Genomic DNA, 202,264 nt, shown 5'->3' on the forward strand with positions numbered 1-202,264 from the left:
TGCATGGTGTGAATCCCTTGGGGTTCCTCCTTGCTCTTTTTCGGTGGCTCGGATCTTGACCTTCCCTTCAACGGGTTGAACAGAATTTGGCCTTGAGTACAATCAAGGGTCATGTGTTGGCCTTGGCGGTCTTCTACCAACGACTCTTGGCTACAGCTGTGGTGCGTGCGTTCCTCTTCAGGATGTTCAGCACTTGGTCCCTCCAGTGTGGTCTCCTTTGCTGCCTTGGGACCTCAATTTGGTACGTTCGTTTTTCCAGCAGTCTCCCTTTGAGAGTCTTCTGGAGTTTCACCTGCTTACGCTGTTCCAGAATGTGGCCTTTTTGGTGGCCATTGCTTCTGCGCGCAGGATATCGGACCTTTCGGTGTTATCCTGACATTCACCTTATCTGGTGATTCACAGGGATATGGTGGTGCTGCTTTCCGCTGTCTGTCATTCCTTCCTAAGTTGGTCTTTGATTTTCATTTGAATGAAGACATTGTGTTGCCTTCCTTGTGTCCCAGGCTTAAACATCTGAAGGAAATTGTCTTGAAATACCTTGGATGTGGTCCAGGCAATTAGGGTGTACCTGGTCATCGGTGCACTTTTTTACAAAGTCTTCTACAGTGAATGTGTTGACATCTGCGGATGCTTCCTTTTTTGCCGCAAAGTTTTGCTAGCTGCTGTTTAAGAGGACCTGGTCCTCTTTGAGGGTGTATTGTTGTTTTTAGGTGGTCTTTAGTGGTTTGGTTGAGCCCCTGTTGCCTGGTTGTTTAGCCTTGGGAAGTTCTTTGTGGTTTCTCATCCCTCATGTTTAACACTGCTTTGGGATGTTCCAATGGGTAAGCATACCAGAAGCTGTGTCCGTCGAAAGAAAATGGGATTTTTGACTTACTGTAAAATTCATTACTGTGATGTTCATTGACGGACACAGCACCCCACCCCTCTGGAGTTGGCTTTCTTCTGATACCGCTTGTGACAAAACTGAGTGTGGGTGTATACCCCCTGGGACTGCCCATAGGCATAGTCAAGCCTTTTCCTGCACAGTCTCCTACTCCTGTAGGGGGCAGTACAACCCAATGTTTAAGAAGTTTTAGGAGCTGTGTCAATCAATGAACATCAGAAAAATGGATTTTACGGTAAGTCAAGAATCCCCTTTTTTTTTTTTTCCCACCTATAGCTACCAATCCGCATATTCTTAATGGGCTCAACACTGCTTACACGATTTGATATGTTAACACGTGTCACACGCACCCATGCTTCATCAGGACTGTTGTGTACACAACACAAGGACTAAATAGTGTTCATAGATTGAAGAATGATGGCTGCCTAGAGAATTGTAAACTGATGAGCACCTCTAATATTGGCTACATGCTTTATATTAGGCTATATAATACTTATAATGGCACTAAGATCTAGAAACATCTATCTCATTACTGTTGTCCCCAGGAAATGCAAAACATAGTCCAAATTCAGCCATAAATCCTTTTTAATGAATCTTTATTTAACAAAGGAACATATACAAAAAGTGACGTCAAGGGTGAAAGAAAGGGGCGGGGGGGGTGTAGCCAAACAGTGCCACAACTCTGGGGGTACAAAAGGGCAATTTGGTACATATCCTAAAAAAAGGCAGTAGACTGCAAACATAGTGCATTGCAAAACCAACGTTTGACAGAGGGCAGGCTGCGGGAGGCCACGAACCATATCGGACCAAATACAGCCACAGGTGTCCATTTGGTGTGGAGCTCGGCTCGGGGGAGCACCAAGCCAAAGCCCACCGCAGGGGGGGCCAATGGACTCCATCAGACCTCCCCCAATGTGGCACCTCGACCCGGGGCACCAATAGGGCCCGGTCAAGGCTCTAGCGAAGTACGGCTGGGTCACCTTCTCATTACATTCCTGCGTCCGCCTACATTTAGCCACCCAATCCTCTGCATCTCTTATGTTGTCTACCATCCGCCACCACTCCGACCTGCCCGAGACCTGCGGCCGCTTCCAGTAAATCAGGATCAACCTCCTAGCAGCATTAAGGAGGTGAGGCAGTAAGCTACAGCGATAACGTCTGAGCGGCATACAGGGAACGTGCAGGAGAAAGTGAAGGGGGCTGAAGGGCACATCCAAGTTGAGAACGGACCTGATCTGCGCCCGGACGTTGTGCCAGAAGGGGGCAATGACTGGGCAGTTCCACCACAAATGAAGTAGGGTACAGTCATAAGTCCTTTTTAATGGGATAGGACCAGGACTGGTTGTTGGGTGCAAAGTGCTGTTTTGTGTTCTTTTGGGGCATAGAAATTTTAACTCTTCCCTACTGCACACATAGGTTTCTGTTGAATATTCCCCTTAATTATGTTCTGACATTTGAGAAACCATAACAAAATGTCATTCTAGTCTCTTCCCATTCTATTCAGTATAAAATGTAGCTTCAGCCAGCATATGTCCATCCAAAACTGAAATGGTAGCTTGCTGTACTGAACAATACCGTTTTTGCATTTTGCCTTGCAAAGGCTGTAAAATCTTGGCTTGCTCTGTATTGGCAAGCCCATCATCAATCACTTAACCACTTCAGATCCAGAAGATTTACCGGCCTATTTTTTGCGCTATGGCGCTGTTCCATTAACTGAAATTTATGTCCTTTTTTTTATTTTTTGCAATATACTCCAAGACCATTTAAAAAAAAAAATTTTTCTGCTAGAACACCTATTCAATAAAAAAAAAAATATATATTTTTTTCATAAATTTAGGCTATGTATTCTGCTACATTTTTCTTAAAAATCCCAATAGGCGTATATTGACTGGTTTGTGCAAGAGTTATAGCATCTACAAACTAGGGGATATTTTTATTTTTTTTCTAGTAATGTTGGTCTTCAGCGACTTATCGCAGGGCTGCGATTATTGCGTCGGACACAAACCCATTTTTTGGAGACCAGTGACCCTAATAGTGATGAGTGCTAACAATATTCACTGATCAAAGGGTTAACGGTGTGCCTAGCCTGTGTTTTAGTGTACTGTGGGAGGTGCTTTTACTATAAGGCATAGATCTGTGTCCCTGCTTTGCAGGAACATAGGATCCATGCCTTCCCTCCTGACAGAACAGCGATCTGCCTTGTGTACATAGGCAGACCGTCATTCTGCCTATGTACCGAAGGATTGGCGGGAGCTGGTAACATATCAGCTCCTGTTTGTAATCAAAGTGGGAGCAGGCCACCGGACGCACAGATGCGCGCCCCTACCCAGAGGTGTCGGGCCACTTATACGGCAGCAAGGTGACATTGCTGCACCAGAACATGTACCTAGTAAGTTATAAGGACAGTAAGTAGTTAATGCATTTAACTGCCCAAGCCAGGCTACATAGGGGTCATTCCATATGATTGATGGATACAGCACTAAAACAATAGGTTACAGCCTTGCATTGTGTGTACACATGATTGAGTTTACTCTCTAATTCTTGTTTTCATTACTGGTTTCCTATCAGCAGCTGGAGAGCCAATGGATACCTCCGATATGGCTCATGCTGAGCTTCGTCACCTGACCTCTGAAGGCCCCACCACCACAATCCCAATAGTTCTCACCCAGCAGGAACTAGCAGCTCTGGTTCAACAGCAGCAGCAATTGCAAGAAGCACAGCATCAGCAACATTTACAGCAGCAGCTTCAGCAACAGCAACAACTTCATCAACAGCAGTTACAGCAACTTCAACAACTGCAGCAGCTCCACCATGTGCCTACAGAAGCCCTTGCACCCGCTGACAGCCTCAATGATCCTGCCAGTGAAAGTAATGGACTTAATGAGTTGACGGGTGCAGTGACTAGTTCAGTGGCCCTGTTACCTTCTACAGCCACAGATAGTGAGTGTCAGAACTAAACTGTTGCTTTATTTAGTTGCTTTGGATTTTTTATCGTTATTAAACACTGCTTTTCTTTAAAAGGTTTGGCTCCAACGAATACCTTCACAACACCTCAGCCGGTGGTAATCGCCAGTCCAGCAAAATTACAGGCTGCAGCAGCCCTCACTGAAGTAGCAAATGGCATTGAATCGGTATGTTATTTTAAAGCGGGCATGTTAAAGTGATGTTTTGGATGTCTCATAGACTTCGCAGTGCTTTCATTATGCTGTGCCTCTGCTGGATTGGTTTCCCTTCTCTCATCTTACTGCAAAAAAAACAAAAACAGTGAAAGGAAATGCTTCCAAAATGGATAGATGGCAAGAACACTTTAGGCCCCTTTCACACAGGGCGGGCTCTGCTGAGAATCTGCTTTTTTCACCGGGAATCTACTGATCCCCATTGAGCAGGCTGGTCCGTGTCCACTCCACTTATGCAGAGCGAACACAGACCGCTCTCCCCTATCGGTGGTTGGATGTAAACAGAACACCAGTCTGTGTACACCCGACTGCTGTCCGATCCGTTTTTAGCGGATTGGATGTCGGTAGGTGTACACGGAAATTCATTTACACCTGCCGCTCCATAGAGAACGGAGGGTCTGATTGGGCCTGAAAAACTGACAGGTGGACCTGATCGGTCCACTCGTTCGAAAGGGACCTAAGATATTTAAAATATAAGATTTCTTTCTGAGGGGCCAAAGTGAAATGGTCATAATTTGTGAAATGTATTGATGATCCAAATAATTAACGATCTGTATGCTTTTGCTCATGTACAGAAACAGGACTTGCCCCCTCAGCAGCCTAAGACTCCACTGAAGAAAGAGAATCAATGGTTTGATGTCGGTGTAATAAAGGCTACGAACATGATGGTGACGCATTACTACTTGCCTGCAGAGGACTCTCCCCACGATGTAAGTATGTTTAGTGACTGACAAATTTTCAGTTGAGGCCTGTACACCCTTTGGGTTTTTGTTAAGAAAATATTAGCAATATAGGTGTCCTTTCTATAACAACCAGCTTTAAGCATCACAATGAATGTGCATAGCCCATCTATTACTTTACTATCAGAATCTGTGGAAATACATGGATCTAGTCTTATCTAGATGATCCCTTCATAGAGGGCCTGCTATCAGGCCTCTCCTGTTGCAGCCTGAGATGCTTACCCTTGCCAGATAGTTCCGTGTCTCAGTCCTAGTTTTACAGGCTGTGGAAAATATTTCTTCATTGATGCTTTTACTTATCTGGGGAGCAAGGTTCTTGCTAAATTTGGAGCGTTATTTATTGGATACATCTTGGAACTTGTGTGTTGTGCTTGCAGGATGACTCTGGTGTCCTACCAGATTACAGCCAATTAAAGAAGCATGAACTACAGCCAGGCACTGCCTATAAATTCCGTGTAGCAGGAATAAATGCTTGTGGTCGTGGACCCTTCAGTGAAATCTCTGCCTTCAAGACCTGTCTACCTGGTTTCCCAGGTGCACCATGCGCCATAAAGATCAGCAAGGTACTAATAGTTTAATGACAAAGTTGTAGTTTTTTTCTTTTTTTTTTGTTTCCAGCCTAGGAATTCTCTTATACCATCTGGAGCATATTAAAACTGATTCTCATCCTTTAGAGCAAACATGCAGAATGTTTCATGGGAGCAAATGCAGCTGTAGCTTGTGTACTCAGCTCATAGCTGGATATGGCTACAAAAGTCTCCCAGTGTTCAGTGGGTTGATGATTAGGATTGCCAGTTTTCATTTCCTAATTACTCGATCAATGTAGGCTTCTTTTTTTTCTTTTTTTGTTTAGCATTGGAAACCTGCTGATGTATTAAAGCTTAAGTCAAGCACGGAAACTTAGTAATGATATACCTCAGTAGCCCCCATGGTGTGTACTTGATTTTGAAAATTCAGATATGTAACTTGTAAATATAGTGGCACATAGCCAGAGCAGAGCTGTTGGTGGGACCCAGCATCTCTACAGGCTACCTGCAGAAAACAAGAGGGGGATGGAGAGCAGACTAGTCTCCCTGCACAAAGCAGGTGGCAGGGTTTGGCCTTTATCACAGGAAGTCCCTGTACAGAAGCAAAGGGCAGGCTTTGTTTGATGGCCAATAATCATAGATCCAGAAGAAAGGAAGTAGGAATACACTTGCCTTGTGTATTTATGTAACATTTACAATAGGTATTTCAATACCCAGAAATGCCAGGAACTTGCAACAGAGTGTAGGTGAATTTTGGCTGCAGCCAGCGCAAAAAACATTGCGTTTGGATATTGGAAGCATATGAGCGTCTTCCATAATGACAGTGCAGAGGTGAGCCTTAGCAACCAAGCCAGCCCCTATGCCCGAGCACGGTCATGTGACTGAGTGGGTGGTGGTACCCCCATCAACAGAACAGAAATGCCTCCTCTTTACAGTACATTTCAGGAAGTCAGACCTAGACCATGGGTTATATGCTGCTACTTTCAGGTAATTGGGCGCTGGGGATGTCCCCAGAGCACCCTTGTATAACCCTGCCCACTCCATGGGATAAAGTTTTTATGCTATTGTTCTTGGGTGTTGGACCTTCTCCCGCTTAATTGTTTTTTACTACTTTGATTTTTCTATTGAGAGCCAGCTGCTTATTGGCTCACTAGTAGTTTCCCAATCAGTTTATCCTCCATATAATTTTTTAAACTTATTTATATTGTATTAGATTGGATAAATATGGATTGAACCATACCCTGACCCTGCAACAGCGATTTTTTTTTTTTTTTTTTTTTTTTTTGGTACAACTTGAGTTTAAGAACAGGTTGACTGTGTGTGTGTGTGTGTGTGTGTGTGTGTGTTTATGAAAAACCTTTGTAAAACTTCTAAGTACAGCTCAGTTTGCACTAGCACTGACATATGTTTTAAGGAGCCTTTTGTGAACTGGCTGTTGTACACCTTCTGTTCCTACAGAGTCCTGATGGTGCTCACCTCACATGGGAACCTCCCTCTGTCACGTCCGGGAAGATCATAGAATATTCTGTCTACTTGGCTATCCAAAGCAGTACGAGTGGTGAACAGAAAGCCACAACACCCGCTCAGCTGGCTTTCATGCGGGTATACTGTGGCCCAAATCCTTCCTGTCTGGTACAGTCCTCTAGCCTGTCTAATGCGCACATAGACTACACCACAAAGCCTGCAATTATTTTCCGGATTGCTGCACGTAATGAGAAGGGTTATGGACCCGCAACACAAGTCAGGTGGTTGCAAGGTGAGGACACAATCTTATAATGTAACATGTTCATGGATTTGTGGAGATAGAAACAAACTTGCATGCTGAAGGTCATACTAGACAAACTTAGCTGCTGTCACAATGCTTTGGCAGCGCATAAAACCCATATAGAACAAATATGTGCACATATTTGTTATATAGGTTTATGGATTTGCTGAAGCTCTGTTTGAAGGGCTCAAAGTACTGGGGTTTTTTTTCTTCTCAATCCTAACTTGTGATACTTAAGTGGCATAACGGAACTTGCTCTTGCATGTCAATGTGCTTGTTTGGAAACGCTAGAAATGGCTGTCTGATAGAAATGCTTGTGCACAAAAATATACCCGAGCCTGGTTAGAATGCAATGCTTACACCAAGATATCTGCCACATTTAATTATGTTTACATTTTTATGTGCCTTTAAAATAATTTTTATGTTGAGACTAAGGACCAGATGAGATCTGTGGGATTGATTTTTTACTAAGACTGGGGAGTTAAAAATCTGGTACAGTTGTGCATTGTTTACTTTGACCAAAAACAAAAAAAAGCTGATTGGTCTCTATGCAGATCTGCACCAGATTTTGCACACTCGAGCTTTAGTAAATAAACCCCTGTGTTCTTAACCACTTCTGGACCAGACCTTTTTCTGACACTTGTTAACAAGTTAAAATAATTTTTTTTTTTTTTGCTAGAATATTACTTAGAACCCCCAAATATTATAGATTTTTTTTTTTTTTTTTTTTTTTAAGTAGAGACCCTAGAGAATAAAAGGGAGATTTTTGCAATATTTTTTCACTGTATTTGCGCAGCGGTAGTTCAAATTAGGGCTCAAATTCTTGCTCGAACGATCACAGCGTTAACTCGCGTGTGGTTTGAGCACCGTTTAAATATGTAGGTGCGGTTTGCGTAAGTTTCTGTGCGCTTTAACTTTTTTTTCCCCCCTTATTTTACCGTTTTTACCTTTTTTTTTTTTTTTTTTTTTTTTTACGCTGTTTTTTAAAAACCCATTTTGATCACTTATGTTCCTATTGCAAGGGATGTAAACATCCCTTGTAATAGAAATAAGCATGACAGGACCTCTTTAATGTGAGATCTGGGGTCAAAAAGACTTCAGATCTCACATCTACACTAAAAAAGAAATTGCCTTTTTTATGATGGGGAAAAAAAAATGGGTTCCTTAAATCTGTTGCTAGGAAGCAACGTATGACGTTGCTCCAAGGCCATAGTTGAGTGAGGGCCATCCTGCCCTCACTCGACTTCCTGCCTGAGGGGACAGCGGACTGAATTGTTTTTCCCCACTACCGACTGGGCCGGTAAGCAGGGAAAACTACCTAGAAGCACCTCTCCCGCTGCCCATATGGGCGATCCAGAGGCGAATCCGCTGCTGGGACCACCCTTATGGTAAAGCGGACCACCCGCCTTTTTAAAAATTAATGTGGTCATAACCCCGGTATTTAATGTCAAAGTAACTACGTAAATACACGGTGGGCAGTCTGTAAGTGGTTAATAGTGAGGTGAGCCGCCTCTCCACTTCAGTAGCAGTAGCAGGTCATGGGCCACAAGAGGAAGAAAAAAAAGCTAAGCATTCCCTTTACGTTAAGTAACTGTATTTGTGCTTACAGTAGTCAGATTAGTACCAGCACACAAGGTCTTGCTATAAAGTTGTCAACAATTGTGATCACTTGGTTTACTATGAAGCCGCAATTCAATTTATTCTGACTAGCCATTGGCAAGAAAGTAGGGAAGTATGTATGCGAACAGCATTTATCCAGTGTGGAGAACCGCCAGTCATCACACATGGGGGTTATTTACTAAAACAGTGCAAACTTAGTGCTTAATTGAACAAGCTGAAATTAGAAGCTGATTGGTTACCATGCACAGCTGCACCAGTTTTAGTAAATTTCCCCCATAATGTGAACAAGTTTTTTAATAAGCAACTGAACTGTGGGTGCTGTGCCCAAAATGTTCAGGGAGACAAATGGACTTGTCCACCGGTATTGCCTGAGTTCTACCTGAAGCTGATATTTCCCTCCATAAGGGGATCATCTTGGAAGAGGCAGGGTGGTAAACTGCATTCCAGACCTTACTGAATCCAAATCTCCTGAGACTGACCATGAGAGGCAGCAGTGCCTTGGATCTCACACTGCATGTTGTACAGCTACAAGACTGTAGGCACGCTTGCATATCAGGAAGTGCACTGTTATTTTTTAGAAGGAATTGAAGACCTGCATTATTCAGGATACTAAGGCACAATTGACATTACTAGATGTTCCCTAAAACATAGCTAATCTTTTACATTTTAAGTTCAGGTCTACGTTATTGTCAGATATGTTTCCACGTTCTTGTGAGAATTATTACATTGTTTTCTGATGAAAGTTCAACTTTAAATATATACCATGGGTTCTTATATTTTTAGAATCCAGCAAAGATGGTACAGCTGGCAAGCCTGGAACCAAACGCCCAGTATCCTCGCCAGACATGTAAGTATTTGTGTTTTGACTATTTAACTACTTAAATACCGGGCTCTTTCACCTTCTTCCTGCACAGGCCAAGTTTCAGCAATCAGTGCTGTTGCACTTTGAGTGACAATTGGCGGGGTCATGCAAAACTGTACTCCCAAATAAATTTTAATTTTTTTTTCACACAGAGCTTTCTTTTGGTGGTATTTAATCACCACTGGGGTTTTTTTTTTTATGCTAAATAAATCAAAAAAAGACAGCATTTTGATAAAAAAAATTTGTTATAAAATTTTGCAAATCTTTCTCCATAAATTTAGGTCAAATGTATTCTGCTACATTTCTTGAAAATAACCCAAATAGTCTGTAGGAAAGTTAGTCCGCGAACTTATTGTATATGTATCTGAACACTGATCAATCCTGGTGTACTGGCCGTCTAGTTCATTTCGTGAGGCCCAACAATGCCAGGCTAGTACAAATACCCCCAAATTACCCCTTTTTGGAGTAAGAGGAAAAGTGAATTTTTAAAGTTGCAATTTTTTTCCCCCAAATTTTTTTGGAAATAAAGATATTTAAAACCATTCATTTATTTTTTGCATACTGTCACTAGTGTAGCATTATCTTATAATGATGGATGTGGTGGTGATTAGAGCCACTGACTGGTGACAGTATGTAATAAAAAAAAGTGTGTGTGTGTGTAAAACCTTTTGGATTGCAAGTGTTTTACACGAAGACCCAAAATTTTTTATATCAATTTTACTTAAAGCGGAGTTCCACCCAAAAGTGGAACTTCCATTTTAGGTAGGAATTACCCCCTGGGGGGGGGGGGGGAGCGGATACCTAGTTCTCCTCTCCCCCTCCCTCCCTGCAATCTTCTGGGACATGTCAGAGGTCCCAGAAGATTGCTGGCCATTCACGGCGCGAAGCGCAACTCGCACATGCGCAGTGCGTACCCGGCTGTAAATCCGCAAACTGTCACAGCCGGGTGCCCACACCAGTGATGCCGGCGCCGCAGAGCAGAGGGAGAAGAGCGAGGCTTTGGGGCGGCCGCATTGCTGGACCGTTGGACAGGTGAGTGTGTTTAGGCTGGAACTCCGCTTTAATAAGCAAGGTCTTGCAATATGAGTAGAGTCATGTCACAACTGAGTATTAAAGAGAGAGGCACCTCTAAGTGTAGCATTATGGTTACATTTAATGAGGGGGTTCAACATTTAGCAACTCAACCTGGTTGATGATTAAAAAGGACACATTTTAGTATGCAGGCATCCGTGGTAAAGCTGTCCACATAGACCAGCAGTCACTAAATGGCGGCCCACATGATGCTTCCGCCCGGACCGCGAGGCCGTATTCAGCCCCCTCCTCACTGCTGCTCACTTGCAGCTGGTGTTGTCCCAACGGGCCGCGACGTCACGCGCGGCTCCCTCTCGGGACTCGCACAGCTGTTTGACGCGCGGCCGGCGGAAGTGACGGGGGTATAGTAATCTGAGCGGGTATCTGTCAGAACACCAGGCAGCGAGCTAGGGCGTGGACCCCCCTGTTCGCGGCTTTTGGCTCAGCTCCTGGCTCCAGGTATGTGGAGCACATTTTTAGGGGAGAATAGCTGCACAAGCTTTAACAAGTGTGCAGAATGGCATATTTTGTTGTGCTCATTATAGTGCCCCATATAAAAAAAAGGTGCCCATCAGAGTTCTCCCTTGACATAAAATGTGCCCATCAGCTTGCCCCCTAACATAAAATGTGCCCATCAGAGTGCCCCTTATTTTATATTAAGGGGCACGCTGATGGGTATATTTTATGTTCAGGGGCACGCTGATGGGCACATTCGCACGACCACGCAATTAGCCGTTAAAATAACAGTGCCGTATAGCAAAAAATGGCCTAGTCATTAGGAGGGTAAATCTTTCCGGTCCAGAAGTGGTTAAGGTAAAAACGTTGAGGCTTTATAACCGCTTTAACAAACTACAAGTTTGCCGCGGCAAGCGGCGTGTAGTTGTCAATGCAGTAAGAGCATGCTGATCCCTGTAGTCTATTCACTCTTCTAAAACTTACAGCCTATACCTCAGTATGGGTGCCGAGTAGGAAGCATCCCCCAGGATATTGCACATGCAGACTTTTTTTTTTTTTTTTTCCACTTGACCAGAAAGGAGAACATGGGATGTGTGCTCTTGCCCATAGAGTAACCATATACTTAAAAAAACAATTTTTTTTTTTTTTCTAGGAAAACTGCTCCAAAGAAGGCAAAGCCTGACCACCCCTGATCATGGAAGCTCCTGCACAGCCTTGAAGTACAGCTATCTCCTTGAACTTCCTCAAAATCCTCCACATCCCCAATCAACTTTTTTTATCGCGTTGCCCACCACCATTTGCTTGGGGTTGGATAAACTGATCTTTTTTTTTTTTTTTTCTTTTTTTTTCTCCTCCTCTTATTTTAAAGAACATTGTGAAAAGCACATTTTACACCTTCCACCCCTCCCCCTTCCCAAACACATTTATGGAAGAGTTGAATCTCTCCCAACAATCCTGATTTATTTCTTTGCTTCTGTCTTTCTGTGTGGGGAGTATTACAGGAGCCTGGGGTGTGCTGAACAATATGGACTCTCAGTTGACAGGCCTGCAAACTCAAGCTTTGTAAATGAACTGCTTAGAAGATTCGTCCAGGTCTTTTTGCTTGTTTGGCAATTTGTTTTTCTTTTTAAAAGATGAGGGAGAGTTTTTTTTTTTTTTTTTTTGGGGGGCGGGGGGGACTAATTTTGTTTTGACAACAGAAGCACTTGGACATTATCTGCGGTGTAAAGGTTTTAAGACTTAAAGCAATGGGGTGTTGTAAAAAAATATATATATATTTTACACTCTTCGCAGCTCCATCCTGATGCTTGTTTTGAAGCAAATCTCTTCTGGACAGCATAGCTGCACTGAAGATGGGCATTGCCACATCCAGATGTGATTCTAGGACTGACTTGGCTCACCACCTGCTCTATATGTTCAGTGGTCCAGATATTTCCACGCTGGTGGGGTGGGGGGGGGGGATGTATAAACAGGGATAGTGGCACAGTAATACATCAGATGGCTTAATATTGGTGTTTTATTTCCAGCATGGCTTTGCCAGGTCTTGACTGGATGTGTGGTGATTCATTTCCCACTGTGGAACTTTTTCACAATGAAAAATGGATCTTGGAAAGCAAACTCAGTTCAGAGTACCATCAAAAAAAAAACACATTTTATATATTATATATATATATTGCAACAGAGTTTTTTGTTTTGAATAGATTTTTCAAACTTTTTTTCTTTATTTGTACATCAAATTCTATTTTGTTTGTCCTGCTTCTTTTGAGATGACTTTTGAAGGCGAATGAACTACCTTACCAACCTTGTTCTAAGCTAGAGAGCCTCACAGCTAACCTTTTTCACTTTAGGTGGGTGATGCGAAGTTCGGTAGCCTTGCCTATTTGCTTAGGTGACCATCATATGGCATTGCAATCTTCCTGGCTGTGAAATGCTTTTATAGTCTAAACTCTGCTTACGTTATTTCTTTTTAAGGATGTTTCCTTATTTATCACCCCAGCTTTTTGTTTTTTCTGGCTGACTTCCAAAGCAATATATAGATATAAAGCAGCACATGTTGCTTTACTGTGTGCTGCCATAAATTGTCACTGCTGAGAGCAGTTTACATTGAACCAATTAAAACACCTGCTTCATTCGAATCAACTTGACGTGTTTGAAAACCAACCGGCAAAATGATTTCTTTAACTGAGGTCACCAAACTACTTTTCATTCTCCTGCCGAACATAACCAGCACCCAGTCTTGCTGGCGCACAGGGCAGGAACGCCATGCGTCTGCATTGGCTATTTCTATTCAGTTCATATACAGAAGTATAAATATACATATATAAATATATACAAGCAGTTGAAGCTGTTTCATAGCAGATTTCACAAACTGTTCATTTCTTTAATTTTTTTTTTTTTTTTTTGTAAAAACTGAAAAATTTATAAGAAAAAAAAAAAAAGCGAAAAGGCAAAAAAATCTGCAGTAGCTTAAAAGCATGAGGATTTTTGTACAAAATCAAAACCAGTGAAAAAAAAAAAAAAAAACTTGTTTAAATCACATAGGATTTACATTATCTCAAGTAATGTTTAATTTTAATGCAGCCCATCCTTGTGTTGATTGTACATATATATAAATATACACATATATACTTTTTGCTCTGTATTTTTATTATCTCTAGCTGGTTCCAAATGTTTTTTTTCTGGTTCCTCACTCATGGAGCAACATTGGTTTCTTGTACAGAAGTTGCCATTGAGAAGTCTGCCTGCTGTTTTGTCCCCCCCCCCCCCCCCCACCCCCTCACTTCGTAATAGGGGTCTTCCATGTCTGATGGCTTTGACTGCAGAGTACAGCAAGGGTTCCTAATATCCTTCTGTCATGAGGACATGGAGTACCTGAATAGCATTGGAGGCAGCATGTTGGAGGGAAGAATGCACAGTTATGAAAGGTTTCTGACAATTCTATGAATTGCCGGCTTACTTCCGAGACAGAGTGTGTTTTCAAAATAAATGTAACTAGCATCCTATTTTATGGGCAGCAAAGGCAGCAGTGTAATCTGACATGTAACATCAAAGTAGTAGTTTTATAGTGGGAGTCTGGTCTTCAGGATAACGTAGTGTTTTTTTTTTTTTTTTTTTTTTTGTTTTCCCCTTTTTACTACTACCCCCCCCCCCCTTCTTCTCTTTTTTTTTTTTTTTAACTGAGATTCTTAGCCTAGTTTTTTGGCCTCATTAAGCAATTGCAGCATTGTTTAAACTGCTTTGTTTTCCCCCCTATTTGCCAGTTTGATGAAAGAGGGTGGCAAGAGTAGAGAGGGCACCCACCGCTCCCGCATAAAATGACTGCTGCCACTTCTCATTTTGTATTATAGTGTTACTGTGTTACCGCCTAGAATCTCCTGCTAAAAAAAATAAAAATAAAAAAAACCTCACCTGCCTTTTTTTCTTTGAGAAGAAAAGCTATTACTTCCATTGTAGAGGAGTTCTCGAAGTGAACCAATATTACTATAGTGCTATCTGTCGTTTTTGTGCTATTTTGAACAATTAAAGACCTTTTTTGAAGTTGTGGTTTCTTTGTGTGTTTTTTTTTTCTTTAAAGTTTCCTCTAATATTTAATGGTTGGGCCATGTAAGACTGCAAGACACCTAGGTAAGTGGCTCACTTCCCCTAACAGAATTGCTCTATCTTTTGGCCTGGAGCACTGCAACCCATCGATGTGGGCGTAAACACTCCTCTTGGTATTTCTGGCAGGGAATCTACTCTATATAGACAGTTAAAGTGCAAGTTTATTTTTAGGTTTTATAATCTTATCGGACAGGACACAGGCATAGTATTAATAGATTATGGGTTATAAGCTCATGTCATCAGTTGATGGGACACTGGCAAAGGTTTCTCAAACATGCCCCCTAGGGAGCTTTCCCTGTAGTCCTGACCCACTTGCCAAGTCCTTGTTTTGCCACTAGTTTCCGAAGGTGATGGTTGCCTTATTTTGTGGAGAAATCACTCTTGGGTAGTTCATTATTTTGTGCTCTTTAATCAACTCTTCATTATCTAATACAGCGATAGAAGCAGGGCATCTGGATTGTGCAACCTCAGTAAAACCTTTGGAGCCTTGCCTGGACTCCATGCTGTGGGGCACAGTTGCTATGGGCATTGGGTCCTGTATGGATGCTCACCTTGGCGCTTTGTACAAATGCCAATGCTTCCCTTGTACCAGAGCAGTATCCTATTTTAACCAGGTCTGGACTGGAAGGATTTGCCCCCCTTAATGACAAGGCCATTTTTTGTGATTTGGCACTGCGTTACTTTAATGTTAAATTGCGCAGTCGTGCGACACTGTATGGAAATAAAATTGACAATTGGCAGATGCAGCTCTCATACTATTTATCCATTGGGTTATGCTGCACCCTGCAGGAGTAGTTCTAGGCAGGAAAAAAAGTGATTCTCCACGCCCACAGGGCTGCCCCCATAGGCATAACCCCACACCCTCTGCTCCAGCAAACCAGTTTCGTTGTAAGCAGTGAAGAAGATACAAAGATTATCCCCATATCAGAGGGGTTGGTGCTGCATCTGTCAATGGGCTTCAGAGAAAAGGATTTTACGGTAAGTTCTTACAAACATCCAGTTTGCTTCTGCATAGAGGAGTAGGACCTAGGTTTCCTGCTGGAACTTCGGTCTCAGTTTTTTTTTTTTTTTATTCTTTTCAGAATATTTTGTTTTTATTTATCTTTACTTCCTTTGCTAGTTAGTGTTCAGGAGGATCCTCCTGATAATTTACAAGCAATGCTGGCTGGGGTTTTGCACTGGATAATCTAGATCCTTAAGGTCTCCCCAGCCTGGCCTACGAGCGTGAGCAGGTTATAGTCCCGCACTAGGCCTCACCATGACGAAGCCCCTTTCTGGATGGGGACGAGCCTGAGAGTGGATGTCTCGCTGTGACGCGACCACCTGAAATGCCCTGAGTCACAGCCTACCCCTCGGCGAGTAAATGTAGCCCCCCTTGCCCCTCAGGGGCCTTGGGGGGGATGCGGGCCCTCTCCTGGGGATAATGGGACCTAAACATCCTAAAAGATCCCACTGGCCTGGCAGGTTACCCGGCCTTGTGCCCTGTCCCCCTTTCCCGCCGTGCTATGGCGGGGTGCCTGGGGGGGATTGCAATGGTACCTTTTTTTTTTTTTCTCTGGTGGTAGATCCTTGAGGCCTTCACATTGGGGGTCCCTGGCCCCATGGCACACTTTGGGCGCCGCCATCTTTAGTGTGGGCAATGTAAAATTATTTTTCCCATTGATTTGTATGGGGCAGCCATTTTTCCCTGTGCTTCCTATTGAATTGCATTGGCAGCCATTTTTGTGTAGCACTATGGAGCTACACAGGCACCATTACCTTTCACATACCAGTCCATTTCAGGAGGTTTCCTCTGAAGGTGGTAAAGTACTGGGGTCTTTGTGGGCATATCCCTGCACACTCTGTATCCCTCTGCACTATCTGTCGGTATATATTTAAGGGGGTCTCCGCAGACCACGGCAATCAGCGGTGGGAATCGCGATAGCGTTTTTAAAGTGACAGTACTCCTTTTTTCTATGGAGTCCAAGGCAGTAAATTCACCCTCAGACCCGCTTAGTACGACGCCTGTATCGTCCGGATCTCAGTCGCTGGCCGCAATTTCAGCAGTTCTGGAAAGCCTGTCGACCAAAGTTGATTTTGTAATTAAAAAAAAAAAAAGGTTACTAGCTGAAAACGGCCACTGCCTTCTCCATCATTTGTGGGGTCCTCTTAATTCAGAGGCTGATATTGTTGCCACGGGCACCCCCCTACCTGAGGGGGTCGCTGTCCTCGCAGTCAGATGGTGAAGAGGACCTGTCTTCTTCAGCTGCTGCGTGGAAACCTGATTTGGTAGAAGCCCTGATTGTTTCAGTAAGGGAAACTTTAACCACTTAAGCCCTGGCAGATTTTTACCCCCTTCCTGACCAGGGCCTTTTTTGCGATTCGGCACTGCGTGACTTTAACGGACAATTGCGTGGTCGTGCGATGCTGTACCCAAATGAAATTGATGTCCTTTTTTTCCCCCCCCCCCCACAAACAGAGCTTTATTTTGGTGGTATTTGATCACCTGTGTGATTTTTACTTTTTGCGCTATAAACAAAAAAAGTGTACATTTTGAAAAAATAACTATTTTTCCAATTTTTTTTTTATATAAAATTCCCCCCAAAAAAATGTAAAAATCTAATTTTTTTTTAACATTTTAGGCCAATTTGTTTTCTGCTACATACGTTTGGTAAAAAAATCGCAAAAAGCGTATTTTGATTGGTTTCTGTAAATTTTGGTGTTTTTTTTTTTTTTAACGAGTAATGGTGGCGATCTGTGATTTTTGCAGGACTGCGGCGGACAGATCGGACCCTTGACTGACATTTTTGACACTTTTGGGGGTACCAGTGACATTACTACAGTAATCAGTGCTATACATATGCACTGTTACTGTAAAAATGACACTGGCAGGGAAGGGGTTAACTTTATCAGTGATGCAGGGGTTAAGTGTGTCCCTAGGGGCGTGGCTAATGATGTAACCACAGAGACATACGATCCTACATAGCAGGATCGTATGATCTCTGCAGTTAGATCAGGGAGAAAGACAGGCGGCTTTGTTTACATTAGCCGCCTGCCTTTCTCACTCCAGGGGGAGATCGTGAGTGACCGGCGGACATCGGGTCCGCCGGTCACGCATGCAGACTTGGGGGAATGAGCCAGGGTGGGAGCGCGCCCGCCCCCTAGAGGCTCACAGGCTAGCGACCATGGTTCTACGTCACTTTGCCTGTACAGGGCTGACCGCCACAGTAAATAGCCGCGCGACGGTCGGCAAGCGGTTAAAAATGGCAGATGAGCCCACGCTGGCGGGGACACGGGTGTCTTTTGGCTCCTGCAAGACCCAAAAATCGAGCAAGCTTTTTCCTTGTCCTGGAACCAATGGCAGCACATCAAGCACATGCTAGTAGTGCCTAAGCGCTTTACACGCGGTTATCCCTTTGCTGAGGCGGTTTCCAACCGTTGCTACTGCCTAAGGTGAATCATCCTGTCTCCAGGTTGAAAAAAAATCTACTATAGTGCCTGTGGCAGATTCCCCGTTTTTATACGGGTTCGGTGGACAAGCGGGTGGAATCCCTTTCCCGCCATCTTCATGTGTTGACGGGTTCTATTCTACATCCAGTTATTGTCTGTTTTTAGTATCACAGACTGTTACGGAATGGGTGAAGGTTCTGAACGGGAACTTGGAGCCTGACATAGTTCCCCTGATGGAACTTATGGACCATATAGCCCAGGCCCTAGTGTGCCTGTGTGATGCGGCGCCCCTGGTGGCCAGAGTGTCGGCTGTGGGGATTGCCTTAAGACTCATGGTTTGGCTGAAGAATTGGTTGGCTGACCAGGCTTCCAAGAAAGCCCTGACAAATCTTCCTTTCTCCTATGTCCTCTGACTGTCGCTGCCTATTCATACAGTCTTCACGATTGGGTATTGGCCTTCTCCGCAGGAGCAAGCTAGGCAGTAATTTTGTTAATACAACAAACATTAACATATAGAGACAACCACAGGGGGCCGTCCCTCTGTCCTATATCCTCCAGCCAGTACCACTCTAATCCAGTTCTTTGCCTAGCGTCAGGAGTAGGCTAGGTTTTCCCTGCTGGGACCTAGTATCTCAGTTTTTTTTCTTTTATTTCAGAAAAGTATTTTTTTTTTTCTTTAAGAATAGCTTTTTATTTTTTCTCACCTACGCTAGTCAGTCAGAATTTGGAGGACTACAACCGTCGGCAGAACTGGGCCTCGTACTGGTTAATATAGAACCTTATGGAGTCCCAGTCTGCCATCAAGCGTCGCAGGCTTTTGGTACGCCCAGTAAGCCTCGCAGCAACAGTGCCCCTAGAAGTGGGGGACGAGCCTGCAAAGTTTTTCTATCTTCGCTGGGATGTCTCAACGTCGGAATGCCCAGGGTTGCTAGCATCCTTCCTGGCTGACGGCACCCCCACCCAGGTGGGAGCTCTACCGTATCTGAGCGGTGCCCACGTTTGCGGTTTGGTGAGTAATACTACCCCTCTGTCCCTGGGAACAGGTTTTTGAGGGGGTATTGAGTGGGCCCACTCTGGGGATGGCGGTACATGTAAAGTTTCCGGTAATAGCTCCCTCATGGCCGTGGGATGGCTCCCTGTGACTTACCTTCCCTGTCCCTGTGGGGGTGCTCCTGCAGTGCAGACCGCCGTACGGGGTTCCTTCTCCCCGGGGAAGCTCTGTGCAGATCCCAGTGCGGGCATTTGGTGTGTTTCGTCCGGCCGCCATATTTGGTAAGGGCTGGCTGTTTGGCCTCAGAGTGAGGGCAGCGGCCATTTTCCATCATTGCCAGCGCCGATCGGGCGCCATCTTTAGTGTGGGCGGATGTCCTGTTTGGGCAGTGGCCATTTTCGAAGCGTTTTCCTCCATTTGACGATCGGGCACCATTTTTTTGTGACTCAGGGCTGGCTTTTGCCTCTAGGGGTGTGAGGTCACTTCCTCTTTTATAATTGGCTTTCTCAAAAGCAGCGTGGCAAGTATAGGGACACGGGATTTTACTGGTTTTCTCTGGCTATATTTCTGCTAGCACTCTTTTGTCAGTTTAGCTTTAGTTAAGAGAAGGGTCTCCAGCTGTGGTGCAGTTTGCGATAGGGGTCCGTGGGAACCGCCGTTTTAAAGGGCCAGTGTAATTTTTTTTGCACTTTGCTAATATGGAGTCCCAGGATAGTAAATTCCCCACAGACCTATTTGGTGGTTCAGATACTCCTGATCCAACTTCCTTAGCCTCTTTATCTGCTGCACTTGGGACTTTAGCGTCAAAAGTTGATCTGCTGATGTCTGACCGAGTTACAAAGAAAGGGCCTATGCCCTCTCAGTCTTCTGACTCAGAGCCTGAATTGGTTGCCATGGGTGACATCCCCATTTTCTCAGTCAGATGTGGAGGATTCTTCTTCCTCTGGGATAGCACGTGACTGCGCTGCGGTAGATGCACTTATTAGCTCCGTTAAGGAGACTTTAAATCTTGATGATGAGCCCTCCATGGCAGGTAAGCGGGTTTCCTTCGGGACCTGCCAGGCCCTGAAATCGGGTCAGGTTTTTCCTTGTCCAGAGGAGTTCCAGGAAACGGTAAATGACTAATGGCGTCGCATTAAGCATACGCTGGTGGTACCTAAGAGATTTAAATACCGTTATCCCTTTGCGGATTCGGTTGATACTCGCTGGACTGTGGTTCCTAAAGTGGACCACACTGTTTCCAGACTGAATAAATCCACCTTGATGCCCGTGGAAGACTCCCCAGTGTTTAAGGACCCGGCGGACAGACAGGTTGAAACGCTTTGCCGCCACATGTATATGGTGGCGGGTTCCCTGCTGAAACCGGTGTTCGCAGAATGGGCCAAGGTGCTTAGGCGCACTCTGGTAGAAGAGTCGGTTTCTGCTGCTGCGCTGGACATGTTGGATCAAATTGCACAGGCCTTGATGTACCTGTGTGACACGTGGCTTTGGACGAGGCTCCTTTGGTCGCACGTCTATCTGCGGTTGGCAATCCGCAAAATTATTTGGCTGAAAAGCTGGTCGGCCGACCACGCTTCTAATAAGACAGTGTCTGACATCCCTTATGCGGGGGATTGTCTTTTTGGTGACTCTCTGGATGAGCTGATCAAGGGGCTTACTGGGGGTAAGAGTACTCTCTTGCCTCAAGTCTTGAAAGGTAAATCTCCCTATGCTAAGTGGGGTCCCTCCTTTAAGACTAATCGGGGGTCTTTTTGTGCCTTCGGGGCAAAGGAAAAGGGTAAGTCCTTTAAGGTCTCCAGTGGTCACAAGAAATTTTGGGCGGGTAAGCCCAAAACGGGTCAAGCTGGGCAGGCAACCCAGTCCACCCCTTCCTGAAGGGACGTCCTCACTCGTATCAGGGGTGGGGGGACGTCTGCGTTGTTTCCCCCGAGCCCTGGCTGTCTGACATTCAGGACAGGTGGGTTCAGGGTACAAGATCGCGTTCTGATCTCGCCCTGCAGGCAGATTCTTTTTATCAAATCTCCATCTGACTTCCGATCGTTTCCGGGATCTACAATGGGCGGTTAAAAATCTTCTCGCCCAAGGGGTCATTGCGCCGTTCCCTCCGTGGGACAGGTTTCAGGGATTTTACTCCAATCTGTTCACAGTGCCCAGAAAAGAGGGCAAGGTGCGTCCGATTTTGGACCTAAAGTTACTGAACCGCTTCGTGCGGGTACAGAAGTTCCCAATGGAATCCATCCGGTCGGTGGTGGCATCTCTGAGTCCAGGGGAATTCATGGCCTCCATCGACCTAAAAGATGCATATCTGCACATCCCTTTTTATGAGGGTCATCAGCAGTATCTCCGCTTTGCAATCCCAGAGGAGCATTACCAGTTCGTGTCGTTGCCCTTCGGTCTCGCTTCGGCTCCAATGGTGTTCACCAAGGTTTTGGCTCCTGTGTTGGCTCTGCTACGGGGCAGAGATCCTTACCAGGGGGGAGACAGGCTTCCTCAGTCTTGGACAGAAGGATTTCTCCAAGCCACCAGGTGAGATCGGATCTTTTGTGGTGGCTTCAGTCACCGATTCTGACACAAGGCAAGTCCTTCCGGCTGTTATTGTGGACGGGGCTCTCCATGGATGTCAGCCTTGTCTGGCTGGGGTGGACTTCTGGGTACGATTTGTGGTCGGGGGAAGAGTTCTCCATGCCGATAAATGTCCTGGAGCTCCGGGCAATCAAGCTCTGTTTGTCGGCTTGGATTCAAGATGCTACCATAATTTCGCAATTACCTTATTTTTTCTTAAAATGGTAAATTTTCTCAGTGTAAACATTTGACATGTTTGCTATTGGGAATTAAATAGGGGTTGATGAGATTTTCAAGTCACTGAATTCTGTTTTAATGTAGATTTTACACAACGTCCCAACTTTTTTGGAATTGGTGTTATAGAATGTGCAGTTTCACGGCGGATCAAAAGCAGTCCTTTCGTTCTCCTCAGGTGTCAACATTAACCACTTAAGCCCTGGAGGATTTGGCTGCTGAAAGACCAGGGGGTATTTTGCAATTTGGCACTGCGTGACTTTTAACGGACAATTGCGCGGTCGTGTGACGCTGTACCTAAACGAATTTGACGTCCTTTTTTTTTTCCCCACAAACAGAGCTTTCTGTGCGATTTTTTTGATCGTGTGCTATAAACAAAAAAGAGCGTAAATTTTGCAAAAATAACTATTTTTCACATTTTTTTTATATGAAATTCCCCCCCCAAAAAAATGTAAAAATCTAAATTTTTTAACATTTTCGGCCAATTTGTTTTATGCTACATATGTTTGGTAAAAAAAATCGCAAAAAGTGTATTTTGATTGGTTTGCGCAAAAGTTATCGCGTTTACTAACAAAGTGAAAGATTTTTGTCGTTTTTGTTGTTTTTTTTTTTTTTTTAATGCGTAATGGCGGCGATCTGCGATTTTTTTTTTTTTTTTTTTTTTTTTTTTTTTTTTTTTTTGCAGTACTGCAACATTGGAGCGGACAGATCGGACCCTTGACTGACATTTTTGACACTTTTGGGGTTACCAGTGACATTTCTACAGTAATCAGTGCTATACATATGCACTGTTACTGTAAAATTACACTGGCAGTGAAGGGGTTAACTTTATTTGAGAGGGAAGGGCTGTGTGTGTCCTTAGGGGTGTGATTCTAACTGTGGCTTGAGCTGTAGGAACAATGATCAACGGTCTTACATAGTAGAACCGTATGATCATTGTTTCTACACGGGAGAATGACAGGCGGCTTGTTTACACTAGCCGCCTGCCTTTCTCCCTCTCCCCCGACGATCGCTGAGTGACCGGCGGACATCGGGTCCGCCGGTCACACGCGGGGGGGGGGGGGGTCCGTGACCGCGCGCTCGCTCCCCAGAGCCTCACAGGCTAGTGACGTACCGATACGTAAGTAAATATACTGCGGCGGTCGGCAAGTGGTTAAAACCAAGGATTATTACTTCCCTTTGTCACAAGCCCTAGCCCATCAAGCCTTCCGTGATCCCCTCTTCACAATAAGTGTTGGTGTTTGTGCCACTCGGGACTTGAGACGTCCAGGACCACTGGGTTCAAACTAATTTCTAACTTGCCTTCCAATCTGCAATCTTCAGACCAAAGGAAGGCAGATTTATTGATAATCTTCCACCAACTTCAGGCAAAATGTTTGTACAAGTTCCTTTAGAGGAACGATTGAAGTGTCAGTTCACACCATAGAAACACTGTCCAGATGATTTTCTGCATGTGTGTTTTTGATGCCCCCCTCTTTTTTTTTTTTTTTTTTTTTACACTTTTTGGGGACCAGTAACATCAATACAGTGATCAATGCTAAAAAAAAATACACGCACAGCAAACCTGGTAATAACAGGTGACCTATTTTGCCTGTAGGAGCTGCCACAGTATACAGTGCCTTGCGAAAGTATTCGGCTCCCTTGAACTTTGCGACCTTTTGCCACATTTCAGGCTTCAAACATAAAGGTATAAAACTGTACTTTTTTGTGAAAAATCAACAAGTGGGACACAATCATGAAGTGGAATGAAATTTATTGGATATTTCAAAATTTTTTAACAAATAAAAAAACTGAAAAAATGGGCGTGCAAAATTATTCAGCCCCCTTAAGTTAATACTTTGTAGCGCCACCTTTTGCTGCGATTACAGCTGTAAGTCGCTTGGGGTATGTCTCTATCAGTTTTGCACATCGAGAGACTGAAATTTTTGCCCATTCTTCCTTGCAAAACAGCTCGAGCTCAGTGAGGTTGGATGGAGAGCGTTTGTGAACAGTAGTTTTCAGTTCTTTCCACAGATTCTCGATTGGATTCAGGTCTGGACTTTGACTTGGCCATTCTAACACCTGGATATATTTATTTGTGAACCATTCTATTGTAGATTTTGCTTTATGTTTTGGAATCATTGTCTTGTTGGAAGACAAATCTCCGTCCCAGTCTCAGGTCTTTTGCAGACTCCATCAGGTTTTCTTCCAGAATGGTCCTGTATTTGGCTCCATCCATCTTCCCATCAATTTTTACCATCTTCCCTGTCCCTGCTGAAGAAAAGCAGGCCCAAACCATGATGCTGCCACCACCATGTTTGACTGTGGGGATGGTGTGTTCAGGGTGATGAGCTGTGTTGCTTTTACGCCAAACATAATGTTCTGCATTGTTGCCAAAAAGTTCGATTTTGGTTTCATCTGACCAGAGCACCTTCTTCCACATGTTCGCTGTGTCTCCCAGGTGGCTTGTGGCAAACTTTAAACGACACTTTTTATGGATATCTTTAAGAAATGGCTTTCTTCTTGCCACTCTTCCATAAAGGCCAGATTTGTGCAGTATACGACTGATTGTTGTCCTATGGACAGAGTATCCCACCTCAGCTGTAGATCTCTGCAGTTCATCCAGAGTGATCATGGGCCTCTTGGCTGCATCTCTGATCAGTCTTCTCCTTGTATGAGCTGAAAGTTTAGAGGTCCTGGCCAGGTCTTCGTAGATTTGCAGTGGTCTGATACTCCTTCCATTTCAATATTATCGCTTGCACAGTGCTCCTTGGGATGTTTAAAGCTTGGGAAATCTTTTTGTATCCAAATCCGGCTTTAAACTTCTCCACAACAGTATCTCGGACCTGCCTGGTTTGTTCCTTGTTCTTCATGATGCTCTCTGCGCTTTAAACGGACCTCTTAGACTATCACAGTGCAGGTGCATTTATACGGAGACTTGATTACACACAGGTGGATTCTATTTATCATCATTAGTCATTTAGGTCAACATTGGATCATTCAGAGATCCTCACTGAACTTCTGGAGAGAGTTTGCTGCACTGAAAGTTAAGGGGCTGAATAATTTTGCACTCCCAATTTTTCAGTTCTTTTAATGTTAACAAACTTTGAAATATCCAATAAATTTCATTCCACTTCATGATTGTGTCCCACTTGTTGATTCTTCACAAAAAAAATACAGTTTTATATCTTTATTTTTGAAGCCTGAAATGTGGCAAAAGGTCGCAAAGTTCAAGGGGGCTGAATACTTTGGCAAGGCACTGTATGTATATAGGGGCAGGCGGCAACTGGTTAAGTAAGGACGTGTGTTACAGTGCATTTTTTGATGCATTTTACTGCGTTCCAGTACAGTTCACTGCAGCATGTTCTACTTTTTTTTCTGGAACTGGAATGTACTGGTGTGAACTATGCCATTGAAAACCATATAACCTACTATCCATGCATTTTTTATATGCAAAAAAAAAAAAAATGCACTGGACTGCATGTGGTTTAAACTGGTCCTAAAGGTTTCTATCCCAATCTATTTACAGTCACAAAACCAAATGGGTTTATCTATTATTTGACTTAGATTCCATTGGGAATTTTGGTACATGAAGAAATTGGTTAATGGATTTTATGAGATCTCCTATTGCTTCTCTCAAAGAAGGGGAATTCCCATGCAGCAGTAGACATTTGAGATGCTTTTCTCAATATTCCAATTTTCTCATCACACCAATGCTTTTTTCTGTGTGAGACCCGCACTTAATATTACTAAACCCATTACCCTGCATTCGCTATAATCTGGTCTCCCACAGTACACAGAACATGGAAATGCAAATTGTAGTAATTATAAACTGCTAAAATATTTTCTCTTTCGTTTATTGACGGACACAGCTCCTGATTCTTCTTAACCATTGGGTTATACTATAGGAGTAGGACACTAGGCAGGAAAAAGCTTGACTATGCCTATGGGCAGTCTCAGGGGGTATACACCCACTCTCAGCTATAGGCACTCAGTTTTTTTTCTGCCTAGTCAGGAGTAAGGACCTAGTTCCTTTCTGGGATCTCTGGTCCTGGCAATTTTTTCTTTTTAAATTGAATTTTCTCCTCTTTTGTTATTTGTTCCTGTGAGAACTGGAATCAAGTCCTGGTCTGGGCGACAAACTGGATAATATAGATCCTTGGGGTCCGGCCAGTGAGTGCATGCAGACCGCAGCTCCACGCTAGGTTGGCCATGACATAGCCCCACTGGACTGGGGGGCTGGCCTGCGAGTTAAACGTCTCGCGAGGCTTCGGTCTTAGTCACAGTGTTTCCTTCTGGCCGACAGCACCCACATTACGATGGAGCAGTGTCCGGAGCGGTGCCCACCCTGTTCCTGGTGTGGTAAGTAGCTGTCCCCCCCACTACCCCTGGAGGGTTTTGGGGTGGACGTGGGCCCCTCCAAGGGATGGTTGGACCCCTGGATTCCCCTCCCTTCTCCCCAGCCCCTCCAAAATGTGTTTTTTTTTGCCCCCCCCCCCCCCCCCCCCGGGTGAGCTGACTTTGCAACATGCTCTTAAGGGGGGCTGGTTGGAGTTGCTGCTGACTGGGTTTTCCTGGTGCGCAACGGGGGGGGGGGTTCAGCAGGGTTCCCTGCCATCCTTGGGGTTAGTGACTAGGGCAGGGATGTCCTCTGGGCGTCCTGCGGCGGTTGTTGGGCTGGAGGAGCAAGATGTTTTTACCACGCGGGTACCGTGCCTCACGTGGCCGGATCCGGTCAGAAATTTAAGCCGCAGCTTACTTGCCGTAACCTATGTGTGGCGGCCTCTGTGAGGAGGGCTAAAGCCACTGCCTCCCGTTTGGGCATCCGCCTGCCCCTGGGTGGTCGGCTATGCTGGGGCTCGCGGCCAGGGAGCCCTCAAAAATTTAGTCTGCGGCCTGCTAGGCCATGGGGCCGAGTCTGGCGCCGCCATTGGGGGGCGGCCCCAGTGCGTGTAGCTAAAGTGACGACTCTTCCTTTGGACATCTGCCGGGCTGAGGGTCCGTGCAATTGTGGCAGGCCCCCCCACAAAAGTTTAGGCAGCAGCTTGCGGCCTTTTGAGCCATATGGTCAGCTTGGCACCTCCCTTGGACCGGGTGGCGCTGTGGGGGCACTTCATTTTAAATGACAGTCATGCTGCCATTATTGTGTGGGGCACCTGCCTTGTTTTAGCGAGGGTACCCTGCCTGCGCGTCCACGCCACGCGGGCAGCCATTTTTTGGAGGGGCTACAGTATGTCCTCTATGGAGGGCGACCCCCCTGTGGGACCCTTGGCCGGTGGACCCTTTGCGGGATCGCAGTCGGCGGCTTCCCCTGACTATGTTTTTGGGGTGAGCTCAGGAAATAGCGACACTTGTGGGTCTGTGTTCAAGCACCCTGAGTGCTCAGATAGTGAGGATGATTCTTCTGCTCCTCTAGCCACGCTTAAATAGGTGCTGGTGGATGCACTGTTTGTGTCAGTGCGTGAAACTTTAAAAATGGAGGTTGCAGCTGATGGTACGTCGGAGGCACCGGTTCCTTTTGGCACCCACAGACCTTCCAATGTGGCGAGGGTGTTCCTCTTACCTTGACAACATTGTCACAAACTGTTGGGTTGTCTAAAACACAGTGGTTGCTAGGCCTTTTTTGCTTGCGGTATCCTTTTGAGGATTTACTGCCTAAAAGGTGGACGGTCCCACCTGTAGTGGACTTGCCGGTTTCCAGGTAAAATTGAGTTACCGTCCTTTACAGGTCCAGCTAATAAGAGGGCGGCCCGCCATATGTGCGCTGTGGCTGGTTCGGCAATTAGGCCGGTAATTACTATTGCACTGGTGTCGCAAACTCTGACCGAGTGGGCTAAGCTTTTACGCTGGGACCTGGAGGGAGAATAGTTTCCCCTTGTCTTTGCGAAGTTAGCAGACCGGTTGGTCCAGGGGTTCCATTTTGTCTGTGATGCCTCTTTCTTCTAAGAAGGCCTTATCTGATCTCCCTCTTGTAGGGGGTAGCCTGTTTGGAGCTTCCTTGGATGACATTGTTAAGGGTCTCCCGGGGGGGGGGGGGGGAGAAATAGTACTCTTCTTTCGCAGGCTACCAAAGGCAAGGAGCCTTGTCGTAGACTTGGGCCATTCTCCTTGGCTCCTAATCGGCCTCTTTGTCTCTCAGGATCAGGGATCAAGTCAGGGCCTCCACCAGATGTCCCAAGAGGACCTGGTCTGGCAAGCCACGAGCGGCTCTTCCAGACCTGTGGACAAGGCTGCCTCTGCATGAAGGGGCACCCTCACCCATATCTGGGGTGGGGAGACGTCTTCGCTGGTTTCTGGATTCATGGACCTCCCTGCTACAGGTCAAGTGGGTCCACAAAGTTATTCGGTCAGGCTACGAGATCGAGTTCGGTCTTGTCCTCCGTAAAGGTTTTTTCCCTTCCAACCTGCACTTGTCCCCAGATCACTTACGGGTTCTCTTTGGGGCAGTGCAAGACTTGTTGTTTCAAGGGGTAATTGTTCCGGTTCTTGACTCTGGAACATTTTCAAGGGTTTTTTTTACTCAAAACTCTCTACAGTCCCCCAGAAAAGGCAAGGTATGTCCAATTCTGGACCTCAAGGCGCTAAGCTGCTTTGTGCGAATACAGAAGTTCCGCATGGAGTCCATTCACATGGTAGTGGCGTCCCTACATCAGGGGGATTTCTTCTCGCTTCTTTAGACATCAAGGATGCCTACCTGTACATTCTAATATGTGCTGGTCGCCAGCGCTTCCTCCATTTTGCAGAGGATGAGGAGCATTATCCGTTTGCGGCGCTGACCTTTGGTCTCACCTCCGCACCTCGGGTCTTCACAGGAGTGTTGGCCCTGGTAATGCATTTTTTGAGTCAGCGGGGGATCGTGGTACTGGGGTACCTGGTAATCAGACTTTGTCTGGCTCATTGGACAATCATCTTCAGGAGTGTTCGATACAAATTAATTCGGACAATGCCATGGCCGTGGTCTATGTCAATCACCAGGGGGGCACAAGAAGTGTCCTGGCGTCTCAGTAAGTAGCCGACATTCTAAGGTGGGCTTACGGTTTCGTTACAGCCTTCTCAAACTTCTGCCACGCCTCCTGTGCAGGATTTGGGCAGAAGGGCTTGCAATCATTTTAGTGGCCCCAGATTGGTCTCGCCAGTCTTGGTATGCTATCTGGTATGGCTGGTTGCCGATGCTCCTTGGGGACTTCTTCTTAGGGAGGATCTGCTGCCCCAAGGCCAATATTCCATCCTGCCTTACAGTCGCTGGCTTTAACAGCTTGGCTGTTGAACACCAGGTGCTGAAGGGTGGAGATTTGTTTGAATCGGTGATTCCTACACTGTTAAAAGCTTGGAAATCTGCCTCTAGGAAAATCTACCATCGTACGTGGAAGACGTACATTGCGTGGTGTGAGTCTCTTGAGGTTCATCCTTGCTCCTTCTCGTGGATCGGATCATAACCTTCCTTCAACAAGAGGGTTGAACAAAAATTGGCCTTGAGTACCATCAAGGGCCAGGTATCAGGTTGTGGCCATACACTCCCTGTTGCGTACCTTTTCTTCAGGGTGTCCCGACATTTGGTTCCTTCAGTGTGGGCCCTGTTTCCGGCCTGGAATCTTAATGTGGTGCTTTCAGCTCTACTGAAGCTTCTCTTTGAAAATATTCAGGAGGTTTCCCTCTTTACGTTGCCCCAGAAGGTGGCCTTCTTTGGTGGCTATCATCTCTGCATGCAGGGTGTCGGCACTAATGGCATTATCCTGTCGTTCACCTTATGGTGCTACACAAGGATAAGGTGGTGCTTTGCCTCTGTCTGTCATTCCTTCCTAAGGTGGTCTCTGACTGTCATTTGAATGAAGACACTGTGTTGCCTTCCCTGTGTCCCTGGCCCAAACATCCAAAGGAAATTGCCTTGCATGCCTTGGATGTGGTCCGGGCAATTAGGATGTACCTGGCAGCTATGGAGTCTGTTGGGAAGTCAGATTTTCTATTTCCCCTCACGTATGGAGCTCTCAAAGGGTTGTCCGCTTCTTCTGCAACCATTTCCAGATGGATCAGACAGACGGTGGTTCAGGCCTATTGCATCAGGTTCCTCCTTTCCCTGTTTAGGCGCATTCTACTAGGGTGCTTAGTGTTTCCTGGGCTTCCCGTCTTCAAGCATCACTGACGCAGGATTTGCAAGGCGGCCACCTGGTCATCGGTGCACACTTTTACAAAGGTTTTTGTGAAGTGGTTGTGTTTGCATCTGTGGATGCTTTTTTGGCTGCAAGGTTTTGTTGGCTGCCATTTAGAGGACCTGGTCCTCTTTGAGGGTGTATTGTTTTTCAGGTGAGCTCCAGTTGTCTATGGTTGAGCTCTGTTACCTGGCTGGCTAGCCTTGGGACTTTTTTTTTTCTGATGTTTTTCCACCCCTCATGTTTAACACTGCTTTGGGATGTCCTAATGGTTAAGAATCGGGAGCTGTGTCTGTCAATGCATGCAAGAGAAAATGGGATTTTTGACTTGCCGTAAAATCCATTTCTCTGCTGTTTATTGACAAACACAGCACCCACCCCTCTGTAGAGTTGGCTTTCTTCTGACACTGCTTGTAACAAAACTGATTGCATATAGCTGAGAGTGGGTATATACCCCCTGAGACTGCCCATAGGCATAATCAAGCTATTTCCTGCCTAGTGTCCTGCTCCTGTAGGAGGTAGTATAACCCAAAGGTTAAGAAGAATTAGGAGCTGTGTCCGTCAATGAACATCAGAGAAATGGATTTTACGGTAAGTCAAAAATCCCATTTTTTCAGCAGCAGTATATAGAAATCTTATGACTTCTATCAGTGTCCGCCAAGCACTAGTTAAAGCTTGTAGGAGGAGTCATACTGCACTGAGCTGTCGTATCAGGCTCTAATACCCCTGACCTTCTGGACAGTGCTGATTGGCCCTGTGCTAATCACATGCACTCTCCCAAGGAAAAAAAAAAACTTCTCTAGCAATACACACCAAACTTCAAAGGCTGTGTACTATCCGAACATGTTCTGGAGTAAGTGGAAGAAGAGGAGGCTCCCTGCATGCAAGATGAAACAGCCTCTTTTTACAATGCAGAGGATTAACTCCTTAGGTTCCACAGTGAGTAGAACAAGCATGCTTTACTGAATATACACACTGATTTTACTGTTGTGGGTTTAGTAACACTTTAAAGTTTGTGTTACTACCATTTAGGCACTGCTCTGCACCCTGAGTGTTCAAAAAATGCTTGTTCTGCTTCGGCTCTTCCATGAACCCAGGGCATTCATGTCACAGGTTACTTGGATGACCACCTACTGAAGGACTCCTGAAGCAGGGCCTTGTATGTCTTGTGCACCATTGTCCTAAGGACTATCCAGTTCCTTTAAACCTTTGACTGAATAATCAACTTCCCAAAGTCTGCCCTTCAGATCATCTGAAGGATCTGGGTCTAACTTTGGATAGAGCCCAAGCCAGAATCTTCCTCTCTCAAGAGAAGATTGCCTCCCTAAGGTCCAGCTCTCAGACCCTAATGCTGAAACGCCTCATTTCTCTCTTGCATGAGGGCTCTGGGCCTCATGGTGGTTGATAACGTTTCTCTGGTTGTATCAGCATTGAATATAATTTAGATATCGTGTCAGTATTCCTCTCTGTGTACATAATTTTTTTGAATGGTGTTAAGTCGAAGTCCTCTTGCTCAGGCGTTGGTAACAAAATCAAGAAATGTCGGAGCTGGAATGCTCTCTACCCTTCTAATCGGAAGCCACCCATAGGGTCCATCAATTCTCTCACTGAGGGCCACCCCAATGATGTCCAAAAGTGGTTTACCTGGAAACATCCTGTTTCCATCATAGTTTATATCCTATCTTGATATCCTGGAGTAAACTGGGGATTTCCCAGCATCAGAAAAATAGTTGGGCACTCCTCTAGGAGGCGTGTCGCGCCGCCACATACGTCACCTACTGCCCGATCTGCAGCCGGGCATAGGCACACAAAGGATACTCTCGCTGTTTCCCCGCATACTACATGTAAGTGCATTACCTTCCTTTCAATTAACATCCCGGGGGTATTACACTATTGTCTGCTCCTTATTCCTTGTTCCTCGCATGTCATCTCGGGGAGTGTAAATGAGGCAGCGGACTTGCGTGGTTAGCGGAGGTGACTACGGATATCCGATTAGCAGAGGGGACATCCATTCAGGAGAATTTTCCGGCGTTTAGACAAACACCATCTGGTAAGAGGCCAATTTGTGTCATCTCACAGGGTGGAATTGTAGTGGAATTTTCCTCCTCTCCAACTGGCTACATTGAGTTTTACTCTGCACCTTACCCTATTCCCTCTGGTAAGGAGGAAAGCCTATCGGTGGTGGGAATCACTGTTTATATCACTGGAGACATTACCTGAAGTTGATTTCCCACATTTTTTTCACATTGCACCATATGGTGAAGATTATATTATTTGGACTTTGTGGACTATCATTGGTTTTTGAACCTTTCTTTAGTTTTTCCATTCCTTGATTGGATCACGTTCACCTTTTGGTTCATTGTTCACCTACACACCATTATGCGAATTTTCACTGTTAATTTATTGTGATTTTTGTATATGTGTTATTATGGTAATTCATTTTAGCACTCTTGTTTAGCGCACCTATTTTTTCAACATTTATTTTCACTAGGTTTAGTTCAGGTAGCAGCTTTACCCCTATCAGCGCACCCACATTTATATCAGGTGTTATAAATTTGACCAAGTGTGAACAAGCCCCAAGACGCTGCACCATGAATATCAACTGAGCTGCTCATGCACAGCTCAATGTACATTCCACATGTAGCGCTACCCCCGCGGGAGCCGCTTAAGTATAACAGGTCCCACACTCTGCCTTTCAACCCCAAGAACAAGCTCCGCCCCACTGGCACGTCTGGAAATTTGAGAGTGTATACACCTTTAAGGAACACACGGACACAAGGGATAACGTTTTCTATATTTACTTAAAGGGTCCTTTCACACGGCCGCTCCGTGTGTCCGCAAATCATCCAATCCGTTTGCGGATGATTTGCGGACATAATGTAAGTGAATGGCACTGCGGGTGTCAGCGGAATACCACCCGCTGACACCCGATTTTCCTCCATTCAGTTCTGTTCCGTTTTTACAAATGGAACAGAACCCATTTTTTCTTCCGTGTAAAACACGGAAAGGAAGGAAAATCGGATGTCAGCGGTGTTATCCGCTGACATCCGCAGTGCCATAGACATACATTAGGTCCGCATATCATCCGCAAACGGATGGGATGATATGCGGGCACACGGAGCGGATGACAGAAATGTCATCCGCTCCGTGGAAGAAAAAAAAAAAAAGTCCCGCAGCGGACCTTTCACACGGAGCGGCCGTGTGAAAGGAGCCAAAGAATAGGCAGGAATGACTTTTAAGATAAACAGGTATAACTTTGAGGTAAACAAGTACAACTCTATCAGTCAGTCGAATCCCACCAAAGTCAGTGAAATTCAGCAAGACTGATATAGATATAGGTGTAAATAGCAAATAAAAAATATCAAAGACCAGTAATAACACAGTTTGATAGAACTTTGAATAATGACTGTTAACCTTTATAGTACTGTTATGACTATTGCTTAGAGGAAGAACTGAGAATTATGCTAAGACTGTAGTCAGTCTAACTAATAGCAATTAAGTAATTTAAACATGTCCCCTTTAAAGCATAACAGATATTAAAACCCCTCTCCTAGCAAGGCCTTGCTAAATCTTCACCGGCAGTTTGAGCTCTTATCACTGTTCAAGGTGATATTTGTAATCCCTAGGTAATATTGTGTGTAATCCTGTCTGCAGTCAGTGTGTTATTGAGGGAGAATATACTTGCGAATAGGATTTCACCAGGCACTCCTCCACTTGCTAGTGTCCACATGTGATGATCCTGTGACACAAGCAATGCGCCCTCCCATGCTCCTGCGTCTGGGAGTGATCGATGCTCAGTTGTCCCAGTCAGCTTAGCGTCCGCCCGCTCTCCGTTCAGCTCCTCTGGATCTGCTACCGCTGTGTAGTCACCAGCATCTGCACCGCTGAGGATGGGCTCTGCTCTCGCTAGGCCTCAATCACCAACAGTGCCCCAACACACCTCTCAGGCTGGTCTGTCCTCGCTGAGTCCCGGAAGCAAGAGAGAGAGCGCACTGTGAAGCAGATAGGTTTATAGGCTCTCCCATGGTCCTTCACTTCCCCCGTTGCTCCCTGGGAGAACAGTTTCCCCAGCAATCCAGATAACAGTCTGCTCTCATTTCAGAACTATATCTCCCACAATCCTGTTCTTCCACTTCCTGTGAGAGGCCGATCTCTTCTGAAAGCAGTCTTAAAGGTGTACAGAGACAGTCTGAAGGAGCAGAATGTAAATCTGCATTATCAAAGAATGGCAGTCCGCTACACACAGATGACTGAAAACAGAAGAGATACTGCAAGCAATTTCTGCAATGAAAAGCCTACTTGCAATTTTATTTTATTTATTTATTTTATAATATGTTTACTTTTTATTTCCACTATGTCCTGCAGGTACTTCGCCCTTGGGAAGGTGGGGAAACTCTCCCTGCGACAGGCTAAATGACCCGGTCCCTATGCTGGACAGTGCTGAATACCTCACTCTCCTGCAGACATCTCCATCTGGATCTCCTCCTGTGATGGTGGTCTCATTGAAGGGTGAGAGGATTCACCACCTGAGTACTCCTGCCAGCCGGCAGAACATTCTGCGACTGCTGCAGATGTGGGACCTGGTCACTAAAAGAGGAGTCCTCTGGCTGATTTGCAACCTTCTTGAGGAAGTTTCCTTTTAGATTTCTTCCATTTTCCTGCCTCCAGTAAGAAAAATTTTTTTTTGTAGTGTTAAAAAGGTTTCCTACCCCTCAAAGGATGCTGCACTAATCCAGGGAAGGTTGGATGATTTTTAAAAGCATCTTCAGAACAAGGTTAGACAGGTGTACAGAATTTTGACTTCCTGATGAAGCGCATCTGCACAAAATGCATTGAGGTCTGAGCTGCCTACACGGCTTATGGTTACACTCCCTACATCACACCTGGGTCTGTGGAATGCACACCCGATCTGGAGAGAGCAAGCAGCAGAGGTGTCCCCTATCCTACAACCAATAGGCTGCATATGTTGGACGCTGTTATTTTGCAGACTCATGTGAGTGCATATGTTTTATGTTCTTTTATATATGCTTGAAAAAAAGGTACTATACTATATACTTCCCTCCTGCAGTCTTGTTTGGAGTGCATTGTTCTAGAGACAGAGAGTGAAACAAGTGAGTGGTGGGAGAAGACTTGGTTCAAGCCCCCCAAAAGTTGGATTCAGGTTTAACCCGCTTGATGGTCACTTTGCTGGCCATAGTGTTGTGGTGAGCATGAATTTTAAAAAAACATGTGGTGAAGAACTTTTTATTGAGGTTCTGGGCACATTTTGAAACTTTTTTAAGGAGCACGGTAAATGGAACCTGATGTCACATATATGGACTTTTTAATCTATAGATGTTACATCTTTGACATTTTTTTGAATTTATCAGTTTGTGGATTGTTTGTAGTATTTTTGGTGTAGAGGGCAGCGCCTACTTTTTCTAACTTACACATTCTTTTAGGTGTACAGAATTATCTGTCAAAACCCAAGAATAACCCAAAGTGTTTAGATGGAATGATTCCTGTTCATCCTTCTGATAATAGAGTTTTTATGCACCACTTTGGGCTGTGGTATACCCTCATATCTACCTACCCTTTATATGGGTGCTACTCACCCACACTACCCTCTCCTCTCCTTCAGGCTGACTCTAGAATTGGTACATTTGGGTTTTTACCAGTCATAGAGATAATTTGTGTATCTATTAGGATAATATGCTGTGAGGGTTCTCGCAATCCTTGTTATCTTGCTTCAAGATCAGGCAATCTCTTTCCTCTCCATGAAACCTTTTTCCCTGACCCAAGGGTTGGGAGTACAAGGCTTGGGCCTTCTCCTGTTGACTGGATGGTCTTCGCATTTGGAGTTTCTTTTTTTTTTTTGTCCTAACTTCCCTCTAGGGATCTGTGTCCCTGGGACTTAGTCTAGTTATATTTTTTTCTTTTGACCACATTATGTTTGTCTTATTTCCATTCAGGTAGTGTAACGACATCTGTTTTTGGTGGATTGTTGGTTGGCTCTTCAGTCTCTCTCTGGTTCAGACCCAGTGTTCCTTGAGGTAGAAGTTTCCCCTTGGTGATTTCTCTAGCCAGGTCTGAAGAGCTGGGTTAATCCTCTGTGATCTCCCCTTGGTTGTTGTGGCAGTTCCCCGGTATTGTAGAGTGCTCACCTCATCTGACCTTGATTTGGGTCATGGTCCTTGAGATGCCTGAAAATGCAGATGGTTCTAAATTTTTTCTTGTATCAGTCAGTGGCTGTTGCTTCCTCTGAGTTGGACTACTTTTAATGCCTGTTTCTGAATTCCTGTATACCTCAATGGACAATAAAAAAATTATATATATTTTTGTACTTGCGGTAAAAAAATAGTTTTTTTCTTAAAGTCTATTGAGAGACACAGATTCCACCCAGAAGCTCTCTGTATCTGCTGATCCATCCCTGCATGCCTCACAGGGCCCTGCGCTCTCCCCTAACCTTGTTGGCGGGAGGAAGCAGGCCTGCTGGATGACACAGTGCTATTAGACCTGCAGGCTGAATCTATGCCAGATCAGTGTTGCCAACCGCCCGTAGATTTACGGACGGCCCGTAAAAACAGGGCACTTTTCTCCTGCCCGTAAATGCCCGTAGCAGGAGAAAGTGGCAGTAAATCTACGGCGGCGGTACGGTCAGAACTGCGCATGCGCGGCGCAGCTCCGGAGATTCCCGAGCTCTCTAGCAGAGATGCAGACTCTGTGAGAGAGTCGGACGAGTGCCACTGCCACGGTCCGCCTGCGCCTGCCACTGCCCCTGACTCCGCCCCCCCGCCGTCATTCAAGTTTTCCGGCCGACAGGCACCGCAGTTAGTGGGCAATATGTGGAGTGCTGAGTGCATAAGATAGCGCCGGAAGCCCCATCAGCAGGCAGCATGTAAGTAGGGGCCGGGGGGGGGGGAGGTGCAGTCCCTGGGGAGAAAAGCGAATGGAGGGGAGGAAAAAGCTCAGGCAGAATGACTAGCAGAGCAGTAAAAAAAGGATGAGTCAACAGGGGGGCACTGAGACTGGATAGCATGCAGAGTTGCAAGGAAATTTGTCAAGTGTCCCTGGCCAGCATTGTTGCACTTCGGAAAAGCCAGCAAGCAAGGAGCTTGAGCTACAGCATGAGGGAGAGGGACAATTCTCCTGTATTATGTACACAGTCTCTGACCACCCCCGCCCTTTACCATGTCCGCAGTCTCTGACCCCCGCCCTTTACCATGTCCGCAGTCTCTGACCACCTCCTATACCATGTCCGCAGTCTCTGACCCCCGCCCTTTACCATGTCCGCAGTCTCTGACCCCCGCCCTTTACCATGTCCGCAGTCTCTGACCCCCGCCCTTTACCATGTCCGCAGTCTCTGACCACCTCCTATACCATGTCCGCAGTCTCTGACCCCCGCCCTTTACCATGTCCGCAGTCTCTGACCCCCGCCCTTTACCATGTCCGCAGTCTCTGACCACCTCCTATACCATGTCCGCAGTCTCTGACCCCCGCCCTTTACCATGTCCGCAGTCTCTGACCCCCGCCCTTTACCATGTCCACAGTTTCTGACCACCTCCTATACCATGTCCGCAGTCTCTGACCCCCGCCCTTTACCATGTCCGCAGTCTCTGACCACCTCCTATACCATGTCCGCAGTCTCTGACCCCCGCCCTTTACCATGTCCGCAGTCTCTGACCCCCGCCCTTTACCATGTCCACAGTTTCTGACCACCTCCTATACCATGTCCGCAGTCTCTGACCCCCGCCCTTTACCATGTCCGCAGTCTCTGACCACCTCCTATACCATGTCCGCAGTCTCTGACCCCCGCCCTTTACCATGTCCGCAGTCTCTGACCCCCGCCCTTTACCATGTCCGCAGTCTCTGACCCCCGCCCTTTACCATGTCCACAGTTTCTGACCACCTCCTATACCATGTCCGCAGTCTCTGACCCCCGCCCTTTACCATGTCCGCAGTCTCTGACCACCTCCTATACCATGTCCGCAGTCTCTGACCCCCGCCCTTTACCATGTCCGCAGTCTCTGACCCCCGCCCTTTACCATGTCCACAGTTTCTGACCACCTCCTATACCATGTCCGCAGTCTCTGACCCCCGCCCTTTACCATGTCCGCAGTCTCTGACCACCTCCTATACCATGTCCACAGTCTCTGACCCCCGCCCTTTACCATGTCCGCAGTCTCTGACCCCCGCCCTTTACCATGTCCGCAGTCTCTGACCACCTCCTGTAGCATGTCCGCAGTCTCTGACCACCTCCTGTACCATGTCTGCAGTCTCTGACCACCTCCTGTAGCATGTCCGCAGTCTCTGACCACCTCATGTACCATTTCCGCAATCTCTGACCATCTCCTGTACCATGTCTGCAGTCTCTGACCACCTCCTCTATCATGTCCGCAGTCTCTGACCATCTCCTGTACCATGTCCGCAGTCTCTGACCCTGCCCTTTACCATGTCCGCAGTCTCTGACCACCTCCTGTACCATGTCCGCAGTCTCTGACCACCTCCTGTAGCATGTCCGCAGTCTCTGACCACCTCCTGTAGCATGTCCGCAGTCTCTGACCACCTCCTGTACCATGTCTGCAGTCTCTGACCACCTCCTGTACCATGTCCGCAGTCTCTGACCACCTCCTGTAGCATGTCCGCAGTCTCTGACCACCTCCTGTACCATGTCCTCAGTCTCTGACCATCTCCTGTACCATGTCCGCAGTCTCTGACCACCTCCTCTATCATGTCCGCAGTCTCTGACCATCTCCTGTACCATGTCCGCAGTCTCTGACCCTGCCCTTTACCATGTCCGCAGTCTCTGACCACCTCCTGTACCATGTCCGCAGTCTCTGACCACCTCCTGTACCATGTCCGCAGTCTCTGACCACCACCTGTACCATGTCTGCAGTCTCTGACCACCTCCTGTACCATGTCCGCAGTCTCTGACACCTCCTGTACCATGTCCGCAGTCTCTGACCACCTCTTGTACCATGTCCGCAGTCTCTGACCACCTCCTGTACCATGTCCGCAGTCTCTAACCATCTCTGGTCTTTTATCATGTCTGTAGGGGAGTCTGGACTCTGGAGAGGAGTCAAGAGTGAGAGCGCCGCCGGGATGGGGGTCACGGGAGAAGTCAGATGTGTGGGGCCTGCGGAGTGGAGACCAGAGCCGTCTGACTGAGCCCTGCACAGTGCACATGAGAGGAGGTCAGTGACAGCACCGCCAGACCAGTCTGATGGGGGGTCACTGATGTAAGGGGGCACTGATATAAAGATCCCTCCATATTAGTAACCTCCCCCCCCATATCTTAATGTATTCACTCTGTGGAAGGTGGTCTCTGGTCAACAGATTGCCCCCCACATCAGAGTTCCTGGCGTTCCCCTTTACATCAGAGTCTGCAGGATTCTCCCCTTACAGTGCGAAGGGGGAACTCTGCGGACCCTGATGTAAAAGGGAACTCTGATGTAAAGGGGAATGCAGTGGACTCTGATATAAGGCGGTTTCTGGTCACCAGAGCACCCACTTAAATCAGAGTTCCCCCTTAAATGAAGATCTGCAGCATTCCTCTTTATGTCAGAGTTACACTGTAGGGGAAATCCTGCACACTCTGATATATGGGGGAACGCTGTGCTGGCTGGGTTATATTAATCTGACCTTCATGTAAATGGAGAAATATGGTTTATTACTTTTGTTTAACCTAAACACATTGCTAATAGCACTATCTACATGTTTATAGTTTAAGTATTGATATTTGCACGGTTTAGCACTGAAAACAGCCTGTTTATGTACATTTTTTGCAATGCCAGTAAAAAATTGGTGCCGTCCGTAAATTTTAGACGTTCTGCCAGTAAATTTCCCTCCGGGGGGTTGGCAACACTGTGCCAGATATATTTGATGAACCCTTGGAGGACACTGTCCAGCCCTCATTTAGCGAGATCCTTCATGCTATACACAAGTGCACAGCTTCTGTGGATGACCTGAAGGAGAAGTTTGTGGGACTGCGGGAAATGGTGTCCCTTTTACACCACAACCTCCAGAAAATTAGGGAGCGGACCACTGCAGTTGAGGGTAGGGTGAGTGATGTGTGAATTATTTATAAAAGTTTGCTTTTGACTAATTTTAACACCTAGGCGCGATCACGTGAGTAATTCTTTACTCACACTTTGTTCCAGGGTGAGTGATGTGGCTGACCAACTACCCCCCTTGCCCCGTGATGTCCAGGTGGCTACCCAACAAGCATCTGAGGCATTAAACAAAACAGATGACATTGAAAATGGTTTGCTGAGCAACAATGTGTGCATAGTGGGGCTCCCTGAGAAGGTGGAGGGCAGGGACCCCACAGCTTTTCTTTGAAGAATGGCTGCAAGGAGTCTGGCAAGGAAGCCTCTTCTCCTCTATATACTGTGGAAAGGGCACACAGGGTACCCCCCCAGACCCCTCCAATAATGGAATCTGAGAATGTAGATTTAGTGGCTGTTACGGAGACATGGTTTAATGAAAGAAATGACTGGGACATAACCATACCAGGGTACTCTTTATACAGAAGAGACAGAGTAGGCAAGAAAGGAGGAGGAGTGGCCCTGTATGTGAAAGATAGCATTAAATCTAACCTAATACAAGTTGGTGAGGCCAACATAGAGTCAGTTTGGGTTACGTTGCAGTTTGCTAATCATGCAGTAACTCGTGTAGGTGTGATATATAGACCACCTGGTCAAGTTAAAGAACTAGATGATCTACTAGTTGAAGAAATAGCTAAAATGACAATGAAAGGAGAAGTTATCATTATGGGAGATTTCAATCTTCCAGATATAAACTGGAAAACCAAAATAGCAAGTTCTACCAGGAGTACAGATATTCTAAATTCCCTACTGGGGTTGTCTCTGCAACAAGTGGTTGAGGAGCCAACCCGGAGGGAGGCCATTTTGGATCTGGTATTCACAAATGGGGATTCGGTATATGATGTCATTGTAGGCGAAACCTTGGGATCTAGTGATCACCAGTCAGTGTGGTTTAATATAAGAACTGTGAAAGAGTCACACCACACAAAAACAAAAGTTTTAGATTTTAGAAAAACAGACTTTTCAAAAATGAAATTAGTCATAAATGAGTCCTTATCAGACTGGAACGGATTACATGGAGTCCAGGAGAAATGGGACTACTTAAAAGGTGCATTATTGAAGGCAACAGAAAATTGCATTAGACTTGTCAGTAAAAGCAAAAAAATGAAGAGACCACTGTGGTACTCAGCAGAAGTGGCCCAAATCATTAAAAATAAAAAGCTAGCATTTTGTAATTATAAAAAAACCCAGAGCAATGAAGATAAGGAAATCTACAAGATTAGGCAGAAAGAGGCCAAGCAAGTTATAAGAACTTCTAAAGCGCAGGCAGAAGAAAAACTAGCTCAGTCTATGAAAAAGGGGGATAAGACATTCTTCAGATATATAAATGAAAAAAGGAAATTAAAACAAGGAATAACTAAATTAAAAACAAAGGACGGAAGGTATGTAGAAGAAAATAAAGGGCTAGCTGACTGCCTTAATGAATACTTCTGTTCAGTTTTTACAGAAGAAAAAGAAGGAGAAGGACCTCCACTTGAAAGGATGACTAATGAATCATTTGATGCATGTGTCTTTACAGAGGAAGACATTCTAAGATTGCTGTCTAAAGTGAAGACAAATAAGTCACAGGGTCCTGATGGGATACACCCAAGATTATTAAAAGAGCTTAGTGGTGAGCTGGCAAAACCATTAACAGATCTATTTAACCAATCATTAGTAACAGGAGTCGTCCCGGAAGATTGGAAATTGGCAAATGTCGTGCCCATTCATAAGAAAGGTAGTAGGGAGGAATCGAGCAACTATAGACCAGTGAGTCTGACATCAATAGTAGGCAAATTAATGGAAACCCTATTAAAGGATAGGATTGTGGAACATCTTAAATCCCATGGATTGCAAGATGAAAAACAACATGGGTTTACTTCAGGGAGATCATGTCAAACAAATCTTATAGATTTTTTTGACTGGGTGACTAAAATAATAGACGGTGGAGGTGCAGTAGACATTGCATATCTAGATTTTAGTAAGGCTTTTGACACTGTCCCACATAGAAGACTTATCAATAAACTGCAGTCATTGAGCATGGACTCCCATATTGTTGAGTGGATTAGGCAGTGGCTGAGTGACAGACAACAGAGGGTTGTAGTCAATGGAGAACATTCAGAACAAGGTCATGTTACCAGTGGGGTACCTCAGGGATCTGTACTGGGACCAATTTTGTTTAATATCTTCATAAGTGATATTGCAAAAGGCCTCGATGGTAAGGTTTGTCTTTTTGCTGATGACACAAAGATATGTAACAGGGTTGATGTTCCTGGAGGGAAACGCCAAATGGAAAAGGATTTAGGAAAACTAGAAGAATGGTCAGAACTCTGGCAACTGAAATTTAATGTGGATAAGTGCAAGATAATGCACCTGGGGCGTAAAAACCCAAGGGCAGAATATAGAATATTTGACCTCAGTATCTGAGGAAAGGGATTTAGGAGTAATTATTTCAGAAGACTTAAAGGTGGGAAGACAATGTAATAGAGCAGCACGAAATGCCAGCAGAATGCTTGGATGTATAGGGAGAGGTATAAGCAGTAGAAAGAGAGAAGTGCTTATGCCGCTGTACAGAACACTGGTGAGACCTCACTTGGAGTATTGTGCGCAGTACTGGAGGCCATATCTCCAGAAGGATATAGATACTCTAGAGAGAGTTCAGAGAAGAGCTACTAAACTAGTACATGGATTGCAGGAAAAAACTTACCAGGAAAGGATAAAGGACCTTAACATGTATAGCTTGGAAGAAAGAAGAGACAGAGGGGATATGATAGAAACATTTAAATACATAAAGGGAATCAACTCGGTAAAGGAGGAGAGCATATTTAAAAGAAGAAAAACTACCACAAGAGGACACAGTTTTAAATTAGAGGGGCAAAGGTTTAAAAGTAATATGAGGAAGTATTACTTTACTGAGAGAGTAGTGGATGCATGGAATAACCTTCCTGCAGAAGTGGTAGCTGCAAATACAGTGAAGGAGTTTAAGCATGCATGGGATAGGCATAAGGCTATCCTTCATACAAGATAGGGCCAGGGACTATTCATAGGATTCAGATATATTGGGCAGACTAGATGGGCCAAATGGTTCTTATCTGCCGACACATTCTATGTTTCTATGTTTCTATGTTTCCTGAACTATAAGGACTGCGAGGTGGTGCTTCGCTTGGCCAGGGAAAGGGGGGGCAATACACTACAATGGTGCTAAAGTCTCATTCTATCCTGACTTCTCTGCTGAAGTGCAACACAGGAGATCTAAATTTGCGGAAGTCAAGCGGCGACTTCAGAGGCTGCACTTATCATATGCCATGCTATTCCCAGCTAAGCTTCGGGTGACTGCCAGTGGCCAAAACCACTTCTTTGAAAGCGCACAGGATGCGACTGCCTGGCTGGACGTCAATGAGCAGGATCGTGAGGATGGGGCAGGCTGAACCCCTGTGACATCTGATGGGACCAAAAGGACTCCTGGGCACTGCGTCCCTCTTTTACAATCCCTACTTGACGAGGACACACTACTATGATCTTCTACTAAGCATGTGACAACCGCCATCTCATCTTTGTCACAGTGCGTATTAGCCTCACCATATGTATTTGCTACTAGCAAGCTGGCTATTTGTGAATTTCCTGGGATCATGGGCTCCATGGCCTGAGACTTGGTGCTTGGTTGGCACGAAGCCTTTAACACTTGTTTTATGTGGCTCCTGGGACCGAGGAGCTATATCCGGTTGACAATGGCCATGTACCTGGGACCCCTCCCCTTCAACTCCTATTTTTGCCTTATTGTTTACCGCACAGTTGAGCAAGACTGTTTTGCAGTTTCCATGTCTTTCCAATGTACAGCCCTCTTGGGGGGCATACCTTGCTTCCCATATATCATCTGACCTACTCCAAGCTGCTTCTGTGCCCAACTTCGATGGACAGTGAGGGGTCAGCTGACCCTAAATGGCTCTTATCCTCAGTTTATGTTTGTAAATGTGCAATGTCTTCTACACCTATTGTATCTTGGAATGTGCGCAGAGTGAATGACCCCCTGAAATAAACCATGATGTCCTCCTGCTTGCGTAAATTTCTCCCTGCTATCATTGGCCTGCAGAAGACACATCTCCTGGAGGCCAACGTGGGGCTCCTTCAGTATTCTTGGGTGGGTAAAGCGTATCACTCCACTTACTCCGCTTATTCTCGTGGGGTGAGTGTCTTGATACACAAGGCTCTGGCCTTTCAGGAGCTTGTTGTCTTGCTAATTGATGTCTCAGGCAGAGTTGTGGTTTTGTACTGTACACTGTGACTCTGCTGCTGGCTTTTGTGTACATCCCACCCCCATTTTCGCGGGACGTGCTGCAGTTGCTGCTGGTGTACTTGGCAAACAAACTTGACATTCCCCTGCTGATCATGGGAGATTTTAACTGTTACTTGGACCCTGGCCTGGATAGGCACCCCCCCATCTCTTTCCCTAGCAGTGGCAGGGGCCACGGCCCTTAGTCGCCTTCTTGCAGAGGTGGGATGGGCCGACATTTGGCGCATCCGTAATCCTGCAGTGAAGCAGTTTCCGTGCTTCTTCAAAACCCATGGCTCCCTATCCTGCATTGATTTGTGCATTGGCACTCCTACCCTGGCTGATTACAGGCTGATTACATAGGTAGAATATTTCCCTCGTGGAATATCCGATCACTCCCCTGTGGCTTTGTGGCTGCTGGCACAGCCCCCCACTTCCTCACCTAGGGCCCCCTGGAAACTCAACACTTTCTGGCTCAAGCTGTTTACTTCGCCGGAACGCATAGAGACTCAAATTGCCCTCTTCTTTCAATCCCAGGGACAAGACACCAATATCAACTTAACATGGGAAACATTTAAAGTGTACCTTAGAGGGGTGTTTATTGCTGAAATTAACACGATTAAACCCAATCCCTCTGAATTGTTGGAGAAGGTGGGTGATCAGGTGCGGCAGTTGGAACTAGCATGTGTTACAGACCCCACGGGGTCAGCGTGAGAAGCTTGGATGTCGGCCCAAGACTCCTTGGACTGCCGGTGATCCTTCTCTGCGGAACGCAAATGAAACATTTAAAGTGTACCTTAGAGGGGTGTTTATTGCTGAAATTAACACGATTAAACGCAATCCCTCTGAATTGTTGGAGAAGGTGGGTGATCAGGTGCGGCAGTTGGAACTAGCATGTGTTACAGACCCCACGGGGTCAGCGAGAGAAGCTTGGATGTCGGCCCAAAACTCCTTGGACTGCCGTTGATCCTCCTCTGCGGAACGCAAATGATTTCTCACTAAGCTAGCTCTATATGAAGAGGGGGAAAAGACAGGGCAATTGTTGGTGAAAATTGCCAGGTCTCAGCAGCAGTCCCTGGTTAGAAATGCCATTCGTTCCTCTACTGGCAGGGTGGTTAATGAACCGACAGACATTATATCTTAATTGGCTGCCTTCTATGGGAACCTTTACGGGTCACGGAATACATACAATGATCATGATCTTTTCATATACCTCTCTGGGATTGACCTGCCCTCCCTATCTGAGGAGGACAGGAGAGAATTGGACGCCCCTCTGACCCTGGAGGAACTGCAGGTGGCAGCATGCTCATTTCCGATGTGCAAGGCCCCGGGGGAGGATGGTCTACCCATGGAGGTATATACTCAATATGGCGAGCAGATATTGCCATGGCTTTTAGAGGTGTTTAATGCCTCTATCGAGGAGGGGCAACTCCCGCGCTCGATGGCTAGGGCTAATGTAATTGGTCAAGCCTGGGAAGGATTCGCTTGACCCGGGATCGTACAGGCTCATTTCTCTTCTTCAAAGTGATGTCAAGATTCTTACAAAGGTCCTGGCGATCCATGTCAATGGCATTATCTCATCGATCATACATCCTGACCAGGCTGGGTTTATGCCGCATATGTCTATGGCCACAAACCTTAGACGCCTTTATCTCATGATCCGGCAGTGGCGGCCTGTCTATAGGGGGCGCAGGGGCGCCGCCGCCCCCCCAAAAAAAAGAAAGAAAAAAAAACAGATTAAAAAAAAATTCAATTTTTAGCCCACTAGGGGCGCCGGACCTAGTGGTGGGTATGGGGGGGGGGGGGTTTCCACCCCACGTGCGGTGGGCAGAGGCGCCGAACGGCGGCTGTGACGGTGTTTACCGTCACTGAAATTTAAGGACAGGTGGGTGATGGTTTGGATTGCTTCATATTTGTTAGCAAGGTCTCCATGTAGAAATATTGAGATTTGTTCCCATTTGCCATGAGGTCTCTGACCAGGAAGTACAACTCCTAATATGGTCATTCCAGGAAGTTCAATGAGGAGACTGACTGTCTAACAATGTTGCTTTTGTCTGAGGTGGCTTTCCATTCACCTATTGTCAGGTGTGCTAATGAACTCACCTGTTGCCTGCTAAGGGATGTATTGACACTCAGAGTAATGTGTATTGGGGGATCGTTATGGAACCATTGTTCTGTGTCTGGCTATTGTGTACATTGATTGTCCCCTGGGGGCTTCTGTCTCATTACACATAACAGTCCTTCTAATCAAGCCATTTGGACCAATCCCTGCTGACTCATTTTCAAGTCCTCATTTGCATGGCTAAGGAGGACCTGAAGGAGAACGGCATGTACTGTGCAATTGACCAATGGGAAAGCGGTTGTTGGGGGCAGGATGTTCCAAATTCTGTATAAAAGTGTGCTGTGTATTTCCAATAAATGGTCTTCCTGTTTGAACTTACATACAGCCTGCTTGGTGTTTGTTCTAATGGATTCCGAACGGCACATAGCTGTAGTTCGGATCCCGGAGCCTTGGTTGACCGAACCATCAGACGTTGCAATCTGCAAGCTGACTCACTAGAAACAGAGGAGTGTCGGGAGAGCGGAAGCGAGCGAGCAAGGGTCTCGTTACATTGGTTGGCAGCGGTGGGATTTGCTCTCCAGTTACCAGAACACTCCAAACCACCACAGTCAATGACCAGCTATGCAGCATGCAGGAGAGCCACGCTGAAGGACTTACTTAGAGCCATGGAGGGACCAGTGGGACAAAGAACAAGGCCACCCTGATCAGTGAGCTAGCCGAGATGGATCAGAGGGAGGGTGATGCAGGACCCCGGTCAGTTGAAGACTTGTTTTAGCAACGAGTTCGAGAGTGGTTGGCATTATATGGTGCTAACCCATCAGAGACCGCCATACAGAATACCATTAGAGACATCCAGCTGCAGGATGAGCGACAAAAGAAAGAACTAGAGCGACAAGAGAAAGAACTAGAACGACAAGAGAGGGAACGAGAGCGGCAACATGAGCAGAGAATGGCAGAAATACGGCAATCTGAGAAAACGCCTAAAGATGCAGCGTCCCCATATGAGGAGGAGTTTCTCTGGAGGTTGCAGCAACACTTGATCCAACAGGATGGGCCTGTATCAGAGGAAGCCATACTGGACTGGAGAGATTTCACTCGAAAGGAAATGTGGTATGAGGCCTTAGAGGATGTGCAGTGGAGGCGGAGAGAGAACCTTCCCAGCGAAGAACAGCGGTTCCAGGTATACGTTGCCCTGCGGTTACCTTTCCTAGGAGAGCAACCCCTGGAGGAGTGGGTGACGGAGCTGTGGAACCTGATTTGGAAGGAGATGTGGCTGGATGAAGCTTACCGGGCACTAAAGTGGTATGCCACCAGCTACGACCACTGGATGGCTGATGACAATATGCCGGAAGGTGAGGACTATAGTGGCCCGGGCTTGCTGTGGAAGGCCTTTGAGGAGAGGGACTTTGGATGTCCTGCAGAGTTTCGGCGCTGGGAAATCCAGGACACCAGGGAAGCCCTACTGGGTCTCCCCAAAGCGGATGACTTGGGGTCAGACCTGATTCATCTGGTCGGAATGGAGTGGAAACTGGAGCAGGACTACCAATGCCTGCTCTGCTCCATTCCACCCCAATCTACCCTGCAAGCAGAGCCGGAGTCCTGGGTGGCAGATCCAGACCCACAACCCTTCAGTTGGAGAGACAGTACAGACTGGTGGTACTGGGAAGACCCACCGATGGCAGGTGGAGATGGGACCGAGGTCTCTCTACCGGCCCTGCAGGGAGGCTGGGCAGCCGGCCCAGGTCCCCAGCTACAGCAGGAGTTACAGGGAGCCTAAGGTGTCATCCTTCCTTCCAAGCAGCAGTGTACCTTCCAGGGAGAGGAGACCACTATTCCTTCTCCCCAACCACAGGGAGACAACAGCCCTGACCCCAATGGTGCAGATGGGACCGCGGTCTCTGCACCAGACCTACAGGGATGCTGGGCGGCCGGTCCAGATCCCCAACCTGCCTCGCAGGAATACCAGGAGGAGGAGGTAGGCAATCCCTCCTCTCTACAGCAGACCCCCAACCAGGTCCTGGGGGTATTGTTCGCCAACCCCAACCCAGCAGAAGAGCTGGCGACAGGGCAGAGTGTTACCGACCTCTGCCCAGCACCCGCAAAAGCTACAGTCCTCAATTGTACACCCCAGGGATGCTGTACAGTCGGCCCAGATCCCCAACAGCCGGACAAAGTGAGCCCCACCACCCTGTCTTCTCTCCAGCGGCTGAAAGGACCCAGGAGAAGGGCCAGTCCACACTTATCCAAAGCAGTGGGTATGTTCTGCGAGAGAGGCAGAAGTTGGCTGAGTGAGTAACACTGTTTTCCCAACAATTTGTTTGGGGTACTGGGTGGGTGCAGACATTGGGAGGGCCCGTGGAACACAGCCTACCTTAGAGAGGTTGGAAAGTTCTTCTCTCAGCCTACTAGGCTCCTCTGTCTAAATCACCCTGTGTCTTTTAGGGACACAGGGTGCCCAAGAAGCCCAGTCTGGCCTGGCCAAACCAGACTTTCATAGACTGATCGGCTATGAGAGCTCCATGCGCCTTGCCAAGACAAACTTACAAACTATGTGGAACTTTGTCAAGGAAGCTGCCATGATGGATGGACTCTTTGGGACTTGTTACCCGACTAACTCAGACAGAACGATTGTAGGTCTGGTACCTGGATTAGTCTACCTTTGGGGGGGAAGATATGTGACGGTGTTCACCGTCACTGAAATTTAAGGACAGATGGGTGATGGTTTGGATTACTTCATAGTTGTCAGCAAGGTCTCCATGTAGAAATATTGAGATTTGTTCCCATTTGCCATGAGGTCTCTGACCAGGAAGTACAACTCCTAATATGGTCATTCCAGGAAGTTCAATGAGGAGACTGACTGTCTAACAATGTTGCTTTTGTCTGAGGTGGCTTTCCATTCACCTATTGTCGGGTGTGCTAATGAACTCACCTGTTGTCTGCTAAGGGATGTATTGACACTCAGAGTAATGTGTATTGGGGGATCGTTATGGAACCATTGTTCTGTGTCTGACTATTATGTACATTGATTGTCCCCTGGGGGCTTCTGTCTCATTACACATAACAGTCCTTCTAATCAAGCCATTTGGACCAATCCCTGCTGACTCATTTTTAAGTCCTCATTTGCATGGCTAAGGAGGACCTGAAGGAGAACGGCATGTACTGTGCAATTGACCAATGGGAAAGCGGTTGTTGGGGGCAGGATGTTCCAAATTCTGTATAAAAGTGTGCTTTGTATTTCCAATAAATGGTCTTCCTGTTTGAACTTACATACAGCCTGCTTGGTGTTTGTTATAATGGATTCCGAACGGCACATAGCTGTAGTTTGGATCCCGGAGCCTTGGTTGACCAAACCATCAGACGTTGCGATCTGCAAGCTGACTCACTAGAAACAGAGGAGTGTCAGGAGAGCGGAAGCGAGCGAGCAAGGGTCTCGTTACAGCGGCCTTCTTGGGGCCATCGGGGTGCAGAGCAATGCGCCCCGACACTCCCCACTTTTGTGATGTCTTGCCTGTGATTGGTCCAGACTCCAGCCTGGACCAATCACACAGGAGGACATCCCGGGACCTGGTGACGTGACACGTGGGGGCGGTGCGTGCGCCAGTTACTGCGTCCCGGCATCACTCAAGTGATCACCGACACCTTCCCGCCGTCAGAGAGGAGAGCCGCTCAGCCGCGCATCGGAAGTCAGAAGAAGAAGAGTGTTGTCAGTTCGTCTCCACTCTCCAGTGAGTGACCACCGCCTGGTTCTCCACTTCTTCGCACGCCGGCCACGCACGCAGAGTCCGCATCCGCAACTCCGCAGCCAGCCAGTGAGTCAGACAGTGTGTGACAGTCCCGACTCCTGCCGCCGCCGCCCTGAGCCTACTACTCAGAGCAGCACGCCATGCAGGTCACCGTCTGTGAGGTAAGTCGGTGTTCAAGACAAGTGATGCCTCGGGGGGGGGCGCCCGGCCCACACACTGTAACTTGTCCTCTTTCCAAGCTTAGGGCTGATGTTTGGGGCTGGCTGCTGCGTCTTGACATTGCCTTCCCTGACACGAAGTGAATACTAGCAAATAATTAAAAAATCAAGTGATCAAGTGTTCAATTTGCATTACTTTTGTAAAAGAAAGAAAAGAGTTTAAAAATCAGGTGAGGCAACCTTAAAAATTAGATGACGATAACAAATGTTTGAAACCTGGCCTGGCCAGAGTAAAATCTGACCTAATTTTTCAGAATCAAGTCATTGCAAACATTTACATGGACACACAAAATCTCACAGAAAACAAAGAAGTCTACAATTTTCTTGCACGAGCGATTGAGCACAGACAAGCCTAACATTCATTCATAGCTTACAACATACACTATACTCATGTAGCACCCTCTGTGCTGGGCTTCTAGCTCTGGTTAGGCAAATTTAGTTTGTTGGCTCTCCTGTAATTAGCAAAGGTGCATGTAATTGCTTTGGACTTCTCTGGGTTCTACAGGCTGTAGGTTTGATTCCCACTCACTAGATTCTGGAATTCTCCAGAAAACAGGGGGAAGTAGAGTCAAACAGGCAGCTTGAATATTTATGCAGCTCCAGCCAATACCTGAGGATATGTGCCCAGGTGGTGGTTGAAGGATGCCACCACAGAAAGAGGGGTTCTCTTCCCTACAGGAGAGGTTCCCAATCAGAAGGAGGCTGCCTGCCCTTCCTGGCTGTCCTGATGAGGTCCCAGGCTGATCATCATGGTCCCATCTGTGTTCAGCAGAGAGACCTATCAAGCCCTTTAGGAGCTAAAGAGGGATGCAACTGGAAATCTGCTCTGAAAGCTTCACAGAGAAAAGTCTGCCTGCTGGAGTCTGAAGTAGACATTCTAAGCTTTGGGGACACTGTAGGTATGGACTAAGGGAGTAGGATCTCAGTATTTGTTGTTTTTGTTAACCCCTTCTGTGCAGAGCATAAGGCCCCTTTCACACTGGCAGAGTCTGCCAGCGGATCAGACTGCTCAGCAGGGGATCTCTAAGGATGAGTTGCTCTTCATCTAATGAATGCAACTAGACACGTGAAAAGAACAGTAGAGCTCCATGTTTTTTGCCGCAAATTTTTCTTTTTGCGCCCCCCAAAAATTTTGAGCACCAGCCGCCACTGATTCGGTAATGGTGGACAATGGGGGCCACAGGGCTCTACTCTCCTTTGACGCCAACAAAGCTTTTGACAGTGTTGGTTGGCAATATCTGTGGGCGATATTTGTGGGAAAAAAAGGACATATATTTATTTGGGTACAGCGTCGCACGACCGCACAACTGTCCGAATCGGAAGCTCCATCAGTATTGGAGCGAAGTGCTGGGGACGCTTAACCGGGTGTTCCAGACAACTGTTCCCCTGGATCCAATTTACTGTATACTGGAAGCTCTGGAGGATGTTGTTCCGGAAGAACTGGCCCGTGTGGCATTCTCTAGAGCAGGGGTCTTCAAACTATGGCCCTCCAGTTGTTCAGGAACTACAATTCCCATCATGCCTGGTCAGGTCTTTGAATGTCAGAGTTTTACAAAGCCTCATGGGATGTGTAGTTCTGCAACAGCTGGAGGGCCGTAGTTTGAGGATCCCTGCTCTAGAGCTTTGTTTCAAGCTCGTAAGCTCCTCCTACTGGGGGTGGAAGTCCTCTGGGCCGCCCTCTGTGGCCTCTTGGATTTCACATAAGGGAAATACTTTGATTGTGGAAAGATACATTTATCAACATAGAGGCAGCCCGAGTAGATTTGAAAAACTGTGGTCGCCATGGCTGGAAACGCCTGGGATGAGTCCCGGAGAACTTGTAATGTCCAGACTACTGCAATAACTTTGGGGTATGTGGGATATGTAATGCTATGGCTGTGTGGGCGATGCACCGTTTATCCCCTTTTGTATTGTTGGCGGGTGGATATAAGCTGTGCGACAAGTGATATCAAGTTCATGGTGATTTGATAGTTCATGGGGACACAGGGTTTATTGTATTATGCATTATGTGATGTAGGCTAATTATTTGTTTGTACATTGGAAAGTGTGTTTTGTTTTCTATGTTCAATAAAAACTTTTCAGATTTAAAAAAAAAAAAGAAATAAAATGTAGGGCTTTTTCTGATCATGTGCCTGCAGTAACATGCAATTTTTTCACCTGTTTCTTAATGCATTTTTACTTGCGCCATTGTGTATGTACTTTTGTATATGTATATTGCATAATACATGTTAATTGTTGTAAGTAAAATAAAATGTTTGTGATAGAGGAAAGCATGCCTATGAATTGACCATTGATGAAACCTGGCAGTACCAGTTACTTGATGATGTATGGGTATTTTTTTTTTTTGATTCATACTTACCTAGGTGGATGCAGCATCTCCCCGAGCAGAGAGCTGCTGACTGTCAGAGTTCTCTGCTCTGCCCCAGCTCTCTGGAATATGAGCAAATTCAGGGACTGGTAATCATGATTGCTCACCCCCATAGGAGGGAATTTTCACTTAATAGCTGGAAAACATTTCATACAAATGAGCAGTGCCGTACTATAGTTTAATTTCTCAAAGTTTATTAATATTGACTCAAATAATAAATACATGATTGCATACATAAGTGGTGGGTGGGTTTCTGATCATAAGTGAGTCAGGTATTGCACACCTTATGTACTAAGGTGCAAGGCAGCAGGCAGAGAACAGTTGTGAGAAAGTTGGAGAACCCTTAGGCTGCATTCACAAAACAGGTGTTGTGCTTGCGGTACTGTAGCATTTGTGGATATCTTTAACTGATTTATTACAAATGTTCCCATACACGTGCAATAACATCTCTCACCCACAGGTGGATTAGTGAGCTTCTGTTGTGTATTTAACTACCTCAATACTGGGCACTTAAACCCCCTTCCTTCCCAGACCAATTTTCAGCTTTTAGCACTGTTGCATTTTGAATGACAATTGCGTGGTCATGCAACACTGTACCTAAACCAAATTTGTTTAATTTTTTCGAATAAACACAAATAGAGCTTTCTTTTGGTGGTATTTGATCACGGCCAGGTTTTTTCTTTTTTGGTGCATAAAATAAAAAAAGACCGAAAAGTTTGAAAAAAGGTTATACAATTTTGTAAATAGATACGTTTTTTCCTGCACTGATGAGCACTGATGACGCCGCACTGACAGGCACTGATGAGGAGACACTGATGGGGTGGCACTAATGGGGTGGCACTGATGGGGTGGCACTGATATGCAGCACTGATGGGCACTGACAGGTGGCACTGATATGCAGCACTGATATGTGACACTGATATGCAGCATTGGTGGGCACTGATAGGCAGCGCTGATGGGCACTGATTGGCAGCACCGATAGGCACTGATAGGTGGCACTGATAGGCAGCACTGGTGGGCAATAATGGGCACTGGTGGGCAGCACTGATAGGAAGGGCACCGCTGGCAGGCTTTCTGAGCCCTGTTTGCCATCCCTGGTGGTCATGGTTGGGCATCCCTGGTGGCTCTAGTGGCACCCCCCCCCAGGGCTGCACTGGTAATGAATGTTATGATTACCAGCACAGACCCCCCCCTGTGATCAGTGAGTAATTAGAAATACTCACTGATCCACTGGCTGCAGTACAGATCATCCCTCTTCTCCTCACTGACAGGATCTGTCAGGAGGAGAAGAGATCAAAGCCGTTACAAGCTGTGTTTACATTATATGACAGCTGTGATTGGAGACAGCTGTCATGTGATCAGGAGGGCCAATCACAGGGCCCTCCTGCCGCAACTTGTTGCTTTGTGTCCGAGGGACACAGGCACATCGAGATCGCGCCGCAGCGCGTGCCCGCGGCGGCGCGATCTCGCTCCTTCTGAAGGACGCTCCGGAACGTCCGATCAGAAGGACGAGACTCCCACCCGGCCGTATATGTACAGTGGCCAGGTGGGAGGTGGTTAAAGATGGCTGCCGTATATCCAATTGACCATGTGGTTGGGGGGGGGGGGTGCATGTGTAGATGGCCTCAGTCACAAAATGACCTGTGAGTGGTCAAGAGGAATGGTTACATCCTGTGGGCGGTCTCTGGTATACAGGACTATAACAATAATAATAACAGAGTCCATAGCATCAGGAATAGGCTGTTTTTTGGTCTGTGGAAAGACCAAGCATGCAGCCAGGATTTCCTATTGTCCTGTTCCTCCAGCTATCCAGTGTAAGCTGTTGACATTTAACTACCAGAGCTAAGTATTTGATATTTTGGGAATAGGAGTGTATGTTTAAGTTGTGGTATTTTGTGTAATGTTAATGGTAAATTTTATGTGTAAGAAGTTTTATGTATTTTGATGTCCAGTAAAGTTTTGTTTTATGCTTTTTATCAAAACTGCTCTTGGTGTGTCCATTTTAAATATTCACTAGATATTTCAGTGGCTGTCCAGTATACCTACATTATAAATGTTGTTGTTCCCACATTTGATACAGGTACCATTAATTTGATAAAAAGGTGCATATGGAATACACACAAGCGGCGCTATACCTCAAACAATCACTAAGAATGAGTAACACAAACCTGTCATATATAGGTCTCTATAGGGAGAGTCCAGAGCGGAATAGACTTACAGGCTTTAACAATTAAGCTATCTGGTAAGCGTATATACTGTACTCGAGTGTCTCACAAGTGGTGAGGTGGAGGTGCACACCGAGCAGCGCTACACCTGGAATACTGCATAGCATACCCACATGAAATATTGTTGGTGATGGACTTTCTGTTTCACGGACTCTGACTTATATATATATATATATATATATATATATATATATATTTTATATACATTTTATATTTTACTACACATTTATTCATTTTCCTTTACAAGAGACCTATATATGACAGGTTTGTGTTACTCATTCTTAGTGATTGATTGTTTGAGGTATAGCGCCGCTTGTGCGTATTCCATATGCACCTTTTTATCATGTTTTGCTTTATTTATTTATTTGTTGTGCATGAGCACATTTGTTGACAAGTACAGAGCGATGGGTGATTGAGCTTCGAGTTTCTTGGTGCTTGGTCCTTCCATTTTTAGGTACCATTAATTGTTAATGGCATACCAAACACAGCAAGAAATACATGTAGTTCTGCAGGAGTTCAAATATACAAAGTTCAAAAAGATACTTGAAGTTCTTTGAAGTTGTCACATGTAGGGTAAGCCCATTAAAATAAATGGGCTGCCCTATGTGTGACAACACGCTACACCAATGCATACTGGGGCTTAGACTGAATCCTGGTTTAAAAGTATATTTTTAAACCAAGAACAAAAAGATTCACTAACAGTATTGGCTTGCCAGTCCTTATATGGTAATTGCTATATTTCTCTTTCATTTATTGAAGGACACAGCCATATTTCATGACTGGTGTGTTTTTTTTAGTTGCCGCCTACAGGAGCAGGACGCTAGTTGCAACTAAACTAAAAAGCACACCCAGAGGGTGGCCCTCTGGAGGTGGCCAAACTCCTCATCTGCAGCAAGAAGTTCAGTCATTTCCTAGCGTCTGAGGAGATAGGACATGGAGCTTTCCATCTAGCGTTGCGCTGATACCGGTAACCTACTACTAAGCATTTACTTAGTGCTGGCTCACCCCCCAGCCAAGAAGATGTCCTTCATGAAGAGACGAGGCTGCCCAAATCGTAAGTACCAACTGCCCCTCCCTACCCAGCTCCAATCAATACAGAGGGCTCTGATCCAGACTCCCTCTGACTATTTTAGGCTGTCCAGGGTCCCCTCTAACACAGTCCTCTGCCCCTGTACTCCTCCTCTGACCCTGTGCAGGAGCCCTCTTCTCTTCCTGTACCCCTCACTGATCTACGGTAATAATTTTTCATTAGTCTAAAAAAAACTGTCACGTGACACTAAAAATAGGTATCAGTAATTGGTATCGACTAGTACTTGAGAAAAAGAAGTATCGATCGATACATGTACTCCGTCTTAAAAAACTGGTATTGGTGCATCCCTGTTTCTAGCTGCTATATTTTTTTGCTGATTTTTCCAGTTTTCCTTAAAGTTTTTAGTTCCAGTTGATTTATATAAATACTAGCTTCCTTATGTGTGTAGCTGTTTGCTCCAAAGTCCGCTTTAACCCAATCTGCCTACAAAATATACTGTAGATTTTCTAGCATGGGGCCCCAAGCTGAGGAAACCAGAATCTACATTTTATTTTGGAACTAGGAACCTGCTTTCACAAACAGTACTGATCTCACACTAATGGGAACCATGCTAACTGACAGCCAATCATGGTGATCACATTAGTTAGCTAATAAAACAAGCTGTCGAATTAACTTTCAGTGTCTTGCACAGTGGCCGCTGACACTGGCAGGCTGCAGCTGTTAGGCCTCATGCACACAGGCTCATCAAAATGAGCAACGTTTTTTTCTGCCAGAAAAAAATACAAATACAATGAATGAGTATTAAGGTTGCCACATCATCCCCTTTAAATCCAAACACATATTAATTACACAGGTTCTGAGGCTAATTTAAAGGGGCTGTGAACCCTTGTTTTTTTTTAACAAAAATAACATACATGTCTATACTTACTTGCTTTGTGCAATCGTTTTGCCCTGAGCAGCCCTGATCCTCTTCCAGGGAGCCCCACCGGGGCCCTCCTCTTCATCGGGTGTCCCCACCGAAAGCTCGCTCCTGAGTCCCGCTGCTGCATCCATTGACAGAGACACTCGGCTCCGCCCCCTACTTCCATGTCACTGTATTTGATTAACAGCAGCGGGAGCCAATGACTCTTGCTGCTATCAATCTGTCCAAAGAGGAGAGAGACAGCCACTGGAGTCGCTGCGCTCATGCACATCGCTGGATCAGACCGGGCTCAGGTAAGAAAAAAAATGAGGGGGGTTTGGGGGGAGCTGCAGCACAGATGGTTTTTCACTTTAATGCATAGAATGCATTAAGGAGAAAAACCTTGAGTCTTTACAATCACTTTAATGCAGATAATGCACTTAGTGAGTTTATTTACCACCTTAGCCAGCCACAGAATGTGCGTAATTAATGTGTGTTCGGCTTTAAAGGGATGAGGTGAATGTATGTACGAGCATTTATGTGCGTATAGGGTTTGAGCGTAAATGCATTCTACTGGCCAGAAGATTAATTTATTCTGCCCATTGGAATATATTTACATGCATATGCATGCACATTTTTCTGTTCAAAAGCACCTCTAAGCACGCTCCTTTGGGGTTTTTTCTTTTCGGTCTGTAAATGCTCTTCTTCAAATACTGTACTCCTGTAAATGCCTGCGTATGCATGGCCACATAGGCGAATATAGAGATGTTTTTACAGTTTATGCCTGTATAAGCTGTGTTTTTAAGCTCCATGAGGTCTTAAAGTTAAATATACTTAAAAAAAATAAATCCGTTTTGAAATTGCATATTTTAAACATTTTTGTCAGCTTATACTAAAAAACGCAGCTATGTAAAATGTATACTAAATAAGACAAGACTGTTTTTTTATTGCTAAGACTTTGTTGCAGTCCAGATAACATTGTAGGAGTTATTTAAGCAGAAATTCCAAAAAATTCTGAAACCTTTTCACAGCTGCATAATGATATTACATGAATCTCATTTTCTCAGATTAAAGGATAAGGTCTGTATTGTCCATACAAAAGAAAAATATATATATATAATTTTACACATATTTATCAAGGTTCTGGACTTGAATCCATGAATTCCATGTAAGTTAGGCATTGTCATAGGTTTTGATAATTGGAAAAAGCACCTTCACGTTTGAGGTAAGGGGATTCTTCATATAATTAACAGTTACATTTTTTTTTGTGTGGATTTTCTGCCTTTTCTAACAAATTCACAGATTCTTCATTTGCCTTTTTGCCAGGTACTTCCTGCTGTTAAGAAAAAGAACAACTGGTAAAAGAAATGCAGTTATAGACCACAAATGTTTTGTAATTACCCTGTCCTTCCCCAGTGGGACTCGTTTGTCAAAAGTTGAAGGTCCATGGCACAACTGATCTGTTTTTCAGAAAGTCCTTTCATTTTGGGGGCATTCACACCAGCGAATGCACCCTGCCTTCCGACTAGATGTGAGAACCTCAGCAGGAGTTTCCATGAGTAGCTGTGGGAGGCAGTCCCTTTATTATTGTTATACAGGATTTATATAACAGTTTTTTCTGCTCTTTACAACATAAGGGCAGAAAATACAATTACAATACAGTAGGAATCAGAGGGCCCTGCTCGTTAGAGCTCACAATCTAAGAGGGAGGGTCAAGAGAAACAAAAGGTATCTGTGGGGGATGGGCTGATAGAGAAAATAAATGTACAGTTGTTAGGTCTGGGCAGGATAGGCCTCTCTGAAGAGATACGTTTTCAGGAATCGTCTAAAAGTGGACAGAGTAGGAGGTAGTCAGACAGATTGGGGTGGGAAGTTCCAGAGAATGGGAGAGGCTCTGGAGAAGTCCTGGATGCATAGGAGGAGGTGACACAGTAGCTAGAGAGCAGGAGGTCTGGGAGGAATGAACAGAACAATTTGGTTGGTATTTTGAGACTAGGTTAGTGATGTAGCTTGGGGCACAGTTGTGGATGGCTTCGTAAGTTGTTAGTACCTTGAATTTAATTTGTTGGGGGAGCGGAAGCTAGTGTAGGGATTGGTGGAGAGAGGTGGAGAACACTAAGGGGTTGGTAAGGTCGAGGAGTCTGGCGGCAGCATTCATGACGGACTGAAGGGGGGGTATAGCCTATGTAAGGATAAGCCAATGAGGAGGGAGTTGCAGTAGTTGAGGTGAGAGATGACCAAGGAGTGAATTAGAAGCTTTGTGGTGCCATTCGTTAGGAAGGGGGAATTGAAAGCAATGGGAGGCTGATCACAGCCACTTGCATGTAATCTCTCATGCAGCGATCACTCGCATGTGACTGTTGCATGAACGATTACAAGCTGCCGCGATTAGCTGCAGTAGCTGGCAGCATCCCATTGCTTTCAATGGGGCTGCCTCCAGCTGCTAATCATGGGAACCCCGGCTGGGATTCTCACATCAAAATTGGAGGCAGGGTACATTTGCAGGTATGAATTCACCCTAAATGAAAGACCTTTTTGTAGGTTCAGAAGCAGATCTCAGAACACCTTGGACTTTTGACAAAATGAGTTCTTCTGAGACAACATAGACAATTTATACACATGGCTCTAGAGTTGTGCATATAATTGTGTCTTTGGCTCAGTTAAGGTTCTAGTGCTGGTTAAAAGGAAATGAGAAAATCTAGGTGCTATGGGAATAATTATTCTTTTATGAAAGCCCCATGTTTTCATTACTGTCACTGATTACCTGCCAAGGCCTATTCAAATTCTTAGATGATGTGTTTGGCACAAGGTTTCCTTTATATCATTCCTTGGGCCAGCACAACACATGCCCCAGTTCTAGGTTAGTGCCCTGAAAAGGTATTCTGTCTCTCTTCAGCTTGTTGCCAATTCAAGATTGAATCACTCTGCTGGCGATTGTCCTCTAGCTGGTAGAGTAAAAATCAGCCCCCACCCCCAGCCACCCCAAGGAGATTCACTGCCTTGAAAAATCATTATAGGCTCCCAAGCCTTAGAGATTCACTGCAGACTTTTCATCAACCCGACTCAAAATTGGCCATACACAAAGATTTCTCTCATTCAACCCAGCAGGCTGACAGCGAGAAATCCATAGATTCCCCTATCCATGCTAAACAGTATGGATAGACAAATCTCTCGCTGTCTATTTTTTTTTTTTTTGACAGAGGTCACCTGTGGCTGTCCTCATACGCAAACCTGACTGCAACTGATTGGATGCAGTCATTCAGTTGACATTTTTGTGCCTGGCTCCTTCAATTTCTCAATCGAAGTTCATAAGCCAGGCGGTTCCTGATCCACAGGAATTGGTCAAAATGCAAACAGTGTATAGGCAATTTGAGTAAGCATTTTTTTAGGTGGTGTTTCAACTGTGTCCCTGTGGGAGGGTTAAGGATCTGACCAATTGTCTGCTGTTGAAGATTATGTGTCCTTGCATAGGTTGCCTAAGGGCTAACCACATCAGTGCATTGCGGTAAAGCATTTATACAGCAGTCAATGAACAGTATAAATGCCTAAGAAGTCTTGCATTCCCAAGCTTCTGAGGCTAACTAAAGCCTAGTACACACGGGCTGAATGTCAGGCAGCATTGGCTCAGTTCAATAGAAACCGGCTGACATTCAGCCCGTGTATACTACAGCCTGTCCAACAGGAGCCGGCCTTTGTCAAAAGAGCATGACCGAAAACAGGTCTACTGATCGTCTCCCAATCAGTGCTATCAGCTAATGGCTGACAGCGTTGACCAGAGTGTTTTGGCGGGGGGGGGGGGGGCATCCCCCTATCAGAACACAATAAGGGAGATTGCTGTACTCACATCAGATTATTCAAACAGAGGCTCCGACCTGAGTGGTCAGTTTTTTTTCATTCAGCCCGCTGGGTTGAATGAAAGAAAACTATTAGTGTGTACAAGGCTTTATTATTGAATGGCAGGAATCAGCTGGGGGACTTGTTGACACAGGCAGAATTTTAGCATACGCCAATGCAAGGGCCTTGTTTGCCTGCACAGGAATGTACAGGTGCGTGTGTAACCCCGTGCAGGCAGTCCTATTCAGGACAACTGGGAGGCAGCAGTTGCACAGACAGATGTCTGACTGGGAGAAACAGCTGTGTCCGCACAACCGCTGCATTCCAATTGACCTGATTGGGACTGCCTGCATGGGGTTGCACACATGGGCATCCCCGTATAGGTAAAATAGGCTCTTACATAGATGTACGCTTGAGTTACGCGCCTGTGAACGAGGCCTAAAAGTGATGTTGAAGATGCCTTCTTTCTTCAACTTCTCGCCACCTAATCCCCTCACTGCTGTTTGTACTTTGCGACATTTCCTGTGTTGTATGGAAATAGCCAATTTATGCCTCAAGGCTTTCAATCAATGATTTAGGATGAACAAGATATTAGATTTTTGTTAGCGGTATCACAAAGGGTATCACTTACCCTTTAAATTGTAATAAAGATCAATAGATTTTCACAAATATACATACATGCTTAAGCGCTAGTCTGATGGCTTGTACAAATGCTTCCTCTACATTCACTGCTTCCTTTGCACTTGTTTCAAAGTATTCTGCATTACATGACTTGCACCACTCCTGTGCCTGACGAGGAGAAACCTGTAATAAAATACAGGCTAGTGAGGTGGTTGTTCTAAAAATGCATTTTTTATCAAACTATATGCTTACTATAAGTTTACACCCTCTTAAAGTTGATTTAGTATGGACTTCAACCATATAGCTGATTACCGAGATGCCAAAGATTATACATTCTGTTCAGGTATTTTTTTTTTTTTTTTGTTCAATACATATTTTTATTAAAAGGTTTACAAAAATTACAATACAGCTTGGCTCAGCATCCTAATAATAGAAAACATGGCTGTTCATTCAAATTTAAATAGAAAACAAAAAAGGAATCATAATAAATGTACAAATGCGTGACAGAAAATACAATACAAGCCCATATCCATACAACCCAGGAGTCACAATTGTTAAGTCAAAGAAATAATTCAATCAAAATATACCTGTTATGTGCTTAGACCTTTGAGGCTGGGTTCACACTGCTGTGATGCTGTGATTTTTATTTTTAATATTTTTTACAGTTTTAATTTAATAATTTTTTTTACTATATATTATTTTTTTACAGTTTTTTTTTTTTTTTTTAAGAGCCCCGTTGGGGGTCTTTGGTAAAATATAAGGGGTCCAAACAGACCCATGATGTCTCACTTTTTAGACCGAGAAAAGAGGACAGAGCTTCCCCAGTACCTTTCTCTGGGAAGTGAATGAATGGGAAGTGCTGTGTGTTGAGTGGCTTCCTATTCATTCACATAGTAAAACACAGTTCAGTTAAAGCAGAGTTCCAGCCTATTTTGCAACTTTAGTGATTCCTGGAGTGCTCACTATGCTGATCAACAATTGGCCATTTTTTTCAGGGGTCCCTACCTTATTTTCTGGGCATTTTTGATTGTACTTCCTCCTTCTCCCCCCTCTGTGGCCACGGCCACCAACATCACTTCCGCCTTTGCATTGCATCCTGGGAGCTGTTTGTCATCACTCCCAGGAGGCTGGAATCAGGAAGAACTCCCAGAACACTCCCTGGAATCAGGAAGGAGGACACAGCAGATTACACTGCGGCTTCAGATGCCCACGTCTAAGATGGCTGCACCCAGACAGTGTTTTTAAAAGTAAGATTTTGACTAAAATCCAATACTGTACAACTTGTAAGTATGAGAATAGAGGTTCTGTAAAGGGCGATGGATTAGTATTATAGGGGTATTTTTAGTTAAAAAAGGTATTTGAGGCCGGAACTCCGCTTTAAGAAGGAGCACAGGAGTGATCGGTAAAGATCAATCACTGTGTTCATTCAGAAAAGGAAGGGGCTGGTGAATGAAATATTTACTGGCCCCTTCCCCTGTTGTTCATCCTGAAACATCCTCTGCAGCAGCCGGCAGGAGAAGAAGGGAGCTGGCAGCACTGGAGGGGGGGGGGGGGGAGGAGAAAGGGGGCGTCGATGCAAAGGGTGCATTGACACTTGTGACAGACAACTTAACAATGGCTCTAACTCTTTTCCACTCTAATGAATTAAAAAGCTTTGGCTGGATTTCAGCTTTAAACCCTTTAGGACTGCCCAATGTATACGTGCATTAACAAAGGGTGGGCATTAACGCTCACACACCGCACATATGCATCGCTGGGCTGCATTCTCTCAGCACACAGCTCTTGTTGCAGGCTACAGATTAGTGGCCAGCAGGACCAGCAGTCACATGATCACTGATCCTTCCGACCCCACCGGGCATTCCAAACTATTTAAAGGGATGCTGGGGTGGGCAGAAAGGGTTAAAGCAGAGCTAATTATAGCCAGAGGGTAGTGCTAAATGTTAAAGGGGCAGTGTGAAGCTGCTCTAAGTCCGGCCATACACGGTTCGAATCTCAGCCGGTTCATCAGGAACCAGCCAAGATTTGAACCGTTAATGGCCAAGCTGAATGTACCAAGTGGATTGATTAACTTGGGTACAACTAGCCTGCTGGATTCTCTTACAATTATAATCACTGGTCTTCTCCCAGCGGAAATGGTTTTGCCAGCAGCAGACAATTGCTCGGCAGGAGGAATTCTGTGTTGATGGGGGAACATAATCGTACAAATTTCATTCCTGCAACCCATGGCTGTAGGAAAGAAATGTATGGGCTGCCTAAGACACAAGTACAACTAGGCATGATCTGCAATAGGAATTTCATTTTTAGTGAGATACTTTCTAAGGGTTAATTACTTCTAAAGGGATGCAGGTTTGCTCTTAGTACACCAAAACGGGCAGCAGGTAATTATAACGAGTGCAGACCCTAACATCCAGGAATTAATGAAGAACACAGTGAGACAACAGCTTGCTAAAAAAGGTAGGAATCTTCTACGTTTGTTAAAATTTTTGCAATATATCTACCTAAAGGGGATTGCTGTTTTTTCCTCAACAAAATTATACACAAACTTAACCTCTAGCCCAACTATAAAAATTAAGACTTCAGAGCCGATTGGCGATTTGGAGGAATAGGATACACTTGAAGTCATATAAGGAATGGGTGCATATGTAAAACTCGTGTGTTTTTGCAGCCAGCATACCAGCTCCCATAGCTCCAAACTGTCCCTGATTTTGAGTGAATGTCCCCGGTTTGGAACAAAGTCCCTCTTTCCTGCTATTTGTGCCTTATTTTGGTTTGATCTATATAGTTGTATATAAAATGCACTATTTATCGTTAAAAAGTGTTTCCCTGTGCTAAACCTTTGTCCAGGTTCTACAGTTTAGGATTAGGAATATTCAAAAGCCAATATAAAAAGGAATAGTAGTAATTAAAAAAAAAAAAAAAAAAAGAAAGCACTTGTGGGTTTAACTAGTCATTTTTTTGTAGAATTCCCCTTTGAGGGAATGTGGCAGGGGGTGTGTTCTATGCCTACATACTTTTACTAATAGTTGTCCCTTGTTTCTATTGAAAAAGTAGGCAGGTATGCCTGCTGCTAAATGTATTGCACTCAGTGCTTTAAAGCGGTTGTAAACCCTATAAAAAAAAAAATTAAAAAAAAAAAACCTGCAAGACAAAGGCATAATCAGCTAGTATGCATCGCATAATAGCCCATTATGTGTAACTTACCTTAAAACGAAGCCCCGACACGGACCCCCGGACATCGCTGCGGACGCTGCCATGATCCCTCGCAGTCTCTTCCGGGTTCGGTGGCTCCGGCGCGCTGATTGGCCGGAAGAGACGGCTCCGGCGCGATGATTGGCCGGAGCCGCGATGACGTCACTCCCGTGCATGCGCGCGGGAGTGATTTTTCCAGCAAACTAATTGAAGGTCCCCCCCCGGACCTTCAGAGCGCATGCGCCGCTCGCGCGAGCGGCTGCATGCATTGTAAATATCTCCTAAACCATGCCGGTTTAGGAGATATTATTTGTACCTACAGGTAAGCCTTATTATAGGCTTACCTGTAGGTAAAAGTGTCAAAAAGCGGGATACTACTGCTTTAAGTGGGCCGGTATGCACTGGTACTCAGTACCGCCACTTCCAAATATAGCTCTTGAGCATATACGCTCATTTTGGACATCTGCGGCCTCAATTGTCCCCCCCCCCCCCCAAGAATATTTCCCACTCCAGAGCCAGATCAATCACCACCAGTGAGTCCCCCTGCTCCGGAGTCCTAGCCCAGGCCAGGGGGGGGGGGGGACAAAATTTATAGGCTTTAATAGAGTACCGGCACCTCTTTTGGGCCACTTAAAGCACTGATTGCACTGTATTTTAGATGCATAGTGGTGGTAGGCCAAGGATTGTGCAAAGCCATTATAAATACAGATGTCAAATACTTTCATTTGCTTTTTTTAATACATTTGTGATGAATGCATAAGCAGATAAAATCTTTACATTTTTATTAGGTTGAGCTTAAAAAAGTAAGTCCATCTTTCTGATAGTATTTAGGGTGTAACATGAAACATAGTCAGTATCTGCAGCCTCGACCCCTAAACTGCCAGCTCCTTTTAGAGAATCTGTGAATTAAAAAACTTCAAGTCCCATCTTCCACAGCAGAAGAGAGACTCATAGTTCACAATGGAGCACAAGTGTGTGCCCCATAACTGTAGTTCCATATCTTGGTACAGAACTGCAGAAGTAGTCAGCAGAGGCCTGAGCACTGCACCAATAATCCCGATTGCAATGCAGAAAAATGCAGATTTTTAGTTCATTCCAATCTAAAGTCCTCTTTGTAACTGAAAGCCCATGTGGGGAGATGGGCACAAAGCTGTACTGGAACCTGACATTGCAGGATCCAGTAAATAAAAAAAATACATTATATTGTCAAAAGTATTGGGACGCCTGACTTTACATGCACATGAATTTTAATAGCATCCCAGTCTTAAGGCCCGTACACACGTACCGATCGTCGGCATACAAACGTCGGTGGACGAAGGATCTGCCGATTGTACGCGTGTTAGTATGGTGCCTCCGACAGATGTCTGCGCACAATCCGCGGACAAAAGTCTTTCGTGCAAACATGAAAATATTTGTATGCCGACACCAGAACGGACGATTGTTCGCCTGTCAGTACACAATTCGGCCGACAGACCGCAGATTTGCAAGACTGGGCATGCTCAGAAAATAGAAAACACAGGGAAAGTTAACCATTACATGACATCACTTCTGCAGTCGGCGGACAAAATTCTTGTGCTGTCCTTGTGCTGTCTTTGCACTTTTCAGCAGACACCGACATCCCGGGGAGAAAAGAGGAACATTTGTATGCCGACCATCGGTACGTGTGTACGGGCCTTTAGTCCGTAAGGTTCAATATTGAGTTGGCCCACCCTTTGCAGCTATAACAGCTTCAACTCTTCTGGGAAGGCTGTCCACAAGGTTTAGGAGTGTGTCTATGGTAATGTTTGACCATTCTTCCAGAAGCGCATTTGTGAGGCCAGGCACTGATTTTAGATGAGAAAGCCTGGCTCCCAATCTCCACTCTAATTCATCCTTAAGGTGTTCTATTGGGTTAGGGTTAGGACTCTGCGCAGGCCAGTCAAGTTCCTCCACTCCAAACTCACCCTTTTATGTCTTTATGGACCTTGCTATGTGCACTGGAACTCTTAAGGCGTCAGCATACCAAGACATTTTAGACAATTTCATGGTCCCAACTTTGTGGTACAGTTTGGGGATAGCCCCTTCATGTCCCAACATGACTGTGCACCAGTGCACAAAGCAAGGTCCATAAAGACATAGGATGAGCAAGTTTGGGGTTGAGGAACTTGACTGGCCTTTACAGAGTCCTGACCTCAACCCGATAGATGGATTCCTCCATAGATGCAGTGGTGAAGTGATGTAGCCATACAAGGACAGGGAGTGTATTAGTTGCAGGATAACAAGGTGAAAATAAAGCAAATGAAGCTTAAAAAAGAAAAAAATGCAACCACTATGCCAAGGACTAATAAGCTGCAATATACACTGCTCAAAAAAATAATAAAGGAACACTTTGAAAACACATAAAAAATCAAAGTGAAAAAATGATGCAGCAGGCTAGTAAATTTTTCTGAAAATTCATTGCAGCAACTCAAAATAGTACTCAGTAGTTTGTATGGCCCCCACATGCTTGTATGCATGCCTGACAATGTCCGGGCATCCTCCTAATGAGACGACAGATGGTGTCCTGGGGTATTTCCTCCCAGATTTGGACCAGGACATCACTGAGCTCCTGAACAGACTGAGGTGCAACCTGACAGTATCGGATGGATCGAAACATAATGTCCCAGAGGTGTTATATTGCATTTTGATCAGGCGAGCATGAGGGCCATTCAATGGTATCAATTTCTTCATCTGCCAGAAACTGGCTGCATACTCTTTCCACATAAGGTTGGGCATTGTCGTGCACCAGGAGGAACCCAGGACCCACTGCACCAGTGTAGGGTCTGACAATGGGTCCATGGATTTCATCCAGATACCTAATGGCAGTTAGGTTGCCATTGTCTAGCCTGTAGAGGTCTAAGCGTCCCTCCATGAATATGCCTCCCCAGATTATCACTGACCCCCCCCCCCCCAGCAAACCAGTAATTCTGAACAATGTTACAGGCAGCATAATGTACTTCACGGCTTCTCCAGACCCTTTCACATCTGCCACATGTGCTCGGGGTGAACCTGCTCTCATCTGTGAAAAGCACAGGGTGCCAGTGGCGGACCTGCCAATTCTGGTGTTCAATGGCAAATGCCAATCGGGCTCCACTGTGCCAGGCAGTTAGCACAGGGCCCACTATAGGATGTTGGGCCCTTAGGCCCAGTGCTGTATCTTGGCCTAGGCCAACAAGGCTCAGGCCTAGGGCGGCACTTTGCAGGGGGGGGCAGCAAAAAAGCTGCGAACTGCAAGAAAAAAAAAAAAACAGCCTTCTCCCGGTTCCCACACAAAAAGGGTCCCCACTGGCTTGCGCTAAACTTTTAGTATAGTGCTAGTCTAATGGGGAAAATTGGGCTGGAGGGCAGGGTCCAGGAGGCAAAACAGTCTGGCAGCCCCATAAAGCGGTCACACTGTTACCTGTGGGTATAATACCGGCCGGTGAGGACATTCAGACAGACCACAGGCCGTCGACCACACTTAATACAACTGGCCCGACGGCCGCCAATGCTAATAAGTGTGGCACTGCAGCCTAATGGTCCGCCTACCTTCCTCCGCCCCCAGGTATGGCAGGCATCATGTAAATATCATTTCATTTTTTTTAACATTCTTGTCCTTAAGCGAGCATATTGAGTTGCATCATATACAATTAAGACTTTTAATTGTATATGATGGCAATAATATTTGGGACCTGCTTACCTCATATGTGCGATCACAATTTGTCACTGAGATTACTCCTATCTTATAAGATATTTGGACTTGTGTTTGCTGCCACTGATTATTTCACTTATTTATATAATGACTATGGACTTCCTAGTCATTATACAAATAAGTGAAAAAATCCTATGATTACAATCAGTGGCAGCAAACACAAGTCCAAATATCTTAAAAGAAAGGAGTAATCTTATTATTCCAGTGACATAAGGCTGTATTAATGGGAACTGATAAGGGTGCACTGATGACCACTGATGAGGTGGCACTGATAAGGCAGCACTGATATGCTGCACTGATGGGCAGTGATATGCTGCACTGGTGGGCACTAATAGGCTGCACTGATGGGCACTAATAGGCTGCACTGATGAGGCGGCAATGGTGGGTATTGATAAACTGCACTGATGGGAACTAATAGGGCTGCACTGATAAGGCAGCACTGATATGCTGCACAGATGGGCACGAGGCGGCACTGATAAGCTTCACTCATGGGCTTGCACTGATATGTTGCACTGATGGGCACTAATAGCCTGCACTGATGGCCACTGATGAGGCTCTGCTGATAGCCACTGATAGGCTGCACCAGTGGCCACTGATGGGGCTGTACTGATGGGCAGTAATGAGGCTGCACTGATGGGCACTGATAGTCTGTGGTTGTGATCTGTGGTTTACAGATGGCAGGGCGGGTCATAAACAGGAAGGGGTGTGGCCTTTACAAGGAAGGGGTGGGTCATATTTAAATTAGAGGGGGTTAAGTTTAGTCAGACCTAGGGCAGCACAAAATATAAATACACCACTGCTTACACCACCTTCATGAAGTCGGTTTCTGATTGTTTGGTCAGAGACATTCCCACCAGTGGCCTGCTGGAGGTCATTTTGTAGGTCTCTGGCAGTGATCATCCTGTTCCTCCTTGCACAAAGGAGCATATACCGGTCCTGCTGATGGGTTAAGGACCTTAATGGGGACGGTACAGCTCTTTTGGGGAGAAAGATGGCCACCAAGTTGGAGGGGCTTTTAAACTAGGAGACGGGGGGGAGGGCTCAGAAGTAGAGTCAGTCAGGAGGAAGCAGAGGACTGAAGGCAGCTGTAGTGTCAGCGACAGTAGGTCCACAAGGTCAATTGGCAGGTCTGTGCGGGAGAACCTCAGACCAAACAGGAATAAACATAACCGCCAATTGCGCTTAACTTCCTTAAAACTAAGAGGTGTATATGCTAATGCCAGGAGCCTAGCTAATAAAATGGATGAGTTGGAAATGTTAGTACATGAGGAGGACATAGACCTTGTGGGAATAACAGAGACTTGGTTCGACCCCTCACATGACTGGCTGGCCAATATCCAAGGGTATTCGGTGTACCGGAAGGACAGGGTAGGAAAAAGAGGGGGAGGGGTATGTCTCTATGTCAAGAACAATATAAAGGTGACAGAAAGGAGTGACATTACGGATGGGATGAGCATGGATTTAGAATCTGTGTGGGTTGAACTCCATAGGGAAGGAGAAAAGGGGAAAGTAATTGTGGGGGTTTGCTATAGGCCACCTAACCAAGGGGAGGAGGTAGAGCTGGAATTTTTAGCACTAATGGGTAAAGTGGCAAAATTGGGATCAGTCATCGTATTGGGGGACTTCAATTACCCCGACATTGACTGGGAAGAGGGGACTGCACACTCACAGAAGGCCCGCCTATTCACGGAAACCTTACTGGATAATTACATGTCACAGTTGGTGGATTCCCCCACCAGAGAAAACGCAGTCCTGGATCTATTGCTCACTAATGACCCAGACATAATCTCGGAGGTAGGAGTCCAGGACAACCTGGGCTCTAGCGATCACAGGATGATCACATTTAGTGTAAATAACAACATAACAAGACAAGTGGGGAACATAAGAACCCTAAACTTCAGAAGGGCAAACTTTCCAAAATTGTACTCAATGATGGAAAAGGTAAACTGGGACCAAACCCTGGGATCCCTGACCACAGAGGAAAAATGGGAATGCTTTAGGAACATATTAGGCAAAGGCATCTTGCAGTGCATTCCTATGGGAAATAAATTTAGAAGAGACAAAGCCAAACCTGGCTGGCTAAACTGTAGCGTCATAAAACTTATTAGGGGGAAAAAATTGGCCTTCAAGAAGTATAAATCAGAGGGCACAGTATCGGCTTTCGAGCAATACAAGGAGGCAAATAAGAAAAGTAAACAAGAAATCAAGATGGCTAAAATCAACTTTGAGAGACAAATAGCGGAGGATAGTAAAAAAAACCCAAAGAAATTCTTTAAATATATCAACAGCAAAAAAACTAAGGCAGAGCATATTGCACACATAATTAACAATGATGGGAGGATGGTTACAGTGGACACTGAAAAAGCAACCGTGCTAAATGCTTTTTTCTCATCAGTCTTTACACAGGAAAAGGAGGGGTACACTGACCATGACTGTATGGTTAGTAGTAATAAACAGGACTTGCCACCATGGCTAACAGAGGGGGAAATCAGGGAAAGGCTGGATAAACTTAACACAAACAAATCACCAGGACCGGATGGCATACATCCGAGAGTACTCAAGGAACTCAGTAAAGTTATATCGAGACCACTGTTCCTGATCTTTGCTGACAGTATTAGGACAGGAGATGTACCAGGGGATTGGAAGAAAGCTAACGTGATTCCAATATTCAAAAAGGGCCAGAGGCATATCCCGGGAAATTATAGGCCTGTCAGTTTGACATCAGTAGTATGTAAACTTCTGGAGGGGATGATAAGGGACTATATTGTAGAGTTTGCTAAGGACAACAACATCATCAGCAGTAATCAGCACGGGTTTACAAATGGGCGTTCTTGTCAAACCAATCTCCTTACATTCTACGAGGAGGTGAGCTGTGAGCTAGATAGGGGGAGACCAGTGGATGTGGTGTACTTGGATTTCGCTAAGGCGTTTGATACAGTTCCCCACAAGCGCTTAATTTATAAAATAAGGTCTGCAGGTATCGATAGCAGGGTTTGCTCTTGGATACGGAACTGGCTAAAAAGGCGGGTCCAAAGGGTAGTAATAAACAGCGCATACTCAGACTGGTCTGAGGTGGTAAGCGGGGTCCCCCAAGGCTCAGTCCTGGGACCAACCTTGTTCAATTTATTCATAAACAACATTGAGGTCGGGATCAGTAGTTCGATATCAGTTTTTGCAGATGACACAAAATTGGGCAGGGCAATAACTTCACAACATGAAGCAGATATCCTGCAGAATGACCTGGACAAAATAACAGAGTGGGCAACGACATGGCAAATGAGGTTTAACGTGGAGAAGTGTAAGGTTTTGCACTTGGGGACTAAAAACATAAAATCACAATACACGTTAGGAGGGGAGCCCTTGGGGGAATCAAAAATGGAGAAGGATCTGGGAGTATTGGTTGATGATAGATTAGGAAACAGCATGCAATGTCAAGCGGCAGCTTCCAAAGCCAACAGAATATTAGCATGCATAAAGAAAGGGATGCATTCCAGAGATAAGACTATAATCCTTCCACTTTATAAAACTCTGGTCCGACCGCATCTGGAGTATTCCGTCCAGTTCTGGTCGCCAGTCCTCAGGAGGGATGTGTTGGAGCTGGAGAGAGTCCAGAGAAGGGCAACTAAACTAATTAGGGGATTGGAGGACCTTGACTATGAAGAGCGTCTACAATCGCTCGATTTACTCTCCCTGGAGAAGAGACGTCTGAGGGGGGACATGATAGCAATTTATAAATATCTTAATGGGGATCCCAGCTTAGAAAAAAAGCTGTTCATTCGAAGGGATTGCATGAGGACTCGAGGGCATACAATGCGATTAGAGGAGAAGCGTTTTAACCTCAGGCAACGCGGGGGGTTCTTTACTGTTAGGGCAACAAGATTGTGGAATTCTCTACCACAAGAGGTGGTTTCTGCGGGTAGTATGGTGGCTTTCAAAAGACTCTTAGACTTACATCTCAAGGATCAGAACATTCAGGGGTATGGGAGATGATTACAGCCACACATGCCTACACAGGTTGAACTGGATGGACTATTGTCTTTATTCAACCTCACCTACTATGTAACTATGTAACTATGTAACTATGTAAGGACCTTCTATGGCCCTGTCCAGCTCTCCTAGAGTAACTGCCTGTCTCCTGGAATCCCCGCCATACTCTTGAGACTGTGCTGGGAGATATTGCAAACCTTCTGGCAATGGCAATGGAACGTATTGATGCGCCATGCTGGAGGAGTTGGACTGCCTGTGCAACCTTTATAGCAGGCATCTTCAAACTACGGCCCTCCAGCTGTTGTGGAACTACACATATGAGGCATTGTAAAACTCTGACATTCACAGACAGGACTAGGCATGATGGGAATTGTAGTTCCCGAACACCTGGAGGGCCATAGTTTGAAGACCCCTGCTCTATAGGGTCCAGGTATCCCTCATGCTACCAATAGTGACACTGACCCTAGCCAAATGCAAAACTAGTGAAAAACAGTCAGAAAAGAGTAGGGGAAAAAAAAAAAAAAAGAAGAAGGTCAGTGGCCTCCACCTTTAAAAACCATTACTGTTTTGGTGGTCGTCTCATTATTGCCTATCTAGTGCACCTATTAATTTCATTAACACCAAAGAAGCGGATACTGATTAACAACCCCCCTCACCTACTTATCTGACCATATAACTATTCCAGGAGTTTAAGTAACTTGATGCTATACTCTGATTAAAAAAAAAAAAGTGTTCCTTTAATTTTTGAGCAGTGTATTTTGCTTTTAAGTTTAGATACATTTTAGGAGCTAAACTGCACAGCAAGTCTACGTTTTAAGGATTTGAATGGATCCGATACCTGGATGAGATTTTCATCGATTTTTTTCATAATCCAACGGCATTCTATAGCTTGGAAAAGCTGTCTGCATATGCGTTCAAACACAGTTATAGCAAAAAACATATCCTTGGCATCCCCACTATATATCCTGATCGTTGGCCCAAACCTTTTATAGGACTGAGCAATAAAGAAGGAATGCTAGAATACTGTGAATGTCTCCCCTCATACAACACCAGAACTGCAGTCTTAATATTTTCCAGCTTTATAGAAATTTATTTAAATTTGTATCCAGCTGGTTCACTTCTACTTTTAGTCCCATAAAACAAGCGACTGATTTAAAAATTTAATAATAATAATTATATATCTATCTATACACACACACACACAGTATATATATGTTATACATACAATCTGCCCTCTTCCAGTATTCTCTTAGTCCCTCTGCAAAGTCCTACAAATACCTGTTGACCCTGCCAGTGAAGTCCACCTAAAGCATCTTACTGTGATGGGGTTACCATGCTGCACTGCTCCTGAATTTAGAGCAGAGTTGTCACTTATGTAGGTTGTACTTGCTTGCACTACAGTGGAATTTAAAACCTTGCAGGGGGCGTGGCCATCAGCATTGTCACTGCTGAGTCTCAACCACATCTGTGGCTCTGAGGGCCCATGCAGACAGTAATCGGTGTTTTACTTTGCACTGTTCTAGTAGTGATTTCTAGTAGTCTCGTGTAATATATCTCCAGTCAATGACTGCAGCATGTCCACAGTCTCTGGCCATCTCTTGTGTCATGCCCACAGTCTCTGGCCATCTCTTGTGCCATGCCCACAGTCTCTGACCATCTCTTGTGCCATGCCCACAGTCTCTGGCCATCTCTTGTGAGCAGCAATTTTTCTGGCTCTGAGGAAGGGGGCTCGCCCCTGAAACGCGTCAGCCCAGCCACAGCAGCCCCATGCGACACACTGCATGCCATTCAGCTTTGCGTGGGACTTTGGCTACCTTGGAGATTTTATGTGCAATATTGATGTGTGTATTATCACACCTGCCTTGTGAGTATACTGTATACTTTTTAATATTTTAATAAATGCTTCCAGTGGTGATGCACTAGGTCGGTGCGCCCCTTTTCTTTTGTCTTTTCTCCAATGCCCACAGTCTCTGGCCATCTATTGTGCCATGCCCACAGTCTCTGGCCATCTTTTTTTCCATGCCCACAGTCTCTGGCCATCTCTTGTGCCATGCCCACAGTCTCTGGCCATCTCTTGTGCCATGCCCACAGTCCCTGGCCATTTCCTGTATTATGCCCACAGTCTCTGGCCTTTTCTTCTACCATGTCCATGAACTCTGGCCATCTCCTAAATCATGTCCACAGTCTTTAAATATATTTTGTTTTGTCTCTTCTGTCTCTGACAATGCATATTCACTGAAATTTATGTGCGTCCCTTTGGTGATGTCAAGGGCCACGCTTGAGGCCCCCCACATCAAGAAAGTTAACCACCACTGTGTAGCTTGTCAGTCAGTATGTGGCCAGGCCTAGTCCCACCCACTGCACCCACAGCACTGCCCGTTGCTGAAATTCTCCTACTGTGAGCTTAGCTGCAGTGCTGGGAGGAGGAGTGAGACAGTCTGCTTCCCAGAGGATTTGACTCGGGGATGATAAAGGAAGTCTTTTGTTTTTACTTTATGAGGCTTGTGCATCACATGGTAACTGAATTTTGTGCTTGCTTAGTCATGCAAAAAATTCTAGACAAACCCTCTGCACACTGCTATGTACCCTTTCAAACAAACTTTGCAAAAAAAAACCCAGGGATTTTAGGTTTACATATATTGCAATACAGGTTAAAGCTGGCCAACTACGTCAAAGTATTGCCTCTATGGCCAATCTCTACTCTTTGCAAAATGCAAGTGCTCCAGTGGATATAGTGCCAGTATGGGACAGATAGATGCAAGTTGGGTCTATCATTTACATTTTGCAGAACAGAGGAAGGACTAGCTATAGAGGGATTACGCTGACGCAGTTAGCCAGCTTAAATGCGTATTGCAATACACGTGAACCAAAAATTCCCCCTTTTTTTTTTTGCAAAGTTTTCTAGAAAGGGCATATAGCAGTGTGCAGAGCATTCATCCAGAATTTTTACCATGTGGTCACACCCTTTTAGCACCTGATGGATTATATACATGTAGAAGCTATTGGGGTTAGAGCACAGGTGTATCTTATTACTACAAGCCTAAAACGTCAGTTTCTCTTCTTCAGTATAGTCCTTTAACAGATTAAAAGGCTACGCTTTTCTCTTTGTGGTTTCAAACAACCAACCTGCATCAATAAAGAGGTGATCATGGTGCGGATCTAAGAAACATTTGCATGATTTCTACAGTAGAAGGTCATGTACATAGTGTATGTGTGCCACGTTTGTAAAGATGTCTCTACAGAACACCCGTCTTATCCACTCAACGCCTTTCATGCAAACAACTGCTGAATGGTGTGTACAGCCGCCAGCCAAGCGTGAGCCAGGATACAGGTGCAGCAGCCAGACCAGAGAACTCTGAAGTCACAGACTAACACTGGTTTCTGTATAGGGTATAGTCTTTCATTCACTGGGAGGCCAAGCTTTACCAACAAAAATCTGACTTCTATTTAATCTACAGGCAAATCAATACATCAAACCAAAAAAAAAAAAAAAATGTAAAGAGAATAGTGCTACTGTAAATCAAAAGTGCACATTGTATTCTGTCATTTGTTTAGTTTATAATAGCGATATGATACAAAGCATGGCAAAATTACTAATGAAATAAATTGGTTCCATTTATAAAAAAAATTTCCTGGGCAAATGTCTCAGGATTTGCACAGCTGTTGTGAATAATCCTTGTAATGTCTCTACTTCATCTATTTTTTCTTCAGCTCCTTCTAGTCTAACAAAGCATTGTCAAAACAGACAGTGATGGGAAAGCCAAACATTTTATAATTGTTTTAAAAACAAGAGGTGAGGGTAACTCTTCCAATAGGTACACCTGTTCCAGGGGCAACAGTCAAAGAAGTGAATTTCCCTCACCTTTTGTAGATTTCCCAATAGCAATATACAGCAAAAAATAAGCTGCTCCGAAAACTCGCTCCTGGGGAAAGATGTCTATCAGCAGGGAGGCAGAGGTATGCTAGTTGGGGGTGAAATCACCAAGAAGAGATGTCTGTTAGGGGGTCAGTGGTGAGCCATAATGAAGTAAACCAAGTAATGTATTTTATCAGATTGAGATTTGGGGGGGGGGGGGGGTTGAAATGGCAATGGCAGAGTTAACTGGCAACTTGGAGGGATGTTTGTAAGCGGGGGTGGTGGTAGAGACTGCAAAGGAGGTATATCTTAGCTATGTATTTGGGCATGGGGGGGGGGTGAGTGCGGCCACCGAAAGACAAATGTCTGTCTGCAGGGGTAGGTAAGATGGCCTGGAAGAGATAACTGGCACGTGGCGGGTGGAGACTGTAATGGAGGTACCTCTAAACATGGGCAGGGGGTGGGGAGAAAGAGGGATGCCACGAAAGAAAAAAAGTCTATCTGCAGGGGTGGGTGCATGTGAGAAGGCAGGGAGATGTGTTTCTCAGCAAGAGAGGATTTCAGTAGGCTAGGGAAGAATGTCTGTCATTGTTGTGGAGTGTGAGGAGACCAGGAAGGGATGTCTGTAGGCTTTGGGGGGGGGGGGCAGCTTGGGAGAGATGTCAAATGGAGGGATGAGTAATCTGATGGAGGGGGTCCTATGGCTCCAATACAGTAACTCCTGGAGGAGCTCTATAAAGAGCCAGCTGTAAGGCTGCATTCACATCTATGCATAGTGGGAACTCCCATTCCCACTTGCGTTTTTTTTTTGCATTTTTCACATGTTAATGCACATTGTGCGTAGGTGTCAGGGCTGGTCTTCTGTGATTACTAGCAGCACTCTTCTCAGTGCTCTAGGTTGCTCAGCTGTGGAATAATTACCAGGCACTCATCGTTTCCGGGGTGACTCACCTGGTTATCATTACCTGTCTCAATAGTCTCAATAGTCCAGCCTACATCCAGACACCTTTAGCTATTTAAACTGCCTTGCTCATTCCCTTCGTGCCTTCGCATGGTCAACATCTCTCCAGTGTTTCTTTGCTGTGTTCCGGTGTATGACTTTGCCTGGCTGATGTCTCTTCGGATTCCTGGCTTCTAACAACACTGACTTCTCACTTCCGACTTCCTGATTCCGGCTCATCCGATTACCGACTCTGGCATCCAAATCCTGGCTTCCGTTTTTAACTATGTTCCTGATCAGTGTTATTTTTGATAATACAATAAAAGGTGTGATTTTAACTGCATTTTCAGTCTCTGCCTGGTTAATGGTTCGTGACAGTAGGGCAGACTATTTACTTGAGCGAGCTGCCTTACGCAAACCACTTCAAAGAAGCTCCTGTACTTTTTTGGAGAGGAGCATGGCACGTCGGGGTGTCATTAACATTCAATGGCAGCACAAGCACGATGCGTGTTTGCAGCTCGTTCCCGAAACATGCGTCAAAGCGTGCATTTCCTTTGCAGTTTTCAGCGCAATCGGAAATGCCTAAAACCCAAAAGCCAGGCACTCTACATTGCTGGGTGTAGAGCCCAATCATTGCTAGCTGTAGAGCCCGATCTAAGTTCACTATGGCAATGGCATGTCCGGTGCTGCTGCTGGACAACATCATGCCTGGGGAACAGGTCAAAACTTCTCTGGGTGGCTGCACTGCTAACAAAGGAACAATGTTATACATGCGCCATTGCCTTTTTAGATACTTTTTAATACCTATAAAAAAGGTAGGAGAATTTGTTTTTCAGACTAAGTTGATTACAAGCTCAAGAGCTGTCATCCTTATTGCAGAAAGCTGCAAATATGCTCTAATCATGTTCATTTTACAGTTTTTAAATAACCAGTGACTGAAAAAAGTCAGCCGTGGGAGCTCCCATCGTTCTTTTCACACAGATTCCCCTTCAATTCATAATAGGATATAGTTCACCTCTCTCTGTTAAGAGTAAATACAATAAAACAGCAAGAAGAAGCAATAGTAAGCTTGTTTACTCAGTGACGCATCGGCTGCAGTAGGAAACAATGCACTGACCTGACGTTCCTCCAGATCTGTCTTGTTGGCAACCACCACAAAGGGAAATTTGTCTGGAGTTGAAGGATCAGCTTGCACTAGGAATTCTCTATGCCAGGTGTCAAGAGCATGGAAGGAATTGGGGGACGTCACATCAAAGACAAGCAAACAACAGTCTGTGCCCCTGTAGAGTGCTGCACCCAGTGACTGAAAGCGCTCTGTGCCTGCTGTATCCCAAATCTGGACAAAAGAAAGACATCAATGTCAAAAATTAAAATGTTTGTAGTACTCCATGGCCATTAATCAGATTTTAATATTTTCTTGAGAAATTGATACAGAATAAAAGTTAGAATCTTGTGGAAACTTTGGCCTAGGAAAAGCAGACCATAGGTCAAAGGACTATTTGCCAGTATTACCTGTGGTCTCCATGCAGCTGATCTTTTCCCCATGACTTGTAAGCAGATGCAGGTTTTCCTCTGTCCAGTAGGTGGCACTATGCCATCATACATAGGGAGTGGAGTCTATAGAGGAATTTGTCCCCTCCTGCACTCTATTTGTGTCCAGCTGTCTGACTGGGCAAACCTGGAGTGAGTAATTAGGTAGAATTTCCTGGGGAGTAGGATCAGCTCAGGAACAATGCCTGTGCATAGGAAACATCTCACTATCTGTTTTAGTGCTATGGGGCTCTTTTTGTCAGCATTGGAGTACCTTCCTAGTGCACTGCCAACTGCCACCCCTCCAGCAGAAGTCGTTCTCCAGTATTACGGGCCCAAGCCTGGTAATATTATACAAAAATCAACTGCTATATTGCCTAACACCAGTGCTTATGGAATGATCTTATTCATAGGGCCGGTCATATACGATACAAATCTCGGCTGGTTCAGCAGGAACTGGCCAACATTTAAAGCATGTACAGGCAGGCTGAATGTACCAAATTGATAGATCGCTTAACTGGAGTACAAACCAGCCTGCCGGATTTACTTGTGATGATCACCAGTGGCTGCTATAGCCGCTAGCAATAATCACGGTCTTCTCCAGGTGGGGGCGGCTTCCCCCAACAGGAGAAGACAATTGCCCGGCAGGAAGGATTCCCCTGTCAGCACTGTGTGTTAATGGGGGAATTGTGTGAATTGCACTGTCTATGGCCGGCCTTACTGCCAACCTATAAAAAATATATAAGAAAAATTACAGCATCAGGAACTGTGTGTGCGATCTCCCCCAGATTACGTACCCAAGGCATAGACCCTGCCTACAGATTAGATGCATAAATGTATAGATACCTTTTATTTGCAGTTAGACAATGGAATTTTAGGAGTAGGGAATCTCTGCTTTGATCTACTTAAAATGTATGTTACCCTAAATATTTTTTTTCTATGTGTCTGTTCAGGTGTATTTTATAAATTATAGACTATCACTTTCATCTACTTCTACCATCTGAAGCAGGGCTTTTTTGTTCAGCAGGAACACTGGGGAATGGAGTTCTGGCACCCCCAGGAATGACTATGTAAATGGCAAAGAATGCTTGGGTGTGCTGGAGGATCTATTGATGCTGGCTGCTGGGGGATGTATTGTTGCTGGTGGGAATCTTTTTTTGCATAGGGCTCTATTATTGCTGGTGGGGGGGGGGGGTAAATTGTTGAGGTAGAGGTTTGTTGTTGTTGGCTGGTCTATTGTGGCTGCAGTGGTATTTTGTTGCGTGGGTCCGTTGTTGCTGGGGGGGGGGGGTCTATTGTTGTGTGGGAGATCTATGATTGCTGGAGGGGTCTATTGTTGGTGGATTTGGGGCTATTGTTGCTCACTGCAGGGGGATGTACTTTTACTGTCTTTGTTATCCTTAACAAATTCAATGTAAAATTACTTCTAGTAGCACAAAATGATACTTGCTTCTGTATTCTCTAAAAGGGGCAGTACTGGGAGGCGAGTAGGAGGTGGAACCAAGGGACAGTGCTCAGAAGTTGGTAGGAGGCAGAAATGAAGGGTGACTCAGAAGGAAGGAGTTCCGGAACCTATTCTCTGAGGGAAAAAATGTCCTGATCTGAAGTATCTGATTAATCCTGACAGTCACCTTTTTTCCTTCTGTTCCAAACTGATCAGAGGTACGCAGGACACAAGGTATGCCTGCATTGGGCAGTTTGTTCAACCACCACACCTCATGACCAATCACAACCTTTCTCTGGCGCATGCCCCATCCAATCACACCCACTGCCCAAGCACAGCCTGCACTTTTCTTTAGTTTGGGGGGTCGGGGGGTTCTGGTGGACAGAGAGCACAGAATATTTAATAAAGTTATTTTAATTTATCGTATTATTATTTTGGGAAAGTGTTAGTGATACATTACCTTAGTGCTTGTCTTGCTGGGAAAGAAATCTATGTATACGCAAGGCAAGGTTCACGTTTTTCGTGCCAAGAAAGATCTGCATAGAAACGCGCTGCCTTTTAGCAGACTTGCAGCAGTGCCGTTTATGGTTATTAGCACTAGAGATGGACCGATTATCCACAAAGCCGATATATCGAGGGCCGATATGGACTTTCCCCAATATATCGGATTCCGCTTTTTTTTTGCCAATATTTTTGTGACGTCATTCCGTATGTTGCGCACACACGTTGCGCCTTCTAACACCGCCTCCCACGCCTGCGCGGCCCGTACGTGACACCATTTCATCGCGCACTGCACTTAAGACCGCCTCCCACAGCCTCGTGTTACAGCCAGCTGCAGTCTGGTCCGGTCACGCTGCCAGCCATTCATCAACCCACAGGCCCTGGCCTCAGCCACCCACCCACCCACCACAACAGGATGGCAGCCCAGCGAGCAAGCAACCAGCTACCCAGATGACACAAAGCCAACCAATGTGGAAACGTTCATAAAGTGCATATCAAAAAAAAAAAAATATATATATATATATATATATATATATATATATATATATATATATATAGTGTCCATAATTCAGTCCTCCAGAATAACAAAGTGCTTTAGTACTTGATCATCCGTGCTTGATGTGGGATCACCCCCCGTGGTTATCTACTTACCACAATGTGGTTGTAAGCAGGCATGGAATACTGATTATCATCTGTATATGGCTTCTCTGATGCGGTTAGGATGATTGATGCCGATAAGATCCTTTGGAATGGTTATTAATCCAGAGTTTCCTCATGAAAAAAAAAACTGATCATGGTGAAGATCGTTTAAACAAATGATTTATTGAGGCAAACAGGGGTATACTCACAAACATATTAAAAAACACGCATGAACAAAGCTCGGCACGGTGGTCAGCTGCTCCCGCAGCGTGCGCTCCACTGGCCGGAAATGACGTGGCAATCCGCTCGGCCAATCGCTAGACGCGTTTTGCTGTCAATCACAGCATCATCTGTAGCTATCGATTGCGCTACAGATGACGCTGTGATTGACAGCGAAACGCATCTAGCGATTGGCCGAGCGGATTGCCACGTCATTTCCGGCCGGTGGAGCGCAAGCTGCGGGAGCAGCTGACCACCGTGCCGAGCTTTGTTCATGCGTGTTTTTTAATATGTTTGTGAGTATACCCCTGTTTGCCTCAATAAATCATTTGTTTAAACGATCTTCACCATGATCAGTTTTTCTTTTCATGAGGAAACTCGGGATTAATAACCATTCCAAAGGATCTTATCGGCATCAATCATCCTAACAGCATCAGAGAAGCCATATACAGATGATAATCAGTATTCCATGCCTGCTTACAACCACATTGTGGTAAGTAGATAACCACGGGGGGTGATCCCACATCAAGCACGGATCAAGCACTAAAGCACTTTGTTATTCTGGAGGACTGAATTATGGACACTATAATATATATATATATATATATATATATATATATATATATATATATATATATATATATATATATATATATATATATTTTTTTTTTTTTTTTTTTGATATGCACTTTATATTTTGATATGCACTTTTTATGAACGTTTCCACATTTTTTTTATGTATATTTATGCTTAAGCACATTTGCACAGTTATGTAAAAGCAGCGCTGCAATCACCGATTGATACACTTTTAAAAGAGCATTAGCACTTTTCCTTGCAGCAAGCAGCTTGCACAGATTTTATTTAAATTATTTAAATTAATTTATGTGTTTGTACACAAATCAGAGCACTTTAACCACTTAGATCTCAACACCATAAGCGCGAGGTTTCATAGTCCTACAAAGCCAACCACCCACCACCATGACCAGTGTTCCAGCAAGCCAGCAGCAGCCACCCACACAACAACAGGGTGACCCCAAGCCAGCCCCCCACCACAGGGTTCCAGCAAGCCAGCCAGCCAGCCACCACAGTGTTCCAGCAAGCCAGCCACCCACCACAGTGTTCCAGCAAGCCAGCCTCTCACCACAGTGTTCCTGCAAGCCAGCCACCAATAAGGGTGACACCAATCCAGCCAGCCACCACAGTGTTCCTGCAAGCCAGCCACCCATAACAGGGTGACACCAAGCCAGCCAGCACCACCACAGTGTTCCTGCAAGCGAACCACCCAGAACAGGGTGACACCAAGCCAGCCACACTGCCAGGCATCAGCCACCACCAACCCACAACAGGATGCCAGTGCCAGCATCAGCAGCAACTTCAGCAAGCCATTTCTTTAATCTATTTTGTGTCTTTTAAGTTTAAATGGAGATGGATGAGGAGAGAAAGAGCAAAAGTGTGGTCTGGGACTATTTCTCGACTCAACCATCTCCAGGAAAAGCAGCAGCAGTGTGCAACACATGTACAAGCAACATAAGCATGGGATCAGTAACTGCAAAAAACAAAAATACCTCAAATCTTTGGGCCCATCTAAGAGTTCATCATATTGAATTGTATCATGCAGCACAGAAAAAAAATGAATATGAATGTGATTTTGAAATACCTCCTCCACTATCCCAGGCAACAATAAAAGATATGTTTGTGAAAAAAAAAAAAAACAGATGTCACTGTCTAGATTCAGATGGAAGATTCCAACTGCTTGTCATTGATAACCAGCCATTTACAATGGTGTCTGGCTCAGGATTTAAGCGGTTTATGTCCATGCTTGAGCCAAGCTACACATTGAAGAGTGAGAAGTATTATCGAACCAAAATGCTGGTAAAGCTACACCAAAAGGTAGTTGACAAAGTAAAGGCTATGCTGCAACCAGAGAATGCTGGCAACTGGCTCTCATTCACGACGGACTGCTGGTCACAAACAGAGTCCGAGTCACTACTCATTCTTACATGCCACTTCATTGACAGCGGATGGACAAGAAGGCAATTGGTGTTGAATACAAAAGTAATGCAAGGATCACACACAGTTGAGTACAGTAGAGAAATGTTTCTAGGCATGCTTGAAGAATGGGTAATCAACAAAGACCGAGTGATGCTTGCGCAACTTAGAGACAGTGGAGCAAACACGCCTAAAGGAGTCAGACCTCTGTGTCATCATGGCACACAACAGCCTCTGACTTTCAAATGATAATCTGTCAAGCCAAAGAGCTTTGCTTGATATAGGTTTTGAGAAGCATGAAGAGATTAAACATGTGCTTGCAAGTCTTTTGAATCCTCGATACAAGAACCATGCTTTCTCTTCCGATGATGTATTGGCTAAGGCGAAACAATGGCTGACCGAAGACACGGTGGTGCAGGAGGTTCCTGCCCAAAAGAAAAGTCCAGAACACTACTTTTCTGAAGAGCAGCTTGCTGAAAAAAAACAGACAAATGTCCAAAAATATGTCAACAAACAGAAGAGAATCTGCTTCATCGTCGTCAAATGGATCAGGACATTTTCTGTGTTTTATTGGTGCCTCAATTGGGGGATTCAATTTCTTCTGAATCTGCAAAGATGAGCCTGGATGATGAACTTCGTCTCTATTTGAAAGAAGCCGTAATTGACAGAAGAAGTCATCCTCTTCAGTGGTGGAGAGAAGATGAGGCACGCTACAAAAGACTTGCTTCCCATGCTAGAAGATACCTCTCTCTCCTCCTCTGTCCTCCACTCCTAAGCATGTTTACGAAGTTGCAGCATTGTTTGAACAAAACAGAAGACCTTGAACAGGTGACCATGGACATGCTGAAATGTTCCGCTTTCTGCATTATAATATTGTTCTACTTAACTGGGAGTATTGAAAAGAGTAGTGTCCACTCCACTCCAATCCACTGTCTAGCTGTTGCCTACCATTTTTTCTAGCAGTTTTGCACTGACTGCTGTAGTTGCAGTGAGTGCCCTACTGCTAAGAGACCAATCCAATCCACTGTCTAGCTGTTGCCTAGCTTTATTCTAGCAGTTTTGCACTGACTGCTGTAGTTGCAGTGAGTGCCATACTGCAGAGGTAGTCCACTGAGTGACTCCAATCCACTGTCTAGCTGTTGCCTAGCTTTTTTCTAGCAGTTTTGCACCGACTGCTGTAGTTGAAGTGAGTGCCCTATTGCAGAGGTAGTCCACTGACTCCAATCCAATCTACTGTCTAGCTGTTGCCTAGCTTTTTTCTAGCAGTTTTGCACTGACTAAACTGCATTAGTTGCAGTCAGTGCCTTACTGCAGAGGGTAGTCCTCCACTGACTCCAGTACAATCCACTGTGACATTGTGTAGCTGTTGCCTTGCTCTTTTTCTAGCAGTTTTGCACTGACTGCACTGCATTAGTGGCAGTCAGTGCCTTACTGCAGAGGGTAGTAGTCCTCCACTGACTCCAGTCCAGTCCAATCCACTGTGACATTGTGTAGCTGTGGCCTTGCTCTTTTTCTAGCAGTTTTGCACTGACTGCACTGCATTAGTTGCAGTCAGTGCCTTACTGCAGAGGTAGTCCTTTTCCACTGACTCAAGTCAATCCAATCCACTGTGTATGTGTATTTTGTGTAGCTGTTGTTGTCTAGCTTTTTTTCTAGCTGTTTTGCACTGACTGCACTGCAGTAACATATTGCAGTGTGTGAGTCCACTACTGCAGCACTTTTATCATAAAAGTGCTGCAGTAGTGGACTCACACACTGCAATATGTTACTGCAGTGCAGTCAGTTTTATGCATTAATGCACAATCAGGATGTGAAATGCAAAGCAAATGTCCCTGGAACTGAAGTTTTCATATCAGTTTTTATGCAGTTAAGGTGTGAAGAACAAGCACTTAATGTTAAAAATGTTAACAAAGATTAACATGTTTATTAAGAGTGTAAAAATATATGTATAAAGAATCTTGCGCTTATACAGTGATCCTATTCACACCTCATAAAAAAATGTGAAAAAAAAACATGACAAAGTAAGGAAGTGACGAAACGCGTCAGAAGCGTGGCCACACAACGTACCGGAGGATTGGTCGAGGTGAGCGGAGGTGTCCCTCTGGTTCCAGGAATACAATGCTACACAACGCTGCAGCACCTGGACTAGAGTGAGCACTCCAATCCTCTCTTATTTTGGGCTATTGTACGATATACGATATATGTGTTTGACAAGTATTTGATATGTACGTGCAATTGGGTGTATTTTATCGAATAAAGTGGTTTAACGTTATTGCACTAGCTTCTGTTCGGTTTCTTTTACATGCTTATGAGCTGAAGAGAGGTTGCCCATTAATCTGTGCTTTATGGTTGCTGCTTTCCTGATTGCCAAGGTGGAGTATCTATAGCGTTGCCAGCCCTACCCACGAGAGTGGAGGGCAATAAGGGGGGGGGGGGTGAGTTGCTAATCTGAGGGGAGTGGATCACAAAGGTGGTGGATCTTCTGGGTGTTTCCTCATTTAATTCGCACTGGAATCTCACTGGATCTTCTTTAATTAGCACTGGAATCTCACTGGATCTTCTTATTTATCACCACTACAATATTTTTTGCTTGGACTTTATCATCTTTGCTTGGACTTTTAATTTAATATGGACTATTTCCTGATGATTCAGCTGTAGTCTCATTGATTTACTATTATTTAGATGGTTTGGCTTCATCACAATTTAGTATTTAATCACTGTATATCAACACATATGGTATGACCGTTTGATTCATTTCATTTGTTGCTTTTTTCACTATTATTCATTACGTTTATTAAGAGATTTCTGTCCTATTTTGTGTTTTTTTGGGTAATTTTTACATGTGTGAAAATATCGGGCAATACCGATATGCGATCGGCAAAATATCGGTATCGGCAATTAAAAAATGATATCGCTCGATCACTAATTAGCACCCTCATGCATCTGCTAATACACGCCAACCACATGGTGCCGCAGAACCACGTGGTTCAATGCGGCGTGTCTTTGGAAAAGGGCCAGGGACTACTTTTCCACATTTCTCACGTGTAGGGCATGAAATAAATAGACAACAAGCAGAAAATGCACGCACACTCGTCTGCACCTTTAGGTGTACACCTAGCCTTAGGGGAATAGGAAGCTGAAGACACTGGGATTGCATTGGAGCAGTCCAAACAGTAAAATTAGAAGCTCACTGGATTTCTACTTTCTGGCAGGTCAATAGTTCTAGTTCTGAATTTTTCTGCACTTTCAGAGTTTTAAAGTGAACAAATATGGGGAAATGTATAGCAGAGATGTACTGAATGTTTATTTTTTGTGTGCCCTGACATGCATTTTAATTCTGCAGCAACCCTGGAGAACTATGGGGAATTGTCAATATTTGTAACAACCCCTGTGACTTTAATCTCACTTCTGTGTTCTTATATTATCTTTTGCAAATACACTCTGCACGCATGATGTCAATTTGCATTATGAGAGCCATAGAATCATTTCCATTGGACAAACTCCTCCATCCGTTCTTAGACACAGGTAGATGCCCACCTTGGTTGTTGTTTACCTGTGCTGTCACCAGTTTGTCATCTAGTCGTAGCTCTTTGGTAAAGAAGTCTGCTCCTATGGTGGCTCTGTAGTAGTTGGTGAAGCGACTGTTGACGTACTGGTTCATCAGTGCTGACTTTCCCACTCTGCAAGCCACAAAATCCTAATTAGATGCACATTCAACATAGGCACAAAGAAGACATACTCATTTCTCTACTTGACGAACTAGTGAATTCTTTGCATTCCAGCAGTCATGCGAGGTGGAGGGTAAACACAGATTATAAGATCAGAATCAATAGACGGTTTGCAAAATCCACATAAACTATTATTACCCATCCACAGGTACATTGTGCACTGTCTTTTTCTAAGAGGAATCTGCTCGTTACAGCAGCCAAATGAGATACTTTTCAATACCATTCAAGCAGATCTTTACTAGGAGGGACAGTCATGAGGTCTGTCTTGAGAGGCAAAGAAAAACAAAGAAAGGGCGCACCGACCTAGCGCATTATCCTCATTAACAGGCTTTATTCATGCAACATATGTGGTCGGGAGGCTTGGATTCCAAGCGCAGGAGAAGGGTGGTATCACCCTATTGTTTTAGGGTCTGTCTTTAGATACTCAGGCTGAGTATACGTAACTTAAAAAGAGGATCTGAAAAGTAAAGGTCTGCTCACATGTCCCAGAGTGCCAAGGATTCTCTATGTTACAGTGGACAGGTAGATAGATACAGAACTCTAGTATGCTTACCAACCCTCCTTTAAAGGGAATGTATGGTTTCTCTCCAATATCTTTTAGATATACAAGAAACCCAGCTTGACGTATATAATTTCAATAATGTAATGTTAACCCGTTTTACTAATCTTTTATGTGTGATTCTGCTTCAGTGTGTCTCTCTTTCCTTCTAACTTAATATATAACTGTTACACTAGAGATAGGTTAACTTGAATGTTGAGAAAAAAAAAAGTTGAACTATAGCGAAAACTTTTTTCCATTCTGGATAGAGTAAGGGAGGGTTACAACCCGTCAGTTATTTTGGCCATCTGTGTCCCATTGGGGAAATTTACCTTCACTTTCTGTCCCATAGACAAAACAGGATGCCAGAGGAAATCTCTGCAAATTAAGGTAATCCTTTACCCCCTCCCCCCCCCCCCAGGTCACGAAAACTATTGGAAATCCCTACTGGAAGATTTCCCCTCCATTTCTTTTCTGGGGACAACCCAAAATTTTGTGATTTTTGTTTACTTTCTCCGATAATGGTAATAATAATTGAAAAACAGAATTAGAGTGTGAATTTTCCCAATGGGGGGGCACAGACAGCAATAAAAACAGGTATTCTAATCCCTCTCCACTCCACCCAAAACTAAAAAAAAAAAAGTTTGCTTTTAGTTATACTTTAAAAAAACTTGTTACTATGTGTAGCTTATAACAACAAATGGAGGTCACCATGCTTTCTCATTACAAGCACAAACTCTGCTTCCTACTTTGCTTTACACGTTGCTAGATGGTTTGAAATTCAGCTGATTCCTGTTGAATTGGCTGAAATTTGAGCCATGGTTGGCCCGGCAAGCACTCCAGCTTAACAGAAAGCTAATTAAAAAAATAAACTGAGCCAGGTGGAAAATCATCAGCTGAAAAGTAACCGGAACCTACTGGATGCAGTCACTGTTCGGCAGCACCATTGTAATTAGACAACCTCCAGTACCATGGCTGCCAGAATACAACAGCCAGCAGTGGAGATTCCACCATCCATCCTAACAGTGTGAATGGGGGAATGGACTGATTTTTCTCTCATTCAGCTCACAGGCTGAACAAGAAAAAAAAATAAAATGAAGCCATTAATAGCGGCTTTTACAATGCATACTTCGAAATTGGCCAACTAAAATGTATATTCTCTGTTATAGCTTACCTAAACAAACAAAGCATTTAGTCAGTCATTGTAGTAGCTAATCCATTCTGCTATAGCCCTGGTGTCCAACCTGCAGTTCTTTGGCTCTTACAAAAGCCAATCAAAAAAATATTCTTTAGAGTGGGTTTTAGTATTTAATAGTTTGGTTTGTTTCTTGCACACTACAGTTGCACTCTTACCACTTTCATGTGCTGTCCATCCCATTTCCCTTTTAATGCTTTGATTTTTTTAATCTGATCTTCTATAACAGATCTCACTGAGAAACATATCAATTGTGGAACAAATCATTTTTAAGAAGATAGGAAGCCCAAATGAGAAAAGTATTGATTTGTAAGCAGCAGTAGCAGTCCTATGTAGCCTCTTGAAGCATCTTACCATGTTTCAACAACTCTTCTAGCATGTTCACAGTCTATGACCATCAATTACATGTCTGCAGTCTCTAAAGCCTGATAAATAGCTCCCGACTGTCCCTGTTTTCGAGGGACTGTCCCTCAAAGTCCCTCTGTCCCACTTTCCTCCTCATGTGTCCCTCATTTTGGTCTGATCCACATAGTTGTATATAAAAAGCACTACTTGTCTATCAAAGAGTGTTTCCCAGTGCTAAACATCCAATTTTAAAATTGCTGCATTTGTAAATGTCAAAAGCCAGTACAAAAGGAATAGTAGTGGTAAAATAATAGCACTTGTGGGTGCAACCAGTCATTTTTTTTGTACAATTCTCCTTTAAGGGGACGTGGCAGGGGGTGTACCCTATGCCTACATACTTTTGCTAATGGGTGTCCCTCGTTCCCTTCTCAGAAAGTTGGGAAGTATTCTGGTACACACTATTTGTTTTTTTCCGTTCAACCTGCTGGGTGTAAAAAACAAAACAAAAAAAACTACTACTGACTATGCGAAGTTAGTATAGCGATCTCCCCTCCTGAGCTATTGTGTTCTGACGAGGGGGGGGGGGGTCCTTGGCCATTGGCTGAGAGTGCTAATTGGGAGTCAGTTAGCTGCTGGTTTTCCAGCAGGTTTGTCCAACAGAAGCCGGCCAGACTGACATACACACATGCCCGTGTGTACCCAGCTTAAGGGCCAGATCACATCGGAACGCAGTGCAGGAAACCTGTATTCCACGTTGCACGTTTCCAGCACCACGTTCATAACGCACTACAGTTGCAATCTGCAACGGGTGTCGATATTAATTTAATGACAGCCCAAACGCAGATTGCAAACACAGTGCATTTGCCTGCACCAGATCGCATGATACAGAAGTACTATGCAATCCGGTTGCATTGAGTTTCCAAAAGTAGTGCATGCACTACTTTTGGTGCGATTTTGGCCTATTCAAAATGAATGGGCAGAAACTGCACCGCACCTAACTGCATGTGAATGGCAAAGGAACGCATGACACGTTCCTGTGCAATTCCAATTGTGAACCGGCCCTGGCAATTTTCTGTAGCATTACAGCCGTGTCCAAAAGTTTTGAGAATGACACAAATATTAGTTTTCACAAAGTCTACTAGTAGTGTTTTTAGATCTTTTTGTCAGACGTTACTATGGTATACTGAAGTATAATTACAAGCATTTCATAAGTGTCAAAGGCTTTTATTGACAGTTACATTAAAAGTAGAACTTTAGGCAAACATATTTCATTTTGGAGCAAGGTAGGGTTATAACCCCTGTCAGAATTTTTGTTCGCCATCTGTGTCCTATTGTACAGATTTCCCTTCACTTCCTGTCCCATAGCCAAACAGGAAGTGAGAGGAAATCCCTGCAAATTAAGAGGATTTCTTGGGGACCCCCAAGTCACCAGAACTAGTGTCCCCATTGGAAGATTTCCCCTATATTACTTCTTTCTTTTACTTTCAATGATGATGGTAAACAGGACAAATCTCCCTAATGGGGGCACAGACAGCAATAAAACCTGACAAACGTTAACATCCCTCTCCACTCTATCCAAAACTAAACAGGTTTTGCTTGTAGTTATACTTTAAGTTTATGCAATGTTGACCCGTCTTTTGTTCAAAACTTCTGAAATTTGCCCTGGCATGCTTTCAATCAACTTCCGGGCCACATTCTGACTTATGGCAGCCCATTCTTGCATAATCAATGCTTGGAGTTTGTCAGAATTTGTGGACATTTTTTTTTTTGTTCACCTGCCTCTTAAAGATTGACCACAAGCTCTCAGTGGGATTAAGGTCTGGGCAGTTTCCTGGCCATGGACCCAAAATTTAGTTTTTTTTTGTTCCCTAAGCCACTTCGTTATCATTTTTGCCTTATGGCAAGGTGCTCCATTATGCCAGAAAAGGCATTGTTCCTCACCAACCTGTTCTTGAATGGTTGGGAGAAGTTGCTCTTGGAGGTTGTTTTTGTACCATTCTTTATTCATAGCGGTGTTCTTAGGCAAAATTGTGAGTAAGCCCACTCCCTTGGCTGAGAAGCAACCCCACACATGAATGGTCTCAGGATGCTTTACTGTTGGCATGACACAGGATGGTAGTGCTCACCTTTTCTTCCCCAGACAAGGTTTTTTACGAATGTCCCAAACAATCGGAAAGGAGATTCTTAAAAGAAAATGACTTTACCCCAATCATCTCAAAGCTTTTGGCCATGGTTGTACATTCACTGATTATGTGCAGCTCTTTGGGGATGTCAGAGGCCACACTTAAGGTCCCCTTTATCCACAAATTGACCACCACTGTTCTATAACCTAAGCCTAGGTCTACAAATATCTAAACTTAACATTGGATGAAATTCTAACAGTGGGTGGCCCTGCGGGTTTGACAAAGTGGATTTCTTGTTGAAGTACCCGGACCAAAAATGGCCAGGCTGTATGCTAAAGAAAACAAGTTTTAGAGGACAACCCTAGTATTATCCAAGCTTAACCACTTGAGCTATGGCAGGTTTTACCCCCTTCATGACCAGTGCATTTTTTGTATACGCGTGGCCAAACCTGCCCATGGCACCCTGCCACAGTATATCTGCAAGTGGTAAAATAATTATTTATATAATTTACCTTTATCTTTTGATAGATTAGTAGTATAGGAGATGCTGGACCTAAATCGTGAGAATAGTGAAGGTGTTGGCCATAGCAGCTAGTTCTCTGGTTTATTAGATAGCATGCAAGCAGGTTCAGTTGGCAAGTCTGTCAGTAGGTGGCTCTGTCCCAAAACTGTGTGGCAAGAGGGAATTTTGTAATTGGGTGTTAGGTCCCCTTTTTAGACAAAGCCTTCCTGTAGTGTTGTAATGGGTGGAGTTAGGGCCCATGCAAACAGGGAGCAGCCTAGAAAGACTGGGCATGGGAACTAAACACACCACAGCATGTGTATGTAGTTAGCTATTGCTAGGGCCCTTCAGGGGGCTGAACTCTAGGTAAGGTAGTTTGACACCCAGAAGAGCCAGTTGTCCCCCAAAATCAAAATATGGTCCAAGTGGACTGTGAGCTGGATGCAAAAGGTATTTTAGGCCTGGCTATGTATTTTCCGACGTGAGTTCTAGTACTCCTGGAAGTTTGATTAACATCTGGGAGCGTGCACAGCTGGGCAGAGCTATGGAGTGTGACATAGAGAGAGAGAGAGAGAGTTTGTGCAAGTGCAATGGCAATTACCTTGTTAATCTCAGCTGACAAAGCAGGATGGGTCACCTTGGTAATCTCAGTTTGACTAGAGCAGAATGCTACAGAACCTAGTACAATGGAAGATGGTTCCCAACACTCTTGTGCTCCCAAAGAGAGGTAAGGGGTACAAGTGAAAGATGTTTTTTAAATTCCACTAGCAAATAACAGCTACAGCATGTCCACTGTTCTGTATGGCGTCCTATGCTCTATACCCGTCAGTATGTCAAGAGAAAAGTTATATCATGGCCATCTTTTGTGGAGGGAACAGAAAAATGCAGAAAACACATCTTTAAAGGATATAAAGAATATAAAGGCTCATGGCCGGGGATGTCGTGGGTATGCCTATGCCAAGCATTTGGGCACAATATGGCAAAAGCTAGCAGGTCACTATCCTATCCAAGAAGTAGCGGGGCAGAGATGTGCACATTTTGGCGCCAACCCCTGGCCAATCAGCAGTTCCCTTACAAGTGCAGATCAGTGTGAGTGTTTGCTATGCACAGCACAGACTTTCCTTCCTTTCAGCTTGAATAAATCACCCCTTATGATCAGTATGACCTCTTTTCTATAATACAAACATTACCATTTGCATTGCACAAGAAATAAACTCACCCCGCATTCCCAACTAAAAGAACTTTGATGTGTTGTCTTGAGAACATCTCCCAATGTCAGGTAGAACAACATAGGTTGAAAGTTCTATGGGAAATATCTGGCAGGAGAGAAAAAGAGTAAGTACAGTAATGGAGAACACAGATGTATGAGGTCTTGTTTCTCAAACGATTAGTGAACACAAGTGAATGGTATTTGTATAAACAGAACTGTTGGCAGATAAAAGGGCACCATTTAATCCAGCTATAAAATTATTAAAAAAAATGTTGGATACATAATGTCTGGATAGGTCATTACATACCTCATGTAATCCATGTTTAAATGGAGATGTTCTTTTTTGTACTGAACGTATGTGCAAAACCTTTTAATAAATACGAATTAAACCTAAAAAATTATTGTATGTTACATAACACTTGTTTAAGTATTTGGACATCTTGATGTGAGTCTCCTGTAACTTCTGAACAGCAGCACTCAGGCAGAGAGAGAGAGAGAGAGAGAGAGAGAGAGAGAGAGAGAGAGAAGCAGCAATAAGATGCAATCTGTCTCTCCTCTCCTTTACACACCCCCACTCCCCTGAAAAACGATCCTTGGCGCAGTACTGCTTTCTAAATACCTGTTTTTTTTTTCTATTTTTTAAATATAATACAAATTATATTTGGCTTGCGGTTGCGATGCAGTCCTGTTGACATCAATGGGCGAGTTTGACAGGCAAGTGCTGCCTGTCAAACGTAGCACACTTAGCAAGCCAGTTAAAGCGGAGTTCCGGCCTCAAAAATAGATAAAAATCGCTTTTGTGCCATCCGCTTGCTAAGGGGAACCTGAAAAGGGAATGAATACTGGCGATTTTTATTTTTTGGTCGCTTACCTTATTATAGAAGAAAATATACTCACCTTCCTTCCACTTCCACCCTCTGCGGCCACGGCCCGTGCCGTCACTTCCAGTTTGCGATGATTCTTGGGAGCTGAATGTCATCGCTCCCAGGAATCAATGCGTATGCACCGGCCCCGCTCGTCACTTCCGGCGCAGGTGCGGCATTTACTGCTAAACAGCTTCTGGGCATGACCAGAAGCTGTGCAGGGATGCCGCGCCTGCACTGGAAGTGACGAGTGGGGCCGGTGCAGTGCATTGTGGGACTCCGACATCACGGAAGAGGACACGAAGAGGGACGCTGCGGCTTCAGCTGCCCACACCTGAGATGGCAGTGCTGGAGAAGAAATTTTCAAGGTAAGTATTTCTTCTTACAGGTAAGTGCAACCTGGGACAGTTCAGAGGCTATCCATTATGGAATGTACTAACCCTGACTGTCCCCGGGGTATTTTTAGCTCAAATTGACCCCCGAGGCCGGAACTCCGCTTTTTATTTGCTTCAATACTTAAACAAGGAAGGCTCCCCACCAGCAGAATACAATAGCTCTGCAGGAGGCATTCGCCCATCAACACTGAATGTGTTGGTGGAAAAATTACATAATCTATTGCCTTCCTTACCTGCATTGGCAGTTTTTTGGTAAAGGTGAACTAACCCTTTAAAGCAGGGAGGTTAGGGGATGCTTAAACCACATGCTTGAATGCCCCCTAACTTCAAGTGTAAACAAATTCCTAATGGGGTAAAGGTATTATTGCTTAGAGTCAAAGGACCTTTGTGGAACACTGGAGCTCGTGCCATAGAAAGTTCATCTGCAAGCCAGGGAATGGCAGTGCAGGTGTCTGTGGAGACAATTTTGGCAAGTCTAGCTTTTTGTTTTGGTGTTAAGGTATATAAAGAGGAACCGCAGAGTGCAGATTTTGCACCTCAATACTTTGTTTGCTTTACCTGGTATACGAGGTATGTCTAAAAACTTTGGTGTATGGTCTGATAGCTCAAAGACAACATGGGCCAGGTGCACGTGCATGCAAATTGCTATCCAGAGACACATTGCGCTACCTAGCATGGAGTACACGTGACCATCAGGGTAAACCCACTGTGGGCAGTCAAACAGACAGTGTGGGCAGTAGTAGGGTCAGAGTGCAATGGAGCAATAAGTGTACATCAAGTTCAGCTACAAATGAGGGAAAACAGCGACGCATGAAATGTTGGTGCAAGTGTACAGGATGGAAGCCGCGAGCAGAAAATGTGTTCAAATAACGACGGTTCAAACGCTTTCACGATAGGAAGGAAACGACTGAGGATGAGCCACGTTCTGTTAGGTCTTCGACAAGCAGAACCCCAGACATGTTCGAACGAGTGTGATAAATGCTGGCACAAGATTGGCGACTGACTCTACAATTGATTGCAAAGGAATTGGGCATTAGCAAGGACACAGTGCACACCATCGTTGGCGAAGATTTGGGTAAGCGGAAGATCCGTTCTCGGTTTGTGCAGCACAAGTTGACAGACGAACAGAAAGCAAAACGGATGGAAACCTCTGGAGATTTAATTACTATGTGTGGCTACCAGGATCTATCCTTTCTGCGAACCATAGGGGGATGAGACCTGGTGTTACCAGTTTGATCTGGAATCTAAGCGGCAGTCAATGGAATGGTGTTCACCGTCTTCTCCGCGACCCAAAAAGAGTCGCCTGCAAAAGTCCAAGGTCATGACAATGTTGATCGCCTTCTTCGACAACGATGGGACAGTAGTTCTACAATTGATTTCTAAAGTGGCCTTTGCTGACAAGTTTCCAGAAGCTTTATGAACGTTGCCAAAAGTGTGTTGTGAAGGATGGCGATTTTTGAAGGCCATAGGTAATTCGTATGCATCTTCTGTTTTGTTTGTTTTCTGATACCATTCGCCAAACTTTTTATATACACCCATCTTTAATCCTGTGTATATATAGTGTTTTTTTTTTTTTTTTTTTTTTTAATTATGATATGGTTTCCTATGATCATTATTGTAAGTGGATCTCTAACTCATCCAGAAATTTTCACAAAGCTTGAGATCAAATTCAAGATAATCTGTTTACATGGCATCCTCTGCGATATCCTAGGGCTCACTGCATAATCAGTTTAATTTTATCAGCTGGTGCACTGAAATCTCAATATCTACAACACCGAAGGATCAACAATAAAGTTTGCTTTTGCAAAGTAAACTGGGGTTTGTAATAAAAGGTAGACCTTCACTCAAAAGTGACATTTTGCACCATTCCAATTCCCCCTCAACTGTAAAAAGAAACCTTTCTATAACTTTGTTTTTTTTTTTTTTAAATATACATTTTTTTTTTTTTTTTTAATTTACAATTTTTTTTTTATTTCTTTTTTCTGTTCTGCCCCATCTCCATTTTTGCCTAGGCAAGATAAAGGTTTCATTCATTTCCTTCTGCCCCCTGGGAAGCGGACATCACATAACCAAGCAGGCATTGTTTATCCCATTCATAGAATAGGGGAATTAGACAGGCGGCGTTAGATCTTGTACGTGATCAGAAAGGAATATATTTTTCCCTGATGGAGGAAATTGGACCATGCTTTATATAGGATTTTTTCCCCCTTCCTCTGGGTCAAATAGGGGCATATGATTGTGTATATGGAGGTTTTCTATTTATTGGTTAGATGGACTTTTTTTTTTTTTTTCAACCCAGCTATATGCCCCTATGAAAGTAACGCCTCCTGGGATATGCAACATTGGAATTCCAGGCAGCCAGTGGTGAAGCTAGACATTCTCCACATAATGCGCTGCTGCATAGGGTTGCAGCAATGTGGTATGCATAGCACAGTGAACATTGGGTGTGGCCAAATTGCATTAAAAGTTGGAGGGGCTTAAAGGGGGCATAGTAGCATAAAACAAAATTATTCTTCTACCTATAAAATATACCAAGATTACTAAAACAAAAATCACTGTAATAATATAAACTTGGCCTGCCTTATAAGTTGACAGTGTCATTCAGTAGATCAGTGGACAGTGTGTGGACAGGGTCAGTAGGGCAGTGGATAGTGTGTGGACATTGTCAGGTGGGTAGTGGATTTGGTGAAATATCAGGGGTCTAAACCGACCCCTGATGTCTCACTTTTAAGACAGAGAAAAGAATTGAGGACACTGGTTCTATAAATTCCTTTCTCTGCACCCTCCGCTGAATGAATAGGAAGTGCTCTGTGCTGAAGAGCTTCCTGTTCATTCACAAACTTAATCATAGTAAACACCGTTCACTATGCTTCCATTCTTTATTAAACAAGAGTAAGCGATCAGTACAGATCACTCACAAATGACATTTACCGACCCCATCCCCCACTCTCCATCCTGACACATACTGCAACAGTCGGTGGGAGATGTGAGAGGTGAGTGTGGGGAGCCCACATCGCTGTGGGGGAAGGGGAATACAGGGGGGACCCAGGCAGCAGAGAGATAAGAGGGCAGCATTTACTTGAACTGATCGCCATCGGCTGTATTTTCCTCCTGCAGCCACTGAGTCTAGCTTTCAGCAGCTGCAGGAGGAGAATACAGCCTGTCGGTTTTAGCAAATGCCACTACCACTGCCATTTGTGTCAAGGTCTGATTTCAAGGCAGCAACGTAGCTGGCTGTCTCCCCTGCGATCAGCGGCAGTGCGGGCTCATAGAGCAGCAGGTGGTGTGAATGCAGCTCAGCGGCAGCCGGGTCAGTCCAGCCCTATCCAACCTCCTAAATCTCAGTTTAGCAGGATTTCCAAGCATTGGGCCTGATAGTGTTAATTGTAACCCTGGCAGACCATAACAGCCCCTTTGAGCTGATTCCCCAAGTGTGAGATCTGAGGCAATGAACAATCCGGCATCTTTGGTTTGTTTTGTTTATTTTGTATAGGGATGGGAGAAGGGAATGAGTGGGATACTCCTCTGGCTCAACTAGGTACAACTTGGGACACTCTGTGAAAAATGCCTGCAATCGCTGCTTTGATGCTGGCAGAATGCCGGTCAACGCCCGTTGGCGCTTGGAAAACCGACTTGCTGTCTGTGAACTTGAATCCGACTTCTGACATTTCCTCTCAGCTCAAAAGTCCTTTAAACTGCTCCCTCCCTATCGTCTTCACTGACTGAAGTAGCCTCCTGTACTGTTACTGAAACACTCAACTCTGTGTACCTTGCAATGCACTGTACACACTGTACTTTAGGGCCCAACCGCTGGCACCCCCTCTTACTCTTCAGGGTCAAACTCTGGCACCCCCTTTACTCTTTACTCCACACTGGCTAGCTAGCTCCTGGATCCCCCTCTGACCTTCTCTGGAGTGGTCCCCTCTGCTAGGCAGACCCCCAGGGACAGTTCACAGTACTCACTACTCCGAATGCTTTCCTGGAACTCGACCCCCACAGCTCCGCTGGTCATCAGCACACTGGATCCTTCCTGCTGCTCAGCTCAGCCCTGTATCCCCTCAGGCAAGCCGCCTGGGATACCCGATTCTTCCTGACAGGAAGGAGAGACAGCCGAACCCTCCTTCCTGGGACTCTGTTTACCACCAAAGACCCCCTGTCATGTGCTCCCCACAGACTTATACCCCCTCCCAGAATGCTCTGCAGCAGAATCTGGCCTTTCCAGGATGGATACAAGCCCTGTGTGCTATTGGTTAGGTTTCCTTCACTGCCCAATGAGAGCCCTCATTGGGACACAGTGGGGAGACTCCCCAACACAACCAGCACACCTGGGAACACATGACAGCCCGCTGAAAACATGGCCTTACTGTTAAACAGACACGGCCCAACTAAAGTTTACCTAGCACCTACCCTGGAGGGTGCTACATCAGTTATTGTCAGCACTGCAGACAATTTGGCGCCCCCCTCAAGTTGGCACCCGGAGCATGTTCCCCCCCTATTTTCATCCCTGCAGGCAGCATTACTACCCTAAAATCATGGGACAATATGAAAAGCATTTTTTTGCCTTCCTCTGGATCAAATGGGAGCAAAGGATTGTGTATATGGAGGTTTTCTATTTATTTTTTTTATTGGTTAGATTAACTTTTTTCCTTTCAACCCAACTATATGCACCTATGAAAGGAACGCCTCCTGGGATATGTAACATTGGTATTCCAGGCAGCCAGTTGCAAAGCTAGACATTCTTTCACCCGGGGCAAAGACTCCCACACCAGAGAGAAGTTCTCCATCCATACACTCCCTGCCCCCTGCCCAGAGAGGGAAGCGTAATAAATAGTTAGGTAAGCCAATGGATGTAATAGGAATAAAAAAGTTTTGGTAATCCTGATTTCAAGCTTCCCTTCTGTACCGAATTAGGAGGGGCACAGCCAGGAAACAAGAAGTGAGCCAAGAAGCTAATCTTTACTAGGGCCTGCTTCTGTGTGCTCTACTTCCTTGATGGCAGTGCCCCTCCCAATCCGCTGGGGGGGGCTTGAAATCTCCACGTTATGCGCTGCTGCATATACTAAGGATACTAAACCTAAAATGTCACTGTAAAAATATGAACTCGGCTTACCGTATAAGTTGACAGTGTCACTCAGTAGATCAGCAGACAGTGTGTGGACAGGGTCAGTTGTGTAGTGGATGGTGCGTGGACAGTGGACGGCATCAGTGGAGCAGTGGACTGCGTCAGTGGAGCAGTGGACTGCGTCAGTGGAGCAGTGGACTGCGTCAGTGGAGCAGTGGACTGCGTCAGTGGAGCAGTGGACTGCGTCAGTTGAGCAGAGGTTGCCATTTGTAAGACAGTGGATTTTGTCAGTCACTAGACCAGTGGATGGTATCGGTCGTTTTTTTTTTTTTTTTTATTATTTTTTTTCTATTTTTTTTAAATTATTTTTTTAATTTTTGTACTTTTTTGTTGGAGCCAGTTGGGGGGGGGGGGGATTTGGTGAAATATCCGGGATCTAAACAGACTCTGAAGGTCTCACTTTTAAAGACAAAGAAAGGAATTGAGGACAGAGATTCTTCAATTACTTTCTCTGTACCCTCAGCTGAATGGGCTCTGTGCTGAGGGGCTTCCCATTCATTCATAAACTGAATCATAGTAAACAACTAGGCTTCAGTTTTTGATAAACAAGAGTGAGCGATCAGTACAGATCACGCACACTGTTCATTCCGAAAAGGAATTGGCCAGTAAATGACATATTTACCGACCCCTTCCCCCCGCTCTCCATCCTGACACATACTGCAAAAGTCGGTGGGAGAGGGGGAGCCCGCAGCGCTGTGGGGAAGGGGGAAGACAGGGGGACCAGAAAGAGGAGTGGTGGAGGGGGCGGCATTTGCTAGAACCGATTGCCATCAGCTGTATTTTTCCTCCTGGCTTTCAGAAGCTGCAGGAGGAGACTACAGCCGATCGGTTCCAGCAAATGCCACTCCCATTGCCCCTACTGTCCAGGCCTGATTTCAAGGCAGCTGCCTGTCTCCCCTGCGATCAGCGGCACTGCAGGCTCATAGAGCAGCCGGTGGTGTGAATGCAGCTCAGCCGGTACAGTCCAGCCCTATCCAACCTCCCAAATCCCAGTTATTGTCAGCACTGCAGAAAATTTGGCCCCTCCCCTCAGGCGGATAAAGTTGGATAAAAAAAAAAAAAAATCAAAGGCTTTATCAATAGTGCCTAGAAGCACAGTAAAGTCTAATATTTAGAAGTGAAAGGTATTTGGTACAACACAGACCCTCCCTGGATCAGGACGTCACTCCAAACTGGATGAAAGAGCCAGAAGGAAACTGGTAAGAGAGGCTACCAAGAGGCCTACAACCAATTTGAAGCACTTGCCGGAATTGATAACAGAGTGGTCATTGTGTGCAGGTGACAACAATATCACAAAAGGATCCACAAATGAGGCTTGTATGGGAGGGTTTTATGAAAAAAGCAACTCCTCAAGAAAGCAAATAAAGGAAATATCAGCGCACTGAAACACAAACAATTCCAATAATTTATAGCTGTGAACACTCAGGTCAAACTACAACACCCGTATACAAAACTTGATAAATAATAGTGCAGCGCTAGTAATCAAATACAGATAAAATGTAGAAACATGATGAAATGATGAAAGGTAAGTCCATGCAATGCCCGTGAGGTAAGGGTGAGGAAAGGGGTCCTAAGTAAGACAGTTGGTGCTCTTAGTGCACTGACAGCCACCACCTTCTAAATTGGCCTCTCACCTTTAAACCACTTGGATCAAGCATATATCTCCTCTCACAGAAAGCAATCCTAGATCAAGCTTCCACTTTAAAAAGGGCACAACAGGAAAGCCCCAATCAGAAAACACTCCAAGACAATGTGCACTTCCTGGATCACTTATCCCTTGGCAGCTCCGCTCATTCACATGTTATAGGGAAACATAAAATGGGCAGACCCATAGCGTAATACTGATAACTTTTTATTAAAGATGCATATAAAAGACAGCCTCTTACTTGTAGGTAGATAAAAACCGGTGGGTATAGTAACAATAGTCTTGTCTCGGAGAGTCCTGCTCGGACCTCACCAGACTCCAGATGGCAGCGGGTGACGTCAGTAGCTGCCATCTGGAGTCTGGTGAGGTCCGAGCAGGACTCTGCCAAGGGATAAGTGATCCAGGAAGTGCACATTGTCTTGGAGCGTTTTCTGATTGGGGCTTTCCTGTTGTGCCCTTTTAAAGTGGAAGTCCGATCTAGGATCGCTTTCTGTGAGAGGAGATATATGCTTGATCCAAGTGGTTTAAAGGTGAGAGGCCAATTTAGAAGGTGGTGGCGGTCAGTGCACTAAGAGCACCAACTGTCTTACTTAGGACCCCTTTCCTCACGGGCATTGCATGGACTTACCTTTCATCATGTTTCTACATTTTATCTGTATTTGATCACTAGCGCTGCACTATTATTAATCAAACTCCTCAAGAAAGGCCACATGCAGTCGCAACTGAGCTTTACCAAAACACACCTTGAAGATTCTGAGGCCACATGGAAAAAGGTCTTATGGTCAGATGAGACTAAAATTGAATTATTTGGCCTCAACACCAAACTATATGTTTGGCGGAAATCCAATACAGCTTACCATCCAAATAACACCATTCCTACAGTAAAGTATGGAGGTGGTAATATCCCGTTATGGGGGTGCTTCTCTGCAGCAGGGACTGGAGCACTCCTCAGGATAGAAGGAAAAATAGATTGGGCAAAATACCGTCAAATTTTTTGAGGAAAATCTGCTGCCCTTAACAAAAAGTTGTTAATGGGAAGAAGATTTACCTTCCAACATGAAAATGACCCAAAACACACAGCAAAAATTACCACAGCGGTTGAAGGAGAAAAAATTGGATGGTTTGTCTTACCGTAAAATCCTTTTCTCTGATGTTCATTGACAGACACAGCTCCAGAATCTTCTTGGGTTATGCTGCCCCCTACAGGAGTAGGACACTAGGCAGGAAAAAGCTTTACCACACCTATGGGACAATCCCAGGGGGTATACTCCCACTTCCTGCTATAGGCATTTAGTTTTGTATCCACTATCACTATGCCAATTTCCCCATTTTTTATAGATTTTATTATACATCCACTCCTGATGAAGTGGCGATTTAGGTCCACGAAACGCGTTGAGGTTACGATGTCTATAATATATGGGCGGCACAGTGGTGTAGTGGTTAGTACTTTCACTTAGCAGCAAGAGGGTCGCTGGTTCGAATTCCAACCACAACACTAACTGCCTGAAGTTTGCATGTTCTTCCTGTGCCTGCGTGGGTTTCCTCCGGGTACTCCGGTTTCATCCCACACTCAAAAGACATGCTGGTAGGTTAATTGGATCCTGTATAAAAAAAATTGGCCCTACTGTGTATGTATGCGAGTTAGGGAACTTAGATTGTAAGCTCCTTGAGGGCAGGGACTGATGTGAATGTACAATGTATATGTAAAGCACTGTGAAAATTGACAGCGCTATATAAGTACCTGAAATAAATAAATAAAATACCATACTACTACTTGGATTTGTATGCAATGATGCTACATATATGTATATATCCAATTACTCTACTACATTTGGAATTTAGCCCTGTTGATTTGTATGCATGACTATCCAAACTCCTTGAACGTCTGGTCTACAACCGACTGTGCGGCCACCTTGCCAAGAATAGCCTCCTTGATCCCCTTCAGTCTGGATTTCGGCCTCAACACTCCACTGAAACTGCTCTCCTAAAACTGACAAACAATCTACTAACGGCCAAAACCAATGGACACTATTCTGTACTCCTCCTCCTGGACCTCTCTGCTGCCTTTGATACAGTTGACCATCCCCTCCTCCTCAATAAACTCCATGCCTTTGGTCTCCGTGACTGTACTCTTTCACTGGTTATCTTCCTACCTATCCAACCTCACCTTTAGCAATACTTACAATTCCACTTCCTCCTCTCCTCTTCCCTTCCCTGTTGGGGTCCCCCAAGGCTCTGTTCTTGGACCCCTCCTATTTTCAATCTACACCACCTCTCTGGGTCAGCTGATAGCCTCCCACGGCTTCCAATACCATCTCTACCCGGACGATACCCAAATCTATTTATCCACCCCTCAGCTCTCTCCCGCAGTCTCCGCACGTATCACCAATTTACTATCTGATATATCGGTCTGGATTTCACACCACTTCCTCAAACTCAATCCATCCAAAACCGAGCTAATAATCTTTCCTCCACCTCGTGCCCCTTCCCCTGATCTCTCTGTCAATATCGATGGAATTACTATCAGCCCATCCCCAGGTCCTAGGTGTTGTCCTGGACTCTGAACTCTCCTTCAAGACCCACATCCAATCACTGTCCAAATCTTGCCGCCTTAACCTCCGCAACATCTCCAAAATATGCCCTTTTCTAACCAAAGACACAACAAAGCTCCTAGTTCACTCCCTGGTCATCTCGCGCCTCGACTACTGCAATTACCTTCTCATTGGCTTACCTCTACACAGGCTATCCCCCTTCAATCCATCATGAAAGCTGCCGACAGACTCATTTATCTTACCAATCGCTCAGTGTCCGCCGCTCCTCTCTGTCAAGCCCTCCACTGGCTTCCGCTCACCAAACAAATCAAATTCAAAATACTAACAACATCTTACAAAGCCATCCACAGCTTAGCCCCCAACCACATCACTAGCCTAGTCTCAAAATACCAACCTAATCGCTCGCTTTGTTCCTCTCAAAACCTCCTGCTCTCTAGTGCCCTTGTCACCTCCTCCCATGCTCACCTCCAGGACTTTACCAGAGCCTCTCCAATCCATGGAACTCCTTACCCTTATCTGTCCGATTATCTCCTACTCTATTAGCTTTTAGGCAAACTCTGAAAACCCTCTCTTCATTGAAGCCTATCCTACCCACACCTAACAACTCTACCTCCATTTTATCCATCTGCCCATCCCCCTTGGTTACTGCCTTTTGTTTCACTTGACCCTCCCTTCTAGATTGTAAGCTCTAACAAGCAGGGCCCTCTGATTCCTCCTGTATTGAATTGTACTGTAACTGTATTGTCTTCCCCCATACTGTAAAGCGCTGTGCAAACTGTTGGCGCTATATAAATCCTGTATTATAATAATAATAATAATAATAATAATAATAATAATGCATTGTGAACTTGGGGATTTCTTACCAGCTCTGTTACCATTTTGATTACCTTATTCTCATTTGATATGTTTGTATATCTGTATGTACTTATCCATGCAATAAATTATTATATTATTATTATTATAATATAGTATTTATATAGCGCCTACAGTTTACAAAAATAACCCAACTCAACAGAGGGGCGGGTGCTGTGTCCCTCAATGAACATCAGAGAAAAGGATTTTACGGTAGGGCAAAAATCCAATTTTCTCTTTCGTTCATTGATGGACACAGTTCCAGAATCTTCTTGACCATTGGGATGTCCCAAAGCAGTGTCCAACATGAGGAGTGGGAAAAAAAACACAGCAGAAAAAATTCCCAAAAAGCTAAAGCTAGCCAACCAGGTAACATGGAGCTCAACCAGGAACAACTGGATCTCACCTGAAAAAAAAAACAAACCCCTTTCAAACAGCGGCCTGAAAACATTGCGGCAAAAAGCAGCATCTGCAGATGCCAGCACATCTATTGTATACAATTTTGTAAAATTGTGCAAAGACGACCAAGTTGCCGTCTTGCCAACCTGCACCACTGACGCCTGATGGCAGAAGGCCCAGGATGCACTAAGCGCCCGTGTAGAGTGTAGAATACGCCTTAACAGGGAACAGAGGAACCTGACCCTTGATGGAATAGGCCTACACTACCACCTGTCTTGTCCATCTGGAAATGGTGAGGTCAGACGCAGGGCTGTGGAGTCGGAGGAAATTTTGGTTATCTGGAGTCGGCAAACAATGCACCGACTCCGACTCCTACTCCTACTAAATTTAGATTGGAATTTTAAAAAAAAGCAAGTTTAAATGTCCCAATTCACAAAAAGTTATAATTAATGACTTAGTATAAGGAAACTTATAATTGAGGAGGCCAAACGTTAAAAGGAAGAACTACAGAAAGTTTTGAAAGGACGTTTTGTCGCCTTAAAATGGATGCATGCACACGTCACAGAGTCTATTATTTTGCTATTAATGTTAGATTTGTGGATGAAAATAACAAAATAATACATACCCTCAGATTAAAGGACACTCAGGCATATCACACCAGTGATTACCTTGAGAAGTTAGTGGAGGGTGTTCTAGAAGATTTTGAAATTACAAAAGGAACAGATTTTATGTGTTGTGACAGATAACGCTTCTAACATGTTGAGCACAATTGAGAAGATGAACGCAGATGAAGAAGGTAACAAACAGATATTAGAGTTAGAGGAAGTTTTTAACAACCCCCTATTTGCCCCTGGACTAAATATCAAAGCCTTCCATTGGTGGCTTAACAAGGGCCTATTTTGCATTGGACACTTCTTTAACTTCATGGGGCCCTTTTCTTTCCCACACTGTGTCAATTTACTCAAAATGCCCCTCACTGAGAGAGATATCGCCACTCCCAGATATCACATTTTCTCCACTCCATATGGGACGATAAATGTGACCCTCCACAAATCACTCTTTATGAACGCCGGTGCTCGGAAGCCAGGGACCCAAGGGGAGGAATTTCCCTCATCTATTCAATACTATCCAACAGCGATGTCAAACCTGCATATGCGCTAGCCTGGGAGAGGGACCTGGAAATGGAGTGGGACCTGGACGACTGGGGTTTTCGCCTTCAACGCTCCTTTACAGGTATACTGAATGTTTCTCTCTCATCAAAGCTAATGTTAAATTGCTCACCAGATGGTACCTGGTCCCTACCCGCATTGTGGCCATGTTTCCAAACGCCTCTCCACAGTGCTTTAGGGGCTGCGGTTCATCGGGTGACCACTTGCACACTTGGTGGGCCTGCCCCAAGATTAGGCTATTCTGGAATAAATTATTCCAGATCATTCGTAAAGTACTTGATCACCCCATCGCTTAGTCCCCACAAATTGCACTTCTCAACATCAAGGTCCCTAAACTCTCTAAACCTGCTCAGAAACTCCTCCATTTTATGCTCCTGGGAGCCAAACTCCCCATAGCCAGAGCATGGAAAACACCCAGGGTGTCCATCAGGGAAACCAAACTTAAGATCTCTTGGATCATGTCACAGGAAAAAATCTCTGGTATTATCAATAATAATGTGGTTAAATTTGAGACCATCTGGGAACCCTGGGCTAAATATGTACAGGTTTCTATTTGATCTGGCCGCCAGACCCTCTTTATTTTTCCTCTTTTCTCTCCTTATTTCAGCGAACCTCTTGAGCCTCCTATGCTCTTATTCCCTTCTACCCCCTTCCAGTCTATCCTATCTTACTACCCCCCCCCCACCCTTCTTTGCCGCCCTACCACTCTTGGGGGCTTTCTCTGGAAGGGGAATGTGCTAGACCCATATGTCTCGCCACCCATTGGGGGCATGGTGTCCCCTCATACTTCCCCCTCCTGGAGATACCCTCCGCCTTACCTCATTGTATATTGCCTGTGCTTTATTCTTGGGCTTTGCATCCCTCTATATGGGGACTCGACCCTCTGCATCCTGTTTCAGCTCCCATAGCGTGTTGGGGGTGGATCTTTGGACTACCCTCTTTGACCTCAAAACAGTCGGTTAATGGATATGCCCCCCCCCCCTCGAATGTTAGTACTCCTCAATTTTATATGTATGGTATTCAGGACCATGTCTAGCCTGATCGTTTTACCATGTTTGTTGTATTTTGTACTTGACTTTTTCTCAATAAAAATCAATGAAAGAAAAGAGTTAGAGGAAGACAGCTCTGCAAGTATTGGAGAAAGTTTAGAAACTGAAGAGAATGCTGACATTTTTTTTAGACAACTTTGTTGAAGAAGCATTGAAGCTTGCTACTATTCATCATATGCGATGTGCTGTTCATACACTGCAACTTGCCATAAGAGATGGATTAAAAGATCGCCATGCAGCTACACTAATTGGCAAATCACGGCAAGTAACTGTTGCAGCCAGGGCCCTGAAAACAGATGCAATTTTGAAATGAAGTGCAGGAAAAGGAGCCATTTTGGATCAAACAACTCGCTGGGGAAGCACTTCTTTAATGGTGAAGCGTTTGCTTGAACGTAGACTTCATAGAAGAAATGGACAATGAAAATCTTGCATTAACTGAAAGCCAGTGGACACAAACAAAAGAGCTGGAGAACCTTCTTTCTCACCCCTTCACTGTCACCAAGAGGTTGCAATGTGATGATCTAACCCTGGGTAAATTCCTGTTGGAATGGAAGAGCCTGTTATATCGCCTGAACAAAAATGGAGGGTTAATAGCTGACGGCATTGCATCTTCAATGATGAAAAGAGAGAGTCTTTTGCTGGAAAAAGAAATCTTGTTAGTTGAAGAAGCCATCCTTGTTTATCCAGAGATCGTTAGTGATGTGGCCAGAATAGTTACTACAATGCCACCCACCCAAGTCAGTGTCGAAAGATTAATACAGAGGAGTCGGAGTCAGTGTGAAGAGGGAGTTGTGTGACCGGGGACACTGACAGCGGGGACAGAATAAAGGCTGTACGGTATTATACTATCCAGTCCCCTTCTTTTCTCTATGACGCATTAAGCTCCATCCTGTGGCTAGTATCGATATCACCGTCCTATTGGCTGTATTCAGGAGGCTTGTTGTTGCTGTGATCCTTTTGAGTGGCGCTGCGAGGAATCATTATTAGATGCTCATTTAGATATTTATCTGGTAAGGAGATATGCATGTCGTCGTGATTAGCCTTATTGGATTTCACTTCCACTCCACCGATCTTGGAACTCATTTCTGGGACTTTATGATAACTTTATATGAACTTTATATGTTTTTGATTTCTGGCCAAGAATTAATTCAACACTATTGCGGTACATTCATTTATGTATAAGTTCATCCTGCAATGCTTATGATTTAGCGGATATTAGTCCATTTAATATAGTTTTGGGTGCACATCTGGCACCTGTTGCCATTATTGTCTTCATTAAAAGATCTTCATCATTCAATATTGAGAGTGGTGTATTACACCTATCAGGTCTTATTAGCGCGGCTTATTAGCTGCAGCTTGTTAGTACATTGGTAGCACGGTTATCCCCTTTTACCCTTATCCTTCAACACCTGGCTTTCAACAGCCAAGCCATTAAAGTGACTGTAAAGCAGAATGGAAGATTGGCCCTTGGGCCAATAAATCTCCTCTGAGAGGAAGTCTCCAAAGGGCATTGGTGACCAGTCGTACCAGATCCGCATACGAAAACCGGCGAGGCCAGTCTGGAGTCACTAGGATGACCGGATCCCTTCTGCCTCAATCCTTCTCAGGAGACTTGGCAGAAGTTTCAGCGGGGGAAAGGCGAAAGACGTAGATCGGAAGACACTGACCCCAAGGAGACATTAGTGCGTCTGATGTCAGCCAGACGATCCCGAGACCTTGCCATAATTCTCTGTACCTTCCTATTGAGAGTTCCCCACTGGAGACACAGCTGAACCTTAGAATGCCGGCTATCTCCCGGGCCACCAGGACATTTCATGTGCCCCGTTGGTGAATGACATATGCCAAGGCCATGGCATTGTCAGAGTGAATCCTTACCTGGCATACCCGAAGGCGATTTGTCCAGTGAGCCAGACAAATCTTATCGCCTGAAGTTCCAGTATATTGATCGGTAGTCTTGACTCCCCAAGAGTCCAGGCCCCTTGAGCACATCCATGCCCAAAACGCCTCCCCACTCGGACAGGCTGGGATTAAAATATCTAGAGACTGATTGCTTGTCCCACTTGGCAAGAATCTCCCTTTGCAGAGGCTTGAGTGCAGCTGTGCAAATGGAACCTCCTCGAAGGCAGATACCATCAGGCACATCGCTCGCATGCAAGTCCTGAAAGAAAACCGACTGCTGAACAACTGGAGCCGAGTCGCATCCTGAAGCTTTGGAATTGTTATTTTTTTCTCTTCTGGAAAAAAAAAAAAAACCCCTGGCTGAAGCGGAGTCCAGAGTCAGACCCTGATAGCTTAACGTGGTGGATGGAACCAGAGCAGATTTTTGGAAGTTCAATTTCCAACCAAACTCCTACAGAGTACGCACAGTAATTTCCAGGTTGTCCTTCAGAGCAGTCGGAGACTCTACTCGCAGAAGAAGATAGTCCAGGTATCCAGTACCATAATCCCCCGCTGCCGCTACAATGCAAACACCGGGGCCAACACTTTTGTGAACACCCGAGGAGATGAGGCGAGACTAAAGGGTAATGCCATGAATTTATCATGCTCCTCACCCACGGCAAGCGGAGGAAACGCTGATGACCGACATATGTTGGAATATGAAGGTAAGTGTCCTTCGATGTGGGAATGCCACTAGTGTACGAATGGACTTAATTCAGAACTTCTGTTCCCACACAAGCGGCCTTGAGGTCCACGATTGGACATAGATATACATAATATATATATCTATCAGTATATAACTACGCTAATGGGCTAAATATAGTAAGCTGCAACCTAAAATGAGATAACACAAACCAAATAAATAAAAAGCTAACAGATTGACAATGTGAAATCATTCAACATAATAATCAAATCAAAAATACTGATATCAAAAAAATAGTAATGGTATGTGCACTTAAAATATGCAATGAATACTGAAAAAAATAAATATCAGGTAAATAAAGTACACAACCCCCAAAAGGTAAAAAGTCAAACTAAACAAAGTCCAATAAGTGATAGGTGAGGGAGTGGGAAGATGGGCTTGTAATAAAATGTCTTCCACCACAGTGCAACCGCCACCACACCATATAGTTCTGCTTAGCAGATAGCAGATAATTAAAGCCAAAAAGATATACTGGAGAAAAAAATCCTATGGAGGTGGCCACCGAGGGAAAGGATCCAAACCGAGATGATATAAAAAAGGTCAGACACCAAAACCACCTCAGATGTATGCCAGACAGGGTGTTCCACACACAATTCTAAGAGTCAGTGCAACTCCGGGAAGGCACCATAAAAATAAATAATGGCTCCATAGTGTAATACCGCAAATTTAATGAACATAAAAATAGAATCACACTTACAGAATAAAAGTTGAGGAAGCGCATAAAAAAACAAAACCAACAAGCCGGCCAGCTTAATGCTCTGCCCGTTCCTTCCAGGTAGACGAAGGGGATGTCAGCACGCCGATCCAAGAGATTTGGATCGGCGTGCTGACTGTCACCTTCGTCTACCTGGAAGAAACGGGCAGAGCGTTAAGCCTGCCGGCTTGTTGGTTGTATTTTTATGCGCTGCCTCAACTTTAATTCTGCAAGTGTGATTCTATTTTTATGTTCATTAAATTTGCAGTATTACACTATGGATCCATTATTTCTTTTTATGGTGCCTTCAACTTTTTTTTTCTTTAAACAAAAACTCTTTAAAGTGATACCGTCTAGAGAAAATGCTAAGGCACCGACATAATGCGTTTAGGTCACTGACAATTTTGTCAAGTAGGTGGAAAAAGAGATACCTTTCGCCGCTTTTTGGGGAGCTGCAGGTACCAAAGGGGACCAGCACCCTTAACACAGCAGCAGCTGCATCCCCCATTTTTAAAGTTGCCCGCACCGATACAATCGAAGTTTGTAGAAGGACTCATCCTCACTATCAGAGCACTCGAAGTGGGTGGACGCAGACCCAGTAGGGTCGCTACATACTAAGCTCCCCCCGAAACATAACCAAGATTGTTGCATAGACACAATAGAAGCAGGTGAGGGTCGCCGACTGCTTGTCCTTAGGACCCCCTGGCCCAGGTCACTAACCCCCAGGGTGACAAAGGACCCTGTTGTAACCCCCCCGGTGTGCACCCAGAGAAAACAGGCCAGCAGCAGCTCCAATAGAAGCATCCCATCAGAGCACACAGCAAAATCCAGCTCACAACCTCCAAGGAGGGGGGGGTGGGGTAAGGAAGACCCACAGTGACCTTAGAGGGGCTGGGGAGAAGGAGGGGAACCTGGGGGTCCCAGGAAGGGGCCCATGTCCACCCCAAAACCCTCAATGGGCAGAGGGGGGGCCAACTACATACCATATTGTGGAACCGGGTTGGCACCACTCCGGACAGATGGGGGTGCTGTCGGCCAGGAGGAACACTGCAACTCAGGACATGACCAGGTCGTATGCGTTCTCGCGAGAGGTTTAACTCACAGGCCAGCCTCTCTCCAGTGGGACTATGTCGTGGCTGACCTAGCGCGGAGCTGAGGCCTGCGTGCGTGCGCTCGCTGGTCGGACTGGAGACCTTAGGGATCTAGGATATCCAGTCCGTCGCCCAGTCCAGCAGTTGATTGTAGTTCTCACAGGAACAGAAAATAATAAAATAAACAAATTCCATTTAAAAAGAAAAAAAATGCTAGGACCAGAGATCCCAGCAAGAACTAGGTCCTTATTCCTGGCTAGGCAGAAAAAAAACCTGAATGCCTATAGCAGGAAGTGGGAGTATACCCCCTGGGACTGCCCCATAGGCGTGGTAAAGCTTTTTCCTGCCTAGTGTCCTACTCCTGTAGGGGGCAGCATAACTCAATGGTAAAGAAGATTCTGGAGCCATGTCCGTCAATGAACGAAAAAGAAAGGTGAATGTCCTTGCATGGCTTAGTCAGAGCCTAGACTTAAACCCCATTGAAAATTTGTGGAATGACATGAAGACTGCAGTCCACAAACAATCACCATCAAATTTACATGAACTTGAGCAGTTCTGCAAAGAAGAGTGGACAAATATTGCAAAGTCTAGATGTGCAAAGTTAGTAGAGACTTAGTACAGACTCAAGGCTGTAATTAAAGCAAAAGGTGCTCCAACAAAATACTGACAAGGGGGAGATCCTTTTTCCAACTCTGATTCCGTTTTTTTATTTTTTTTTCTGACATGTTGGTGTTATAATTTGTTAATAAAGCTAGATAAAAAACAAAAAAAAAAAAAAGAAACAGCGTGTCTTCATTTCAGGCTGCAAAGCAACAAAATTTGATTTTTTTTTTTTTTTTTTAAAGTGGGTGATTTTTTTCTATACCCACTGTACTAGAGTTAATTTAGACAGAAGCCATTTAACCTACCAACATGTCTTTGGAGTGTGGGAGGAAACCTGCACAGGCACAGAGAGAAAATGCAAATCCCAGGTTGGTTGTACTATGATTGGGATTCAAACTGACGACCCTAGTGCTGCAAGGCAGAAACGCTAACTATTTAGCCACTGTGCTACCCATATCAAACTGCTTAGGTGGGTCGATGATCAAGCTAGATTATCTGAACCCAACAAAAAGCTGTTGAAGAGGCATTTTCAATGCAAGTGAGCATGTTAAAAGTCTTAAAATGAGGGTTAGTTCTCAATACGAAATGGAAAGGATGTTGGCTTATAAGGAAAAAAGGGCAGTTACGTTTCATAAGAAATGGGACTCTTGGTTAAAGGCTTCTACTGACAAAGTCTGAGTGTTGAGTACAAGCAGTTTGGGCTTCTCAGGTCCTCTGACGCTAGACCGATGCGAATATGAGCTAGTCCAGGGCTCTCTCTCCAGTGACAGGCATCCAGTTGTTCCCTCCTCCTACTCGTTTCCCCTCCCCTCCCTTCCCAATTTCCTTCCTACCCCTCTTTTCTCCACCCTTCCATTTTCTACCATAGTTTAGCCTACTTTAGTACTTGGTTCACGAAGGGCTACAGGGGAACCCCAATTGTAGGTCAGCCTATGGGAGCAGTGTTGCCAACCTCCCGGAATAAAATTTACTGGCAGAATGCCAAAAATTTACGGACGGCACCAATTTTTTACTGACATTGCAAAAATGTACATAAAATAGCCGTTTTCAGTGCTAAACTGTGCAAATATGAATAATTAAACTATAAACATGTAGATACTGCTATTAGCAATGTGTTTAAGTTAAACAAAAGTTTAATGAAATTGTCTTGGTTTAGTCAGCAATAGAAGAGACTGGTGGGGGGCCCAAAAGGTGAATCTCCTCAGCCAGTCTGCTCTGCTGAGATGAGCTCTCTCCTCACAGAAGCTTTTAGGCTTCGTTTCCACTATTGCGACTTGACACATGTCAAGTCGCACAGCAAGTCAAAAGCCATTGATTTCAATTCGGCCCGTTTTCACTGCCGCGACGACTTCAAAAGTAGTTTGTGCACTACTTTTGGGCCGACTTCAGTGCGACTTACCTCTATAATGAGGGACAAGTCGCACTGAAAGCAGCAAACAACTTACACTACGAAGTCGCGCTAGAAGTAGCACGACTTCGTAGCCGCAGTAGTGGAAACGGAGGCTTAAGCTACAATGTAAAACAATTTTTCAGCAAGCATTAGGCTTTTAAATTAAAGTTCTTCTCTGGGCACTCTTAAACCACTCTCCCAATTTAAAAGCCTAATGATTGCTGAAAATGGTTTTACATTGTAGCTTAAAAGCTCCTTTCTAATACAATAAATTGTCTTCAGCTCTGACATTTGTCTTTGCCAGAGGCAGAGCAAACATTCTTTTTAGTAAAATGACTGAAACATACATTAACCCAGGTCCATCTACACAAAATAAATCTATCTGCTGCATTAACTTAACAGTAAGCTCTGAACAGCAAAGACTGCCTTTATGCCTTTATCTGACCGACCTGTGCCTTCCTGAGCTGGTGTCTGTGACTCCCTCTGTGACTGTGGATGGATGCTGGCCGTGTCCGACTCCGTCCTGCAGCACAGTCACACTGTCTCCTCTCCAGACTCCACCACGGCTCCATATTCCGCCGCCGCGGCCGCCTGCTCAACTTTAAGCTCAGCTTTGCTCCACATTTTCAAATTCTGGCGCCTGGCGGTGGTGTGGCGGGGAAATGCGCCATGACATCCAATCAGCAGCACTCAGCGGCGCCTTGTCACAAGTAGGCGTGCCGCACTCACATCTTCTGACAGTCCTGACAGCAGCCAGACCCACCTCCCTGGCCAGGGCTCCGCCCGCCTGCCCGAAAACAGGAAATGATCGGGTCATCTCGGGCATTTCCGGAACTGCACATGCGCAGTTCCGAACCGAGCCGATCGTTGCCGTTTTTCACGGGCACTTTTCTCCTGCTACGGGCATTTACGGGCAGGAGAAAAGTGCCCTGATTTTACGGACTGTCCGTAAATATACGGACGGTTGGCAACACTGTATGGGAGGCGGTTACTCTCTGTGCTAGAGTATTGACGATCACAGAATAACCTAGCTGGGACAAGGAGGCAGGTAGTGGCGCACTTGCATCCTCCTACAGCAGTTTTAAGGGGTGCTCGATCACAGTGTGTTCCCCTTTGGAGGGTGATGGGTATCTCTTTGATGACCATTCCTCTCCTAGTAGGTTTTTCTGAAGTGTATGAGTCATTAAGATATGTGGATGTTATCAGTATGTTGCGAGACAACTGCCTTTACGGTAGCTATATAAGCCATTGGGGGGGTTTACTGCTGTCTTGTTGCTTTCGAACCACTTACTAGACTGTATTTGGATACCTTTGATTATGCAACCTGTTAGACTTGATGTACGGAAAAGTTGACATTTTTTATTTGTACATGTCTACTTTAAAAAAAAAAAAAAAAAAAAAAGTCTAAAAAGAAATAGAAATTACTTTTTTATTGGTGAATGCAGTTGGGAACTTGGATTTCCACTGCACCCTGCTAGATGGTGCTGGGGGGTGGGAATTAAGGTTGCCACCTGTCCGGGATTCACCCAGACAGCTCAGGTTTGGAATCGTGTCCGGGTTTCAGTCTGCTTGGAACCCAGACACCTTATTCAGATTGGGCTGTGGCTCCCCCAAGGAACTGAGATAGTCACACACAAATCTGTTGCCGTCTGGAAGGACCACACACAGATCAAAATTCAGCTGGTCCCTGAAGCACCAAAGAAATTTTGATCTGTGCATACGCAGCTTTAGGCGCCATTCACACCCTGGGCCTTTGCGGGCATAAATGCCACAATCTCAAAACTACAATTCGCACAACAATTGTTCAGGTAGCATTCATTTTCTATGGCACCTAAATGTAGGTGCGATTTTGGCTCAAAAAATTGTGCTGCAATTGTGGCAAACCGCAGCGCGCCAAATGGTCACCTATAATAACCTGCATAAAGGTGCCATTAAAAATGAATGGCACCTGAACAATCATTTTGCGATGTCATTTTAGCGATTCTACCTTCAATCACAAACGCCCATGTGTAAAATTGAGCCTCTGGGTGCAGGCAGCTTTTCCTTGCAGTGCTCTGCATCAAGGGAGCAGTGTGATGCATGGTTCAATATTCATCACACGGTTTACTTTTTTTCTCTTATTCTATTTAAAGCTGAGTTCCACCCAAAAGTGGAAGCTCTGCTTATCTGCTTCCTCCCCTCCTCTGGTTCTACATTTGGCACCTTTCGGGAGGGGGGTACCGTTTTTTTTTTTTTTTTTTTTTTTAGATAAAAACAGATAGTATTACTTACAATTAGGCAAGGATAAGCGTGCTGCTGCCGATGCGGTAAAAACTCTGATACTTTCGGTCTCGGCCGTAGACCGGAAGGGACGTCACCCGGCCCCTCCCTAAGTAAGTGTTACTATTGTTTTTATCTAAATAAAACCCTTAAAAACTACACCACGAGATCCTGTTTATTTCCCTGACATGAACGGGAGACATCTGAGGAATATCTGGCCACCACTATAGTAAGAGGCGGCTGACTGTACCTAGGATACTGGCTATAGTCCAGAAGAAGCAAGGGATATAGACCGTGGCCCCACTAGAACCCCATCTGTGGAGGAAGATCCAATTGCCCTAATCTGGTGATCTATATCACAAAAACACCTTCAAAGGTGTTTTTGGAGGTGAGCGGCCAATACACCTATTTGTGGATTAGCTCACTCTGGTGACACGCCTGGAGAATCATGAGAGTCACTTTAATATTGTGAAGAGTCACGAGAGTCACTTTTTCGAAGCACCTTTTGGACCTTGTTTTGCACATGGACATTTTTATATTCATTATCCTATTCACCCACATTTGAGTGCTGTCATTTATATATTCATCTGCACGTATTTAAGCACCTTATTGCTTGTTTGGCATTGTGGACGCATGAATCACCCATTTATTATCTTTAATATTATTGTATATTTTTGATTTACTTCCCAGCACTCATCAATATTTGCACTTTATATTACCTATTTTCACCTTGTCATTTGCTATTTTGCACATTTCTAGAATATTGTTTTTATGTGCCTTGAAAAAGTATTCGGCCCCCTTGAACTTTGCGACCTTTTGCCACATTTCAGGCTTCAAACATAAAGATATAAAACTGTAATTTTTTGTGAAGAATAAACAAGTGGGAGACAATCCCCAAAATATACCCAAAAATATCCCCAAAATAAACGAAAGGTGGCAAAGGTAAACTAGTAGATATGAAGTGGACAGGTTCTTAAAGCATTATCATATACAGTGCCTTGCGAAAGTATTCGGCCCCCTTGAACTTTTCAACCTTTTGCCACATTTCAGGCTTCAAACAAAGATATAAAACTGTAATTTTTTGTGAAGAATCAACAACAAGTGGGACACAATCATGAAGTGGAATGAAATTTATTGGATATTTAAAACTTTGTTAAATAAAAAACTGAAAAATTGGGCGTGCAAAATTATTCAGCCCCTTTACTTTCAGTGCAGCAAACTCTCTCCAGAAGTTCAGTGAGGATCTCTGAATGATCCAATGTTGACCTAAATGACTAATGATGATAAATAGAATCCACCTGCACTGTGATAGTCTCAGAGGTCCGTTTAAAGCGCAGAGAGCATCATGAAGAACAAGGAACACACCAGGCAGGTCCGAGATACTGTTGTGGAGAAGTTTAAAGCCCGATTTGGATACAAAAAGATTTCCCAAGCTTTAAACATCCCAAGGAGCACTGTGCAAGCGATAATATTGAAATGGAAGGAGTATCAGACCACTGCAAATCTACGAAGACCTGGCCGTCCCTCTAAACTTTCAGCTCATACAAAGAGAAGACTGATCAGAGATGCAGCCAAGAGGCCCATGATCACTCTGGATGAACAGCAGAGATCTACAGCTGAGGTGGGAGACTCTGTCCATAGGACAACAATCAGTCGTATACTGCACAAATCTTGCCTTTATGGAAGAGTGGCAAGAAGAAAGCCATGTCTTAAAGATATCCATAAAAAGTGTAGTTTAAAGTTTGCCACAAGCCACCTGGGAGACACACCAAACATGTGGAAGAAGGTGCTCTGGTCAGATGAAACCAAAATCAAACTTTTTGGCAACAATGCAAAACGTTATGTGTGGCGTAAAAGCAACACAGCTCATCACCCTGAACACACCATCCCCACTGTCAAACATGGTGGTGGCAGAATCATGGTTTGGGCCTGCTTTTCTTCAGCAGGGACAGGGAAGATGGTTAAAATTGATGGGAAGATGGATGGAGCCAAATACAGGACCATTCTGGAAGAAAACCTGGATGGAGTCTGCAAAAGACCTTAGACTGGGACGGAGATTTGTCTTCCAACAAGACAATGATCCAAAACATAAAGCAAAATCTACAATGGAATGGTTCACAAATAAACATATCCAGGTGTTAGAATGGCCAAGTCAAAGTCCAGATCTGAATCCAATCGAGAATCTGTGGAAAGAACTGAAAACTGCTGTTCACAAACAAACACTCTTAATCCAACCTCACTGAGCTCAAGCTGTTTTGCAAGGAGGAATGGGCAAATATTTCTGTCTATCGATGTGCAAAACTGATAGAGACATACCCCAAGCGACTTACAGCTGTAATCGCAGCAAAAGGTGAGGCTACAAAGTATTAACTTAAGGGGGCTGAATAATTTTGCACGCCCAATTTTTCAGTTTTTTATTTGTTAAAAAAGTTTGAAATATCCAATAAATTTTGTTCCACTTCATGATTGTGTCCCACTTGTTGTTGATTCTTCACAAAAAATTACAGTTTTATATCTTTATGTTTGAAGCCTGAAATGTGGCAAAAGGTTGAAAAGTTCAAGGGGGCCGAATACTTTCGCAAGGCACTGTATATGATGATGCTTTAAGAACCTGTCCACTTCATATCTACTAGTTTACCTTTGCCACCTTTTGTTTATTTTGGGGATATATACCACACATTTACTATTCGTTTTGGCATTTATACAATTCCAACACATTGATAACATATATACGTATTAGGTATTTATTATATTGAGTCTTCACTCATTGAGAAAGTAGCGTCAATTTTTTTATTCTTATTGTTGCTATTTTATTGATACTATATTACTGTGCTCATAGAGAAATTACCGCCGATTCTTTCTTTATTCATTATATTTAGTACGTGGTGACACTACAAAATTGGCTGCTTATTTCGGGGTTTCATTTACATACATTTGTTAAAAATATATTACACATCCATTTCTACCCCATACGTCTCATACTCCATTGGTAGCGCATTGGCCTTCCTTTCATCTATGTATTATTATTATTACCATCCTATGGCTTCTTTATTTACTACACTTGAACTTGTCTCTCTGTGCAGGGGTCAGGGAGTGTGTGGGTGGAAAACTGGAGGAAGGGGACGACAAAAAATCTTTGCCCCAGGTTAAAGAATGTCCTGCTTCACCGCTGGGTAAGAATGCAGCTAAACCACATGTTTTTTCTCCCCCCAATCACAAGTGTAAATGAGCCCCATAGGTTTTTTGTTTTGTAGAATCGCGCTACTGTCCATTAACACTCCCTGAGAGCACACTGATGCAGCATGTTATTAAGGCTGGGTTCACACATGCCCAGCTGCAGTTTGCACTCTGGAGTTCAGTGCGGTTTTGTTCACGGTTCAGGTCCAAATTTTTGCTTGAATTCGCACCTAAACCAGACCCAAAATTGCACAGGACCCTTTTTAGAAAAAGGACAAGGGGCGCACTCTGGACAGGGGTGAACTGGCTCCATTGAAAGCTGGTTCAATTCACATTATGCAAGTCTGATGCGGTAAAAAAAAAAAAAACACATCAGATTCGAACAGATGTGAACTGAGCCTAAAAGTAGAGCATGCACTGCTTTTTTTGCGGCTCAGTGCATTTTTCATCCCATTCAAATAAATGGGCTGTCAAAATAAACCACACGGCACATTACCATGCGATTCCAGGGTGAACCAGCCTTTAATCAAATAAATCTGTGATGAAGATACTTAGTAGCATCTTGCAGTAATGATTGCAGTTTTTCACATTAAAGCAGAACTTTACTTTATAAAAAAATAATGTCCTTTAGCATGGAACCTATATCCCACATTATACATTTTGCTACCAAGTGTGTGCTGTAAATTGCCTCCAGCATTGCTCCTGTATCTTCTTGCCAGAGGCTGCCATTTTGCTAAAGCTCAGAGCCCCTGAACAGCAGTAAATTATAAAGCGGAACTAAACCCTTCGATTTAGGCCCCTTTCACACTTGTGCGACTTGGGACTGCAAAGTGGCATGACAAGTCGTACTCCATGATTTCCAATGAGAACCGTTCATATCTGGGTGACTTCGAGTCACAATGACTTCAAAAGTAGTCCCTGCACTAATTTGGGCAGATTTAAATGCATTTTGAGGCCCATAGACATAGGCATTGCTTCAAGTCCAGTCAAAAAAAAAAAAAAAAAAAATCACGTGACTTTTAGGTCGCATACGTTTGAAAGGGGCCTTATGCAACCTAAAAGTTGTGCGGTTTTACGGCGATTATTAGACTTGAAGCAATGCCTAAAAGTGGTCCAAAAGTAGTGCAGGTACGACTTGTCATGCGACTTTGCAGTCCCAAGTCCCAGGACAAGTCACACAAGTGTGAAAGGGGCCTTAATGGTTTAAAAAAAAAAAACAGTTACATTCCTGGATTGCAAACTAACATTTGATTGTGTCTTCAACCAAACCAACAAATGGCTGGTGTCCTAACTGATCACATGTGCAGCACCATGGCAGTTGCAGATCAAACAGAAGCAGCTTCCTTGGCTATATACGATAGAAGGGTTTAATTCCGCTTTAAGGTTGTCAGCAGATCAGCCTCTACAAATTCGTCAGTGCCTAAAAATGAGAGAGCAACTGAGCATGTGCAGAGCAGGGTGAAATTACTGGGTTACTGGATTTTAAACTGTATAGGCATATTTTCTGTTTTACATAGCTATACCTGCAAAAAGGGTCCAGCCTGAAGTAATTCAGCGGCACTAAGAACACTAGGAGCACAGTAATCACGGCTACTGATCCATGATACTGTGGTCAGGTTACATCCTTAGGTCATCCCGCTGTGTATTCAGTCTCTCCCTCTCCCCCTCCCTACCTTGCCTGTCAGTTTAGTAGTCTGTGTTGTCTCCTCCCCAAATGTAAAGTATATAAATAACTTCTATCCCCTCTGTTTTAGGAAGATATTAAGTACAATATGTCAGTTTATTTAAAATTATTATTCTAAATACCTTCTTGCACAACGCTGCTTTGTGGTCACGTGTCCTACCTCTGCTCTCCTTCCCTGATCTAAGGAGAGCAGTGGGAGGGCCTGAAGTCCCCTGTAACATATGCCAGCCAGCAGAGGGAGGTCACATGACTGCACCAAGGTTCTATGCCTTGGGTATTTAGAATTCTAATTCTAGAATATAGAATAAGACAGGGAGGGAGGGGGAGAGGGAGAGGCACACAGCGGGATGACGGAGGGATGTAAAAACGGACCACGGCATCATGGATCAGCAGCCATGATTAGCATGGTCAGTACACATAGGGGGGACACACGAACAGGCAGGATCAACCAGGTATTGTACAACATAGAATGGAACAAATTACAATGCAGAAGCACTATGCTGTGGAATAGATCATGCTTTAAAGCATGGATGTTCAACCTGTGGCCCTCTAGATGTTGCCGAACTACAGTTCCCATCATGCCTCTGCCTTTGGGGGCCATTCTGTATCAGCTTTGCCATGCCTCATGGGATTTGTAGCTCTGTAACCGCCAGAGGGTCACAGGTTGAGCACCTATGCTTTAAAAGGAACAGGGGCATTTTTAATTTATTTAATTTTACATTTTGTGACTAAAGCCCCGTACACACGCACCGATCGTCGGCGAACGATCGGCCGTCTTTTGTCCCCGGGCTGTCGGTGTCTGTTGAAAAGTGCAAAGACAGCACAAGTATTTTGTCCGCCGTCTACAGCCGACTGCAGAAGTGATGTCATGTAATGGTTAACTTTCCCTGTGTTTTTTCTTTTCTGAGCATGCCCAGTCTTGCAAATCTGCGGTCTGTCGGCCGAATTCTGTACTGACTGGCGAACAATCGGCCGCTCTGGTGTCGGCATACAAAAATGTTAATGCTTGCATGACAGATTCTTGTCGGCAGAAAGTGCGCTGGCGGCTGTCGGAGGCATCATACTAACAAGCGTACAATCGGCAGATCGTTCGTCGGCCGACGCTTGTCTGCCGACGATTGGTACGTGTGTACGGGCCTTAAGAGTCCATTCAAACTAGCACGACTTGTCAGGCGACTTGGTCGCCTGACAAGTCGTGGTCGGTCGGTCGCCATTGAGTAGTACAGGACCCGTTCTAATAGGAGCGACACAAGTCGCTCCGACTTAGAAAAAGGGTCCTGTACTACTTTGGGGCGACCTGGAGGCGACTTGCATTGACTTAAATTATATGAAGTCCGTGCAAGTCGCGGTGCAGCACAGGTCACCCCACAAAGTCGCGTCGCGCCAGTCTGAATGGGCTGTAAAGCTCCACATTAAGTATCCATTTACTAATGTTACACTTGATATGAAATGAATAGAAGCGGTCATTTCATAGAAGCAATAATGCTAACACATTTTTTAGGATGTGATGTAGGTTAGGATGTGCATTTTGCCCATGCAACCTGACATGTCAACACACCTGCACGCAACGCACATTGCGGTGTGAATCATCAGTTCTTCTATAAATACTGCAGTGCCCAGTATGAGGGGATCTCATTACCCCTGTTGGATTTTTCAATCACACACACACACACGGGGAAATAATTAATTGATCCCCTGCAGATTTTGTAAGTTTGCCCACTTACAAAAAAATTGGGGGGGTCTATCATTTTTTATCATAGGTGCATTTTAAATTAAAGCGATAGAATATCAACCAAAAATAAGGGGAAAAAAAAAACACATGGTACAAATGTTATAAATTGGAGTTGCAGTTCAGTGAGTAAAAAAAGTATATGATCCCAAAGCAAAACATGACTTAGTTCTTGGTGGAGAAACCCTTGTTGACAAGCACAGAGGTAAGACGTTTCTTGTAGTAAAGCCCCGTACACACGTACCGATTGTCGGCCGCAAATATTCGGCCGCCGACCGATCGGCCGATTGTAGGCTTGTTAGTATGATGCTTCCGACAGCCGACAGCGCATTTTCGGCCGAACAGAATCTGTTGTGCAGACTTTAAAATATTTGTTGGCCGTCACCAGAACGGCCGATTGTTCGCCAGTCAGTACAGAATTCGGCCGACAATCAGCAGATTAGCAAGACTGGGCATGCTCAGAAAATAAAAAAACACACGGAAAGTTAACCATCACATGACATCACTTCTGCAGTCGGCTGTTGTTGGCCGACAAAATTCGTGTGCAGTCTTTAGCAGTTTTCAACCGACAGGACAGCCCTGGACAAAAGACGGCCGATCGTTCGGCCGACGATCGCTACGTGTGTACGGGGCTTTAGTGACCAGGTTTGCACACATCGCAGAAAGGATTTTGGTCCACTCTTCTTTACAGATCTTCTTTAAATTCTTAAGGTTTCTTGGTTGAAGATGGGTAGTGGGCAAGTCTTCCAGCATGACATTGACCCAAAACATACCGCCAAGGCAACAAATAAGTGGCTCAAGAAGAAGCACATTAAGGTCATGGAGTGGCCTAGCCAGACCCAGACCTTAATCCTATAGAAAATGTATGGAGGGAGCTGAAACTTCGAGTTGCCAAGCGACAGCCAAGAAACCTTAAGAATTTAAAGAAGATCTGTAAAAAAGAGTGGACCAAAATCCCTCCTGAGATGTGTGCAAACATGGTCACCAACTACAGGAAACATCTTACCACTGTGCTTGCCAACAAGGGTTTCTCCAACAAGAACATGTCTTGCTTGGGGATCAAATATATATATATATATATATATATATATATATATATATATATATATTGTGACAGGAAGTCAGGTAAATCTGGGAATGTAGTCACAGGAAGGAGATACATTTTCCACCTGATTGAGAAGTCCATTAATTAATTTAGGGTGTTGGCTACAGAGCTAGCCAGCAGGAAGTTGAAAGGCCTTCACCTGTTCAGAATGAGGGAGTTAAGGCTCTATAATTTGTTCAGAGAAATTCCTGTTTTTTGCTGCCTCCAGAAGCTGCATCCTGAAGCCATGTGGGCTGGGAGCAGGAGGACAGTCAGCGTGTGCCTCCCGACAGGATGTGTGGGCCTGGGAGAAGACCCCCCGGAGTGATGTGTGCCCGGGACGGTAACCAAGGGTGAATACGTCTCAAAGGTGAGAAGACGAAGTGTTTCTGTGTGAAAGAAACAAAAGGACTGTGTTGCCCTGTGAAACTATTATAAAAGGACTATTGAGTGTCCACTGTAGGACAAGGAAGTCTGCCCGACGGTAGGTTGGAGACAGACACTTAGGCAGGTTCCAGTTGTGAGAAGGTAGCCGCCCACAGAGGCAAGGATTTATTTTCTGTTTTATTTTATTTTGGATGTTTTGCTGCATACAGCCTGGTGAAGAAAACACCATTTAATAAACCACACTGTTTGTTTGCAAGCACTTGTCGGCTACCTCTCTGGGAAAAAACACCCCCCAAGGGGTCATCCACACCCGCCACCGAGCTAATCCCTCACATATGGTGGAGGTATGCAGTGGGCAGAAGCAGCAAGATCCCTGCAAGGAAGTGCAAATGTTTGATGAACTTTGTCTGGTGCATGAGATTGCACAATCTATGTGTGCAGGAGAGAAGATCCTGACAGAAAAAAAAAAAAGTGTTTTAAAGAGACAGGGGTCTCAAAATTTTTTGATGAACTTTGTTGTGTCTGGTGCAAGTGACTGCACAAACTGTGTGCGCAGGAAAAGAGATCCTGCAAGAGAGAGAAAAACTACATGTGTTGAAGAGACAGTGGTCTGAAAATTGTTTGCTGGACTGTGAAAAATTTGTTTGTGGAGTTATTGAAGATGGGGCGGTCCAAACGCCTGAAGAATGCAAAGATAGATGAAATGAGAGACCGGATTCTATGGATGGAGGGGATGTTGCCGTCTGAACCAGCCCCATCCATGCCTAAAGAGAGTCTACTAAAGAGGAAGGTTGTTGTCCCTAGCAACACTGATGAAACCGCTATGGAGACGCAGTGTGCTCAGATGAAAAGTAAACTCAAAATGGAGGAGATGTTGAAACATCTGATTATATCAAATGCAGCTCAACAGCAAGCAAATACAGCTCAACAGCAGGCAAATGCGGATTTTCAGCAGAGCTTTGCAGCTCAACAAAAGGCTCATCAAGAGAGCATGGCAGGCTGGAAACAGAGACGCCAGCAGCCAATGGAGGCCATCGGTATGGAGGAAACCGAGTATGTGTGCAGGGCTAAGTTGGATGCCTTGCAACGGAAAATGGAAGAAAAGGAACAAGCCTTGGAATTGCTTAAAATGGAGCATAGAAACTTGCAGGAAACGAATGAACTACTCAAGTCTCATGTGTTACAGTGGGAAGAATCCACTGCTCTTCTTTTGGTCGAGTTGCAAAAACGCAGAGAGACTATAATGGAGAAAGATACCATCCTCATGGAAAAGGAAAGTGAAATTCAGACTTTGCAGAAGCAAAGTATGGCTGATATGTTGGAGTTGCGTAATCAGCTGGAAAAAAGTCTTCAGTCTTTGGGAGCTACAAAAATAGACCTGCAGGAGTCGCAGGAACAGAATGTTGCTCTGAAAGCGACATTGTCTCTCAGCGACAAAGAGAAAAATGAAAGAGAGGCTAAATTACTGAGTACTGTGTATGAGCTCACTACTTTGAGCAATGTGGTAGATGAATGGCGTGCGGACTGTGAAAGTTGGAAAGGGGAAGCCCAACGTGTCCAGCAGCAGTTAAAGGAGAAAGAAGCCTGTGTGGCAGAATTACATTCTTATTCCCAGATGCTAGCCAATGAGGTGAAGGCTCTTATGCAGGGAAAAGGAGATTGTGAACATAAGAGGGAAAAAGTAGAGGCACAGCTTCTGGAATCGCAAGTCAAGGTGTCAGAAGGTGACCGATTGTGTGCTAAGCTGTCAGAGAAGGCAAACCGATTGCAGGTTGAGTTGGACAGTGTCACAAATCGGCTTTCTCAAGCAGACCGCAAATCTAGAGAAATTGCGGAAGATTTTTCTATCTTGGAATCGCAGCTGCAAGACACGCAGGAACTCTTACAGGAAGAGAGGTGTCAAAGGCTGAGTTTTAGCACAAAGCTCAAACAAATGGAAGATGAGAAAAATGGCTTCCTGGAACAATTAAAAGAGGAGGCGGAAGCAAAGAAAAACCTATCAGAGCAAGTCGCAACATTGCAAGCTCAGATAGCGGATATGAAAAAACGCATGGAAGAAAGCGTTGGTTCATTACAGTGTGTTGAAAATGTGAAAAAGAAGTTTGATCAGATGCTTGGTGAAGAGAAGACTGTGTCTGCAAAATATGCAGAAGAACGCGCACGTGCAGAAACGGAGGTGCGTGATAACGAGAGCAAAGCCCTGTTCTTGGCTCGCTCTTTGGAGGAAGCTCTAGAGTGTAAGGCTGAACTAGAAAGTGTTAAACAGCTGCGTACAGAAATGGAAGAATTGGTCAGCTCCAAGGATGATGTTGTGAAAAGCGTTCAGGAGCTAGAAAAGTCTAAGCGAGCCTTAGAACAGCAAGTAGAAGAGATGAAGATTCCGTTGCAGGAACTGGAAGAGGAATTCCAGGCAACAGAGGATCTGTCCCAAAGAGGGGATAGTGTGCCTGATGCAGTTTTTAAAAGGATCAGTGTTTTGGGGTCTGTCCTGAGTGAGCCTCAGAAATGTGATGACACGTGGCTTGAATCACCCCTTTGGAATAAACCGTTCCTTCAAAAACTTCAAGCATTGGAAAATGTATCATTAGAACTTCAGCAAATAAAGGAGTTGTGTAAGAAATGTGATGATTTCTCAGTTCAGGCTGAAAACCTAGTGGAGAAAACTAAAGCGGAGAAAACTAAAGCAAGTGATATAAATCTGGGAGGAAAAAGCAAACGCCACCTAGTGGAGAAAACTAAGGCTGTTGGTGAAAACGTGAAGCAAATGAATTTCAAGTGCCTTTCAGAGAATATTTCTAAAATGAAACTGGTGAAAGACGGGTGGCAGAAGTTTGATCGTGATCTTGAGATGCATTCCATGTGGAATTCAGATAGAGAAAAAGAACTAGGTGACCTTGAGCGGTCAAATAGTTCAGCAGAAAGTGCATTGAAGAAACCTGTAAAAGAATGTGTTGCAGTTCCATGCTTCTTCACTGATGCAGAGAGGAGGTCTATAATGGATACCACCCAGATCGCTGGGTTCAACTGTGTTGTTGCCTTTGACCCCTATGTTGGTGGAAGGAAAGTTGATGATGTTCTGGTTGGCTTCTTCTGTGAAGAGTTTGGCAAGAAATATAAACTCAATATCAAATCAAATAGTAGGCCTTTACTGCGACTCGCTCAGGAGGGCGAAAAGTTTAAGAAGTTGATGAGTGCAAATGCTTCAGATCTGCCTATGAATATGAAATGTTTGGTGAATGATATTGATATCTCTGGGAAAAGGAACAGGGGTCACTTTGAAGAAATGTGTGACAGCCTGTTTCAATTGGAAAATCCTCTGCACAGCATCTTAGAGCAAGCAAAGCTCAAGAAGGAAGATCATTCCCTTTTACAACAAAAAGTCAATGATTGTGTACAGATGTATGGAGAGGCAACTCAAGTCACAGAGGGATGTCAAGAGTCCCTACTTGGAACAAAGCTTAGTGAAGCAAAGGTTCTCAAAGTTTTGTGGAAAACATTTATGGATTGCAGAGAGAGGCGTCTTAAGAATGTTGAAGACATTAAGACTAGCCCAATTGAGTTGCCTATGGATCACGGTCCTCCATGGTGGATTGGACAGACGGTTATGAGGGACAAGCTGTCTGACATTTATGAGAAAGCTGTCAATGAAGATGACAGAAACGAGAAGGAGCAAAATTATGCCAAAAATGCAGTTGAAGAATGTGTATATGAGATGAGAGACAAACTGTGTGGCATTTATGAGAAATCTGTCAGTGAAGATGACAGAAACAGTTTCATCCGGAAGCTTGAGGATAATAGGAGGCTTATCAGTGAGTCAGCAGTGCCTGACACATGCGTGCCTGGAAATATGTGTCCCAACCCTAGGGTTGAAACAAGAGGGGGGGGTATGTGACAGGAAGTCAGGTAAATCTGGGAATGTAGTCACAGGAAGGAGATACATTTTCCACCTGATTGAGAAGTCCATTAATTAATTTAGGGTGTTGGCTACAGAGCTAGCCAGCAGGAAGTTGAAAGGCCTTCACCTGTTCAGAATGAGGGAGTTAAGGCTCTATAATTTGTTCAGAGAAATTCCTGTTTTTTGCTGCATCCTGAAGCCATGTGGGCTGGGAGCAGGAGGACAGTCAGCGTGTGCCTCCCGACAGGATGTGTGGGCCTGGGAGAAGACCCCCCGGAGTGATGTGTGCCCGGGACGGTAACCAAGGGTGAATACGTCTCAAAGGTGAGAAGACGAAGTGTTTCTGTGTGAAAGAAACAAAAGGACTGTGTTGCCCTGTGAAACTATTATAAAAGGACTATTGAGTGTCCACTGTAGGACAAGGAAGTCTGCCCGACGGTAGGTTGGAGACAGACACTTAGGCAGGTTCCAGTTGTGAGAAGGTAGCCGCCCACAGAGGCAAGGATTTATTTTCTGTTTTATTTTATTTTGGATGTTTTGCTGCATACAGCCTGGTGAAGAAAACACCATTTAATAAACCACACTGTTTGTTTGCAAGCACTTGTCGGCTACCTCTCTGGGAAAAAACACCCCCCAAGGGGTCATCCACACCCGCCACCGAGCTAATCCCTCACAATATATATATATATATATATATATATATATATATATATATATATATATATATATATATATATATATATATATATATATATATATATATATATTGTAAGGGATTAGCTCGGTGGTAGGCGTAGATGACCCCTTGGGGGGGTGCGTTTTCACAGAGAGATAGCCAAAAAGTGCTTGCAAACAACAGTTTGGTTTATTAATGGTGTTTTCTTCACCAGACTGCATGCAGCAAAAACATCCAAAATAAAATAAAACAGAAAATAAATCCTTGCCTCTGTGGGCGGCTACCTTCTCACTCTGGAACCTACCTAAGAGTCTGTCTCCAACCTACTGTTGGGCAGACTTTCTTGTCCTACAGCGGACACTCAATAGTCCATTTATAATATCTTCACAGGGCAAAACAGTCCTTTATTTCTTTCACACAGAAACAGTTCGTCTTCTCACCTTTGAGACGTCTTCACACTTGGTTACCCTCCCTGGTACACATTACTCCGGGGGGTCTTCTCCCAGGCCCACACATCCTGTTGGGAGGCACACGTCTGACTGTCCTTCTCCCAGCCCACATGGCTTCAGGAGACAGCTTCCGGAGGCAGCAATCCTCAGACTTCCTTTGGACAATTATAGAAGCCTTAACTCCCTCATTCTGAACAGCTGAAATCTGTTCAGCGTCTTTAGACATTTCTTCTGGCTTCTGCAGCCGACACCCTATAGTAATTGGTGAATTGTATCTCCGATCTGTGACAACACTCACAGATTTATCTGACTTCCTGTCACATTTACTTGACGTCCTGTTACAATATATATATAAAAAATAATTTTCACCTAGTTGGATGCAGCATCTGTCCTCTGCCAGCTCTGCTGATCGCGCTCAGTTCTTCCCCTCTGCTCTGAGCAGAGGGCTGTTCCTGTTTGTCACTGGCTCTCTGCTCTCCCCTCCAGTGCTCACTGGAGCGCTGGGCTGTGGGAGAGGCTTGCTCAGGCTTTCATCAGATTGCCAAGAGGGTAAGCCAGCTTCCGATCCAGGTGTCTGGGTGGGTCTGGACTATTTGCTTGGTATCTTCTCAGAGCCTGGACAGGCTCTGTGACGTCAGCCGACAGAAGTCATCAGTCCGCTGAAAACAGATCACAGGAGTGCAGAAATAACTTCACTCCTGTGATCCACAGGAGAAGTATGGCCAATAAAGCTTTGGCCATACTTTGCTTTTAATGGATCCCCTTGTCCTTAGTATAGAGTCCTAGACTCCATGGATTACATACTTAATGTACATGGCCTCCTAACTTCCATTCTGTTCTTCCCTGACATATCTAGTGATAGTCTGTCTCGAATATTCTTCTGGACTTGTTCTGTGATGTTGATATTTAGCCAAGTAAAGCCTAGTACACACGGGCCGAATGTCAGGAGGCTTCGGCTGGTTTAATAGAAACCGTCCGACATTCGGCCCATGTGTACAGCAGCCGGTCCAACAGAAGCCAAGAGAAAAAGGTCTGCTGACCAGCTCCCAATGACTTGACAAATGCACTTAAAGCGGAGTTCCACCCAAAAGTGGAACTTCCGCTTTAGGTATTCTAACCCCCTGACATGCCACATTTGGCATGTCATTTTTTTTGGGGGGGGGGTGGAGCGGGTACCTAGTTTTGACATGTACCCGCTCCCACTTCCGCTCGGAGCGCCGCGGCGCCCTGAACAGAAGTTCTCCTCTCCCCCTCCCTCCCTGCAATCTTCTGGGACATGTCAGAGGTCCCAGAAGATTGCCGGCCAATCAAGACGCGCAGCGCGACCCGTGCATGCGCAGTGGGTACCCGGCTGTGAAGCCGCAAACTGTCACAGCCGGGTGCCCACAGCCGCCGAGACCAGAGGGAAGAGTATCGAGGCTTCGGGCAGCCGCATCGCTGGACCTTTGGACAGGTGAGTGAAAAGGCTGGAACTCCGCTTTAAAAAATTTAATTTGCTTTACTTTACTAAACAAAACCCAGATATATAGTTTGAGAAAACATTTTCACCCTGCTACTTCAAATTTTCTCATCACATCGGACGAGATGGAACATTGATTTGACCCCACTAATGATTAGAACTTCAATGAATGTTCCTAAAAACGAAAAATGGGGAACAAAGTTCTAGTAATGTATGGCCAGATTAACTCCCTTAGTTCTAATGAGTGCCAAGAACATGCATCCCTTGACATGCATATTTTCCTATTGCCCATGTGTGCAATAGCCCTTCATCCTGAAAAATTGGGGAATGGCGATTAAACATTAGATAGAAAAGTATGTTGAATGTTCATGGCAACTAATTTGATTTTTAGTGTCTTTGAATGATCCAAATTGTTACTGGAGTAAAAAAGGATTTAACAGCTATGTCCACCCCCAACAGGTATGTCAGCTATGCACAGACATTGCTTTTTTCCCACTGCTTTATTTTGATACCTCTGGTTCACATAAGTGTAAAGCTTCAGGCACACTTGTTGAGCTAAAAATCGCCTGTTTTACAGGCCTTTGACTTTTTGCTCTGCCCCTAAAATGCCCCTCTGTGGTATCCTATGTGCCCATTTACACATAGGAGTTTCCGGGTGTTTAGAGACAAGGCGACCAGATTTTTAAAATGCATATTTTTCTTTTATTGGCAAATGGCACAGGACTGCACAATGCACAGAGCGCTGGGCACAGGACTACATAATACACAGAGCACTGGGCACAGGACTACATAATACACAGAGCGCTGGGCACAGGACTACATAATACAGAGCGCTGGGCACAGGACTGCATAATACACAGAGCGCTGGGCACAGGACTGCATAATACACAGAGCATTGGGCACATGACTGCATAATACACAGAGCACTGGGCACAGGACTGCATAATACACAGAGCGCTGGGCACAGGACTGCATAATACAGAGTTCTGGGCACAGGACTGCATAATACACAGAGCGCTGGGCACAGGACTGCATAATACACAGAACACTGGGCACAGGACTACATAATATACAGAGTGCTTGGCACAGGACTACATAATACACAGAACACTGGGCACAGGACTACATAATATACAGAGCGCTGGGCACAGGACTGCATAATATACAGGAGGGTGTTAGGCATAGAGTGCAGGATTCAGAGGTTTGCTATGCACAGGGGACACTTCTGCCCCCACATCCATAGTTTACCTCTGCACCCTTCTCTCAGAGATTATCTCTCCAGCCACCTCTTAGCCCTTCCCCCCACAACAGCTAAACTCTCCATGCAGCTGCATCAGCTCTGACCCCTCCTCCCCCACTGCCCTCACCTGTGTACAAACAGACCCCCACCCCACATCTGCTCACCTCCTTGTCTCAGTCCTCCACACAGTCAATTTGTGGCTCTGCCTCTTCTCCACTGAACAGCAGCAGGAACAGCAGGTAGATCGTCCAGCAAGGGGCGGCATTCCAGCCACCAGGCTGTTTTTCAGCCAGCATGGATGTCCTGTCCACGTTAATACCCCCCAGAATTCGGGGACAAAACCAGGGACAGGCTTGGTCCAAAGACAGTGTCCTCAGTCTGGGAACTGTCCCCAGAAATGTCTGGTCACCCTAATTTATAGGCAGAAAAAAAAAACATCACTTGGGCATTGAGGCAGAGAAGAACCTTTTGGCGGAAAAAAAAAAAACACCATGTAAATGTGTCTAAACACGCCCAAGACACAAGTGCTATGTGTGTTTAGCGCTTGAGCGTTTTTTTCATTTCCATGGTCAGAATAAAAAAATATTCTAGCCAACGAAATAAATAAACACCCAAATGCCTGACTGGTCTCAGCGTGTTTACAAAAGTCCCAGTGTGCATGAAGCCTACAAACATCCCTGCGAGTTCTCCATTGCCATCCGCGTAAAACATAGGCGTTGCAGTAAAAGGGTGGGCTTTAATGCCAACATGCAACATACAGTATATGCATCAGACCCCGTTCACACTGGGGCGACTTGTCAGGCGACCTGGTCGCCTGACAGGTCGCCTGCCATAGAGAAGCTGTGGACTCGTTCTAATAGGAGCGACACAAGTCGCTCCGACTTAGAAAAAGGGTCCGGAGCTTCTTTGGGGCGACCTGGAGCGACCTGCATTGACTTCAATGTTTTGAAGTCCGTGCCGGCCGCTCCGAGGTCGTGGTGCGAGCTGCGCGCCGCGACCTGTGAGGTCGCCCCGGCAAGTCGGATCGCCCCAGTGTGAACGGGGCCTTACTGGACAGCTGAGGCTTCTGTGCTGAGAGCATGCTCACTGCACGCTCCCAGCACAGAGACCAAGCTATAAAAGACAGCTCTCAGGAGCCATCAGGACTGAGCCAGCCACTTGGTCACGCGATCGGCAATCCTTTCCCCTGGTGGTTGAGAGCCTCTTAAAGGGACGCGGGGGCAGGCCGAAACGGGTTCAAGTATAACTAAAGACAACATTTTCTTTTTAAGTTTTGAATAGAGTGTAGAGGGATTAGCACAACTGCCAGGTTTTTATTGCTGTTTGACCTCATTAGGGAGGTTCACTCTCTCATGGTGACAGCTATCACTCGAAAATAAAAGTGAATAAAAATTCCAAATTTTGATTTGTCATCAGACCAGGAATTGAGGAGAACCAATGCACACACAAGTTCTGGTGACAACCAGGGATTTTTTCTCACTTCCTGTTGTGGGTATTGGACAGAAAGTGAAGAGAAAACTCTCCAATAGGACACTGAAGGGAAAAAACACAAGCTAGCAGGAGTCATAACCCTCCCTTTCTCTATCCAATATGAAAAAATGTTTAGACCCTTCCTCCAGCTGTTTGCCCATACCAAGGTAGGGACTTTCATTTAGAGTGCTGGCGGAAGTGTCAATGGTCTAGGAGTGTGGTAATCACCACACTTGTGTTCTATTGAGGACTAGAAGTCATTCTGCTATGGTGGAAATGGGACTTGTAGTTTATTCATTCACAGATCTAGGGGTGGCCCATTTGCACAATGTTACATCCTAAATACAGGTGTAACATGATCCAAAAGATGGAGTTAAGCCAGCCATACATGGATTAAAATTCACCTGGTCGGATTTTCCCCACTTGATCAACGCTGCAGGCTATAGCCTACTATCAGAAAACAATAGCTCAGTGGGAGGATTCTTCTGGGACTGCTGTAACGACACCTACATGATTTTCTATGTTTGGCCACCGGTAGAAGGGTAAATTCTAGTTACATTCTGGAAAGTCTGTATGGCCCGAGGATAGATTCCTGCTGTTTGGGCTATAGAGTGTCCGGTGTGCCTCCCTGTGGACCGACTTGTGCATTATCTTCCCTCACATCATCTTGCTGGTCCAGGTGCTTTACATTCTCTCTTTTTTCCCCCCTTGAGGTCTTGGTACCAATAGGATCTCCTGAGGAAGCTGTAAGCGAAACACGTAGCGATCCATTGGTTCACCACGCTTGAGATTCCTGTTCGGCCCAGATAACAAAGATCACTGTAGTTTCTGTGTTAGCAATACCAGATCTTAGCTATATATGGGTATGTAACAGATTTTTTTGCACATACTTATCTGTCTTGTATGGAGAGATGTCATACAGTTTTGAATATACTACCATTTTTTTATATGGTTTTAATATTTTATATCATGTTAAAATAAAATTGTTATTTTTACTTCTTGAGTATTCGTCTTTCCTTTTGGGATTATTAGTTGCTACCTTTAAAGTCCTACCCACTCCTTTCTCCATTCACTATGCACTAATTGGATGTGGTGCCACTTACCTTACCTAGTCACCTCAATTTCTACTTCCTAAATACAGGTGTAACATGATCCAAAAGATGGAGTTGAGCCAGCCATACATACATGGATTACAATTCGTCTGGTTCAGTGGGGACCAGCTGAATTTCGATACATGTATGGGCAGGGAGGATGACCTACCCATCAACTTCTGTACACCCACCTGGTCGGATTTTCCCCACTTGATCAGTGCTGCAGGCTATAGCCTGCTGTCAGAAAACAATAGCTCAATGGGAGGATTCTTCTATCCACATTGAGTGTGAGGATAGGGAAATTGAGTCATTTGTCTTTGTTCAGGACGCTGGTTGAACAAAGAAAAAAAAAATGGACTTATATATGGATCGCCTTAGCCTTCAATGTGCCAATGTTCAGTGATTGTTCCTTGGGGAGAAATAGACCAATTTTCTTATCCCATCCAATCTGTTGGAACTTCTCAGAGGGAGTAGGGCCCCAATCATTAGTTAGATAAAGCACTGAAGTGGTTAATGGCTTGTGTGCCTGGTCCAAGTTAGGTGAATCATGCAGATAAAAGCAATATTGGCTCATCTAAAATACTGTGCCATTATTTTACCATTGGACGTTGGCTGACAGATGAAAGATCATTCTGAAGGATAATTGTGGTACATTATTTGTCTGCTTGTATCCACTGAGTGCGCTTGCCAAGCATGGAGCAGACACCCTATTGACAGTCTTATCACTGAGAACAATAGAAATTGGCTGGAAAATGCACCTTGTTTGATTTTCCCAATTCCTCCTAATAAAGCCAGGTACACACGGGCCCAATGTCAGGGGACATTTGCAAAAACCATCAATACAGTGGCTGCATACAAAGGCAACTATGGCATCAATCCCAAATTGGCACAGAAAAAAATACCACTTAGGCAAAAGAGGGGAACTTTCAACGATGCCAAAAACAATTATACAAGAAGGCTATATAGATTATACAAATATTTTATTGGAAAAACATTATAATCACTCCCAGATAGGGCTCATGGGAAAGAATTGAGAGTCATCACATAGGACATAAAAACATTATACATGGTGAGATAGTGGACAGTCCTTCAGTAGAATATATCCAAGTTGTATGCTTTAGTAAGTTACATTCTTATGTTCTAGGGCACAGGTGTCAAACACAAGGCCCGCGGGCCGAATGCGGCCCCCCAGGCCATTTCATGTGGCCCTCGCACCTCTCCAGCAGCTGTGGTACCCCCCCCTCCCCGTCTCTGCCCCCACTTTATCTGGGTGGGTGACTCTTGACATCTCATGTAAGGGTGTAAGGGGGCTTGGGGTGCTCTGGACATTTAATCTTACAGATTTAACGGGCCCTTTTAGGGCAACCATAATGCTGATGCGGCCCACGATGAAATTGAGTTTGACACCCCTGTTCTAGGGCATGGCCTGTTATATGCCGGTTTTTATGTACATATAGCTACATATCTGTTTTCTAGAGATTCCAATGTGATGCGAATACTTATCTCCATGAAGAAGACTGCTTTAAGTCTAAACGCGTCAGAGCTCTGGATGCACACCACTGGGATCTCATCATGCTATATCTGGCATTTTACTAAGTTATTTTTTGTCTACTATCTCCCCATGTATAATGTTTTTATGTCATTATATGTAATGTCTCTCAATTCTCTCGCATGAGCTCTGAGAGTGATTTTAACATTTTTAAATAAAATATATTTGTATTATATATAGCATGCTTCTATAATTGTTTTGGGCATTGGTAAAAGCCCCCTTCTTTCCCCTCTTTTGCCAAAGTGGTATTTTTCTTAAGCCGGGAGACATTTGCCGGTCCAAAAAAAAAAAAAAAGGCAGACAATCAGCCCATGTGTATGCCAGTCTGTATGAGTATGCTGGAAAACCAGCAGCTGATCGATTACCGTTCAGCACTAATGGTGGACAGCGCTGATCGGAGTGTTCTGGTGGGAAGGGGGGGGGGCAATCCCCTGTCAGAACACAACAGCTCAGCGGGGAAGATCGCTGTACTAATGTTGAATTCTTAGTACAGGGGCTCCTAGCTGCAATCCAAAAAAACTGTTAGTGTGTATCAGGCTTAAGGGTCAGCCAGGGGGTGTCCTTGGGGGTTTCGGTGGGACAACTGACAAGCAATCTTTGTGTATCTTGAACATACCTGGCTGGATCTGGTGACCAGTATTTTATAATAGGTTCCTTTTTAAGCAAGCCATAGATAATGCAGTTTTTTTTCCCTTCAACCACGTTGAAAGAAAGAAAAAAAAAAAAAAAAAAAAAAAAAAAATCGCTCTATCCCCCCATCAACACAGTCAGTTATTGAGGGGGGAATCCTGTTTGCTGCGCTATTGTATCCCCCCGCTGTCAGAATACACTGATCACTGCCGGCAGCTATAGCTGCTGGCCCTGATCGCACAAGAAAAAAACAACAGGCTGGTTGTGCTGAAGTCGGTTGATAGTTCAACTTCAGTACAACCAACTTGCCAATAGATGGACCGAAATGAACCTGCCTAATTTTGATCCGTCAATGGCCGGCCTTACAGTCAAAATGTATATCCTAAAAAAAATGTTCAGCTAATCCTAGCACTCGATTTCTCCAGTCAGATGGTCTGTGTTGTGTGCCAGATATAAAGCAGGAAGAAAATTGTCCGCTAAACAGCACCTGCAGCCAATCAAATTCAGGCACTATTTCGGTAGTCCGAAAGCTAGGGATACCGGCAGTCCGAATACAATAGCCACAGCTGGAGATTTTTCCATGCACGCGGTTTAGCGTGGATGAAGTAATCTCTTTGGAAGAGCAGCAGAGCCACTCTTGAACAACAGATTGTCAGCCTGTGGAAAGGGTGGTGTAAAGCTGGATACACACTATACAATTTTCCTTTAGATTTACCAAAACCATATAATAGGAGTTCAAATCTAAATACTTTTAATTTGTATGCAGTCAGGCAAGCCCTTGCACTACATAGTTGAAGGTATATCTAAAGGAAATCTAACAACAAAAGTTGTATAATGTGTATCCAGTTTTAGCTCATGTACTTTTTCAGCTTTACCAACAAGTTTCAAGCGGCATAATGCTCAGGTGTGAACAGGTATGATAGTGTACAATTGGAATCCTCATGCGTAGTGTTGACCTCTTCTAAAAAATCCCTTTGACTCACTCAGGTGTGAATTAGTGCTTAGATTCACTAGTAGCCCCCATTCACATTGGGGCAATTTGACATGCGATTTGACATGTCAAATCGCATTCCAAATCGCAGCCTACTGCTAGCAACAGCACCGTCTGAATCAGTGCAACGCCGACTTTGCTGCACTGCACCAATTTCCAAAAGTAGCTCCTGCACTACTTTTGGCGAGTTCGGGGGCCATTTCAATAGACATCTGTGCATGAACCCGCACAGATGTCTTTCAAATCGCCCCCGAACTCCCGAAGAAATGGGGGTTTAAAATCCTGCGAGTTCAGCCGAACTCACACGATTTCAAACCCATGGCCAATGTGAATGAGGGTTTCGATTTAGATGGACTCAACTTGCAAATTAAAGTTGAACTCCAGCTAACAATTTTTAAGAAGTTAGGGCTTGTTTACAATAACCGCAAGGACTGTTTGCGCCTCTGAAAAGCAACTGGATCGCTTTTAAGAGGACTTTTGACCCCCTAATGCCTAACTGCAGTGCCACAACCATGTGCATTGTATGCGGATGTGGGGCATTGCAGCGTGGTCCTATTCAATGTAATGAGTTGTGTTCAGCAGGCAGTAGTGCAGACAAACACAACAGGGGTTCAATTCCTGCCATACCCACATGGAAGAAAGACACATTTAAAATATATTTAAAAAAAAACATTTTTAATTTATTTTTCCCACAATATATTGGAAATATATTTGAAATGCTACAATTTTGGCCATATTCAATATATTTCTAAAATGTTTTCCCTAAATATATTGGAAATATATTTTTCTTCCATATGGGATAGCTGCATAACATTGCAGTCGCGTATGTGTATGCTACCAGCCGTTGGCTTTGCAGCATATAAAAGCTATAAAAAACAAAACAAAAGTAAGCAGCCAGGAGGCTAATTAAAAAAAACAAAAAAACCCAAATGGATTCCTCCAGCCACCCAAGCAAAGCACTACATATCTGTTGGCCGATCTAACTCATTGGATAACCAAATTAAAAAAAAAAAAAAAAAAACACGAATGCAGCCACACATCTAATAACTGATAAGCTGCAATATATAACATTTTTGCTTTTGGGTTTAAATAAGCTTTAACTTTTTGGATTGGGCAAGAAGAATTGTACAGTGGAAAAGCATACTACATGAAGTGTATAACTTCCTGTCATCACCGATAGACGTCACACAGCCCAGCACAGAATAGGTGAGTAGTGTTTGGTACATGATCATATGCCTCCAGCACAAAGTAAACAACAGACATTAGACGGAACACACCGGGACAAGTGCCAAACTCTATCTAAACAGGACGGTAAATATAAACCCATTTCTTTAAAAGATTAAAAAAAAAAAAAACACATTCATAGCTTCCCGGTAACCCAGTGTGAAGCTATCCATAGATTTCAGGTGGCAGCCAAATGTTGGTACATGATCTGAGTGTCATAAATCTTTTGATCCAAAACATAAAAAAAAAGAAAACAAACAGTTATATCATATAAGCATACAAGTTCATGCAACCTGTAGACACTTCTGCTTCTGTGTCTGTCATTTTTCCCAGAATGCCATCTGAGCCTGCAGACACGTCTCTTTTAATGTCTGTAGGGAGCTTTACTCTATATATTTAAAATACAATAAATCAAACCTAAAATAAAAAAAAATACTGCAAATATCAAAGCTTGCAAGGAACAGTTGAGAGATCTTTCAGCCCTGAGCCAATTGCATTACAGTACATACCTTGTATGCGTCTCAGGAGAGTGCAGAAAGTTTGTGCGGAACGATTCCTGTAGTCAGAATAACTGGAAAACCTCATGCTGAGTAATAGAGTTCCTGGTTCCTGAGCATGTGAGAGGAGGAGCAGGCTGCCACTAAGCTCAGGGAGGTGCCTCTTTTCCCTAAGGTGATTTAAAACACAAAAGCCTTTAACACATGTACAGCCAGATGCAATCACTGAATGAAAAATGAAACTTGCTCACCCAGGTTAATGGTTTATTGACATGATGGGGACAAAATGTCTCAAACATCAGTCTGACAGGTTTTTAGGAATGCTATGCAACACAAAATCTTGGAGGAGGATTTTATTTGAGGACAGAGCATTTTTTTTGTATTCAATTCCCTTTCTACAAACGTGTGCCCATTTTGAACCTAATGCAGCATTACGCAACCTTTTTGTCAGTCACGGTACTTTTTAGAAGTATGAAAAATCGTGAGGTCTTCCCAGTTTACAGGATAAAAAAACAAATAAGAAAAAAAAGACATGTAGTCACACCCAAAATCCATTCTGGACCCTTGTGCTAGATCTGCGGCAGGTTTTAGGGTGGGAACCCACATAAAAAAAATTATGCAGGGTTCCACCAGAATCCATGACAGATCCTTATCCTTGATGAGGGCCTGGCATGGATTGTAAAAGGAATCTAATACAAAAAAAACTGACTACTGGACCCTTATCCTAGATTTGGTATATGTTTTAAGGGTGAACCCACAAAAAAAATTACATGGGATCCCCCCCAGAATCTATGAAAGACCTTTATCCCTGATGAGTGTCTGGTATGGATTTTAAACAGAACCTCATTAAAAAAAAAAAAAATTTGGGCTCCCCCAAAAACCTATACCAGACCCTTATCCAAGCAAGCAGCCTGGCTGCCCCTTCTACCACGTTTACCTTTTGAATAGGGATGGGCTCAGGCATGTTTAGTTCATAGTTGCCAGGAAGCCGTCACTACACACTGCCAATCATAGGTATTGAGGCATTTCTTGGCCCCCCAACTGCACAAATACACGCTGCCTATGATTGGCAGTGTGCAGTGGCGGCTTCTTGGCAGGTAAGATCCGAACATGCCTGTGTCCATCATTACTCTTGAACCATACCAGGCAACATGCCCTCAGCATTGACAGGGTGCTTTTCCAGGGGGGTCAGGGGAGTGGACAAGGGCCTCATCCCCACATCTCTGGCCCAGTGGATATAGGGGTCTGTGGGGAAGTGGAGGGAACTTATTGGAATTTGGAATCCTCTTTTAAAATAAGGAATCCTTCCAGATATACTGCCCTCCCAGACCATCTATACCAGTGGTGGTCAACTTTCCTGATATAGGGGGCCTCAAGTGCGGCCCCTGACATCACCAAAGGGCTTCACATAAAATTCAGTGAATGATCATTATCAGAGACATCAGATGCACAACAGGATATAGTCAAAGACTATAGGCATGATACAAGAGATGGCCAGAGACTTCGGATATGATACGGGAGATGGTCAAAGACTGTGGATATAATACAAGAGATGGCCAGTGAATGCGGACATGTTTCAATAGATGGTCAGAGACTGTGAATATAATACAAGAGATGGCCAGAAAATGTGGACATGACATGATACATGAGATGGTCAGAGACTGCGGACACGATACAAGAGATGTTATAAGTAAAAAAGTGCAGCGCATTAACAAACAATGTGGAAAAATTGTATACAAAATAAACACACCGTGATGAGCATTAATCAGTGCACAAGTAAATCAAAGGTAAAAAAGTAAAATGTCCAAAGAGAATCAAAAGTAAAAGATAAGTCCCAAATATGATTCCTTGTGTGCTTTAAAAGAAATCCAGGAGTAACACTCAGAAGAAAGTGCACACAGGAGGCTTACCACAAAGCCAGTGACCCCTTTATGCAGGCTGATCAATGCTCGCTTTTATAACCAAAGAGAAACAAACGCCAGCACATGGGAGTCCCGGTGGCAATATGTATATTATCTGATAATCAAGCAATCTCCCGTTTGTTCTCAGCAGACCAGAACCTATGCAAACGAAAGGCTCAACATAGCGTGTTACCATAAAACTCAAACAATTTATTAAGAGAAATTTTGCACTTACATGATAAAAACTTGTAAACTGCATTTAGAACGCCAGAGGGGCAAGATAATCCCTTCCTCCAGTCACACAAATGGCGGTCGTTCAGCCGTGCATGCGCAGTAGCGTTATTACTGGAACGGAAAACATTTTGGATATTGGACATGAAATGAAAGGAAATCTCCACAATGGGACTCAGATGGCAAAAAAAAAAAAAAAGCCCTGACGAGGGTTATAACTCTGCCTTAAGCTCCGTTCACACCTGAGCGATTTGAATCGCGGGTGGATTCACTTCTTAACGACACTCAAATCGCGTTGAGATTTTGCCACGCGATAAATCGCACTGCAATCGCGGCAAATTACAACACGCAAAAAGGAGCAATGGAATCGCACATGCGTCCTGGGATTTGCCTTGATTAGGCTCCATTCACACCTGGGCATTCTGAATCACGGGTGGAATCGCCGTGATTCTGCCTGCGAATCAGAAGTGTGGCAAAACGGGCAACGCGTTTGGGATGCTATTACTTCTTAATGGCACCCCAGTTGCGCTGTGATTGTCGCACAATAAACCATGTTGCAATTGTGGCAAATTGAAATGTGCGATGCTGTCACCCAAATAAGCTCCTGCTACTGTTTGAGTGACAACTGGAGCGCGTTTCAATTTGCTGAGATTGGGGTGCCATTAAGAAGCAATGGCATCGGTAACGCGTTGCATGTTTTGGTGCGATTCTGAATTGCGGGAAGAATCGCGGCGATTTTGCCCGTGATTCAGAACGCCCAGATGTGAATAGACCCGGGGGCTCCATTTATACCTATGCAGTTTGGTTTTGAGCATTTCTGCAGTGCTTTTTGAATGTCAACTGTGATTTTGTCGCGTTTTGAGTTTTTTATGCTTTTTTTTTTTAGCAGATTTGTTGTGCAGATTAAAATATGCAAAAAAATATGCAAAATGTGGCAAAATCACGATAAAAACTAGGGATCGACCGATTATCGGCAACACCGATATATAGGGGAATCGATATGCACTTTCCCCAATATATTGGAATCGGCCTTTGGATTTACTGATATTGTCATGACGTCATTGCGTATGTTGCGCCATGTGCCTCTGTGCACTGGGCAGCTCTTAGGCCGCCTCCCTCAGCCTCCCTACAGTGTGTTTTACACGCCGTGGCCACACTGGAGTCTGCATGCTGCACAGTCGGTCGGGACAGTGAGTGATCTACAGTGAGTGATCTAGTTCTAAATCACAGTGACTAGTCACAGACACACATTCTGTAACACAGCCGCCGCGGCCACCCACCACCCACAGCTGCCCGGTGCCAGCTACTGCAACCCAGTCCCACACACCCACTGTGTACCAGCCAGCCACAGGCCCTGGGCCTGTACGTGCCAGCCACCCACCACTCAGGGTGCCAGCCAGCTAGCCACCAAAGGGTGCCAGCCAGCCACCCACCGACCCACCCACCACAGGGTGCCAGCCAGCCACAAAAGGGTGCCAGCCAGCCATCAAAGGGTGCCAGCCAGCCACCCACCACAGGGTGCCAGCAAGCCACCAAAGGGTGCCACCCACTCATTAAGGGGTGCCACTGGCAGTCAGCCACCCACCAAAACGGTGCCAGCCAGCCACCAAAGGGTGCCAGCCAGCCAGTCACCCACCCACCACATGGTGCCACTGCCAGCCAGCCACCCACCACAGGGTGCCAGCCAGCCACCCACCCACCACAGGGTGCCAGCCAGCCAGCCACCCACCACAGGGTGCCAGCCAGCTACCCACCACAGGGTGCCAGCCAGCCACTCACCACAGGGTGCCAGCCAGCCATCCACCACAGGGTACCACTGCCGGCCAGCCACCACAGGGTGCCAGTCAGCCACCCACCAAAGGGTGCCAGCCACTCATCACCACAGAGTGCCAGCCAGCCATTTTGTTTAAGCCTATATTAGTGTATTTTCAAGTTTCAATGGAGATGGATGAAGATAGAAAAATTTAAAGTGTTGTCTGGGACTATTTCTCTTCTCCATCTCCAGGAAAATCAGCAGCACTGTGAAACACATGCAAAAACAATGTAAGCATGGGATCAATAACTGCAAAAACCAAAAATATTTTTTAATCTTTGGGCCCATCTAAGAGTTCATCATGTTGAATTGTATAATGCAGGACAGAAAAAAACAAAATGAATCACAAGGTGAAACATTACTATCACAGGCAACAATAACAGATATGTTTCAGAAAAAAAAACAGGTGGCAGAAATCAGATGGAAGATCCCAACTGCTGGACGGAGTAATCACAGAGATGATGGTCAGTAATAATCAGCCATTTACAATAGTGTCTGACTCTGGATTTAAGCGGTTGCTGTCCATGCTTGAGCCAAGGTACACACTGAAGAGTGACACATTTTATCGAACTGAAATGCTGCAAAAGATTCACCAAAAGGTCGTTGACAATGTAAAGACTATGCTGCAACCAGAGAATGCTGGCAACTCACTCTCATTCACGACGGACTGCTGGTCAGGACAAACAGAATCACTAATGAGTCTTACATGCTACTTCATTGACAGCGGATGGACAACAAGGCATTTGGTGTTGAATACAAAAGTAATACACTGGAGAGTACATTAGAGAAATGTTTCTAGGTATGCTAGAAGAATGGGGAATCACCAAAGAGTGGTGCTTGTGCTGCCAGACAGTGGAGCGAATATGGTTAAAGGTATGAGACTTGCTGAAGTATCAGACCCTCCAACTGGTGGTAAATGATGGTCTGCAAACCAGAAAGCTTTGCTGGACATTATTAGCATGCTGAAGAAGTGTGCAGGCCATTTCCACCATTCTGTTCTTGCCAAGCAGCGACTGAGGTGCATTCAGGAAGACCTTGGCCTACCCAAAAACAACCTGAAACAGGCTGTTCCAACACGAATGAACTGAACGCTACACACGTTACAAAGGGTGCTGAAGCAGAAGCGAGCTCTCACTATATATTCCGGTGAATATGGACTTGCAGGACATTCTTGTCCTACTGCAGATCAGTGGGACATAGTAGCCAACATTATTGAGAAGCTTGTACCCATTGAGGAAGTGACACTGGAAGTGAGTCATTACGACTCATCAGTTTCCTCTGTGATCCCATGTGTGAGAGGCTGAAGATGCTTCTTCAACAGAATGAAGGACCCAACACATGTGGCATTAAAGCATGTAGGCAGGCCATGAGGGACAGCCTCGCCAAACGGTTTGAGAAGCATGAGGAGAATAAAAATGTTGTGCTTGCATGTCTTTTGGATCCTCGATACAAGAACCATCCTTTCTCTTCTAATGATGTATTGGCCAAGGCAAAACAATGGCTTACAGAAGATATTGAACAGAAGGTGCAGGAGGTTCCTCCTGACGAAAAGAAAAGTCAAGAAGAGAAGGTTTCTGATGTGGAAGAGCAGGATGCAGGAGAAAAATGTCCCAAAAGACACTGGACAGAAGAGAAAATGAATCGTGGTCAAATACATGCCATGTTCAGAGTTTTAGTGGGTCCTCATGCGGAGGATTCATCAGAATCGGCAATAAGGAGCCTGGATGATGAACTTCTTTTTTATTTGAAGGAACCAGTAATTGACAGAAGTGATCCTCTTCAGTGGTGGAAAGAAAATGAGGCACGCTACAAAAGACTTGCTTCTCATGCTAGAAGATACCTTTCTGCTCCTCCTTCCTCAGGACCAAGTGAGCGTGTTTTTAGTGAAGTGGCAGCAATTTATGAAAAGAAAAGAAGCAGTTTAACTGGTGAACATGCTGAAATGTTATGCTCCAGTCCAATCCAATTCACTGTGTAGCACTAGCTAGCTGTTGCCTAGCTTTTTTTTCTAGCAGTTTTGCACTGACTGCAGTAGTTGCAGTGAGTGCCCTACTGCAGAGGTAGTCCACTGACTCCAGACCAATCCACTGTGTATGTGTAGCTGTTGTTGCCTAGCTTTTTTCTAGCTGTTTTGCACTGACTGCAGTAGTTGCAGTGAGTGCCATACTGCAGAGGTAGTCCTTCACTGATTCCAGTCCAATCCACTGTCTTGCTGTTGCCTAGCTTTTTTTCTAGCTGTTTTGCACTGACTGCACTGCAGTAGTGAATTAAAATTATTGCAGTGAGTGAGTCCACTACTGCAGCACTTTATTATGCTTTAATGCACAATCAGATGATTTGAAATGCATATGTCCCTGCAATTGAAGTTTTCCCATCAGTTTTCATGCAGTTAAGGTGTGAAGAACGAGGCCTTAATGTTTAAATTGTTAATAAAACGGAAAATTCCTATCAGATACTTACCGTAATTTTCCTTTCCTGATGGTCTCCATGGCAGCCTACGTGTGGGTTAACCCCGCCTCCTCTCCAATGGTATAGGACCCCTCTCAATAAATTTCAGCTTGCAGGTACAGCCAGAGTTCCATATCTTAGCCGAATCCAAAACCAGAGGGTGGGAACTCCGGCTGCCATGGAGACCATCAGGAAAGGAAAATTACGGTAAGTATCTGATAGGAATTTTCCATTTTCCTGACAGTCTCCATGGCAGCCTACGTGTGGGAAATAACTAGCCCAAACCACACGGGTGGGAATGCTTAAAACAAGGAAAATTGAATTAAAATTATTAGCAGTCAAAACAGTCAAGCCAAAATTAACTAAAGGCAAGGAGGCTGGCTCCACACAATAATGTATCATAAACGTATTAACAGAAGACCAAGAAGCTGCTCTGCAGACTACTTCTGGACCCACGTGATGTGAACCCGCCCAGGATGTCGAGATGCTTCTCGTTGAGTGGGCTGTTACCACCTCTGGAAGAACCTCTGGAAGAGCCAAACCCTCTACACTGTAAGCTTGTTGAATAGCAGACACAATCCATGCTGCAATAGACCTCGACGAGGCCCGATTCCCTCTGTTCCTGCCTGAGAAGAGAATGAAGAGGTTGTCTGATTGCCTGAAAGGAGCTGTTGCCTGAAGGTAGTCCCTTAGAGTTCTACCTACGTCCAGTGGATGAGGTTCAGTATCATCAGAGGACCGAAAGGTAGGGAGAACAATCTCTTGGTTCTCATGAAAAATCAATGTCACCTTTGGATTGGAATTGAGCATCGGAATGAGGACCACACGAACCGGAAAGAATGTGAGGAAAGGTTCTTTGTGACCAAGGGAACTGATCTCAGAGACCCTCTTGGCTAAAGTGATTGACACCAAAAAGGCTGTCTTAATGGTAAGATCCCTGATAGAGATGGAGTCTGTTGGACTAGTTCTTGAGAAGACGTTGAGAACAAGAAGAAGGTCCCATTTTGGAAATCTTGGTTTCCTCTGAGTCTGAGTCTGACTGCTCCCTTGAAGAATTGTTTGGACAAGTGCATGCTTGGCCCAAGGAAAACTGGATAACACAGACAAGGCTGATATTTGAACACTGAGAGTGCCAACTGAGAGAGACTTATCCAGACCTGCTTGGAGGAACTTCAGTACTTCTTGTACCCCAAACTCGGAGGATGAATTTCCCTCTGGGTGAATTCTAAGAATCTGGCCCAGACTCTGCAGTAAACCTTGTTTGTGCTTGGTCTTCTAGAATTCATCAAGGTAGGGATTGCCCCAGGAGGGCACCCGAGGGATTCTCAACCTTTCCCTCTCAAGAACCAGACCGTCAACCGGAGCAGAGCAGGGCAGGGGTGTAATGTCATTCCCTGCGAGAGGAGGAGAAATGGGAACCATGGCCTGTTCGGCCAGTGTGGGACCACGATCTCCACATCTTCTGCTTGGAGTCTTTGCAGAATCTTGAGGATAATAGGAATCAGGGGAAAGGCATGTGCCTTGCTGAATTCCCATCTGTCGGTTAGAGCATCTATTCCGCAGGCTTGATGACACCTGCGTGTGAAGTACCTCTCTAATTTGTGGTTGCAAGGAGATGCAAACAGGTCTACTTCGGGTGAGACCCCTAGAGACAGAATCCATTTGAAAGAGTCGATGTGGAGGGACCACTCCTTGTGATTCAACTGGACTCTGGAGAGAAAGTCTGCCTGGACATTCTGTGACCCGGGAATGTAGACCGCTGAGATGTTAGAAAGATGGGCCTGGGCCCATGTCATGATTGGGTCTACTTCTTGAAGAAGGGAGAGACTTCTGGTACCGCCCTGTCTCTTCACGTAAGCCACTGCCATGGTTTTGTCCATTCGGAGAAGCACGGATTTGCCTTCTACCAGATGATGGAAAGCTCGAAGATCTAAGAAGGCCTCCCGGAGCTCCAGGATATTGGAGACCGGGGAGTGGGTTTGTGGAGGCCACTTCCCCTGAACCACTTCTGCCATGCAATGGGCTCCCCAACCAGAGTTGCTGCCATCCGTTGTGATAATGGTCCAGGAGATGGGGACTAAGGAATGACAGTTGAGCAGGTTCCTGCGTTGTAGCCACCATAACAGACTGTTTCTCATGTTGTGGGAGATAAAGATACACTGCTCGTGTTCTTCCGGATTCCATTGAAGAAGGAAGCCTATTTGAAAAGGCTGTGTGCGCCATAATGCCCACTTGACCATAGGGGCTGTTGAGACCATAGTGCTGATGATCTTGAGACACTGGGATGCCCTCAGAATGGAGGAGGAGAGGGCTGGAAGGATCCTCTCTCGTACCATCGGAATTTTCACTAGAGGTTAAGAAATTGTACCTTGAACGGTGTTGAATTGAGCCCCTAGATAGACTAGGTGTTGAGTAGGTTCTAGATGGCTCTTTTGTAGATTCAACAACCAGCCGAAACTCCGTGAGAGTCGCAGTGACCTGATCCCTGTGGGACAGAAGTTGATCTTTGTCTTGGGACAACAGGAGGAGGTCGTCTAGGTAGTGATGTAGACGTACACCTTTTGTCCTGATTAGGGCTACCACAGCCAGAAGGACCTTGGAAAACACCCTTGGGGATGTGGACAGACCGAAAGGGAGGCAGGTGAATTGGAAGTGCCGATGCTCTACCGCGAAGTGGAGGTATTGGTGGAAGTTCACAGCCACAGGCACGTGGAAATATGCGTCTTTGAGATCTATTGACCCTAGCCAGTATGGTAGATAAAGTTTCCATCTTGAACTTTTCGTTCTTTGAAGGTGAGGTCTATCACGGGCCTCCATGATCCATTCTTTTTCTGTACCAGAAAGAGGGGCGATTACACGCTCTGGAGCCTTTCTTGCATGGGCACCAGAACTATCGCGCCCTGAGCCACCAAAGTGCTTACATAGTTGAGCAAAACATCTCTTTTCTCGTCTTGATAAGGCAAGCGGGTGGGAATGAACCTGGGAATGGGATCTGTCGAGAAAGTCCATGTGTGTCCTGTGGACACTGTCTTGATGGTCCAGAAGTCTGAGATTAAGGCCACCCAGACAAGCTGAAAGTGGAGCAGGCGCGCCCCCACCTGGCATGTCTGAACGGGCCCAATCTCAAAAAGACTTTGAGGTTTCCTGCCCAGAAGGCGCTGAACTTCTGACCGTTCTACGGGAAGATGCTTGACCTCCTTTCCAATTTCTCCTGTAATATTTAATAAACAAGCCAAAAATTTGGGGGAGCATACCCATGTATTTCTAAAGCTGGTGCAGCTGTGAACCAAAAGACATGTATATTAAAAAAGAATAGCGCACACATGCAAAAGAAATTACTACCAAATTTGAAGACAATCCATAAATAAAAATGGGGATTTGGTCCCGTAATATTGCCCGGGTCTATATGAGCGGGCATCTCTTGAACACTCTGTAAATTGTTTTCTTGATTGCGGTTTCTTAGGACCAAAGAGGCGCCTATCCTGAGGGAGAAAACCTGATTTTCCACCAGTATCTCTTGTAATGGCGCTATCCAATTTGTTCCCGAAAAGGGAAGAACCTTTAAAAGGAATTTTGCACCATGCTTGCTTGGAGGCTGGATCTGCTAGCCAGGGGCGCAACCAGGACCGGAGATATAGAACATCAATAGAGGCTTCCCCAAGAAAAACTGAAGCTAGCTTAAGCTCTTGAAATGGGAGTGTTTTCCACCGCATCTTCTGAAATGCTTCCCAGCTTCAGCTCCACATCAGAAACCCAGGTTTCCATGGCTTTGGACATGGCTGCCAGCGCTAATGCAGGTTTACAGGCCACACTGGCCGTAATATAAATTTGTTTCAAATCTAGATCCATCTTCCAATCTAGAGAATCTTTGAAAGAAACTGCGTTGTCCAGCGGCAGGGTAACTTGCTTCGCCAGTCTGGTGACTGCGGCGTCAACCAAGGGAGCCGACTCCAGATGACTAACATCTTCTGATTTGAAGGGGTATAGTTTCGCCAATTTAGAGGATAGGGAGGCCTTGCCGTCCCCTTTGCTCCATTCCTCCAATATTACATCCTTTAACTCTGAAAGGAGTGGGAAGTTCAGATGCTCTTTCCCCAAGTGTTTGAAGAACCTGTGCTGTTTCGTCTGCGGAGTGACAGGATCTTCCCATTTCAGAGCTTCTTTGACTGCTCTGATAAGAGGTGAAACAAGGGCAAAATCAAAACCCCCAACTGCACCTTCTTCTTCTTCCGAGTCACTTTCTGAAGATCTACCAGAAGCGAAGCTCGGTTGAGAGGGGCCTTGGTCTTCAGGGGCCTCAACAGGAGAGCTGCATGTAGCAGGACATGGTGCAGGACTAGTACCCCATTCTTTCAGGGATTGTTGAACAACCCGCTTCACCAGGGACTCCAACCTCTGGTCTTCAGTCTCCCTCTCACCGGCTGCACAAGCAAAACAGGGCTCGCAAAGGGATTTGTCCTCCGGGACATGCGCCCCACAACCCCAACAGGCTCTCTGGGCCGCATGGCTACTGTGACGGTGTGTGTGGTGTCTGGAGGAGGAACTTGAGCGTCTCCTTTGAAGCCTGCTCCCTGTTGGAGACTCATGGCGTCTGGACCTTGAAGATGATTCTCTTCGTGGCCTGACAGGGTCTCTTTCATGAACACCAGACCTGGAAGAGCTGGGAGAAAGAGAAATCCAGGGAGACACCGGATTTAGCCATGAATCATGAGCCAGCATCCCCCCCTTCATGCCCCCAAAATGTACCAGCACCCACCTGTTGTGAAAGGGCTGGCCACATGAGGGCGATGACGCAGGATCCATGCTTCAGGCAAAACCACAACTGACAAGGGAAAACACCAGGGATCATGAACAAAAGGCACAGAAGCTATGAAGTGTCTTCCCCCATCCATCCACCCCCCCCTCTCTCCACACCGCCAGTAACATGCAGCATCCGGCAAACCAGTCCCCGCATACCTGGATCACTCAGGGTAGAGGCACAGGGAAGCTGTCGCTATGCCCACAGTACTCCCCAATAGCACTGGGGCTGACAGCTGTTTAAATTTCGCGCCAGGATGACGTCAGCGGTGACCTGGCCGCAATCGCGACTGCGCATGCGCGAACCAGGCCTTGTTTCCGATCGCGGCAAACTGTGCATGCCCTGTTCCCCTACTGCGCAGGCGCCCGCTGGAGCGAGCGGAGGGGGGATCAGGAAGAAGATGGCTGGAACACAGCGAGCGTTCTAGCAGCCATTGGACCACCAGGGATACATAGGAAAGAAGTAGACAAATAATACAAACGCACTGCCATGGAGGAAGTAAATATCTTCAGACCCTGCCAGGATGTCCGCCGGCCAAATGAAGCACCGCACAGAGCCAGAGGGGATTTAAGTGTCACTCACCCACCCGTGGCTGGGCCCTGGACACAGACACTGCATTGAATCCTGAGGTAAGCCGGCCAAAATTTTCACAGGAATAATCTAAATAGGGTCCTTGGAGGAGGACAAAAAAAGAACACCGGCTGTACCTGCAAGCTGAAATTTATAGAGGGGGGTCCTATACCATTGGAGAGAAGGCAGGGTTAACCCACACGTAGGCTGCCATGGAGACTGTCAGGAAATAAAGATTAACATGTTTATTAATTGATTTGTGTCAAAATTTTTGTTTTTTTGGAAAATTTTTAAACGTGCCAAAATATTAGCCAATATCGTCCGATACCAATATGCAATGGAGAAATATCGGTATCGGCAACGAAAAACCGATATCGGTCGATCACTAGTAAAAACGCACTACATGCTTTTTTGCAACTTCTCTATTAAAGTCTTTTGAACCAAAAAAGCAAAAAAACTAACCGTTTTGCGTTTTAAAGTCCCTGACCCTTTCCAAAAATGCAGAGGCACAAAATGCATTGATGTGAACGTGTAATGTCCTGCGTTTCAGAAAAAAGCATGAAAAAACACATTGGTGTGACTAGAGCCTGAAGCGCCTTTCACGTGAACGGCCTGTCAATCTTTCAGATGGACCTGATTAGACCCTCCTTTCACTCCTATGGGACCGGTGGGTGTAAATGGACTTGTCTGGTCCAATCTGATCTGATCTAGGCGGATCAGAAATAAGGGCAGTCAGGTGGAAATGGACAGTGGAGTCAGTTTATTTGCAGAATGGGCTCTGTCTGTGTCTACTCTGCATAAACTGAGCAGACACGGATGTCCTCTGCTCTAATTAGGAGGGGATCAGTGGACAGATCTCCTGATCTCAACGGAGTCTGCCCTCAGAAAACTTTTCCCTTTAGTTTTACTTTAACCACATGCCGACTGCCAGCAGTACATATACTGGGGCAAGTTGGCTCTGTCGTGCAAAACGGGATAACTGTACGTCGCCTCAGGGCATGCTGATCTGCGGGTCTGGCGGCCGCGATTGCCGCTGGGCACCCGTTGTAAACCTGCAGACCATTGTTCTGTCAGTGATTTACACAGGGTCCCTGTGTTCCTCCTATTTGGGAAAACAGGTCTCTGTGTTCATTCCATACGTACATCCCCCCCACACGATTAGAAAGCACCGCCGCAATGTCGCAGTCCCGCTAAAAATCGCAGATCGCCGCCATTACTAGTAAAAAAAAAAATAAATAGAAATTACATAAATCTTTCCCCGAGTTTGTAGACGCGTTAACTTTTGCACAAACCAATCAATATACTCTTTTGGGATTTTTTTTTTAACAAAAATATGTAGCAGAATTCAAATTGGCCTAAAATTATGAAAAAATTTGATTTTTAATTTTTTTTATTCGGGAATGTTTTAGAGCAGAAAGTGAGAAATATTGTTTTTATTTTTCAGAATTGTCGCTCTTTTTTGTTTATAGCGCAGAAAATGAAAATCGCAGTGGTGAGCAAATACCACCAAAAGAAAGCTCTAATTGTGGGAAAAAAGGACATCAATTTTATTTGGGTGCAGCGTCGCACGACTGTGCAATTGTCAGTTAAAATAACGCAGTGCCGAATCTCACAAAGTGGCCTGGTCATTAAGGGGGAAAACCTTCCAGTCCAGAAGTGGTTAAGGAAATGTTAGGATCCTGTAACAAGAAGATCAGTCCACGCAAAACAGACATTTCAGGTATGGGTGGTTCGATCACCTTCTGGTATCTGACGAGGACTCTTGGTAAAGGTCATTTATTGGCCTGTCTTTGGCCTCCCGGCTGATAACAGAGGTGAACGGCTTTGTGCGGATTGCTGTACACCCATAGTTTACACACATTTTTGTTGCTGCCGAGAGCACATGGATTCCTGCATGTCAGCCTGGCCTCAGCCCCATCATTATTTCCTTGCAGTTCCTATAGAAAACTTCATAGGTAAACTTCAGAGTTCAGGCACACTTCCCAAGCATTTTCTTACATCAAAAGGTTTCCAAGAGTAAATCTGCACTTTTCCAGCTAGTTTTTTTTTCACTGTTTTTTTTAAGCACTATTTTTTAATGCAACATTAGGGAAAAGTATGAACTGAAATAAGTAATAGAAATATAATTTTGACTAGGAATGAATATTTGTGAATTGAAGTCTCCATCCTGTCCCTTGGTTATAAGGCTCCGTTCACTTCCAAGCGTCCTGGATTCCGCCTTCGATCTCAAGCCACCACAAATCACGGGACGCGCTTGCAATCCCCGTAACTTTCGATTACACATCTCGACCCTGGCATGATTTTGCCACGATTGACGCCTGACGAATGGTGGTAAAATTGCGCAAACAGAATCGTGGGTTGCCTGTTCCAGAACTTCTTTTGGGTGACAGGCATCCCGCGATTTGCGGTGATTCAGGATTACAGCGATTCTGCCTGCGATCCAGGATGCCTAGATTTGAACGGAGCCTAAATGTTTAGACAGATGACAAGGTCGAACTATTGTTCTGAAAAGCGCCTCTATCCATTGACGATATGTACTCTTGTCTGGAAAGCAAGGCCAGGCTTTTAGCAATGTTTGGATCAAATGTTTTCTCTTCATAATAGCGGATATTTGTTGTTTTAGCCAATAGTGTACAGTACATAAACTCATGACTATTACTGTGCAATTGTAATATTGTCTGCAGAGGGCCTTTTCGAACACTGCTGGATGAAACAAAAAGTAGTTTGTTTAAGAAGTACTCTAATTAACGATGACCGTTATTTACCAGACAAATACTAGATTTGCTATACTTATCTGGTATTGATTAATGGGTGATCTATTTCTAAAGAAAGTAGTGGGGGGGGGGAGGGGGGCGACTTCCGGGATGTGAGGAGCGTTCTTTCCTAGCTCCGCTGCCGACCATTAATCCGACACAGAATCCTGCGCCATCCGAGGCCTAACTTACCTCCAAATCATCTCCTGAGCCTCCCTACCTCCTCCGGACTCCTGCCACGATGGTCAAGTATGGCAGGGACCGGCCGGTATCCCCCGCGGATCGCGATCCGGGTCCCTCGATGCAGGCCCAAGATAGCGCCCGATCCTCTTCCCTGGGCAGCGCGCTCGCTGCTGCCTCGCAGACATCCTGGATGGGGGACAGTGTGGAGTGGCCGGCGTTGTCACCAGCAGCTCGGCCCGAGTCAGAGCATGGGGACCATCACACCTCACAGGTACCGGAACCTACCCTGACCCAAATTATGGAGGCCATTAAGACCTGCCACACACCCCTTGCCTCACATATAGATGCCCTCAGAGTAGACTTTTCCCTGCTTAAAGACGATGTCCATAAAATCCGGCAGAGGGTTACTACCGCTGAACAGCGCATTAGCGCGGTGGAGGACAATGTTTTCCCTATCCCTGCGGCCCTTAGAGACATTCAGGCGGAACAAAAAGTTCCGGGAGGCAAAGTTGGGAGACATAGAGGATCGCCTCCGCCGTAATAATCTCCGCTTCCTGGGTTTCCCTGAAGGTGCGGAGGGTAGGAACCCAGAGACATTTGTGGAATCATGGCTGAAGCAAGCACTGGGGCCTGATACATTCTCCCCACTCTTTGCCATTGAAAGGGTCCCGTTTAAGGCCCCGGCTCCAGGTGCCAGGCCCAGACCCCTGCTTGCAAGGATCCTCCATTACAGGGATAGGGACGCAGCTTTGAGGAAGGCCAGGGAGTCACCGGATCTACGCTTTAATAATGCAGTTATTACTATTTTTCCGGATTTCCCAGAAGCAGAGAGCTGCGTTTGTCCATGTCAAAAGGCGACTCCGAGAGCGACAGCTACCCTACAGTATGTTATATCCTGCTAAACTACGTGTGGTGTGTAAGGGCAAGACGCAGTTCTTTTTGGATCCTGCGGAGGCTGATCAATGGCTGGACTCCCTGGGCAGAGCATGAGGGACTCCAGGAACAGCAAGTTTTTTATTTTTTCCTCTTGTGTTCTTTTCCCGGATTGCGGATCTGTTAACTTGATGGGATATTGCACTCGTGGCGAGGTACGGGTCGATTGATCACCGGATGTCTTCTTCTCCTGTTCATCTGCCTCAGATGGCTACGCTACTTATGTTCGAGTACTTGGTAGCCCTCTAGGAACACCCCTTATGCCAGTTTTCCTCCCTCCTTTATTTACTTGGTTTTGTTTGGGGTTCAAGCTCGGGCAAGTTGGGGCTACGGGCAGGGTGGGGGGATTCGTTTTTTTGGTTGGGGACTGTTTTATACCCTTCACAGGTACTTCCTATGCTTTACATTTACTGTATGGTGCTATCTATGACTACTGTTGTTGAGCTGCCCCCTGCTGGATGGTCCCTGGGAGGGTTGGTTGGACTGGGAATGATATTTCTGCTGGAATGGCTGTGGACACTTTAACTGTACTGTCCTGGAATGTCAGGGGCCTGAATGACAAGGTAAAGAGGGCCTTGGTGTTTAACTACCTGAACAAATACAAGCCTCAAGTGATATTTCTGCAAGAGACGCATTTGACTGGGTCCAAAGTTCTGGCCCTGAAGAGGGCGTTTGTGGAGCATGGTTTTCATTCCATGTTCTCTAACCATGCCAGGGGAGTGTCCATCCTAGTTACTCGGTCACTTAAATGCTCGGTGAAACATGTTGTTACAGATGTCTATGGGCGCTATGTCATTGTTCTGCTGCAGATTGATAATGTGGTTTATACCTTTTTGTCTCTTTATATCCCGCCTCCATTCACTTTGGCCTTTTGGGACAAGGTGATGGCTCAACTCCTGCAGGTGGCGGAGGGCCCCCTCCTGTTTGCGGGAGACTTTAACGCAGTGATGTCACCCGCTTTGGACAGATGTCCGGGAGATGTCTCAGCTTCCTCCTCCCTAGCGGCCTCCGTGGAGAAATACCAGCTGGTGGACTGCTGGAGGTGGAGGAACCCGTCAGGTAGGGAGTTCTCTTGCTACTCTGCCTCCTATAAAATGCTTTCTTGGGTTGATTTGTGTTTTGTCTCTCCTGATTTGCTCTCGAGATTACTGTCTGTCTCCTACTTGCCCAGGGCCATATCGAATCATTCTCCGATGCTGATTAAACTTAGCCTTTCCTCATCGGTTGGGTACAACTTGTGGCGCCTTAGCCCCCTGTGGCTTAATGAGGAAATTTTCTTTAACATTACTGCAAAGGAGATGACCCATTTTTGGCTGGTCAATCAGGAGACGGCCTCTGGGGCTATCGTGTGGGATGCCTTTAAGGCTGCCATGCAGGGTACAGTGGCCGGTGTGATTAAACAACTTAGGGAGGATAGGGCGTGGAAGGTGGAGTCTCTGCAATCAGAGGCGTCGGCTGCTGAAGTGGAATACATCAAGAATCCCACTTCCGCTAATTATTCCTTATGGAGGGATAGTGCTAGGCAATTGGATCTTGTTTTGCTAGAGAAGACTCAGAAAAAATAGCTTTACCAGAGGCAAAGAGTGTTTGAGTACAGTGATAAAAACAGTAAGATATTAGCATATCTCTCTCGCTCTGAGCATCCGGTTACGGCCATTTCTAGTGTGTATGATGGCCAGCACCGCTTATGCACAGAGGGATCGGAGATTGAGGGGGCCTTTTTGGCCTCCTATTCTCAGGAGGACTTGGCCTCTTACCTGCAGGATATCCCTGTGGTGCCACTTGAGACGGAGGATAGCTTGTCTCTTGAGGGACCTGTTACTGCGGCGGAGATTGCGGCTGCGATCTCCTCTTTTGCAGCTAATAAAACACCTGGGTTGGACGGCTTTCCGATTGAGTGGTATAGAGCTTACTCGGAGGCCTTGGTCCCCCGACTGTCTGCAGTGTATGCCGAGGCCTTTGAGAGTGGAGTGCTCCCGGCCTCCCTTCGGGAGGCCTTGATAGTGTTGATACCCAAGCCAAACAAGGACCCTACCTACTGCGAATCATATCGGCCTATCTCCTTAATCAATGTTGATATTAAAATTCTGGCGAAGGCTTCGTCCCGTAGGGTGAATACTGTTATCTCTAAAATTATTCACTCGGATCAAACTGGGTTCATTCCCGGGCGCTCTATGGCCATAAACCTACGACGCCTCTTTACGAATCTCCAGGCTCCGACTACTGGAGTGGATACTAGATTAATAGTGTCACTGGATGCCCATAAAGCATTTGATTCGGTAGAATGGCCCTATTTATTTGCGGTGCTGGGCAGATTTGGGTTTGGACCGACACAGTTTTAAATTAGAGGGGCAAAGGTTTAAAAGTAATATGAGGAAGTATTACTTTACTGAGAGAGTAGTGGATGCATGGAATAACCTTCCTGCAGAAGTGGTAGCTGCAAATACAGTGAAGGAGTTTAAGCATGCATGGGATAGGCATAAGGCTATCCTTCATATAAGATAGGGCCAGGGACTATTCATAGGATTCAGATATATTGGGCAGACTAGATGGGCCAAATGGTTCTTATCTGCCGACACATTCTATTTTGTTAGATGGGTGAAACTTCTTTATGACTCGCCTGTGGCTCGCCTTCGGGTCAATAACAAGATCACTGAACAGTTCTCTATTTGTCGGGGCACACGGCAGGGGTGTCCTCTGTCCCCCCTGTTGTTTGCCCTGGCAATGGAACCATTGGCTGCCTTAATTAGACGGGATGGTAGGATTCGGGGCTGCCGGGTGGGAGACCTGGAGGAGAAAACGTCCTTGTACGCTGATGATATGCTTCTCTATTTGGCGGACCACCAAGACTCCTTGGATGCGGCCTTGGAGGTGATAGAATCCTTTGGGAGGTTCTCCGGATTTAGAGAAAACTGGGACAAATCTGTGGCCTTCCCCTTTGACCCGCTTCGGGCCTCTGCCCTGGTACTTCCACGTAGGCTCCAGGTGGTGACTAAATTTAAATACCTGGGTGTAGTCGTCCAACAACCTGCTGCAATGTACGTAGACAATAATATTGCCCCGATGATCCAGCGGTTGAAGCAGACTCTGTCCACCTGGGGCAAACTACCACTCAATCTGATGGGTAGGATTAATATATTCAAAATTATATACTTACCCCGTTTCCTCTACCTGTTTTGGCAGGCCCCGGTGTATCTACCCAAAAGATTGTTTGCCAGTATTGAGTCCCTGCTGCTGTCCTTTATCTGGGGGGCGAAACCGGCGAGGATTTCCCTTGGCACGCTGAAACTCCCTGCTCAAGCTGGGGGTCTGGCGGCTCCGGACCTCCAAGCCTATTATTTAGCAGCCCAACTGACACATGTTCATGCCTGGTTTTTCCCTGATCTGGCGAATGCAGCGGTTACCACCTCAGATGCGGTAATGGGATTGTACGAGGCGCTGCTGAATTCACTATATAGGAAGGGGCCTTATCCGGGGGTGGGGGTTGGAATTATCCGTATGTCATGCAAGATAACTCATATGTGTAATACTAGGGTGGGGGGATCTCCCTTTAACGGGTCCCCCAACGCCCCCCTATGGTATAACCCTGGACTGCAGGACCTGTATAAATTGGAAGACCCTAGGCGTTGGGCGGGCTTTGATCTGAAATACGCTCATCAGTTGTTTGTGAACCACATGTTTAAGACCTTCGCTGAGCTGAGGGCGGAGCTGGGGGTTCCCTCGACATGCTGGTTTTTGTACCAACAACTTAGGCATGCGGTGGCAGCGCAGTTTGGACTTCGGGGGGTCCACCTGGTTCCGACTCGGCTGGAGAAGGAACTGATGAGTCCCGACCACACTAAACTTATCTCTCGATACTATGGGTTGCTTCTTAGTGATGGGGGAGGGAAAATGGTGGCCTTGCAGGCGAAGTGGCACGCAGATCTACCCCAGCTGGACATGGTGGATTGGGAAGATCTTCTCAGTGCTCAGTCACATGGGCTGATAGCTGCGGGGGATAGGGTTATCCAATTGAACTACCTACACAGAATCTATTATACCCCTTATCGCTTGTACGTGATGGGGAGGCTTCCCTCCCCATCGTGCCCTCGCTGCCAGGGGGCTAGGGGGGACTTCTTCCATATGGTTTGGTCGTGTCCGGTGATTCAGTCCTTTTGGAAAGGGGTGTGTACTTTTATGGAAGAAAAATTGGCACTTATGAACATCTGTTCCCCTGATAGATGCCTTCTCTGCAATCTGGAGGAGGAGGGTCTTCGGCAGTCCCAGAGAACCCTGTTATGCATTCTCTTTTTCTATGCCAAAAAACTGATTGCTCTAAGATGGAAACAGGACACACCGCCTACGGTAGTCGCCTGGGTCGAATTGGTTAATAACGCCCTCCCCATGTATAAGCTTACCTATTTGGCTCGGGGTTGCCCAAAATAATTTCATAAGATATGGTCCTCCTGGATGGACTCGGTATTGGGGTCATCTGAGGTTTAGGCCCTTAGGGTTTTGACCTGTGTATGGAGGAGTTTCCACTGGTCCCGTTTCTGTTGTGCTCTCTCTCCTATCTCGGGGATTTTTTTTTTTCTTGATGTTGTTTGTTCTTGCCGGGGCTGTACCAGCAGACTTGCTCTATGTTTATGGATGGTCGGATAGTACCTATGTTTTTACTGAAGTTATACACTGTGTGAAGGGTTACGCTACCGTTTGTTTCTAATAAAAGAATGTAAAATTAAAAAAAAAAAAAAAACTTACTATGAGGGGGTGCAGGGGGGTTGGCTTCATTGGTTGCAAATCCTGTTTGATCTGTTATACTTGGTATGCTATAGTTCTGTCTGCCTGCATTCTGAATTGTATGATTTTTTTTTTACATCTTGTGCTGCACTCCTGTACCTGTACTGGTTTTGTTACCTGTGTTTGTGTGTTTTCTTAATAAAATACCTTTAAAAAAAAAAAAAAAGAAAGTAGTGAGTACTGTCTGTGATACTTTTTTTTTAATCTGCACTAGGAGGCATGACTCTGTGACTGCAAGCACCGGGAACATCAGGCGATTCAAATCAAAGCTGTCACAGCGGGCGATTGCAGCTCTGTGTGATGATCCGGTCGGCTCTCCTCTTCCTGCCCTATCTCTTCCCCTGCACAAGTTAGGCTGAGCTGATAGTCACTGGTGACGCTGCATTTATGGGCACTGATGAGGCTGCATTTATGGGCACTGATCCGGCTGCATTGCTGGGCACTGGCGAGGCTGCATTGATGGGCATTTATGGGCAATGATGAAGCTGTTTATGGGCACTGGTGAGGCTGCATTAATGGGCATTTATGGGCACTGATGAGGCTGTATTGATGGGCATTAATGGGCACTGGTGAGGCTGCATGGATGGGCATTTATAGGCACTGATGAGGCTGCATTGATGGGCATTTATGGGCACTGATGAGGCTGCGCTGATGGGCACTGGTTAGGTTGCATTGATGGGCAGTGGTTAGGTTGCATTGATGGGCACTGATCAGGCTGCAATGATGGGCACTGGTGAGGCTGCATTGATGGACACTGATCAGACTGCATTGATGGGTACTGATGAGGTGGCACTTAACAGTGTCATTTCATGAGTTAATTTATGAGGGCATTTTTAGGGGTGAAATTAAGGGCGGGGCGGGGTAGAGGTCGGGTGGGGCAACTGATGCCAAGTTACCCTTAAAAACTGGCTAGTAGCTCAGAACTTGAAATTTTGGACCCTCTCATATATATATATATATATATATATATATATATATATATATATATATATATATATATATATATATATATATATTGTACAGGACGCCAAGGTTGGGTCCTGGACAATCGCTATATATCTCCTGTGTTTGGGTTGTGGTCTCTTTAAGGGAAGTTGGGAAATGTTCAGGGGGTCACCCAAGACGGGTGAGAAATTCCTGGAAATAGCTAAAATCAGGAGGACTGAATCGCAGTGCTCTCTGTGTTGAATAGAGCGATATTTGGGACCCGGAATTTGGGGGGCTCTGTAGTGATATATTCGGGTGGGAAAGAGCCCCCACCCCTGACCATAAGGGATTCCAGCACATACAGGGTTAAGACCCATGAGAAGCAGTCCTTAAGAGACAGGAAGCAGCAATAGGTGAGTGTGGGGGAGGAGTAGTTTGGTGGTTGCACCTGTCTGAAGGAGCTGCAAGTTTGCTGGAAGCTGCTGAGAGGTCTATTAAGGACTGTTACAAACCTTGGGGTGAAGACCCATCCACAAAACCGTATGTGCCTTTTTTCTTGCTTTATTCCTTTGTGCTGAAGAAAAGCGGACTTTATTTTGTGTTTGATTTATGCACTGCTGGAAGCCTGTTTAAGTTTGCTGAAATAAAGCCTTTTTGTTTATGTTTTAAACGGTTGTGCACTCAATCCGGTGGAGCTAGAACCCCCAAACTTTACAACTGGTGTCTCGGATGCGGGCAGAGTGCATTTTGCAGCCGCAAAAGCCGTTTAAAACCAAAAACTGACATTTAAAGAGACAGTATACCTATGGCATGTCTTGGGTGAAAACAGCTCAGACACTGCAAACAGCAGGCATGGAGGAGGTTATTAAAGCACTGGTGCAAGCCACTGTGACCCAGCAGCAAGCCTCAGTAGAGGCAAACCGTCGCCATGAGGAAGCAATGGCTCAGCAGCAGCAAGCCCTGGCACAGGCTGTAAAGGCACAACAGGAAAGCACACGGTTGCTAGCTGCTCAGTTTACTGCCCAGCAGGAGTCCACTCAAGCACAGGTGGCTGCCTTGCAGGAGGCAGTACAGCGTTTGGCTCAGGGACGAGAGCAAGCAGTCATTGCCGATGGCAACCCAGTATCTGTGAGAGCCAGCCATTACTTGCAAAAACTGACCCCCAGTGATGATGTGGAGGCTTTTCTCACAACTTTTGAGAGGATAGCGGAGAGAGAGGGGTGGCCCCGTGACCAATGGGCTGGCATTATCTCCCCTTTTCTTACTGGTGACCCGCAAAAAGCCTACTTTGACCTTCCAACTGAGCACATCAGCGACTATGAGCGTCTGAAGGCAGAGATCTTGGCCCGCCTGGGGGTGACCACAGCTGTCCGGGCTCAGAGGGTGCACCGCTGGAGGTACAAACCTAATCGGCCACCCAGGTCCCAGATGCACGAACTGGTACAACTGGTGAAAAAATGGCTGCAACCAGAGAAGCTGACAGGCCCGCAAATGGTGGAACGGGTAGTGATGGACTGGTACCTGCGGTCCCTACCAGATGACCTACAGCGCTGGGTAAGCCATGGCGATCCTGCAACCGCTGACCAGCTGGTAGAGTTGGTCGAAAGATACACTGTGGTGGAAGACCTGCTCGGGCCTGCCAAGCATCGGGAACCCACACATAGGGCAACCAGGCCAGCCACAGCACCTAGGAGAGAAGCTCCGCCAGACGTTGTCACCCACAAACCGGTATCTTCTTCAGCAGAACCACGGAGGTTGGTTCCTGTCCCAAGGATTGGAGACATACAGTGCTGGCGATGTCGGTCCTGGGGGCATACCCGGGCACAATGCCCACTTCAGGAGGAGCCTATGGAGTGTGGGACTGTTCGGAGAAGCTCTTTTTATGTGCAAAGAGCATGTGCCACCCATCTTGATATAGCGACCGGACAGTTTGAATGTGAACTATGGGTGAACCACCTTCCTGCCAAGGCTCTGCTGGACTCTGGTAGCATGGTAACGCTGGTACATACCAGGGTGATCGGAAGACTCGGCCCAGTAAGTAAGACTCTACGGGTAGTATGTATCCATGGGGACACCAGAGAGTACCCCCTGGTGCCAGTGACTGTTGCCTATGGTGGTACCTCTGTGACACAAGAAGTCGGGGTGGTAAGAAATTTGATACATGATGTCATAGTGGGGCGGGACTGCCCACTGTTTTTTGAACTATGGAACCAGGTACAGTGTGAACAGCCTGGACAACCAAGGGGACTGGGGACCCTCGGCCTCGAAGGAACAGAGTCTGAGGGGTCCGGGCCTGAAATCCCCACAACACAACCCCCTGATGGGGAGGTACCTGTCACTAACAATGACATTGCAGAAAATGTTAAAGTGGACGATATTATTTCTGTTTCAGGTCGCAAGACCGAGCTGACCTCTGAGGGGGGGGAAGTCTCCCCGTTACAGGTTATGCTGGGAGAGGATGATGAGGAACTCTCCCCACCACAGTCCCAGGTTGAGGAGAGTGAAGGGGAAACCTCCTCAAGGCCAGTGCATCCAGACCTGGACGTATCCAGGGGTGCGTTTGGCACCGCTCAATTGCAGGATCTTACCTTGGTCAATGCTAGAGAGCAGGTTTCTGTTATTGATGGGATCCCACAAATACCAGGTGCAGACCAGAGGTTTCCTCATTTTGCATTGAAAGATAACTTGGTTTATCGAGTGGCTGAAAGCCGAGGGGAAACTGTCGAGCAGTTGCTGGTTCCCCAGCCTTATAGGCGGATGCTTCTCGATCTAGCCCACAATGATGCACTGGGAGGACACCTGGGGGCAGAAAAAACAGAGGCCAGGGTAACTGACCGGTTTTACTGGCCAGGGGTAAAGGCCGAGGTTAAAAGGTATTGTGCGTCCTGTCCAACTTGCCAGTTAACTGCCCCGGTGTCCCATTACAGAAACCCCCTGATACCCTTGCCAATTATCGAGGTACCATTTGAACGAATTGCAATGGATCTCGTAGGACCCCTGGTGAAGTCAGCAAGGGGGTACCAATATATACTAGTCATCCTAGACTATGCCACTAGATATCCAGAAGCAGTCCCTTTAAGGAAAACTTCCTCTAAGGCCATTGCCAGGGAACTGTTTCAAATGTTTTCCCGAACGGGGTTCCCCAAAGAAATATTGACGGACCAGGGCACCCCTTTTATGTCCAAAGTGATGGCGGACTTGTGCAAACTGTTCCAGATTAAGCAGTTGCGGACGTCCGTCTATCACCCGCAGACTGATGGCCTAGTCGAGAGGTTCAATAAAACTTTAAAATGCATGTTAAAAAGAGTGGTCCAGAAAGATGGGAAGGATTGGGATATGTTACTCCCTGCCCTGTTGTTTGCCATCCGGGAGGTTCCACAAGCATCAACGGGTTTCTCACCGTTTGAGTTAGTGTATGGGCGAAGGCCCCGGGGGTTGCTAGATCTAGTAAAGGAGACATGGGAAAGTGAGTCTTCCCCACACAAAACTGTGGTAGAGCATATCTCCCAAATGCGAGAGAGAGTGGCTAAGGTAATGCCGTTGGTGAGGGAGCATCTGCAGAAGGCTCAAGATGCCCAAAGAAGGGTGTACAACCGGTCGGCTAAAATCAGACAATTTCAAATAGGAGACCGGGTGGCCGTCCTAATACCAACGGTGGAGAGCAAGTTCTTGGCCAAGTGGCAAGGTCCGTTTGAGATAGTGGAAAAAATGGGGGAAGTGAACTACAAGGTACACCAGCCTGGGAGAAGAAAGCCATACCAGATCTACCACATAAATTTATTGAAACCCTGGAGAGATAGAGAACAGGTGTCTGCAGTGATAGGTGTCCAGTCAGGGGACCCTGCAGGGATTGACCTAGTGCAGGTTGCCGCTACCCTGTCTAGGCCCCAGACCCAACAGGCAAAAGAATTTCTGCAAAGAAATAGGGACATGTTTTCAGGGTTACCTGGTCTCACCAATGTCATCGAGCATGACATTGTAACCGAGCCCAATGAAAAAAATCCGGTTAAAGCCGTATCGTATCCCAGAAGCTCATAGGGTGGCAGTGTCTGAGGAGGTAAAAAGAATGCTTGAGCTTGATGTCATTGAAGAGTCGCAGAGCGAGTGGTCGAGTCCAATTGTGTTGGTGCCTAAACCCAACGGCACTCTTCGCTTCTGCAATGACTTCAGAAAGCTTAATGAAATCTCCAAGTTCGATGCATATCCTATGCCCCGGATAGACGAGTTAATTGAGAGGTTGGGTCCAGCCAGGTATATCACCACGCTTGACCTCACAAAAGGGTACTGGCAGATTCCCCTAACCAAGGAGGCCAGGGAGAAAACAGCCTTCTCCACCCCGGAAGGCCACTTCCAGTACAAAAGGATGCCATTTGGTCTGCACTCTGCCCCTGCCACATTCCAACGGGCCATGGATAAAACTTTACGTCCACATCAAAGATATGCTTCCGTCTACCTGGATGACATAGTCGTCTTCAGCACTGATTGGGAGTCCCATCTTCCCCGGGTTCAGGCAGTCGTAGACTCCTTGAGAAGAGCAGGGTTCACCATCAATCCAGAGAAATGTGCAATCGGGATGGAGGAAGCCAAGTACCTAGGGTACATTGTGGGTAGAGGGCTGGTTAAACCCCAAATGAATAAGGTAGAAGCCATACAGGGCTGGCCCCGTCCCCTAACCAAAAAGCAGGTCAGAGCATTTTTGGGCATAGTTGGCTACTACCGGAGGTTTGTCCCCAACTTTGCCACCATTGCTGCACCATTGACTGACTTGACCAAAGGTAGAAAGTCAGTGATGATAAAGTGGAGCGCGAATGCCGAAGAAGCTTTTCAGAAGCTTAAGGCGGCATTATGCCAACATCCGGTGCTCGTAGCTCCCGATTTCTCCAAGGATTTTGTAGTGCAGACAGATGCTTCAAGTGAAGGATTAGGAGCGGTCCTCTCTCAAGTGGTCAATGGGGAAGAACACCCCGTGGTTTTTCTGAGTAGGAAGCTAACGACAGCAGAGAGAAACTACGCTGTGGTGGAGCGGGAGTGTCTTGCCATCAAGTGGGCTTTGGACTCCCTACGGTATTTTCTCCTAGGTAGGAGGTTTCGCCTGGTGTCAGACCATGCCCCATTGACCTGGATGAGACAGAACAAGTACACCAATGCCAGGGTGACAAGGTGGTTCCTTTCTCTCCAGGAGTTCAATTTTGTGGTAGAACACCGACCCGGGAGACAGCATCAGAATGCCGATGCCCTCTCCCGAGTCCACTGTATGCTGTCGTGTGGTGCCTCCAACACCTCCGCGTTGAGGCAGAGGGGGGGGGATATGTACAGGACGCCAAGGTTGGGTCCTGGACAATCGCTATATATCTCCTGTGTTTGGGTTGTGGTCTCTTTAAGGGAAGTTGGGAAATGTTCAGGGGGTCACCCAAGACGGGTGAGAAATTCCTGGAAATAGCTAAAATCAGGAGGACTGAATCGCAGTGCTCTCTGTGTTGAATAGAGCGATATTTGGGACCCGGAATTTGGGGGGCTCTGTAGTGATATATTCGGGTGGGAAAGAGCCCCCACCCCTGACCATAAGGGATTCCAGCACATACAGGGTTAAGACCCATGAGAAGCAGTCCTTAAGAGACAGGAAGCAGCAATAGGTGAGTGTGGGGGAGGAGTAGTTTGGTGGTTGCACCTGTCTGAAGGAGCTGCAAGTTTGCTGGAAGCTGCTGAGAGGTCTATTAAGGACTGTTACAAACCTTGGGGTGAAGACCCATCCACAAAACCGTATGTGCCTTTTTTCTTGCTTTATTCCTTTGTGCTGAAGAAAAGCGGACTTTATTTTGTGTTTGATTTATGCACTGCTGGAAGCCTGTTTAAGTTTGCTGAAATAAAGCCTTTTTGTTTATGTTTTAAACGGTTGTGCACTCAATCCGGTGGAGCTAGAACCCCCAAACTTTACAATATATATATATATAGTATTACGAAGCACTGCGTAAATTGACGGAATTATATACAGTAATATATAAGTACCTGTAATAAATAAAAGTGCAGCACGGTCAGAGAGTACAGTAAAATTACCAGATAACAATATTTCTGGCAGGATTAATAGGTATTTTTTGCACTTATTGAACAGATAAAACACTTTTAATAGTATATTTAGGAGGTTTGTTCACCTTTATAATAAAATGCACACTGTCTTCTCCTGGTGGGGACCTGTGGTTGCAGGAAAGAAATTCGTACTGTGAATGGCCTGCGTTATGCTACGTACAAACAAAAGGCTTTGCCAATGCCTGAACAATCCAACCACCAATTTATCTTGTCTAGCAGGCGAGCGTATATGTTTGGCCTATGGATTAGGGAGGGAGGAGGCTCTCTTATATTGCCTTATCTCAAGAAGGTAATAGTAGTGATAAGGCAGTAAAAAAAAAATCTCACTTGAGACTGTCTCCTAGGGTTGGTGAGAATGTAAATCACTGACTGATCAAACCTCAGTTGGCTGAATCGGACTAATGTTCTCTTTATTTAACCACTTACCCACTGGGCACTTAAACCCCCTTCCTAACCAGGCCAATTTTTAGCTTTCAGTGCTCTCACATTTTGAATGACAATTACTCAATCATGCAACACTGTACATATATGAAATTTGTGTCCTTTTTTTCACACAAATAAAGCTTTATTTTGGTGGTATTTAATCATCACTGGATTTTTCATTTTTTGTGCTATAAATGTAAAAATCTGATATTTATGTAAAAAAAATGCATTTTTCTTTGTTTCTGTTATATAATTTTGCAAATTAGTAATTTATACTGCTATATATCTTTGGTTAAAAAACCCCCAAAATAAGTGTATAGTTTTTGATCTTTATGAAGTTTATAGAGTCTACAAGCTTTGGTGTAAATCAATGAAAATTGATCACACCTCATGTACTGACGGCCTATCTCATTTCTTGAGACACTAACATGCCAGGAAAGTACAAATACCCCCCCCCCCCCAAATGACCCCTTTTTGGAAAGAAGACATTCCAAGGTATTTAGTAAGAGGCATAATGAGTTTTTTGAAGTTGTAATTTTTCTTTGCAAAATGAACATTTTTTTTTTCTTTTTTTTTTCACAAATGTATCATATCAAAGGGTTATTTCTCTCACCTGGCATGTGCATACCACACACTTCACCCCAAAATACATTTTGCTACTCCTCCTGAGTATGGCGATACCACATATGTGAGACTTTTACACAGCCTGGCCACATACAGAGGCCCAACATGCAAAGAGCACCTCCAGGCGTTCTAGGAGCATAATTTACACATATAATTTCCTGACAACCTATCACACGTTTGAAGGCCCTGGAGCACCAGGACAATGGAAACACCCACAAAATTACCCCATTTTGGAAAGAAAACACCCCAACGTATAATCTCTTAGGCATAATGAGTCTTTGGAACAAATAATTTTTGTCCATATGTTTTTGGAAAACGGGGAAAGAAAATGAAAACGCATTTTTGTTTTACACATAGTGGTCCATTTATAAGATATTTCTAAGACACAGCATGTGCATACCACACATTTCACCCCAAAATACATTCTGCTACTCCTCTTGAGTATGGCGATACCAAATGTGTGAGACTTTTACACTGCCTGGCCACATACAGAGGCCCAACATGCAAGGAGAACCTCCAGGCGTTCTAGGAGCACAATTTACACATATAATTTCCTGACAACCTATCACACTTTTGAAGGCCCTGGAGCACCGGGACAATGGAAATGCCCACAAAATGACTCCATTTTGGAAAGCACACACTCCAATGTATATTTTATGAGGCATAATGAGTCTTTTGAACGTCTCATTTTTTTCTACAAGTTTGTGGAACATGTGGAAAGTAAAGGAAAACGCAATATTTTTTACACAAAGTTGTCAGTTTATAAGATATTTCTAAGACGCAGCATGTGCATACCACAAATTGCACCCCAAAATGCAATCTGCTACTCCTCCTGAGTACGACAATACCACATGTGTGAGACTTTTACACAACCTGGCTACATACAGAGGCCCAAAATCAAAGTAGCACCTCACATTGTTGAAGGCCCTTTATATTTCTAACACCTAGCATTTACATATCAATATTCACACCCCAAAAATACATTCTGCTGAGCAAAGGGTAAAGAAAATATTACCTGTGGTTTTAGTAGTGCAGTTGTCCACAGGAGAACATTGGTCCAGGCAACAGGCAGGGACGTGGTCCGCCACAGCGAACGGAATTGTCCAGGCAGCAGGCAAATATTGTCCATAGTCGGGCAGGGATACTGTCCATATACAGTCCAGGGTCAGTGCAGGTAGAGATATTGCCAGCAGGGCCTTGTATTCTTGCTAATAGTCCTGGTAGTAGGCAGGAACATGGTTCATACTACAGGTAGCAGGCCAGGAAAGAATGGGGACAGGGGTAGAGGCTTCTCCCACCCAAATCTCTTTGAAGCCTCCGGACTCCAGACCCTAATTCGGGAATGAGAAAACTAAAAAATTAGTTTTCTTCATCCAGAAAAACATTTCTGTAGCCCCTCACATATGTGAGACCCCTGTGTTATAAATCCCACTACTCCAGTAGCAGGATAAAAGATCAGTCCAAGAGGCAGGCATAAAACGTGGTCAATAAACAGTCCATGGTCAGTTCCAGAGCAGGCAGAGATGTACAGTTTAGCGATAGGCAGAAGCGTGGTCAAATAACAAGCAAGGGTCAGTTCCAGAGCAGGCAGAGATGCACAGTTAAGTGTTAGGCAGAAGCGTGGTTGTATAACAGGCCAGGGTCAGTTCCAGAGCAGGCAGAGATGTACAGTTAAGTGTTAGGCAAAAGCATGGTCAAATAACAAGCCAGGGTCAGTTCCGGAGAAGGCAGAGGCATATACAATTTAGTGCAGTGGCATAAGGGGTGTAGAGGTAAATGACAAGATTTGAAAATTACATTTACCGTACTTCACTAATAATGTAGAGAAGTGTGGTAACGGCAGAAACACTGACCTATACAGAGGCCTGGTTGGGAAGGACACTCGGGACAATAAAATGTGGTGTCCCTTCTAAATCCTCCTCTGGAGCAGACTCTGCATTTCTTCTGACGTATTCGGCCTGTTTCACTGCGGGGGAGTCGTTCAGGAAAATGCCGCTCATAGAGTCTGCTCACTGAATCCGAGCGAATGCTTTCTGGTGGCCCTTCAGGGTGCACAAGTGTGGTGATAATTTCTTCCTGGTATTGAAGATAGGGTATGGGGGTCTCAGTAGATTTGCGGTAATAACATAAGTATTATACATGGCTAAACTGAAAAAATAAATGGAGACTTTTTTATACCAATGGTGGGTTTTTCTTGTGTGAAGGTAGGGTTCAATCATTTGATCATTGAAGTCGACTCCTCCCATGAATAAATTATAGTCGTGGACACATGCTGGTTTCTTGATTGGGCCGTTTCTTCTTCTGGGGATTTCCACATAGGTGTCGGTATGAAGAGTTGAGAGCATGTAGACATTTCTTCTGTTCCTCCACCTGATAGCCAATAGCTCATCGTTCCGCAAACTTGCTGTCTCCTCTCGTCGTAGTTTTTGATTAACGAGCTTTTGCGGGAAGCCCTTCCTATTGGCTCTCACTGTACCACATGCTGGAGTCTTCCTCCTGTGAAGATTGCGGAAGAGGGGCAAGCTTGTATAGTAATTCTCCACATATAGATGGTAACCCTTTTCAAGGAGTGGATATACAAGCTCCCAAACAATTTTTCCGCTGACTCCAATGTACTCTGGGCATTCACAGGGATGCAGCTGGGTGTCCTTCCCTTCGTACACCCGGAAGGAGTAGATGTAACCTGTGGCTCTGTCGCATAACCTATAGAGTTTAACCCCATATCGGGCCCTTTTGCTGGGGATAAACTGCTTGAAGCCCAGCTGCCCTGTGAAATGGACAAGTGACTAATCCACGGATATATTTTTGTCGGGTGTAAATAACTGGGGGAATTTCTCAGAGAAAAAATTTAGAAGCTGCCGAATTTTAAATAATTTGTCGAATGCTGGGTCATTTCGGGGAGGGCACTGGGTGTTGTCATTGTAATGTAGGAACCGCATAATCATTAGGTATCTTGATCTTGGCATAATGAGAAGATTGAGAAGATTGGCATGTGGTGAATAGGCTTGGTTGACCAGTAGGAGTATAATTCGTTTTTTTTTGTGAGTCCCATATTGAAAGTGAGTCCTAAAAATATTTTAAATTCCTCCACTGTTACTTCTCTCCACTCATAGGGGCGTAACTTAAACTTGGGTTGCTTGAAATGAACTGTTGTGCATTGCACTGGGCCACGATGGTAGATAGAAGGTCTTGGGTAAAAAGTAAATTAAAAAAATCAATAGGGGCAACATTTTCTGTGTTCATCTGGACACCTGGCTGGGCGGTAAAAGGGGGATGCCACAGAGGGTTTTGAAGGGCATAGGGAAGGCTGGCATGGGTGCTAACCCTTTGGGGCTGAAATGACACCCCACTAGTGCTTGGCATTTCTTGCAGTGGTACTCCAATTATTGTGGATGCCACTATGCTACTAGTGGATGCCAAGGCGCTAATGGTGGATGGCACCGAGCTGCTGGTTGATGCCACTGCTCTATCTGTGGTAGCCTGCTCCTCGTCAAAACGCCTTCGTTTCCTGGGCACACTTTCTTCATCCTCCGATTCTTTAGCAGACCTACTGCTTACAACTGGTTCAAATTCAGAATCAAACTCCGAGTGCTCATCGCTGCTCTCGTCGTTCAAACAAAGAAGCTGGCATGCCTCTTCAGCGAAATAAAATTTTTTGGCCATACTGGTGACTGTGGGCTGTGGTGACAAACTGCTGAGATATGGCAACAGATATGAATGCACTGATGGGTGCCGATGAGGGTACACTGGTGGGTGCTGATGAGGGTGCACTGGTGGATGCTGATGAGGGTGCACTAATGCACTGCACTGATTATCTTGCACTGTTGTGCACGGATAAGGTGGCACTGACGGGTGCTGATGAGGATCTACTTATAGGGTGGCACTGATGTGTAGTGGCACTGTAGAGCACTGATGTGGCACTGTAGGGCACAGAGGAGCACTGATGTGCACTGTAGTTGCACAGTTGGCACTGATTTTACACTGATGTGGCATTGATGGGCACTTTAGTGGCACAGAGGAGCACTGATGTGCACTGTAGTTTGACAGTTGGCACTGACGTGGCACTGATGTGAGACTGACGGCACAGATGTGCCACTGATGTGGCACTGGTGGCACAGAATTGACACTGATGTGCACTGTAGTTTGACAGTTGGCACTGACGTTACACTGTAGTGGCACTGATGTGATACTGATGTGACACTGACGGCACAAATTTGGCACTGATGTGAGACTGATGTGGCACAGATTTGACACTGATGGGCACTGTAGTGGCACAGGTGAGCACTGATGTGCCACTGGTGACACAGATAAGCACTGTAGTGGCACTGGTGGTACAGATGAGCACTGATGTGGCTCTGATGAGTACTGATGTGGCACTGTAGTAGTACTGGTGGCACAGATGAGCACTGTAGTGGCACTGGTGGTACAGATGAGCACTGATGTGGCTCTGATGAGTACTGATGTGGCACTGGTGGCACAGATGAGCACTGTAGTGGCACTGGTGGCACTTTAGTACCACTGATGGCACAGATGTGGCACTGCTGGGCACTGAAAAGTATGACAAGGCTTACTGTATACAGGTCTCTCTCTCCTCTCCACAAACGCTGTATCGGTGTGAGGAGAGGAGAGGAGAGAGGTCAACCCCTGCCTGACCCTGCATTGTTGACATTGTGATCGCTCCGTAATTGGACGGAGCGATCACGTGGTAAAGGACCGCGCTCATTGGTCCTTTACCCTGATCCGTGATGCGTCGGGTCCCCGGGACCCGGCGAGCACGGACACTCCCGTGTGCGCGCCCCAGGGGGCGCGCGGAAGAGCGATTCTGGGAGGACGTCCATGTACGCCCTCCCAGAACTAGAAGACCACACTGCAGCCGTTTTTTACCATGGGCCGGTCGGGAAGCGGTTAATCACCAAGTCAAAGTTGGTCAGGAGTTTTACCACTATAGACTGTTACACACTGCTATTCTTTTTTTCGTTCAACCCAGCGGGCTAAACAAAAAAAAACTGCTTTGTTAGTACAGCAATCTCCCCTAGGATATAAGCAATATATCACACAGAACTGGCAGGTAGTGTGTGCGTCAGCGCTCACTGGCAGCTATAAGGTGTACCATTAGGGATCAATAACGGGAGGAAAAAAAAACAAAAAAATATACTTAAAACAAATTAGGTAAGAATTGTCAGTTCACACTAGTGCGATGCCAGACATTGAATGTGATTCACACCGCATGGCTGTGCAGATCACATGCGATGTCTTTGCGATGCGATTTCACCATACAAAATGTATGGCTGAAATCGCATCCGAATCAAAATGGTGCAGGACCCTTTTTTGGTTTGCACTGGAATCAGATCCCACAGGTGTTTACACCTATGCGATCCAATTCCTGCACCATTTCACAGTTCGCACTGTGATCTGCGAACCAATCTGAGGGTGTCAATAACTTTACATTGACACCCCCAGCGATTTTCAGATCTCAGTGTGAACCACTGTGCGATTCTGGTGTGATGCGGGAACGGCACCGATTCGCAGGGTTTTCCCGCATTGCATCAGTGTGAACCGGGACTTCGTCCATACAGTCTATAGTGGTAAGGTATAGCAAGGAGAAGTCCGCAGGATGGATGGATCCACAGGTGGATGGGGATAGCACACACAGTCACCGGCAGGTTCTTAGCAGGAAATGGGAATTCCCTCACACACAAACAAAAACAGCAGAAAGAGGGCGCCTGGGTCAGTTCGATAGTAAAAACAAGTAACACTTTGTTCAGATACACTTACATAAAAGTATCTTGCAAGCTGCACACAAGGTAGATGTGGATCAACAATAAAGCAGCCAGCCGCCACACGGGATGAGACCACCGCTTTGGGGATAAGCTTGGACCCCCCCGTATGAAGGTATATAACTGGTGGTGTTTCCAGCTCTCACAGAACTGGCAAGAGACCAAATCAGGACAGAGGTAGGCCGCAACGCTTTTCTGAGGCGCTGCCTCAGGCAAACTTCAGAAATTTCCCCTGCTGTTCTGAGAGGGGGACACTCTGGTCAACGCCCTCAGCCATTAGCTGAGAGCGCCAAATGGGAACCAGTTGGCAGACCTTTTTCGGTCGTGCCCCTTTGTCAGAAGCTGGGTTCTGTTGGACTGGCTGCACTACACACAGGACGAATGTCGGCCAGTTTTCCATTGAACCTGCCGATGCCACCAGACATTCGGCCCATGTGCATTTTCCAGTGAGATGTAAACATTACAGAGTGTTTTGGTGCCCAATGCAGACACTGGAACACAGCTACAGGGCGCTACTGAACGTTCTAACTTTACAGGAATCAGTTTTTTGGGGAATACGATCAACATGTATAAATACAAAGGTGGTCCGTAGAGTAAACTTGGTGTTGAGTTATTCACTTTCAGGTCATTCCATAGGACAATGGGGCACTCTTTTACAGGAGGAAAAGAGATTTCATCTTCAAATACGGAAAGGTTTCTTGACTGTAAGAGCTGTGAAATGTGGAATAGACCCCCTCAAATACTAGTTCTGGCCAGCTTAGTAGATTGTTTATGAAGAGAGCCGGATGCATTCCTAAATGTACAAAATATAACTGGATGTTAACATGTTGATCCAGGGAATATCCGACAGCATTCGATGAGTCAGGAAATAATTTATTTCTCCCCCATTGAAGGAATTGGACCATACTTTTTTGCCTTTTTCTGGATCAACTGTGGGTAATATGGAGGTATTCTTTTTTTTTTTATTAGTTAAACTAGATGGACTTGTGTCTTTTATAAAACGGACTAACTACTGTATGTAACAGTTACTTTCAATGTAGTGTACTTATTTTAGAAATCAAAAAGTGATAAAAAATATGTTTTCTACAGTTTGTGTTGTTTTAAAGAATCAGCCCAAAGTAGAAACAACCAGCGTTATGGAAAAATGAAAAGAAACACTGTGAAACCATACAAAATGTATTGATTATATAATATATTACAACTGGAATACATGAATTTCCTCACAAAGCAATTTTTACATAAAGTAAAAACCCCATCCCATGTCAATACAGAAAGAAATTACAATACAATACAGATATGTTTTAAAGAAAATTCAGAGGGTCCATGACGAAGAACAGTAACGAATAGTGGCCAATCCGCTCTCAGTTCGTTAGCATCAGATCAATAAAAGATAAACTCTGATTGGTTGCTACCTGCCACTGTGCTTTGCACTTTGCCTTATTACTCCAGTCCCAGTAAAACACCAAATCTATAGCTCCTAATGGCACAGATATCAAAATCCCTGCATAATCAAATAACAAGTCTGCCTTCATTTCCAGATATTAAATAAATGACCTGATATACTAACCAATAAGGATTTTTTTTTTTTATAATTTGTTGTTCAGGGTGACTTTAAAGTGGTACTAAAGTCACTGTACTCCAATGGTTCAACATCTGAGGTCCTATGCTGGTGCTGGCATCTTTTCGGAGCACAAACTAGTGAAAGCAACAGATCCTTTCACAAGTTCATTCTATCTTCACTTGATTTCATTTTGCAACACGTGTTTAGCTTCGCAGACTCCCACTACCTCCAGGTACAGGGCGTTGCCATGGGCACTTGTTGTGCCCCCGCATACGCCACACTGTACCTGGGGGAGTGGGAGCGCGATCTTTTCTCAGGCAAAGATTTTGCGATATATGCGGACCACATTCCTATGTGGTACCGCTATATCGACGATATCTTCGTTGTATGGGATGGCCCGCAGTCCTTCCTTTTGGAATGAATTGATTTCATGAACCACAACCCTCTTAATCTAAAGTTCACAATGGAATGTGACAGTGTATTGGTGACCTTTCTGGATGTTAGGATATCCAGGAAGGATAATGATATGCTGTCATGTGAACTATTCTGGAAATCCACCTCCGGCAACACTATTTTGCATGCGTCTAGTTCACACCCAAAACCACTTGTGGACTCGATTCCATACACACAATACCTGAGAGCAAGACGCACATGTACAAGTGAGGACTCCTTTTTGAAGGAAGCCTCCAATATACGATTAAGGGGATACAGTTCTAAATGTTTAAAACAGGCCTTCAAAAAGGCAAAATCTCGATCACGCCAAGATCTTCTCTTTAACAAAAGGGAATCAAAATCTGATGATACAACTAGGATCATTACAAAATACTCACAGGGACACCATCATATCAGAAAGATTCTAACAAAATATTGGCATGTCCTTACATCTGATCCTACCATTAGCCCTTTTGTACCGGAGAAGCCCCAAATTACATTCAAAAGGGCTCCTTCCCTCAATGACTACTTGGTAAGCAGTGAGTACCGCGGCCACACTAGAAAGGACCCATGTATATATCTGGGAACTTTTCAGTGTGGCGCATGTGCGCAACTTCGTTACATTGATACTAGGAAACAAGCTATACTGCCAAATGGATGGAAATTCCATCCGAGACACTTTGTAAATTGCCAAACCACAGTGGTAGTATACTTACTATCCTGTGATTGTGGATGCTTCTATGTCGGTAAGACGATCCAAAAATTTGGGAAACGCATTAATCCACATATTCTTAGTATCAAGCAAAAAAATCCCGATGTACCTTTGAGCCGACACTCTGCCCTAGTCCATGGGGCAAATATTCCCTCCATAACATTCCTGGCACTGGACAGAGTCCATCCTAGCCCACGTGGTGGAGACCTGAATCAGGTTCTTCTCCAGCGTGAGCTACGATGGATCTCGGACCTAAATGCAATTTATCCCCCGGGGTTAAATGAAGCCTTTAATTTTAAGCCCTTTCTCCCTGGGTTTAGTTCGGGTGGCTTTGAATGGGACCTATAAAAAATAGGTTCACATCTATGCACTGTAGTTAAGATTGTTACCTACTTATTTTGTTGTTTTTGCTTCCCCTCTTTCCGCCCTCTTCCTTCCATGAAATGTGTAATTGTTGTGTTTTTACTTATGTATTGACAATTTTGATATATGCTGTGATATATATTCCCATCTTGGGATAATTAGATGCCTTCTGAGAAAATATTGATTGACTAATAATATAACTTATATTCTTGATGACATGTCTACTATGACTATATGCTATGAGGCATGAATACCTCTACCTATTTGTATCATATGAATCCTTCAATACCTACTGAATATTGTACCCTTTGTATAATCGATGTATGAGTTGTTGTGCATATATGTTGGGCTAGAGGATTCCATCCTGCTATTCTATACCAAATTTATTTATCTGTTTTACATATTCCATATAGACATTTTCTGCTTTTTTTACATAGAATGCTCTCACCGCGGCCGCGACGTGGATGCACTCTTATCGACATACCTACAATCAGAATAACAGACCTAGTGAACTATATCCTATGCTTCCTATCTCTTATATTTCTATATTCTTATTTATTTCTCGTCCATTTCTCATGGTTCATATTGATATTTATATATCTATTTACCCATATATTTTTTTTTTAATTTTTTTTCTTTTGCATTTTTTTTTATTTCATTCTTGTTACATAGTTAGTGAGGTTGAAAAAAGACATCAGTCCATCCAGTTCAACCTATGATGTGTGTGTGTGTTTGCTTTTAACCGTACATTGTATACCCCTGTATGTTGTGGTCTCTAAGGTGCCCATCTAATAATTTTTATGAAACTATCAATGCTCCCTGCTGATACGACTGCTTGTGGAAGAGAATTCCACATCCTTACTGCTCTTACAGTGAAGAACCTCTTACGCATTTTAAGGTTAAACCGCCTTTCCTCTAGTTTTAGTGAGTGGCCACGTGTCTTATTGTATCTCCTTTCTCTGAATAGTTTGTTCCTTATGCTAGGGTCGCCAGTACAGTATTTGTACATTGATATCATATCCCCCCTCAATCGTCTCTTCTCCAGAGAGAATAGGTTCAGTGCTTGTAGTCTTTCCTCATAGCTGATGTCCTCCATTCCCCTAATTATTTTTGTTGCCCTTCTCTGGACTCTTTCCCAATTCCAGCACTTCCTTCCTGAGGACCGGTGCCCAGAACTGGACAGCATACTTCAGATGTGGCCGGACCAGAGTCTTGTAGAGCGGGAGAATAATCTCTTTATTTCTGGAGTGAATCCCCTTTTTTATACATCCCAGTATTCTGTTGGCTTTGCTTGCAGCGGCTTGGCATTGCATGCCACTGTATTTGTATTTGCTTTACATTTACTACTCGTTTTTCTTGCCCTGTCGAGTTCTCTTCTCTTGCTCTATTTATTTATTTTTGGGATATAGAGCTATCCGCTGCCGCTGTCTCTCCCTCCTGTTGGTCGCCCCCCGTGGCGTTCCCCGGCACACAAAGGCCCCCGCAGTACATGCTGGGGCCTGTAGTTTGGGCAGCCCTCTCAGACACTGGAGAGATCAGGACGTCTCTCTTGACGTCATGCGTCCTCTGTTCGTGCCTGCTCGTGGGAATTTAGTCATCTTCCCGCATCGGCCGCCCGTCTCTGTGGTCATGTGACGTCGGACGCCGCCGCGACAGGTATGCGCGGCGGCGCTGGACGCCGCATTGACCGGGGGTGCCCTTCATGGATGGATCCCCTTTCCCGCAATTCCCTGCATCCCCCTGGGGTCATGCCTTTGATACTTCAGACAGGATGTGGCCAATGCTGGATACACGGGGACACTGGTGGGTGTAACCCCCACGGGTGCAGTCACTTCCCTAATTAAGGCAAGTATCCCTCTGAGAGGCATATATTTGCACTCAGAGGGGAGTGTTCCATAACATTTGGCCACTGCGGATGGGCCACTGTGTTTCTATCAGCTGTCTGTCTTTCTCCCTCTGCAGCGGTAGATCGCGAGTGGCCGGCGGACATCGGAGCCGCCGGTCACTCGCGCTAACTCCCCAGGGAACGAGCGGGAGCGTGCCTCCGGCGAGTGACTTACCCCTACGTCACTTTGCCCAGCAGCGGCTGCCTGTCGTCATGTGGTTAAAACAGAACTAAACCCATCAATTTAACGGTTTCAAAAAACAATTACATTGAAGGCATGCTGGGATTGCTAACTTTTTCCTTGTGCTCTCAACCAAACTGTCAATCCATCAAATGTTTGGTGTCATAACAGATCATATGTGCAGCATCGTGGCAGTTAAAAATCAAACAGAGACTAAGATGGCAGCTTCCTTCCTGAAAAGGACAGGAGGGCTTAGTTCCACTTTAATTAAACATATTTTCTCTCCCCACCTTTCCAGGACGGCCCAACAAGGAGAGATGAGAGGCTCCTCCCTACCGGAAACAAAATCAATTAAGATTAGTTAAAAGGCCCCACCTGTCCCTCTAGCCCTCAGTTTAGATTGTGTTTCTTCCTACAAGAAATGTTAGTTCGTGTTACTCACCTGCAGACTCCTAGAGTCGAAAGGTACCCTGTGAGCCAGGTTCAGCAGAAGGCCACGGGTTCCCCTTGGGGGACCCTACGAGCGGAGCAGTCCCTGCCCTCCCTGCTGGGGAACTCACAGGTCGCCCACACAACAAGCCCTTGGTCACCTGTGTTGGTGTTTCCAGGTCTTGTCTCCGGTGCCAGCAGCTCTCCTCCACAGAAATTTGAATTTCCCGCCGGACGGGCGTCCCAAGCCTCATCTTCGAAACCGGAACTTCCGGCGCAACGTCAGATGTGCGTGACATGAAGGGGAAGAAGAACGTGGAGGAGACACCGGAACCGCTGCATAGCGGTAAAGCAGGATCCAAGGCTATCGGAGCTCGGATTCCTGCTGGGGAAATGAAGTCCTCCATGACTCATCCTGCGGGGAAGGAGGAGAGACAAGGCCAGGTGTCGGCCAAACCCAGGTCGGAGCAGGGTAAGTGCTGAACAAAGTATCCTTTATGGGGACTATGCATCCTTAAAGTCTGCTGGTTACTGACTTTAAATATACCTGGTAGTTGTACCATTTCCCGGACCTTAGTCGAAATTGTTATGTTCTTTCTATGGTCCCCATGCTATATGTTATTTAAGGAAGAGTGATACTTATATTATCCTGTATCCTGTTTTCCAGAGTCCCTGAGCGGTCTGCAAGATGCTACATCTATCCCGGCATTACAAGGGCCAGTTGTCCATAAGAAGTGTGGAAATTGCTCAGATAAGTTGTCCAGTTCCCACACCAAGCCCTTTTGTTATAAATGCATTATAAGTTATCGGGAAAAGAAACTTCAGATAGGATGAAAGACTTTTTAAAGAACATGAAAGAGGAAATGCTTTCTACTATGATGTCAGTTCGGTCTACCCTAGGAATATCTGGTAGTAGGGAACCTATAGGTCTTTCTTCAATGGAGGGGACCTCTGTCTAGAGCAGAACCTTCAGCAACAGCTACACAAAGTCTTCCGCCAAGTCAAGTCTTAGAAGAAAATAGAATAGAAGATAGCCGTTCAGATTCCCCATCTGGTTCTGAAGATGAGGGGGATAGGGACTCAGATTCCTCAGGAGAGGTAGAGTCAGCCAAAAACCTTTTTAGATTGGAAAATATGCAGGCTCAGGCCATCTATACCTCAGAAGAGATACCTGATTTGCCTAAGGAAACCACGGCACAGGATAAACTCTATAAAGGGATGGGAAAAAGCCCTTCTAGAGTTTTTCATATTCACCATTCACTGAAGACCTTGATTCTTCAACAATGGCAATTACCTGAAAACAGGTTAAATAAAGGAAATTCTTGGAAAAGGAGATTCCCCTTTAAGGTAGAGGATTCAGAAAAATTCCTGAAAAAGGCCAAAACTAGATGCCCCCCTCGCACAGGTCTCTAAAAAGTCAGATCTTTCCTTTTTGGATGCAGGTAGCATCAGTAGCGGAACTATCAGGGTCGCAGCGGTCGCGCTTGCGACCGGGCCCTGGAGTTCCGCTACCTTAGGGGGGCCCGCCAGCCCCCGTTCTCTTACTGCGGCCGCGGCGTGAGGGGGCCCGTCTGTCCACCTGACTGTTCCGTGTTCGCTAGTGGCTGTCTGGCTGAGACTGAGAGATGATCGTTGTGCGGGCGGGGGGCGGCGGTAGAGACGTGTCTAAAGCGGCCAGGTAAAGCTGCAATCTGCTGCTGTGCTGCCTGCACTGCCCCCAGCCCTGCCGATCCTCCAATCAGAGCTGATGCAGTGAGGCAGTGACACCAATAGAGTGCAGGGGGAGGAGGAGTTCGAGTGCGAAGAGACTACATGCTGTGCCTGCTAGAAGAAGTGTGCCTGCCTGGCTGGAGTTGCTGAGTGACTGAGGGGGAAGCTGACTAACCGACTCGACTGCTAAGTGCTAATTGTAAGTGAACTAACTTGCCTTTTTGATCCCAAACTCCACCCTTGATGCTGGCTTGCTGCAATGCTGCCTCTTAATGATCCTAGACCCATGCCTGGCACAGAACAGATCTCATCCCTATCTACAACAGATGGTGATGGGGGGATGGGATCAGTAAGACAGAGGTGGTGGGGGAGGATGACACCACATCCCACCCCTCCTCCACCCCCCCCACCATTGCCCCCACTGATCCCTCTCCACTATCACCTCTTCACCACCGCCATTGATCCCACCCCCCTCCCAACTATCACCCCCCCTCACCACCGCCATTGATCCCACCCCCTTCACCATTGCCGCCACTAATCTCACCCCCCCTTCACCACCATCACCACCATCACCACCTCTGATCACACCCCCCTCCCCACCACCGCCGCCACTGATCACACCCCCCTCCCCACCACCGCCACCACTGATCACACCCTCCTCCCCACCACCGCCGCCACTGATCACACCCCCCTCCCCACCACCACTGATCACACCCCCCTCCCCACCACGGCGCCACTGATCACACCCCCCTCCCCACCACCGCCGCCACTGATCACACCCCCCTCCCCACCACGGCGCCACTGATCACACCCTCCTCCCCACCACCGCCGCCACTGATCACACCCCCCCTCCCCACCACCGCCGCCACTGATCACACCCCCCTCCCCACCACCGCCGCCACTGATCACACCCCCCTCCCCACCACCGCCGCCACTGATCACACCCCCCTCCCCACCACTGATCACACCCCCCTCCCCACCACGGCACCACTGATCACACCCTCCTCCCCACCACCGCCGCCACTGATCACACCCCCTCCCCACCACCGCCGCCACTGATCACACCCCCCTCCCCACCACGGCGCCACTGATCACACCCTCCTCCCCACCACTGCCGCCACTGATCACACCCCCCTCCCCACCACGGCACCACTGATCACACCCCCCCTCCCCACCACTGCCGCCACTGATCACACCCCCCTCCCCACCACAGCACCACTGATCACACCCCCCTCCCCACCACCGCCGCCACTGATCACACCCCCCTCCCCACCACTGCCGCCACTGATCACCCCCCCCTCCCCACCACGGCGCCGCCACTGATCACACCCCCCTCCCCACCACGGGGGGGGGGGCCCTTCATGATTTCTTGCACCGGGGCCCTGAGAAATCTAGTTATGCCCCTGGGTAGCATCAAGGATGCTATGAACCGAAAAGCTGAGTCATTATTGGGGAAAGCTTGGGGTGCCAATGCAGTTACTATGGCTGCAGGCCTAACTGCCTATAGTGTGGCAAGAAATCCCTTTTCCTGGATAGATAAACTGAATAAAAACATTTTGCAGACAAAAACCGAGGATATCCAAGATTCCCTACTGGTGATATCCAAGGCAGTGGCATATCTAGCGGATGCTGCACTAGAGTCAGTGGAAGCCTCTGCTAAAACAGGGGCTCTCCTGAACACAGCCAGAAGAGCCATTTGGCTTAAGGAGTGGGATGGAGACCTCATTTCAAAAAACAAACTTTGTGGTCTTCCATTTGAGGGGACCCTCGTTTGGTGCAGGGTTAGACGAAGTCCTTTCCAGATCTTCAGAAAAGGGAGTTAAATTTCCCACTAAGCCTAAGGAGACTAGTATGAAATTTTTTCGTGGCCCCGGGATAACAAGCAGCAAAGAAGAAAAAGGGAACCCACAAAAAAAATGGAATTTTAGGAAGGAAAGATCAAAGAACATTTCCTCCTTTCCTTTCACCGCAACTGCAAGGAATAAGAAATGACTCAAAGATCAAAGTGGGGGGCAGACTAAGTTAATTTCTTCCCAGTTGGGAAGAAATGACAGTCTCTCCATACATCCTCAGTACCTTGAAGGAGGGCTACAAACTATCCTTACACACGTCCCCGAGAAAACTGCAAAAGGGCAGTCCTTATTATTAGGGATTCAGGAGCTGGCAGAACAGCAAGTAATCATCCCAGTGCCAAAGGGTCAGGTTTTCCAGGGGTTTTATTCTCACGTCTTCGTGGTACCAAAACCCTCAGGAAAACATCGCCTGATAATCAACCTGAGAAATCTCAACAAGTTTCTTCTCTACAAAAAATTCACTACGGAAACTATCTACTCAGTAAGAAAGAATCTACTGAAAGATGTATTCATGACCACTTTGGACCTCAAGGATGCATACCTGCGTGTTCCTATTCACCAGGACCATCAGTAATTTCTGAGGTTTGCAATAGTGACGAAGGCAGGAACTTCTCATTGGCAGTTCAGAGCACTACCGTTTGGCCTATCATCCAGTCCAAGAATCTTTACTAGGATCCTAGAAGAGCCAGTTGCTCACTTGCACAACCAGGGGATAGCCCTGATCCCTTACCTGGACGACTTGCTGATCTTTGCAAGATCAGAGGCATAAATAAAGATAGACACCCAGCAAATAGTAACCTACCTAAAGGAGCTAGGTTGGCTTATAAATTGGGAAAAATCCTCCCTGGTGCCAACTCAAGTACAAACCTTCCTAGGATTTCAAGTGGACTCTGTGTCACAGAAACTTTTTCTTCCCAAAGACAAGAGGAAACAAATAGTTTCAACAGTATTAGACCTAAAGAATGCTCAATCCTGTACCAGGAGGAAAATTCTAAAGGTCTTTGGCATCATGTCAGCCAGCATCCCAGCCATTGTGTGGGCTCAACTCCACGCAAAAGAACTTTTGTTCTTCCATCTGTCCTCCTGGGACAAAATAATAGAATCCCTAGACGAAATGGTCACCCTCTCTCCACAGGTCCAGAACTCTCTAGAGTGGTGGACCAATCAGGACAACCTAGCAGAGGGAAGACCTTGGGGTCAATGGGACCCAGTAAGGGTTACCACAGACGCCAGTACCAGAGGCTGGGGAGCACACCTAGAAGGGGTACAGGCCCAGGGGATTTGGGGCAAGAAAACAGCTCAGGCCTCGTCCAACTTCAGAGAACTGAAGGCGGTTGGGAAAGCATTAAAAGCATTCTGGAAATTCATATCAAATAGAGAAGTTTTGGTATTATCAGACAACACCACGACTGTGGCCTACTTGAATCGACAAGGAGGAACCAGATCAAGGTCACTGCTTACCATGACCCAAGACATCTTGGGGTGGACCGAAGGGAGGGTAATTTCCCTAGTAGCGGTCCACATCAAGGGGAAGGACAATCTGCAGGCAGATTTCCTGCATAAAAGAGGGGGAGTGGGAACTGTATCCCAGAATCTTCCAGTCAGTAGTAGAGAGGTTTGGACAACCAGAGATAGATCTATTTGCCTCAGCCCAGAACAAAAAGGTGAAGAATTTCTTCTCCATAACCAGGGCACAAGAGATGGCTGGACTGGATGCTCTAGCCCAGCCATGGCAGTTCGATCTGGCCTATGCCTTTCCCCCTCTGATGCTAATTCCCAGAGTCCTCCAGAAGTTGATCAGGTCTCAGGGTCTAAAACTAATCCTGATTGCTCCATGGTGGCCCAAAAGACCATGGTTCCCATTCCTAAAAGCCATGTCTGTGGCTTGTCCTTGGCATCGCCCAGTTTCCCCAGACCTTCTGTCTCAGGGACCTGTTCAGTGTCAGGATCCAGGCTTCTTCCAATTGACAGCCTGATTACTGAGCGCCAATTGCTTAAAGAAAAGGGATGCTCAGATAGAGTGGTAGATACCCTCTTACAGAGTAGAAAACCAGTTACTAGAAAAATGTATTTGAAAATATGGAAAAAATTCTGTGCCTGGCATACTCCCATTATTCTGGAATTTTTACAAGAAGGAGTAGATAAAGGTGTGGCGGTTAACACCCTTAGGGTACAGATAGCGGCTCTTTCGGTATTTTTGGACACTAGTCTGGCAAAAGAGCCGTTGGTTAAAAGATTTTTGTTGGCTAGAAATAGGATTACCCCTATTACTAAAGTCAGGTTCCCTCCTTGGGACCTGAACAGGGTCTTAGAGGCGTTATCTAAGGATCCCTTTGAACCTATAAAGGAAATCTCATTTAAATTTTTGTCTTTAAAAGTAGCTTTCCTGTTAGCCATCACTACAGCGAGAAGAATCGGTGATCTACAAGCTCTTTCTATTAAAGAACCTTTTATGGTGGTCTTCCCAGATAGGATTGTTCTAAAGCCAGATCCTCTGTATCTACCCAAGGTAGCATCCTCGTTCCATAGAACTCAGGAGATAAATCTGCCTTCTTTTTGTGACAAACCAAAAAATAAGAAAGAAGGGGAATTCCACTGTATTGATGTGAGAAGAGCTCTTCTCACCTATTTAGAGAGAACAAAAACCTTCAGGAGATCAAACCACCTCCTAGTCCTTCATTCTGGGCCTAGGAAGGGATTGCAGGCTTCTATGCCTTCGTTGGCCAGGTGGATTAGACAAGCAATTACCACCTCTTATGAGACATTAGGACTTCCTGCTCCAACTAAGGTATAAGCGCACTCAACAAGAGCCATTGCCACATCCTGGGCCGAGAGCTTCATGGGAACAAATTCGCACTGCAGCCACCTGGTCTAGTCATGACACCTTCCTGAAGCATTACCGTATTGACATACTGTCTCAACAAGACCTGGCCTTTGGCCAAAAGGTCTTGCAGGCAGTGGTCCCACCCTAAGGTAGGCAAAAAGGATCTCTATTATCCTCTCAAAGTTGGGCCGTCCTGGAAAGGTGAGGAGAGAAAACTTACCGCTAGTTCACCGGTAACGGTCTTTTCTTCCGAGCCTTTCCAGGACGGCCCGCCTACCCGCCCTTGTTAAAAGGGTGAAAAATAATATGGATAAATGTAGGTGATATTTACCTATAAAAATTATTACAACACTTCCCTCGAAAAATTGGTTGTGGAAAATACTCTATTACAACTGAGGGCTAGAGGGAAAGGTGGGGCCTTTTAACTAATCTTTATTGATTGTGTTTCCGGTAGGGAGGAGCCTCTCATCTCTCATTGTTGGGCCGTCCTGGAAAGGCTCGGAAGAAAAGACCGTTACCGGTGAATTAACAGTAAGTTTTCTAATCACGTTGGAATCGCTGTAAAAAACTGTCACTGTTTTGACAAAAAGGGTCAGTTCACACCATAGAAACACAGTCCGGATGCATCCCCAGATGCTTTTCTGCATGCGCACTTTTGACGCGTTTTTGATGCAGTCAGGTGCATTTTTCCCCCTGTGTGTTCTTGTGTTGTTTTTGGTGCGCTTTACCACGTTCCAGTACAGTAAAAATGCAGCATATTTGTTTTTTCTGAAACTGGAACTGACCACACTGGTGTGAACTATGCCATTAAAAACCTTACCTACTATCCATACGTTTTTGATGCAGAAACAAAATGCACTGTGGTGTGAACTGGTCCTAAGGATACTTGTTCTTGTGTCTTAGCTTAATGAATTGAAAACCAGGGGAAGATCGCACAGCAAACAGTGAAGAAATGACCCATACATATGACAAATAGAACAGCATCTGGTAAAAACATCTATTGAATAGTCTCTATTAAAAAGTTATAGGGCAACAGTCTGTGTGGATGGTTATTCTGTAGTAGGGCAGCACTCCACTAGGAAAAGGAAGCCAGGTTCCAGGATAACTGATGCAGATGAAACAAGAAGAGACAGGAGGCGCCTCTAAGTGCAGTAGTTAAAACCATTTAATAAACACAGATTGACAATTAGCAACTCACATTTTGTGGGCTGAATAATGGCATGGAATCAGTGTCCTAGAAGGTCATCTCAGTCCTCGGCTGTTGTCTCTTAAATCACTGTTACGCTGTATCTGCTATTGGTAAGTGGAAACCCAGCGGCCGTGGCATGAAGCAGAGTTGACAACGAGGCTGGAATCAGTTCAAAGCAAGGTCTGCATCGCAGAGACCCGGCGGCGAGGAGAGATGACGCCACGATTAGGCAAAGCGTTTCTGAGCATGCATGCTGCGGTGGAATCTGCAGCGGCGCTCCTTCTTCAAGCAATGTCTTCTTGTCTCATCTGCTTTATGAATTGAGCCTACTGGGTGCCTTGTTGTGTCTGTTCCCACCTTTGTTTGACTGTTAGGTTCAATTCAGACCAAGGCGATTTGATTTTAAATTGCATAAAAACCCGGGATGTCAGTGTGGTGTGCGATTCAGTGCATCACTTTTTTTTTCTTTTTAGTATTTGTACACACTTTATTTGAAGTGTACAAAACGTACACTTCATTCATGGCACTGTACAATGGCATTGTGTGCTGTGCTGCTGTACAGTGCCATGCGATTCTATACAGTGCACTGTAATATAATGCAATTGAGCGCAGCCCCAAGCTGTGTTGCAGTGTGAATGGGACAAACAGGAAGCAATTATTTTCTGTGTGTCCTTGCAAGTATTTCCACCCATAAAAAACGCTGATGTAATCCTAGAATTACAATGGAACAATAATGTGACCAGTTAGAAATAAATTGTAAAAAACAGCAGTTGCTGAAAGAGAAGAAAATCAGGGCACTCGTGGTCTCCATTAAGACTCAATTGCATGCATGCAACGTTATGAACACATCTTGCCTTGGATGGTTTTAGACACCCGGGGAAACATTGGGAATCCATGTAAAATGGGCAAAGTGTTTTTATAACTCTTATAGCAGCTTCAATAAAGTGTTTTGGAACAGGCTGTGAGTGCTCTGACGATCTACAAATACATGGTCACAGACAGCAGTGCATTGTGGGATCTAATTGTGAATGGGTATCTATGGAAAAGTTTTGTCATTATAGTGTTAGAGTTCTCTTACAAAAATCCCATCCAGCTTTTAGGGTCCCCCTGCTTCCCCCCATTTTTTACAGAATAAAAGTACACATTTTTTTTCCGAAGGGTTGTCTGCCCGGTTCTGTGATATCACGGGTTCAACTTTTTGTTCTGGCTGTGGGTGGTCCTTACTCCTGCAACAAATGGCGCTAATGTAATGAGATGTAAATGGATAGAAAATTGGCTAAAAGATAGAATTCAGAGAGTAGTGGTTAATGATTCTTACTCTGAATGGTCTAAGGTTATCAGTGGTGTACCCCAAGGCTCAGTGTTGGGACCCTTACTTTTTAATATCTTTATAAATGATATAGGGTCTGGGATTAAAAGTAGCATTTCAGTCTTTTCAGATGACACCAAGCTTTGCAGTGGAATAATTTCTTTACAGGATGTCTCCAATTTACAAGCTGATCTCAACGCATTGTTTCATTAATCAACTATGTGGCAAATGAGGTTTTGTCTCCAAATGCGGAAAGGTTTCTTCACAGTAAGAGTTGTGAAAATGTGGAATAGACTCCCTCCAGTGGTTTTTCTGGCCAGCACACTAGATTGCTTTAAAAAAAAAAAAAAAAGCCTGGATTCTTTCCTAGATGTACATAATATAAATGGGTACTAATATTTCTAGGTAACATGGATCCAGGGAATATCCAATTGCCTCTCAGGGGATTAGGAAGGAATTTTTTCCCCTGCTGTAGCAAATTGGATCGTGCTTTGCTGGTTTTTTTTTTCACCTTCCTCTGGATCAACTGTGGGTGGGTATAGGATTGTGTATATGGGATTGTATGGTTGGGTTTTCTTTACTGTTTTTTATTGGTTGAGCCAGATAGACTTGTGTCTTTTTTCAACCCGACTAACTATGGAATGAGATGTGAGTGCTGTTCAGTGCAGAAGTCCTCAGAGCCCAGGCAGCATGATGACTCAACCCCAAGTGGGCGGGCCCAGGACCCCCTGGGCTCAGAGGAAGTGGGTTGAATAATTCTGGAAAAACTGCACCATCTGGAATAGGAGCAGTCTTCTACAAGGGGCAGCACAGTAATGAAGGCAGGTAGTCCAGCAAAAGCTGCTTTTTTATTTGGAAGTGCCGGCCTGTTTATATTTTCTATATATATATATATATATATATATATATATATAGAGAAAAAAGAAAAAAAACTGAAGTTATACTTTATATACCAATTAAGTGATTAAGTGCTGAAACAGGTGAAAGCATAAAGCTTTTGCGTCATAAACGTATATTAACATTCAAACTTCTAAAACTGTATTAAATCAAATTATGCAGGCCTTATTCACTCAGGCACTGATGCCTGAATGGAGCAGTTGTTTACACATCTAGAACTGCATGCAGGCAGCCTAGGTTAGTGACTGGAGATGCAGCGGCTGTACGCACACAACCATACCTCAGACTATAACAGGCTTGTGTGTGACCCCAAACAGACAATGTATGCAATGTTCATTCTTGTAGCCATGACTATTTTTAGATTTATTCATGTAGCCATGATAAAGGGGAGAGGTGTTGCCCCCGAAGCATGTTGGCTGCTTTTGTATATTTGTTATTTTTTTTTTTACCAACAATTAAAAGTATCTTGGACTCTTATCAGGTATTTCTTTGGTTTGAGCTACTGAATCTGACTATATGTGTAAGTTTAGCGGCTTATTCACATGTGTGGTGCTCTCTGATGAGCGATCTGCATTTGGTGGTGAAGAAGTGTTGTCTTATCTCCTCACTGCCTGCTTTAACCTCTTGGTCCCCCGCAGTAACACATTGCACATGGTTACGGGACATTTGTAGAGCAGCCCTATTCACTTAAGCAACAGGGAGTAAAATTCCTGCCGTGAGCGCGGCCATCGCTTCTGCAGCTAAAGGTGGGTGGGGGGTGGCTGTGGGGTGGTAAAACCGATCCTCAACCACATGTGTTAATGAACCCTTAGGCCACATGCATACTGTTTCTTGTAAACATAGTTTAAGGCCCGTACACACAATAAGAAAATTGGAAGTAAAATTTTGTCCGACGAGCAGTCTGTTGATTTTTGGATTGTTAGTATAGTGATTTCGACAGCCGATTACAAATTTTCTGAGGACAAAAACAAAATGTGCAGGCTGAACACAGCGTCTGATTTTCGTTTAATTAGTAGTTTTCGTCCGAAAAAAAATCGTAAAAGCCAGACTAGGCATGCAACGAAAGAACACATACAAAACAATTCAACACATGACATCACTTCTGAAGTTGAATTCTGTCGTAGGAGAAATTTCATAGGAAAGTAACCTATTTACTTTAGATATGAGACTAGCATGCAACAAAAAACGGACGAAAATTCATTCATCAATTCAATTCAATTCATCCAACAATCTGATCATGTGCACGAGGCTTTACCTTGACAGGAGAAAAGAGAAACGCTAAAGTGCTAAACGTGCCTGGAGTTTATGGGCTGTTCTCAGCGTTTTTGTGGTCAGAAGAACTACGTGATTTTAAGGCATTCAGCCCATAAACTCCCCTGCTGATAAACTGCTAAAAATGTCCATGTATGCATGGACACATAGGATAACATATGGCACTTTTCCACTGAAAGTACTGGCTCGGCTCCACTCGGCCCTGCTCGGCTCAGTTTGCTTTTCTACTGCGTGGTACGAGTCGGCACCTTTTGGCACTGTATAGGCTCTACTCGGCTCGGTTTGCTTTTCCACTAAAGTAGTAAGTGGGTGGGATTACAACGATTCTCTGACCAATCAGTGGCTAGTAGTGACAAACAATCAAAGCTGCATGCAAAGGATTGTGGGATATGGTATAGGTACGGAACGCTTGGAACCACAACCGAGGTGGTACTGTTTAAGCGAGCCGTACCATATCGTGGAAAAGCGCCGCTGTACCAAACCGTTCTAACATGTACCATGCGGTACCATGCAGTGGAAAAGTGCCAAACCGATCCGTTCCATGCAGTGGAAAAGCGCCAATAGAAGGGAGTTTAAGGGCTGTTAAAAAAAAAATTCCCTAACTCACAAAAACGTGAGTTTATCAGCTGCAGTGTGCATGAGGCCTTAAAGTTCTCAGCACCTCTTAGATTATGTTGTATGAACAGTCAATGTGTCTCCATTCACTAACCAAAGTTGCCTGCATATAGCTCCAGATTTGTAAACCAATTCCTTATTCTTTCTGTATGGTCCAGAATGAGGCCCCTAAAAAGCAGAATATAGTTTAGTCCAAATACAGACGAATAATCATAGCTGAGTTTTCAAAGTAAAAAAAAATATGTATTGAAATGGTTGACCTGCTGGCCAAAAGTCAAGCAAGCAATCTTACAGGTAAGCCATTGCCAGTTAATAGGTGTAGATGTCAGATGGACCCTTTACACTTCACCATGTAAATGTTGAAAACCATCACACTAAGAAACTATTTAGAATGCCAGTTTTTCAGGACATAAAATACTGCGGTGCTTTACCCAGCCACCTATCTGATGGTATCTCTGCCTTCACCAAAGGGGAACAATACTGTACTTGCTGTAAATTACAAAAAAGAAAAGGTTAGCAAACCTACGTAGCAAGCATTCCAGATAACAGTTTGTGTACATATGTAAAATTAGTCAAGGTTTACTTAGTTGCCAGGTAACATAAAGCAGACTATAACTTTACAAATTTGAATGAATCAGATGGCATACTATAATCAACAGCAACTTTTAGGTTTTAAAGAGCTTTACAGGTTATCATTTAAAGCAGTCATTGAGTTCCATTCCGGTGACTATGCCTAGGCACAGAGGTGTAATCTGAAAGAATGTCATCGGTATGCTGCAGGCAGGGGGAGGCATTCCCTCATTCTCCTCTAACCATCATTCTGACAAATGCTGGCACTTTGTAACAAGATGAGACAGCAGCTCATGTGTGTCTAGATGGCCATTGACATGAACATTTCTCTGCTGATACCACCTGTACATTCTCACATTTTTCTAGATACATGTAGTATCTTTGTATTTTTTTTTTATATGCCAAAAACCTTTTGTAAGAAATGAAGATTTCTCTGCTGAAGTATATAAATCCCTTAAATTCCCTCATTCACATTAAACAGCATTAATGGATGAATCTGCATTGCTGGCTATTGTATTTAGACAGCCAGGGCCCATGGCTGTCAGAATACCCGATCAGTGACTGCCTCTGATTGGCACTGTTCCGGCGAGAATTTTCCTCCCAATAAAAGTGGATTAAAAAAAATCAGAATTTGTTTGAGCCGGGTGGTGCTGATAGGAACACTCACAGAGTGAACTTCAGCCAAAATTGGGTCTGTGTATGGCAAGCTTTAGGTTGGCCATACACAGCTCAAATCTCGACCAGTTCAGCAGGAACCAGGCAATGGGCAGGCTGAATGTACCAAGTTGATTGATCGATCAACTTGGGTACAACTAGCTTGCTGGATTCACTTTGATTATTGCAAGTGGCTGCTATAGCCGCTAGCGATATTCACGATCTTCTCCCGGCGGGGAGGGCTGCCCCTGCCAGGAGAAGACAACTACCTGGCCGGAGGGATTCCAGTCAACACTGTCTCTGTTGATGGGGTAATTGTGCACATTTCTTTCCTGCAACCCATGGTTACAGGAAAGATATTTGTACCATCTGTGGCATGCCTTAGAGCAGGGTTTCTCAACGTGGGTTCCTCCAGAGGTTGCTAGGGGTTCCTTGAACAATTTCTGCCTCTCAGATATGTTCCCACTGACACCATTGATCTTTTTAGCTTTTTGTAAGAAGGTAATTCTTCCCAATGACCACAAGTGTAAGGAGAATATTTCCCACTAACCGTCACACTAATGAATCATGAGTTGTAGATATATTAACATTAAGCAGGGGTTCCCTGAGACCGTAAAGTCATTTTTAGGGTTCCTCTGTGCGGAAAAGGTTGAGAAAGGCTGCTTTAGCCATTGTCTAGACACAACTAAGAATGTGAAGAATAATGCAGAATTTAAATAAGCCAACATATTTGACAAAAGTGCTGACCCTGGATAACACCTATGCATAGGTGGCAGCTGTCCTCTATACAAAAAAAGAAAACTGTCAGGTAGGGCCAGAGTTAGACCTTAAGGGCCCGGGGCACTTCAGGTTCTGGAGGGCCCTCACACACAGAGTTGGTTTACATTCTCAGTGACAGTCACACGTTTTTAAAATGCACGACACAACGTCATTCTGAGGTCATGCGTGGACACACACAAAATCATAGCACTGTGTGGTTGGCTTGAGCTGCCAAAATGTGTTTTTGAAAATGATACAATAAACTAGTCCAGAGTAAAAACATTTACAGCTGAAGGCTGGCAAAATATTACTTTGCAAGATACATTTAACCACTTCCGGACTGCCCACTGTATATTTACGTCGCTACTTTGATGTTAAATACCAGAGTTATTTCAATTTTACATGATACATCAGGTATACCTTTACCCAAGTAGATTGATTGGAATGGGACGCAGGACCACATTGAATTGTCTGAGATGCCACTAAAAGGGGGCAGATTTCTTACATTTAATGTGGCACTGTGATCTTATTTTAGGGTATTGGAAGCAAGTAACAGAAAAGCTGTCAATTATATTGTTTAGATCAATTCCATGTACTGCTGAGGTGTGTTTGTTGGGATTACTAGAGGATGAGATATGGCCTAGACATACTAAGATTCTATTGCAGGAAACATTATTTCTGACACAGAAGCAAATTGCGGTAAGTAAATCAATGGATTAAAGCAGTTCATCAAATACTATCCTATGAAAAAATAATGTATGAGCATAAAGGAGTGACACAAAAATATCATAGTATATGGCAGGCATGTCCAACCTGCGGCTCGAGGGCCGCATGCGGCCCAGAACCTCAGGCAATGCGGCCCACTGCCCTCTGACAATTTTTGCTGGGGAGGAAGGAAGTCAGGTCGAGGGCACGGCCACAGAGGCTGCCTCAGAGGGGGGGGGGGCATGTGCAGTGTTTCTGACTCCTACCACCATGACCACTTGAAATCACTGAGGTGGTCATGGTGGTTAGAGTGTTCCTTTATTATCATTTTGAAGAAGTAAACCTCTGTATACTGATTCAATTTCATTTGATCATCCTCTAGTTGTGTTAAATTAGTGCGGGGGCCACGGTGGTGTGGGAAGGGCGCGGCGGCATTTTTTTACTTAAATACCTTAACTATAGTATATATTTTATATGCGGCCCGAGAAAATTTCTCTACACTCAATGTGGCCCAGAGAAGCCAAAAGGTTGGACACCCATGGTATATGGGATGTATGAACGAATGCTAATGTTAGTTTAGGAATGGAAGATAAGCAGAAAAAAGCGATCCTAAGAGAGGAGGGGAGAGGGGGAAGAAAAGAAAAGAGAAAGGGGGAAGGAAAAAGAGAAAAAAAAAATGCTACAAGGAGGTGTAGATAAATAGTGAACAGCGGCAACCAGGTTAAAGGTATTAGAGTTGTATGATTAGTTATTAGTTGTTTTGAGAGTTTTACATCAAGGGTTCTCCTTGGGGGACCAAGATATTCAGTATGTATGAAAATGTCAGATGTTGTTAAATTTTGCAATAAAGAGTATTTAAAAAAAAAAAAAAAAAATCCCGGGGGTTATGGCAGCAGACAGCTGCCATAACCCCGGTATAATTTTACACAGCAGGCGATCCGCTTTAACATAAAAGTGGTCCCAGCGGCGGATTCGCCACAGGATAACTTTTATGGGCGGTGAGAGAGGTGCCCACCCCAGATCTCACATTAAAGAGGACGTGTCCTGATGTTTATATTCCTTGTAATAGGAATAAAAGTGATTACAATTTTTTTTTTTTAAAGAGACAGTGTAAAAAAAAAAAAGTAGAAGCAGAAGCGAACGCATATGCAAGTCGCCCACGCCCACATATGTAAACGTTGTTCAAACCACACATGTGAAGTATCGCTGCGATCATTAGAGCGAGAGCAATAATTCTAGCCCTAGAACTCCTCTGTAACTCTAAACTGGTAACCTGTAAAATATTTGAAATCGTTGTCTATGGAGATTTTTAAGTACCAAAGTTTGTCGCCATTCCACGAATATTTGAAGCATGATATGTTAGGTATCAATTTACTCGGTGTAACTATCTTTCACATTATAGAAAAAAATTGGCGCTAACTGTACTGTTTTCTTATTTTTTTAATTTAAAAAAGTGTTTTCCTTTTTTTTCAAACAAATGCATTTGTAAGATCGCTGCACAAATATGGTGTGACTTTTGTCAGGGGACCCAGGGCAGTTGCCTCTTTAGAAATCCAGCAATGCTGTTGGGGTGGGGGGGGGGGGGGTACTGTGAACTCATAAGATGTAATAAATATCAGCAAATGTTACACCTACACAATAATTTTGATTTTGAAAAATAAATTCTGTCTTTTCCTTCATACCAGCTGAAATAAGAGCTGTGGTTTAATTTGAATGTCAATGGAGCCTGGCAGAAAATTGTTGGCTGAACAGCAGCTGCATCCAATCAGATACAGTCACTGTTTGGGTATTCTGGCAGCCACAGGTTCCGGCTGTCATATTACAACAGCCGGGAGGGAAGATTCCTCAATTTAGAGTGGATGGAGGAATCTTCTCATATTCAGCCTGCAGGGAAATCCTACGGTGTATGGCCAACCATAGTCTCTATCTACGATGGACAGATGGATATGGTAACTGATAGCAATCAGAGGAATATTAGCAATAATTAGTATTAGAATTGTAATAACCAGTTACTAGAAATAGCCGCATGCAGGCAAGGGCTGGCTATGATGAGAAATAAATAATCTTAACAACACAAAAGAATTGATCCAAGAAAACACTGCAAACATCAAACATATAGGAATCCATAGAGTACTTTATTGAATAACAAAAATATATTTAGACACCATCCAATAAAATTTTTTCAATCCCCAGTAGCTCCTTATCCTCCAACAACCTTAAGTTACAGTGGGGGTAGAGTGGTTCTTGATGGATATTGACCTAAATCTGTATCTGCTCCATATCGGTAAATTACATCTAAATGATGCTATAATTCAAATGTAAACACAATAAAAATCATTGTATTGCATTGTCACATTGTTTGCCTCTCTCTGCTTTCTCTGACAACAGATAACCCAATGTGCAGTATTGTTCCAGTTTGAAATAGTAACGTAATATTAATCCCTCAGTGTTTTAGCAGCTGATTATATCCCTTAGGGCTCTGTTCACATACTGGCGTATCGGGCGATTCTCCCAAATCATTGCAAATCGCGGGGCGCCTGTGCAATTCCCGTGACTTGCAATGGCCCCCCCAAACGCGGCACGATTTTGACACGATTGTTGCCCGACGAATCGTGTTAAATCACGAAAACAGAATTGCAGGATGCCTGTCGCCCAAAAAGTACAAGAACTTCTTTTGGGCGACAGGTGTCCCGAGATTATGTTTGCGTAATTTTACCGCGATTTGCAATGATTCGGGATCGAAGGCAGAATCACGGTGATTCTGCCCACGATCCGATACGCCGGTATGTGAACGGAGTCTTATTGAGTTTGCAGCTTCTTTATCTTTTAATCCTTGCCTATGTTCCTGGTGCCATGACCGCTGCCCCAGGTTTGCTGTTTCAGGTTGACTCCTTTCTCTTGCAGCATCCTATGGAGTCACCTTTGTATGTAGAGATTAGAGTTGTTTCTTCCTGCACTGTATGGATCAATAGAACCAAACAGCACTATAGCTTAGGCTGGCAAAGCACACCGCTGCTCCTCTCCTCACTAAGGTAACAGAAAAGAAAAGGGGTAGCTGGCGCTCTGGGCTGCTATAGTAGGGTCGGTATGACCAGTGTATGAGAAGCCAAAACAATAATACATGCAAGTAGGGGGATAAAAGCAATACATCTATGTGCATGACATACTTTCATAGAGGATATTCAAGTCCATCATAATAACAAAAGACAAGTTGGAGAGTGTGCCAATATAGCCAGAGTATAAGTCTGCAACAAAGGGCTGGCTCCACAGCACAGGGAAGTCGGCTCTGTGGAAAAGGCAGAAAACAAACGGAGCGCCTCTAAGTGCAGTACGTTTTTAATCAGAAAAGCACACAAGATATGAAAACTCATATGAAGTACATGATAACAGGCTCAATCTGGTGCCGGAAGATGGTGGTAGGGTCCAGTGTCCAGAGTCCGGGAGAAAAGATGACTGAAGCCGGTAAGGTGGAATTGGAAGACAGAGAAGCCGGCTGTTGTCTTCTGGGATCGGCTGGAACGCAGCGTCTGCCGCGTGACATCACCGGGACCAGAGGAATTACACGACGCATTTCAGAGCACGCGCCAAGCTCTCAATGGGCATGCACGCTCTTTTTTCAAGTGTTGGGGTCAGCTTGACACGTGGAGATCAGCCGATCCCGGAAGACAACAGCCGGCTTCTCTTCCGATTCCACCTTACTGGATCAGATTCTTCCGGCACCAGATTGAGCCTGTTATCATGTACTTCATGTGAGTTTTCATATCTTGTGTGCTTTTCGGATTAAAAACTTACTGCACTTAGAGGCGCTCCGTTTTTGATTGTTTTCTCACTAACGTAACAGACTGGCTTAGGGACTGCACTGTCACTGTGAAGACCAGAAGTTCAGGAAAGCAGCACTGAAACAGCAGAAAAAGTTCTTAATTTAAGAAACGTAAGAATTTTAACAGTTAACTGTGGAATGTTTATTTTATTGTGCTCAATGTGTTAAAAAAAAAAAAAAAAAAACACACTGAGGGTTTAAAACTACTTTAATAAAAGAAGTCTTTTTTTAATGTATATATAAACAAACTTTTATAGGCAGCAAACATGACCATTTGCCAGATTTTGTAGGATAAACTGAAAGATATTGTTATATCTTATTACATTTTCGATTTTTTTCCCCTTGAACAATAAGCATGAATTCACATGCACCTTTTTTATGCAGCTAAAAAATACACTGCAACTTTATGTTTATATACAAATGCTGTAAAACTTTTTTATGTTTGATTGCTTTTGAAATCTGATGCTGACCCGTGTCATTATCAATAGGGAATACTCTTTCCTCCAGTGTGGATGTAGTATATGAATTTATGGCAATATTCTGGCAGATAGGTTACTGGGGTTTTTGCTACTTGAAAAGATAACATTTACATTGATGTTACTATGATATTATTCGTTTTGGTGATGCAGCGTTTTTAGGAAATTCTTTTGGCTTGGTTAAGTGATTAGTGGTAATTGCAGCTAGTTAATGCCACCCCCTTTACTACTGAAAGCAGTGAGAGAGCACAGGGATTCATGAGCTAACCAGAGAGTTCTGTACACCCTGCGCTTGCATCCCTCATTCCCTGGTTGAACTTTCATACAATGCACATTTCAGAATGATAGTTACATACATAGTTACATAGTAGGTGAGGTTGAATAAAGACAATAGTCCATCCAGTTCAACCTGTGTAGGTGTGTGTGGCTGTAATCATCTCACATACCCCTGAATGTTCTGATCCTTGAGATGTAAGTCTAAGAGTCTTTTGAAAGCCACCATACTACCCGCAGAAACCACCTCTTGTGGTAGAGAATTCCACAATCTTGTAGCCCTAACAGTAAAGAACCCCCCACGTTGCCTGAGGTTAAAACGCTTCTCCTCTAATCGCATTGTATGCCCTCGAGTCCTCATGCAATCCCTTCGAATGAACAGCTTTTTTTCTAAGCTGGGATCCCCATTAAGATATTTATAAATTGCTATCATGTCCCCCCTCAGACGTCTCTTCTCCAGGGAGAATAAATCGAGTGATTGTAGACGCTCTTCATAGTCAAGGTCCTCCAATCCCCTAATTAGTTTAGTTGCCCTTCTCTGGACTCTCTCCAGCTCCAACACATCCCTCCTGAGGACTGGCGACCAGAACTGGACAGAATACTCCAGATGCGGTCGGACCAGAGTTTTATAAAGTGGAAGGATTATAGTCTTATCTCTGGAATACATCCCTTTCTTTATGCATGCCAATATTCTGCTGGCTTTGGCAGCTGCCGCTTGACATTGCATGCTGTTGCCTAATCTATCATCAACCAAGACTCCCAGATCCTTCTCCATTTTTGATTCCCCCAAGGGTTCCCCTCCTAACGTGTATTGTGCTTTTATGTTTTTAGTCCCCAAGTGCAAAACCTTACACTTCTCCACGTTAAACCTCATTTGCCATGTCGTTGCCCACTCTGTAATTTTGTCCAGGTCATTCTGTAGGATATCTGCTTCATGCTGTGCAGTTATTGCTCTGGCCAATTTTGTGTCATCTGCAAAAACTGATATCGAACTACTGATCCCGACCTCAATGTTGTTTATGAATAAATTGAACAAGGTTGGTCCCAGGACTGAGCCCTGGGGCACCCCGCTTACTACCTCAGACCAGTCTGAGTATGCGCTGTTTATTACCACTCTTTGGACACGCCCTTTAAGCCAATTCCGTATCCAAGAGCAAACCCTGCTGTCGATACCTGCAGATCTTATTTTATAAATTAAGCGCTTGTGGGGAACTGTATCAAACGCCTTAGCGAAATCCAAGTACACCACATCCACTGGTCTCCCCCTATCTAGCTCACAGCTCACCTCCTCGTAAAATGTTAATAGATTGGTTTGACAAGAACGCCCATTTGTAAACCCGTGCTGATTACTGCTGATGATGTTGTTGTCTTTAGCAAACTCTACGATATAGTCCCTTATCATCCCCTCCAGAAGTTTACATACTATTGATGTCAAACTGACAGGCCTATAATTTCCCGGGATATGCCTCTGGCCCTTTTTGAATATCGGAATCACGTTAGCTTTCTTCCAATCCCCTGGTACATCTCCTGTCCTAATACGGTCAGCAAAGATCAGGAACAGTGGTCTGGATATAACCTTACTGAGTTCCTTGAGTACTCTCGGATGTACGCCATCCGGGCCTGGTGATTTGTTTGTGTTGAGTTTATCCAGCCTTTCCCTGATTTCACCCTCTGTTAGCCATAGTGGCAAGTCCTGTGTATTACTACTAACCAAACAGTCATGGTCAGTGTACCCCTCCGTTTCCTGTGTAAAGACTGACGAGAAAAAAGCATTCAGGATTTCAGCTGCCATGATCGAATGGCAGCTGAAATCCTTTCCTAAATCTGACTTAATAGAAGTTGTGTCCTGCATTTGTATTCCAGTGCAAGTGACGACGCTGATCCTCGATAAAGGAAAAAAAAAATCAAGCAAGCTCCAGCTGTAATAAAAGTGATACTCATTTTACTTTAAATAGTTAATTTTGGCCAAGTATGTCAAAACAGCTACATAGAGTATACATTGCTGTGTTACGGCAGCAGTACAGGGACTTCCCGTCCCTGGAACAAAATCAAGTAAGCCATTCACAGGAAACTTTGCATTTTATGAATGAATACAAGGCTTTCTCTGCTTGACATGGAGAAGCCTCAGCCAATCAGAGGAAACCTTTTATTCATTTATAGAAATCCAAAGCTTCCTGTGAATGGCTGAGCAGTGGTCAGCTGGACCTGATTTTGGTCCGGGAACACTACATTAAAGTCCCTGTCCCATTGCCTAAACACAGCGCTGTATACTACATGTAGCAAATGCAGTTTATATAACACTGATAGCAGACGCATAATTTAGGAATGGAAATAGTATGTTTGGACCAGCTTGACGAAAAACTATTTATTAATAAATGAAACCCAGAGTTAGGCTTTAATGCTGAAGTATATAGAGAAAAGAAAATTCTAAACTCACCTGAAATTATCTTTTTCAGAAGCATCTTAATAACAGCATTCCATTGGTTGTGGTTCTGCCCTTTTAACCCGAAGACCTGTTTATCTATAATCTACATTAATTCTTTTTTTTTTAATTTGCCATACTGGAACAGGTCTTCTGCCTAACTGCATTTTATCACTCTTATCAAATTCACTCAGAATTTATTTTTCCGTAAACTATTTTATTAGGAAAAATTGACATACAAACATTAAAGGGCGGAACTTTCTACCCCTTAGAATCACCTATTGTTCAGCATGGCTCAAGTCTTGATAAAGGGAACATGAGAACCCTTAAAACGCACTTTTAGAAGGATGCTACAAATCCTAAATGATTGGACTTCTGGACCATTTATTAGTCTGGACCTCCCCTTTCTTCCGCTTGATAAGCCAAGCAATCCAGTTCAACAGAGCCAAAGACAGACAGAATCTCTTGCCCTGCATATAAAAGATTAAGGGAAGCCTTTAGAAGAATTATTATCTTAAACAAAATTTAATAGTCCTCAAGATTCCAAGAATGGGCCTATAGAAGCAAGATGAAGATCCTGGTTGGAAAGCCACACAAAATAATTTTGGTAAAGGGGGATAATAAATGCTGACTAAATGAGCCCATGGCAAGGACAGAAAAAAGAATGGTGACTACCTATAAAAGGAATTACATTGTATGGGTTACGAATCCTACAAGGACGGAACCACAATCCAGGCAGTCATGATGCTTGCACTCTGGGGGCGAGATCTAATCCCTTTGGGGTCAGTCCTAAAAGGTAATGATTTTTTCTATACATTTCTGCATTTATATATATATATATAGTTATATTATTGAATCACACCTTTTTGCAATTTGCTCTTTTATTTTCCTTTTTTTCAACCCTAGCTATTGGTAAGCTTTAACCATTTCTCTACAGCACTGCTCCTCCAACGAGGACCTCACTTCATGCTGCGCTGGGATTATAAAAACAGATAGCTCAGAAAAGGGATATTATATTTTATGAAAAGGACATAAAATATTAGGACCAACAATGCTGACGTGAAATTGTGTTGCTGTATTCCTAAGAACTATATATTTTACTGAAATAGAAACAGGCCTGAAAAACTGTGCTTGCTGAATGATAAAAATAAATGCACCCTCTTGCCAATAAATCTTAGCAAAGCACTTGACTTTTGTACAATCTGGCTGGTATGCACACATGTGGGCTCATCTTCTAGGAGTGAACAATGCTAAACGGGCATCTCTAGTTGCTCTCACTTGTCAGGGGAAACTGCAGGTAATTGGCTGACAAATCCAGTATGACCAATAACGGTTCTCCCTGAGACTGATTTAAATACCTGCTGCTGGCAAATTTCCACTTTATCCTGCAGCCGGATCTACATACAAGTCCAACTGAGTTTTTAGCAGACACACCATCACAATAGCTCAGAGGTCTCCAAACTTTCTAAACAAAGGGACATTTTTTTGAGGGTTTTAAACTTTGGCTAGACTGTGAGCAGTGGGAGTAGAAATGCCCCAGCATCTGTGGGAGTAAACAATGCTCCATCATTGGTTTTAGCGGTAAGAATAGTGCCCCATTGCTGGTGTCAGTTTGATGAATAGTGCCCCATTGCTGGTGTAAGTGTGAGGAATGGTGCCCCAATGCTGGTGTCAGTGTGAGGAATGGTGTGCCCCATTGCTGGTGTCAGTGTGAGGAATGGTGCTCCGATGCTGGTTCCTGTCGGGGGAATAGTGCCCCATTGCTGATGTCAGTGTGAGGAATGGTGCTCCATTGCTGGTACCTGTGGGGGGAATTGTGCCCCATTGCTGGTGTCATTGGGAGCAATGGTACCCCATTGCTGGTGTCAGTGGGAGGAATGGTGCCCCATCCATGGTGTCATTTGGAGGAACAAAGGGCCAGATACAGGCAACAAAGGGCCTTATCTGGTCCCTGGGCCAACGCTTGGAAACCACTGCAATAGTCATTAGCTAGCAGAGAAAACATTTAAGAGATATCTAAACCCAAAAACAAAAATGTGACATGTTGTACCCTACCAGTCCTTAGATGTGGTGTACAGAAAAGACCTGCTAATCCTGCTAGAAATCCAGTGTCCTTGTAACTTTATGCGCA

At 45.0% G+C, this 202,264-nt stretch overlaps 2 protein-coding genes across 2 annotated transcripts in view; one reads left to right on the forward strand and one right to left on the reverse strand.

The window, feature by feature from the left end:
* The window catches only part of HCFC1 (host cell factor C1), a 62,050-nt gene extending 50,052 nt beyond the window's left edge, over nucleotides 1-11,998 (forward strand). Inside the window, exons 20-26 of the mRNA XM_082263658.1 lie at nucleotides 3,452-3,823; nucleotides 3,905-4,014; nucleotides 4,635-4,769; nucleotides 5,177-5,362; nucleotides 6,785-7,082; nucleotides 9,495-9,558; nucleotides 11,753-11,998. Of these exons, the coding sequence (XP_082119784.1) occupies nucleotides 3,452-3,823; nucleotides 3,905-4,014; nucleotides 4,635-4,769; nucleotides 5,177-5,362; nucleotides 6,785-7,082; nucleotides 9,495-9,558; nucleotides 11,753-11,792 (1,205 nt within the window). The 3' untranslated portion in view covers nucleotides 11,793-11,998. The remainder of the gene's footprint in view (nucleotides 1-3,451; nucleotides 3,824-3,904; nucleotides 4,015-4,634; nucleotides 4,770-5,176; nucleotides 5,363-6,784; nucleotides 7,083-9,494; nucleotides 9,559-11,752) is intronic.
* A 15,000-nt stretch (nucleotides 11,999-26,998) lies between these two features.
* Nucleotides 26,999-139,111, reverse strand: LOC309561001 (ras-related protein Rab-7a-like). Its single transcript, XM_082264709.1, has 7 exons — nucleotides 138,991-139,111; nucleotides 93,032-93,128; nucleotides 86,935-87,061; nucleotides 78,177-78,395; nucleotides 61,436-61,561; nucleotides 58,165-58,259; nucleotides 26,999-27,010 (listed from the first exon to the last, which is right to left on the reverse strand). The coding sequence occupies exons 2-6, from the start codon at nucleotides 93,076-93,078 to the stop codon at nucleotides 58,170-58,172; spliced, it is 609 nt and encodes a 202-aa protein (XP_082120835.1). The 5' UTR covers nucleotides 93,079-93,128; nucleotides 138,991-139,111; the 3' UTR covers nucleotides 26,999-27,010; nucleotides 58,165-58,169.
* Nucleotides 139,112-202,264: the final 63,153 nt, after the last annotated feature.

Source organism: Pelophylax lessonae, assembly GCF_965119305.1.
Source record: "Pelophylax lessonae genome assembly, chromosome: 7".
NCBI lineage: Eukaryota > Metazoa > Chordata > Amphibia > Anura > Ranidae > Pelophylax > Pelophylax lessonae.

Coding starts and splice junctions, on each gene's coding strand:
- LOC309561001 (XM_082264709.1), bottom strand. CDS start 93,078: ATGTTCTCAAGACAACACATCAAAGTTCTTTTAGTTGGGAATGCGGG. Junction 78,396..86,934: donor ACAAACTGGTGACAGCACAG/GTAAACAACAAC, acceptor TCTTTTGTCCAG/ATTTGGGATACAGCAGGCAC. Junction 58,260..61,435: donor TCAGACTAGCGCTTAAGCAT/GTATGTATATTT, acceptor TTTTCTTAACAG/CAGGAAGTACCTGGCAAAAA.